The sequence below is a fragment of the Bufo gargarizans genome, chromosome 3 (assembly GCF_014858855.1).
Source record: "Bufo gargarizans isolate SCDJY-AF-19 chromosome 3, ASM1485885v1, whole genome shotgun sequence".
Taxonomy (NCBI): Eukaryota; Metazoa; Chordata; class Amphibia; order Anura; family Bufonidae; genus Bufo; species Bufo gargarizans.
The window spans coordinates 526,771,023-527,059,380 of NC_058082.1; the positions used below are offsets into that span (position 1 = coordinate 526,771,023).

The window sequence follows — 288,358 nt, forward strand, 5'->3', positions numbered from 1 at the left end:
GAATCCGATTGAGCATGCATTTCACTTGCTGAATATAAAAGTGAAGGGAAAATGCCCCAAGAACAAGCAGGAACTGAAGACAGTTGCAGTAGAGGCCTGGCAGAGCATCAGGGATGAAACCCAGCGTCTGGTGATGTCTATGAGTTCCAAACTTCAGGCTGTAATTGTCTGCAAAGGATTTGCAACCAATTATTAAAAAGTGAAAGTTTGATTTATGATTATTATTATGTCCCATTACTTTAGGTCCCTTAACAAGAGGGAGGCACATATGCAAACGATGTACAATCAGACAATAGTGATAACCTGTCTAACAAATTCCTCACCTGTTTTGAAACACAGTATCTGAGTATCCACCAGAAACACCGCTGAATTTCTGATACAGTGGAAAAGCTGTGAGTTAGTCTAAGTTAGTCTCCTGAATATCTCCAATGCACTTATGAAAATCAGCACTTGGAAAAATCAGCAAGCTAGAAGTAAGATTTGTTTGTTTATAATCTTTCCCCTCTTCAAAATGGCAGACCTGGTTCTGTGCAGGAATTGTTATGCTTTTATTTCAGGTTCCACTCTTCAGAGGTTTGGATGCTGTCTGATCTGTACAAAGCTCTCTATAATGCAGCAGGAAATACATTTTTGAATTCTGAGATTTGTAAATTAAACGTTAAACAAACTCAGACTGAGAACGTTGCAATGCCACTGCCACTTAGGCCCCCTAGAAATGGAAGATGGGTTACTGCAGGTTCTGGTAACTGAGAGTTGTTGATATAAGACATGTCCCACAGTCTGTGACTCTCCATAATTAATTTGCAGCACTTTCAGAGTGGAGGATGGCTCAAGCACAGCGGGTGCGAAACAATCATCTCCCATGCCTAAAGTATGCAAGACTGCAGCCAAAGACAAAAAGGAGAAGGTGAGGACTGATAGCAAGCAGCTGTTGGTGGGTGATTCCATCATAAGAGGTGTGAAGTTTGAGGGAAATGGTGTTGTGAGATGTCTCTCTGGTGCTACCGCTAGCAGGGATAGACAACGGATCCTTAATATTGTTAGGCAAGCAAAGCAGGAAAGGGAGGTGGATGTTATTGTCCATCTTGGGACAAATGATCTGGCTTGCAATGAGGTTTCAAAGGTAAAGGAAGCTTTTCACACAGTTGGAAATGATATATGGGAGGTTGCATCAACTGTTTTATTCTTTGCAGTTTTGCCTGTGTATAACCTTCAGAATGAAAGGAAGATGTGCATTAAGGAATTCAATGTATGGCTTGGTAAATGGTTTTTGAACCAAGGGTTTGGCTTTGTGTCTCATGTTAGCTCTCGTTGGAATGGAAAAGAACTGTACAAGAAAGATGGTTTGCATCTTTCTCTCAAGGCAATGAATGTCCTCAGTGAACAGTTCCAAGTATTTGCTAAGGAGGATTTAAACTAGGAAAGGAACAATGCCAGATGATGCCAGTAGCACAAAGGTTAAGAAATTACAAGGCTCAGATTCTTGTCTACAAATGCTCGCAGTTTAGGGAATAAGATCAATTAACTTGAGGCTATAATGGCATCTCAGAATATAGATTTAGTGGCTGTTACTGAGATGTGGTTCAATGGGAGTAATGACTGGGATATAACAATACCAGGGTTTTCTCTATATAGGAAAGACAGAGAAGGCAAGAAGGGGGGAGGGGTGGCCTGTATGTGAAATATAGCATGGAATCTTATTTGATACAAGTTAGCAAGACCTATTTAAAGTCAGTTTGGGTTACCTTGCAGCTTGATAATCATAAGGTAACTCGTGTAGGTGTGATATATAGACCACCTAGCCAAGTCAAAGAATTAGATGATCTACTAGTTGAGGAAATTGCTAAAATGACATTGAAGGGGAAGTTATCATTATGGGAAACTTTAATCTTCCTGATGTAAACTGGAAAACCAAAATAGCTAGTTCTGCCAGGAGTACAGATATTCTAAATTCCCTACTGGGATTATCTCTACAGCAAGTAGTTGAGGAGCCAACCCAGAAGGAGGCCATTTTAGATTTAGTATTCACAATTGGGAATTTGGTATCTGATATTGCTGTAGGGGAAAGCTTTGGATCTAGTGATCACCAGTCAGTGTGGTTTACTATAAGTACAGTGACTGAGTCACACCACACAAAAACAAAAGTTTTAGATGTTAGAAAAACTGACATCTAAATTAGATTAGTGGTATACGAGTCCCTATCAGATTGGAACAGTTTCAATGGAGTCCATGAGAAATGGGACTACTTAAAAGTGGCACTATTGAAGGCAACAGAAAATTGCATTCGGCTTGTCAGTAAAAGCATAAAAAGGAAGAGACCACTGTGGTTCTCAGCAGAAGTGGCCAAAATCATCAAAAACAAAAAGATAGCATTTAGTAATTATAAAAATAAAACAAAACAAGGATGACAGACAAATTTATAAGATTAGGCAGAGAGAGGCCAAACAAGTTATATTAGCTTCTAAAGCACAGGTAGAAGAGAAATTAGCTCAGTCAGTGAAAAAAGGCGATAATACATTCTATAGATACATAAATGAAAAAAGGAAACTAAAACAAGGAATTATCAAATTAAAAACAAAAGAAGGAAGGTATATGGCAGAAGATAAAGAACTAGCTGACTGCCTCAATGAATACTTCTGTTCAGTTTTTTACAAAGGAAAATGAAGGAGAAGGACCCCAGTTAGTAAAAAAGACTAATGAATCTTTTGATGCATGTGTCTTTACAGAGGAAGAGGTTCTAAGTCAGCTGTCTAAAATTAATACAAATAAGTCACAGGGGCCTGATGGGATACACCCAAAGCTATTAAAAGAGCTCAGCAGCGAACTAGCTAAACCATTAACAGATTTATTTAACCAATCACTGGCAACAGGAGTCATCCCAGAAGATTGGAAATTGGCAAATGTTGTGCCCATTCACAAGAAAGGTAGTAGGGAGGAATCGGGCAAGTATAGGTCAGTAAGCCTGACATCAATAGTGGGGAAATTAATGGAAACCATACTTAAGGAGAGGATTGTGGAATCATGGATTGAAAGATGAAAAACAGCATGAGTTTACTTCAAGGAGATCATGTCAAACTAATCTTATAGATTTTTTTTGATTGGGTGACTAAAATAATAGATGGCGGAGGTGCAGTAGACATTGCTTATCTAGACTTTAGTAAGGCTTTTGATACTGTCCCACATAGAAGGCTTATCAATAAATTGCAGTCTTTGTGCGTGGACTCCCATATTGTTGAATGGATTGGGCAGTGGCAGAGGGACAGACAACAGAGGGTTGTAGTCAATAGAGTATATTCAGACCATGGTTTTGTTACCAGTGGGGTACCTCAGGGATCTGTTCTGGGACCCATATTGTTTAATATCTTTATCAGCGAAATTGCAGAGGGCCTCGATGGTAAGGTGTGTCTTTTTGCTGATGACACAAATATTTGTAACAGGGTTGATGTTCCTGGAGGGATACACCAAATGGAAAAGGATTTAGGAAAACTAGAGGAATGGTCAAAAATCTGGCAACTAAAATGTAATGTTGATAAGTGCAAGATAATGCACCTGGGGCGTATAAACCCAAGAGCAGAATATTAAATCAGTGATACAGTCCTAACCTCAGTATCTGAGGAAAAGGGATTTAGGGGTCATTATTTCAGAAGACTTAAAGGTAGGCAGACAATGTCATAGAGCAGCAGGAAATTCTAGCAGAATGCTTGGGTGTATAGGGAGAGGTGTTACCAGTAGAAAGAGGGAGGTGCTCATGCCGCTCTACAGAGCACTAGTGAGACCTCATTTGGAGTATTGTGTGCAGTACTGGAGACCATATCTCCAGAAGGATATTGATACTTTGGAGAGAGTTCAGAGAAGAGCTACTAAACTAGTACATGGATTGCAGGATAAAACTTAGCAGGAAAGATTAAATGACCTTATCATGTAAAGCTTGGAAGAAAGAAGAGACAGAGGAGATATGATAGAAACTTTTAAATACATAAAGGAAATCAACAAGGTAAAAGAGGATAGAATATTTAAAATAAGAAAAACTGCTACAAGAGGACATAGTTTTAAATAAGAGGGGCAAAGGTTTAAAAGTAATATCAGGAAGTATTACTTTACTGAGAGAGAGTAGTGGATGCATGGAATAGCCTTCCTGCAGAAGAGGTTGCTGCAAATACAGTGAAGGAGTTTAAGCATGCATGGCTAGGCATAAGGCCATCCTTCGTATTAGATAGGGCCAAGGGCTATTCATAGTATTCAGTATATTGGGCAGACTAGATGGGCCAAATGGTTCTTATCTGCTGACACATTCTATGTTTCTATGTTCAAACTGTTGTAATTCCTACTCCGTTCACCTGATTTGTATGTAAATGCCGTCAAATTAAAGCTAACAGTCTGCAGTTAAAGCACATCTTGTTTATTTCATTTTAAATCTATTGTGGTGGTGTATAGAGCCAAAAATGTTAGAATTATGTCGATATCCCAATATTTATGTACCTGACTGTAGGTCTTTCTGACCATTCCTCAATATATATGTCCTTATCCACCCCGAGAAAACAACGCTCCTTCATCACATGGAGACTAAACAAACAACTTCTGGGGAACCCCGAGGCCAAATACAAAATACAAATAGTGTTAGTGGAATATTTCCATTTAAATGAGGCTCCTGGAGTTTCCCCTCAAACACTTTGGGACGCTCATAAAGCATTCCTTAGAGGTATATCTGTAAAGAATAAATTAAGCAACTGGACGTACTGTAGATTTCTTGAAAACGTTTCACTCGTTCTTCCAACAAGCTTTCTCAATTCTGAGTGACTGTACAATAATTTTCTGGGAATAAATATGTAACTGAATCAACATCTGGTAATTATACCCAACATGGGGTCAGAGGTCATTATACCCAGCATGGGGTCAAAGGTGTTGATTCCATCATCCTAATTGGAATCAGTAGGTGATAAAGACTTCCCAGAAAGAGGTGTCAAGACAGCATTGTATGTGGCAGACAATAGATGTCTAACCTCCCGCCTCTATTTAAGCTTGGCTTCTCCATTTTTACGTAGATAGCCTCCTTCACACCTTGTTTGTACCAATCAGCCTACTTATCCAAAACACGTACTTGACTGTCTTCAAAGGTGTGACCTGTTTCTTTTAGATGTAAGTCTTGACCAGAGGTTTTGGCTCTTCAATGATGAGCCATACGCTGATGTAGTTGTTGTTTTGTTTACGCCGATATACAGTTCTGAGCATTTCTCATTGCACTGGACTGCGTACACAATTATGTCCATCTTGTGTTTAGGCGTTGGATCTTTGGGGTGAACCAGTTGTTGCCTTAGTGTGTTGCTGGGTTTAAAGCAGACAGGGATGTGATGTTTATTAAAAATCCTTTTGAGTTTCTCAGACACCCCAGCCACATATGGGATAACCATATTCTTGCATCTGTCATGCTTCTCGCCCTCACTGGTAGTCTTGGTGCTCCTTCCTTCTGTTTCGACAAAGGCCCAAACTGGATACCCACAAGTTTTAAGTGCCCCTCTGAGGTGTTTGAGTTCCTTCGCCTTGGCCTCTGTGCTGGTGGGGATTTTCTCTGCCCGGTGGTTTACAGTCTGGATGACTCCCAGTTTGTGGTCTAGAGGATGGTGGGAATCAAATAGCAGGTACTGGTCTGTGTGTGTTGGTTTTTGATAGACCTCTATTCCCAGCTTCCTTTCCTCTTCCACTTTTATAAGACAGTCCTGAAACGCCAGTTTGTTGTTCTGCATATCTTCCCGCGTGAAATTGATGTTATGATCCACTGAGTTGATGTGGTCGGTGAAAGCCTGTAACTCTTGTTTATGAATTTTAACCCAAGTGTCATCCACATATCTGAACCAATGACTCTGTGTAATTCCCTTGAAAGTGGTCAGGGCTTTCCTTTCGACTTCCTCCATATACAGGTTCGCTGCAATAGGTGAGACTGGCGATCCCATAGCACAGCCATGTTTTTGCTTGTAGAACTTGTCCTTATACTTGAAGTAGGTGGTACTCAGACAAACAGTAAGGCACACACTTGGTCTGGGCTAAGTTCTGTTCTGCAACCTAAGGTGTTGTCTAGTAGCAACTGTTTCCTGAGAGTTCTGTATGTGATGTTGTGTGTTTCCAACCAAGGGTGCTAGGATTCTGGCCAAGTATTTTTGCCAAATTGTAGGTCACAGAGTTGATGCTGCTGACAATTGGCCTGAGAGGGGTCTCGTCCTTGTATCTTAGGAAGTCCATGGTAAGTATCTTAGGAAGTCCATAAATACATGGAGGGGCTACCCCAGGGTAGAGGCGATAATACATGACCCGATCAATGATTTTGTCCTTTTCTAGTTGTTGTAGTAGTTCTATAACCTTCTTCTTGTAGCCACTGGTTGGGTCTCGTCTTAGGGCCTCATATGTGTTGTTATCATCCAGGAGTGTGGTCACCTTGGCATCGTAGTCAGATGTATTAAGTACAACCGTGCATCTTCCTTTATCCGCAGGCAGGATGGTGATGTTTGTGTATTTCTTCAGGGATGTAACCGCCCTCCTTTCTTTTCTAGTCAAGTTTGAAGGAGGTGGTTTGGCACTGGCCAGAGCTGCAGACACTTTAAGGCAAAGTTGTTCAGCCTCACCCTGTGGTACTTTGTTGCTGTGGATTGAGGCTTCAGTGGCTGAAATAATATCAACTATTGGTATGGTTCTTGGTGTGATTGCGAAATTCAACCCTTTTGCAAGGACATCCATCTCAGGCTGGGTGAGAACCCGGTCTGAAAGATTCTGCACCCATTTCTCTTTGTTTTGCACTGTCCTTGTTTCCTCCTTTTGCTCCATGTCAGTTCCTCACTGGTATGGCTGTTTGCAGTTTTGGATAACAAAATGCAGAACTTGTTCTTCTGCCTCTCCTTGCTCTTAGTGTGCTGAGCTAGCTGTGCATGTACTGTGAAATCTGCTACTTTCCTCCACGTTTCAGTGGGTAGCTGCAAAGTCAGGTGCTCTTCCAGCTGACTGATAGTTGGTTTCAAGGCTTCAACTGTGAAATGGGTCTGTTGTACCCGTTCATTCAGTAGTTGCTTCTGGGCTTTTTGTAGAATCATCTCAGCTCTGTGACCCTTCACCGTGGAGTCCAAACTGATGCTGCATGGTACCAGCCGTTGTTTTCGGCATCTGAGGTTGAAACGCAGGTAGTTTCTATAGTCTGCCAGTTTTTTTGCTGTCTTTTCATATTCTCGTACAAGTTTAAGGGTTTCCCCCCCAAAATGTGTTGAAATATGTCTGTGAAGGTTCTCATTTATCCAGGTCATGGTATATCTGCAAAGAATAAATCAAGGCAACTGAACGTACTGTAGATTTCTTGAAAATGCTTCACTTGTTCTTCCAATGAGCTTTCTCAATTCTGAGTGACTGTACAATAATTATCTGGGAATAAATATGTAACTGAATCAACATCTGGTAATTATACCCAGCATGGGGTCAAAGGTGTTGATTCCATTATCCTAATTGGAGTCAGTAGGTGATAAAGACTTCCCAGAAAAAGGTGTCAAGACAGCATTGTATGTGGCAGACAATAGATGTCTAACCCCCCAGATATACCATGACCTGGATAAATGAAAACCTTCACAGACATTCCTTATAGGACAATGTATTAGTTTAGGAGCTTATCTTAAGAAAACTAAAAACATGCAGATTGATGCCCTACACGATAAAATCGGTTGCATGGAGAGATCCCCAAAAACCTCTCTTTTACAATCACATTTGAATGAGCTAAATAATTGCAGACACACTCTTAAGAACCTTCCGAACACCCAATCAGCTAAATACTATCTCCATTCACAGCAGAAAATTTTTGCTCATGGAAATTAGGCTTCTAAATTTGTTATCCAGAGGGTGAAGAAGAGGAACATGAACAAATGATGTGCATAAACTTAAGAACACCTCCGGCTCACTTATATTTGACTCAAACCAAATCACAGCACAATTTAGAGACTTCTACTTGTCCCTCTATAAAATTGACACTGATCAACATGTATAAAATGCTAACGCTTCTTCTATTTCCCCCCTCCCCTTTCTGGAAGGCCTGCAATTCCCTTCACTCTCTGATAGAGATTAACAACTTTTGGCATCCCCCTTTACTTCATATAAACTTACAGAAGCCATACAAAATTCCCCAAAAGGTAAGAGCCCAGGCCCAGATGGTCTACCAATATCTTATTACTCCTCATTTCAAGGCACTTTAATTCCACACTTACTCCCAATATACAATCCAGCCTTGAAGGATAATCCCCTGTCCAGTGAAATGACCAAAGCACATATAATTTTTATACCGAAAGAGGGTAAAGACCATACTTTGTGCCCAAATTACTTGCCAAAATGCTGGCTAACCACTTGGCTTCTATCCTCCCATCCCTGATTCACAGAGCTCAAACAGGCTTTGTTAGGGGTAGAGAGGGAATAGACAATACTGCTAGGGTTCTTAATATCCTACATTACGTAAAAAAAAAGTCTTTGCCTCTAGTCCTTCTCAGCACTGATGCTGAGAAGGCCTTCGATAGAGTTAAGTGGTCATTCATGAAACTAGTCCACTCATCTAAAGAATTTCCAGACTCCTTCCTCTTTGCTATTGATGCCATGTATTCTAACGCCTCTGCTTCGATCTCAATTAATGACACAATATCTACCCCTTATCAGATGCGAAACAGTACCCGTCAGGGTTGTCCCCTTTCCCACCTTCTTTCTGTCCTGATTATGGAACCCCTTCTGCAAACAATTAGATTAGATAATGAGATCAAAAGGAGTGAAACTAGGTGATCAGGAACATAAAACTGCCGCTTTTTTGGACGACTTACTAATCATGATTAGTAACACCGTTGTCGCTCTTTCAAAAATCTACCAACACATAGAGACCTTTAGTATTCACTGATTCATTGATATTTCACACTGATCATTGATTATTCACACTGGTATATCCATGTCCCACAAAGCTCGGTTGGAATAAAACTTCCCCTTCAATTGGTCTTTTCCCCTATAACATATTTAGGAATAAAAATAAGTAATGACCCCTCTCAATTATTCTAGTTAAACTACATTCCTCTTCTGAAGCATATCTCAGATTCCCTCAAAAACCTAGATCTCCCGATACTCTCCTGGTTCGGTAGGAAAAACATCCTAGCGTCATTGCTAATGCCTAAATTTACATATCTTCTACAAGTTTTCCCAATTCCAATCCCAGCCTGTTACTTTGCTTCTCTTAGGTCATTATTTAGCTCCTTTATTTGAAACCAAAAATAAATCTTGCCTTTCCTATAAATCCCTCTGCCGTCCTAAGACAATATGGGGAATTTCCCTCCCAGATCCGGAATTGTATGGTAAAGCCATTCTCCTCTCAAGATTGGTAGACTGTCTGATAGCTCCACCCCATAAATCCTGGGTCTCCATGGAACAGTCGATAGTTAAGTCCTCATTTAGAGCCCTCTTGTTAAGCCATAAAACTCTATCTCCTCTTCCTCCAGATACAACTCCCTTAATAGAAGCCACCATTGCGGCTTGGAAATGGCTACAAACCACACATTATTCTGCACTGTACCTGTCTCCATTCCTACACGTCCGAGATATTCCACAGTTGGCTCCTAACGCTCTCCTTGAGAGTCTAAACAAACACTTCAGAAACTCCTCTACCTCTCTGAGAGATGTTTTGCAGGACAATAAGGTTCTACCTTTAAGTGAGCTGAGTTGTAGACTTTCGATTCCCACTACACATATACTCAACAACTCACTTTATTTCCTTCAGGCATATGCACTCACCTGAAGAATTATTATGAACACCTGTTCTATTTCTCATTAATGCAATTATCTAGTAAACCAATCACATGGCAGTTGCTTCAATGCATGTAGGGTTGTGGTCCTGGTCAAGACAATCTCCTGTAAACTCCAAACTCAATGTCAGAATGGGAAAGAAAGGTGATTTAAGCAATTTTTAGCGTGGCATGGTTGTTGGTGCCAGACGGGCCGGTCTGAGTATTTCACAATCTGCTCAGTTACAGGGATTTTTACGCACAACCATTTCTAGGGTTTACAAAGAATGGTGTGAAAAGGGAAAAACATCCAGTATGCGGCAGTCCTGTGGGTGAAAATGCCTTGTTGATGCTAGAGGTCAGAGGAGAATGGGCCGACTGATTCAAGCTGATAGAAGAGCAACGTTGACTGAAATAACCACTCGTTACAACCGAAGTATGCAGCGAAGCATTTGTGAAACTACAACATGCACAACCTTGAGGCGGATGGGCTACAACAGCAGAAGACCCCACCGGGTACCACTCATCTCCACTACAAATAGGAAAAAGAGGCTACAATTTGCACAAGCTCACCAAAATTGGACTGTTGAAGACTGGAAAAATGTTGCCTGGTCTGATGAGTCTCGATTTCTGTTGAGACATTCAAATGGTAGAGTCCAAATTTGGCGTAAACAGAATGAGAACATGTATCCATCATGCCTTGCTACCACTGTGCAGGCTGGTGGTGGTGGTGTAATGGTGTGGGGGATATTTTCTGGGCACACTTTAGTCCCCTTGGTGCCAATTGGCCATCGTTTAAATACCACGGGCTACCTGAGCATTGTTTCTGACCATGTCCATCCCTTCATGACCACCATGTACCCATCCTCTGATGGCTACTTCCAGCAGGAAAATGCACCATGTCACAAAGCTCGAATCATTTCAAATTGGTTTCTTGAACATGACAATGAGTTCACTGTACTAAAATGGCCCCCACAGTCACCAGATCTCCACCCAATAGAGCATCTTTGGGATGTGGTGGAACGGGAGCTTCATGCCCTGGATGTGCATCCCTCAAATCTCCATCAACTGCAATGCTATCTTATCAATATGGGCCAACATTTCTAAAGAATGCTATCAGCAGCTTGTTGAATCAATGCCACGTAGAATTAAGGCAGTTCTGAAGGCAAAAGGGGGTCCAACACCGTATTAGTATGGTGTTCCTAATAATTTTTTAGGCGAGTGTATATGGCAACATATCACCTTTGGTGACTTACTCCGTCCTCAAGGATGGTTCGAGGGTTTGGTCAGCAGCTCTCAAGATCCTCCTAAACTGATATCAAAACTATATAACAGACTAAGATGATCCCCTGCGACTTTTGTATCCCCGGTTTATGGGAGAGGGACTTGAAATGCATTTTTTTGCAAAGAAATTGACACTATCTTAATTTCCCCTCACAAATTGTCCAGATGTGTGAGACTCCAAGAAAACGGTTATAGGATCATCACAAGATGGTTTAAGACCCCGGATATTGTCTCTTTATATTCTAACTTTCAATACGTTTTTATTGTCAGAGTATTTGCTCAAAATACAAATGTACGTATCAGCACCTCAATCCCCCCTTCCTGCCCAGCAGCTGCCCCATATACTTCCAGACATCTACAACCACAAGCGACGTATATGTCACTGCACCCGTATAAAGACAGCCCAGGAGGGTGATGCACACGTCAACATGGTCTAAGTTTTTATAAAAGTTTATAATTGTTTCTTACAATTGATGTTTATATAACCGTTTTTATAACTTATATTATTATTTTTATTTTATATCCTCTGCTATCAGTCAGTAATTATATATCCATCATATCTGTAAAAATAGTTTTCTCATTTTAGCAAAATAATGTACCTTCAGTAGTATGTATCATCACAAAATATAAGGTATTTTTAGGAATATTTAGAATCGGATCCAACTGTTAATAAAAATAGACAATGAAATACTATAAAATACAGAAAGACTGGAGAGAGTTGAGAATCTTAATCGAGAAATGAAACCGACGAGTGAATTGAAATCGTCAAAGGGGTGAAGTGATATGCGGCTAAAGAATCGCTGAATAAAATTATCGGAAAAACCAAAACAATTCGGAAAATAACGCAGCATGAACAGTCTGTACGGATACGGCGGTTCTCTTTAGATGCGTTTACTTTTGGATGTGGTCAACTGCACACTACTATATCACCATCTATGTGATGTTCCCACATGTTTCGAGTATTGTATATAGTGAAGTATGGATGTATGTAAATATGGAATTATGAAGAATGCCAACAGGTGGAAGTTATGGCCCTCCATATGAAAAATATGGCCCTTTAATGGACCAACTCCAGCCCAGATTTTCATGTATTCCCAAACAATTGAAACACCGCCCTACTAAGACAAGATCCCCCTATATAAGGAGAACTTTTTTAGTATGCTGCTTAACCACTGAGGAAGGGGCAAGTTCAAACCCAGAAACGCGTTTGGTGATAAGCAGCTACAGGACCCAGAGAATTCGTCATAATATATGGCCCTATTGAAAAAATTCTTCAAAATCATTTTCAAGGATTGACCTGTTCGAGCGGAGTAATCAACTAACAGGCGCGCGCCTCATTACAAGTTGCTATAAGCGGCTACCAGCTGCTATAGCCTTCGATACTCTCTTTAAACTCCGCCCCATATTGGATGACGTGGACACAGTAGATCACCTGATCAGACAACACGTGTCTCAACAGGAAGGTCCTACATACCAAGTTGGCGTCCTGACCGCATGAAGATAGAAATTCAGTCTAGGAGGATCAAAACCATCGTATGTGACGTGTGGAAGGGTAACGTACTGAATATACGTGATTAATATACATACTGTATCTATCTACATAATTACCCTGATCGGACACGTTAGTCCAAACTATAAAAGACTGTAAACCACACCGAAGTCCGGGTACTTACCGACAGCCTTAAGGGTCACTGGCATTTTGCAACTACCTATTATTGCACACCTCCGCTGCATAGACTATTCATTCAACCTTCTGTGGAGTAGCATTAATTCATTTTTGTAATATTGAGGACTGGAATGCACTGGTTTGTCATGACTGAAATTGGAGAACAGTCTGTGTACATATATGGTTATATATTTTCTCATATAGAGTTTGTTCATTTAGCCAGTGGTCGATCTCAAGTTTTATTTTAGTTTTATTTAGAGTGATTAGGCTATATGTCATTGGCGTTTTTTTTTTTAAAGTGTGTTAACCCTTTGAATTTTATTAAATGTGGATGTAATAATTTTAATGTGAATAAATTCTTTGAATATATTTAACAAATATCCATTGGTTCCAGATAGTTGAGTGCCCCCTGACTCTCTATCTTATCCATTTTTCCCCATTGCGACCAAGGGTAGGCCGCAAGGGTTGTGCACCGCATCCAGGTGGTATAGGAGGTTGCAGCCACTGAACCAAATACTCCACAAATGTACATTTGCCAGACTTTACAATGAGATTCAAGCAAGTAACTCCACATTTTTGTTTTTAAAGGACAGCAAATAAACAGCAAATAATACAAAAAAATTAACACAAAATAAACTCAGGGTTGAGTCTTTCATTCACATCAAAATGCATGTACATACTGAATGTATCATGGTTCAGCTTATTCCCACAGGGTTCAGCTAATCAGAATCTAATCACCATCACCTCCTTTTGAGAAAACTACCTTATCCCCAGTCTCCCCGACATCGCCGGGTTCAGACCCCTCCAGGATTCCCATGCCTGATTGTGACGCTTCACTTGGAAGGTCTGATACGCTAGCATATACTCATATGATCTAGTCATATCTACCATTCCGATAATCTCACGCATATCGGGGATGTTATCACTCTTCCAATTTCTTGTGATTGCTAGTTTGGTAGCAATCAATAAATGGGTCACAATGACCCTGTATTTGGGCAAGAATTTGTTTAAGTCTATAAGAAGTAAGGCTAGGGCTGGGTCTGGAGAGATCCGATGACCCACGATCCCAGAGATCCCAGTGAATACCTGCTTCCAAGAGCGTAGATCCTCGGACAGGACCACAGGATGTGTAGCAATGTCCCCTTACAACTACAACCCCTCCAACAAAGCACACTCACGTTGGCAGGGCCAGTGCAAGGATTTTTGCCAACACAAGCGAAGCTACATTTTGGCGCTCCCCCCTCCCTCGCATCTCATCTGGCCCTGGTCCCGTCTGCAGCAGCTGGCCTCTGTGTGGTCCTGGTAGCTTCTCTCTGCTTCAGACAATCACTGGTTTGAGGACCGTATTTTTCACCCTCTAAGACACACCTAGGTTTTAGAGGAGGATAATAAGAAAAAAATATTTTCCATTACACCTCAGGTCAGACCAGCAATCAGACCCCCAATGTTAATCAGACCTCATCTAACAGCCCCAATCAGACCCCCAATGTTAATCAGAGCTCAGATCAGACCCCTATGTCAGACATCAGCCCCCATCTATCAGCCCCCCATGTCAGCCATCATGCCGCCATGTAAGCCATCATGCTCCCATGTAAGCCATCAGCCCCCCATGTCAGCTTTCAGACCCCATGTCACATTTCTCCCCCTCCATGTCAAATCACCCCCCTTTGTCACATCAGCCCCCCATGTCACATTTCTCCCCCTCCATGTCACATTTTTCCGCCCTTCCCCAGGGTGCGCCCTAAGGCTGCCGCTTTGTCTGCCTTATGGTAGCACCGGCCCTGCACGTTGGGGAAAAACAGATGTAGCCTAACTGGAGTAAAGTACCATCTGAGTGTAGTTTTAATATAAGCTTCCAGATGTGAGGAGCAATTAAGGGTTGAGGTGGCGATTTTATTTGCAGCTTTCCATTGTATTAGGGCTCTTTCACACTTGCGTTGGCCGGATCCGTCATGTAGTCCATTTGCCGGAATTACACGCCGGATCCGGAAAAACGCGTGAGAACGCATAATTTTTTCATTCCGGATGCGTCTTTCCGGCTTTTTTCCGGAGATACGGATCCGTAAATCCTGAATGCAACGTTTGCTTTTTTTTGCCGGATCCGTCGTGTACTTTTGAGCGGATCCGGTATGTAAAATAATTTTTATCAGAAACTAATCTTATCACTAAAAATTAAATCAGAAACTAATCTTATCACTAAATTTATAGTTGTACAACTGATAAAATATGCAAAAATTTTGGTCTATAAAAAGTAAACCTAGGGGACTAGCTCAGATTCTGCTTAGGATTGTCGCCAGGATGATGCCTGAACAAGAGTTTGCTTTCAAAGCCCTGATCTTGGTTTCAAGATGGAGGAAACAAGAGCGAGATAGACGTCGGCGTCGTCTTCGTCGGTATTGGGTTCATCCAATATCATCAGCACGGATTACCGAAGGAGCATTTGAAGTCCTGTACCCGGAATTACGTCATTATCCAGAAAAATGTAATAACTTTTTCGCATGAATATGGCTACCTTTGATGAGCTCCTAGACCGAGTACCAGCGAGACTGGCAAGAATGGATACGTATTTCCGCAGGAGTGTGTCACCTACAGAACGACTCATGTTGACCATCCGGTAAGATAATGACATATAGATATATTAATTTTAATTATTTATATGTGTTGTTTAGTATTTATATTTCATTTACAATTTTTTTAGAAGATTTTTATAGCAGCTATACTAATCTGTCCGTATTTAATATAAATATTACAGGCGTTAAATATATATTGATGCTTTCAAGTATAGAAAAACTTTACTCATAACGATATTTATGATAATTATAGTGATTCAGGCCATATCAAATTTGACGAATCCATAATTAAAATTTTTATGTATTTCAAATTACTAATCAAATTTTTTATTTATTTTGTCTTCAGCTTTCTGGCTACAGGTGACAGTTTCACCTCGCTACACTACCATTTCCAGCTTGGAATTTCAAAGATTTCAACAATTGTAAAAGAAACGTGTCAAGTTTTATGGGAGGAACTGCATGAGGAGTTTATACGTACTCCCAATCAGCAGAGATGGCTACAAATTGAAAAAAGTAAATTATGAGGTGTGTCAATTTCCGCATTGTGTCGGCGCAGTGGACGGAAAACATATCCGTATAATAAAGCCGCCAGGTACCGGATCTGAATTTTTAAATTATAAAAAATATTTTTCAATTGTTTTAATGGCCATCGCTGATGCTGAGTACCGGTTTGTGGCAGTTGATATTGGTGCATATGGCCGCACCAATGATTCAATGATTTTTAAAAACTCTTTCATGGGATGGAGCGTGTACAATCGGCAATTTGACTTTCCACCTCCTGAACCTATGCCTGGAACCGACAGTCCACCACTGCCATACGTCTTGGTGGGTGATGAAGCTTTCCAAATGTCTGGAAACCTGATTAAACCCTACTCCAGCCACGGATTGGATGCCACAAAACGCATTTTCAATTATCGGTTAACAAGGGCATGAAGAATGGTCGAGTGCACTTTTGGGATCCTTGTCTCTAAATGGAGAGTTTTTGCAAAACCGATTCAGTTGAAGATTGAAACTGTAGAAGAAGTGGTAAAGTGTGGGGAAGTTTCATACGGACTAAAGAACCCACCATTGAGCGAATAATCGAGGACAGCGAAATGACTAGTATTGCTACTTTTTGACCACGTGGTACGGTGGCGGTGTCCGCCATGCGCGATTCATTTGCTGCCTACTTTAGCTCAGATGCTGGACTTTTACAGTGGCAGGACCAGAATGTCTAAAATTGAAATTTTTTATTGTTGCTGTTTTTTTTTCCAAAAAATTGTTCATTAATAAAGTTTAATAACTTTTTCAAATATAGTAGTATGGTGTTTCTTTTTAAATAATTTATATTATTTTTTCCAAAAAATCTTATCATCGCATGAGTAGCCACTATCATTGGCTGGCTCCCCAAGCGGTGGGAGAGCATGTCAGGCCTTTATCCACCACACCCTCTCCCACCGCCTGTAGAGCGACAGTTCCAGTGTCACTCCACAAGCGGTGGGAGAGCATGTCAGGCCTTTATCCACCGCACCCTCTCCCACCGCCTGTAGAGCGACAGTTCCAGTGTCGCTCCACAAGCGGTGGGAGAGCATGTCAGGCCTTTATCCACCGCACCCTCTCCCACCACCTATAGAGCGACAGTTCCAGTGTCGCTCCACAAGCGGTGGGAGAGCATGTCAGGCCTTTATCCACCGCACCCTCTCCCACCGCCTGTAGAGCGACAGTTCCAGTGTTGCTCCACAAGCGGTGGGAGAGCATGTCAGGCCTTTATCCACCGCACCCTCTCCCACCGCCTGTAGAGCGACAGTTCCAGTGTCGCTCCACAAGCAGTGGGAGAGCATGTCAGGCCTTTATCCACCGCACCCTCTCCCACCGCCTGTAGAGCGACAGTTCCAGTGTCGCTCCACAAGCGGTGGGAGAGCATGTCAGGCCTTTATCCACCGCACCCTCTCCCACCGCCTGTAGAGCGACAGTTCCAGTGTCGCTCCACAAGCGGTGGGAGAGCATGTCAGGCCTTTATCCACCGCACCCTCTCCCACCACCTATAGAGCGACCGTTCCAGTGTCGCTCCACAAGCGGTGGGAGAGCATGTCAGGCCTTTATCCACCGCACCCTCTCCCACCGCCTGTAGAGCGACAGTTCCAGTGTTGCTCCACAAGCGGTGGGAGAGCATGTCAGGCCTTTATCCACCGCACCCTCTCCCACCGCCTGTAGAGCGACAGTTCCAGTGTCGCTCCACAAGCAGTGGGAGAGCATGTCAGGCCTTTATCCACCGCACCCTCTCCCACCGCCTGTAGAGCGACAGTTCCAGTGTCGCTCCACAAGCGGTGGGAGAGCATGTCAGGCCTTTATTTTTATTTAAGTAAAAAAAACACAAGGACACATAAAATCTTTTAACAGAATTTTTAACAGAATTTTTAATATAAAATTTAAAACAACAAAAATCACAAATCCTGGTATTGAGGATTTGGAGGAGGAGGTTGGGGGGTGGAAGGCAGTGCACGGCTTGATCCTTCTCCACCTTCGTATGTTCTGGTGGACACTGAAATGTGTGATGTGGGAGGAGAGACAGCGGGAGTATGCAAACGGGATGGGGGATTGGGTGAAGGAGTTGCCCGAGCCAGCGAAGAAGGAGTGGTGAAAGTTGATTGTTGAAAATAGTTAGGAGGAGAGAGAGAACAGTGGTGAAAAGGCTCGGGGGTTGTAGAATGGGGAGGTGGTTGAGGTGGACGAGGTGGAGTTTGTGGAGGTTGGAAGGGGTGAGGAAGTTGGAAGGGGTGAGGAGGTTAGAAGTGGTGAGGAGGTTGTGGTGGGGGATAGGAATGGGAGGTGGGATAGGTTGGTGGTTGGGGGATGGAAGTTGTGCGGTGTCTCAAATCCCACACCGCATCCTCCACCCTACGTCTGAACTCCAACACCTGGTTGGGGGCGTGAAGTCCGCCACCAGCTGATTAACTGATGGCCAATAGGTTTGTAGCGGGCCCGGCTGAGAAAACTGCGCCACACACTCCAGCAGACTTCTCAGCTCGGCCTCCATGGCTACAATCCTATTGCTGTAATCACACAAGGTCTCATACAAGAGCCTTGTGAGGTCTTCATAATCAGCTTGGTGGCTTCTACCGGCCCTCTGGCGACGCATCAACGCCTCAAAAAGTGGCGCCATAATGACCATTGTTGCGTCACCAGAGGGCACCAGTAGAGGACGATTTGGGTCCTGACCAGGTGGTGGACGAGGTGGAGAGGGATCCGCGGGTGGCAGCTCAGCAGGGACCGCCTCTTGATGACTTTCACAAGGAGGTTCTGGCGCCCGAGTACTGCTAGTTGTTCTGTAAAAAAAAATAATAATAATTAGCATGTTTTTCACTATTTCAACATTTTACAATTTTTTTAGGGATTTTTTACTTACCTTCGCAGCTCTAAGGTTCTACGTAGGAACCCTAGGGCAGCCGCATGGTGGTGGTCGGTATGGTCCCAGAGTGGGACGCGTACCTCCACCAGATGGATGAGGAGTTCATTGTCAATATAGAATCCAAATAATTCCTCTTCATCCATTCTGGCAGAGGCCCTTGAACCCTAAAAAAATGAGAAAATAGTTTATTAATTTTAAAAAATAATTTAATAATTTACACATATGATATAACAAGATTCAATACTGAGATATACTCAGACGTCCCCGACCGCCGCATGCTCCCCGGCGCCTTGTGGGTGGTTGCTGACGACCTCTTGAGGCAACAGTAGTATAAGACTAAAATAAAAGAATATCAAACTTAATAACCAAAAATTTTAAGAATTAAGCAAAAACACAATACATTTCTTTTTAAAGAATTTACCGATTCATGGTGTCCACCCCCGACTTCCTCCTCTCCCACTGTCGGAGCAGGGCCGGAATACCTCTCCTCCGTTGACGATTGCTGTAAAAGAAAAAAAATATTAATATTTTGGACATGGATGGGATAATAAAATAAAACTTTAAAACATGACATACCGTATCCAAGCAAACTCGTTGCCTTGGAGGCGAGTTCCCGGACTCACTTGAATAGCCTATTGAAACAATTAAAAATAATTAAACAATTGATTTTGAATCATTGAAAAAAATCCCTCGAAAGATGATACTTACTGGACATTTTTTTAAGAAACTATCAGGTCTCTCTCCCAAAAAATATAACCTAAAAAAAATGAGAACAAAAAGATGAAAATGAACACATTAATATTAAACAACAGTACCACCTACCCAGGGGAGTACTACGCCCACCATCCCCCATGCAGTTAGCCCAGCTGCAGTCCCAAAGCAGAAGCACTTGGGACTGCAGCTGGGGTGACTGCACGGTGGGTGCTGGGGGCAGCATTCCCCAGGGGACTACTACCCCCAACATCCACCATGCAGTTCCAAAGCAAAAGCACTTGCGACTAAAGCTGGGGTGACTGCACGGTGGGTGCTGGGGGCAGCATTCCCCGGGGGACTACTACCCCCAACATCCACCATGCAGTCACCCCAGCTGCAGTCCCAAAGCAAAAGCACTTGGGACTAAAGCTGGGGTGACTGCACGGTGGGTGCTGGGGGCAGCATTCCCCGGGGGACTACTACCCCCAACATCCACCATGCAGTCACCCCAGCTGCAGTCCCAAAGCAAAAGCACTTGGGACTGAAGCTGGGGTGACTGCACGGTGGGTGCTGGGGACAGCATTCCTCGGGGGACTACTAACCCCAACATCGACCATGCAGTCACCCCAGCTGCAGTCCCAAAGCAAAAGCACTTGGGACTGAAGCTGGGGTGACTGCATGGTGGGTGCTGGGGGCAGCATTCCCCGGGGGACTACTACCCCCAACATTCATTTGCTGCCTCCTACATGCATCTATTATGTCTAGGACATAGTAGATGCATGTAGTTAATGTATATTCCAAGACAAAACACACACTGAATACCCACCTCCAGGAGCTGAATACACGACCTGTCTTCTCCCGCGCGGGTTGTCTGTGGAAGTTCGCGCCAGCCAAGACCTTCCTACTTCCTGGCGCAGGCGCAGACGCAACTTCCGGATCCGTCGTTGCCTCGTAACAACTGAAGATGTTAGGACGGATCCGGAATAATACATTTCAATGGGCTATTATTCCGGATCCGTCGATGCGGCAAGTGTTCCGGATTTTTGGCCGGAGCAAAAAGCGCAGCATGCTGCGGTATTTTCTCCGGCCAAAAAACGTTCCGGTCCGGAACTGAAGACATCCTGATGCATCCTGAACGGATTTCTCTCCATTCAGAATGCATTAGGATAAAACTGATCAGGATTCTTCCGGCATAGAGCCCCGACGACCGAACTCTATGCCGGAAGAAAAAAACGCAAGTGTGAAAGAGCCCTAAAGTAGAACTGGCTTAGTTGCCCATAGCAACCAATCAGATTCCACCTTTCATTTTTCACAGCTTTATTGTGCACTTACACTCACCTAAAGAATTATTAGGAACACCTGTTCTATTTCTCATTAATGCGATTATCTAGTCAACCAATCACATGGCAGTTGCTTCAATGCATGTAGGGTTGTGGTCCTGGTCAAGACAATCTCCTGAACTCCAAACTGAATGTCAGAATGGGAAAGAAAGGTGGGCTACAACAGCAGAAGACCCCACCGGGTACCACTCATCTCCACTACAAATAGGAAAAAGAGGCTACAATTTGCACGAGCTCACCAAAATTGGACTGTTGAAGACTGGAAAAATGTTGCCTGGTCTGATGAGTCTCGATTTCTGTTGAGACATTCAAATGGTAGAGTCCGAATTTGGCGTAAACAGAATGAGAACATGTATCCATCATGCCTTGTTACCACTGTGCAGGCTGGTGGTGGTGGTGGTGTAATGGTGTGGGGGATGTTTTCTGGGCACACTTTAGGCCCCTTAGTGCCAATTGGCCATCGTTTAAATGCCATGGGCTACCTGAGCATTGTTTCTGACCATGTCCATCCCTTCATGACCACCATGTACCCATCCTCTGATGACTACTTCCAGCAGGATAATGCACCATGTCACAAAGCTCTAATCATTTCAAATTGGTTTCTTGAACATGACAATGAGTTCACTGTCACCAGATCTCAACCCAATAGAGCATCTTTGGGATGTGGTGGAACGGGTGCTTCGTGCCCTGGATGTGCATCCCTCAAATCTCCATCAACTGCAAAATGCTATCCTATCAATATGGGCAACATTTCGAAAGAATGCTATCAGCACCTTGTTGAATCAATGCCACATAGAATTAAGGCAGTTCTGAAGGCAAAAGGGGGTCCAACACCGTATTAGTGTTCCTAATAATTCTTTAGGTGAGTGTATATGTGTACATAACATTGTGTGTCATCACACTGTACTAATCTGTCTGGGAAAAGTGACCTCTCACTGTGGACTGCACACAATACTGTATTCAGAAGAGAGCACATGTAGTGAGAGCGTCAGTAATGAGTAGTGATGGACGAACATTTATGAACCGCGCGTTCGCGGCGGGCCCCATTCATTTTAATGGCAGGCGAACCTGAAAAACCTTTAGGTCATATTTGCAGCCAGCAAACACTTACTGGAAGTACACAAATAGTCCCACAACATGGACAGTGATATAACAGAGGGGGATCACTGGCAAAGATTCCCACAAAAAATATGTATTTTAATCAAGGGCCATTTTTATGTGTCTTAAAGGGAAACTCTCAAAAATGCGCCCTGCTGGAGCCTAGAAAATTTTTATTCCCTATCGGTTTTATGTATACAAATGTGCAGCACTCCACGTTTTTATATCCTGCAGAGTCCATTAAAAAAATGCATACGTTAACATAAATGTATTTTTCTACCATGGAACTGTATGGTGAACGGACACCACTGTACAGCATCAGTCTGAGGCATCTGTTAGCACATACATTTTTGGTATGCATTAAATGGATGGCAAAAATCAGATGTGAACCCAGCCCTAGTGTCAGAATAAACACCAGTACACAGCAGAGCAGCGTGGCGGAGAGGGGAGGCCGCCTTGTACTGACAGAGTGCTACCTGGTCTTGGTGGTCAGGAATGAGGACTGTGTTTCCCAAGGATAATTTTCTACTTGGAAATACAGGGCACAGTATAATACAATAGAATCTATATAATAAAGATATTAGCCCTACCCCTGAAAAATAATACACTTAGGTGGTCATTTATTATATAGAAACACGTCTATGTTAGGCGTATTTCTTACACAGATTGTGGCGCAAAGGTCCTTAGCACTGCAATCTACATATTTTTCCGTGGATAACACCGCTATACTATAACCGGATAAAAGGGTATAAGAGGGCACAGTACAGGGAATGACTAGAAGCACTGCACAGGGTGTGGTAAGAGGGCACAATGCAGGGTATAAAGGGCACAGTACGGGGTGAGGGGCCCAGTACGGGGTGGGGGGGGGCACAATCACATGACCCTGTGACATTAGAAGGTCCTTATGGTGAATTTGGTTAATACGCCACCATAATGAGAGGCTAGAGATAAAAAATTTAACTGTCGGCCAGTACAGCCCCCAAAACTTAGACAATAGGCATTCACCTGACAGCAAACAACTTTGGATTCTGTGGCTGGAGGCACATTAGGCGATCACAGGATAAAAATGTCAAAAGCCAATAGGCATCAGTGGCGGATCCAGAGCCTGGTCTCGGGAGGGGCACTTTCAGATTATTTTCTGTCCGCCGCCACAAAACAATGGTGCTTATAGAACAGACTACACAGTGTAGGCTATATGTGTATAACAATCATATTTCACATGAACACTCACAGTTACTTGGCTTGGCCCTTGGGGACGCCACTTCCACACTTTGGCAGGGGTCTCGGCGGTGCTGATGTGTTTTATCCTAATGAGAAAGATTTCATAATAAGGATTTGGAGAAAGGGCAGAGGGATAGCAGAGCAGGGAGAGGATGGTGCTGCTACTAGGGGGCTCATACCATAGGGGAGTAATAAAGCCCACCATAATGCCCCCCCAGTAGAAATAATTCTCCTTATAATGTGACAGTGCAAAAAATACCCCCTTGTAATGCCCCCAGTTGAGCTAATGTCCCCATAGTGCCCCCATAATGTGCCAGTATAAAATACCCCTATATAGTGCCCGTAGTAAATGACCCCATAGTGCTCCACACCCTCCTTCCTCCTAGTGCCCCCCATAATGTACCAGTATAAAATGCTCCAGTAGATGCCCTCAGTATCCCCCATAATTTGCAAGTATAAAATACCCCTTCTTAGTGCCCCCCGTAGATGACCCCATAGTACTCCTCTCCCCCCTTCCCCATAGTACCCACCATAATGTGTCCCAGTTTAAAATTGTACTGTACAGAGAGCCCATATAAAATACCCCTTCTTTGTGGCCTCAGTAGATGCCCCTATAGTGCCCCCAATTATGTGCCAGTAATAATAGCCTCCCTGTGCCAGTAATAGCAGCCCCCAGTAATAACAGCCCCCCTGTGCCAGTAATAACAGCCCCCAGTAATAACAGCCCCTCTGTGCCAGTAATAACAGCCCCCAATAATAAGAGCCCCTCTGTGCCAGTAATAACAGCCCCAGTAATAACAGCCCCTCTGTGCCAGTAATAACAGCCCCTCTGAGCCAGTACTAAGAGCCCCCAGTAATAACAGCCCCTCTGTGCCAGTAATAAGAGCCCCCAGTAATAAGAGCCCCCCCTTTGCCAGTAATAAGAGCCCCCAGTAATAACAGCCCGCCTTTGCCAGTAATAACAGCCCCCCTTTGCCAGTAATAACAGCCCCCAGTAATAAGAGCCCCCCTTTGCCAGTAATAACAGCCCCCAGTAATAAGAGCCCCACTTTGCCAGTAATAAGAGCCCCCAGTAATAATAGCCCCCCTTTGCCAGTAATAAGAGCCCCCAGTAATAAGAGCCCCCCTTTGCCAGTAATAACAGCCCCCCTTTGCCAGTAATAACAGCCCCCAGTAATAAGTGCCCCCCTTTGCCAGTAATAAGAGCCCCCCTTTGCCAGTAATAAGAGCCCCAGTAATAAGAGCCCCCCTTTGCCAGTAATAACAGCCCCCCTTTGCCAGTAATAACAGCCCCCAGGTGCCAGTAAAAGTATTGTATATAATGAAAAAAAAAAAAACACACATACTTACTTCCATGTCAGCGATGCAATGCGATGCAGGCCTCTTCTGGCCTGTGTCCCACGCTGTATGGCTCAGGCCTGCGCCGGCCTCTGATAGGCTGATAGGGACACGCCTCTCCCTTCCCTGCCGCAGCACAGGCAGTCATCTGTATCGCTGTCCTGAGGACAACGATACAGATGACTGGAGATGAGCGCTTCCACAATGGAAGCGCTCATCTCCCTGTGCCCCGCTGCCGCCGCCGCCCGTCGCCAGCTCGGGGGGGGGCAATTGCCCCGTTGCCCCCCCCCCCTGGATCCGCCACTGATAGGCATTCACCTGACTGCAAAGAACTTTGGATTCTGCGGCTGGAGGTACATTAAGCGGTCACAGGATAAAAATGTAGCCGTCGGCCTGTACAGGCCCCCAAAATTAGGCAATAGGCATTCACCTGACAGCAAAGAACTTTGGATTCTGTGGATGTTAGGTACACTAGGCGGTCACAGGATAAATATGTAACTGCAGGCCTGTACAGGCCCCAAAAATCATCCAATAGGCATTCACCTGACAGCAAAGAACAGGCCACAAAAATTAGGCATTCACCTGACATAAAAAACCTTTTATTCCACTGTATATGCATAAGTCAAGGACCATTCTTTGATTCTGGGTGTTGGCTGATTTGTGTGGGCTGGTATGAGGAAATTCAATTACAAGTGGTCATCATAGGTGTCGAATTCCTCCGAGATCCATGCCTCATTCATTTTAAAAAAGTGAGGTAGTCCACACAGTCGTGAGCTAGGCGAGTGCGCTTATCGGTCACGATCCCCCCTGATGCGCTGAACGTCTCTTCGGACAGGACACTCAACGAGGGGCAAGCCAAGAGTTCCATGGCAAATTGTGGCAGCTCTGGCCACAGGTCAAGCCTGCACACCCAGTAGTCAAGGGGTTTCCTCGCTTCTCTGAGCATCCACATCAGCCATTAACCCGATGTAGTCTGACACCTGTCGATCTAGGCGTTCCCTGAGGCTGTATCCGGAGGGCAGCTGTCGATGGGTTGGCTGCAAGAATGATCTCATATCTGAAGTGAACAACACATCTTCAAACCGCCGTCTTTTTGCAGGTGTGGTAGGATTAGTACCCCCAACTGTTTCTCTGTTTGAAGACTCCGCTGGCAGGGTTTCCCAAGGGCATCCACCTAGCCCTTCCCCAGCGGTGAAAGACATAGAATGCACTGACGCACAACCACTTATGTTTCCTGATGATGAGGACATGGGAATACCACCTCAGCATGTCTCTGATGATGACGAAACACAGGTGCCAACTGCTGCGTCTTTCTGCAGTGTGCAGACTGAACAGGAGGTCAGGGATCAAGACTGGGTGGAAGACGATGCAGGGGACGATGAGGTCCTAGACCCCACATGGAATGAAGGTCGTGCCACTGACTTTCACAGTTCGGAGGAAGAGGCAGTGGTGAGACCGAACCAACAGCGTAGCAAAAGAGGGAGCAGTGGGCAAAAGCAGAACACCCGCCGCCAAGAGACTCCGCCTGCTACTGACCGCCGCCATCTGGGACCGAGCACCCCAAAGGCAGCTTCAAGGAGTTCCCTGGCATGGCGCTTCTTCAAACAATGTGCTGACGACAAGACCCCAGTGGTTTGCACGCTGTGCCATCAGAGCCTGAAGCGAGGCATTAACGTTCTGAACCTGAGCACAACCTGCATGACCAGGCACCTGCATGCAAAGCATGAACTGCAGTGGAGTAAACACCTTAAAACCAAGGAAGTCACTCAGGCTCCCCCTGCTACCTCTTCTGCTGCTGCCGCCTCGGCCTCTTCTGCTGCTGCCGCCTCGGCCTCTTCCTCCGCCTCTGGAGGAACGTTGGCACCTGCCGCCCAGCAAACAGGGGATGTACCACAAACACCACCACCACCACCTCCGTCACCAAGCGTCTCAACCATGTCACACGGCAGCGTTCAGCTCTCCATCTCACAAACATTTGAGAGAAAGCGTAAATTCCCACCTAGCCACCCTCGATCCCTGGCCCTGAATGCCAGCATTTCTAAACTACTGGCCTATGAAATGCTGTCATTTAGGCTGGTGGACACAGACAGCTTCAAACAGCTCATGTCGCTTGCTGTCCCACAGTATGTTGTTCCCAGCCGGCACTACTTCTCCAAGAGAGCCGTGCCTTCCCTGCACAACCAAGTATCCGATAAAATCAAGTGTGCACTGCGCAACCCCATCTGTAGCAAGGTCCACCTAACCACAGATACGTGGACCAGTAAGCACGGCCAGGGACGCTATATCTCCCTAACTGCACACTGGGTAAATGTAGTGGCAGCTGGGCCCCAGGCGGAGAGCTGTTTGGCGCACGTCCTTCCGCCGCCAAGGATCGCAGGGCAACATTCTTTGCCTCCTGTTGCCACCTCCTCCTTCTCGGCTTCCTCCTCCTCTTCTTCCACCTGCTCATCCAGTCAGCCACACACCTTCACCACCAACTTCAGCACAGCCCGGGGTAAACGTCAGCAGGCCATTCTGAAACTCATATGTTTGGGGGACAGGCCCCACACCGCACAGGAGTTGTGGCGGGGTATAGAATAACAGACCGACGAGTGGTTGCTGCCGGTGAGCCTCAAGCCCGGCCTGGTGGTGTGTGATAATGGGCGAAATCTCGTTGCAGCTCTGGGACTAGCCAATTTGACGCACATCCCTTGCTTGGCGCATGTGCTGAATTTGGTGGTGCAGAAGTTCATACACAACTACCCCGACATGTCAGAGCTGCTGCATAAAGTGCGGGCCGTCTGTTCGCGCTTCCGGCGTTCACATCCTGCTGCTGCTCGCCTGTCTGCGCTACAGCGTAACTTGGGCCTTCCCGCTCACCGCCTCATATGCGACGTGCCCACCAGGTGGAACTCCACCTTGCACATGCTGGACAGACTGTGCGAGCAGCAGCAGGCCATAGTGGAGTTTCAGCTGCAGCACGCACGGGTCAGTCGCACTACAGAACAGCACCACTTCACCACCAATGACTGGGCCTCCATGCGAGACCTGTGTGCCCTGTTGCGCTGTTTCGAGTACTCCACCAACATGGCCAGTGGCGATGACGCCGTTATCAGCATTACAATACCACTTCTATGTCTCCTTGAGAAAACACTTAGGGCGATGATGCAAGAGGAGGTGGCCAAGGAGGAGGAGGAGGAGGAGGAAGAGGGGTCATTTTTAGCACTTTCAGGCCAGTCTCTTCGAAGTGACTCAGAGGGAGGTTTTTGGCAACAGCAGAGGCCAGGTACAAATGTGGCCAGCCAGGGCCCACTACTGGAGGACGAGGAGGACGAGGATGAGGAGGAGGTGGAGGAGGATGGGGATGAAGCATGGTCACAGCGGGGTGGCACCCAACGCAGCTCGGGTCCATCACTGGTGCGTGGCTGGGGGGAAAGGCAGGACGATGACGATACGCCTCCCACAGAGGACAGCTTGTCCTTACCCCTGGGCAGCCTGGCACACATGAGCGACTACATGCTGCAGTGCCTGCGCAACGACAGCAGAGTTGCCCACATTTTAACCTGTGCGGACTACTGGGTTGCCACCCTGCTGGATCCACGCTACAAAGACAATGTGCCCACCTTACTTCCTGCACTGGAGCGTGATAGGAAGATGCGCGAGTACAAGCGCACGTTGGTAGACGCGCTACTGAGAGCATTCCCAAATGTCACAGGGGAACAAGTGGAAGCCCAAGGCCAAGGCAGAGGAGGAGCAAGAGGTCGCCAAGGCAGCTGTGTCACGGCCAGCTCCTCTGAGGGCAGGGTTAGCATGGCAGAGATGTGGAAAACTTTTGTCAACACGCCACAGCTAACTGCACCACCACCTGATACGCAACGTGTTAGCAGGAGGCAACATTTCACTAACATGGTGGAACAGTACGTGTGCACACCCCTCCACGTACTGACTGATGGTTCGGCCCCATTCAACTTCTGGGTCTCTAAATTGTCCACGTGGCCAGAGCTAGCCTTTATGCCTTGGAGGTGCTGGCCTGCCCGGCAGGCCAGCGTTTTGTCTGAACGTGTATTCAGCACGGCAGGGGGCGTCATTACAGACAAATGCAGCCGCCTGTCTACAGCCAATGTGGACAAGCTGACGTTCATAAAAATGAACCAGGCATGGATCCCACAGGATCTGTCCGTCCCTTGTCCAGATTAGACATTAACTACCTCCCCTTAACCATATATTATTGGACTCCAGGGCACTTCCTCATTCAATCCTATTTTTATTTTCATTTTACCATTATATTGCGAGGCTACCCAAATTTGAATGAACCTCTCCTCTGTCTGGGTGCCGGGGCCTAAATATATGCCAATGGACTGTTCCAATGTTGGGTGACGTGAAGCCTGATTCTCTGCTATGACATGCAGACTGATTCTCTGCTGACATGAAGCCAGATCCTCTGTTACGGGACCTCTCTCCTCTGCCTGGGTGCTGGGCCTAAATTTATGAAAATGGACTCTTACAGTGGTGGGTGACGTGAATCCTGATTCTCTGCTATGATATGAAGACTGATTCTCTGCTGACATGAAGCCAGATTGTCTGTTACGGGACCTCTCTCCTCTGCCTGTGTGCTGGGCCTAAATATATGCCAATGGACTGTTGCAGTGGTGGCTGACGTGAAGCCTCATTCTCTGCTATGACATGCAGACTGATTCTCTGCTGACATGAAGCCAGATTGTCTGTTACGGGACCTCTCTCCTCTGCCTGGGTGCTGGGCCTAAACTTTTGAAAATGGACTCTTACAGTGGTGGGTGACGTGAAGCCTCATTCTCTGCTATGACATGCAGACTAATTCTCTGCTGACATGAAGCCAGATTGTCTGTTACGGGACCTCTCTCCTCTGCCTGGGTGCTGGGCCTAAACTTATGAAAATGGACTCTTACAGTGGTGGGTGACGTGAAGCCTGATTCTCTGCTATGACATGCAGACTGATTCTCTGCTGAAATGAAGCCAGATTGTCTGTTACGGGACCTCTCTCCTCTGCCTGTGTGCTGGGCCTAAATATATGCCAATGGACTGTTGCAGTGGTGGCTGACGTGAAGCCTCATTCTCTGCTATGACATGCAGACTAATTCTCTGCTGACATGAAGCCAGATCCTCTGTTACGGGCCCTCTCTCCTCTGCCTGTGTGCTGGGCCTAAATATATGCCAATGGACTGTTGCAGTGGTGGGTGACGTGAAGCCTGATTCTCTGCTGTGACATGCAGACTGATTCTCTGCTGACATGAAGCCAGATTGTCTGTTACGGGACCTCTCTCCTCTGCCTGTGTGCTGGGCCTAAATATATGCCAATGGACTGTTGCAGTGGTGGCTGACATGAAGCCTCATTCTCTGCTATGACATGCAGACTAATTCTCTGCTGACATGAAGCCAGATTGTCTGTTACGGGACCTCTCTCCTCTGCCTGGGTGCTGGGCCTAAATATATGCCAATGGACTGTTGCAGTGGTGGGTGACGTGAAGCCTGATTCTCTGCTATGACATGCAGACTGATTCTCTGCTGACATGAAGCCAGATTGTCTGTTACGGGACCTCTCTCCTCTATCCTGTGTGCTGGGCCTAAATATATGCCAATGGACTGTTGCAGTGGTGGCTGACGTGAAGCCTCATTCTCTGCTATGACATGCAGACTTATTCTCTGCTGACATGAAGCCAGATTGTCTGTTACGGGACCTCTCTCCTCTGCCTGGGTGCTGGGCCTAAATTTATGAAAATGGACTCTTACAGTGGTGGGTGACGTGAAGCCTGATTCTCTACTATGATATGAAGACTGATTCTCTGCTGACATGAAACCAGATTGTCTGTTACGGGACCTCTCTCCTCTGCCTGGGTGCTGGGCCTAAATATATGCCAATGGACTGTTGCAGTGGTGGCTGACGTGAAGCCTCATTCTCTGCTATGACATGCAGACTAATTCTCTGCTGACATGAAGCCAGATTCTCTGTTACGGGACCTCTCTCCTCTGCCTGGGTTCCGGGGCCTAAATATCTGAGAATGGACTGTTCCAGTGGTGGGTGACGGGAAGCCAGATTCTCTGCTATGGGACCTCTCTCCAATTGATTTTGGTTAATTTTTATTTATTTAATTTTTATTTTAATTCATTTCCCTATCCACATTTGTTTGCAGGGGATTTACCTACATGTTGCTGCCTTTTGCAGCCCTCTAGCCCTTTCCTGGTCTGTTTTACAGCCTTTTTAGTGCCGAAAAGTTCGGGTCCCCATTGACTTCAATGGGGTTCGGGTTCGGGACGAAGTTCGGATCGGGTTCGGATCCCGAACCCGAACATTTTCGGGAAGTTCGGCCGAACTTCTCGAACCCGAACATCCAGGTGTTCGCTCAACTCTACTCCTCACCCTCGGCTAAAATACTTGTTAATGGTACTATGTCTGATGCCTTCTCCATTAGCAATGGGACTAGGCAGGGCTGCCCTCTCTCTCCTATACTTTTTGTATTGACCTTAGAGACATTATTTTTGAAATTCAGACAATCTCCAGATATTTGAGGTCTACAGATAGGAAACCACACACACAAAATGGCTGCCTTTGCTGATGATTTACTCTAATTAATCTCCAACCCGCAAGATGCATTGCCTAAAGTAATGGACATCTTTAAGAGGTTTGGTAAAACTTTAAAATACATTTTGAGAAATCAGAGGCACTGGCAGTATTCATTCCTCAAGCCCAGCTGACCAAGATTAAAGCATTAACGGCATTCAAATGGCCCCACCAGTCCATCAAATATCTGGGCATAATGGTCCCAGCGAACCCACGGTTACAGTTCCACTTGAATTATACTCCTATACTGAATAAGATACAATCCTTTCTATCCAAATCCTCACTCCCCATGGTGTCTCCTACACTTTTTGTATTAAGCTTAGAGACATTATTATTGAAATTCAGACAATCTCCAGATATTTGAGGTTTACAGATAGGAAACCACACACACAAAATGGCTGCCTTCGCTGATGATTTACTCTAATTAATCTCCAACCCGCAAGATGCATTGCCTAAAGTAATGGATATCTTTAAGAGGTTTGGTGAAACTTTAAAATACATTTTGAGAAATCAGAGGCGTTGGCAGTATTCATTATTCATGCCCAACTGACCAAGATTAAAGCATTAACGGCATTCAAATGGCCCCACCAGTCCATCAAATATCTGGGCATAATGGTCCCAGCGAACCCACGGTTACAGTTCCACTTGAATTATACAACTATACTGAATAAGATACAATCCTTTCTATCCAAACCCTCACTCCCCATGGTGTCAAAGAAAGATGGCTTACACGTCTTCATCCTATTTCTAGAACCATTTCTGCAGATATGGAAAAGGAATGTTAGGGTCAGATAAAGAATATCTACTTTGGTCCAAGGCATCTCTACCTAATAGACAAGCCCTCCCTAGTGAACTAACCAGAAGTACTATAACTGCATGCTCCAAATCTGCTGCGTTGACAGTAGAAACCAATGGTCCCCTTTGAATCCTCTTAATATTTTACCACAACTCTTAACAGGGAAAGTCAATTGAAGTTACTCAATGGAGATCTGTGTCGGCTCTCAGGGTTGGCGATCTGGCAAAATCTCAAACTTCCACTAATTACTATCAATCTCTCATGGGGAACCATGGAAGAGAGGGAATATCTTGCAGAAATGGGACTTCGAAATAACATGTAATAAATTGAAATAAGAAAACCAAGCCCTCCCCACTACCTGAAGCCTCTTGGTTAGAAGTCTATACACTTTTGCCCTCACTCCCACCAAAATGTTTATCCACAATATATAGGCTCCTGTCATTAAACCATACTACACAATATCCTGTATACATTAAGGAGTGGGAAAGGGAGCTGAATACCACACTAAGCAAAGTTGAGACTAAATTTATACTGTCTCACTCTCACGGCTTCTCCAGATGCGTGAGAGTCCAGGAGAACTCCTATAAGATTCTTTCCATTGATTAGTGAACTCTGACAAATCCGGCCTCCTTGCCCACTCTGACAGATGATACGAATTCCTCACTCTAGTGCCCAACGTTTGTATGTAAATTATATCTCGCCTTTCTTGATCGTAGTCTAATTTGCATATAATTGTCATATTCCTCTTTCAACTGGGTTCACACCTTTCCTTTCCCCACCCATTGTTGTTATAAAAATCGGTCTGCTCTGATAGTACACAGTTCTCCTTCAGCATGTGAAGTAGGGTAATTTCCCAGTAATGACAATAGATATTAGTCAACATTGTGGAACTGTATTGACCATATGTGAGACCGGTCGCATTCATAACTACACAATTTATTGGTTTGTGCTTTTTGGTGTTATACGGTATTGATAAGCTGACACTGTTATTATACGCTTTGTTGTACACCTCTGTTTATGAGCAATATGTGCAATTTTCTTATAATAAAAAGAGATTACACACAACATATCACCTGGCACGTCGAATAGGTTCTAGGGAGCTTGGGGGATGCAGCAGAACAGGTGTTAGCAGTGGAAAAGGAGGAGTCAGCCGAGGAGGAGACGGGGATGGAGTAGGAGGAGGAGAAGAAGAGGCCGGACTGCATGCAATCTGTGCCGGTAACTCCACACGGGTGCCACGGGTTACATGCTTGATGGCCATCAGAAGGTTCACCCAGTGGGCAGTAAAAGTTATGTACCTTCCCTGCCCTTATTTGCTAGACCATGTGTCTGTGGTCAGATGTATCTTGGCACCAACACTGTGTGCCAGAGATATAGTCATTTGCCGCTGAATGTGGCCATATAGTTCAGGGATGCACTTCTGGGAGAAATATTTCCTTCCGGGGACCTACCATTGAGGTGGGCCAATGGACACAAATTTTCTAAAGGCCTCCGAGTCCACCAATTTATATGGCAGTAGTTGTCGGGCTAGCAGTTCCGACAAGCCAGCAGTTAACCATTGGGCAAGAGGGGTTTCCGGTGTCATAATTTTTTTACACTCAAACATTTGGGCCACTGAAGACTGCCTTGTGCCAGATGAATGCAACAACGGCACGGTGGAAGGTGGAAAGGAGGACAAATGGGAGGAGAAGGAGAAGAGGTAGGATGTGGAGCACCAGTAGTGTGGCCTTGTGGGTTCTGACAGCATTGCTTCCACTGGGCTTGGTGATGGATGGCCAGGTGCCTTCTAAAGGCGGTCGTCCCTATGTGAGTGTTGGGCTTACCGCGACTTATGCGTTGACAGCACAGGCTACAGATGGCAACACTATTGTCAGCAGCTGACACAATAAAAAAATCCTGCACTGTGGAGCCATGTGCCTGTGTCCTGGAAGAGCAAGATGTGACCATGCATGGTGGATGGCTAACTCCACGTACATTTGCAGTCTGCTTTTTGCCTCCTGTGTGAGTTCTATCTGTTTGTCCTTCTTCTCCTTCCTATCTGCCGCTCCGTCTCTACCTTTAAATTCCCTTCCTCTTCCTCTTTTGCGGGCACCCACGTGATATCCATTGACACGTCATCATCGTCACCTTACTGACATTAGAGATCTTGGAGTAGGCAGCAACAAGGGGGACCACCCTCCTTGGGCTGATCTGGGTAATGTCGTCAGACCGCTGGGTGGCGACCGTTGCTACCTCCTCTTCATCATCCGAGGCTGCGCATCGGTAAGGTCTGGGAATGTATGGGAAAACAATTCCTCTGACTCGAGTGGAGGGGCTATGGTGGTGGTGGTGTTTTTGAGGTTCACACAACAGAGAGTGAGGAGGCTGGAGATACAGAGGATGAGGAGGTTGCAGAAGTGAAGGGCTAAGTGAGCGACTCAACCAACTCTGGTGCGTCCTTTGAAATAATTGCACGCACCTTCTCCAACTTCCCACTTAGGCCCCAGCCTCGTTCACCTGCCCGACTCCTACCACCCCTATGGAACAGCCTGCCTCTTCAAAATGACCCTTTGCCAAAGTCCCTAGAGAAGAGCAGTATTTGTGGAAGCTGATATATGGCAGCCCTCAATCAGTTGTTAGTTGAAGCTGGTATATCACCCTCAAGCAGTAATTTTGTGGACGTAGGTACATGGAAAATCTCTATCATTATTGTGGAAGCTGATATATGGCAGGCCTTAATCAGTTGTTAGTTGAAGCTTGTATATCACCCTCAAGCAGTAATTTTGTGGATGCAGGTACATGGAAAACCTCTATCACTATTTTGTGGAAGCTGATATATGGCAGGCCTCAATCAGTTGTTAGCTGAAGCTGGTATATCACCCTCAAGAAGTAATTTTGTGGACGCAGGTATATGGAAAACCTCAATCACTATTTTGTGGACGCAGGTATATGGAAAACCTCTATCACTATTTTGAGGAAGCAGGTATATGGAAAACCTCTATCACTATTTTGTGGAAGCTGATATATGGCAGAACTTAATCAGTTGTTAGTTGATGCTGGTATATAACCCTCAAGCAGTAATTTTGTGGACGCAGGTAAATGGAAAACCTCTATCACTATTTTGTGGAAGCTGATATATGGCAGGACTCAATCAGTTGTTAGTTGAATCTGGTATATCACCCTCAAGCAGTAATTTTGTGGACGCACGTATATGGAAAACCTCTGTCACTATTTTGCGGAAGCTGATATATGGCAGGCCTCAATGAGTTGTCAGTTGAAGCTGGTATATCACCCTCAAGCAGTAATTTTGTGGACGCAGGTACATGGAAAACTTCTAGCACTATTTTGTGTAGAAGTTTTCCAAGGTTTTTTGTGTGACCAAAATGTCTCTACCTGGATTCCGCTGGACCCCAGGCTTTGACTCCAAAGCAATAAAAAGGGGGAATAATTTGAAAGAATAACTTGAGGCCAGAATTTGAGATGAAGATTAATGGCAGCTTTACTTAAATAAACGTTTCTTCAAACAGTTTTCATACTTTGTATAGGTTCCAGCAGGCTTTAGCATAAACTGGCAGGCAAATTCAACTCTGCTTTTTCTCTTTCTCTCTGCTGTACTGGCAAGCTAGCCTAGCAACTTTGATTCCTCCTTTATGCTGCACTCCACTCTTTAGTCTGACTAAAACTAAAACTAACCGACTAGAACTAACTGGAAACTTCTGCCCACACCCTTTTGGCAGGAAGCAGGACTCTCCCACTTCTGACCAGGGGAGGAAGGAGAATTAAATGGTAAGTTCCATTCTCTCTAAGTGTAGCTCTGCCATACACGTTGTCACCTGCTGGTGAACCAGGAATATTACATGAACATAACAGTTGCATAATAATATTATAGATGCACATTATGGTGAACCTGGAACAAAATTACACAGATGACATTTATGTTAGACCATTAAAGACAGTAGAAGGGTGCAGGAGTGGTAACACCACTCTTGGGTGGCTTGCTTGCGGCGGTAGGTGCCCTCCTGATTCCATCTGTATTGCCATCCTCAGAATGGTAATACAGTTGAATACTGCACGGTGGGTGGGAGGTTGGAGTTAGTATTTTGTGCTGCACTGTGGTATTTGCTTCTGCTAGGGTGTTTTTTTGTGCTGCTCTAAGGTATTACTTGCCCTGCCTTCTGTAACTTTAGACCCTCCAACAACATAGGTCCACTTTTATTTTTATTTTTTTGCCCCAGGGCCACTTTAAGTTCCCAGGCTGCCCCTGACCCCCACTATGCCTCACTGGAGATTACCTGTTTGAAAATTTGTTTTTTACCTTTAACTTTGTTAACTTGTGGACTTTTTCCTATCTGTGTTTTATGGTTTTGCTATATGGAGAATTTAAACAAGGATTTAATAAACGAGTGGACAATATTTGGAAACGTCTGGTTGCATTTTATATTTTCTATTATCTAATATATAATGCTGAGTGTGTGTCTGTGTGTATGTCTGCTAAAAGAATCTGCACCGTCGCATTTGCATTAACAAAATTTGGCACACAGGTACATCAGGTGTCGGGGAAGATTTTAGACCGGGTCTCAGCTCTCTAGCACATACCATTCCTCAGATATATGGCACATCACATTACCTACATAAGCCAATAGAAGCCTGCAGGTCTTTCTCTTCATATCCCAACTGCTATAAACGCGGCCACAAGTCCCTTATCAGCCAATAGAAGCTTGCAGGTCCTTAGTTTCCACATACACACAGTTTTACACTAGGTTCCATAACAACCCAGCCATTTTTCTTCACTGCTGAAGGTCAGCTTTAAAGGGGCAGGGTGCTGTGGATGACACTGTTAAGGGAGCGGAGTGCTGTGGAGGTCACAGTTCAGGGGACAGGTAGGGTGGCCATTCAGGCCACCCTCAAAAGACAGACTTAAAAACCCTACCCCAGATCCCGGTAAGCCACGCCCTGACCCATTTTTGGCCACCCCTCCCCCCAAAAAAGGAATGGAAAAATGAAGGTAAAAATAAACTTCTGTCAGCTGCAGGTGTGGGAGGGAAGGTGACTTTTTCTCTGCAGCTCATGGGTGAAGTGTTCAAAAGAACATCCCTGTGTCCGTCCAGGCCCTGCTCCGGACGGAGGACAGGGAGTCTGAAAGCCAGACTGTATGGCCTAAAACAGGACTCTTGGCTACCCTAGGGCCAGGCTGCTGTGCAGGTCACAGTTAAGGGGACAGTCCGCTATGGAGATCAGTGTTAAGGCAGATTGCTGTAGAGTCCACTGTTAAAGAGGCGGGTGTTGTGTAAATCACTGTTAAGGAGAAGAGTTGAGCGGACACCTGGATGCTCGGGTTCGGCAGGTTCAGCCAAACTTGAAAAAAACAGTTTGAACCGAAAAAACACAAATGACCTTAAAAAAAAAAATAGGAATGATGTAGGAGGAAGAGGTTGAGGAGGCGGTGAATGGGTGGATGTGGCGGTGTAGGCTCACGTGGCGGTCTAGGTGGAAGCGGCGGCAAAGAAGGAATAGGTAGCCAACACAGATGTGTGTTATTTTGCATTTTTACATAGGGGTATCCACCAAAATATTGGGACATAAAATTGGGATAAAAAAAAATATTGGGATAGAAAAAAAAAAAAAAAAAGAATAAGTGCACTTGAGTACAAGGATGGATGGTTGAGGCTGTTAGAACTGTCTATTCCGCACAAGGCGCAGACAAGTCTTGTGGGATCCAGGCCTAGTTCAATTTAATGAACGTGAGCTTGTCCTCGTTGGCTATGGACAGGCGGCTGCGTCTGTCTGTAATGACGCCTCCTGCCGTGCTAAATACACGTTCAGAGAAAACGCTGGCTGCATGGCAGGCCAGCACCTCCAAGGCATACAGGGCAAGCTCTGGCCATGTGGACAATTTGGAGACCCAGAATTTGAATGGGGCAGAACCATCAGTCAGTACGTGTAGGCGTGTGCACAGGTACTGTTCTACCATGTTGTTCAAATGCTGCCTCCTGCTAACACGCTCCATATCAGCAGTTGGGGCCGGTTGTTGCGGCGAGGTGACAAAGCTTTTCCACATGTCGGCTATGCTAAACCTGCCTTCTGAGGTGCTGGCGCTGACACAGCTGTGTTGGCGACCTCTTCCTCCTCCCCTGCTTTCGCCTTGTGCTTCCACTTGTCCCCCGGCGTCAGTCGGGAATGCTCTCAGGAGCGCATCTACCAGCGTGCGCCTGTAGTCGTGCATCTTCCAATCACGCTCCAGTGAGTAAATTAAGGACGTCAAATTGTCTTTGTAACGGGGATCCAGCAGGGTGGCCACCCAGTAGTCAGCACACGTTAAAATGTGGGCAACTCTGCTGTCGTTGTGCAGGCACTGCAGCATGTAGTCGCTCATGTGTGCCAGGCTGCCCAGAGGTAAGGACAAGCTGTCCTCTTTGGGAGGCGTATCGTCTGCGTCCTCCGTATCCCCCCAGCCATGCACCAGTGATGGTCCCGAGCTGCGTTGGGTGCCACCCCGCTGTGAACATGCTTTATCCTCATCCGCCTCCTCCAGTAGTGGGGTCTGGCTGGCCAAATTTGTACCTGGCCTCTGCTGTTGCAAAAAACCTCCCTTTGAGCCACTTCTAAAAGACTGGCCTGAAAGTGTTAGAAATGACCCCTCTTCCTCCTCCTCCTCGTCCTGGGCCACATCCTCTTCCATCATCGCCCTAAGTGTTTTCTCAAGGAGACATAGAAGTGGTATTGTAACGCTGATAACGGCGTCATCACCACTGACCATGTTGGTGTAGTACTCGAAACAGGGCACACAGGTCTTGCATGGAGGCCCAGTCATTGGTGGTTAAGTGAAGCTGTTCCGCAGTGCGACTCACCCGTGCGTGCTGCAGCTAAAACTTCACTATGGTCTGCTGCTGCTCGCACAGTCTCTCCAGCATGTGCAAGGTAAAGTTCCACCTGGTGGGCACGTCGCATATGAGGCGGTGAGCGGGAAGGCCGAAGTTATGCTGTAGAGCAGGCAGCCGAGTGGTGGCAGGATGAGAACGCGGGAAGCGAGCACAGATGGCCCGCACTTTATGCAGCAGCTCTGACATGTCGGGGTAGTTGTGAATGAATTTCTGAACCACCAAATTCAGCACCTGCGCCAAGCAAGGGATGTGCGTCAAACCAGCTAGTCCCAGAGCTGCAACGAGATTTCGCCCATTATCGCAAACCACCAGGCCGGGCTTGAGGCTCACTGGCAGCAAACACTCATCGGTCTGTTGTTCTATACCCAGACACAACTCCTGCACGGTGTGGGGCCTGTCCCCCAAACACATCAGTTTCAGAACGGCCTGCTGACGTTTACCCCTGGCTGTGCTGAAGTTGGTAGTGAAGGTCTGTCGCTGCCCGGATGAGGAGGTGGTAGAAGAGGAGGAGGAAGCCGAGTAGGAAGAGGAAGCAACAGGAGTCAAAAAATTATGCCCTGCGATCCTTGGCGGCAGAAGGACGTGCGCCAAACAGCTCTCCGCCTGGGGCCCAGCCGCCACTACATTTACCCAGTGTGTAGTTAGGGAGATATAGCGTCCCTGGCCGTGCTTACTGGTCCACGTATCTGTGGTTAGGTGGACCTTGCCACAGATGGCGTTGCGCAGTGCACACTTGATTTTATCTGATACTTGGTTGTGCAGGGAGGGCACGGCTTTCCTGGAGAAGTAATGGCGGCTGGGAACGACGTACTGTGGGACAGCAAGCGACATGAGCTGTTTGAAGCTGTCCGTCTCCACCAGCCTGAATGACAGCATTTCAAAGGCCAGTAGTTTAGAAATGCTGGCATTCAGGGCCAGGGATTGAGGGTGGCTAGGTGGGAATTTACGCATTCTCTCCAAGGTTTGTAAGATGGAGAGCTGAACGCTTCCGTGTGACATGGTGGAGATGCTTGGTGACGTAGGTGGTGGTGTTGGTGCACATCCTCTGTTTGCTGGGCGGCAGGTGCCAACGTTCCTCCAGAGGCGGAGGAAGAAGCCGAGGCAGCAGCAGAAGAGGGAGCAGGAGCGGCCAGAGACCTTTCTTGGTTTTGAAGTTGCTTACTCCACTGCAGCCCGTGTCTCGCATGTAGATGCCTAGTCATACAGGTTGTGCTAAGGTTCAGAACGTTAATGCCTCGATTCAGGCTCTGATGGCACAGCATGCAAACCACTTGGGTCTTGTGGTCAGCACATTGTGTGAAGAAGTGCCATGCCAGGGAACTCCTTGAAGCTGCCTTTGGTGTTCTCGGTCCCTGGCGGCGGTGGCCAGTAGCAGGCGAACAGTTTTGGCGACGGCTGCTCTGCTTTTGCACCCTGCTCCCTCTTTTGCTACGCTGTTGGCTCAGTCTCACTACTGCCTCTTCTTCCGAACTCTGAAAGTCTGTGGCATTACCTTCATTCCATGTGGGGTCTAGGACCTCATCGTCCCTTGCATCGTCTTCCACCCAGTCTTCCTCCCTGACCTCCTTTTCGGTCTGCACACTGCAGAAAGACGAGGAGCAGTTGGCACCTGTGTTTCGTCATCATCAGAGACGTGCTGAGGTGGTATTCCCATGTCCTCATCAGGAAACATAAGTGGTTGTGCGTCAGTGCATTCTATGTCTGTTAAAAATAATTATCCGCCAATAAAAACCCTGATGTACGGTATTACACTAAATTATTATTTTTTTTAGCTCTATATGACAGCGGTATTTGTGGCCTCAATTTCACAGTAACTTATGCACCTCTAATCCCAGATGTGCAGTATATCATATTTTTTTTTTTTAACCCCAGTAAGCAAAAGCCGTATTTGAGGCATAAATTTCACAGTAACTTATGCACTATAATCACAGATGTGCAGTATATAAAGCATTGTGTTTTTTCCACCCCGGTATGTGAAAGCCGTATTTCTGGCCTAAAATGAACAGCCCCTCTGCACCTATAATCCTAGATGTGCACTGTAACGGACCGTTTCAGCAGACAAGGGGTTAAAATCCGTTTAGGCGATATGCCCCTTTCTGAGAGACAGGCACAGCTACTGCAGAACACCAAACTCCCGAACTGGATACAAAATAGCACTCCAAACTGGAACCTCGCGAATAGCTGCCGGCAGACGAACAGGAAAAGCGTACAGTCAGCTTACACTCCTGGCAATCAGTCTCCAACAGCATACAGGGAATCCCCCCAATAACGAGACAAGGCTCCGTGTTGAGGGTCAGCAGTGGTCTGACGTGCTGGCACACTCAGCCTGGTTTTTATTACAGTTGTTGCAAATACAGGTCCGCCCACAGGGTTTTGAAATACAACCAATCAGTAATTCACAACACACACAATGCAAGTATAGTAACCAATCGTTCACGCCCCCTAGAGGACCAGAAGGAAGACTGTGACACAGGACAGATACAACACATCCCCACAATGCATCATAGTTTCCTCCTCTCTGTCCCAGAGACAACCGAGGGCAATCCAATTATCTCTGAGGACAAAGGGGAGATCGCCAATACACATGTGGAGACAACAGGACAGACATCACCATTTAAACACACAATGGCACACCCCCACAGCAAACACAGACATTTAACATATCCCCAGATAGCTCAAGTCTGAGTGCATATCATTAGGTGAATGGCACTCAGAATACACGAATACAATAATATTAGCTATCTGGGTACCCTCACATAACATACAATTTAACCGAACGCATAATAACATAAAATACAATTCCACAGACAGATTTAAGCTGTGCGGCCGGTCTGTCTTCTCCTTCAAAGTTACTATGGGCCATAATCCTGAGGCAAGAGGCTTTTAAACAGCCCTCTCCAAAACCCAGTGGCGAGGTTGGTTTCGCCACATGCACTATATGAAACAGAGTTTTTTTTTTTTTTTTTTTCACCCAGTATGCCCCAGTATGCCCCAGTATGCCCCAGTATGCCAAAGCCGTATTTCTGGCCTAAATGTAACACTCACGTATGCACTTATAATCCTAGATATGCACTATATGAAACAGATATTTTTTTTTTCCACCCCAGTATGAGAAAGCCGTATTTCTGGCCTAAATGTAACACTTACTTATGTACCTCTAATCCCAGATATGCAGTATATCAGAGTTTTTTTTTTAACCCCAGTAAGCAAAAGCAGTATTTGTGGCCTAAATTTTACAATAACTTATGTACCTCTAATCCCAGATGTGCAGTATATCAGAGATTTTTTTTTTTAACCCCAGTAAGCAAAAGCCGTATTTGTGGCCTAAATGTCACAGTAACTTATGCACCTATAATCACAGATGTGCAGTATATAAAACACAGTGTTTTTTTCCACCCCGGTATGTGAAAGCCGTATTTCTGGCCTAAAATGAACAGTCCCTTATGCACCTATAATCCTAGATGTGCACTATATGAAACAGAGTTATTTATTTATTTATTTATTTCACCCAGTATGCCCCAGCCATATTTTTGGCCTAAATGTGACACTCACTTATGCACCTATAGTCCTAGATGTGCACTATATGAAACAGAGTTTTTTTTTTTTTTTTCCTTCACCCAGTATGCCAAAGCAGTATTTCTGGCCTAAATGTAACACTCACTTATGCACCTATAATCCTAGATGTGCACTATAAGAAACCGAGTTTTTTTGTTTTTTTTTCACCCCAGTATGCGAAAGATCTATTTCTGGCCTAAATGTAACACTCACTAATACACCTGTAATCACAGATGTGCACTATATGAAACAGAGTTTTTTTTTTCACCCCAGTATGAGAAAGACGTATTTCTGCCCTAAATTGAACAGTCACTTATGCAGTGATAATCCTAGATGTGCACTATATGAAACAGAGGGTTTTTTAAACCCCAGTGTCTCAAAGCAGTATTTCTGGACTTGCAGACATGCAGATATCCTGTGCTGGTGCACTATCGTTGCATACAATGGCTGCCGATTATGTATTGACTAACTGAAGGAAAAAAGTTTGTTTTCAGTATTAGTTGGCTCAGGGCAGGCTTAAAACATTTGTGCACTGCACCCACAAAATACATTTGCTGTAGATCGCTGACTAAAGAAGCAGTTCTTCATAAGATTCCTCCCTGATCTCTTCCTCACAGCAGCTGCAGCCTATCCCTACACTAATCTGAGCAGAGTGACTCCAGCATAAATAGAGGCTGGGTCACATGCTGCAGATTGCCAATAGTAGGCATGGCTGTGATGGCCTCTTGGGGCAAGTAGTATGCCGCTTATTGATTGGCTGCTTTGCAGCCTTTCAAAAAGCGCCATAAAAATCGCCGAACACCAAACCCAAACTTTTACATAAATGTTCGGGCTCGGGTCCGGGTGCTGAAAAACCTAAAGTTTGGCACGTTCGGGTTTGCTCAACTCTACTGTGGAGGTCACTAATAAAGGGACGGCCGCTGTGCAGGACACTGTTAAGGGGACGCGATGCTGTGGAGGTCACTGTTAAAGGGGCAAGCACTGTGAAGATTTCTGTAAAGGGGGCAGGGAAAGGTGGAAGTCACAGTTAAGGGGACGGTCTACTATGGAGGTCAGTGTTAAGGAGCAGGGGTGGGGTGTTGTGGAAGTCACATTTTAAGGGAACAGAGCTCTGTGGAGGTAACTGTTAAAGCAATGGGTTATTGTGTAAATCAATGTTAACAAGACGGGGTACTGTGGAGATAACTAATAAATGGGTGGCTGCTGTGGACGTCACAGTTAAAGGGGAGGGCGCTGTGGATGTTACTGTTATTGGGGCAGGCCGCTGTGGGGGTCACTGTTAACCCCTTAAGGACCGGGCTCATTTTCACCTTAAGGACCGGGCCATTTTTTGCAAATCTGACCAGTGTCACTTTAAGTGCTCATAACTTTAAAACGCTTTGACTTACCCAGGCCGTTCTGAGATTGTTTTTTCGTCACATATTGTACTTCATGACACTGCTAAAATTGGGTCAAAAAAGTTATTTTTTTTGCATAAAAAAATACATTTTTTACCAAAAATTTAGAAAAATTAGCAAATTTCAAAGTTTCAGTTTCTCTACTTCTGTAATACATAGTAATACCCCCAAAAATTGTGATGACTTTACATTCCCCATATGTCTACTTCATGTTTGTAGCATTTTGGGAATGATATTTTATTTTTTGGGGATGTTACAAGGCTTAGAAGTTTAGAAGCAAATTTTGAAATTTTTGAGAAATCTTTTTATGGACCAGTTCAGGTTTGAAGTCATATTGTGAGGCTTAGATAATAGAAACCTCCCAAAAATGACCCCATTCTAGAAACTACACCCCTCAAGGTATTCAAAACTGTTTTTTCAAACTTTATTAACCCTTTAGGTCTTCCACAAGAGTTAATGGCAGATAGAGAAACAATTTTGAAATTTCTATTTTTTGGAAAATTTTCCAATATAATCAATTTTTTCCAGGAGTAAAACAAGGGTTAACTGCCAAACAACACTCAAAATGGGTTGCCCTGATTCTGTAGTTTGCAGAAACACCCCATATGTGGTCGTAAACTACTGTTTGGCCGAACGGTAGCACATAGAAGGAGGGGAACACCATATGGGTTTTGGAAGGCAGATTTTGCAGGACTGGTTTTGTTTATACCATGTCCCATTTGAAGCCCTCTGTTGCACCCCAAGAATAGAAATTTCAGAAAAGTGACTCCATCTAAGAAAGTACACCCCTCAAGGTATTCAAAACTGGGTTTACAAACTTTGTTAACCCTTTAGGTGTTCCACAAGAGTTAATGGCAGATGGAGAAACAATTTTGAAATTTCTATTTTTTGGAAAATTTTCCAATATAATCAATTTTTTCCAGGAGTAAAACAAGGGTTAACTGCCAAACACCACTCAAAATGGGTTGCCCTGATTCTGTAGTTTGCAGAAACATCCCATATGTGGTCGTAAACTACTGTTTGGCCGAACGGTAGCACATAGAAGGAGGGGAACACCATATGGGTTTTGGAAGGCAGATTTTGCAGGACTGGTTTTGTTTATACCATGTCCCATTTGAAGCCCCCTGTTGCACCCCTAGAATAGAAATTTCAGAAAAGTGACTCCATCTAAGAAAGTACACCCCTCAAGGTATTCAAAACTGGGTTTACAAACTTTGTTAACCCTTTAGGTGTTCCACAAGAGTTAATGGCAGATGGAGAAACAATTTAGAAATTTCTATTTTTGGGAAAATCTTACAATATAATCAATTTTTTCCAGGAGTAAAACAAGGGTTAACTGCCAAACAACACTCAAAATGGGTTGCCCTGATTCTGTAGTTTGCAGAAACACCCCATATGTGGTCGTAAACTACTGTTTGGCCGAACGGTAGCACATAGAAGGAGGGGAACACCATATGGGTTTTGGAAGGCAGATTTTGCAGGACTGGTTTTGTTTATACCATGTCCCATTTGAAGCCCCCTGTTGCACCCCTAGAATAGAAATTTCAGAAAAGTGACTCCATCTAAGAAAGTACACCCCTCAAGGTATTCAAAACTGGGTTTACAAACTTTGTTAACCCTTTAGGTGTTCCACAAGAGTTAATGGCAGATGGAGAAACAATTTTGAAATTTCTATTTTTTGGAAAATTTTCCAATATAATCAATTTTTTCCAGGAGTAAAAGAAGGGTTAACTGCCAAACAACACTCAAAATGGGTTGCCCTGATTCTGTAGTTTGCAGAAACACCCCATATGTGGTGGTAAACTACTATTTGGCTAAACGGCAGGACATAGAAGAAGGGGAACGCCATATGGTTTTTGGAAGGCAGATTTTGCTGGACTGGTTTATTTACACCATGTACCCTTTCAAGCCCCCTGATGCACCCCTAGAGTAGAAACTCCATAAAAGTGACCCCATCTAGGAAACTACGGGATAAGGTGGTTGTTGTTTTGGGACTATTTTAGGGGTAAATATGATTTTTGGTTGCTCTATATTACTCTTTTTTGAGGCAATGTAACAAAAAAATTAAATTCTAAAATTGTTTCTACATTCGCTATTTAGTTTTGTGGAACACCTAAAGGGTTAACATAGTTTGTAAAGTAACTTTTGAATACCTTGAGGGGTGTAGTTTCTTAGATGGGGTCACTTTTTTGGAGTTTCTAGTCTAGGCTACATCAGGGGGGGCTTCTAATGGGACATGGTGTCAAAAAAAAAACTGTCCATCAAAATCTGCCTTCCAGAAACCGTATGGCGTTCCCTTCGTTCTATGCCCTGCCGTGCGGCTATATAGCCATTTACGACCACATATGGGGTGTTTCTGCAAACTACAGAATCAGGGCCATAAATATTGAGTTTTGTTTGGCTGTTAACCCTTGCTTTATTACCGGCAAAATGGATTTAAATTGAAATTTTGCCCAAAAATAGGTGTTTTGGCACAGTTTTTATTTTATATTTTTAACACCGTTCATCCGAGGCGTTTGGTCAAAAGTTATTTTTATAGCGACGACTTTTACGCACGCGACGATGCCCAATATGTATGGCTCTCAGACTTTGGACACACTAAGCAGGCATCCTAAAACTGCGGCCCTCCAGATGTTGTAAAACTACAATTCCCACTATGCCCTGATGATGGCTGTAGGTTGTCTGGGCATGCTGGGAGTTATAGTTTTACAACATCTGGAGGGCCGCAGTTTGAGGATGCCTGCACTAAAACTAATATTTTTTGGGGAAAGAAAAATAGTTTTCGTGTCTCCAAAGTCTGAGAGCCATAGTGTTTTATGTTCTCTAGTGAACTGTTGGGGATTATAAAAATTTAGTACTCCATGGAAGTGTAATACTCCCTGAAGCAATTGATAATGCAGAGGCCCGGATGATCGGGGCACGTGTCACACTGAGTTGTGGTGTCCTTCCGTATCCCCCTCTTGTGACACACTCTGCACTTTTTTTGGGTTCGTCCCTTCTTTCCAGTATGGGGGACCACACCTGGAAAGTGTTGGCCAGGGACGATCCGGGCGCCTCCAGTTCCCGAGGTACTCCGGCCTGCTCTTTCCCGGTCCGAAAAGATCAGGTCCTTGAGGACTGCCTCATAGAATTGGAGGAATGTCCCTGTGCTGCCAGCGCTTCGGGATAGTACAAAAGAGTTGTACATGGCAACCTGCACCAAGTAGACCGCAACTTTTTTGTACCATGCCCGGGTTTTGCGCATGGCGTTATATGGCGTGAGGACTTGATCAGAGAGATCAACTCCTCCCATATACCGATTGTAGTCGACGATACAATCGGGCTTGAGGACCGTTGCCGCGGTACCTCGCACAGGGACTGGGGTGGTGCCGTTACCGTGGATTGTGGACAGCATAAGGACATCCCTCTTGTCCTTATACCTGACCAGCAACAGGTTTCCACTGGTAAGTGCACGGGTCTCACCCCTGGGGATAGGTACCTGGAGGGGGTAGGCAGGGAGGCCGCGCTGATTTTTCCGCACGGTCCCACAAGCGAACGTGGATCTGGCGGCAAGGGACCTGAACAAGGGAATGCTGGTATAAAAGTTATCCACGTACAAGTGGTAACCACTATCCAGCAGTGGGTACATAAGGTCCCACACGAGTTTCCCGCTAACACCCAGAGTGGGGGGACATTCTGGGGGTTGAATACGGGAATCTCGCCCCTCGTACACACGAAATTTGTAAGTGTACCCTGAGGTACTCTCACAAATTTTGTATAGCTTCACGCCATACCTCGCCCGCTTTGTGGGAATATATTGGCGGAAACTGAGTCTCCCCTTGAACGCAATGAGCGACTCATCAACCGCGACCTCCCTTCCAGGTACGTAGGCCTGCTGAAATGTGGCCCCAAAGTGATCGATGACCGGCCGTATCTTATACAGCCGGTCATAGGCAGGATCACCTCGGGGTGGACATGCTGCATTATCGGAATAATGCAGACATTTCCGGATGGCCTCAAACCGGTGACGTGTCATGACCATACTGTACAGTGGGGTCTGGTACAAGACGTCCCCACTCCAGTATTGTCTGACACTGGGTTTTTGGACTAGACCCATATGCAGCACGAGGCCCCAAAATGTCCTCATTTCGGCTGCACTGACCGGCGTCCAGACTCCGGGTCTAGCCAAAACTGAGCCTGGGTTTTGAGCGACGAACTGTTGGGCGTACAGATTCGTCTGCTCCACCATCAAATTCACCAGTGGGTTACTGAAAAAAAAACTAAAATAGTCTATTTCAGTAAACCCCACTGTGGGAATCTGGATTCCAGGATTGCCAGCGAGGGGGGGGGGGGGGCAAGTGGCAGGGGGGGGTATGGGTTAGGGTTAGATGGATAGATGGAAGTTTGGATAAGTTTTTTTTTTTTTTTTTTCCTAACTTACTTTTCCCTTCTTTCCCTGCCTAACGGTGCCTCTCCCTCACTGACCCTAACCTACCTGGGTGGCGATGGGTGCAGGAGGGTGATGGATGCCGATTAGGGGGACACAGGAGCTGGTGCTGGACGATGCTGCCGGGTGCTCGTGCAGAACAGGAAGAGGAGGGGAGAGAGGAGCGCAGGAAGTTTGAATCTCGCGCCTCTCTCCCCTGCACCAATCAGCACCCTGGACAGCAGTGTTCAGCACCAGGGCCAGCACCGCCTCCTCAAATCCTCGGACTGCGATTGGTGGTGTATAATTACGCCACCGATCGCAGTCTTTTTCCGGTTCATCGGGTCACAGGACACCCGAATGGACCGGAAACGCAGAAAACCGCAGGTCTGAATTGACATGCGGTTTTCTGCGATCGCCGATACGGGGGGGTCAAATGACCCCCCCCTGCGTTGTTACGGGATGCCGGCTGAATGATTTCAGCCGAAATCCCGTTCCGATTAACCCCCGCGGCGCCGGAGTTACGGTTTTAAGTCAGGACGTACCGGTACGTCCTCGGTCCTTAAGGACTCGGGAAATAGGGCGTACCGGTACGTCCTCGGTCCTTAAGGGGTTAAGGGAGGAGGGGACTGTGGAGGCCACTAGTAAAGAGGCAGCGGAGTACTGTGAGGTCTCTGTTAAGGCAGCCAGGGTACTGTGAGGTCACTGTTAAAGGAGAGGGGTACTGTGGCAGTCACTGTTAAAGGGGCAGTGGCTGTGGAGGTCTCTGTTAAGTGGATCGAGAATGGTGGAGGTCAGTTAAGGGGACTGTAACCTATGGTCAGTGTTAAGGCCAGGTGCTGTAGAGGTCACTGTTAAGGGAGCGGTCCCCTGTGGAGGTCACTGTCAAGGGGGTGGGGTGCTGTGAAACACATTGTTAAAGGTGCAGGCTGCTGTAAAGGTCAACGTTAATGGGGTGGGCTGCTGTGGGGGGGTCAGTGTTAAGGGGTGGGGGGCTGTGGAGGTCACTGTTAAGGGGGCAGGGTACTGTAGATGTCACTGTTATAGTGTATACAGTTGATATATTTTAATGACACACACAAAATTTAAATGAAATAGATTAAATATACCCCAGTGAAGCCGGGTCCTTTAGCTAGTATGGACATTTAATCCATAGAGCCTCATGTACTACAACTCTTTAAGGTGATCCCCTTGCTGTTCATGCTTTAATTTAGTTGTGACTTCTATCCTAAATACATACCATCCATATCAAAGTCCTCTATTTAATCCCATACAGCTGGCTATATATTGCTACTAAATCATTATCATATTGCAATTAGCAACTGTGGAAAATATAAGTATTACTAAAATTCTATAAATTTGCAAAGTCATGAATAACTCTCACTTTATTGTCTTGATTCTAAGAACTGTTTTAAAAAAAACGACTTATGAGAAAAATTGAGTTGACAAAAGTAAGTGTGTATTTTCTGTATTAGATTGTCAGAATTATTCCTGATAGACTGATTTCCAGTTACAAGGTTGTATATTCTTTCTTTATATGCTTTTAAAACCAAGGTCAAATAGTAGCAACAAGAGACCTTGAGCATGTCATTGACTGGAAAAGTATAGGCTCTCAAGCCAGTACTAATTATTTACTGCTTATATTGTTATGGATATGAAAAAAGAGAAAAGAGAAAGAAAAGAAAATGTTCAGGGAAATAGTCACTGGCAGAAATATTATATACACTTACTTTACTGAGAGTATTTTATATATGTGGAACCAGTTCATTAGCATAAAGATAAACCTCGGGATAAAAGTGAATGAGTCCCTTTGAGCACCATTTTGTTACTACTATATAATCAAGGTCTAAGCAACTGCACCGATTAATTTTTTTATTTACCTACTTTATAGAGTTAGGCTGAGTTCACACGGGCGTGACGGATTTGTTCAGGGTGAGTCCCGGGTGTACTGCGGCAAACCCGCGCAAATAGGTACCCAATTGCAGTCAATTTTGACTGCGATTGCGTTCCGTTGTTCAGTTTTTATTTCGTGGGTGCAATGCGTTTTGCACACACGTGATAAAAAACTGACTGACTGACCCGAACTTCTTCACTGAAGTTCAGGTTTGGGTTAGGTGTTGTGTAGATTGTATTATTTTCCCTTATAACATGGTTATAAGGGAAAATAATAGCATTCTTTAATACAGAATGCTTAGTAGGTGGTCAATTGAGGGTTAAAAAATAATTAACTCACCTTCTCCTCTTGATCGCGTAGCTGCCGGTCTCTTCTTACTTCTTTATTCATGAGCTGCCGGCTAAAGGACCTGTGGTGACGTCAGATCACATGGTCCAATCACATGGTACATCACCACAGTGATGGACCATGTGATTGGACCATGTGATGTGATGTCACCACAGATCCTTTAGCCGGCTGCATCGCATCCGCACTTGATTGCGGATGCTTGCGATTTTCATTCAGCCCCATTCACTTCTATCGGGCCTGTGTTGCGTGATAAACGCACAATATAGAGCATGCTGTGATTTTCACGCAACGAACAAGTGATGTGCACAGCCCCATAGAAGTGAATGGGTCCGGATTCAGTGCGGGTGCAATGCGTTCACCTCACTAATTGCACCCGTATGGAAATCTCGCCTGTATGAACTCAGCCTAATTGGAAATCTGCCTTTCTGTTATTGTGCTCCAAATCCCCTGGCAGACATTGTTCTACTATTGGAACATTAAGCGTAGTTAAATACAGTTAATAGAAAAGATTTTCGAAAAGTGATTTTTTCTAATACTGAACCACAATCAGTTAGAGCACTGAGGTGTTGTTATTATTCTTGGATCACAAAACACATAGTAACATAATAAAACATTGTTAATAAGGCTGAAAAAAGACATCTGTCCATACAGTTCAGCCTGTTATCCTGCAAGTTGATCCAGAGGAAAGTAAAAAAAAAACTGATGTGAAAGCCAATTTTCCTTATTTTAGGGGGGGGGGGGATAAATCAAAATAACCCCCTGGATCAACAACTCTTCTCCAGAAATGTATTAGTTATAACCTGTAATATCCCGAAATACTTCCAAGTTCCATAGTCTCACTGCTCTTACTGTAAAGAATCTTCTTCTATGTTTGTATACAAACCTTCTTTCCTCCAGGCGTAGAGGATGTTCCCTCGTCACAGTCACCGTCCTGGGCATAAATAGATGATGGGAGAGTTCTCTGTACTGACCCCTGATATATTTATACATATTTATTAGATCTCCCCTCAGTCATCTGTTTTCTAAACTGAATAACCCTAAATTTGAGGGGTGCTGTAGTCTACCTATTCCAGTGATTACATAAGTCACCCTTCTCTAAACCCTCTTCAGATTTGCTATGTCTGTCTTGTGCACGGGAGCCCAGAATTGTGCAATGTATCCTGGTGTAGATCACTGTGCAGTGCAGCAACATGCATAGCTAGTCCTTTCTTGTAGTGAAACAGTTTCTGTGCATCTGAATGACAGGCAGGTCACATACATGGCTGAGAACATCACCGTGCAAGCAACCAACATTACTAGCTAAACATAAAAATAAATGCTGTGTGTCCTAATGACTCCTTAGTGGAACAAAATAAGGACATAGAGGCAGCACCAGTAAAGTAGTGGGGGAAAAAAGGTTCTTTTAATCCATGATATAGCAGTGGAAACACATGCATTTGAATCCCTTCTGTTAGATGTAGAATGACTGTGTGTCACTATTAGGCTTAGTTTACATTTCCTTAATTTGTTCAGTAATTGTCAGCGCAAATAAGGTGCTAGTCTAGCGTCAGGTGTTATTTATTGCCGTGGACTTAAATGTGCAGTGGCCCAAAATTCAAGGACTGAACCCGTGACAGTGGGGGAGGTGTCAGCAGTAAGGCTGTGTTCACATCATTTTTTATTTTTCCGTTCTTCTAATACATCAAAAGAACATCCCAAAAAATTCCAATTTTATAGTTTGAGCATCTGCCATCACATCATCAGTATTTGGTCAGCATTTGATCAGTATTAGTAAGAAAAAAATAGGAGTGGGTCCAAAACAGAGATAACATGTAATGGAAATATTTGCATGTCTTATGTGTTTTGGGCCCACTCCTGCTTTTGGCTTTCAAATCATGATCAAATCCTGATACAAAATACTGACCGTGTGATAGAGGCTTTCTAGACGTTCAAACGACAGGACCCGATTTCTTTTGTTATTTTTCGGTTCTTCTGACGGATCAGAAGAATGGAAAAATAAACTGTGATGTCAACACAGCCAAACAGGGACACTAGTGGCCCCGTAACAGACTGTTGAGGGTGGCAACAGCATGAAGCGTCACAATAGTAGTAGGGGCATATGGCAGTAGAGGCAGCAGGCGTGTGGCATCAGACGGGTGACAGCATCAAAATAGTGGCAGCAGCATGTGGGCAAAAGTAAATGTCACAGTCTTCTGGTATGGCAGCACACTACAGTCAGATCACTACTGCTAGAATGATCTAGTCTGTTGTATCAGGCACCAGTGTCAGGAAATCCTGGTTGATCCAGGCCTGATTCATCTTTATAAAGGTTAGTCTTTAAACATTTCAACAGATCAGTTATTTTTGGGGTAACAATGCAACCTGCCGCACTAAACACCCGCTCTAATGCCACACTACTGGCCGGGCAGGAAAGCTTGCCCAGGTCAAACTTGGCCAGTTGCACCCACAATTCAATTTTCGCTGCCCAATAGTCCAGGGATCTTGGATCTGGAGTGACATGGTGCAGTCCAATATGTCACCCCCTGCTGGTTTAGGTTCTTCTCCATGTCCTGCTGCTGGGTGATTTCTTCACTTAAGTTGCGTATGATGGAGCTGGTGCCGCTTCTACTGCCCTTCCCCCGCCAGACCCTCCAGCAGTCATGGCAGTGGAGTGGGAGCTCAGAGGGTCCACCCAGTTAGACCTTCGTGCGGATGGGCGATGGCATGTCAGGGCTATCTTTTTTGTCTTCCTCGTCACCCTCTAGCTCCTCCTACTCCTCGGAGCTTGTTCTTGGGCCATGCCAACTAAGTGTGGTGTCAGAGGAACCCACTAACTCCTGGATGTGGGTGTCTGGCGTCAGTTAAGATGATGCTGAAGACGATTGTACAGTTATACATAGACGTACGGTGCATCAGACTTATTAGCAACAGGCAGTGTAATATATAGGCGTGTTTTTCTATTTCATCTAATGCGCCATTCATAATTCATCTGTTATATTATTGATTCAGTTACTGTACACTATGGCCAAAGGACAGTTGCCTGCGATCTCCAAAGGAACAGGCAGTGGCAAGAATGTTGCTGTAGCCGGCACAAGTAGCGGCAGAAGAAGGCATGGTACAAACACAGCAACAGGGCAGAGCTGCTGCTGTCATCCAGCGGTCGTGTTTTGACCAATAATCTAGCTGTACTGGAAGGGTTGACTTAGTCTTCAACATTATCTCAAGTGACAACAGAAACGCATAGCCGGGAATTGGTGGGCTCCTGACACCTCAATTGGTTGGCATGGTCCAAGAACTGTCTCTATGCCCTCACCTATCTTAAACTTGCCTCTTGCTTTTGCTGCTCCTTCTGCTATCGAAGTAATTTATGGCGCTTACTCCGCTTTTCAGTGAGAATGAGTAGTCAGTAGTTACAGGCTTGGAGGAGAGATCCACTGTGGACTCCTCTAGGCATGCAAAAACCAATGATGACAGTTGGGTTGGAGCACATGGTGCGAGAGATCAGGGACCTGCACAAAAGACAGGTGAGGGTTACACAAGTGACAACGAAACAGATGTTGATGATGATGTAGCTGATTGCACCTGGGAATCCGGTGAAAAGGGGCATCAATTTCATCCAGGGGCAATTGTGGCTCCATACTCATGAGACAGCAGGGTGGGTGGAAATGGAGATCTGCAGACAAACACAGGAGGTGTACTCCATCTGCCTTTCAGGAGACTAGCTGTGAGGAACACACTAGCAGTGCATGGGTTAAAAAAAGCAGGCAGGCATCAGGCTGTGTTGGAGGGAAAATGTCATACTCTGCATTGTGGTGAATTTTTCACCAAGTCAATTGGGGACATAAGCGTGGCGGTACGCAGGATGTGTGGGCAGAAGGTACGGCCAGAATGCTAAAGTTGCATGATGGCCCTGCATCAAGACGGATGGAGCATCACCATAAAGTGACTTTGGAAAACAGTGAAACACATTTAGTGTTACAACCACTGCACCTCCCATCGGCCTGCACCTCATCTCCAGCAATTAGGGCAGAAAGAAGTTGTTGTTCCTTCTCATCGACTATAATGTCATATATTGCTCCTAATGCTCCTACTCCTCCTCCTCATCATCAGTTTTTTTCAACAGCAATTGATCAGCAAGGCAATTGCAAAAAGACAACTTTATACATGCACTCATCCAACGGAGCAAAAGCTGAATGTGCACCTAGCCAATTTGCTGATACTTCAGTGCCTCCCTTTTCATGTACTTGACTCTGCACATTTCAGAGAATTAATAGCTTGCACCCACCCAAAGTGGAGAGTCCCAAGACAACATTACTTTTCTAAAACAAATCTGTACTAGCCCTGCATATGTATGCTAAACAGAAGGTGGGCCAGTCCTTGGGCCTCTCGGTGTCTGGTAGAGTTCACAATAGGCCTGAAGTATGAAGTTGTAAGTATCGTCAAGAACAATATATGTATTTCACAGCCCACTGGGTAAATGTCGATCCAGACCAGGCACACCAACAATTTGGTCAGGTGATGGCAATGCTACCTGTGCGTTTTAATGCTGGGATTACTGCCCCAATGTCCTCCTCTACCTCCTCATCCTCCACTTTGTCCTCACCCTTCTCTCTAGGCACTGTTCACAGTGGTCCTCCATCATATCACCTTTGCAAAGTTAGGCATTGTCACGCGGTTCTGCACTTGGTCAGCCTTGGTGAACAGAGCCACACCAAGGAGGAACTGCTCCAGAACATCATAAAGAAATCGAACACCGGCTGTCTCCTCACCAACTGGATATAGGAACCATGGTTACTGATAACAGGAAGAACATTTGGTCTGTGCTGTGTCAGGGGGGGCTGGTGCATGTCTTTAGTCTCATTGTCACCCAGTTCCTCGAGTCTTGGAGGGAATGTTGAGAAATCTAATTGGCGAGGGGACAGAAGATATGGCACCTCCATTTTATGTCTACCTGAGGAGGATGAACTGGCAGTGGAGGAAAAGGAAGACATAAGTTCAGTGCAACAGCACAGCATATGTGCATTTGTGACAGTCAAATACAAGGTTTAAATACTGCAGTTATATTCTGGGTTTAAAAAAACACCCATTTTTTTCAAGATAATAGATTTTGGGTCCTTTGTTGAATTTGTGACAGTCAAATACAAACTTTAAATACAGCAGTTATATTCTGTGTTTAAAAAAACATTCATTTTTTTGCAAGACCCTAAATCTGGGGCCTTTGCTGCATTTGTCACAGTTCAATGCAAGCTTTAGATACCGCTGTTATATTCTTGTTTTTTTCAAAAATACACCCAATTTGGGCAAGACCCTACATTTGGGGCCTTTACTGCATTTGTCACAGTCAAATACAACCAGTCAATAATGCAATCTGTTAGCTTGGTGGGTGAACGCAAAGAATGCCCAATTCTGGGCAAAATAATAAATTTGCTGCCTTTGCTGCATTTCTGACAGTCCAATACAAGCGTTAGATACCACTGTTATATTCTGGTTTTAAAAAAAAACACCCATTTTGGGCAAGACCCTACATCTGGGGCCTTTGCTGCATTTGTCACAGTCAAATACAAGCGTTAGATACCGCTGTTGTATTCTGTTTTTTTCAAAAATACACCCAATTTGGGCAAGACCCTACATTTGGGGCCTTTACTGCATTTGTCACAGTCAAATACAACCAGTCAATAATGCATGCTGTTAGCTTGGTGGGTGAACGCAAAGAATGAGGAGAGCGTCAAATAATGGACGTGGTCTCGGCCGTGGTGCTGCTGGTGGAGCTCCTGTTGCAGGGAGAGGAAGTGGTTGATCTGTGCCAGCTACACGCACAAGTGAAACACCTTCCTCAGGTGCGATTAGGCAACAGAACCTTCAGCGTTATTTGGTAGGACTGAATGCGGCTCTGCGAATGGTGAGGCCAAAACAAGTACAGGCGATAGTAGATTGGGTGGCTGACAGTACCTCCTGTTCCTTCACATTGTCACCCACCCAGTCTCCTGCTGAAAGATCAGAGTTCCCACCTGAAGCCCATGGTCATCAGTCCTTCACCTCACCCCTTGCAAATCAGCCAAGCAGTCTGAGCCCAAGTCATGGAGCAGTCTCTTCTGCTGTTTGATGACTCTGCTAGTAGGGTTTTGCAGGGCCATCCACATAAGCCTGCCCCAGAAGTGGAAAAGATCATGTGAGTGACCTGTGTAGTTCGGAGGAAGAGGCGGTGGTCGCACAGAGCCACCAGCACAGCAGAAGAGGGAGTAGGGTGCAAAAGCGGAGCAGCCGTCCCCTAGACAGTACACCTGGTACTGCCTACCGCATCAAGGAACTGAGCACACCAAAGCCAGCTCGAAGGAGTTTCCTGGAGTGGCAGTTCTTCAGACAATGTGCTGATGACTAGACACAAGTAGTTTCAATCAGAGCCTGAAGCGAGGCATAAACGTTCTCAACCTAAGTACAACCTGCAGTGGAGTAGACACCTCAAAAACCAAGAAAGGTCTCTGGCTCCTCCTGCTTCCTCTTCCTCTGCAGTCTCGGCCTCTTCATCCAACTCTGGAGTGACAGTGGCACCTGCCACCCCACAAACAGAGGATCTGCCAGCAATGCCAGCGGTGGCTGTCCCACAGTACGTCGTGCCCAGCCGCGACAATTTTTCCAGGTGAGCCATATCTTCCCTGCACAACCGAGTGGGGGGAAAAAAATCAGGTGTGCACTGCGCAACGCCATCTGTAGAAAGGTCCACCTAACTACGGATACGTGGATCAGTAAGCACGGTAAGGGACATTATATATCCATAACAGCACATTGGATAAATGCAGTGGCAGCTGGGCCTGAGGCAGATAGATGTTTGGCGCATGTCCTTCCACCAACGAGGATTGCAGGGAGCTTCTCTTTGCCTCCTGTTGCTTCCTCCTCCTACTCCGCTTCCTCATCCTCTACCGCCTCCTCTTCCGGTCAATGTTACACCTTCACCACCAACTTCAGCACAGCCAGGTGTAAACAACAGCAGGCAGTTTTAAAACGTATATGTTTTGGGGACAAACCCCACACCGCGCAGGAGCTATGGACGGGCATGGAGCAACAGACCGATGAGTGGTTGGTGCCAGTGAGCCTCAAGCCCGGCATGGTGGTGTGCGATAATGGGTGAAATCTCGTAGCAGCTCTGGGCAAGGGTTTCATGCACACCCCTTGCCTGGCGCATGTGCTAAATCTGGTGGTGCAGAGATTCCATAAAAATTATCTTGATATGTCAGAGCTGCTGCAGAAAGTGTGGGCCGTCTGTGCACGCTTTCCGCGTCCTCACCCTGCTGCTGCTTGCCTGTCAGCGATGCAGCATAACTTCGGCCTTCCCACTCAGCACATCATAAGTGACATGCTCACAAAGTCTGTGCGAGTAGCAGCAGGCTATAGCGGAGTTTGAGCTGCAGAACGCACGGGTGAGTCGCTCTGCGGAACAGCACCACTTCACCACCAATGAGTGGGCCTCCATGCGAGACCTGTGTGCCTTGTTGCACTGTTTTGAGTACTCCACCAACATGGCCAGTGCCGATGACGCCATTCCCAGCGTTACTATCCCACTTCTATGCCTCCTTGAAAAAACGCTTCAGGCGATGATGGAAAAGGATTTGGCACAAGAGGAGGAGGAAGAGGGATCATTTCATAGGGTTTCAAGCCAGTCATTCACAAGTGGCTCCGAGGGCGGGTTCCTGCACCCAGAAATGCCAGGTACACAATTTTCCAGCCTGGGCACAGTTCTGGAGGATGACTAGGTGGAGGATGAGGAGGAGAAGATGAGGAAGGAGGAGCCATGTTCACAGCAGGGTGGTCACCAAACCAGCTCATGGCCATCACTGGTGCATGGCTGGGGCATACAGAGGACACAGACGATACACCTCCCACAGAGGACAGCTTTTCGTTGCCTCTGGGCAGCCTGGCACACATGACCGATTACATGCTGCAATGTCTCTGCAAAGACCGCCAAGTAGCCCACATTCTAGCTTGTGCTGCTTACTGGGTGGCCACGCTGCTGGATCCTCGTTACAAGGACAACGTACCATCCTTAATTCCATCACTGGAGCGTGATCGTAAGATGCGCGAGTACAAGCGAACGCTGGTAGACTGCTCTGCATAGGTGACAGGGACATAAATTTCTAAAAATCGTCTGTTACATTGTCAGATGACATTTTACCAATTTTGCCGTATACAAACCCCTTCTCTGCATAGGTGACAGGGACCTAATTTTTGTAAAATCATCTGTTCAATTGGTGGGTGACATGAACCCATTTTTGCCAATGAAAAACCCATGCTCTGCATAGGTGACAGGGACTTAAATTTCAAAAAATTTGTCTTTAATTGACACGTGCCACCTCCTTTCATTCGATCCTTCTGCTTTAACAACTTGTCCCACATTTCCGCTCCTTCACATTTCAGCCATTGACCTCCCTTGGGGTGCCTGGTTGTCTCCCATTGACTTACATTATACTTGGGTGCTCAGCCGAACACACGAATATAGCAATGTGTTTAGGCCGAACACCCAAATACTTTGGTGCTCGATCATCACTACTAAAGGGTTAACAAGTTTGTAAAATCAGTTTTGAGTAACTTAAGGGGTGTAGTTTTTACAATTGGGTAATTTATTAGGGGGTTTCCACTATGTAAGCCTCATAAAGTGACTTCGACATGAACTGGTCCTCAAAAAGTGGGTTTTAGAAATTTTTATATCCAATGACCGTGTAATCTACAGTACCTCCAGGCACATACTTACTAGTTATTTTATGTATGCTGAATGCATAATTTTTGTGGCCTGTAGTACACTGGTCTACTGGAAAATTGATATCCAATGACCGTGTAATCAACCTTCAGCCACTTACCTTCTTGTTCTTTTATGTGCGCTGAATGCATAATTTTTGGGACCAGTGTTATACTGGCCTGCTGATGGATAATTTATATCCAATGACCGTGTAAACTTCCTCCAGCCGGCATATTTGCTTGTTCTTTTATGTACACTGAATGCATAATATTTGTTGCCTGTAGTACACTGGCCTGCTGGAAAATTGATATCCAATGACCGTGTAATCTACCTCCAGCCACATACTTACTTGTTCATTTATGTACGCTGAATGAATAATAGTTGCGGCCTCTGAGAAATTCAACACCAGTGACGACCACGTGTTATCAAATTTCAACTATTATCATTAGGGTTTTTTTCAAGAGGGGGGATTTCGTAAGCCATGTTTTTAACCCAATTTTATATTTTTTGTTCTTTTAAACATATGTATTTGACCTGTATTTGTACTGGCCTGCAGTAAAATTGATATCAATTGACAGTGTAATATACCTCCGGCCACATAATCACTTGATCTTTTCTGTCCGGTGAATGCCTAATGTTTGTAGCCTGTAGTCCAGTGGCCTACAGTAAAATTTGTATCCATTGACCGCATAATGTACCTCAAGCCACATAATCAGAATTTCTTTTATGTCAGGTTAATGCCTAATTTTTAAGGCCCGTACTCCCGTGGCCTAAAATAAACATTTTCTAGGCTCCAACAGGGCACATTTTAGAGAATTTCCCTTTAAGACGCATAAAAATATTTTTTGTGTCACTGTCCATGTTGTGGGACTACTTGTACACTTCTACTAAGTATTTGGTGGCTGCAAATATGAGCTGAAGGTTTTTCAAATGAATGGGGCCCGTCGCGAACTCGCGTTCGCGAACTGTCCTGTACGATGTTCATCTATCACTACAAGAAAGCCATAATTAGATAGGAAATGCTTAACTATGATGGGATCATTTTGAGAAATTGGAGTTGCACTTGATAGAAGAGATGTGGCTGACACATGGCTGACACCGTAGTTTTGTGCACAGTGGGTAAGTTAAGTTGGTACTAAGATTACTGTCTTAGTTGGCCAAAGCAACCAATCCGATTGATCCTTTCAGCTTCCTTGTGAGCAGATAAAAATTAAAGGTTGAATAGGATTTACAGTTATGGACATAAGGTAGTTTACCTTTCCACCAATTATTTAAAATCATTACTTGTTTAAAAAAAAAGTTGCTTATGGTTGCAGTTCCATAATGGGTCAAAGAAACTGTAGTTGCTCTGTACACATGTAGCCTTGCTTTTTTTGTGGGCGCGTCTGCGCCCCAAAATTTATATTCAGTTGTTGGCAACATTGATTTATCAAAGAGTTCTGCAGTGTCTTGGCTGGTTTCATTGCCAACGGAAAATACAAATAATAATGATTATTTGCAATCAAGCCACAGTGGTTTCACTTAATTTGTGTTAAAATAGGGGCGTTAAACGACTTTATGCTGCCATATGCAGTTTGCAATTATTATCTTGCAATGGGAACACGGCATACTCTTAGGGTGCAATAGTGGAGTCACATACATAGATGCAAGTTTAGGCACTTATCCAGTTTTTCACTCTGAACCCGGCTTGCAGTCACCCATTCAGCCAAGGGATGCACCTAGCCTTTCTGCTACCTGAGGCGAAAACTGAAACGCCTCTTCCCGATACCAATTTCTTAACCTAACTCCCTTCACTCCAGCCCTACTGTTAAAGACATACTTGGAAAACATTACCTACAGCTCTACAAAACATACAGGGTAATATAGCACCACAGACCTCTTACATCTAGTGATTTATCCTCTGATGTAAATATTCTCTTTCTTTATCTTCTCCATTCAAACCAGATAACTATGATGATTTCTTTCAGCCATCTCTTGTCTCTGCAGAGTTTGACAAACAAAAATCTTAGTTTCCTTCTTTTCCATCCTCCTCCTCACCTTCTAAACACTCCATTCTGCCACTTCTAATACTTTGCCCACTGTGCTTCCCAATAGTATACTGCGGAAACAGATAATGCCCCTGAAAATACTATTACCATACAGATAGTGCCCCTTCAATAATTATTGGCACACAGTGCACTAAACAATAACTGTGCCCAGCAAATAATGTCCCTGAAACTTATAGCACCATAAACATAGTGGGCCAGATTTATCATGACTCTGACAGCTCACTCCACTTTCACATATGGCTAAAGTCAGGTTTTAGCCAAGTCAGATTTATGAACGGCCCTTTAAGACTGTAATAAATGTGGTTTGACGGTAGCAGTTTATCCGTCAGTAAGCAGCTTTACAAAAGTCGCACATCTTTATGAAAAAGTCGCACTGTCTTTACGAAAAAGTCGCATGTTCTATTAAAAAGTTTCATAAGATAAGCATGGTCCTCACTAGAGTGAAATTGCGCAATTTTTTGCGACTTTTTAAATAGTCTCAATAGTAAATCTGTCTAGAGATTAATTTACATAAGACACGCCTACTTTCAGAAAACTGGCGAGCATAGTGCAGAGCAGAAAAAAGTTGCAAATTTATGCGCAGTTTTAGTGATTGCGCAAAAATTTGCGTCTTTTTCACTCCATTATTCTGACTTGAGCTAATGATAAATCTGGCCCAGTGTCTTTCAAAAATAATTGTGCTAAGCTGATACTGTGCCAGGGTGCATCCCAATGTAACAGTCCTTCCAGACATCCCCTTATTAGTAATAATTATCTTTTAGAGTGCAATATGTTTGAATAGTGCCCCCAATAGAAAAAATTTGCCCTCAGAAGTGATAATGCCCTCATAGTGCCCCCAGTAGTAATAATTCCCCTTATAATGTGTGCTTATAGAAAAATACCCCCATATAATTTGTGCCAGTTAGTGTTGATCGAGCACCAAAGTGCTTGTGTGCTCTGGCTGAACACATCAGTATGCTCCTGTGCTCTACCAACCACCCAAGCACAATGGAAGTCAATGGGAGAACCCCAGGTACCCCTTGCTTGGAAGAGAAGAGGGTGTCTGATTCACAAAAAAAGGTTAGAAATTGATGGAAACCCCATCAAAATAGGTTGTAAGCAGCATTAAGAGGATGGCTGGATGTGTCTTGGACTCCTATTATCTATGACATACAATCACACAAAGGCTATATGCCAAAAGCCAGGTATATGCAAGCCATCAATCTATCCATGAGACAGATGACAGGCTTAGTCAGCATACCCTACAATGGCAGCCTTGTGCACTATGAGACATTCAAAACCAGCTCTTATCTGACTGAGAGCCAACAAGTCTCAAAGTTACTTCAGATCTGTTGGATGGCTTGGGTGGACCTACACACCTAGATCAATATCATTAGACAGACAACAAGTTTTCTGTCATAACATAATATTCAATAACCTTTCTATACAGTTTTTACATGTAAAAATTCATTTGGATAAACATGGGCATATGGGAAAGACATGCAATCGAGCAGAATCTGCCTTGTTTTTCAGCTGAAAAAAACATTTGCATGGAAAATTTGTGATCTACACTACTCATGAACATCTATTGGTTTCATAGTCTTATGACAAGAGTAATAGTCTTGTCATAATAAAGAATCAATAGATGGCGCTGTTCATGAGTCATGAACAGCGCCATCTATTGGTTTCATAGTCTTATGACAAGACTATTAGTGTAGCCTTTTGCATTAAAAATTTGCGATTAGAATATTTGCGATCTTCACTACTCATGAACAGTGCCATCTATTGGATTCATAGTCTTGTCATAAGACTATGAAACCAATTGATGGCGCTGTTCATGAGTCATTACAAGCAGTGCAATAGTCCTCAGATACACCCGAGCAAGCTTATATTACCGCAGATAAAGTGCTAGAAGATGAGTGAATGATAGCAGCAATCCGATATATACCTCAGTGTTAGCGCAGGCTATTATAGGCTGAGTGCTACACAGTGTGTGAACTCTGTTGAGCAGTGTTCCACACTTACCAGTGCCATCTATTGGTTTCATGGTCTTAAGACAAGAGTTTGACAAGACTATTACTCTTGTCATAAGATTATGAAACCAATAGATGTGCTGTTCATGACTCATGAACAGCACCATCTATTGGATTCATAGTTTAACAAGACTATTACTCTTGTCATAAAACTATGAAACCAATAGATGGCGCTATTCATGAGTGGTGTAGATCGCACATTTTCCATGCAAATGGTTTTTCAGCTGCATGTCTTTCCCATATGCCCATGTTTATGCAAATTAGTTTTTACATGACAAAACTATATAGAATGGTTATTGAATATTATGTTAGGACAATCAGAAAACTTTTTGTCCCCCTAATGATATTGATCTAGGTGCGCAGGTCCACCCAAGCCATCCAACAGATGTGAAGTAACTTTGAGGCTTGGTTTGGAATGTCTCATAGTGCACAAGGCTGCCATTGTAAAGTATGCTGACTAAGCCTGTCATCTGTCTCATGGATAGATTGATGACTTGCATATACCTGGCTTTAGGCATATAGCCTTTGTGTGGTTGTCTAGTGTATGTCATAGATAATAGGAGTCCAAGACGCATCCAGCCATCCTGTTAATGCTGTTTCCAAACCATTTTGATGGGATTTCCATCAATTTCTAACCCTTTTTTGTGAACCAGACACCCTCTTTTCTTCAGAGCAGGGGGTGACTGGTTTGATGATCAGGTCTCCCATTGACTTTCATTGTATTAAATTGTACTCGAGCACCCGCAGTATTCAGCCGAGCAATCGGATGTGCCGAGCATTGCTATGCTCGAGCCGAACAGCAGTACGGCCGAGCATGCTCGCTCAACACTAGTGCCAGTACAAAAAATGATCCCTTATAATGTTTGCCAGTAAAATTATTCCCCCTTGCAATGAGTGCCAGTATAAAATGACCCCCTTATGTGTGCCAATGCAAAAAATGCTCCCTTGTAATGTATGACAGTATAAAAAAAAAAAACTTTCATAAGCCTTCAGGTAAAAGGTCCAAGTCAGACCCACAATCTGTATTAGACCTCAGATCAGACCCTCAAACTTTATCAGACCCTCAAATTGTATTAGACCTTAGTCCAGACCCCCAAATATCAGACCTTATATCAGACCCCCGAATCTGTATCAGTCTTCATATCAGACCCAAAATCTGTATCAGACCTCAGATCAGACCCTCAATCCTCATCAGACCTCAGATCAGTTATGAAGTATGTGTAACGCCCCAGAGTTGTGTTACGACACTCCTCTACCCCGCTTCTATCTATTAAGAGCCTTTACCTTGTCATCTGATAAGATTTTACATTATGTCATTCACAAATGTGCATGAACCATGTTAAATGTAAATTATTGTTGTAATTATCCATGTTCACCAGCAGGTGGCAGCAATGTGTTGGTAAGGAGTTAGCTATCGTTTAGTACATCTAAGCTGGAATGGTTCATTCCAGCTTAGCTCCCCCTCTGTGGAGGTGTGGACTATTCCCAGAGCCTATACCATGGGTGGAGAAGGAAGTTAGTGAGGAGTGTAGCCTACCCCTTCTAGGGTTAGGGTGTGTGTGTTAGGAGCTCCCCGATATAGGGAACCAAGCCAGGATCTTGTCTCGGCTGAGACATTGATCACAATCACCAGCCTGAGCCCTGCAGCCTCAGCTGGATGAAGCAAGCAGACAACCTCCAGTTCCAGGAAGAAAGCATAACCTGAGACCATTACTGTAAGTAAAGTCCAGAGACCCATGAGAATCCATAGTCCTCCTCAGCTAGTCAGTCCCCATAAAGCAGAAGATAGAAAGTAGTGCAGAAGCCAAATTCCTGCCACATTTTTAGAGCTACTAAGCAGACAATGTTTCCTGCAAGCTCCAGGTTTATAGAGCAGAAGATTAATTCCTGCCAACCATTGCCAAAGCCTGCTGGGATCTAAGACCAAAGCTGTATTTTGCTTGGATGAGAGTTATCTTCAGTAAATACAAGTTTTAACTTTACCAAAGGTCTGGACATCAGTTTCTGCTGCAAAATCCCTATATTACTCCTACTATCACTACACTCAATTTATTGCAAGTGAGCCAGGAGCCAGGAGTCCAGCCATACCCAGGTAGGAGACACCGTTGACACCATTATCACCACCACACAGAGACATTATAGGCAATCACACCACTCTGGTGTTCCTAACCTGGGGCGTGAGTTATAACATCTTGGAAGGGCCCTGTGATAGTACACTGCGGAGGCTGCAATTGGCATCATGAACAAACTACAAACTGTTATCCACCCATATCCTGACCCACTGCATAAGTGGCATCAGCGTACCCCGTTCCTGGTCACTGCATATGCAAGTCGGCATTTCAGTATCTTCATTGTGGTGCGAGCATCTTAGGATAGGCACTCCATTTCAAGTCATAAAGGAAAGACCAGCACTCACTTATTGGCAATATGCTATATATTTATTGCCACATTTTATTGCATGTGACGCATTTCGGGCTAAGTAGCTTTCCTCAGATATGACCAGACCTCAGATCAAACAAACAAAAAAAATAATAAACTTACCTCTCCTACTCCAGGCTGTGTACTTTTCCTGCACTCACTGCTCCCTGTTCTTCTTCTGGGCCCCATGAACTGTCAAGCCACAGTGGATGCCTATGTGCACTACATCCTTATACTATAAGCAATCAGGACACAGTGCAGTGTTGGCCTGAAAGAAGACCAAAGAGCGGTGAGTAAAGCTAGCAGTGCTACAGTCACCACTCCCCATGCCTCCTGCATACTAATGAGCTTTTCCATAATGGAAGCACTTATTTGTATTTGATTTATAAGATGCACTGCAATTTTCCCCCCACTTTTGGGGAAAAATTGTGTTTTATAAACCAAAATATACTGTTACCCCGTCAACATCAATTTAAGGCATTGTGAAGTATTTACATGATCAAGGCTTAGTAGACATAGCTCTGCTTTCCCAGTGTCAGTCTGTACAGTTTACAGAGTTTGCACAGGGCTCGCTCAGAGGACTGTCCCTTGAGCAAATGATCCAAGGATGGATTTCATGTGTCATCTGTATTTTATGCAAACCCATAAACTTAGGACATCTTTTTTTGTGGGATTGACATAAGTACATAAAGATCCGGTCAGCACAAGGAGGACATCTGTGTGCTGTCCTCATTTTTTGCAGTGTCCATTGAAATGAATGGGAAAGGCAACCTAACCATAAAAAATGAGGATCGGAGGCGGATCCCAAAAACAGTTGTCTGCATGAGACCTTACATTGAGCTGTCTTCAGTGTTTGAATGGGTTGTCTTGTCTTGAACAATGCAAATCCTTGTCACATTGGGGAAACTTTTTATTCGCAAACTGTTTACAGCCTCTACTTTTTCTTTTACAGCCTATACACTTAAGTGTAACTTATTTTTTCTTATATTTTTTTTAAATTGCAGTAGTCATATAAAACTGTCACAACAACAGGAAAAAAGTTACAGTACTGCACGGTAAGAAACAAAGAAAGTGCAATTTGGGGGAAACATACAGTACATAGGGGGAAATTTATTATTCCTACCACATCACTTTTGTGGCATAAAAAAGTCACACACTCTATCACTATCCATCACTTTAAACAGCACTACCAATAAATGTTGTCACACTTAGCATTTTTATTTAGCCCTCGCTATTTTCCCAAAAATAGGGTATAGCAGGTGAGGGGTGGGGCTAGTGGACCCGACAGTTATCTTACTATCTGCTAGCTTTCTGCCAGGCTGCCGTAGTTGTCATTCTGACGCACTGGTGTAAAATGGAAGACATTGATAAATCTGCTCCATAAGGTGTAACCTGAAAAGGTAAAAGTTTCTTCAGTAAAACTATGTAGCACTATTTATATGTTTCAAACAGCAATCAAACATAATAATATGACATATTCTGAAGTTTATTTTAGCATTCTCTGCTTTTAGAAAAACAGCTTTATTCAATCCTCTTCTCTAAGACTACACCGAAATGTAGAGAGGTGTGGTTGGGGTGCCACAAAACTCTCCAGAGATATAAAAGATAGCCAATGTTGTCAATAGGTATATCAAAAGAAACTTATTCTGATATAGCTATTGACAACATTGGCTATCTTCTATATCTCTGGCCAGTTTGGTGGCGCCCCCACCACACCCCTCTACATTCCGGTGTAGTCTTTCTTTTTCCTTTTCTCATGATCTAATGCAATTCACCGATGACCTTGGTTGAATTAATTACTGCTGGTGTAACCTACTGACCACAACTACATTTCCACCAGTTTAATTTCCCCAGGATAATCCAAATCCCCCTGTCCCTTGGTGCTTCTTCCTCTCCTTAACCTCCTTTCACATCCACCCCTTTCATTCCCTCTCTCAGCCCTTACTCAATTTTTCCTTTATGTGACTCTTCTCTAAGAGACATTTTTTCTAGGAAAGAATGGGCAGGAAGCCAAACTACTTTAGATAACAAATCAGTAACTTTCTTCCATAAATCTGCAATTTCTAGGTAAAACCATAACCTGCCTCCTGTCCCTGGGATCTTACCAATTTTAAAGTGAACCAATGCAGTACAATCTGCAGGCAGCATGTTATAGAGCTGGGGTAGCTGAGCAGGTCAATACAGTTTTGTAGAAAAATTAAGTAAACTTGTTATTTATTCATTTACATTTCTTGTCATTCTGGCCTTATGGGTCATGTGGATGGGTCCTATTAGTGATTGACAGTCTTCCCTGTATATGTTTATATACAGTAATACCTGTCAACCACTGATAGAGCTGCACATTTGACTTCCAAACCCAGAAAGAGGAGATTTAAATAAATAAGTCACAAGTTTTACAGAATTTTTTTTCCTGACAAAATTATAAATCAATCTACCATATTCAGCTCATCCTGTTCTATAAAATGCTAGGACTTAAAATTAATGAATATAAAATAAATAAACTGGTTTTAGGTTCAGCACCTTAGAAATTATGACTAGTGTTGCATGCCCATGAAGACTGGAGAATGAGAGTGGTAGGAGCTCTGGCTGCAACAGTTATTCACAGTGATAATCCTCACATCGATTCTCCCTAAGGCTGGGCAGAGACGGGAGGACACATCCTTTCTTCCCTCAGGGTACACCCTGATGTTGAGGCCCTTGTTGTTATGAGTGTTGTATGAGTGCAAGGCAGAAGATGTAGGTTCTTGTGGTCAGCAAATGATGCTAGAGTCAGTAACCATGCCGATTGTAGAAAACAAACAAACATCTCTTTACTAAAGTGCAGAAGGAAAATCCTAGTACACCCAACGGCAACAAAACACAGTTCCAAACAATTAATAGTGCAAGCCGTCACAGATAACCATGTATGGCTATAAGCAAGGTTGGGGATTGTAGTACTCCTTCTCTTTCTTTCCAAAGTCTCCTTCTGTAGAATCTAAGGCTGGCAATAAGGTTTTTGCCAACTTGTCTGTAATTCCCAGCTGAGGGATACAGGATTAACATACGGCTGGCCAGGATCATGTAAAAGCATGGAATGGTGTATTATAATCAATGTCACTTTCATTGTAGTAAAGTCTTTATCAGCCTTAAACAGAAAATACCTTACTGACTGACTCCAATGCTTGGCCTTACAGACTCTGGATCTTCTAGTTCGGCCTTTTTTCTCTCTGGAGTACTGTAAAGTAGAGATGGTTTTCTCTCTGTGGGTTTCTCAGAGACATGATGTTGGACTAGACCTCTGAGGAGCGAGCACATGTTGCTTCTCTTAACTCCTCAGCTAACTCTAGACTGAAGTAGGGGCGGACCTAAGTACATCACTTATCTTCCTACAATATAATTAACCCTGACTGATCCACAGAAAGATATACTGGGTATACAATACATTACATAACATTAAATAATTATACAACAGGAAACAATTTCCAAGTACCTTATTCTGGAGCACTGCCTTAGCTTTCCTATGGTCACAAGTCACAATGATTTCAACTTGCAATGTTTGTCCAAGAGCTAGTTAATATTGTAACTTGAGGAACCGCTTTATATGTTTTTAATTGCCCTTTTATATTGAATTCGATTGTTTGGTTGTGATAGTCTCTCGCCACAATGAATATCTACATATAGTATTTATCTATTACTCTTTACGATGTTTGTTACGTGTATGTCTGTATGCTATTGGTTCGTGTGGAACACAAAAGTGAACATTTCAAGTTTCACCATAAAGATGACATTTTTGAGGCATGTTATACAAAAGTTTATTTATACTAAGGTTTTTCATCGCAGTCTTTAGTAGTTGCTACAATCTCTATTTCAGTAAGTGGTACAGACTGTTCATTTTGCGCAGTGACATTTGCCTGAAAAAGTGAAAAAAACAAAACAAAATAAAATGTATTTAATTATAATATATATACACATCAGGAAATGTGTGCATTACTATTTGCCTACATGTAATGTTATAAAAGCTTTTTTTCTTTTTCTTTTTTTAAGCACACACAGAAATACTTGCTCAATGATATGCTCAGCCCAAAGGCTCTCTCTGTAAAACATCTGACATGTGATACCTCATTCCACAAATTGTACTCACGAATACACAAAATGCTTTTAGCACAACTCTGTGTGTCTCAATGTACAGTTAAAGGCAGACAGAAGTACAGAATGGACCAACATATTTCAAATTAACCAATCTGCAAGCGGTTATAGAGCAGGAGGAGCTGAGCAGATTGACGTGTAGTTTTGTGAGAAGTCTTGTTGATCTAGCTATTCTCTCTTCATGCTGGGCTTAGTAGTCAATCTGGCCAAAAGGTTTCCTTTTCAGATAAGTGTGGTGAGTATACGTTGAGATTGTGCTGAACCAAGTGTGGGCATGGGTGCAATTTTACTCTTCCTTCCCATCTTGAAGGGTGGCCAGGTCCCGCAGATCCTCATTAACCTCACCCACAGCAGGACCAGCTACCGGTATCTTGTGCTTATCTAGAAGACAGTAGCCTGCACTTCCGTCTTCAGCCCATTTCTCCCGTCGTACAGGGCGTGTGGCTGTGCTTCTCAGGTATTAAAGGCCGGCACACACATCCTAATCTGTTCCCCAGCCTCTTGACCCTCTGCTGTCTGCTCTGACCTTGGACTTGTTTGACGGATATGCACAAACTCTACCTGCCCTGACCTCAGCCTGTTCCCTGACTACGTGTTTAGTCTGTTCCCTCAGCGCTTCGCACTGGAGTCCCTGACCCCAGTAGGTCAGCTGCCAACTATACTGAGACTATTCCAAGAGATAGCAGCCTGTAAAAGGGTTAAAAAATGAAAATCAAGGATCCTAAGTAAAACTGGTTAGTTGACACTGTAGTTCCTCACCCACTATCCGTTACACTTCCATTTATGAGCATGTATACAGAGCTCACTGAATAGGACCACCCACTGGACTCCTAACGACAGAAAGAACAGGAATTTCAATCAAGAAGTTAGATTGAATCTTCTCCCACAAAGCTATTTGTTAACCCTCCATAGTCACATTAAAATTTGGAAACTAAAAAACTTAACTTTTTTATTGTAGAATTTTAATTAGTAAATCTAGTTGGCCCCAACTCAGGGGACACAAGTGCATTTTTTAACCCCTTAATGACATAAATAATTTTAGCCTTACGGACCAGTAACATTTTCCAGCTCTATGTTCTAACTGTCATAACTTTTATTTTTTCTTTAATTGAGCTGTGACTTGAATTTTGTGCGACTAGATTTTTTTTATTAGGAACCATTTTGGGGTTCTTATAGTATATGAAATAACTTTTATTTTATTTTTAGGGCTAAAACAGCAATCTTAACATTATTTTGTAGGATTTATTTTTACGGTGTTCACTGTTATAAATGACACTATAGCTATTTTCTGTGGGCCTGCACAATTATGATATATAGATATATATATATATATATATATATATATATATATATTGTGACACAGTGAGAGGTTTGGTCTGGGAAAAAAAGGTATTTTCCTCCCAGCATGTGCTGCTGGGCTGATCTACAGCCAGGTGAGGTCAAATACCGGACCGGACTGGGGGTGAAAGTGTTGGTCCGGGCCCAGCGGGTGCATTAGTGGGGGTTTAAACCAGCTGAACCTGCAAGACCCCAGTATTTTAACTTACTTCACCTCTTGCAAAAATGGCTACAGTCTGACATGCTGAGTCCCACAGCTATGCTGGATAGACTATTAGCCGATATGTTCTGGAGTGCTTTGCCATACCCTCTCCAGCACTGGATCGGTCAGGTGTCTCCTGGAAATGCCCTTGAGATGGTGGACCTGGTGGAATGCTATGAAGCTACCAGGAATATAAAGGAGAATTCTGTTGAGAGGGAGGTCGGCAAACCCCGGAAATCTCCACCCCAGGCCCGGAGATTTGAGCCAATAAAACTCACCCGGGGTGTACACACGGCAGACCTAAATCTGATAGTCTGCTGGCGGTGTCAGGAGCCTGGCCATGTAAGGGCTGACTGTCCCCATCGGGTTGAGCCCATGGACATTAACTATGGCTACCGTCAGTCGCTATATGCCAGGGGGCTGTGTGCAACAGGTACCCCAGAGTCTCTAGATCATTTGTGCCAGGTAGAAGTGGGAGACAGTCTGGCTGAGGCTCTGCTGGACTCAGGGAGTGTGGTGACCATAGTAAGGGCTACCCTGGTGCGGTCCCCTGAGTATACTGGCTGAAAATTCGGGGTGATGTGCATCCACAGAGATTTAAAAGACTACCCCACCGCACTGGTGTCTCTAACTACAGTGGCCGGTAGATGGACCCACGAGGTGGCTGTCGCCACAAATCTACATTACAAACTCATAATAGGGAGATGCTTCCCAGTCTTTCCGGCACTGTGGCCTGCTATGAGAGTGACTGATACCCATGAGACAGGGGTAAGCCTAGCAGAGTGGCCCAGCTCAGGGGGAGACCAAAACCCTGTGAATCTGAGACTGAAGGGCCAGCGCTAGGGGAGACCGCTGCTTCGGTGGAAGAGGGGGAGACATCCCCACTAAGTCTGATGGTGGGAGACGTGGAGGACTTGCCACTGGTTCCTGAATTGGCAGAACTCAATGTCTCCCGGGATAATTTTTGTACCACCCAATGTTGGGACCCAACCCTGTTAATAGTAGATGGTGAACCACAACAACCTGGGTTAGAGTGAGTGTTTCCCCGTTTTGTGGTTCATCAGGATGTGTTGTATCGGGTAAAAGAAATAAGGTGGTCCCCAAGGCTTATCGCAATATTGTGTTAGATCTAACCCACCGATGATGATGATGATGATGATGATGTATAGTCTTGTATACACGCAGTCTTACCCTTAGGGCCTCGATGCGCTTAGCTGGCTGATTCAACAAGGGAGGAAAAAGAAGAAGGCATGACACTTTGCCATGGGCCGCAAAGGCCTAGAGAATAAGGCACCTATTCCAGAGACCAATTTCCTAGCACTTATCAAATGGAGAATCAAGAAAAAAGGAGGGAAGGTAGGGGGATCTCAAGGTTCAAAGGGTTCGGACGAGATATAGAGAATGTGAAGAGAACAAAATTAATAAACGTGAGGAAAAGGAATCTTTAAAATAGAAGAGACATTACCAACCGTGAATTTGTAGACTAAGATTTAGGAAACCCCCCAAAATTATATGAACCAAAAATAAGTGTTATATAGGAAGATCAAATGCCTGTTTGAAAAGTAAGGTTTTCAGAGCACGTCTGAATGAGAGAAGACTGGGAATCATTTTCAGGGCCAGAGGTAGGTGGTTCCAAAATCTGGCCCCTTGAGCCGAAAAGGATCTACCTCCACGTCTGATCTTGTTAACTTGCGGGATGTTAAAATTCGCAGAGTTACTAGACCTCAATGTCCTGGCGTACCTGGTGAATTTACGTCGCAGGTACAAGGGCCCCACACCATGGAATACCCTATGCATAAAGCATCCAATCTTGAACATCACCCGTTGTTGGACGGGGAGCCAGTGCAAGGCATTAAGAGAGGGAGTGATATGCTCTCGGCGGGCAACACCCGTTAAAAGCCTTGCTGCAGCATTCTGCACATGTTGAAGTCTATGCAAGTTCTTCTTAGGGAGTCCCATGTACAAGGCATTACAAAAGTCCAACCAACTGCTGATCGCTGCTCCGACCAAGGTTTTCCTGAGAGGGGATTCGATGTATTTTAAGATCCTGCTCAGAAGTTTTAGCTGGTAGTGGCAGGTACTAACCACCTGATTTATCTGAGGAGCCAGGGTTAATCTAGAGTCCAAGACCACTCCCAAGTCCCTGACCTGGATGGCTGTCTCAGGGACAGGTCCAATAGACAATGGCTATTGGGGTGCTGAGGGTTTAATTTTCTGGTCACTGAATGTACTACATTCAGTTTTGGTGCCATTAAGCTTTAGATGATTGGCACTCATTTCAGTGATCGATCTCCAAGAGACATCCAGCCAGATCAACTTGATCAATTGTTCCTTTGGCAAGCCTAAAGTACAGTTGTGTATCATCCGCATAAACATAAAACTGAAGATTGTGGCTCCTGATAATGTCGGGCAATGGTCTCAGATAGAAGTTGAACAAGACTGGAGATAGTGCCGAGCCTTGTGGTACTCCACAGGACAGTGGGAGATCGGCTGAGTGAAATACCCCCAGCTTCACTCGTTGTACCCTGTCCTGGAGAGATGAGACCATCCATGCCAAGCTCTTTCCATCTAATCCGGCTACCACTTTCAACCGGTTCAGTAACACTTGATGGTCAATAGTTTCAAAAGCGGATGATAGGTCCAGAAGGACTAGGACCATAGAGTCGTTCTGGTCTAATGCCATCAGTAGATCGTCCTGGACATTGACTAGAGCAGTCTTAGTACCCCTTCGGGGTCGGAAGCCCGACTGGAAGTCGTCAAGAATGTGATTGACCTCCAGATATCCCTGTAGTTGTGCAACAACCGCCCTCTCGCCTATCTTTGCAGCGAACGGCAGTCCCGAAATCGGTCTAAGGTTACTCAGATCGGTCACAGGCAGCGCCGGCCTCTTACGCAGGGGTGTCACCACTGCCTGCTTCAGAATAGCTGGCACCTGACCGCTGGAAAAGGAACTATTTATAATGTCTCAAATTGATGGTGCCATTGCAACCGCGGCGGACTTCACAGCATATTCAAAGAAGTGGAAGAGTTTTGTAAGTCTTGCCCGACCTGCCAGATAACTAGCCCCCAGCCACATTTCTGTAGTCCCCTAGTACCTCTCCTGACTATCAAAGTATTGTTTGACAGAATATCTATGGACCTCATATGCCCAGTACCAAAGTCCACCAGAGGGCATCAACACATCTTAGTCATTCTAGACTACACCAATCGGTCCTCGGAGGCAGTGCCACTGCGACATACGTAGGCCAAACTCATAGCTAAGGAGTTAATGGAGATGTTTTCCCAAGTAGGACTACCTAAAGAGGTTATGACTGACTAAGGGTCCCCTTTTATGTCCAAGGTGATGAGGAAACTCTGGAAGTTGCTGCGCATAAAACAACTACGAATGTCCGTTTACCATCCGCAAACGGACGGTCTGGTAGAATGGTTTAACCAAACATTAAAAAATATGTTGAAAAAGCTAGTGTCTAAAGATGGGAAGGACGGGGACCTCCTTCTGCATCTCATGTTTGCAGTGCGAGAGGTACCCTAGGCCTCTACTGTGTTCCCGCCCTTCGAACTGCTATATGGCAGACACCCTCAAGGTCTCTTGGATGTGGCCAGAGGTGTGGGAACAACAACTCACTCCACATAAAAGTGTCATTAAGTATGTTACCCAGGTGCAAGATCAGATAGAGACAGTGTTGCCTCTTGTTAGGGTGCATATGGAGGCAGCTTAGTAAGCCCAGAGTCGGGTCTATAATTGGCAGGCTCAGGTCCGGATCTTTAACCAGGGTGATCTGGTTTTGGTTCTGGTGCCGACCGTGGACAGTAAGCTCCTGGCTAGGTGGCAGGAGCCCTACAATGTACTTTGTAGGTGGAGATGTGAACTACAAGATACACCAGCCTAGGCGGTGAAAGCCAGAGCAGGTTTTCCATGTGAATTTACTCAAACCGTGGAAAGATAGGGAAACCTGTACAGAAGACATCACGCGTCTGGCCCTGACGAAGCACTGAGGTGCGACACGGCTGTCGCCTAACTCAGCTGGAGCATGCATGTATGTTGTCCGCCCTCTACCAGGAATAAAGGAAATTGATTCAGCGTATTTCGGTGAGTGCCGTCCCTTGTCTCTAATCTGTGCAATATTATTGAAGCTGTAACTGCCTTGTTACATGTTGGACAGAGCACCTCTGGCAGAGCTCATACCACATGCATACCTGCTAAGTTTCCCAGTGACGAGTAGATGACATGAAAGGGATTCAATCTGCTTCATGCAGTGCCACTCTGATTTTCACTACAAACGCATCAGATTTAAACCATACAGGGTGCCTGAGGCTCGGCATCAAGCCATATCGGAGGAGGTGCAGCTAATTTTGTAGCTTAGCTAGACGTCATTGAGGAGTCAAAAAGTGAGTGGGCCAATCCTATAGTATTGATACCGGACCCAGACAGGACGTTGTGGTTTTGTAACGACTTTCGAAAAATTAACAAGGTTTTGAAATTCGATGCGTATCCCATGACCTGGGTAGATGAGCTCATCGAGAGGTAGGGTCAAGCACGGCATTTTTCTGTTTTGGACCTCACAAAAGGGTACTGGCAGGTGCCCTTAACGGAGGCTGCCAAAGAGAAAGCTGCCTTCATCACGCCTGAGGGGTTGTTACAATATAAGGTCTTACCCTTTGGTCTGCATGGCACCCCCGCCACTTTTCAGCGACTAATTGACATTGTGCTTTGTCCACATCACCGGTACGCTTTACCTGGACGATATTGTCGTCCACAGTACCGACTGGGAAAGTCACCTACCCAAAGATCAGGCTGTAGTAGACTCCATGCGGAAAGCTGGCCTAACTGCTAACCCAAAAAAATGTGCGATAGGTATAGAAGAGACTAAGTATCTGGGGTATGTCATTGGGCATGGAGTCATCAATTCCCAAGTGAACAAAATAGAGGCAATGCGGAATTGGCCCTGACCTGTCACCACTAGGCAAATAAAGTCATTCCTGGAAATGGTGGGCTATTACATGAGGTTTGTTCCCCACTTTGCTACTCTAGACGCGCCCTTGACAGGACTCTTAAAGGGACACAAGTCAATGATTGTTCTCTGGGATGATCAGGCAGAAGAGGCTTTCTCCGCTATGAAGTCGGCTCTGTGCGAGTCCCCAGTTTTGGTAATGCCTCACTTCAAAAGGGAGTTTATAGTACAGACCGATGCCTCCAAAGTAGGCCTCAGTGCTGTACTGTCTCAGGAAGTAAACGGAGAGGAGCATACCGCTGTCTTCCTTAGCCATAAGCTCACCCCAGCCGAGACACGGTATAGTATAGTGGAGAGAGAGTGCCTTGCTATCAAGTGGGCACTAGAATCTCTCCGCTATTATTTATTGGGGAGAAAAATCCGCCTGGTGACTGACCACTCCCCTCTCAAGTGGATGAGCCAGGCCAAGTACAGAAATGCCCGGGTCACCCGATGGTTTTTCTCAGTACAAAACTTTAAGTTTTCGGTGGAACACAAGACAGGCCGGTTACAGGGAAACGCGGATACCCTGTCTCGGGTACACTGTCTGACGTGTGTTCACCACCTCAGGGTTTAGCAAAAAGGGGGTATGTGACACAGTGAGAGGTTTGGTCTGGGAAAACTGGTATTTTCCTCCCAGCATGTGCTGCTGGACCGGATTTTAAATGCCGGTCTGGGTTTTGGTAGCACCTAGCTGTCCTTAAATAGGCAGCTGAGCTCAGAAGCCATGTCTCTGTGTTGGGATCTGGGAGCCTTGTGTCTGGATGAAGTCTTGCTACCTGTTTGGAGTGAAAACAGGTTGGTGCTGCTATCAGCAAGGACTTTTTGAGGCAGAATTGCAGCATGGTGTGAATTACCACCAACACCGCAAGGTGACTTTTTTGTTTGAATATGACTGCTTGTTTTGTTATTTGCCTAAAGTGTGAATAAAACACTTCACTGTTTTATCTAAAGAACTCGTTGTTGACTCTATACTGTGTCTGCTAATCCTGTCTACCAGAGCGAGTCCTCACAATATATACAGTACAGACCAAATGTTTGGACACACCTTCTCATTCAAAGAGTTTTCTTTATTTTCATGACTATGAAAATTGTAAATTCACACTGAAGGCATCAAAACTATGAATTAGCACATATGGAATTATATACATAACAAAAAGTGTGAAACAACTGAAAATATGTCATATTCTAGGTTCTTCAAAGTAGCCACCTTTTGCTTTGATTACTGCTTTGCACACTCTTGGCATTCTCTTGATGAGCGTCAAGAGATATTCACCTGAAATGGTTTTCACTTCACAGGTGTGCCCTGTCAGGTTTAATAAGTGGAATTTCTTGCCTTATAAATGGTGTTGGGACGATTAGTTGCGTTGTGGAGAAGTCAGGTGGATACACAGCTGATAGTCCTACTGAATAGACTGTTAGAATTTGTATTATGGCAAGAAAAAAGCAGCTAAGTAAAGAAAAATGAGTGGCCATCATTACGTTAAGAAATGAAGGTTAGTCAGTCCAAAAAATTGGGAAAACTTTGAAAGTGTCCCCAAGTGCAGTCACAAAAACCATCAAGCGCTACAAAGAAACTGGCTCACATGCGGACCGCCCCAGGAAAGGAAGACCAAGAGTCACCTCTGCTGCAGAGGATAAGTTCATCTGAGTCACCAGCCTCAGAAATCGCAGGTAAACAGCAGCTCAGATTAGAGACCAGGTCAATGTGACACAGAGTTCTAGCAGCAGACACATCTCTAGAACAACTGGTAAGAGGAGACTCTGTAAATCAGGCCATCATGGTAGAATATCTGCTAGGAAACCACTGCTAAGGACAGGCAACAAGCAGAAGAGACTTGTTTGGGCTAAAGAACACAAGGGATGGACATTAGACCAGTGGAAATCTGTGCTTTGGTTTGATGAGTCCAAAATTTGAGATCTTTGGTTCCAACCACCGTGTCTTTCTGTGACGCAGAAAAGGTGAACAGATGGACTCTACATGCCTGGTTCCCACTGTGAAGCATGGAGGAGGAGGTGTGATGGTGTGGGGGTGCTTTGCTGGTGACACTGTTGGGGATTTATTCAAAATTGAAGGCATACTGAACCAGCATGGCTACCACAGCATCTTGCAGCGGCATGCTATTCTATCCGGTTTGCGTTTAGTTGGACCATCATTTATTTTTTAACAGGACAATGACCCCAAACACACCTCCAGGCTGTGTAAGGGCTATTTGACCATGAAGGAGAGTGATGGGGTGCTGCGCCAGATGACCTGGCCTGCACAGTCACCGGACCTGAACCCAATCGAGATGGTTTGGGGTGAGCTGGACCGCAGAGTGAAGGCAAAAGGGCCAACAAGTGCTAAGCATCTCTGGGAACTCCTTCAAGACTGTTGGAAGACCATTTCAGGTGACTACCTCTTGAAGCTCATCAAGAGAATGCCAAGAGTGTGCAAAGCAGTAATCAAAGCAAAAGGTGGCTACTTTGAGGAACCTAGAATATGACATATTTTCAGTTGTTTCACACTTTTTTGTTATGTATATAATTCCACATGTGTTAATTCATAGTTGTGATGCCTTCAGTGTGAATCTACAATTTTCATAGTCATGAAAATAAAGAAAACTCTTTGAATGAGAAGGTGTGTCCAAACTTTTGGTCTGTACTGTATATATATATATATATATATATATATATATCTTATGGGAAGATAGTGTAGATAGATATCGGTGGCAAGGTAATGGGATTGGGGAGGAATGGACGGAGGGACTAAAACAGTTCAGAAAGAAAGATGTAAACATAAACATAAACCTCTTAATTATATGTATACTAAGGCCAGAAGCCTGACTTATTATGTGTAAAACTGGTGGACTGGAATTAGTGATGTGTGAGGAGGACTGTGACATAATGGAAATAACTGAGACATGGCTGGGTGATAGCAATGACTAGGCAGTTAATGTACATTAACACTGACCTCCACAGTGGACCATCCCCTTAACTTTGACCTCCACCATTTCCTGCCCCCTTAACAGAGACCTCCACAGTGCTCACCCCTTTAACAGTGACCTCCACAGCATTGCACCCCCTTAACAGTGATCTCCACAGCGGCCTCCCCTTTATTAGTGACTTCCACAGTACACCATCTCCTTAGCAGTGATTTCCACAACACCCTGCCCCTTAACAGTGGCCTCTACAGCAATCTTCCCCTTCCACTGACCTCCATAGCATAACGTCCCCTTAACTGTGACCTCCACAGCACTCCACTCCCTTAACAGTGTCATACACAGCGCCTCTGCCCCTTTAAAGCTGACCTGCAGCAGTGAAGAAAAATTGCTGGGTTGTTATGGAAATCTGGTGTAAAACTGTGTGTATGTGGAGACTAAGGACCTGCGAGCTTCTATTGGCTGATAAGGAACATGTGACCATGTGTATGGCAGTTGGGATATGAAGAGAAAGACCTGCAGGCTTCTATTGGCTAATGTAGGTCATGTGATGTGCTATATTTGCATTTTTTGTGAATATCTCAGGAACAGTACGTGCTAGCGACCCGGTCTAAAACATTCCAGGACACCTGATGTGCCTGTGTGCTGCTTTGCCTGTGTCCGCCATGTGTTGCACGGGGAACAGGAATCTGCTTGTCCTGTCTGCTCCTGTTGTGTATGTTCTGTGCCTTTGGTGAAAGGGCTTCTCGTTTCACCAGAGGGAGGACATCTCTGTCTTGTGTATTGTTCATGTTAGCCTGGCAGTGTTTTGCTGTTCCTGTCCTATTTACATTCTGCCTTCTGTGGGAGGGCTCCTGGGTTCTCCTGAGGGAGAACATCTATTCTGTGTGCAGCTCTTCTACCACCATGTGTCATTCTGCATGGGGTTCAGGCTTCTGCTTGTCTGAGTGTTTTCGTAGCTGAGACCGCCATGTATCTGTTCTGCATGGGGTCCAGGCAGCTGCTAGTGTGCTGGTTCCCATTTGTCTTGTCTGTACTGTATCATTTGCAGTTTGTTTGGGTTCCAGTACGGTATGTGTGCCTTGGTTCCAGTCCTTGTTTGTGTGGACTGCTGAAACCTGCTTTCACTTTCAGCAGCTTTCACTTCTGACGATTACTAACAGCCTTATCTTTTAATGTAGAGCAGATAATGTGAAATTCTTGTTATAAAACTTAGACTGTTAGCTTTTACATAGGACCAGTCCCATACCTCTAGCTGTACCGAGCCTGAGATATGAGAAGAAAAACAGACCTCACCCTGCATCTGTTGCCTGCTCTGCCCTGGATGAACTGTTAGTTACATTTCTCAAATGCTGAAGCAAAGCTTGGGCAAAACTCTTAAAAAGTTAATCTGCTCAGCTCTTCCTGCTCTATGTTGCCTGCAAATTCCACAGAATGTTCAATGTGAAGGGTTCACTGTTTTAAATTCAGTCTACTCCTGTTAATGCACAATTAAAAAATAATAATAATTCAGGAATTAGTCTCTGTTCAACAGAAATTTACCTGTGTTCTTAAATCATTTTCTCCATTCATATACAACCAGTTTTTGATATTTTGAGATGGATGCGGAATTGGTTTAAGAAGCAGTATTTTCATATATCTGCAAAATGATAATATAATGCATTTTTGTAAGAATGTAATAATATAGTAACCAGATAATTGAAAAAAATTTAAGGAGAAAAACTATAAATCATATCAATAATATTAATACTGATACACTGATGAAAACATTATATAAATGGGGAAAAGGTGGTCTAATACTCTGCCTTAGTGTAAAAAACAAATCAAAAACAAAAACATACCAATTATACATCTTACAATGTTACCTCTACTGAAAGGTGTGTTTTAGTTTTGTATCCTTCTTGTGTTAACAGTTCTGGATCATCCATTCTTATGTTATGCCATTCCTTTATTAATCCTTTTAGAAGTTATGAATGAATAAAGATCAGTTTGCAATGAATATTCAGGTGGGTGTTACCAGTTGGTGGTGTGTCCCTGCACAGTTTGATACTATCCAATCAGTGCTGCCAGTGTCAGACTGTGCAGGGACACACAATGAATGCCCAGGCCGGCTTTAAGATTCATCTTCTATAACACATTACATTGCTTATGCAATAGAATGTATTTTACTGTAAGTGATCAAAAGATCACCTATTAAAGTCCCCATGTGGGACTAGTAAATAGTAAAAAAAAAGTTTTAAAACGTTTTCTTAAATAAAAAAATAAAAAAATAAAAAAAATATTTTGCCATTGGAAAAAAGCTCTTGAGTGGAAAACATGACTAAAATAAAATCCCCTCCACATATTTGGTATCGTCACATCCATAATACATTTATTAGGCAATTTATCCCATAGAGTATCCCAGTGGATGCCGTAAAAAGCTGCTCTACATTATACATTGCACATATCCATGGTTATGACCACCTGCAATCCAGCATCAGTGGCCATGCTTGAGCACTATAGGAAAAAGCCACACGAAGAAGAGCAGGGGGCGGCACAGTCAAACAAGCACACAGTCAGTGTAAGGCAATCACAAACGTTCCAAGGCCAGCGAAGAAAGGAGCGCTCGGCGGTGCACTGCTGCAAACAGTGAGTAGGATATAATAATGGTCGGTAGGTAGAAAGAATATGCAGCGGCACTCACCGGTAGCGTTCAAACAGCTTTATTCAGCCACAATCAGGCAGGGGGTGGACAAGTCAAACACGCAGTGACAGCGGCGGCCGTTTCGCGCTAATTGCGCTTCATCAGGCTGTGCTTCAATGCGCATCTGTGTCCGCACTTCCTTTAACCTCTAGTGCAGGCCGACGTCATACAAATGGACGAATCAGGCCGCACATAGGTGAAAGGGGTTGCGCTCAACAACTAAAAACATAGACAAGTGCAACAAGTTTGCAACATATCAGCAAGAAAACAGACACAAATATACAAGTAAATAGGACACATACGAATGTAAAATCAAGAATTTTTGATTACAGGAATGGGCTGAGGTCGTTTCTATCATTCAATCCAAGCTCTCCCAAAGCTTGTGTGCGCAGGATCCACCAGGCTTCCCTCTGCAGGAGGAGGCGGTGTCTATCTCCTCCCTGTGGAGGAGTGGGTACTATTTCTAAACCGGAGAATGAAATGCAACTGATATCCCCATTATGGGCCTCTTTGACATGTTGGATGAATCTAGGGCACCCCTTTCCTGTTCTTATTGAATTCAGGTGTTCCCTAAACCTTTCAAACAGGCACCTGATAGTTTTGCCGATATAAAATCGACCGCAGGGGCACAATAGCAGATACACTACATATGTGCTCCTGCAATTAATAAAGGTGTTCACTTTATGTTGGATACCTGCAAATCCAATGGATTTCTTCAGGGAGTTATAATTGCAAAACGAGCAGTTGCCACACTTGAAATTCCCTTTAGGTAAATTGCTGTTAAGCCAATTCTCATTCCTACTGGGCTTAAACCTGCTTCTGACAAGTATGTCTTTTATGGTATGTGCCCTTCTAAAAGAAATCAGTGGTTTCTGTTCAGTGAGTTCATACAGGCTTGCATCTCTCCTCAATACGTCCCAATTTTTAAAAATAACGGAGCGAATACGCTCTGCCATGGGACTATATTTAAATGAAAATGCAAACCTCCTGAAATCTGCGTCCCTTTGTTTATTTTCATAGTTGACCCTCCTAAGTAAACTGTCTTGGGAGAAATCCTTCTCAACCTTCCTCATGTCCTCCTCCAATGGTTCTTCAGGAAAAAGCCCTTGCCTCTCTGGTGGCTGGGACTGTGGGAAGACACACAGGCACGCATACGCAGCAGCCCTCCTCCCGGCCACCTTGCATCTGAGCTGTAGCAGTGGCCATAACCCTGGATACGAGCAGTGTATAATGTGAAAGAAAAATGAACCAAGCCAGCAAAGGAGGCAATATGGACAATCACAATACATTAGTAAGTGCCTTGCATTAACTTTGTCTACATAATTCATGCCATTTTCTGAAGTGAGACAACCCCTTTAAGTAGACAGCCTATGTTGTGAGGCCTTAGATATCCAGCAGTTTAAGAAGCTGCTCTACAAAAGCTTGTTTTAGATCATATAAATAGAAAAATACTTACCTTTTACATAAGAAGAAAGCAATAGCAGCAAAGAAAGCGGGTACAATCACAAATAAAATCCATTCCGGAAAGACGGTATTATCTAACAAAGAGAATGGAAGTATATGAAATTGATGCTATGAAGAGTTTTGTCGTTTTTTAGTATACTATAAATTTTAATATTTTGATCAAGCTTAAGTGTAATTACAATTTTTTGTTCAAGATTTCTTGAATAAATGTATTTAGGGTGCAGTATTGGTCCTGTATTACACCAGCTGATGCGGCTGACGATTGTCCTTCCCGACAATCACCTGTTCGTCAGTGAAGGAGACCGCTGCTATTACATGCCGCGTTCTCCTCCACAGTATGAGTAGGAGTGATTGCTTTGCCTTTGCTCATCACCATCATTATATGCCAGCAGAGGAGAGTGATTAAACAGCAGGAAATGCCGATGGCAAACAATTAATATTTACTCTACTTAAAAATTTGCGATTGGCCGATAAACGTTCTCGTTCATCATGTAATTTGCAGCACCTTTACACAGGCAGATTATCGTTAACGAGCGTTCCTATGAACGCTTTTTAGGGTTGACCTTACCAACCATCTCCAGGTCTAACACAGCCCTTAAAACATTTTGGGTGTGATTTATCAGAGATTGGCGATGTACACTAGTCTATGATGACCCCATGCACTGCTAGAGGCATGTCGCCTAATTTATGACGAGACATATGCTTCATTATAAATTAGGTACAGCATTCCTCAGTCTGTGTGCTTAGACTGATCTCCAGGCTGGCGTAGATTTCAGTATTCTTTTATGCCAGAAAAAGTGTAAAAGATGATAAGTGTGACGAGCCCAATCGCCCCCCGTCCTCTACCAGCCTTGGTTACACCCCTTTATGGGAAAGTGCCGAAGGCAACAGAGATACACAAAAATGATATGATAAATCCGGCCCTATATATTCTTATTTTAGTAAACCTTTTATGACTTAGAGTACTAAAGATATGTTCTTCTAAGGTTTAACCTTCATCGAAATGTGAACAGAAAAAAAAAAAATTGCTAGCTCCCAAGATGTATGTTGACTGTCATGAGGCTGTCCCTAACTTAGCGTATAAGTGTCCTTGCCTTGTGACTAAGGCTACTTTCACCCTTACCTTCTAAATTCCGGTACTGAGATCCAGCAGAGAATCTCAATACTAGAATTAAACGGATCAGTTTTGATTTTGATCATCAGTATTTATCTGTTCCGTTATGATGCGGTTGTGTGAAATCAAAACGCAAAAAAAAAAAACGGATCCGTCACCATTGACTTACATATTTTTTTCCAGTTTTATGACCAGACACAAAACCGCAGCTTGCAGTTGTTTTGTGACCGGTCACAAAACAGAATGCTGCCGAACGGAAGACGTCCTGATGCATCCATTCAGAATGCATGAGGACCAAACAGAAACATTTTTTCTGGTATTAAGATCCTCTGCTGGATCTCAATACCGGAAAACAACAACTCAAGTGTGAAACATGCCTAAGCAACTTGAGGTTTACAAGGATGGAGATCAGCAAGGCACTTACTTATCCTATAGAATTCAGGCTGAATAAGCACACAAATCCATGCTGTGCCACAGTAATTGGATATGTACCTTACAGCTCACCTGAGCTGTTTGTCACAAGGCACCCAGCTTCCCATCCAAAGGCTATGCAAACATCCCGCTGCCAAGTCTGTAACAAGCAAGAAAACCAAAATGGCAGGAGTCACGTGATTAAATCATGTGACCGCTTTCTTAGGCTACTTTAACATCTGCAATGTGGTGTCCGGTTTTGAGATCCGGCATAGGGTCTCAAAACCGCAACAGAACAATTCTGTTTTGTCCCCAAACGGGACAGAAAAGAACAAACCAGAACAGAGTAAACAAGAATGAATTCCATTGCGGTTTTGTTGTTTTCCTATGCCGGACACAAAATCGCAGCAAGTAGCGTTTTTGTGTGCAGCATGGGAAACTAAAGAAGCTGGATCCAGCATCAAAAAACGGTGCCATATCAGTTTCTTTTAGACATGAAAAAAACAGATCAACCACTTCAACCATTGTACCATAAGTCAATCCGGTTTCTTTATTTTCAATATAATACAACTGGATCCATTCTGAACGGATGCAGCTGGTTGTATTATTATAACAGAAGTGTTTCACTGTGGTTTTAAGATCCTCTGCTGGATCTCAAAACCATACAGAAAAACGCAGATATGAAAGTAGCCTTACCCATCCACTTCTTCTTCTGTGCAGGCGCTGGATGAGTAAAAATGCTGACTGGTGTCTGTGGAGGATTCAGCTGTTCATGGGTAAGAATGGGGACATGTGATTACACCATATGACACCTTATGACCATTGCCATTTGGGTTCCAATTAACATGGTGGAAGCGGCGGTGGGATGGTTACATAGCTGGGGACCAATGAGACAAGTGCCGGTGATCTGAAAATGACATTACAGTCTAATTACTGTAGCACAGTATGGACTTGCGTACTTGTTCATTGTGGATTGTTTTAAAGTGGCCAACCCCTTTTTATTGTGTAGGGGCTTTTTCCTGTCTGAGACATCTTCACTAGTGTTGGGCGAGCATGTTCGGCCGAACACTAATTTTACTGGAGAATCGTGATGCTCAGCACATCGCGGTGTTCGGCCGCAGCCAATAAACGTGCAGGTAAGTACTGGCCCTGACTGTAATGCCGTATCCATGTTGGCTGCTGGTGTGAGATTGTGAAACAGCTATTTCTGCATAATGTCTGTTCTTAAACTGTCATTTGGAATTCCGGGTACTAGAGGCCACTGTTTTGCAGCTACAGCCAGCACACTCTGAGATTTGAATATGCAAAACAGATGATGACTCATGCTGATGACTCATGCTGCTGCCTGTGAGTGAACCAGGAAGTGTTGATCTGGCATGGTGGAAGGATTGTGCTGTGAGGGACTGAATCCGATTCCATCCTGGCTTGCAGATGTCTGGCAGTTAATGGACACTCAGAAGGAGGAGAGTAGCTGTTATACCCTGACTAAATCCAGCTCTTTTGAAAGAGAGGTTGTCCCAGGAAGACCAGTTCAGTGTGTGGACAGAAGGCCTTATCATCAAGCAAGGCCGCACGGTTGCTAAGAGGTTGGTGGCCATCCCTGGTAGGCTGCATCCTTGGGCCCATAAAGGATGCAGGTCAGTACACCTGGTTACTGATTGTTATATTGTGTGGTGCCTGAAGTTACTGAGACTAGCCTAGGCCTAGCATTAGTTAGTTAGTTAGGATTAGATTGTTTTGCTAGGCTGTACTGTACTGGACTGCAGCGCAGTTATTGACTTGCAGGCTCTGCTGCATTTGCCAATGGCTAGGGGTGTCTTCTGTAGCGGCACAGCACGACTTGCAGGCTCTGCTGTGTCCGCCATCGGCTAGGCCTGTCCAGTGGGCAGGGACATTAACTGTGGGTCCGGGGATATATAGCGTTTTCTGTGCATGTTTGTATTGTTTTGGTGATGCTTATGTTATTACTCGTTGTCTAAGTAAAGTTTCTGTTCTTGCATAGTAAACTGGTGTCAGTGTCGCTTTCCTTGTCTGTGACTTCGCTGTATTCTGGGGAGCCCACCTTGGTACATGGCTTACACTGGCATTGCAGTGATTGGCTGGGCGAAACGTGCCATCGAGTGCTATAAAGCACCCGATGACACGTGCTCGGCTCAGTATTAGTCAGGGAGAACTGGAGAGCAGAAGGGAGAGATAGTGTAGGGAGTAAAATAGGAATAAGGACTATAGTTGTATGTGGCAGCAATATATATTTTTAGCGCAACCTGTGCTAAATAGCTTACAATTGTTTGGCCGCTACAGACAGCGACATTATCTGCGCTACATCTCCTGTATAACGTGTGCGCAGCCTAAAAATATCTGTAACATCCAGTGTACTTTTTCCGTAGACGGTGTCTGCTGTGTACAGTTACATTACCTGTGCTACATCTCCTGTATAACGTTTGCGTATCCGAAATATCAGTAACGATCATTAAAAAAATTTAGTTGCTGGTGGCAGCGACATTACCTGCGCTACATCTCCAGTATAACGTTGGCGCATCCAAAATATCAGTGACATTCATTCAGTGTCATTTTTTATTAGGCGGTGGTGATAGCTACATTACTTGCGCTATACCTCCTGTTTAACATGTACGCATCCTAAATATCGGTGACATTCATTCAGTGTAATTTTTTTTAGGCGGTGGTGACAGCGACATTACTTGCGCTATACCTCCCATTTAACGTGTGCGCATCTTAAATATCAGTGACATTCATTCAATGTAATTTTTTATTAGACGGTGGTGATAGCGACATTACTTGCGCTATAACTTCTGTTTAACGTGTGCGCATCCTAAATATCAGTGACATTTATTCAGTGTAATTTTTTATTAGGCGGTGGTGACAGTGACATTACTTGCACTATAACTCTTGTTTAACGTGCACATCCTAAATATATCTGACATTCTGTGTACTTTTTTGCGCATATACTTACAAAACCTGCGCTACTATACATGCAACATATTTGCAAACATATATACCATTTAATATGCGCAAGGTGAGCAGTAAGGGATGGGGAAGTGGCCGTGATGCTGATGGTGGCCGCGATGCTGATTATCTTGTGCCAAAAGCCATTGAAAAGCAATTGAAGGTGTTTGCTTAACTCATTTAGTTTAAATAACACGTCTCATAAATCATGAGTGTTAACTCTACTACATCCGTACAGTGACAGTATCGGTGGTACCTCTCCTGTATAAGGTTTCCTCATCCCAAATACCTGTGACATTCCCTGTAATGTTTTATGAGCTGCTGGTGATAGCATTGACATTATCTGCGGGATATCTCCTGTGTGACTTTTCCACATGTTTGCACATACACTTACAAATCCTATGCTACTGTACGTGTGACAGACTTTCAATCATATATAAGATTTAATAAGAAGAAGGCGAGCAGTAAGGGACGGGGCAGTGGCCGTGATGCTGATGGTGCACACAGAGGCCATGGCCCTGGGCGTGGTGAAACTGCGCCTGCTGCCAGAGCATAAGAAACATACTCATCCACCATACCTAGCTTCATTTCCCAGTTTGCAGGATGGCGCAGAACACCACTCTCGAAGTCAGACCAGTGTGACCAGATGGTCGCCTGGATTGCAGCAGATAATGCTTCCAGTCGGTTAAGCACCACCGTGTCTTCCACAAAGTCCAGTCTCAGTAGCCAAGAGTCTGGTCAACAGAATCCTCACTCGGATATTCCATGGAGTTGTTTTCATCGTCCATTCCTTAATTTGTGCCTCTCGCCAAGCCTGCTTGAAGAGGGACATGAGGAGATCTTGTGCCCTGATTCCCAAACTCTAGAGCATCCACAGTCAGAAGAAGATGACGGTGGGGAACGGCAATTAGTGTTTAACAAGGTGGATGATGATGATGAGACACAGTTGCCAATAAGTCAACCGCAGTTAGTGTCTCAAGAGGTTCATGATGAGGATAAGACACAGCTGTCAATACCTGAGGTTGTTTCTAGGTCAACAAGTCAGGAGGATGACCAGAGCGAGGAAGTGGAATAGAAGGTGCTGGACGATGAAGTCACTGACCCAACCTGGGAAGGTTGCAAGCCGAGTGAGGACAGCAGTACAGAGGGGGGAGGTATTTGCTGCACCAGAACAGGCTGGAAGAGTCAGTGGGATAGCAAAAGGGACACAAGGCAGGCCACACCAAACAGGCCCACGACTGTTCCAAGGAGCAACCCCTTGTGGAAATCTCCCTTGCCAAGAGGTAGGTGCTCCACAGTATGACGCTTTTTTGAGAAAAGTGCGGATGACAAAAGAATAGTAGTAATAGTAACCTCTGACGTACCAAAATGAGCCGGGGCATGAACACTAGCAACCTCACCACCACCAGCATGATCCACCACATGGCATCCAAGCACAGTAATAAGTTGGACAAACACCTGGGTCCACAATCTGTGTCTGCCTCCTTTTCCCCTGCCTCCTCTTCACCTATGGGCAATCCCCTGTCAAAGGCGCAGGCCCGGATGCCTCCCGCCCTGCACCTGGACCTTTGCAAGCACCGTCAGCGACCACATCCACTTCCGTTTCCTACCGTAGCATCCAAATGTCCAGGCATTTGAACGCAAGCACAAATACCTAGCCACCCACCCACAGGCCATAGCACTAAATGTGCAGCTTTCCAAATTACAGGCCCTGGAAATGTTGCCATTTTGGCTTGTGGACACTGAGGCCTCATGCAGCCTGATTTTGGCAGCTGTACCACGTTACGCAGTCCCCAGCCGCCACTATTTTTCAAGGTGTGCCATGCCCGCCTTACACCAATATGTGTCCCGTCACATCACACTTGCCCTGACCAACGCTGTTACTGGAAAGGTCCACTTAACCACAAACACATGACAAGTGCATTTGGCCAGGGATGCTACATTTCCCTAACGGCACACTGGTTGAAAGTTGTGGCGGCTGGGAGCGAGTTGTACCCTGGGATGGCACAGGTGCTACCGACACCAAGGATTGTGAGCCCTTTGTCGATCAGGGTTTCCGCCAGCACCTACGTTAGTGTCTCAAACCCCCACTTCTCCTCTGTGTCCTCCTCCACTTCCACCTCTGCATGCAGCACCAGTCAATCATCAGTCGGTAGCAGACTGGAAGCAGTGTAGCACTGAAGTAGGGAAGTGGCAAAAGTCTGTGCTGAAGCTGATATGCTTAGGGGACAAACAGCACATCGACGCAGAGCTGTGGCAGGGGATAAATGACTGGACTGAGCTGTGGATCTCGCCACTCAACCTAGAACCAGGCATGGTTGTATCTGATAATGGCCGTAATTTGGTTGCGGCTTTGGGGCTCGGCAAGCTCAGACACATCCCTTGCCTAGACCACGTCTTAAACTTAGTGGTTCAGTGGTTTCTCAAAACATACCCCAATTTGCCTGAGCTATTGGTGAAGGTGTGCCACTTGTGTGCCCCTTTCCGCAAGTCATCGACAGCTTCAGCCGGTCTGTCAATGCTGCAGCAGCACTGGAAATTACCATCTCACCCACTGTTGTGTGGCATTAGCACGTGCTGGAACTCCACGTTCCACATGTTGGTCAGGCTTTGTGAGCAGCAGAGGGCAGTAGTGGAATACCAGCTGTAACATGGTCATCGCCTTTCCAGTCACCTTCCGCTATTCACAAACCTCTGTGAGGTTTGAAGAAACTGAGGAATCAACACAGATGGTGAGCGGCGATAACGCTATTATACAGCGTTACCATCCCACTTCTGTGTCTACTCAAATGCTCGCTGCTCACAATTAAGGACGACATTTTGCATGCAGAAGAGGTGGAAATGGGGGAAGAAAGTATACAGGGTGATAGCCAGACCCCCCTCAGTTTGGGAATTGGATGATGAAGAGGAGGAAGTGGAGGAGCAGGAGATGGTTGCATCCCCTACAGAGGGTAGTACCCATTAAAGTTTAATTCCATCTGTTCTGCATGGGTAGGCAGAAGAGGAGGAAGAGGATGAGGAGATTGAGAGTCTGATGACGACAGCGAAGTCTTGCCGGTTGGTACACTGGCACACATGGCTGACTTCATGTTAGGCTGCCTTTCCAGCAACCCATGCGTTATACGCATTTTAGACAACACGGATTACTGGTTGCTCATCCTTCTCGACCGCCGCTACAAAGAGAACTTCTCATCTCTCATTTCTCTGGTGGAGAGGACAAGCAAAATGGTGTAATACCAGAAGGTCCTTGTTGAAAAATAATTCCTAAAATTTTCATCTGACAACGCTGGCGGCAGAGTCAGTAGTTCCTTTGGCAACCGATGAGGGGAGACAAGTGGAACACACAGCAGTTCCAACAGAGGCAGGGCAACACTCTCCAAAGCCTTGGACAGTTTCATGACACTCCGCCAGCACCCTCACACTGATGCCCAGCCTACTGTCACAAGGAGGGAAACATTTTGGAAGATGGTGAAGAAATACATAGCAGACCGTGTCAGCGTCCTCAATGATCCCTCAGTGTCCTAAAACTACTGGGTGTCCAAGCTGGACACGTGGCACGAACTGGCGCTCTATGCCTTAGAGCTGCTGACCTGCCCTGTCGCCAGTGTTTTGTCTAAGTGGGTATTTAGTGCTGCTGGGGGCATAATAACTTATAAGGGCATCCACCTGTCAACTGAAAATGCTGACCGGTTGACTCTTATAAAAATGAACAAGGCCTGGGCTGCCCCTGACTTCTCTACTCCACCAGAGGAAAGCGGCTGAACATAAAGGCACTCTAAATGTGGCTTTTATGGTGTATCGAATACATTGAATTCCCATGCACCCCTTCCACCACTAATAAGGGTATATGGTTCAATCTCCCTTTTCTCGTCTTCCTCCTCTATCATGTCAACATGCTTATTAGGCTGTAGTGATGAGCGGCATAGGCAATATTCAAATTTGCAATATTTCGCAAATTTTGGGCCGAATATTCGCCATCAATTTTCAAATTCGAGAATTTGTGATCTCCAGTCATTGTTTACTTGATTGCAAAAATCAGCAATATAATACAGTTGCAAGAAAAATTATGCGAGGCCTTTGTAATGATATGGATTTCTGCACAAATTGGTCATAAAATGTGATCTGATCTTCATCTAAGTCACAACAATAGACAATCACAGTCTGCTTAAACTAATAACACACTAAGAATTAAATGTTACCCTGTTTTTATTGAACACACCATGTAAACATTCACAGTGAAGGTGGAAAAAGTATGTGAACCCCTGGATTTAATAACTGGTTGAACCTCCTTTGGCAGCAATAACTTCAACCAAACGTTTCCTGTAGTTGCAGATCAGATGTTCACAACGGTCAGGAGTGATTCTTGACCATTCCTCTTTACAGAACTGTTTCAGTTCAGCAATATTCTTGGGATGTCTAGTGTGAATCGCCTTCTTGAGGTCAGGACTCTGACTGGGCCACTCCAGAAGGCGTATTTTCCTCTGTTTTAGCCATTCTGTTGTTGATTTACTTCTATGCTTTGGGTCGTTGTCCTGTTGCAACACCCATCTTCTGTTAAGCTTCAGCTGGTGGACAGATGGCCTTAAGTTCTCCTGCAAAATGTCTTGATAAACTTGGGAACTCATTTTTCCTTTGATGATAGCTATCCGTCCAGGCCCTGACGCAGCAATGCAGCCCGTAACTATGATGCCCCCACCACCATACTTCACGTTTGGGATGAGGTTTTGATAAGGAACAGGGCCCACCCCTAATTAAAGCATAGAAAACAAGGAACAAGGAAAAAGAGGGACAGCACACCAACATCAAAACCTCATGGAAAACCGACCAGAAGGAGTGAGTCAAATCTATTACAAATAATACTAATAGTACTAGAATAGTCCAAAAATAGCATAATTTTATTAGAAAATCACAAGAGGACACATGATTAACGCAAGTCACACAAATGTAAATTTAGGCTCTCAGGGCGGTGACCTCTTTAGGCGTCTTGAACAGGTTGAAAGTAAGTGGATAATTAAACTCCAGACCCAAGTTAAATGATAAGGTGCCTTTTGCATCCTTTTTGTGAATATCTCCTCCTTGAATCTCCTTGCTGTGTCCAGGTTCTTTTATGTTTTATGTGATTACCATGGATGTGTGTGTGATGGAGTCTTGAGTGGGTTGTGGATCATGCGAGGGGTCAATCAACTCATGAGCATGCTTGCGTTATTGAGAATGGGTATACATGATGTGTTCTGCATGGGATTTTAAAGACAGACAATGTATGTAATAATGCAACAAATAGATTTCGGGGTCATTTAGGGGGATGGTACTCATGTAGGAATGGGCGTGGTGATGTCATTGTGTCATGCGCTCATTTATAGTTAGTCTACTGGGAGGGGTTTTGACCCAATCACATAACAGCACTTTTTATATTATGTGTAACAATTCACCTTTTGTACTTTTGTGAGTTTATTATCATTATGTTTTTATTCATATTAATTACAATCTATTATCACATATAATATTGAATATTTTTCTGGAAAATATTTTATCTTTGTGCGCACAATGTTGTGCATCACAGAGAGACAACTAGTTGAACACAATCTTTTCCAGCCTTCTTCTAGGCTGGGTTAGAATTGCTAATTCGGTCATGCACAATTTATTATAATGTTGGGGTTGATTTATATTGCTAATTATATGTAATGCACTAGTGTATCATGTAATATGAGGTTGATTGCACGCACTAACCTTTAATTTTTTTCTTTCACAGGTAAGATATACATTTTTTTTAATTTTTGTTTTTTACATGCGCAAGCGTCAAAACTTTTTCCCCCATGTATCTCTGTTCCAGTTTTCCTACACTGAATTATTGTATAATCCAGTGTACGTGACAACCACCCCTGTGCAGTGTGTGGTATGTGTATAGCGCAATAGCGCTGCACATCCATGCACTATATTGTTATATACATATATGTATACATATATATTAAAAATAACCAAAACCTAAAAACATCAATAGGTTTTATATTCCAATTATGATCAGTGATGGGGTTATTTAACTTGCTGTGTGCCTTGCCCATTTTGATGAGTGTCTATGTATGTTGCTTCTATTTTAGGATGTCATATTATGATATTATATACTGCATTTGAAATCTACCATTTGGAATGAAATTACATCCATTCGATTACAAATTGGTGGCTTGCTTGTATTGGATCTGAATAATGTAAAAATGTAATAGTGGCCGGTCCGCATGCCCTCACCCAACATGGTGGTTGCGGAGCGCCAGTCATTCCACGCATGCGCCGGGCTGGGGCGCCGCCCGCCGCTCCTGGATGACGATCGTCACGCAGTAAAAGCCATAAAAGCCATCAAAGCCATCCTCCGGACCGGTGTGGCGTGGCCTGCGGCGCGGTGTTCATTGTGGAATGCCGGGCGCCATGTGTGGAGCACTCACCATGTGATAGCGTTCAGGTGAGTTGAAGCATGCGGATGGCAGGCCAACCAATAACAGTGGTTTGGTTGAATGACAGCCCACTAGCAAATGAGATACAGTTATTCCACCTACTTAAGGCATCATCTTCACCACACCAACCAGCACCCCTTGAAAAAGCTGTACGCGAAACGTGCATTGGGGAGTGGACCGGTGGTGTTGCTGTACGGTATACCATAATTGTGTGGTCAGTATTTTTTCTATGTGCTGGTTACAACTCTATTTACCTCATTGCCTCAGCTAGCCAAATGTGGTGTGTATTATCACGTCCACTTTTTGGCATCTGTTCTACAAATAGTGCATTTAGGTAATTTATGTTAGTGTGTGGATATTACATATCCTCTTATTGATGACCAATTGGAAAGTTTTATGCACATGCACTTTATTTATACGTACCGGCAGTTCACCATCGGTCCCCTTGGTTTTTAATATGTATTGTGACCTGTATCAATTGTCTTTGTGTGACTTGCGTTAATCATGTGTCCTCTTGTGATTTCCTAATAAAATTATGCTATTTTTGGACTATTCTAGTACCATTAGTATTATTTGTAATAGATTTGACTCACGCCTTCTGGTCGGTTTTCCATGAGGTTTTGATGTTGGTGTGCTGTGCCTCTTTTTCCCCACACATATGTTTCTTCCAAACTCAACTTTGGTTTCATCTGTCCACAGGATATTTTGCCAGTACTGCTGTGGAACATCCAGGTGCTTTTGTGCAAACTGTAAACGTGCAGCAATGGGTTTTTTGGGGGGACACCAATGGTTTCCTCTGTGGTATCTTCCCATGAAATCCATTCTTGTTTAGTGTTTTACGTATCATAGATTCGCTAACAGGGATGTTAGCATATGCCAGAGACTTTTGTAAGTCTTTAGCTGACACTCTAGAATTCTTCTTCACCTCATTGAGCAGTCTGCGCTGTGCTCTTGCAGTCATCTTTACAGGACGGCCTCTCCTAGGGAGAGTAGCAGCAGTGCTGAACTTTCTCCATTTATAGACAATTTGTCTTACCGTGGACTGATGAACAGCAAGGCTTTTGGAGATACTTTTATAACCCTTTCCAGCTTTATGCAAGTCAACTATTCTTAATCGTAGGTCTTCTGGGAGCTCTTTTGGGCAAGGCATCATTCACATCAGGTAATGCTTCTTGTGAAAAGCAAGCCCAGAACTGGTGTGTGTTTTTTTTATAGGGCAGGGCAGCTGTAACCAACACCTCCAATCTCATCCCATTGATTGGACTCCAGTTGGCTGACATCGCACTCCAATTAGCTCTTGGAGATGTCATTAGTCTAGGGGTTCACATACTTTGTCCACCTGCACTATGAATGTTTACATGGTGTGTTCAATAAAAACATGGTAACATTTAATTCTTTGTGTGTTATTAGTTTAAGCAGACTGTGATTGTCTATTGTTGTGATTTAGATTAAGATCAGATCACATTTTATGACCAATTTATGCAGAAATCTATATCATTCCAAAGGGTTCACATACTATATCTTGCAGCTGTATATTCACGAAAAATTTGTGATAAATTTGCGATTAGAATATTCAGCACTATTCGTGAATACAAATATATAGTCTATGTTCTAAATATTCGCGAATTCTCGAAGCGACGATATTCGCGATTAAAATTTGCGATTTGAATATTCGCGCTCAAGACTTTTAGGCTGCCCTCGCTCCTAATGTTTCACAGGGTCATCTCAGCAGCGGGCCCTCACCCATAATGTTTTAGAGGGTCACCAGCAGGCCCTCACCAATAAGGTTTTTGATGGTAACCAGCAGGCCCTCAACCATATTGTTTTAGAGGGACAGCTGAGCAGCAGGGCCTCACCCCTAAATTTTTAGATCGTTAGCTTGGCAGCAGGCCCTTGCGCACAAAATTTTAAAGATGGTCAGCTCGGCAGCAGGCCCTCACCCACAACATTTTTTAGATGGTCAGCTCGGCAGCAGGCCCTCGCCCACAAAATTATTTAGATGGTCAGCTCGGCAGCAGGCCCTCGCCCACAAAATTATTTAGATGGTCAGCTAGGCAGCAGGCCCTCACCCACACAATTTTTTAGATGGTCAGCTCGGCAGCAGGCCCTCACCAACAAATTTTGTAGATGGTCAGCTCGGCAGCAGGCCCTCACCCCTAATGTTTTAGATGGTCAGCTCAGCAGCAGACCTTCACCGCTAATGTTTTAGATGGTCAGATCAGCAGCAGGCCCTCGCCCTTAATGTTTTATAGGATTACCAGCAGGCCCATGCTCCTAATGTTTTTTAGGGTCACCAGCAGGCCATCATTCATAATTTCTCAAGGGTGTGTATGATTCCCTCCTTTATGTGTAATAAAGGGTGTATTGGAGTACCAGATCAATGTAATTTTTGGCAGTTTCACTTAGTGCATAGGCTTTATGAGTGTAGAAGACCCACTACCTGAACAATTGTACCACAATGTGAATGAGGCTCTCCTTTATGTGATATACAGGTTGTGTCTCTTCCTTGTATTTTTTGGCAGCACTTGCACTTTATATACAAGTAAATATACAGGAACGAATGTTTCATAACATTTTTCCTCTAAAATATATTTCATCTTAAGTTTGGTGCATATTATTGTCAGTCTATAAAAGTGGTAAACTACTCGGACAACATTGTTCCCAACAGCGACCTGGGAGTCCAAGATGCATCCAGACATCCTCCTCATGCTGTTCCAGAACCATTTCAGTGTTTTTTTCCATCAATTTCTGACCTTTTACTATAAACCAGACACCCTTCTCTCTTCAGAGCAGGTGGTGCCTCGTTTAATTCTCTCATTGACTTCCATCCGAGCATCCCGAGCTGTTCTATTTGAGCACCTGAGCACTTTTCTGCTCGACCAACACTTTAGTATGTTCTCTCTTTTGGTAGATTTGCTCTGTAGTTTTCTAAGATTTATATCCAATGACATGTGAACATCATATTATGGAATATGCATGCCAAGTTTCAAGTAATCCGTTTCGAAGGACAGTATAGGTGGTAATTTAGTATGTTCTCTACTTTGACATTCTGAAAACTTTTGAAATGGTAACTTTTTGTATACAATGTATCATACCTTTACTTATAAATACTGGTACACTCCATTCTCCCCATAATTTGCAGAATTCCTGCCTGTGCCGAGCCCTTATTTGCACATAATATTTTTTGTTCTTTACCAGATCAGTAAATATTTGTTCTTCTTTTTCAGTGTAATATTGCTGTAATATGGAAAAAATGATACATTTTTTAGCAATGCCTTCTTTATATTCATCCATGTATAAGATCTCACTGTAGCTACCGTACTGTAAAATATGATGTGCCCCTTTGTACATGTTCCTTATGCCTCATTGACACATCAGTGTTTTGGTCAGTGATCACCATCAGTGATTTTGAGCTGAAACCAGGATTGTAGCCTCCACAAACATAAGGTCTAAAGTAAAGCTCTGCACTTGTTATGTGTCAGACCTGGTTTTGGCTCAAAATAACTGATGATAATCACTGACCAAAACACTGACATGTGAACACTGGCGTACATACAGGGGTCGCAGTTGCGACCAGGCTCAGAACTCCAAGGGGCCCGGCCACCTGTGGTCCCCTGGCCTTGCCCTGCAGTAGTGCTGTACGGTAGGGCCCGCGGCCCGCCACCCAGTGCTTCTCGCTTCCGTGCGGCCCACCGCCTGCCCCTTTAATATACTTACCCTCCCCGGCCGGCGCTTCACCTTTCTGAGCGCGCACACTGTCAGGATGTAGTGCGCGCACTATGACCTGATGCTACACACTGTCAGGTGACAGTGCAGCGCCGGCTGGGAAGACAGAGAGAGGAGTGCGACTTATGCCGGAGGCCCGAATAGGATTAGTAGCCCCGCAGTGCAGAACAGGTAAGTATTGGGGCCTGGCCAGGGGATCACTCTGTGGGCTGCCGCTGCTGATTGATCTGATCCGAATGGGGCTGAGTGGGGTTCTGATGGGGGTCTTTGGGCTGATCTGAGGTCTGATGGGGGCTGAGTGAAGGTCTTTGGGCTGATCTGAGGTCTGATGGGGGTTTAGTGGGGGTCTGATAGGATTCTTTGGGCTGATCCGAGGTCTGATGGGGGCTGAGTGGGTGTCTTTAGGCTGATCTGAGTTCTGATGGGGGCTGAGGGGGGGGCTGATGGGATCTTTGTGCTGATCTGAGGTCTTATGGGGGCTCAGTGGTGGTCTGATGATGATGGGGGTCTTTTGGCTGATCTGAGGTCTGATTGGGGCTGACTGGGGGTCTTTGGGCTGATCTGAGGTCTGATGGGGCTGACTGGGGGTCTTTGAGCTGATCTGAGGTCTGATGGAGGCTGAGTAGGGGTCTGATGGTGATGGGGGTATTTGGGCTAATCTGAGTTCTGATGGGGGCTTAGTGGGGGTCTGATGGTGATGGGGTTATTTGGGCTGATCTAAGGTCTGATTGGGGCTGAGTGGGGGTTTGATGGGGGTATTTGGGCTGATCTGAGGTCTGATGGGGGCTGAGTGGGGGTCTTTGGGCCGATCTGATGGGCAGGTCTGATGGGGCTGAGTTGGCAAATATGAGGTTTCTCTGGAGTGGCAGAGAGACTCACTGAGGCCACCAGCCATTTTAGTCCGATTACAGCCACTCTGCAGCTTTGGCTCTAATCTAACTGAAATGGCTGCTGCTGGCCTCAGTCTTTCTGCCACTGCTGCTCTTAGGGATGCCAGATGTCCGGTTTTTAGACTCCTGGTCCGGCTCAAGGCCAGGATGGACGGCCAGAAGTCCCATGTTGTTATGGATAATGGGACGGCGGGTCTGGCTCAAACATGGTCACTTTAAGTACCAATGGTAGGGGGCACGGCCTGGCAGTATGCCCGGATCACACTGCACGGTTATGTGGGGTCACAAAGTTATCAGAGCTGCAGGTCCAGCAGGAAGTTGGAAACAGAAGAGCGTGGGAGCCACTGCTAGTCTGCCACCGCCCACTTGCTCAGCAATCTGACTCTATACTACAGTGACTCACCCCACCTCGCCTCGTTCTCTCTCTCTGTCAGACATTTCTGCCAGCCTGAGCCAGGCCCAGGAGAAGCACTCATTCAGCCAGCCAGAGCCCACACTGAGCCCAGCCAGCCTCCAGCATTCAGCCTTGCCAGTTGCCACTGACTTTCAGCAGGTCGATTCAGCAGCTCTCAGCCTGAGCCAGCCCAGCTGGTATTAGTTACTATCTGGCCTTGGTATGTTCTGTATATTATTATATTTGAGCTGGCCTGGTATAAGTTATACAACTTCTGGTATATTAAGATGTGTAACTTATACCAGCTGTACATATATAATCATATAAGGAGCTACCTAGGTTATACCAGCATGCTCCATATCCCTATATACAAAAAGATGTATAACTTATACAAGCTGTAAATATATATTTATTTACAGGAAATACCCAGGTTATACCAGCATGGTCCATATCACTATATACAAGATGTATAACTTATACCAGCTGTACATATATAATTATATACAGGAGATACCCAGGTAACATCATCAGCATGGTCCACTATATCACTATATACAAGAAGATGTTATACCGTATATCATCTTCTTGTATATAGTGATATATAGTATATAATATATACCGTATATACCTACATTCACATGCACGCGTATGGCAGGGAGGTGGAGGCAGGTTGTGGGGGGGTGGCGGCGAGTCGGGGGTGCGGCGACGGAGAGGGGGCCCTATGGATCAGTTTCGCACTGGGGCCCCATGGATTGTGTTTACGCCCCTGCATGTGAATGAGGCATAATTATTGAAATTCAGCTGAGCCAAATGTTTTCCGATCTTTTATTTTTCCCTGCACTGCACCGTTATGGCATGGCATGGGGGAGTGGTAGTTCCTGTACAATGGCACACCATTATAATGGAGGGATAGATCCGTCCAGTTCAGAAAAAAAAAAAAAAAACACCCATGAGGTTGACAATTTTTGTCATGTACTGCCACGTGCTACTAGCAATGGCTTAGTACCTCTGCCAGCAGCATCAGCGGTGGGTGTCAGCTATACGTTGTATGTGCTTACCCTGAATATTACCTTTGACTTGTCCTCTATTAATTTTATTTCATACAGAAAATTACCCTCTTCCTCATCATAATATGTAGACGTCATTCCCTCTTCAAGGCCACTGATCACGATACTTGGGGGTGGAAACCATTTTATTATAATTTTCCCATTTTCAGATAACACTTGAATATTTCTTGGAGGGGTAAGTATTTCTACAATAAAGATGAGATTACAGTGAATTCATGTTTCATTTTGCAGTGTTGCATAGGGAAAATAGCAGTAAAGGAGCTTAGAGTAAAGTAATATTTGGTGGGGTGGGAGAGGGTTCAAGATACATTTAAATATTAGGCTATGTTCACGTTATTTCCATGCCAAAATCCACAAAATTCTGCAGCAGAAAATCTGTAGCATTTCTGTTTCTAATCTGCAGCAGACAAAAAAGGCACCAGCTAAATTCTGAAATTCTCATCTGCTTTGCTGGTACTGTACAACGCTGCAGATTTGCTGCACAAAAAGCTGCAAAGGCAAATCCGCAGCTAATCAGTCACGTGTGAATCCAGTCTAAGCCCTCTGGCACACGAACGTGTGCTTCCCGTTGCCATATTGCGGACCGCATTTGCGGATCCGCAATACATGGGCACCTTCCCGTGGGCATTCCGCATCACGGATGTGCACCCATTCAATTCAATGGGTCTGCAAATCCAGAGATGCGGAATAATGCAGGATGGAAGCACGGAACGGAACCCTACGGAAGCACTACAGAGTGCTTCCGTGGGGTTTCGTCCCGTACTTCCATTCTGCAAAAAGATAGAACATGTTAAAGTGAATGGGTCAGCAATCCGCTGCGGCTGCCCCACGGACAGGGACGCAGCATGACCATGGGGCACACACGTTCGTGTGCAGGAGGCCTAAGGGTCAGTTTTAGATTTCTGCTGAGAGGTCCACTGCAAAATAAACACTGGATTTATCCAACATATCTTTCCACCATGTGAACATGGCCTTATCCTGCTTGAATCCATAGAATCCATAGAACGTATATGGAATCTGTAAGCCTCACATTGTTTTAATCTGCACGATGGGGAGATGCAGCAGCAGCCATGCGGGCCACAGGAGCAACGCAGGTGCCGGGGAGCAGGGTAGGTATACCGTGTATTAGGTGCGTTTTGGGTGGCATTATACGTGTTGGATAACCCCTTTAGTTTTTCTAAGTGCTCTTTTTTTCATTTTCCAGTAGTGTATTTAGGGAAAGTAAATTAATCAAGTGCATCTCACCTACAGCTTCAGGCCTGAATGTTTTTGAGAAATTATATGAGCCACAAAAAAAACCGATCCTTATCTTATTCAGAGATGTGTCTGTACAGCCTGAAAGAACATCTTTCATATAACAGCCAACATTCTTTTTCTGTCCTTTCAAGTAGTGTGGGCAAGCAAACCATTTAGCGTTTAACCTGTGCAGAGAAAAATATGTACAGAGTTAGTGTTTTTTGTTGCATATGGCAGGAAAAAAAATGATATTATGTTATACCTCAAAGCAAATGAGTAGTTGATGTCATCAGGGGCATCTGTTCCAAAGGTCCAGGAACAATTTAGACTGGTTATGTTGAATAATATACATGACACATTGGTGATGTAAACTGAAAAAAAGAAATACACATCTTTATGAGTGAAGCGGAAATGTATTCAATGCAAACAATACCTGATACCAGAACACAGGACAATGTATTTTATATCCTGAGAAGTTTACAAACTCAAAGCAACGGCTATTCAAAGGGAAGAATCAACTTCCAATGGATTTACAGCTGTCGGTAGAGGTATACAGTTTGGAATTTTGAAGTGTTTGTATAAATCCTTTACGTTATGCATTTTGTAATACAAGGCCACTTCTGTATAATAAACAATCGCTGATAAAGTAATAATTCAAGGCATTTCCTGTAGAAAGTTTATAAAAGAGGAGATAAATACTAAGCTTAATAGGGTTGTGATCAGGACATACAGTACTTATCCTGAGAATAAACTAGAGTTCAATATGACTACCTAACCTAACTGGACCTACTGTATACCACAGTGTATGGCCGATATTACATTCATGTATGTTTATGGAGCTAACAATGACTGGGATTTACAGAACTAATGGGGGAACCACTGTAATGAATATATTCATTTATAAACAATTAGCCGCAGTTAAAGGGGTTGTTTCAATTCAGAAAGTGGCATTTATCATGTAGAAAAGTTAATACTAGGCACTTAATATATTGTAATTGTCCACATTGCCTCGTTTTCTGTCTCGATTCATTTTTCCATCACATTATACACTACTCAATTTCATGTTTACGACCACCCTGCAATCCATCAGCGGTGGTTGTGCCTGCACACTGTAGGAAAAGCATCGGCCTCTCTGGTGGCCGGGGCTGTGGGAGCACACATAGGCTGGTACTTTTCCTATAGTGTGCAAGCACGGCCACTGCTGATTAATTTCAGGGTGGTCGTAACCATGGGAATGTGCAGTGTATATTGTGTTGGAAAAACAAATCAAACCAGAAAAGAAGGCAATATAGGCAATCACAAGTGGCTTTTATCAACTTCCTCTACATAATAAATGCGGTTTGCTGAAGTGAGCAAGACACGAGATGCGCTGACAAGTTATTGTATTCATCACTTTGTGAATATACGTGATCTACTGTATATAGGAATGGATGTGAGTTGGGAACCTAATAGCTTATTGACTCTGTTGTTTTTAATTGCTCACAGATTACTCTCTTAATAGGGTTGTGATCAGGACATACAGTACTTATTCTGAGAATAAACTAGAGTACGATATGACTACCTAACTGACCTCTCAGAGATGAAAGCTGTGATGCAGACAGTTTATTGCCCAGTTTGCATATTGTTATCTTGCAAATACTTAAAGGTGTGCAATTGTGTCTTCTGTATATAGTTATTCAATTGTTTTATTGTGTAGCCTATATTGTATATGATCTAGGACTTGTTTTTTTTATATTGTTATTCAATATTGTCCATTCAGCCCCTTGGGTGAGTGCTGAACACTTTTTCACAATCACAAGTACTCTACATAGAATCTATAGCTATCTTCTTGTAAATTTCGTTTTATTAACAAGTATAATAATAAAATGATACAAGTTTAACATAATATAAAATGTGATAAAACATCACCATCACAAATGGAAGTTTGTACATATCATAACCTGTTGTGACATCACAGGGATAACACTTCCTAATTTCAAAAAGCATATTAAGAAACGTGATTATTTGAAAAAACATCAATATAAATCAGTACGGAAGTTGATTCAGAAAATGGTGAAGGGAAAGGAGGGGTGGGAAGAGGGGAGGGGAGAAGAGGGAGACAAAACAAGGGGTCAAACAATGTGGGGGAGAGGAAAAAAATTGTCACATGTTTTGTTAGAAAATTCAAGAGCATAAGGAAAGAAAAGTAATTAGAGATCTAAATGTATGAACTTTAGTCAAAGAACTTAGACAGTTTGCCAGTGGAGATATAGCTACACCACTTGGACCAGATCCTGAGATACTTTTCAGGGCTGCCAGCAATTATCCATTTTAGTTTTTCGAAGCGACTGATTGTTAGGACCTCCTCCATCCAGTCCTGAATAGACGGAACCTCCACACTCAGCCAATGTCTGGGAATTATGGTTTTTAGTGAAGCAATGAGAAAGGGAAACAGACAGTCTTTAATAGCGTTATGTTTTTTATTATATAGCCCAAGCAGAACAAGTTCTGCATCCATCTCTATTTGTGACCCATATATTTCACTAATAATTTGGTTGAATTTTCCCCACAGTGGCACAATCTTAGGGCAGGAATACCAGATATGGGTTATTGACCCAACCCCTTCACCACATCTCCAGCAGTGTGCAGGAATTTCGGGATTAACTTTGTTCAAAATAACAGGAGTCCTGTACCATCTGGAAAGTATTTTGTAGTGCGATTCTTGGAGTCTAGTGGACGTAATTTTGGGAGTGGAGGAATGTAGAATCGCCATGGTTTCTTGCTCGTTAAAAGATCTGTTAAGTTCTTTAGACCAGCTAGACAGGAATAATGGTGAGGATATCGTGTTATTAACAATGGAGTAGAACCTAGAAATTCCGTGGTCTATGGGAGTCTTAATAATCATCAATTTGGTGAGATCATGTTCACTATTTTGAGTCATGACTCGAGGGCTTAGCACTGAGAGATGCTTCGTTATTTTGTCGTATTCCCTCCTATTAAATTTGGGGAGATCCCCACTTTCTATATATTTGGTGTACTCTACTGGAGAGGTGGCTGAGTATAGGGCTTTCAAAGGTATCCTATAGCCATTGGGATCCTATTCCTGATCAATCTCCAACCGTTTGGGATTGATGCTAACAAGGGGAGCTCCAGGCAGTTAGGGAGTGGGATGGTATGCTTCTTGATAAGACTATGCCAAAAATGAATAGTATGCTTGGTGTAGGGGTTATCAACTTTAGCATAGAGATGTTTATTGCTCTTGGTCTTCCAGATCAGGTAATGGAGGGGGCATGGAGCACATCCCTCTTCTAACTTCTTTTTAATACAGTATACTGGAAAACTCCTTTAGAGTGAATATCTCACCATGCTATGCTTATGGAAAAAACTAGCTATTGGCATCAGGGGCTGCTTGGAGAGTGATGTGGTTTTACAGGACATTCAAGATGCTCAGCAGCTCGTCATATGTTTAATAGTGATGGACGAACATCGGCCGGGACGATTCACGAACGGGAATGCACGTTCGCGATCAAATATTCGCGAACCGCAAGTTCGCGGTGGACCCTATTGACTTTAATGGCAGGTGAACCTGAAAAACCTTCAGGTCATATTTCCAGACACCAAATACTTACTAGAAGTGCACAAATAGTCCCACAACATGGACAGTGACATACCAGAGGGGGATCAATGACAAAAAATTCCCACAAAAAATGAATTTTAATCAGGGGCCATTTTTATGCATCTTAAAGGGAAACTCTCAAAAATGTGCCCTACTGGAGCTTATAAAATATTTATTTTAGGCCACGGAAGTACAGGCCCCAAAAATTAGGCATTCACCTGACAGAAAAGAACAAGTGATTATGTGGCTGGAGGTATATAAGACGGTCGTTGATTAACAATTTTACTATAGGACAGTACAGGCCCAAAAAATTAGGCATTCATCTGAGAGAAAAGAACAAGTGATTATGTGGCTGGAGGTATATTAGACGGTCGTTGATTAACAATTTTACTATAGGACAGTACAGGCCCAAAAAATTAGGCATTCATCTGAGAGAAAAGAACAAGTGATTATGTGGCTGGAGGTATATTAGACGGTCGTTGATTAACAATTTTACTATAGGACAGTACAGGCCCCAAAAATTAGGCATTCATCTGAGAGAAAAGAACAAGTGATTTTGTGGCTGGAGGTACATTAGGCGATCACTGAATAACAATTTTACTGTAGGCCAGTGGAGTAAAGGCCCCAAAAATGATGCATTCATCTGACAGAAAAAAACAAGTGATTAGTGACAAGGACCATTCTTTGTTCTGGGTGGTGGCGGATATGTGTGGGCTAGCTTGAGGAAATTCAATTACACATGGACGTCAAAGGTGTTGAATTCCTCTGAGATCCATGCCTCATTCATTTTTAGAAATGTGAGGTTGTGCACACTGTCGTGAGCTAGGCGAGAGCGCTTATCGGTCACGATCCCCCTGCTGCGCTGAACGTCCTTTCAGACAGGACACTCGACAAGGGGCAAGTTAAGAGTTCCATGGCAAATTGTGCCAGCTCTGGCCACAGGTCAAGCCTACACACCCAGTAGTCCAGGGGTTCCTCACTTCCCAGAGCGTCCACATCGCCAGTTACCCTGATGTAGTTGGACACCTGTCGGTCTAGGCGTTCCCTGAGGCTGGATCCGGAGGGTGGCTGTCGATGGGTTGGCTGCAAGAATTATCTCATATCTGAAGTGACCAACACATCTTCAAACCGCCCTCTTCTTGCCAGCGCAGTAGGATTGGTACCTGCATCTGTTTCGCTGTGGGTGGAAATTCCTCTGCCAGTGCCTGCAACAGCAGAATACAGCATCTCTTGCAGCAAGGCCTGGAAATGCTGCATTATGACAGCTCTCTGTGATGCTGGTAACATGTCCACCATTTTATGTTTGTATCGGGGGTCTAAGTACGTTGCCACCCAGTAATGGTCGTTGCCCTTTATTTTTTTTATATTTGGGTCCTTCTTCAAACACTGGTGCATGAAGGCCCCCATTTGCACTAAATTGGAAGCGGTGGAGCACCCTTGCTCCTGCTCATCGCCAAGGAGAATGTTGTCCTCGGTCTCCTCCCCCCAGCCACGGACAACACCAGGGATCCCCAAAAATGTAAAGTCCCCTTCAAAGCCTGCTCTTCTTGCTCCTCCTCCACCCGCCAGCCACCATCCTCCTCTGACTCCTCTTCAGATTCCTGCTGACTTGTCTCAGATGGAGTAGCCCCCCCCCTGTGAATTCATTCAGAATTGCGACTTCCTCATGTTCCAGCTCTTGCTCCTCAACGGCTTGATCAAGGACACGACGAAATGCACACTCCAGAAAGAATGTGTAAGGTACGCTGTCACTGATGATGCCGTGGCTGCCTCTGACCAGTTTGGTGATCTCATCAAATAGCCGCAGAAGTCTGCATGCGTCGCACGGTGAAAATAAAGAAGCTCCCCAGAACATGTCCTGCTGCAGATTTTGTACAGGTAGTCATTAACGACACTATGCTGCTGGAGCAGCCTTTCAAGCATATGGAAGGTGGAGTTACAGCGCGTTGGGCTTTCACAAATCAGACGTCTGACGGGCTGGTTGTGTCGTTGCTGAACTTCAGCAAGGTGAGCCATGGCCATCTAAGATCTTCTAAAATGGCCAGATATTTTTCTGGCCTGCCGCAAGACATCCTGGACTCCGGGGTATTTGGCAACGAATCGCTGCATGACTAAGTTCAGGACGTGTGCCATGCATTGCACGTGTGTCATTTTGCCCCGTTTCAGCAAGCTCAGCAATTTGGCACCATTGTCGCACACCACTTTACCAACTGTCAAATTGAGCGGGGTTAGCCACTGATCGGCCTGCGACCGCAGAGCTGAAAGCAGTGCAGTACTGGTGTGGCTCTTGGCTTCCAGGCATAACAGCCGCAGCACAGCATGACTACATCTCACCTGGCACGTCAAATAGGTTTTGGGGAGCTTGGGGGGTGCAGCAAAAGAGGCGGTAGCAGTGGAAAAGGAGGAGTCAGCCAAAGAGGAGACGGAGGATGGAGTAGGAGGAGAAGAAGAGGCAGGCCTGCATGCAATCTGTGGCGGTAACACCAAATCCACAGGGGTGCCACAGGTTACATGCTTGACGGCCGTCAGAAGGTTCACCCAGTGGGCAGTAAAAGTTATGTACCTTCTCTGCCCGTGTTTGCTAGACCATGTGTCTGTAGTCAGATGTATCTTGGCACCGACACTGTTTGCCAGAGATACATTCACTTGCCACTAAACATAGCCATATAGCTCTGGGATGCCCTTCTGGGCGAAATATTTTCTTCCGGGGACTTTTCATTGCGGTGTGCCAATGGCCACAAATTTTCTAAAGGCCTCTGAGTCCACCAGTTTTTATGGCAGTAATTGGCGGGCTAGCAGTTCCGAGAAGCCAACGGTCAGCAGTAGGGCAAGAGGGTTATCCGGCATCATCAAATTTACGCTCGAAGCCTGCATTCTGCCAGATGAACGAGATGAAGGCACAGTGGAAGGTGGAGTGGAGGACAAATGGGAGGAGAGAGGAGAAGGAGAAGAGGCAGGACGTGGAGTGTGGCTTTGTGGGTTCTGACAGTGTTGCTCCCACTGGGCTCAGTGATGGGAGGACAGGGGCCTTCCTTAGGCAGTGCCTATGTGAGTGTTGGGCTTACAGCGACTTATGCGTTGACAGCACAGGCTGCAGATGGCAACACTATTGTCATCAGCTGACATTAAAAAAAAGCCCACACTGCAGAGCCATGTGCTGGTGTCCTGGGAGCGCAAGATGTGACCGTGCATGGTGGATGGCTTGCTCCAGATACATTTGCAGTCTGCTTTTTGACTCCTCGGAGTAGGCAGCAACAGTGGGGACCACCCTCCTTAGGCTGATCTGTGTACTGTCGTCAGACCGCTGGGTGGCGCCTGTTGCTACCTTCTCTTCCTCATCCGATGCCAAGAATGGCTGCGCATCAGTAAGGTCTGGGAATCGATGGGAAAATAATTCCTCTGACTCGAGTGGAGGGACTATGGTGGTGGTGGTGGTGTCTTTGGGGGTGCACACAGAAGAGAGTGAGGAGGGTGCAGATACAGAGGATGAGGAGGTTAAAGAAATGGAAGGTTGAGTGAGCCACTCAACCAACTCTAGTGTGTCCTTTGACGTAATCGCACGCACCTTACCCAACTTCCCACTTGGGCTCTGTACTGGTGCACCTGCCCGACCCCTACCACCCCTGCAGAAAGGCTTACCTCTTCCTTTACCGGTCATCTTTAAAATTACCCTTGCCAAAGTCCCTAGAGAAGAGCAGTATTTGTGGAAGCAGGTATATAGAACCCCATAATCAATATTTGGGGGAAGCAGGTATATTGCACCCCTCAATCGGTATTGGGTGGAAGCAGGAATATCAAACCCCTTAAATCTGTATTTTGCGGAAGCAGGTATATAGAACCCCTTAATAAATATTTAGTGTTAGCAGGTACATCACAACCCTCAATCAGTATTTTGTGGAAACAGGTATATTGCACCCCTCAATCAGTATTTTGTGAAGGCAGGTATATCAAGCCCCTTAATCAGTATTTTGTGGCAGCAGGTTTATTGTACCCCTCAATCAGTATTTTGTTTAAACCGGTATATAACCCCTTAATCAATATTTTGTGGAAGCCGGTATGCCGCACCCCTCAATCTGTATTTTGTGGAAGCAGGTATATCGCACCCCTCAATCTGTATTTTGTGGAAGCAGATATATAGAACCCCTTAATCAATATTTGGTGGAAGCAAGTATATTGCACCCCTCAATCAGTATTTTATGGAAGCAGGTATATAGAACCCCTTAATCAATTTTTGGTGGAAGCAGGTATATTGCACCCCTCAATCAGTATTTTGTGGAAGCAGGTATATCGCAAGCCTCAATCATTATTTTGTGGAAGCAGGTATATCGCACCCCTCAATCAGTATTTTGTGGAGGCAGATATATTGCACCCCTCAATCAGTTTTTTTTGGGGGGGCAACAGGTATATTACACCCATTGCATAAAGTTGTTCAAATAGTGCTTGTCCCTCTATATAGCTGCGGTATCGCAGCAGAACCGCACAAAACTGCGGCACAATACAAATGCACTATAATATACTTTCTATGTTAGAAAGTATATTATAAGTATGTCACACTCTTCAGTATATCACACATATACTAGTCCTTAAAAGGACTTTTGTGGCCCTATTAGCTAGCGTTTGGTGTCCCTAACAGTCTGTCCCTGCTCCACAAAGCAACCTCTTCCTACACTGGCAAAACACTGAATGTAAAATGGCTTCCAGATCGGGTTCTGTTAAAGGGTGAGGATGTGTCCATGTGCTGAAATGTCTCAATTATCTGTTCTGTCCCACCTAATGGATGTGTCATGGGTCAAAGTTCGGCAAAATGGAAAAGAATGTGGCGCATGTAAACATTGCTATTTGTTCGCAGGTTCAGTGAATCGTGAATGTGCAAAGTTCACCGCTAGAGTTGAGCGAACACCTGGATGTTCGGGTTCGAGAAGTTCTTCCCGAAAATGTTCGGGTTCAAGATCCGAACCCGATCCGAACTTCGTCCCGAACCCGAACCCCATTGAAGTCAATGGGGACCCGAACTTTTCGGCACTAAAACGGCTGTAAAACAGCCCAGGAAAGGGCTAGAGGGCTGCAAAAGGCAGCAACATGTAGGTAAATCCCCTGCAAACAAATGTGGATAGGGAAATGAATTAAAATAAAAATTAAATAAATAAAAATTAACCAAAATCAATTGGAGAGAGGTCCCATAGCAGAGAATCTGGCTTCCCGTCACCCACCACTGGAACAGTCCATTCTCAGATATTTAGGCCCAGGCACCCAGGCAGAGGAGAGAGGTCCTGTAACAGACAATCTGGCTTCATGTCAGCAGAGAATCAGTCTTCATGTCATAGCAGAGAATCAGGCTTCACGTCACCCACCACTGCAACAGTCCATTTTCATAAATTTAGGCCCAGCACCCAGGCAGAGGAGAGAGGTCCCGTAACAGAGGATCTGGCTTCATGTCAGCAGAGAATCAGTCTTCATATCATAGCAGAGAATCAGGCTTCACGTCACCCACCACTGGAACAGTCCATTGTCATAAATTTAGGCCCAGCACCAAGGCAGAGGAGAGAGGTCCCGTAACAGACAATCTGGCTTCATGTGAGCAGAGAATCAGTCTTCATGTCATAGCAGAGAATCAGTCTTCATGTCATAGCAGAGAATCAGGCTTCACGTCACCCACCACTGTAAGAGTCCATTTTCATAAATTTAGGCCCAGCACCCAGGCAGAGGAGAGAGGTCCCGTAACAGACAATCTGGCTTCATGTCAGCAGAGAATCAGTCTTCATGTCATAGCAGAGAATCAGTCTTCATGTCATAGCAGAGAATCAGGCTTCACGTCACCCACCACTGTAAGAGTCCATTTTCATAAATTTAGGCCCAGCACCCAGGCAGAGGAGAGAGGTCCCGTAACAGACAATCTGGCTTCATGTCAGCAGAGAATCAGTCTTCATGTCATAGCAGAGAATCAGGCTTCACGTCACCCACCACTGTAAGAGTCCATTTTCATAAATTTAGGCCCAGCACCCAGGCAGAGGAGAGAGGTCCCGTAACAGACAATCTGGCTTCATGTCAGCAGAGAATCAGTCTTCATGTCATAGCAGAGAATCAGGCTTCACGTCACCCACCACTGTAAGAGTCCATTTTCATAAATTTAGGCCCAGCACCCAGGCAGAGGAGAGAGGTCCCGTAACAGACAATCTGGCTTCATGTCAGCAGAGAATCAGTCTTCATGTCATAGCAGAGAATCAGTCTTCATGTCATAGCAGAGAATCAGGCTTCACGTCACCCACCACTGTAAGAGTCCATTTTCATAAATTTAGGCCCAGCACCCAGGCAGAGGAGAGAGGTCCCGTAACAGACAATCTGGCTTCATGTCAGCAGAGAATCAGTCTTCATGTCATAGCAGAGAATCAGTCTTCATGTCATAGCAGAGAATCAGGCTTCACGTCACCCACCACTGTAAGAGTCCATTTTCATAAATTTAGGCCCAGCACCCAGGCAGAGGAGAGAGGTCCCGTAACAGACAATCTGGCTTCATGTCAGCAGAGAATCAGTCTTCATGTCATAGCAGAGAATCAGGCTTCACGTCACCCACCACTGTAAGAGTCCATTTTCATAAATTTAGGCCCAGCACCCAGGCAGAGGAGAGAGGTCCCGTAACAGACAATCTGGCTTCATGTCAGCAGAGAATCAGTCTTCATGTCATAGCAGAGAATCAGGCTTCACGTCACCCACCACTGCAACAGTCCATTTTCATAAATTTAGGCCCAGCACCCAGGCAGAGGAGAGAGGTCCCGTAACAGACAATCTGGCTTCATGTCAGCAGAGAATCAGTCTTCATGTCATAGCAGAGAATCAGGCTTCACGTCACCCACCACTGTAAGAGTCCATTTTCATAAATTTAGGCCCAGCACCCAGGCAGAGGAGAGAGGTCCCGTAACAGACAATCTGGCTTCATGTCAGCAGAGAATTAGTCTGCATGTCATCGCAGAGAATCAGGCTTCACGTCAGCCACCAATGCAACAGTCCATTGTCAGATATTTAGGCCCAGCACCCAGGCAGAGGAGAGAGGTCCCGTAACAGAGGATCTGGCTTCATGTCAGCAGAGAATTAGTCTGCATGTCATAGCAGAGAATCAGGCTTCACGTCACCCAACATTGGAACAGTCCATTGGCATATATTTAGGCCCTGGCACCCAGACAGAGGAGAGGTTCATTCAACTTTGGGTAGCCTCGCAATATAATGGTAAAATGAAAATAAAAATAGGATTGAATGAGGAAGTGCCCTGGAGTCCAATAATATATGGTTAAGGGGAGGTAGTTAATGTCTAATCTGGACAAGGGACGGACAGGTCCTGTGGGATCCATGCCTGGTTCATTTTTATGAACGTCAGCTTGTCCACATTGGCTGTAGACAGGCGGCTGCGTTTGTCTGTAATGACGCCCCTCTGCCGTGCTGAATACACGTTCAGACAAAACGCTGGCCGCCGGGCAGGCCAGCACCTCCAAGGCATAAAAGGCTAGCTCTGGCCACGTGGACAATTTAGAGACCCAGAAGTTGAATGGAGCCGAACCATCAGTCAGTACGTGGAGGGGTGTGCACATGTACTGTTCCACCATGTTAGTGAAATGTTGCCTCCTGCTAACACGTTGCGTATCAGGTGGTGGTGCAGTTAGCTGTGGCGTGTTGACAAAACTTTTCCACATCTCTGCCATGCTAACCCTGCCCTCAGAGGAGCTGGCCGTGACACAGCTGCCTTGGCGACCTCTTGCTCCTCCTCTGCCTTGGCCTTGGGCTTCCACTTGTTCCCCTGTGACATTTGGGAATGCTCTCAGTAGCGCGTCTACCAACGTGCGCTTGTACTCGCGCATCTTCCTATCACGCTCCAGTGCAGGAAGTAAGGTGGGCACATTGTCTTTGTAGCGTGGATCCAGCAGGGTGGCAACCCAGTAGTCCGCACAGGTTAAAATGTGGGCAACTCTGCTGTCGTTGCGCAGGTACTGCAGCATGTAGTCGCTCATGTGTGCCAGGCTGCCCAGGGGTAAGGACAAGCTGTCCTCTGTGGGAGGCGTATCGTCATCGTCCTGCCTTTCCCCCCAGCCACGCACCAGTGATGGACCCGAGCTGCGTTGGGTGCCACCCCGCTGTGACCATGCTTCATCCTCATCCTCCTCCACCTCCTCCTCATCCTCGTCCTCCTCGTCCTCCAGTAGTGGGCCCTGGCTGGCCACATTTGTACTTGGCCTCTGCTGTTGCCAAAAACCTCCCTCTGAGTCACTTCGAAGAGACTGGACTGAAAGTGCTAAAAATGACCCCTCTTCCTCCTCCTCCTCCTCCTGGGCCACCTCCTCTTCCATCATCGCCCTAAGTGTTTTCTCAAGGAGACATAGAAGTGGTATTGTAACGCTGATAACGGCGTCATCGCCACTGGCCACTGCATGCGCTATATAGGCAGTACAAAGCCGCCTGTGAGATACGGAGTTTATTTCCTTTTACGGCAACTCTCAATGAACTCTCCCATACTAGTGCTAGCCATTCTCCGCAACTAGGCTATGACCAATATGCCACTCATATGACTGCTATCGAGCTCCATTTTAAACCACCACTAATGCTTTGATATTTCATGTGACCTAAGTCTTTTATTGTGTTTGAAGTTTTATGAGTCAAGTATTTTAGTAATACTGATTATTTAGTATTTTATCCACTAGTGCTCACTATCTATTGGAAGTTTTATGATCACTATTTGTCTGAATATCCAATTATCAGTCTCAATATTATCTTGAACATTATTTTTACTATTGTCTGTCTAAATTATTTTAACCATCTTAACTATTAAAATTAGTGGCCAAATATCTGGAGGTGTGCCCAGTCTCTTTTTAATATATACAATTTCCATTTTTGAGTAGTGGGGTGTTACTACTCGACTGTGGGCACCCCGTATGGTGGTTATTCAGACCTGTGCGTCTTAAACTCTCTTGAATTTATTGTAACGCTTTCATCCCGTTTTGACTGCACGGTTTGTTGCTCCACCATGGATATTTGGGACCACATTGAAACTAAAAAACAAAAAGTAGAAAATTTCCTTTTTGAAAGTGTCAACTCCGAACATATAGGTGAAGACTTATGTATTATTAGTGTCTTCAACGAATTGGAAACACTACTAATCCGCCAATTAAAACAAAGGTGGGAAGTTAAGACACTAAGTAGGTGTATAGAAATTAATAAAATTCCTAAAGGTTTACTTATTAATAAAATTCCGGCATCTGATCTCTGCAATATGGGTTTTATGAAAGAATGGGAGACGCTCCTATATGAACAATCAGTTGCAATCACACAACTGATTATAAAAAGACGTATGGAAATTTTAGAAGAAACTACTAAACAAATTTTAGATATGAAGGTAAAAATAGACAAAATTCCGAAAAATGAAGAATTTCTAACTATCCAAAGTAAAGTCTGCAGTAACCTAGATAAAATAGAACGGGAAATAATAGACAAAAAGGTGAAAAAATTAAATTATAGGAAAAGAGGCCCATACGAGAGAGCGGTTTTCAATAGGGAAGTGGAAGCAGAATACATATTGGGGGGGGGAAATATCCACATCTAATGGAAAGGAAGGTCAATCCAATATCAGGGATCCAGTAAAAAGTAGCGCATTCAATATACCAACTCAAAATAGGTTTGAAATTTTAGAAGAAAGGGACCATTTTTTAGATGGGACCCCACCGCATCACCGAACACGAACAAGACAAAAATCACCAATAATGAGGACTCAAAATGCACAGAAAAGTATTCACACAGATCACCAATACAATTTGAGAAACAAAATTCAAAACACACAACAGGGGTACAGAACACCTGTAACCAAAAGAACACACAATCAACAAGACGATTATCACAGACACAATCACAATCCCCAGAACGATTACCCCAATCACAATCACAACCACCAATACAGGACAAGACACTACGAGTCAGAGAGAGGAAGACAAGAAGAGGTCTTAGAAAAAAGACACAATTATCACAGACAATAGCACCCACAGTTGAGAATGACGCCATTATAAATTTGAGTTCAGTAACATTACTAGACACCCAAAAGCAACTATTAAATAAAGGACTGAAATTTGCCCCTACAAAACCTCTGAACAAATTCGAGGCTTTTATTGGAGTTGAAAAATTCATACGGAAATTATGTCTGAAAAAATATTTTTTGAAAAATCCATTAAATCCAGTTATTAATTTTACCAATCAGAAAGATGATTTCATACACACGACCCTCAAAAATAAGTCCAAGAAGTATCCACGGAACGAATTAAGTCAGGAAATGACAAGCTTTAGGGAATATGTTATGAAAGACATCAGAAAAATTAAGACAGATACCAAATATAAACGCAATAATTTAACAAATAGAGAAATCACGGCACTTAAATTATTACAAAAAGAAAAGAATGTTGTTATCCGCCCAGCGGATAAAGGAGGGTCTATTGTGATTCAGGATGTGGAAAAATATAACATAGAATGTTTACGCCAGTTATCAGATGGTAATACATACCAAAAACTAAGTAAAGACCCAACTGATCAATTTTATGGAGACCTAGAAAAATTTTGTATAAAGGGGAGGGACATTGGGATTTTAAATAATGAAGAATATGATTTTATCTTGAACAAATACCCAAGGATACCAGTTTTTTATTGTATCCCCAAAATACACAAAGATAAAAATAACCCACCAGGTCGTCCCATAGTTTCTGGCATAGACTCATTAACTGCAAATCTTTCCCAATATATTGATTCCTTGCTCCAAGTCAAAGTTAAAAAAATACCCTCTTATATAAAGGACACAACACAAATTATAAGGAAAATAGAAAATATGCAATTTGAGGAGAATTGGATAATGGGCACATTAGATGTCCAATCCCTGTACACAATTATAGATCATGGACAGGGAAAGGAAGCCGTTAGAAAACAACTGATACAAGAAGAAAGACTGACATTGGAACAAATAGAATTTTTAACTGAAGGAATTGAATTCATTTTAATGCATAATTATTTCTATTTTAACGGTTCTTTTTACCTACAGACCAGAGGTACTGCCATGGGCACCAGGTTCGCCCCCAGTTATGCCAATCTGTTTATGGCCGAGTGGGAGGACCAAATAGTGGCCCCCAAACTGGGGACGGACCTGGTGCTCTGGCAGAGGTACATTGATGATGTGGTTTTTATTTGGCGATCAGGACCCGAGAAACTTGAGATATTTTTAAATTCCATCAATGACAATATTTTTAACCTCAATTTCTCGGGCATAAACAGTAGAGAAAGCCTAGAATTTTTAGACTTGAAAATTTACGTTGAAAACGGGAAAATAAGGACCTGCACATATACAAAGCCAACATCACGTAATAGTTACATTTTATTTAATAGTTGTCATCTACCAAGTTGGCTTTTAAACATTCCCCAGGGTCAATTCCGCAGATTGAAACGTAACTGCACAACAGTGGAGCAGTTTGAACTTGAAGCAGTGAAAATGAAACAACAATTTTTAAATAAGGAGTATCCAGAAGAAATTTTAGAATCAGCATTGACTAAGGTGAGAAATATGGAAAGGGGAGAATTTTTTAGAGAGAAAGAAAAATTGAGTAAAGACCAAACTAAAAAGGAAAATCAGTTGAAAATAATTTTACCGTATAGCAGTGAACATAAAAAAGTTAAAAATATCATATACAAACATTGGGACACAATTAAAAAGGATAAGGTGGTGGGAACAATCATCCCTCCCAAACCTATAATAATTTTTACAAAGGCACCAAACTTGGGCAATAAAGTAGCACCAACAGTTAGGGAAGACAGATTAGAAAAAACCAACTTTACAGAAATGGATGAATCTGATCGGTTTTACTAGATGTGGACAATGCTGCAACTGCAGAATCACCTCCTTTGGTAAATATACTAAGGAGGTGATTTCAACAACTAATGGGTACAAACATAATATAAAGGAGTTTCTGACCTGCCACTCAGAGAATGTAATTTACATCATTGAGTGTCCGTGTAAATTACAATATATAGGCCGGACTAAAAGAACCTTGAAAAAACGAATCGCGGAACATGTAGGAAACATCAAAAAAGGTGTGGAAACTCACTCGTTATCCAAACATTTTAAGATTGCCCACAATAGTGATCCAACTTGCCTAAAGTTTGCGGCTATAGACAAAGTTCCTAGAAGTTGGAGAGGAGGTAATCACATCAGCAGGATGTCTAGGATGGAAACACGGAGAATTTTCGAAATGGAAACTATGATTCCGGGAGGCCTCAATGCGGAATACGAGTTGTTTGGTTTCTTGTGAACTCAATGGGGGCTTCCTGCCGGGGGTGATCTCCACTTAACGTTCTCAGTAGTTGGGTGGGCTTCCCCCTCGGCAGTGAGCCCTCAAGGCACGAACGTGTTCCGGATTGAGGACCCCTCACTACAATAATAATACAAAAATAAAGTATTACAAAAATAAATTATTACAAACTACTATTAATAAACAACTACGTTTTTGGAAGATAATATCTATCTTAAAAACTATATACCCTATCACATAGGATCTATGGGAAATATCCGTGTTCTATCCTTCATGCATTTATTTTATATATTTTATATATTTTATAATTTTAAATGTACGTGTTCACAATATTAACTATAAATTCGGGATATTACGTGCCCTGTTTTCCGTGTACTGCATATTTTAAAACATAATCTATGATGTACTTTATAATATATTCTATATATCTTATCATTATTCATTTAGATGTAATTATATCAAAGTTATAGAGCGCCACTATATAAACACTGTTTTAAAATAAAATGGACAATTATGAGGAAAAATATAGGGATATTTGTACACATACATTGCAGTCATCTATAATATATATGAAACTACAGATGAGTGTGCTATACGTACGAATAAAGAAAAAATGGGAGGATGTATTAAAGAATGGAACCATTGCGCTCAAGCTGGAAAAAGATATGCAAGGGTTAAATAAACAAAAAGCTGGGAATAGTTCCGGGTGATGACCTGAGCCGAACCTAGATTTCAAGCCTTTTTCACTATAAAAGAGACACTTCGGGGGGGGGGGGGGGGGGAGGTCTGATTACCACTGAAGAAGGGGATATCTCAGCCCCGAAACGCGTCTGGTCGGATCCCCCATCAACCAAAGGAGTAGTGCACTACCCACAAGGACAAAGACCTTATTCTGTGTCCATTGAAAACCCACGTAGAAAATGACACTCAATTGGATCCGAAGCCAAACCGGCGGACCCACGTGTACAAGTCTACGCCAGGGTAAGATATTTTGGAGGAAAAGACAACGCAAGTATACTCGATCTCTGCAGGACGGCTGGAGCCGCACCAAGAGGGTAAGACCATTCCGACCTAGAGGTCATTATACCCACAATATAACAGGACACCACTGCAGAAGCACACATACAGCGGGACGCCGCTGTTTGTTCAACTTCTCCTTGCTTTCACTGCATGCGCTATATAGGCAGTACAAAGCCGCCTGTGAGATACGGAGTTTATTTCCTTTTACGGCAACTCTCAATGAACTCTCCCATACTAGTGCTAGCCATTCTCCGCAACTAGGCTATGACCAATATGCCACTCATATGACTGCTATCGAGCTCCATTTTAAACCACCACTAATGCTTTGATATTTCATGTGACCTAAGTCTTTTATTGTGTTTGAAGTTTTATGAGTCAAGTATTTTAGTAATACTGATTATTTAGTATTTTATCCACTAGTGCTCACTATCTATTGGAAGTTTTATGATCACTATTTGTCTGAATATCCAATTATCAGTCTCAATATTATCTTGAACATTATTTTTACTATTGTCTGTCTAAATTATTTTAACCATCTTAACTATTAAAATTAGTGGCCAAATATCTGGAGGTGTGCCCAGTCTCTTTTTAATATACACATTTGTACTTGGCCTCTGCTGTTGCCAAAAACCTCCCTCTGAGTCACTTCGAAGAGACTGGACTGAAAGTGCTAAAAATGACCCCTCTTCCTCCTCCTCCTGGGCCACCTCCTCTTCCATCATCGCCCTAAGTGTTTTCTCAAGGAGACATAGAAGTGGTATTGTAACGCTGATAACGGCGTCATCGCCACTGGCCATGTTGGTGGAGTACTCGAAACAGCGCAACAGGGCACACAGGTCTCGCATGGAGGCCCAGTCATTGGTGGTGAAGTGGTGCTGTTCTGTAGTGCGACTGACCCGTGTGTGCTGCAGCTGAAACTCCACTATGGCCTGCTGCTGCTCGCACAGTCTGTCCAGCATGTGCAAGGTGGAGTTCCACCTGGTGGGCAAGTCGCATATGAGGCGGTGAGCGGGAAGGCCGAAGTTACGCTGTAGCGCAGACAGGCGAGCAGCAGCAGGATGTGAACACCGGAAGCGCGAACAGACGGCCCGCACTTTATGCAGCAGCTCTGACATGTCGGGGTAGTTGTGAATGAACTTCTGCACCACCAAATTCAGCACATGCGCCAAGCAAGGGATGTGCGTCAAATTGGCTAGTCCCAGAGCTGCAACGAGATTTCGCCCATTATCACACACCATCAGTCCGGGCTTGAGGCTCACCGGCAGCAACCACTCGTCGGTCTGTTGTTCTATACCCCGCCACAACTACTGTGCGGTGTGGGGCCTGTCCCCCAAACATATGAGTTTCAGAATGGCCTGCTGATGTTTACCCCGGGCTGTGCTGAAGTTGGTGGTGAAGGTGTGTGGCTGACTGGATGAGCAGGTGGAAGAAGAGGAGGAGGAAGCCGAGAAGGAGGAGGTGGCAACAGGAGGCAAAGAATGTTGCCCTGCGATCCTTGGCGGCGGAAGGACGTGCGCCAAACAGCTCTCCGCCTGGGGCCCAGCTGCCACTACATTTACCCAGTGTGCAGTTAGGGAGATATAGCGTCCCTGGCCGTGCTTACTGGTCCACGTATCTGTGGTTAGGTGGACCTTGCTACAGATGGCGTTGCGCAGTGCACACTTGATTTTATCGGATACTTGGTTGTGCAGGGAAGGCACGGCTCTCTTGGAGAAGTAGTGGCGGCTGGGAACAACATACTGTGGGACAGCAAGCGACATGAGCTGTTTGAAGCTGTCTGTGTCCACCAGCCTAAATGACAGCATTTCATAGGCCAGTAGTTTAGAAATGCTGCATTCAGGGCCAGGGATCGAGGGTGGCTAGGTGGGAATTTACGCTTTCTCTCAAATGTTTGTGAGATGGAGAGCTGAACGCTGCCGTGTGACATGGTTGAGACGCTTGGTGACGGAGGTGGTGGTGGTGTTGGTGGTACATCCCCTGTTTGCTGGGCGGCAGGTGCCAACGTTCCTCCAGAGGCGGAGGAAGAGGCCGAGGCGGCAGCAGCAGAAGAGGCCGAGGCGGCAGCAGCAGAAGAGGTAGCAGGGGGAGCCTGAGTGACTTCCTTGGTTTTAAGGTGTTTACTCCACTGCAGTTCATGCTTTGCATGCAGGTGCCTGGTCATGCAGGTTGTGCTCAGGTTCAGAACGTTAATGCCTCGCTTCAGGCTCTGATGGCACAGCGTGCAAACCACTCGGGTCTTGTCGTCAGCACATTGTTTGAAGAAGTGCCATGCCAGGGAACTCCTTGAAGCTGCCTTTGGGGTGCTCGGTCCCAGATGGCGGCGGTCAGTAGCAGGCGGAGTCTCTTGGCGGCGGGTGTTCTGCTTTTGCCCACTGCTCCCTCTTTTGCTACGCTGTTGGCTCGGTCTCACCACTGCCTCTTCCTCCGAACTGTGAAAGTCAGTGGCACGACCTTCATTCCATGTGGGGTCTAGGACCTCATCGTCCCCTGCATCGTCTTCCACCCAGTCTTGATCCCTGACCTCCTGTTCAGTCTGCACACTGCAGAAAGACGCAGCAGTTGGCACCTGTGTTTCGTCATCATCAGAGACATGCTGAGGTGGTATTCCCATGTCCTCATCATCAGGAAACATAAGTGGTTGTGCGTCAGTGCAGTCTATGTCTTCCACCGCTGGGGAAGGGCTAGGTGGATGCCCTTGGGAAACCCTGCCAGCAGGGTCTTCAAACAGCATAAGAGACTGCTGCATAACTTGAGGCTCAGACAGTTTCCCTGATATGCATGGGGGTGATGTGACAGACTGATGGGGTTGGTTTTCAGGCGCCATCTGTGCGCTTTCTGCAGAAGACTGGGTGGGAGATAATGTGAACGTGCTGGATCCACTGTCGGCCACCCAATTGACTAATGCCTGTACCTTCTCAGGCCTTACCATCCTTAGAACGGCATTGGGCCCCACCATATATCGCTGTAAATTCTGGCGGCTACTGGGACCTGAGGTAGTTGGTACACTAGGACGTGTGGATGTGGCAGAATGGCCACGTCCTCTCCCAGCACCAGAGGGTCCACTAACACCACCACGACCATGTCCACGCCCGCGTCCCTTACTAGATGTTTTCCTCATTGTTATGGTTCACCACAACAACAAAAATATTATTTGGCCCAATGTATTGTATTCAAATTCAGCGGGATATAAATTTGAGGCCTAGTATTTAGGCGCTGGGTGACCGGTATGGATTTAGTGACAGAATTAGACTTGGAAATGCACAGTAGCGTGTGTGTGAAGTTATTCTGAATGACCCTATGTGCACCTTGAATATTATATACCCTTTTAGGGATAGATTTCAAATAGCTCTGATATAGCAGAAACCACTAAATTATGAAATTGCTAAATTGGGAATTGTATTTCAACCCTGAACAAAAAATGTGCTTTAACGGACACTAAATAACTTGCCCAGCCACAACAGTACAGCGGTAACGACAGATTTAGCGGGATATAAATTTGAGGCCTAGTATTTAGGCGCTGGGTGACCGGTATGGATTTACTGACAGAATTAGACTTGGAAATGCACAGTAGCGTGTGTGTGAAGTTATTCTGAATGACCCTATGTGCACCTTGAATATTATATACCCTTTTAGGGATAGATTTCAAATAGCTCTGATATAGCAGAAACCACTAAATTATGAAATTGCTAAATTGGGAATTGTATTTCAACCCAGAACAAAAAATTTGCTTTGACGGACACTAAATAACTTGCCCATCCACAACAGGACAGCGGTAACGACAGATTTAGCGGGATATAAATTTGAGGCCTAGTATTTAGGCGCTGGGTGACCGGTATGGATTTAGTGACAGAATTAGACTTGGAAATGCACAGTAGCGTGTGTGTGAAGTTATTCTGAATGACCCTATGTGCACCTTGAATATTATATACCCTTTTAGGGATAGATTTCAAATAGCTCTGATATAGCAGAAACCACTAAATTAGGAAATTGCTAAATTGGGAATTGTATTTCAACCCTGAACAAAAAATGTGCTTTAACGGACACTAAATAACTTGCCCAGCCACAACAGTACAGCGGTAACGACAGATTTAGCGGGATATAAATTTGAGGCCTAGTATTTAGGCGCTGGGTGACCGGTATGGATTTACTAACAGAATTAGACTTGGAAATGCACAGTAGCGTGTGTGTGAAGTTATTCTGAATGACCCTATGTGCACCTTGAATATTATATACCCTTTTAGGGATAGATTTCAAATAGCTCTGATATAGCAGAAACCACTAAATTATGAAATTGCTAAATTGGGAATTGTATTTCAACCCTGAACAAAAAATGTGCTTTGACGGACACTAAATAACTTGCCCATCCACAACAGGACAGCGGTAATGACAGATTTAGCGGGATATAAATTTGAGGCCTAGTATTTAGGCGCTGGGTGACCGGTATGGATTTAGTGACAGAATTAGACTTGGAAATGCACAGTAGCGTGTGTGTGAAGTTATTCTGAATGACCCTATGTGCACCTTGAATATTATATACCCTTTTAGGGATAGATTTCAAATAGCTCTGATATAGCAGAAACCACTAAATTATGAAATTGCTAAATTGGGAATTGTATTTCAACCCTGAACAAAAAATGTGCTTTAACGGACACTAAATAACTTGCCCAGCCACAACAGTACAGCAGTAACGACAGATTTAGCGGGATATAAATTTGAGGCCTAGTATTTAGGCGCTGGGTGACCGGTATGGATTTACTAACAGAATTAGACTTGGAAATGCACAGTAGCGTGTGTGTGAAGTTATTCTGAATGACCCTATGTGCACCTTGAATATTATATACCCTTTTAGGGATAGATTTCAAATAGCTCTGATATAGCAGAAACCACTAAATTATGAAATAGCTAAATTGGGAATTGTATTTCAACCCTGTACAAAAAATGTGCTTTGACGGACACTAAATAACTTGCCCAGCCACAACAGTACAGCGGTAACGACAGATTTAGCGGGATATAAATTTGAGGCCTAGTATTTAGGCGCTGGGTGACCGGTATGGATTTACTAACAGAATTAGACTTGGAAATGCACAGTAGCGTGTGTGTGAAGTTATTCTGAATGACCCTATGTGCACCTTGAATATTATATACCCTTTTAGGGATAGATTTCAAATAGCTCTGATATAGCAGAAACCACTAAATTATGAAATTGCTAAATTGGGAATTGTATTTCAACCCTGAACAAAAAATGTGCTTTGACGGACACTAAATAACTTGCCCATCCACAACAGGACAGCGGTAACGACAGATTTAGCGGGATATAAATTTGAGGCCTAGTATTTAGGCGCTGGGTGACCGGTATGGATTTAGTGACAGAATTAGACTTGGAAATGCACAGTAGCGTGTGTGTGAAGTTATTCTGAATGACCCTATGTGCACCTTGAATATTATATACCCTTTTAGGGATAGATTTCAAATAGCTCTGATATAGCAGAAACCACTAAATTATGAAATTGCTAAATTGGGAATTGTATTTCAACCCTGAACAAAAAATGTGCTTTAACGGACACTAAATAACTTGCCCAGCCACAACAGTACAGCGGTAACGACAGATTTAGCGGGATATAAATTTGAGGCCTAGTATTTAGGCGCTGGGTGACCGGTATGGATTTACTAACAGAATTAGACTTGGAAATGCACAGTTGCGTGTGTGTGAAGTTATTCTGAATGACCCTATGTGCACCTTGAATATTATATACCCTTTTAGGGATAGATTTCAAATAGCTCTGATATAGCAGAAACCACTAAATTATGAAATTGCTAAATTGGGAATTGTATTTCAACCCTGAACAAAAAATGTGCTTTGACGGACACTAAATAACTTGCCCAGCCACAACAGTACAGCAGTAACGACAGATTTAGCGGGATATAAATTTGAGGCCTAGTATTTAGGCGCTGGGTGACCGGTATGGATTTAGTGACAGAATTAGACTGGGATATGGCCAAAAAAAAAACAGACTATTGCTGGTTAAATGCACTTGGTGTGACAGCTTGACCAACCACACTACTGAGGGTTAAATGCACTTGGTAACGGGCGCAGCTTGCCCCTGATGTAGTATATGGCCAGAAAATGAACAGACTATTGCTGGTTAAATGCACTTGGTGTGACAGCTTCACCCTGATGTAGGCTTTAGCCAAAAAACAACCACACCATTGAGGGTTAAATGCACTTGGTGACAGGCGCAGCTTGCCCCTGATGTAGTATATGGCCAAAAAATGAACAGACTATTGCTGGTTAAATGCACTTGGTGTGACAGCTTGACCAACCACACTACTGAGGGTTAAATGCACTTGGTGACGGGCGCAGCTTGCCCCTGATGTAGTATATGGCCAAAAAATGAACAGACTATTGCTGGTTAAATGCACTTGGTGTGACAGCTTGACCAACCACACTACTGAGGGTTAAATGCACTTGGTGACGGGCGCAGCTTGCCCCTGATTTAGTATATGGCCAAAAAATTAACAGACTATTGCTGGTTAAATGCACTTGGTGTGACAGCTTCACCCTGATGTAGGCTTTAGCCAAAAAACAACCACACCATTGAGGGTTAAATGCACTTGGTGACAGGCGCAGCTTGCCCCTGATGTAGTATATGGCCAAAAAATAAACAGACTATTGCTGGTTAAATGCACTTGGTGTGACAGCTTCACCCTGATGTAGGCTTTAGCCAAAAAACAACCACACCATTGAGGGTTAAATGCACTTGGTCGCAGCTTGTGCTGGCGCACCACAAGACACAAAATGGCCGCCGATCACCCCAGTAAAAAGTGACTGACAAACGGTCTGGGCAGCCTAAAAACAGTAAGCAATTGAATTTCAGCAGCTCAATGATGCACAGCTGCAGATCGATCGATTAATCAAGTCCTTTGGAGGAGTTAATCTGCCTAATCTCTCCCTACTGTCGCAGCCGCAACCTCTCCCTACGCTAATCAGAGCAGAGTGACGGGCGGCGCTATGTGACTCCAGCTTAAATAGAGGCTGGGTCACATGGTGCTCTGGCCAATCACAGCCATGCCAATAGTAGGCAAGGCTGTGACGGCCTCTTGGGGCAAGTAATATGACGCTTGTTGATTGGCTGCTTTGCAGCCTTTCAAAAAGCGCTAAGAAAGCGTCACAAAAGCGCCAAGAAAGCGACGAACACCGAACCCGAACCCGGACTTTTACGAAAATGTCCGGGTTCGGGTCCGTGTCACGGACACCCCAAAATTCGGTACGAACCCGAACTATACAGTTCGAGTTCGCTCATCCCTATTCACCGCGAAACAACCACCGTGCGAACCGCAAGGCCATCTTTAATGTTAAATAGTGTATTTGGAGCTCTTTTATACTGGTTTTACAGATTGAGAAAAATATACTTATCCTATAGATGGCATATATTTAAAAAGACATGCACTAAATTTATCACAGTGGCTCAGGCTGGATAATAATTTAGTGTAGGGTCAAGAAGTTTTGTTTAACTTTATACCAACTGTTGGTTGTCTTAGTTTTAGATAGAATTTTTCCCCAGAATTGTGCAATTTTGGCAAAAAATATTAGCACTGTAAGCCATGACCCCTCCCCCCCCCCTCCTTTTCAGGCTAGGAGCACATAACTTCTCTAAAACTAGATGCACCAAATGTTGGGGATGTTTTCTTTGCCATAGACATCCATTGTTTTCTGCTCCTGTTTTAACATTGTTTTTGACATTTATTGCAGTGTATTTTATTATAGAGATGCACAAAAGAAGTGATATTAGAAGGTGGTACAGTACATACAGTAGTCTACTGTATAAAAATGCTTGGCTTGCCAAAAAAAAGCACAAAAACTATGCAATATACTGCTTGTAAAAAGCGTCAAAAAATTCATAAAAAATGCCTCGAATGCTATTTTTGTATGAAGAAAGCCAAAGTGAGTGAGAGCCTTTAAAGTGTAACTGTCGATTTACAGAGCTACATGGCGACATGTGTCCCACGACAATTATTCGCTCGTCACATAGGGTACAAATACATTGCAACATTGATGTCGCTCAAAAGTCGCGCAACAATTTTTATAATGATAGTCTATAGTGTTGCACTGGGACATGTGATATGCTGCGACTGCGATGCGACAGTCGCAGAAAAATCCATTTTGGATGGATTTTTCATGACTGTTGTGTCGCTGTTGCAGCATGTCGCAGTGCAACACCATAGACAATCATTATAAAAATTTTCGCGCATCACCGAAACATGGATGTGTGCATTCCGGATTTTGTAAAACAGAACAGCTGGCCCCTAATATAATATTCCTATTATTGTCTGTTACACGGACAATAATAGGACATGTTCTATTTTTTTTTTGCACAACGGCCATGTTGACATACAGACATTTTTTTTTGCTGTCCCATTAAAGTGAATGTTTCCGCATACAGGCTGCACAAAAACAGAACAGACAGAGAAAAAAAAATACATTTGTGTTCATGAGCCCTTAAACGGTCTCTCCCATGGCATTTAAACAGCTATGCTGCTTTTGCATTTTTGAATTTAAATTATCAAGAAAGTAATGAACTTTGGATGAACCAAAGGAGAGCAGTGCACATTCTTAGGCATGTTTTACACTTTTAATTCCATATGTAAAAAAATAATTAAAACTTACCCTGTGGGGCATTGTAAATAAATTCTGCAGGCTTGCTTTGATATTTTATGTCGGGGGAATCACAAAGTGCATTTGATACTGACCCCACCAGTCTAGAATGCATGCGCAGTTTTAGAGTGTGATACTTTGTTGTCAATACTAGCTAAAAAAAAAAAAAAAGAAAGAAAACGGTGAAATGATTAACATCATACACTATCTAAATTTAAAAACAAGTCTTAGGCCTCATGCACACAACCGTTTTTCAGATCCGCTTCCGAGCCACAGTTTTTGCGGCTCTGGTGCGAAACCATTCACTTCAATGGGGCCGCAAAACATGCAGACAGCTCTCCGTGTGCTGTCCGCCTCCGTTGCTCCGTTACGAGGCCCCGCAAAAAAATATATAGCATGTCCTATTCTTGTCTATTTTGTGGACAAGAATAGGCATGTCTACAATGGGCTGCTTCCGTTTTTTGCGGACCGCAAAAAAGGCACGGTTGCGTGCATGTAGCCTTATATGAATAAATATGGAAGGCAGTTTTACACTTCACTCACTATTCTCTAACTGAAGAAATAAAATATTCAGTTTTCTTAATAATGTATTTTCTAACAAATAGAAATTGGAGGAGAACAAATTATGTGGTTCATATCAGAAGATAAAAAAAAATTAGATGTTAATCTCTCCCTCACCCCTGAGAGTCTAAAGCAGGGTTCAGTAACCTTTAGCACTCCAGCTGTTGTGAAAAGAAAATTCCCAGCATGCTCCATTCATTTCTTTGAGAGTTCTGAGAAGGGCAGAAGAAGTATGCATGCTGGGAGTTTTAGTTTCACAACAGCTGGAGTGTCGGAGATTGCCTACCCCTGGTCTAAAGCTTTTGGTGTCCACAGCCTGCTAACCCCTGAAATACGTACAGCATTTTGATATATGGTTTAGGCCTCTTGCACACGAACGTGTGCTGCCCATGCCCGTGCTGCGGACCGCAATTTGCACGGGCACCGACCGTGGGCTTGCCGCATGCGGATCGCGACCCCATACACTTGAATGGGGTCCGCGATATGTCCGTTCCGCAAAAAGATAGAACAAGTTCTATCTTTTTGTGCAATGGAAGCACGGAACGGAACCCCACGGAAGCAATCTGTAGTGCTTCTATAGGGTTCCATTCTGTGCTTTCGTTCCATTCCGCACCGCATCTCCGGATTTGCGGGTCCGCATCCGTGATGCAGAATGCACACGGCTGGTGACCCATGTATTGCGGAACCGCCATATGCAGTCCGCAGCACGGGCACAAAGCCCTTACATTTAGGGGCAAGAGGCCTTATTAAAAAAAAAAAAGAGGAAACCTATGAGAAATACTGGTACAGGGTTTGAGGGGTTTGGTGACTGACATAGGGGTTCTTTCTATGGTGTCACAGTAGCCGCTATACAAACTGCCCTGCAACCACTATGTAAGGAACACTGAAAGTCAGTAATACCTTGGACTGGGATCAGCAACCTTCGACACTCCAGCTGTTCTGAAACTTCCAGAATCTTCCCTTTTACCTCTATGGTAGTTACAAGAACAGCCGTGTAAGTGTACATGCTGGGAGTTATAGTTACACAGCAGATGGAGTGGAGTGGTTACTGATCCCTGAGCTAGGATAACACGTTATGTGACCTGTTCATGTAGTCATTATCATAAAGCAAGATATAACATACAATTGTATGATTCTAACGTCTTTTCAAAATATCTGAACTCTCCATGCAAAGATGTTAAGAATAATATAAATATTAATAATGATCAATGCATAATAATGAATGCTGATAATAATAAAACAGTAATTACCCATTTTTCTTTATCCAGAAATTGATAGGATAACTTATAGCAAACACTAAAATCTCCCCTTTCTGTAATTTCTTCTGCTTCCCAGGAAATATTGACAGAGTTGAAGCCAAAATTTGATACTGTAACATTGGGCTGTCTAAGAATAACTGCAAACAGGTTATTATTAGTATGATAATAATAATGATGATCACCACTGTAAGAAGAAAAATACTAATATTAATTGAATTATTTTCAGTAAATTTAAGGGACTTTTCACATCTCGTCCATCTTTGCTGTACATTTGTAAACAGAAAAAAAAAGTATAAAAAAGTATAGAAACATATGTCTTGATGTACCCATAAATTATAATTGGGCAAACATAGTCCAATAGTGTATACTTTTGGCTCAGTTTGTCACTGATTATATTTCTGTGCAGGACAGAATAGTGTAGCATAGCACGCTTTTCTATCCTTCAAAAAAGAAAATATATGTACTGTAGGAAGGAACAAGGGGCCATCATTGATGGTCGGTATGTGTCACCGAGGTTTCTGGCCTCGGTGAAGTCAGAGCCTGTTGAGGAAGGGTTGAGAGGTATGCATATATATCCATGCATGCCTGCAAACACGTGCGGGCATGTATGGTATATATGTGCATACATTAACCACAGCATCATGGGACGATGTGCGCAGATGTGCCCAGCATCTGCGCACGTCTGCCCATGGTGATCCCCAGGGGCTCATGGTGGCCCCTGTGGGAAATATGTGCCTCCTTTAGACCGTGCCCCTTATAATATATATATGGCTGTGGCCCCTTATGACATATATATATATATATATATGCCCCTTATATGTGTGTATATATATGTTATCAGGAGGACATATATATGTATCTGCCCCTTTATAGATGTGGATATATATATGTACTATGTATATGTGTATAATTGTGCATATGTGCGTATATACATATATATTGGCCCTGTATGGCCAGAGGGGGGAAGGTCATAGTGTTATGTCTGTATATGTGGATATGTCTGTATGCTGCACACATGTCCATTTATACTTACATTAGAGTTGGGAATATATAGATATGCCCCAATTGTCTTATATGCATGTGGCCAGTTATGTCCCCCAGCCATGGAGCCCCCCCCCCCCCCGCCTACCTGCGGGTGATGGCAACAGATGGCTGGATTGTCCAGTTTGACTGTTTACATGGGTGTGTGTGTGTTTGTGGTGCCATGGTGTCTTTGGCTGTACAGATTGTGAGCCTCAGGGGGCCAGCCAGTTGGCTGCTGCAATCTGAGTGCATGCATTCCGTCACACACACACGATGATGTCACACCCCTGGAAAAGGGGGGGGGGGGAGAGGGACTTATATATCAGTCCAAGTCAAAGGAACAGGGCTCTCTTTGGAACCAGACTGGATTGAGAGACACATGAGGACTGCTGCCTGAAGGAAGAGAGGCCCATTTGGCCCTGAGATGGCTGAGTATACGCTGGCATGGCATTGTACCTCCCTTGCAGTGCCAACCATATTAACCCTTTGTATCCCAGACCCCATGCTGCCACTTGTTACCCCTGATTAACCCTACTGTTTCCTGCTGGTCTCATACCCCTGAGTGTTTAACCCCTTCCCTGCCAGGACCCTGGTGGCCCTGATTCTGTGCCCCTGATGTCCCTAATCCATTAACCCCTTCCCTGCCAGAAACCTCAGCACTCACTGGCAAATAACCCTTGCAGTGCTGAATCTATACCCTCTTGTAACCCCGTAGGGACAGTGAGTAGATAGACGGGTGGGATAATATTACTTGTATGTGTGAATTGTCTAGTTAGTTTATGGGTGGAATTGGGAACGTGTAGCGTAGTTTGAGTATTGTATTTTGTGTTGTGTAATTACTGTATTGCGTGCTTAGTGTGTTAAATAAATACCGTTATATTTGTACCCTTTGTGTAGCGTGTACTTGTTAGCGGTAGCGAGTTAGTAAGGCGCATGCAGTTAGTATTAGTGATTAGTGTAAAGCATAGCGAAAGTATTGTGTATTTATTATATAAAGGCATAAATAGGCGGAGTCATCACTAGACGGCTCCTCCTATTTATGAATATTAATTACCGATATACGCATAATATTGGTGATTAATATTCCCCCTTTACATTGGCGAGTCAGGCCCACTGCTTGGATTTTGAAATCTGTGTTTGGTTTTGAGGTTAGAGGTCGGTTATCCTGTGAATTGTCAGGCAAGAGAGACGTGGTCAGCGGTCTGAGCGTCTAGGAGAGACGTGGTCAGCGGTCTGAGCGTCTAGGACCTGATAATTCGGACAGGAAACGCGACTCTTCCTCACAGCACCAAGCGCAGATCAAAATCTTTAGCAGAGAATCTATGTTCTATCTGTGAATTAATATTTTGCTATTTGCTTTGCACGGTCACTACATCGCTCGAGTGATTGCGAGGAAGAAGAGGACACGTCACTGGAGGAGATCCATCTTCGTGGGAGCAGCGTACAAAGTCAGGCTGGTCGGGAAGAGGCGTTCCGGGAAAATGGACTTCTTCCAAGCAGCTGCGAGGAGGTACGGCCCCAAGGAGAAGATGGATGCTCAAACGGTGAGTATGGACTTCCCCACACTGCAACACTTGAGCAAACACAGTACATTCAATCCCATCCTCCCCACCACATACAAGTCAGCAGAAATGCTGTGGTCCGATTTGTTGGCACAGGCTTGTAGTTATGACAAGCTTTGTGTTAACAAACGGACGGTGTTGAATAAGGCCACTAAACGGCTTCGGATGCTGGCCAAACTCGTTCATACGTTTGAGGCTAGCATCTGTAAGCCAAAGGAAGTGGCGCTGGTGTCTCAGTCAACAGAGACAATTCCTCCGGCTGTTCACTGCCAGTGCTGTGCCAATAGTTCCGACCAGGTTTCGGCATTGCGGGCACAGCTGGCGGAGAATGTGCAGTCTACTGTTGACCGAGATGCGCAGGTGGCTCGAATACAGTCACAATTAGTGGAAATGCAGAAGCAGAAGGAGGAAATTGAGGCTCAGTTGACTCAGTCTTATACTGAGGTCAAGGCCTTCAAGGAACGCACTGCCTCTACTAGTGTGACGGTAGCCAAATTGAAGGCTCACGTTGCTGTAAGCTCCCAGATAATATCTGGCATGCAACAGGTCATCACCAAGTTGGTGCCGGCCCTTTCTTTTCCCATAAAGTCAGGGTCGGAATATCCCAAAATTTTGCCCTATGCAGGGCAAATAGGGGGGAGAGTAGTCTGTGACAGGCCAAATCACCAGACCAAGCCTGTCCAGACTAACAGAGATTTTTCCCTGACTTTGGGGAAAAGAAACATCGTGAAAAGTGCCTCCCTGAAGATGGAACAATTCAGGGAGCGCGGTTGCAGTGTGGACGGACCTAGGCCACACCGGGCAAACATCAAATGCTTTGCTTGTGGTGGCTTGGGTCATATAGCGAAGCACTGCAAAACACACAGGACAGAAAGCCCAATCAGGTGCTTCAGGTGTGGGAACAAAGGACACATTGCAAGGAATTGCCCTTGTGCAAGTAATTGCAATGTGTCCAGTGATGGGATTCAGGTAGCAAATCGTGCAGCGGGGTCTAGTCAGCTTGGCCATAAAGGGGTAACCTCTTGGCAGCATCATCAGCTGCTGAGGAGCCAGAGTGGCCAAGCTAGGCTAGGCAACATTTGACACCCCTGTACTATTTGTTACACCGTTTGTTCCCTGTACATGTCCATGTTGTGTGTTTTTGTTGTCTGTTGTAACGTTCTCTTTGATGTTGATGGTGGTCCTTGTCTATGAGTGTGTTCCACCAGGCTGATTTATGTAGTGTTGTAATGTCCCGTCTGCTGTCTTGTTTCATTCTGTGTCCCCTTGGAGTAGAGCAGTGTTATACTGTGGATCGAGAACGTATAGGGTCGCGAGCAGATAATATCACACGGGAAATCCTGCTGGTCGGGAGAAGGCATAAGGACCTTCTTCATGCAGCACACAAAGGATGATGTGATATTATTCTGGGCAACCAGGGTCTCGGATCGATACGGGTAACACTGTTGTGCTCAAGGTTTTCGGTAGGGCTGTGTTGCGCTGGGGACTGGGGCGGACAGACAACATTGGTGTAATGTTGTGCTGCGCACTTAATTCTAGTCCGAGCAGGTAGCACAGCTCTGATAGGGATTGGACGCAGAGTGTTTGGCAGCAGAGTGTGGACTGTGTTCTTGTGTTGTGGGGTCCTGGGGAGCCGGGGCATGCCTATGCCGTTGGTTCTGCGGGCCTCCACAAGATGGGATCACAGGGGGAAGTCAGCCTGGGTACACATGAGTGGACAGGGATGCGGTGCCATCAAGATGGTGCTTTGTCCACAGAACTCCAGTTATCCTAACCTAGTAGGGAGGCCATCCTTATCTGTTGGTGCAGAGGGATGTGTAGCAGAGGACACGCTCCTCTGAAGGTAGGGTGTTCAGACACCAGTGTTGGGATGATGAGGAGTCCTGTGAGACAAAGGGCAGCCCAATACCTTTCTCTACCCATGGGTCAAAGGTATTGGTGCTGGGAATTTTTGTACATTTAACTGCACCGTTAGGGGAGAAATTCCCCTGGGAGCGCCTGATATTTTCTTCTGCCATAGGTTTTATATGGAGCGGAAGAAAAATGCAGTAGAGGCCACGGAAGAGGCCAGCTATTCCCCCTGACACTTTTGTGAGGCTCCAGAGGATCCCACTGGATTTTGGCAACCAAGCGACCTCTGCCTAGAGGTGTTTTTAGAGATGGAGGACTGTGCCACAATCCAGCGGGAGCATTATTTAAGGCTCTGGAGGAAGATTTGGAGACGTTCGGGGGGAAGAGCATATCACTTGTTTCACCCAGTGAAACTTCTTCTGGTTCTGGTGATCGTCATCTACAGTCGGAGGGTCAAGGGACTTAATGACCAAAATACACCAGAACCAGACAGAACTGTACAGAACTATCCGGAGGAGGAGGCTCAGGACATAACCAAACATGGTTCCTGTAGCCAAATATTATTGTATGGACACGTTTTGTTTTCAATGGGGGTTCGGGACGTATAACATGTACTACCCTGAAACCCCATAGCACATTGTATTGTACATATATTGATTATGTTTGTTGGTTGATTGTGTACCCATAGACACTCTAGGTACAAATGTGTGACAGCCTATACCCAGGGAAACTCACCCAACGCATTGTGGTGAGTTATAATTTGGCTGTACACATTTGCATCCTATAGTCGTTTCCCATTGACACAGGGGTCTACGACCTACCTGTGTCTTTGGAGGTAGAGAGGAATGCCAGGTTGCATGAGTCTCTATGGGTGCACACATGTAATGGAATTTGGTGGTGTTGGGAGGGATGTAAAATGTATTTTGTGTGAATGGGGATAAGGTTAGGTCACGATAGGGACAGGCATCATTCATTTGCCACCTTGAACCCTGGAACGGTGAAGTTCTTAAGGGAAGGGCTGGATGTGTAGTGTGGCGGAGGTGTTCTCCGCAGTAGAATTTAGGTACTATGACATCACCGCTTAAGAGTCTGACCTGCCTTGTAAAGACCTATTAATCTGTCCACGGGAGAACCGCACCCGTCAAGACGTTGGAAAGTTGTGATAGAAGAAAGTTGGGACTGAGACTGTGAGGGTGAACCCGCGCCAGATGCCTTGGAGGCGGGCTATACCTGAAGATCGGCAGAACGACCGAGAGACTGTGGGGGTGTGGCCACTCCAAAGTGGGGGTGGCCGACACTAAGAGACTGCGAAAGAAAGGCCAGTTAAAGACTGTGAGGGTGAACCCGCTCCAGATTCCTTGGAGACGGGCCATACCTGAAGATCGGCAGAATTACCGAGAGACTGTGGGGGTGTGGTCACTCCAAAGTGGGGGTGGCCGACACCAAGAGACTGATAAAGAAAGGCCAGTTAACCGAGAGAGTGTGTGGTATCCTAAGACTGTGTATCCTGTGGACGGAGGAGTAGGTTACGGTGAAGGGCAGGTCGGAGGATTAGGGATGTCTAAGTACCTAAAGAACAGTGTACACTACAGTTCTTCCTGAACTTCCACCTAGGATGGGGTTGAGGGGGGGGGCAAATATATCTCAACCCGTTCCCCCAATATATTGTCGTATTATATAGTCCGACAACAGGGGGATTGTTGAGGAAGGGTTGAGACGTATGCATATATATCCATGCATGCCTGCAAACACGTGCGGGCATGTATGGTATATATGTGCATACATTAACCACAGTATCATGGGACGATGTGCGCAGATGTGCCCAGCATCTGCGCACGTCTGCCCATGGTGATCCCCAGGGGCTCATGGTGGCCCCTGTGGGAAATATGTGCCTCCTTTAGACCGTGCCCCTTATAATATATATATGGCTGTGGCCCCTTATGACATATATATATATATATATATATGCCCCTTATATGTGTGTATATATATGTTATCAGGAGGACATATATATGTATCTGCCCCTTTATAGATGTGGATATATATATGTACTATGTATATGTGTATAATTGTGCATATGTGCGTATATACATATATATTGGCCCTGTATGGCCAGAGGGGGGAAGGTCATAGTGTTATGTCTGTATATGTGGATATGTCTGTATGCTGCACACATGTCCATTTATACTTACATTAGAGTTGGGAATATATAGATATGCCCCAATTGTCTTATATGCATGTGGCCAGTTATGTCCCCCAGCCATGGAGCCCCCCCCCCGCCTACCTGCGGGTGATGGCAACAGATGGCTGGATTGTCCAGTTTGACTGTTTACATGGGTGTGTGTGTGTTTGTGGTGCCATGGTGTCTTTGGCTGTACAGATTGTGAGCCTCAGGGGGCCAGCCAGTTGGCTGCTGCAATCTGAGTGCATGCATTCCGTCACACACACACGATGATGTCACACCCCTGGAAAGGGGGGGGGGGGGGGGAGAGGGACTTATATATCAGTCCAAGTCAAAGGAACAGGGCTCTCTTTGGAACCAGACTGGATTGAGAGACACATGAGGACTGCTGCCTGAAGGAAGAGAGGCCCATTTGGCCCTGGAGATGGCTGAGTATACGCTGGCATGGCATTGTACCTCCCTTGCAGTGCCAACCATATTAACCCTTTGTATCCCAGACCCCATGCTGCCACTTGTTACCCCTGATTAACCCTACTGTTTCCTGCTGGTCTCATACCCCTGAGTGTTTAACCCCTTCCCTGCCAGGACCCTGGTGGCCCTGATTCTGTGCCCCTGATGTCCCTAATCCATTAACCCCTTCCCTGCCAGAAACCTCAGCACTCACTGGCAAATAACCCTTGCAGTGCTGAATCTATACCCTCTTGTAACCCCGTAGGGACAGTGAGTAGATAGACGGGTGGGATAATATTACTTGTATGTGTGAATTGTCTAGTTAGTTTATGGGTGGAATTGGGAACGTGTAGCGTAGTTTGAGTATTGTATTTTGTGTTGTGTAATTACTGTATTGCGTGCTTAGTGTGTTAAATAAATACCGTTATATTTGTACCCTTTGTGTAGCGTGTACTTGTTAGCGGTAGCGAGTTAGTAAGGCGCATGCAGTTAGTATTAGTGATTAGTGTAAAGCATAGCGAAAGTATTGTGTATTTATTATATAAAGGCATAAATAGGCGGAGTCATCACTAGACGGCTCCTCCTATTTATGAATATTAATTACCGATATACGCATAATATTGGTGATTAATATTCCCCCTTTACAGAGCCTTTTTTTTCTGAAGTGTCATTAATTGCTTTGCAGTCTATCACTTCAACTGTTTAGTATGGCTGTAAAGCCAATCCGGGACGGCTCTTACTGGGAGTAGCCAAAGTGCTGGGTGGGTGGCTACTCCCCACATTCCATGCCAGGTCTTGGGAGGCTTATAAAAAGAAGTCAGCTTTATCAGGTGGTGTGGATTATGCTCCATATGACAGAAAAGCTGTGAATTACTCTGCTGAGGACTACAAACAGGTGTGCAGACCGCCTGGAAGCCTGCCAGTGAACTTGTCTGTGGCTGAGCATATAGCCGGGTGCGAACTGACACCAAGGATTCCAGGTGACCATTGTTATGTTTTGCTGTGTGTGAACAAGCACCAAGACTGTGATGTTTTTGCTGAGTGTGAACAAAACACTGAAGTTGATTTACAACCTGGTTTCTTGCCTCTATACTGCGTCCGCTAACCTTTCTACCAGAGAAAATCCCCACAGTACATTTGAGTGAATTGGAGACTGATGGAAACTTAATACGGTTCCATCTGTTAAATGTATCCGATTTTATCCAGATACTTAATAGTTCCTTTGCTAAACTTTGAATCTTTAAAATAGAAAGGTTTCACAAAAACATATGTTTTTGTTAAAAAAAAACAGAAACAAATGTATTGAAATATATACACATCCATCAAACATATATGTTAACCCCTTAAGGACTCAGCCCTATTTCACCCTAAGGACTTGGCCATTTTTTGCAAATCTGACCAGTGTCACTTTAAGTGCTGATAACTTTAAAACACTTTGACTTATCCAGGCCATTCTGAGATAGTTTTTTTCGTCACATATTGTACTTCATGACACTGGTAAAATGAAGTAAAACAAATTTCTCTACTTCTATAATACATAGTAATACCTCCAAAAATAGTTATTACTTTACATTCCCCATATGTCTACTTCATGTTTGGATAATTTTGGGAATGATATTTTATTTTTGGGGGATGTTACAAGGCTTAGAAGTTTAGAAGCAAATCTTGAAATTTTTCAGAAATTTTCAAAAACCCAATTTGTAGGGACCAGTTCAAGTCTGAAGTCACTTTGTGAGGCTTACATAATAGAAACCACCCAGAAATGACCCCATCTAAGAAACGACACCCCTCAAGGTATTCAAAACTGATTTTACAAACTTTGTTAACTTTAGGTGTTCCACAAGAATTAATGGAAAATAAAGATACAATTTCAAAATTTCACTTTTTGGGCAGATTTTCCATTTTAATGATTTTTTTCCAGTTACAAAGCAAGGGTTAACAGCCAAACAAAACTCAATATTTATGGCCCTGATTCTGTAGTTTACAGAAACACCCCATATGTGGTCGTAAACCGCTGTATGGGTACACGGCAGGGCACAGAAGGAAAGGAATGCCATACGATTTTTGGAAGGCAGATTTTGCTGGACTGTTTTTTTTAAAACCATGTCCCATTTGAAGCCCCCCTGATGCACCCCTAGAGTAGAAACTCCCAAAAAGTGGCCCCATTTTAAAAACTACGGGATAGGGTGGAAGTATTGTTGGTACTAGTTTAGGGTACATGATTTTTGGTTGCTCTATATTACACTTTTTGTGAGGCAATGTAACAAGAAATAGCTGTTTTGGCACCGTTTTTATTTTTTGTTATTTACAACATTCATCTGACAGGTTAGATCATGTGATATTTTTATAGACCAGGTTGTCACTGATGCAGCAATGCCTAATATGTATACTTTTTTTATTTATGTAAGTTTTACACAATGATTTCATTTTTGAAGCAAAAAAAAATATCATGTTTTAGCGTTTCTATAGTCTGAGAGCCATCATTTTTTTCTGTTTTTGGGCGATTACCTTGGGTAGGGTAGGATTTTTCTCATCACAAATTGTACTGCACGACAGTGGTAAAATTAAGTCAAAATATTCCATTTTTATTTATTAAAAAAAATACAAAATTTACAAAAAAAATTGAAAAATTAGCAAATTCCCAAATTTCTATTTATCTACTTAAAAAATAGTAATAACTCCAAAATAGTTATTACTTTACATTCCCCATATGTCTGCTTTATGTTTGGAACATTTTGTTAATGTCATTTTATTTTTTGGGGACGTTAGAAAGTTGAGTGTTGTAAGAAGAAGGGGAGATGCCACACAGTGGTGAAAATGGCCTTGTCCCAACTTTTTGGGGATTTGTTGACACCATGAAATTCTGATTCAACATATTTTTCCCTTAAAATGGTACATTTTCTCAGTTTAAACTTTTGTTCCGTGATTTATGTTCTATTCTGAATAAAATATTAGAAGTTGGCACCTCCACATCATTGCATTCAGTTTTTATTCACGAATTGTATAGTGTCCCAACTTTTTTGGAATCCGGTTTGTACTTTAACCCTCTCTTTATCCCTCTTTTTTTCTGGGATTATGAGATGGTTTCAATTTGAGCCAGATCACTTTCGCTATGTTTCACTGATCCCTGTCTGGACAATATGGTCCAATGTTACAACTACCTTATGGTTATGTTCTTTAACTGTGCAATGTCTTGTGTTTCCCCCTTTTTCCCTTTTGTGTTTTCCCTTTATGTTCTTTACAGCTGGATATCCTTGGTATAGCTGTCCCTTACGCTGGGTTCAGACCTGAGCGTACTTGAACGTACGCTCTGTATGTGCGATTGTACGGGCGTTTGCAATCGCGCATACAGAGACAAGCGAACGCCCATTGTCGCGCGTTTCCGCTGAAGTCTATGTACGGGAACGCGCGACAAGACACCCCAAAGAAGCTCCTGTATTTCTTGGGGCGTCGGGCGTTTTACAGCGCGATCGTACGCGCTGCAAAACGCTCAGGTGAGAACCATTCCCATAGGGAATCATTGGTTCTTGCCTGTTGAGCGTTTTACAGCGCGTTGGAACGCGCTGTAAAATGCTCAGGTCTGAACCCAGCCTTACTCTAACACTAAAAGGCGGTTAGCGCTGAATGAGTTCAGGTCGCAAAAAGCAGATATAGTCTTTCTTCAAGAGACCCATTTTGATCAGCAGGGTACCTTTAACTTTGCACAAAGATTATTCTCTCGGGTATATTCTGCAACTTCGGGGAGAAAAGTGGCAGGTGTAGCTATTCTCTTAGCCGCTCAATGTCCGTTACATGTAGAATCTTGCATTTCTGACGTGGAGGGGAGGTATATTATACTTAAGGCAACACTCAAGGGTCAACCGCTTATTCTATGTAACTTATACTCACCAAATACGGCCTAAATCCCCTTCTTGAATAAATTATTTTTGAAACTGTCCCAGTACCTCCCCTCCCCTATGATTGTGGGAGGAGACTTCAACATTTCTTTCTCTGAGCATATGGATAGGTTGCCCCCAAATAGCCCCCCCCTCGCGTAAACAATGCAGACTTTCGCGTCTTTTTCGACATCTCATCCGGCGCTACGCTTTTTATGATCTCTGGAGGGTTAATTATCCCTCGGCAAAATCATAAACTTTTTTTTTCTCACCCACATAGCACCCACTCTCGGATCGACTATTTTTTCGGAAATGTTCCAGTCCTCCGAATGTTAAAAGATGCTGATCTCGGCCATATCACCTGGTCGGACCATGCTCCGATCAGTATCCCCGTTAAAACTTCGGGTTATCACACGAGAATGTGCCATTGGCGCCTAAATGAGACTTTTTTAAGTAGTTTACCACTTAGACAGGAGCTCCGGGATAGCATAGCAGAATACTTTGCCTTAAATCAGTCTTCCGTCTCCTCGATTTCCACGTTATGGGAAGCGCATAAGGCGTTTTTTAGGGGCAATTGTATTGCCATGGGTTCTAAACTAAAAAAGGATCGCAATCAGCAACAGGCCATTCTCACTACTCAGCTCAGGGATCTGGAAAACAAGTTGGGCTCGCGCCGCTCACGACATTTGCTCAGCCGTATAGTGGTTCTTAGGGCCAGACTGCGGGACATTTTGTGCCATAAGACTGAAAAACTTTTATTATATTCCAGGCAAAGATTCTATGCATGGGGCAATAAATCTCACACCCTTTTGGTGCGTCAGCTGCGCGAGTCCAACATGGTGGGAAACCCGACAGTTATGAGGGCAACAGATGGTACGTTGATATACGATCCCGCAGCTATTTTGGAACTTTTTCAAAAGTTTTATAAATCGCTTTATTCCATCCCACAACAGACGCCAGTGGATCATGAAAAGTGTCAGCGCCTTTTTGATAACTTCCTGTCGCAATGCAAACTCCCTAAGCTGTCAGATGAAGCTATTGCTTCATTGAATGCTCCTATAACGCTAAAGGAGTTGCAAGAGGTGCTGAAGCAACTTCCTAATAACAAGTCCCCTGGACCTGATGGTCTGCCGTACGTGTACTATAAAACCTTCTTGGATATCCTGTTGCCTCAAATGTTACTATTATTTAATTCCTTTTTGCAGGGTTCCCCAATACCTTCCTCGCTTTCACATTCTTACATAACAGTAATCCCGAAGCCTGGAAAAGACCCACTAGAATGCGCCAACTATAGGCCCATAGCCCTTCTTAATTTGGACCTCAAAATATTCACCAAAACTTTAGCCAATCGCCTCTCCATTTGGCTTCCCCATTTAATACACAAAGACCAGGTGGGTTTTGTCAGAGACCGTCAGGGGGAAGACAATACCAGGCGGACTATTGATTTAGTAGAAATTGTAAATAAGCGCAACAACATAGCTCTATTGCTTAGTCTTGACGCTGAGAAAGCATTTGATCACTTAAATTGGCCATTTATGTTCTCCGCCCTGGGGGCCTTTGGCATAACCGGTCCATTTCTTAATGCCCTGAAAGTCCTATATGCCCAGCCCACGGCTACAGTAAAAATGTCCCATGCACATTCCTCGACCTTTCCCATATACAATGGTACGCGCCAGGGCTGTCCATTGTCCCCATTAATTTTTGTCCTCTGCATTGAGACCCTTGCAGCAGCCATTAGGGCTCATTCTGATATCCATGGAGTGATGGTGAATAAGGTGGAGTTTAAACTGTCCTTGTTCGCCGATGATATTTTGCTCACATTGACAAATCCACACATTTCACTTCCTAATCTCTTTCGCCTTCTGGAGACCTATGGTAGGCTATCGGGATACAAGGTTAATACTGCTAAGACGGAAGCCTTACCCCTTAATTACCCCCCGGATAGCTTAAATAAACTGAAAACTAACTTCCGCTTTTGATGGCAGGATACAAAATTGCGCTATCTCGGGATTGATCTAACTCCGACATATGGTTCACTATATGGTCGAAACTTCCCAAACACTTTTCGTGAACTTAGGGTTCTTATGACCAAGTGGATGTCTCTTCCCATATCCTTACTGGATTGCATAGCCACGGTTAAAATGACAATTTTGCCCAATCTTTTATATATGTTTGAGACCCTACCGGTCCCCGTTCCTCTAAAGGAATTACGGGCCTTTCAGGTAAGTATGTTGAGGTTTATATGGAATGGGAAGAGACATCGGATAGTGTGTGCAACTCTTACGGCACTTAAATCTCAGGGGGGTTTGGCAGCTCCAGATATCACGAGATATTACTGGGCCACACATCTCAGAAGGCTCCCAGCTTGGTCTACTTTATATGCCTACTCAAGATGGCTAGAAATTGAGAAACTATGGATAGCTCCTATACATCCCAACTCGCTTTTATGGATGCCACTCCCGACCACTTCGGTACCGGAGATGCTAGGTTCAATGACCCATACCTATAACATTTGGCGAAGTTGCAATCGCAAATTCTCCCTAGCTCCTGAAAAGTCCTCAATGACTTCCTTTTTATTTAATCCTTTGTTCCCGATGGGTATGCACACCTATTTTTTTAGGCCCTGGTTCTCCAATAAATTATTTCGCTTTGTGGATATAACTGATCATAAAACGGTCCGCTTACTGCCGCTAGATAGGTTAAAAATGTCTTTCCAGTTGCCTGAATCCTCCGGATATCAATATTTACAACTTCAACATTTGTTTTTTGGCCTCTTTAAATCCTCAAGCGTTTCCATCCCCTCATCATTTGAGAAACTATGCAAGCTATCAAACACCACTAGGGGTCTCATATCAGAGATATATTGTATTTTGTCATCTTCAACTGTAAAACACCCTTATATGACCAAATGGGAATCTTTCCTTGACCACCCTGTTTCACCCTGTGGACTGCAAAGACCTCCTCCTGCATTACACATAGGGAAAATTCTTACAAGATACTAATGTTTTGGTACCACACCCCAAAATTACTGAGACGCCTTAACCCTAACATCTCAGATAGATGTTGGAGATGTGCTGCAGGAGAAGGTTCTCACGTGCATATTTTCTGTGAATGCCCGTTGATTCAGTCTTTTTGTCAAATAGTACAGGAGGTTCTTTTCAGTCTTCTTAATATCAGATTCCCACTTGATCCCTTTTTTTATTTGTTAAATATGCCGCCGGTATCACTGAAGAAACATGTCTTACTCCTTACCTTGCACATTTTGACTGCAGCCAGACGTCTTATATCTAGATTCTGGAAGAAAACAACCTCCCCTACCCAGCTAGACCTTTTTACTAATATTATTGAGGTCAGGAAAATGGAATATCTATCAGCTAGCTTGACTAATAGTTTGGATAGGTTTAACAAAACCTGGCAGTTGTGGGATGACTTCCATGAGCCTAGTCTGTAAAACCTACGATGTCTAGCTCTGATTACCTTTCCCTATGTGTCATGTGTTTGTCGTTACCCCCGTTGTTCGTGAATGGATGTTAATGTGTATATTCTAGGCATACGATTTTTTTTATATGTCTAGGTTAGAGCTACTGCTACCGCTGACATTCCTTGTTCATACCCTTAATGATTGGATACGCTACTGTTCAATTGTACTCTAATTTGCCTATGTCTTCTATACTTTGTGAACATTGATGACAAATGTTCTTTTGTGATTATTTGCCACTTTGTAAAATGAGATAAGTGATGTTATCTTGTCCACCTATCTCTGTTATTATAATAAAAATAAACAGACAATTAAAAAAAAAAATAATCTGGTTAAGACCATGGCAAATGCTCTGCAAACAAATGTGGATAGGGAAATGACTTAAAATAACATAAAATACATAAAAATAAAAAAATAATAATCTTGATCTAGGAGGACCAGGTCCATATGGAGAAGGAGGTGGTGGATGTGGCGGTGTAGGTGGAAGTGGTGGTGGAGGAGGAGGTAGCCTACACTGCTTTTTTGTTTTAATTTTTTTTTTTATTGGGGTACACTCCAAAACATTGGAAATCTAACCCTCCAGTCGTGCTAAACACACATTCAGACAATACACCGGCTGCAGGGCAGGCCAGCACCTCCAAGGCGTAAAGGGCAAGCTCAGGCAATGTGCCAAATTTGGAGACCCAGAAGTTGCGGGTGCTGACCCCTGTCAGTTAGTTTGTGTAGGCTTGTGAATACTTACTGCCCCACACACCATGTCGCATGTCCCCGTGATGTTCACAATCCAATTTGATATCTGCTCTATCAACTTTTGATGTTCTTTTATGCGCCTACTATGGTGATTACGGGTGGTGGGGAATTAGGGTTCAAGGCCGGAGAGGGAGCATGAGAAAAAGAGACCAAATTTAAGGGAGATAAATTTATTTAAAACATTTGGGATCAAGAAGAAATGTGGGAAAAGTTATTGAGGCGCAAATGTGGGACAAATTAGAGAAGCCCAAATGTGGGCCAAAAGAGTCAAGCGGAATTGTGGGAAAAACTATTGAGGCGCAAATGTTGGCCAAAAGAGTATAACGGAAATGTGGTACAAAGTATTAAAGCTTAAATGTGGTACAACTTGCTTAAGTTTAAGCATTGAATCAAAGGAGGTGGTGCGCATCAATTAAAGAAGCATTTTTATTCCCTGTCTCCTATGCAGAGCAGGGGTTTATTCACGTCTAAAATTGAATAATGTCAACCCAAGAATGTAACAGAAAAATTACTGAAAATAATTAACCTGTCTACTTGGTAGAGCAGGTGTCTATGACAGAAAACAATTGTTTATTGTCACCCGAAAATGTAAAATAAAAATTATTAAAATTTATTGAGCTGTCAACTAGGTAGAGCAGGGGTATATTACACCCAAAAATTTGTGAATTTGACCTTAAAATGTAAGTGACAAATGTTATTTCTTTTTTTTACCAGTCTAATAGGTATAGCAGTGGTACATCAAACCAAAAAATTGCTGAATTTCACAATAAAATGTAACTGCCAATCTATAAATTTTTTTTTGTTAACCGGCCTACTAGGTATAGCAGTGGTACATCACACCCAAAAATTTGTGAATTTCACCAGAAAATGTTAATGACAATTTATTTTATTTGTTTAACCGGCCTACTAGGTTTAGCAGTGGTACTATACACTCAAAAATTGGTTAATTTCACCGGAAAATCTTAATGACATTTTTATTTTATTTTTTAACCATCATACTAGGTATAGCAGTGTCACTATACACACAAAAATTGGTGAATTTCAACAGAAAATGTTAATGATAATTTTATTTTTTATTTTTAACCTATCTACTAGGTATAGCAGTGGTACTTCACACCCAAAAATTGTTGAATTTCAACTGCAAATGTAATTGACAAATATATTTTTTCTGTTAACCGGCTAATTTCACCAGAAAATGTTAATGACAATTTTAATTATTTTTTTTAACCGGCCTACTAGGTATAGCAGTGGTACTAAACACCCAAAAATAAGTAAAGCTGAGAACAGCGTTATCGGCACTGGCCATGTTGGTGGAGTACTCGAAACAGCGCAACAAGGAACACAGGTCTTGCATGTAGGCCCAGTCATTGGTGGTAAAGTGGTGCTGTTCCGCCCAGCGACTCACCCGTGCGTGCTGCAGCTGAAACTCCACTATCGCCTGCTGCTGCTCACATAGTCTGGCCAGCATGTGCAAGGTGGAGTTCCACCTTGTGGGCACGTCGCATATGAGGCGGTGAGAGGGAAGGCCGAAGTTACGCTGCAGCGCTGACAGGCGAGCAGCAGCAGGGTGAGAACGCCTAAAGCGCGCACAGACAGCCCGCACTTTATGCAGCAGCTCTGACATGACGGGGTAATTTTTAAGGAATCTCTGCACGACCAAATTCAGCACATGCGCCAGGCAAGGGATGTGCGTCAAACCGGCTAGTCCCAGAGCTGCTACAAGATTTCGCCCATTATCGAACACCACCAGGCCAGGCTTGAGGCTGACTGGCACAAACCACTCATCGGTCTGTTGTTCAAGGCCCGTCCACAGCTCCTGCGCGGTGTGTGGTTTGTCCCCCAAACAGATAAGTTTTAAAACTGCCTGCTGTCGTTTACCCCTGGCTGTACTGAAGTTGGTGGTAAAGAAGTTACGCTGACCGGATGAGGAGCTGGTAGAGGATGAGGAAGCAGAATAGGAGGAGGAAGCAACAGGAGGCAAACTGAAGCACCCTGCAATCTTCGGTGGTGGAAGGACATGCGCAAAACTGCTATCCGCCTCAGGCCCAGTCGCCAATGCATTTACCCAGTGTGCTGTTATGGAGATATAACGGCCCTGACCGTGCTTACTGGTCCACGTATCCGTATTCAGGTGCACCTTGCCACAGATGGCGTTGCACAGAGCACACCAGATTTTGTCCCCTACTTGGTTGTGCAGGGATGGCTCGCCTTAAAAAGTAGTGACGGCTGGGCACGACGTACTGTGGGACAGCCACCACCATAAGGTCTTTAAAACTATCCATCTCCACCAGACGGAATGACAGCATTTCATATGCCAGTAATTTAGAAATGCTGGCATTTAGGGCTAGGGATCGCAGTTGGGTAGGGGGGTACTTACTCTTCCTCTCCAGCGTTTTGGATATGAAGAGCTGAACGCTTGCATGGTACATTGTGGAGATGCTTGGTGACCCAGGTGTTGGTTTTGCTGGCAGATCCTCTGTTTGTGGGGTGCCAGTTGGCACTGTCACTCCAGAGGTGGATGAAGAGGCCGAGACTGCAGCAGAAGAGGAAGCAGGAGGAGCCAGAGACATTTCTTGGTTTTTGAGGTGTCTACTCCACTGCAGCTCATGCTTTGCACTTAAATGCCTGGTCATGCAGGTTGTGCTCAGGTTGAGAACGTTTATGCCTTGCTTCAGGCTTTGATTGCACAGCTTGCAAACCACTCGTGTCTTGTCGTCAGCACATTGTCTGAAGAACTGCCTTGCCAGGGAACTCCTTGAAGCTGGCTTTGGTGTGCTCGGTCCTTTGCTGCGGTGGGCAGTAGCAGGCGTACTGTCTAGAGGACGGCCGCTCTGCTTTTGCACCCTGCTGGTATCTCAGAGGGCCTGAACCTCTGTAGGCCTGAAGTAAATATATCTTTGCACAAAATGGCTGTATTTCAAATGGCTGTATTTCAAATGCCTGATTCAAACCCCTATATGTATAGGGGGGATCACACACAGCCTGAACCAGTGTAGGCCTGCAGTAAATATATCTTTGCACAAAATGGCTGTATTTCAAATGCCTAATTCAAACCCCTGTATGTATAGGGGGATCACACGCCCTGAACCAGTGTAGGCCTGAAGTAAATATATCTTTGCACAAAATGGCTGTATTTTAAATGCCTAATTCAAACCCCTGTATGTACAGGGGGTATCTCACAGGGCCGGAACCAGTGTAGGCCTAAATTTTATATTGGTGCACCAAATGGTGGTATTTAAAATCTCTGAATGTAACCCAAATGTATTAAGGGTATATATCACAATTACATCTGCATCAAAGGCTGCCAACTAAATTTTTAGTGCCCAAATGAGTGTTTGTTTAAAAACTGAATTTGACAGCAGTATATAAGCCAGTAATTTCATATGTGCTGCTGCTGCAAGGCCTGAAAATAGTGCTTTTTGTCAAAAGAGTGTGTTTTTCAAACCCCAGAAAATGATGGGTGTATTTCTACCTTAAATTGGACACTGACTAATACAGATGTTGAAGAAGAAAAGACAATGCAGCAGCACACTGCAAATCAGATGAAGTACAACAATGCCATAGTCACAAAAATTATAATTATGTGATAATAATGGTGCTAATGCTACGCTTATTTATAAAGTGAGATGCTTGGCCAATGCATTTTGTACAAAACCATCTGAGCCCATCTGCTGTACGTCAAGGCGATCTCTGTCAGACAGGTCCTAACACTAAATACTACCTGTTATGTGCCATGATGGCCGCCATAAATTTCAGGGAGTGTTGGATCCAATCTGCCTTTTACCCTTTATTTGTGCCATAATGGCCTCCATTCCAAGCGATGCAGGTACCAACATGCATACCGAGCCCACTGTATACCTTTCCTGGTGCTAGACAGCTTCCAATGAATGTGGTGAGAGTAGGCTACAGCTTTATACTGAAAGTAATTAAAATCAGCCTTGAATTTAACACTTGCAGATCTGGAAAATACTGTTTTTTGAAAAAAAATAAGTATGTTTTTAAAACACCAGAAAATGATGGGTGTATTTCTACCTTAAATTGCCCACTGACTAATCCAGATGTTGTAGTTTGCCCCCAAAAAATTGTGATTTGCAATGTCCCAAAAGCTCAGATGCAGTGCTGGTGCACTGAGCATGCATAAAAGGGTCGCTGCCGCCGCCACCCGCCTGACTAACAGAATTCTAAAAGTTAGTATTTTTTGGTCAATGAGCTCAGGGCAGGGTGAAACGATAGTGCCCTGCACCCACACAACTATTTGTCTGTAAATCGTTGAGTTAGATTCTCTCCTATTCTCTCCCTGAAATCACAAGTCCAGCAGCATCCTCTCCCTACACTTGTAACAGCAGAGTGACGTGCAGCGCTATGTGACTCAAGCTTATATAGAGCCTGGGTCACATGCTGCTCTGGCCAATTACAACCATGCCATTAGTAGGCATGGCTGTGATGGCCTCTTGGGGCAAGTAGTATGACGCTTGTTGATTGGCTGCTGTGCAGCCTTTCAAAAAGCGCCAAGAAAGCGGTGAACACCCTTTTACGGAAATGTTCGGGGTCCCAAAATCCTAAATTTCGGTACGCTCAACCCTACTAATATGTCCAATTATTTTTTTTTATTTTTTAGTTTTACACAATAATATCCTTTTTGAAACAAAAAAAAATCGTGTTTTAGTGTCTCCATATTCTGAGAGCTATAGTTTAAGTTTTTGGGTGATTGTCTTAGGTAGGATGTAATTTTTCCGGGAAGAGATGACGGTTTGATTGGCACTATTTTGGGGTGCATATGACTTTTTGATCGCTTGCTATTACACTTTTTGTTACGTAAGGTGACAAAAAATGGCTTTTTTGACACTGTTTTTCTTTTTTTTTCTTTTACGGTGTTCACCTAAGGCTACTTTCACACTTGCGTTCAGAGCGGATCCGTCTGAGACAGATCCGCTCATATAATGCAGACGGTGGATCCGTTCAGAACGGATCCGTCTGCATTATATTGTAAAAAAAATTCTAAGTGTCAAAGTAGCCTCAGACGGATCCGTCCAGACTTTACATTGAAAGTCAATGGGGGACGGATCCATTCGAAAATTGAGCCATATTGTGTCAACTTCAAACGGATCTGTCCACATTGGCTTACATTGTAAGTCTGGACGGATCCGTTTGCCTCCGCACGGCCAGGCGGACACTCGAACACTGCAAGCAGCGTTCAGGTGTCCGCCTGCTGAGCGGAGCGGAGGACAAACGGTGCCAGACTGATGCATTCTGAGCGGATCCGCGTCCACTCAGAATGCATTAGGGCTGGACAGATGCGTTCGGGGCCGCTTGTGAGAGCCTTCAAACGGAACTCACAAGCGGAGCCCCGAACGCTAGTGTGAAAGTAGCCTAAGGGGTTAGGTCATGTGGTATTTTTATAGAGCAGGTTGTTATGGACGCAGCAATACCTAGTCTACTTTTTATTTATTTATGTTTTACACAATAATATCATTTTTGAAACAAAAAAAAATCATGTTTTAGTGTCTCCATATTCTGAGAGCCATAGTTTTTTCAGTTTTTGGGCGATTGTCTTAGGTAGGGTATCATTTTTGCAGGAAGAGATGACGGTTTGATTGGCACTATTTTGGGGGGCATACGCCTTTTTTATCGCTTGGTGTTGTACTTTTAGCGATGTAAGATGACAAAAAATCATTTTTTTGCACCGTTTTTATTATATCTTTTTTTATGGTGTTCACCTGAGGTGTTAGGTCATGTGGTATTTTTTTAGAGTAGGCTGTTACGAATGCGGCGATACCTAATACTTAATTTTTTTTCTTTTCTTTTTTACAATATTTTTTTCTTTATTTTGGGAAAAGGATGCTTTTTTTTTTCTTGAAACTTAGAATTTTTTTTGTAAAAATTTTTTTTTTAACTTTTTTTTTCACTTGCCTTTTTTGTCCTACTCTGGGACTTCAACTTTTGGGGGTCTGATGCCCTTTACAATGCATGACATTACTTCTGCATTGTCATGCATTGTCTGTAAGTGCATTACACACTGTAATACACTTACAGCCTTCCTGTCTGTGAGATTCAGGGGCTGGATCTCACAGGCTCTCCCGGAAGGCAGCCATGATGCCTAAGGAAGGCTGCATACTCCCTGCACGGACATCGCACATGCCGTTTTCAGCGCTGACTGTGGCTGTGCAGGGTTTAATGTGCCGGCATCGGTGATTTCACTGATGCCGGCACATACAGTAGGGGTCTGGCTATCAGTGACTGCCAAACCCCTATCGCTGATCGTGCAGGCGCATCTCCTGCACCCGCCCTATCAGCGCGCCGCACATGAAGGGGTTAAATGTATTTTCTGAGATTTTACTACTGAAGACCTATCACAGGCTCTCCCGGAAGGCAGCCATGATGCCTAAGGAAGGCATTGTGCTGCCTTCCATGCCATCGGGTCCCCGTCACAGCAGCAAGGGGACCCGATGGCTGCTTCCATCCACACATGCCGTGGTCAGCGCTGACTGCGGCTGTGCAGGTCATCAGTATCTGATCGGTGGGGTTCTGACACCCAGGACCGCCGTCAATCAGCTGTTTGAAAAGGCTGTTCATCTGTCACATGACCTAGATTCACATCAATGAGCATCAATCTAACACATTAAAATTAACTAACCCCAAGTGGTGCTTGGAAGTTTGTGAACCCTTCAGAATTTGTAATATTTCTGTATAAATTTGAACTAAACGTAGATATAGATAATCAAACAAATGAGACAAAAATATTAGAGTTGGATATTTATTTATTGAGGAAAATAATACAATATCACATTCATGAGTGACAAAAGTATGTGAACCTTTGCTTTCAGGATCTGGTGTCACTCCCTTGTGCAGCAATAACTGCAAATAAACAATTAATTTGTTTGATGCGGTTTATCGTAATCTACTGTACTTTTAGGACTTAAAAAGGTGTAAAAATGTGATGTAGTTTTAGGTCAAATTTATTCAGTATAAAGTAGAGAAAGGGAATTACAACATGAAATTGAATTTGTGGGACAACTATATTGTTTAAATGCATTTAGAATGGTTGTACAGGATGTATATAACTTAAGAAAAAATATTTAGTTCACCTTGTGACTTGTTTTAAAATTATAATTCATTTGCTATGTATGGAGGGAAGCAATGTTTTTTCTATTTAATGTAATTTGAGTTTTTCAAATAAAGCATTTAAAAGATAAAAAATAAATAAAAAATTATCCAGAACAAGCAATTCTGAAGGGTTCACAAACTTTCAAGCATTACTGTGTCACTGTTGAAGACATGTATGTTGACTCTAACTAATAAAGATAAAACAATTTGTTATTTTCTTGATGTTTTTGTATCTAAAGGACTAAATAACAATTCAATTAGTGGTGTTTAAAGTTGAGCGGACACCTGGATGTTCGGGTTCAACGGGTTCAGCCGAACTTCACAAAAAAAATTGAGTTTGGGACCCGAATGTGACCCGAACTTGACCCAGAACCCGAACCCCATTGAAGTCAATGAGGACCTGAACTTTTGAGCACTAAAATGGCTGTAAAAATGTAATGGAAAGGGCTAGAGGGCTGCAAATGGCATCAAAATGTGGTTAAGAGCATGGCAAGTGTTCTGCAAACAAATGTGGATAAAGAAATGACTTTAAATAACATAAAACACGTAAAAATAAAAAATGATAATCTTGATCTAGGAGAACGAGGTCCATATGAAGTAGGAGGTTGAAGAGGCGGTGGATGTGGCAGTGTAGTTGGAAGTGGAGGAGTAGGTAGCCTACACTGCTTTTTGGTTTTAAATTTATTTTTTATTTTTTTAAATTGGGGTACAAAACATTGGGAAATATAACCTGTGTTAACCCCCTCCAGTCGTGCTAAACACACATTCAAACAATACACTGGCGTAAAGGGAAAGCTCCGGCCATGTGCCCAATTTGGAGACCTAGAAGTTGCAGGCGGCAGACCCATCAGTCAGTTCATGTAGGCGTGTGCAAACATACTGCCCCACCATGTCTCACGTCCCAGTGATGTTCATGATTCAATTGTATATCTGCTCTATCAACTTTCGATGTTCTTTTCTGAGCCTACCATGTTAATCACGGTTATCGGCGAATCAGGGTTCCACGCTGGAAAGGGAGCATGAGAAAGGGAGACCACATCCAAGGGAGGTCAAAGGCTGCAATGTGATCAAGCTGAAATGTGGGACAAATTATTAAAGCAGAAGGATTGAATGAAAGGGCCAATTAAAGACGAATTTTACTAATTTAATTTCCTGTCACCTATGCAGAGCAGGGGTTTTTCATCGCCAGAAATGGGTTAATGTCACTCACCAATGGAACAGAGCAGGGGTCTATTCACGGCAAAAATGGTAAAATATCACCCAAGATTCTAACAGAAAAATTAATGATTTTTTTTTTTTTTGCCTGTATACTAGGTATAGCAGTGGTATATCATACCCAAAAATTGGTGAATTACACCCGAATATGTAACAGACAAATTAGTGAAATGTTACCTGTCTACTAGGTAGAGCAGGGGTATATCACAACCAAAAATTTGTGAATTTCACCCGAATATGTAACAGACAGAATTCTTTTTTTTTTTAACTGTCTACTAGGTATAGCAGTGAAAAAACAAGGAAACGGAGCTCATAGTACCGTATTCAAAAATATGATTTTATTGTAACATGAATAAAATATAAAGCAATAAGTGATATGCTGTTAAAAAGTGAAAAGAAGCAGAAAAAGAACGTCACCCTGGGATAGCACACGTGTCAAATATAAAAGATAATGATCAATGAAATTGATTATTATATGGTACAGTGACCAACCATTGATCAAAAAATGCAGCATGGGTAATAGTTTAGTCAGCAATCAAAGGAGAACCTACACGGCAAAAAATGGAACAGGGTTTGCATGCGAGTGCAGTATAGGCGAAATGAGAGCAAACCCCAATGATGACCAGGTATCAAATAACCTGAATCTAATGCCGTATAGGTAATAAAAGAAAGCAAAGACTCACCAAAGAGACTGTGTGCTATATCACTCAGGGTGGCGTTACCCCAATGCCCGTTTCGGCGTGCTTTCGTCCGGGGGTAACACCATCACTGTGAATCATCTATTTACAGGCTCTCTCCACCAATCAGATGTTAATTGTACATACTTGTCCCCAACTGTACATGTATACTGGCGCGCGGGGCTCCAGTCAAACCGCGCCCAGCTGCCTCCCAGCCGGCGTCCCACCTACACGCCCACATCACGTGACTGAGCCGCGATGGTGGCGTAAGGATGCACAGGCGAGAGGCGCCGGGGGCGGCGCCAAGCACCGCTCGCAGACACCACAGGAAAGGAGAAGGATAATAACATACACCACGTTATACGAAATGACTCCATCCGCAAAATATAAGATTATATACACCTCTCTAAAATGTCAAACATACAAAGCAAAATAGTAAATAATACAAAAAATACAAAGGAATATAATATTGCATAATAAATACATAATGTGATTAATCAAAAATGCATGAACAGAGACATGTATATCAACATGAATACACAGTGCAAATATATATTTATATTCTGTGCTAATGTGAGACAATTATAATATCACATAATAACCCATGTGTTTATTAATGTAAAGTGCAAATGTGCATAAACAATGTGCAAAATGTCCAAATAAAAGTGCAGATGTGCATAAGCAATGCATAAATAATAATGCATGATATCAATAAAAGTGTAAGACCACAATAATAAATTCTAAAATCTATATGTATATAATGATAGGGGAAGAAAAGAAAAGAATAATATAAAAGGCGTCTGCCGATAACAATGAAAACAACAAAAAATGTATATATATATATATATATATATATACATACACTCACCTAAAGAATTATTAGGAACACCATACTAATATGGTGTTGGACCCCCTTTTGCCTTCAGAACTGCCTTAATTCTACGTGGCATTGATTCAACAAGGTGCTGATAGCATTCTTTAGAAATATTGGCCCATATTGATAGGATAGCATCTTGCAGTAGATGGAGATTTGAGGGATGCACATCCAGGGCACGAAGCTCCCGTTCCACCACATCCCAAAGATGCTCTATTGGGTTGAGATCTGGTGACTGTGGGGGCCATTTTAGTACAGTGAACTCATTGTCATGTTCAAGAAACCAATTTGAAATGATTTGAGCTTTGTGACATGGTGCATTATCCTGCTGGAAGTAGCCATCAGAGGATGGGTACATGGTGGTCATAAAGGAATGGACATGGTCAGAAACAATGCTCAGGTAGCCCGTGGCATTTAAACGATGGCCAATTGGCACTAAGGAGCCTAAAGTGTGCCCAGAAAACATCCCCCACACCATTACACCACCACCAGCAGCCTGCACAGTGGTAACAAGGCATGATGGATACATGTTCTCATTCTGTTTACGCCAAATTCGTACTCTACCATTTGAATGTCTCAACAGAAATCGAGACTCATCAGACCAGGCAACATTTTTCCAGTCTTCAACAGTCCAATTTTGGTGAGCTCGTGCAAATTGTAGCCTCTTTTTCCTATTTGTAGTGAAGATGAGTGGTACCCGGTGGGGTCTTCTGCTGTTGTAGCCCACCTTTTTTTTCCCATTCTGACATTCAGTTTGGAGTTCAGGAGATTGTCTTGACCAGGACCACAACCCTACATGCATTGAAACTGCCATGTGATTGGTTGACTAGATAATCACATTAATGAGAAATAGAACAGGTGTTCCTAATAATTCTTCAGGTGAGTGTATATCTATATATACAGTGGGATGCGAAAGTTTGGGCAACCTTGTTAATCGTCATGATTTTCCTGTATAAATCGTTGGTTGTTACGATAAAAAATGTCAGTTAAATATATCATATAGGAGACACACACAGTGATATTTGAGAAGTGAAATGTAGTTTATTGGATTTACAGAAAGTGTGCTATAATTGTTTAAACAAAATTAGGCAGGTGCATAAATTTGGGCACCACAAAAAACAAAATGAAATCAATATTTAGTAGATCCTCCTTTTGCAGAAATTACAGCCTCTAAACGCTTCCTGTAGGTTCCAATAAGAGTCTGGATTCTGGTTGAAGGTATTTTGGACCATTCCTCTTTGCAAAACATCTTTAGTTTATTCAGGTTTGATGGCTTCTGAGCATGGACAGCTCTCTTAAAGTCACACCACAGATTTTCAATTATATTCAGTTCTGGGGACTGAGATGGCCATTCCAGAACATTGTACTTGTTCCTCTGCATAAATGCCTTAGTGGATTTTGAGCAGTGTTTAGAGTCATTGTCTTGTTGAAATATCCAGCCCCGGCGCTGCTTCAGCTTTGTCACTGATTCCTGGACATTGGTCTCCAGAATCTGCTGATACTGAGTGGAATCCTTGTGTCCCTCAACTTTGACAAGATTCCCAGTCCCTGCACTGGCCACACAGCCCCACAGCATGATGGAACCCCCACCATATTTTACTGTAGGTAGCAGGTGTTTTTCTTGGAATGCTGTGTTATTTTTCCTCCATGCATAACGCCCCTTTTTATGGCCAAATAACTCAATTTTAGTTTCAACAGTCCACAGCACCTTATTCCAAAATGAAGCTGGCTTGTCCAAATGTGCTTTAGCCCACCTCAAGTGGCACTTTTTGTGCTGTGGGCGGAGAAAAGGCTTCCTCTGCATCGCTCTCGCATACAACATCTCCTTGTGTAAAGTGTGCTGAATAGTTGAACGATGCACAGTTACTCCATCTGCAGCAAGATGATGTTGTAGGTCTTTGGTGCTGGTCTGTGGGTTGACTCTGACTGTTTTCACCATTCGTCGCTTCTGTCTATCTGAGATTTTTCTTGGTCTGCCACTTCGAGCCTTGACTTGAACTGAGCCTGTGGTCTTCTATTTCCTCAATATGTTCCTAACTGTGGAAACAGACAGCTGAAATCTCTGAGACAGCTTTCTGTATCCTTCCCCTAAACCATGATGGTGAACAATCTTTGTCTTCAGGTCATTTGAGAGTTGTTTTGAGACCCCCGTGTTGCTACTCTTCAGAGAAAATTAAAAGAGGAGGGAAACTTACAATTGACCCCCTTAAATACTCTTTCTAATAATTGGATTCACCTGTGTATGTAGGTCAGGGGTCACTGAGCTTACCAAGCCAATTTGAGTTCCAATAATTAGTTCTAAAGGTTTTGGAATCAATAAAATGACAACCGTGCCCAAATTTATGCACCTGCCTAATTTTGTTTGAACAATTGTAGTGCCCTTTCTGTAAATCCAATAAACTTGATTTTGCTTCTCAAATATCACTGTGTGTGTTTCCTATATGATATATTTAACTGACATATTTTATTGTAACAACCAACGATTTATACAGGAAAATCATGATGATTAACAAGGTTGCCCAAACTTTTGCATCCCACTGTATATATATATATATATATATATATATATATATGTGTATATATATATATGTGTATATATATATATATATATATATATAAAAATAATAAAAACTAATGAGAAATAAAAAATAATAAGGAAATGAAAGAATAAGTAATGAGAATTAATAACAATTCATATTATAGCACCGAAGTAGTAAAAGGGGGGGGGGGGGGGTGAAAGGAAAGGAAGGGAAAGGAGGAGGGAAGGAAGAAGGGGGGAGGAGGGAGGTGAGGGGAGTGGAAAGGGAGGGGGGAGGAAGGGAAGGGGGGGAGGAAGGGAAGGGGGGGAGGAGGGAAGGTAAAGGGGGGAAAAAAAAGGGTGGTGGAAGAAGAAGATCCTTCTTCCTACAGCTCCAGGGGACCGCTATGGAGGCAGCATGCGCAAATTTGTTCCTGGGGCTGTGGGAGAGGGACCTTTTCCTGTCAGACAGACACATCATCATGGACCACGCCATCCTTCGGGCGCGGTACATTGATGACGTTTTCTTGATCTGGCAGGGAACTAAGCTACAACTATATGAATTTTTTAAATTACTCAATAACAACTCTAGAAACATCAAACTTACCTACACGTATCATAAGCAGAAAGTCGAGATGTATCTGTGTTCAGGGACGCTGGCGGCCATCTCAGGACGGATGTCTTCCTTAAAGAGACGGCCGTCAACGCTTATTTGCATGCAAATTCCTTGCACCCTAGAAATGCCATTTGTGCTATTCCTGTTGGCCAATTTTTGCGCATCTGTCGGATATGTTCCGATGATGCGACTTTTGAAAAACAAGCTAGTGAACTAAAAGACCGTATCCTCAGGAGGGGTTATAGCTATCGCTCTATCGAAAAAGTGTATTGGCGAGCAAAGACACAACAACAAACACAATTGTTGCAAACCAAAAGAGATAAGGTACCTGACAAAAAAAATCTGATTTATAAGTACATACCATTCACGTTGGGATGAAATGAGGAAATTTCTCGCCATACATTGGCCTATTTTATTGACAGATCCTATTTTAGAAAAACTTCTGTCTATGCGACCTTCAATTACAGCATACAGCACGTAGAGCCAATAATCTACGAGATTATTTAGTCAGAAGCTATCTACAACCAGCATCTCCCCAACTTTGTGTCGGACAAGGCAGACCAAGAACTGGTTTTAGACCATGTGGCAGATGTGCCACATGTCCTAATATGGAACGAGCAGTTGACTTTGTGGATTCCTCTGGAACTAGGTCCTTTAAGATCCATCATTCTCTTACATGCTCTAGTTCTAGGGTAGTATAATATGCGTCATGCCCATGCCCTAAGATATATGTGGGCTTGACAACACGCAAATTAAAGATTTGCGTACGTGAACATATAAAGGATATCCATAATGCACAGGAAATAAAAGAGGATCAAGTTCCTAAACCAATTGTGAGACATTTTAAGGAGTTTCACTCATGTAACCCCAGACTTCTAAAGGTCAGAGGGATTGACTGTGTTCAGGTCTATTTACGTGCAGGCAATGTATCCAAGAGGCTAGCTCAAAAGGAGAGCTGCTTGATTTGGACTCTTGGGACTTTACGCCCCAGGGGCCTAAATGACAATTTGGGTTTCTCATCCTTCCTGTAACCGCTGGGACCACACATTTCATTTCAAATCCATTGTGGTGGTGTATAGAGCAAAATATCTTAGAATTGTGTTGATGTCCCAATATTTATGGACTTGACTGTATGTCACCAATGTCTGATAGTTGTGGGTCACAACTTTGCTACCAGCAGCTATCTCTAAAACGGAGCATGAAAAATGAAGGAAAATGGATTGAGCATGTGCAACTGCCCTCCTTTCATTTCTATGAGAGTGCCGCTTGGCTATTTTTAGAAGTCTATTAGAAATTTGTGGAAAGCTCACCGCGCAAGTGTGGCCACTGCTCCATTCACTTCTAGTGCTGGCTCTGTTATTTCCATCAGCCCCAATGTGAATGGACGATGACTGAGGTCTGTTTGGCTTTCGGGTAAAAATTTGTATGGGCATAGCCAGTTTTCTTCTTTTTTGTTAATTGGTCCAAATGAATAGTAGCATACCCTTTTTCAACCATTAAACCATTGACATATGACAGTGATGACAATTTATAATTCTGTAAGTAAAGGACCGACTGCAGCTCTTCTTTGGAGAATTGTCTATGCTGATATAAGGATGTAGGAAACTTTAACTTGACCATAACATGATGCAACAAACTTAAATGGACATTTAAAGGGGTTTTCCAGGAGTACAATATTGATGACCTATCCTCAGGATATTGGGGGCTGGTTGAAGAGGTTGCAGCACTCTAGTGAGTAGAGGACTGCAGACTCCTCCGTGCTTACCAAGCACAGTTCCATGCATTGTATAATGATTGTGCTTGGTATTGTAGCCCAGGGCAATTGACTTGAATGGGGCTGATTTGCACATAGAACATGTGACAGAATGTGATGTCACTGGCGAGCACTGCGGCCTTTTTTTAGGCCAAAGTGTTGCAGCCTAATGTTGGGTGAGCATGCTCGGCACATCACAGTGTTTGGCCAAATACCACATGTGCTTGAGCGCGATGCTCGAGTCTCCTCCCCGCACGTTTGTTGGCTGCTACACAGCCAATAAACGTGCGAGTAAGTACTGCCATTCACTGTAATGCCGTAGCCATGTTAACTGCTGGCATTTCAGTGTCTGGCTGGCCAGAACGCGCCATCAGGTGCTATATAGCACCCAATGACACGTGTTCAGCTCAGTATTAGTCAGGGAAAGCTGGAGAGCAGAAGGGGGAGATAGTGTAGGGATTGAAATAGCAAAATTTTACTTTTTATACTTGTTATAGACCCAAAAGTCAGTTAAAGGACTATAGTTGTATCTGACAGCAATGTATATTTTTAGCCTAACCTGCGCTAAATAGCTTGCAATTGTTTGGCTGCTGCAGACAGTGACATAATCTGTGCTACATCTCCTGTCTAACGTGCAAACAGCCTAAACATATCTATGACATCTAGTGTACTTTTTTCATAGACGGTGTCCACTGCAGACAGTTATATTAACTGTGCTACATATCCTGTATAACGTTTGCGTATCTGAAATATCAGTGACATTCAGTCTAATTTTTTTTCTGGTGGTGGCAGCGACATTACCTGCGCTACATCTCCAGTATAACTTTAGCGCATCCAAAATATCAGTGACATTCAGTGTAATTTTTTTTCGCTGCCGGTGACTAGAGTTGAGCGACCACCTGGATGTTCGGGTTCGAGAATTTCGGCCGAACTTCCCGGAAATGTTTGGGTTCGGGATCCGAACCCCATCCGAACTTCGTCCCGAACCCGAACCCCATTGTTCGGGACAGCCCAGGAAAGGGCTAGAGGGCTGCAAAAGGCAGCAACATGTAGGTAAATCCCCTGCAAACAAATGTGGATAGGGAAATGAATAAAAATAAAAATTAAATAAATAAAAATGAACCAAAATCAATTGGAGAGAGGTCCCATAGCAGAGAATCTGGCTTCACGTCACCCACCACTGGAACAGTCCATTCTCAGATATTTAGGCCCCGGCACCCAGGCAGAGGAGAGAGGTCCCGTAACAGACAATCTGGCTTCATGTCAGCAGAGAATCAGTCTTCATATCATAGCAGAGAATCAGGCTTCACGTCACCCACCACTGTAAGAGTCCATTTTCATAAATTTAGGCCCAGCACCCAGGCAGAGGAGAGAGGTCCCGTAACAGACAATCTGGCTTCATGTCAGCAGAGAATCAGTCTTCATGTCATAGCAGAGAATCAGGCTTCACGTCAGCCACCACTGCAACAGTCCATTGTCATAAATTTAGGCCCAGCACCCAGGCAGAGGAGAGAGGTCCCGTAACAGACAATCTGGCTTCATGTCAGCAGAGAATCAGTCTTCATATCATAGCAGAGAATCAGGCTTCACGTCACCCACCACTGTAAGAGTCAATTTTCATAAATTTAGGCCCAGAACCCAGGCAGAGGAGAAAGGTCCCGTAACAGACAATCTGGCTTCATGTCAGCAGAGAATCAGACTTCATATCATAGCAGAGAATCAGGCTTCACGTCACCCACCACTGTAAGAGTCCATTTTCATAAATTTAGGCCCAGCACCCAGGCAGAGGAGAGAGGTCCCATAACAGACAATCTGGCTTCATGTCAGCAGAGAATCAGTCTTCATGTCATAGCAGAGAATCAGGCTTCACGTCAGCCACCAGTGGAACAGTCCATTGGCATACATTTAGGCCCAGCACCCAGGCAGAGGAGAGAGGTCCCGTAACAGAGAATCTGGCTTCATGTCAGCAGAGAATTAGTCTGCATGTCATAGCAGAGAATCAGGCTTCACGTCACCCACCACTGTAACAGTCCATTTTCATAAATTTAAGCCCAGCACCCAGGCAGAGGAGAGAGGTCCCGTAACAGAGAATCTGGCTTCATGTCAGCAGAGAATTAGTCTGCATGTCATAGCAGAGAATCAGGCTTCACGTCACCCAACATTGGAACAGTCCATTGGCATATATTAAGGCCCCGGCACCCAGACAGAGGAGAGGTTCATTCAAATTTGGGTAGCCTCGCAATATAATGGTAAAATGAAAATAAAAATAGGATTGAATGAGGAAGTGCCCTGGAGTACAATAATATATGGTTAAGGGGAGGTAATTAATGTCTAATCTGGACAAGGGACGGACAGGGCCTGTGGGATCCATGCCTGGTTCATTTTTATGAACGTCAGCTTGTCCACATTGGCTGTAGACAGGCGGCTGCGTTTGTCTGTAATGACACCCCCTGCCGTGCTGAATACACGTTCAGACAAAACGCTGGCCGCCGGGCAGGCCAGCACCTCCAAGGCATAAAAGGCTAGCTCTGGCCACGTGGACAATTTAGAGACCCAGTAGTTGAATGGGGCCGAACCATCAGTCAGTACGTGGAGGGGTGTGCACACGTACTGTTCCACCATGTTAGTGAAATGTTGCCTCCTGCTAACACGTTGCGTATCAGGTGGTGGTGCAGTTAGCTGTGGCGTGTTGACAAAACTTTTCCACATCTCTGCCATGCTAACCCTGCCCTCAGAGGAGCTGGCCGTGACACAGCTGCCTTGGCGACCTCTTGCTCCTCCTCTGCCTTGGCCTTGGGCTTCCACTTGTTCCCCTGTGACATTTGGGAATTCTCTCAGTAGCGCGTCTACCAACGTGCGCTTGTACTCGCGCATCTTCCTATCACGCTCCAGTGCAGGAAGTAAGGTGGGCACATTGTCTTTGTAGCGTGGATCCAGCAGGGTGGCAACCCAGTAGTCCGCACACGTTAAAATGTGGGCAACTCTGCTGTCGTTGCGCAGGCACTGCAGCATGTAGTCGCTCATGTGTGCCAGGCTGCCCAGGGGTAAGGACAAGCTGTCCTCTGTGGGAGGCGTATCGTCATCGTCCTGCCTTTCCCCCCAGCCACGCACCAGTGATGGACCCGAGCTGCGTTGGGTGCCACCCCGCTGTGACCATGCTTCATCCTCATCCTCCTCCACCTCCTCCTCATCCTCGTCCTCCTCGTCCTCCAGTAGTGGGCCCTGGCTGGCCACATTTGTACCTGGCCTCTGCTGTTGCCAAAAACCTCCCTCTGAGTCACTTCGAAGAGACTGGCCTGAAAGTGCTAAAAATGACCCCTCTTCCTCCTCCTCCTCCTCCTCCTCCTGGGCCACCTCCTCTTCCATCATCGCCCTAAGTGTTTTCTCAAGGAGACATAGAAGTGGTATTGTAACGCTGATAACGGCGTCATCGCCACTGGCCATGTTGGTGGAGTACTCGAAACAGCGCAACAGGGCACACAGGTCTCGCATGGAGGCCCAGTCATTGGTGGTGAAGTGGTGCTGTTCTGTAGTGCGACTGACCCGTGCGTGCTGCAGCTGAAACTCCACTATGGCCTGCTGCTGCTCGCACAGTCTGTCCAGCATGTGCAAGGTGGAGTTCCACCTGGTGGGCACGTCGCATATGAGGCGGTGAGCGGGAAGGCCGAAGTTACGCTGTAGCGCAGACAGGCGAGCAGCAGCAGGATGTGAACGCCGGAAGCGCGAACAGACGGCCCGCACTTTATGCAGCAGCTCTGACATGTCGGGGTAGTTGTGAATGAACTTCTGCACCACCAAATTCAGCACATGCGCCAAGCAAGGGATGTGCGTCAAATTGGCTAGTCCCAGAGCTGCAACGAGATTTCGCCCATTATCACACACCACCAGGCCGGGCTTGAGGCTCACCGGCAGCAATCACTCGTCCCTCTGTTGTTCTATACCCCGCCACAACTCCTGTGCGGTGTGGGGCCTGTCCCCCAAACATATGAGTTTCAGAATGGCCTGCTGACGTTTACCCCGGGCTGTGCTGTAGTTGGTGGTGAAGGTGTGTGGCTGACTAGATGAGCAGGTGGAAGAAGAGGAGGAGGAAGTCGAGTAGGAGGAGGTGGCAACAGGAGGCAAAGAATGTTGCCCTGTGATCCTTGGCGGCGGAAGGACGTGCGCCAAACAGCTCTCCGCCTGGGGCCCAGCTGCCACTACATTTACCCAGTGTGCAGTTAGGGAGATATAGCGTCCCTGGCCGTGCTTACTGGTCCACGTATCTGTGGTTAGGTGGACCTTGCCACAGATGGCGTTGCGCAGTGCACACTTGATTTTATCGGATACTTGGTTGTGCAGGGAAGGCACGGCTCTCTTGGAGAAGTAGTGCCGGCTGGGAACAACATACTGTGGGACAGCAAGCGACATGAGCTGTTTTAAGCTGTCTGTGTCCACCAGCCTAAATGACAGCATTTCATAGGCCAGTAGTTTAGAAATGCTGGCATTCAGGGCCAGGGATCGAGGGTGGCTAGGTGGGAATTTACGCTTTCTCTCAAATGTTTGTGAGATGGAGAGCTGAACGCTTCCGTGTGACATGGTTGAGATGCTTGGTGACGGAGGTGGTGGTGGTATTGGTGGTACATCCCCTGTTTGCTGGGCGGCAGGTGCCAACGTTCCTCCAGAGGCGGAGGAAGAGGCCGAGGCGGCAGCAGCAGAAGAGGCCGAGGCGGCAGCAGCAGAAGAGGTAGCAGGGGGAGCCTGAGTGACTTCCTTGGTTTTAAGGTGTTTACTCCACTGCAGTTCATGCTTTGCATGCAGGTGCCTGGTCATGCAGGTTGTGCTAAGGTTCAGAACGTTAATGCCTCGCTTCAGGCTCTGATGGCACAGCGTGCAAACCACTCGGGTCTTGTCGTCAGCACATTGTTTGAAGAAGTGCCATGCCAGGGAACTCCTTGAAGCTGCCTTTGGGGTGCTCGGTCCCAGATGGCGGCGGTCAGTAGCAGGCGGAGTCTCTTGGCGGCGGGTGTTCTGCTTTTGCCCACTGCTCCCTCTTTTGCTACGCTGTTGGCTCGGTCTCACCACTGCCTCTTCCTCCGAACTGTGAAAGTCAGGGGCACGACCTTCATTCCATGTGGGGTCTAGGACCTCATCGTCCCCTGCATCGTCTTCCACCCAGTCTTGATCCCTGACCTCCTGTTCAGTCTGCACACTGCAGAAAGACGCAGCAGTTGGCACCTGTGTTTCGTCATCATCAGAGACATGCTGAGGTGGTATTCCCATGTCCTCATCATCAGGAAACATAAGTGGTTGTGCGTCAGTGCATTCTATGTCTTTCACCGCTGGGGAAGGGCTAGGTGGATGCCCTTGGGAAACCCTGCCAGCGGAGTCTTCAAACAGCATAAGAGACTGCTGCATAACTTGAGGCTGAGACAGTTTCCCTGGTATGCATGGAGGTGATGTGACAGACTGATGGGGTTGGTTTTCAGGCGCCATCTGTGCGCTTTCTGCAGAAGACTGGGTGGGAGATAATGTGAACGTGCTGGATCCACTGTCGGCCACCCAATTGACTAATGCCTGTACCTGCTCAGGCCTTACCATCCTTAGAACGGCATTGGGCCCCACCATATATCGCTGTAAATTCTGGCGGCTACTGGGACCTGAGGTAGTTGGTACACTAGGACGTGTGGATGTGGCAGAACGGCCATGTCCTCTCCCAGCACCAGAGGGTCCACTAACACCACCACGACCATGTCCACGTCCGCGTCCCTTACTAGATGTTTTCCTCATTGCTATCGTTCACCACAACAACAAAAATATTATTTGGCCCAATGTATTGTGTTCAAATTCAGCTGAATATAAATTTGAGGCCTAGTATTTAGGCGCTGGGTGACCGGTATAGATTTACTGACAGAATTAGACTTGGAAATGAACAGTAGCGTGTGTGTGAAGTTATTCTGAATGACCCTATGTGCACCTTGAATATTATATACCCTTTTAGGGATAGATTTCAAATAGCTCTGATACAGCAGAAACCACTAAATTATGAAATTGCTAAATTGGGAATTGTATTTCAACCCAGAACAAAAAATGTGCTTTGACGGACACTAAATAACTTGCCCAGCCAGAACAGTACAGCGGTAAAGACAGATTTAGCGGGATATAAATTTGAGGCCTAGTATTTAGGCGCTGGGTGACCGGTATGGATTTACTGACAGAATTAGACTTGGAAATGCACAGTAGCGTGTGTGTGAAGTTATTCTGAATGACCCTATGTGCACCTTGAATATTATATACCCTTTTAGGGATAGATTTCAAATAGCTCTGATACAGCAGAAACCACTAAATTAGGAAATTGCTAAATTGGGAATTGTTTTTCACCCAGAACAAAAAATGTGCTTTGACGGACACTAAATAACTTGCCCATCCACAACAGTACAGCGGTAACGACAGATTTAGCGGGATATAAATTTGAGGCCTAGTATTTAGGCGCTGGGTGACCGGTATGGATTTACTGACAGAATTAGACTTGGAAATGCACAGTAGCGTGTGTGTGAAGTTATTCTGAATGACCCTATGTGCACCTTGAATATTATATACCCTTTTAGGGATAGATTTCAAATAGCTCTGATATAGCAGAAACCACTAAATTAGGAAATTGCTACATTGGGAATTGTATTTCAACCCAGAACAAAAAATGTGCTTTGACGGACACTAAATAACTTGCCCAGCCAGAACAGTACAGCGGTAACGACAGATTTAGCGGGATATAAATTTGAGGCCTAGTATTTAGGCGCTGGGTGACCGGTATGGATTTACTGACAGAATTAGACTGGGATATGGCCAAAAAATAACCACACTATTGCTGGTTAAATGCACTTGGTGTGACAGCTTGACCAACCACACTACTGAGGGTTAAATGCACTTGGTGACAGGCGCAGCTTGCCCCTGATGTAGTATATGGCCAAAAAATGAATATACTATTGCTGGTTAAATACACTTGGTGTGACAGCTTGACCAACCACACTACTGAGGGTTAAATGCACTTGGTGACGGGCGCAGCTTGCCCCTGATGTAGTATATGGCCAAAAAATGAACAGACTATTGCTGGTTAAATGCACTTGGTGTGACAGCTTGACCAACCACACTACTGAGGGTTAAATGCACTTGGTGACGGGCGCAGCTTGCCCCTGATGTAGTATATGGCCAAAAAATGAACAGACTATTGCTGGTTAAATGCACTTGGTGTGACAGCTTCACCCTGATGTAGGCTTTAGCCAAAAAACTACCACACCATTGAGGGTTAAATGCACTTGGTGACAGGCGCAGCTTGCCCCTGATGTAGTATATGGCCAAAAAATAAACAGACTATTGCTGGTTAAATGCACTTGGTGTGACAGCTTCACCCTGATGTAGGCTTTAGCCAAAAAACAACCACACCATTGAGGGTTAAATGCACTTGGTGATAGGCGCAGCTTGCCCCTGATGTAGTATATGGCCAAAAAATAAACAGACTATTGCTGGTTAAATGCACTTGGTGTGACAGCTTCACCCTGATGTAGGCTTTAGCCAAAAAACAACCACACCATTGAGGGTTAAATGCACTTGGTCGCAGCTTGTGCTGGCGCACCACAAGACACAAAATGGCCGCCGATCACCCCAGAAAAAAGTGACTGACAAACGGTCTGGGCAGCCTAAAAACAGTTAGCAATTGAGTATCAGCAGCTCAATGATCCGCAGCTGCAGATCGATTAATTAATCAAGTCCTTTGGAGGAGTTAATCTGCCTAATCTCGCCCTACTGTCGCAGCCGCAACCTCTCCCTATGCTGATCAGAGCAGAGTGACGGGCGGCGCTATGTGACTCCAGCTTAAATAGAGGCTGGGTCACATGGTGCTCTGGCCAATCACAGCCATGCCAATAGTAGGCATGGCTGTGACGGCCTCTTGGGGCAAGTAGTATGACGCTTGTTGATTGGCTGCTTTGCAGCCTTTCAAAAAGCGCCAAGAAAGCGTCACAAAAGCGCCAAGAAAGCGACGAACACCGAACCCGAACCCGGACTTTTACGAAAATGTCCGGGTTCGGGTCCGTGTCACGGACACCCCAAAATTCGGTACGAACCCGAACTATACAGTTCGAGTTCGCTCATCCCTAACGGTGACAGCAACATTATCTGCTCTACATCTCCTGTGTAACGTGTGCGCAGCCTAAACATATCAGTGACATCCAGTGTACTTTTTCCATAGACGGTGTCCACAGTGGACAGTTACATTACCTGCGCTACATCTCCTGTATAACATTTGCGTATCTGAAATATCAGTGACAGTCAATTTTTTTTGCTGCTGGTGGCAGCGACATTACCTGCGCTACATCTCCTGTTTAACGTGTGCACAGCTTAAAGATATCTGTGACATTCTGTGTATTTTTTTTTGTGCATACACTTACAAAACCTGACTACTGTATGTGTGATATACTTGCAAGCAATATATACCATTTAATATGCGCAAGGCGAGCAGTAAGGGACAGGGAAGTGGTCATGCTGCTGATGGTGCACGCAGAGGCCGTGGCCCTGGGCGCGGTGAAACTGGGCCTGCTGCCAGAGCACAAGATACACACTTATCTACAATACCTAGTTTCATGTCCCAGTTTGCAGGGCGCAGGACACCACTCTCAAAGTTAGACCAGTGTGGCCAGGTGGTCGGTTGGATTGCAGCAGATAATGCTTCCAGTCGGTTAAGCACCACCCTGTCTTCCACAAAGTCCAGTCTCAGTAGCCAAGAGTCTGGTCAACAGAATCCTCACCCTGATACTCCTTTTATCCACCATGGAGAGTCTTGGCAAACAAGTGATCCCACACTTGGATATTCCGAGGAGCTGTTTTCATCGCCATTCCTTGATTTGAGCCTCTTTCCAACCCTGCTTTAAGAGGGACATGAGGTGATCTTGTGCACCGATTCCCAAACTCTGGAGCAGTCAGAAGAAGATGACGGTGGGGAACGGCAATTAGTGTTTCACAAGGTGGATGATGAGACCCAGTTGCCAATAAGTCAACGGAAATTAGTGTCTCAAGAAGAGGTTCATGATGAGGATGAGACACAGTTGTCAATAACTGAGGTTGTTGTTAGGTCAACAAGTCAAGAGGATGACAAGAGTGAGGAAGTGGAAGAGGAGGTGTTGGACGATGAAGTCACTGACCCAACCTGGGAAGTTGGCAAGCTGAGCGAGGACAGCAGTACAGTGGGGGAGGGATCCGCAGCACCGCAACAGGCTGGAAGAAGCAGTGGGGTGGCAAAAGGGAGAAGGCAGGTCACCCCAAACAGGCCCACAACTGTTCCCCGGAGCACCCCCTTGTGGCAATATCCCTGGCCATGGGTTAGGTGTTCCGCAGTCTGGCGCTTTTTTAAAGAAAGTGCGAACAATAAAATAATTATCATTTGCAACCTGTGCCGTATCAAAATGAGCAGGGGCGTGAACACAAGCAACCTCACCACCACCAGCACGATCTGCCACATGGTATCAAAGCACCCTAATAGGTGGGCCGAATGCCTGGGTCCACAACCAGTGTCTGAGGGTCACACCACTGCATTCTCTTCCCTTGTGTTATGTGCTGGCTAATCCCCTGTCCAACACACAAGACTGGATGCCTCCCGCCATGCACCTGGACCTTTTCAAGCACTTCCACTTCTGTGTCCCAGTGTAGCGTACTGATGTCTATACCCCAGGCATTTGAACGAAAGCGCAAATACCCAGCCACCCACCCACAGATCATAGCACAAAATGCGCACCTTTTCAAATTGCTGGCCCTGGAAATGTTGTCATTTAGGCTTGTGGACACTGCGGCTTTCCGCAATGGCAGCGGCTTTCCGCAATGGCAGCGGCTGTCCTGCGGTACTCTGTCCCCATCCACCAATATTTTTCACGTTGTGCAGTCCCAGCCTTACACCAGCATGTGTCCCATAACATCACGTGTGACCTGACCAATGCAGTTATTGGGAAGATTCACTTAATGGCTGACACATGGACAAGTGTTTTTGGCCAGGGACGCTACATTTCCCTGACGGCACACTGGGTTATGTTATGTTATGTTACTAAGTCCTTGTATAGCGCTCTAGAGGAACTCAATCCGATCGAAGCGCTTGTCGACGGCTATATTGGTGGGCCCCTACGTCATCCTACACAAAAAGCCAGGTCTTAACCAACTTCCTAAATTCCAGGTAATTTGATGTTGTTCTAATGTGTTCTGGGAGGGAGTTCCAGATCTTGGGGGCCAATACTGAGAAACGTCTGTCCCCCCTTGTCTTGAGGCGGGTTCTTGGCACCGACAGAAGGGAGGCTGAGGTGGATCTCAGTCCTCTAGGAGGTTGGTGACGTGTTATCTTTTTTTGCAGGTAGATGGGACCTGTTTTGTAGAGAGCTTTGTGTGTTAAGCAGCACAGCTTAAACTGCACTATCTCTTTCACTGGGAGCCAGTGGAGTTCCCTGCGTGCTTTTGTGACAGAATCTGTCCAGTCTAGTTTCTTGATGAGCCGGATGGCTCTGTTTTGACAGTGTTGCAGAGCTCCCAGATCTTTCTCTGGCAGGCCCGCATACATTGCATTACCATAGTCCAGGTGGGAGTTGACTAGAGCTCCCAGCACGACCTGTCTGCATGTGTTGGGGAGAAACGGTAGGGCTTTTTTTAGAAGGAATAGGGCGAAGTTTGCTTTCCGTATTACTTCTTTAATCTGGGGACGGAGGCTCATTTCTTGATCCAAGATTATCCCCAGACTCTTTCCTTGTGTGGCGATGGCAACGTTTTCCCCAAAGATAGACGGGGCGGCAGCCTCAGGTGTTTTATGTAGTGCAATAAGCTCAGTCTTGGTCGGGTTGAGTTTGAGGTGGTTATGTGCTAGCCAGTTCCTGGCCTTATTTAGTCCTTCTTGCGTGAGCTTGTAGTCATCAGCGGATTTCGATACTCTCAAAAGGATCTGTGTATCGTCCGCATAAGACTCATAGCTGATGTTATACTCCTTCAGAATAGCGAGCAGAGGTCGGACATATATGTTAAAGAGTAATGGCGAGAGGGGAGATCCCTGAGGGACTCCCCACTCCACCTTCTCGACTGGGGAAAAGAATAAGCCCAGTTTGACTCTCTGAGTTCTGTTTTTCAGAAAGGAGTCAAACCAGGCAAGTCCGTGGCTATCTACTCCGATGTCAGCTTTTAATCTATTTAGGAGGATGGGATGACTGATAGTGTCAAAAGCTGCCGACATGTCTATGAGGACCAACCAGGTCCCCCCTCCCTCGTCTGGGTGAACGTTGTGGAGGTCGGGAGCGAGTCGTACCCTGGGATGGCACAGGTGCTACTGACGCCAAGGATTGCGGGCCCTGCTTTCATCAGGGCTTCCGCCGCCACCTACATTATTGGCTTCTCCACCTCCTCCTCCACTTCCACCATCTTGCAGCAACAGTCAGACATGAGTCAGTAGCTGGAAGCAGTGTAGCACTGCAGTGAGGAAGCAGCAACAGGCCATGCTAAAACTGATCTGCTTAGGTGACAAACAGCACACCGCCGCAGAGCTGTGGCAGGGGATAAGGGACCAGACTGAGCTGTGGCTCTCGCCACTCAACATAGAACAAGGCATGGTTGTGTCTGATAATGGCGGTAACTTGGTGACGGCTTTGAAGCTCAGCAAGCTCGCAGACATACCATGCTTAGCCCACATGTTCAACTTAGTGGTTCAGCGGTTTCTCAAAACCTACCCCAATTTGCCTGAGCTACTGATGAAGGTGCACCATGTTTGTGTCAATTTCCGCAAGTCATCGACAGCTTCCGCCGGTCTGGCAACGCTGCTGCAGCGCTTACAATTGCCGACTCACCGACTGTTGTGCGACGTGAGCACACGCTGGAACTCCACGTTCCACATATTGGCCAGGCTTTGTGAGCAGCAGAGACAGAGGGCAGTAGTGGAATACCAGCTGCAACATGGTCATCGGCTTTCCAGTCAGCTTCCGCTATTTACAAGCGACGAGTGGGCATTGATGTCTGACCTCTGTGAGGTTTTAAGACACTTTAAGGAATCAACACAGATGGTAAGCTGCAATAACACTATTATCAGCGTAACCATCCCACTTCTGTGCCTACTCAAATGCTCGCTGCTCACAATTTAAGACAGACGCTATGCATGTGAAAGCGGTGGAAATGTGGGAAGAAAGTACACCGGGTGATAGCTAGACCACCCTCAGTGCGAATTGGATGATGAGGAGGAGGAGCAGGAGATGGTTGCCTCCGCTACAGAGCGTAGTCCCCATGGAAGTTTTATTCCATCTGTTCAGCATGGACGGGTGGAAGAGGAGGAACAGGATGAGCAGATTGAGAGTCATCCTCCTGATGAGGACAGCAAAGTCTTGTCTATTGGATCTTTGTTAGGCTGCCTTTCCCGTGACCCTCGCATTGTACTCATTTTGGTCAACACCAATTACTGGTTTTTCCCCCTTCTTGACCCCCGCTACAAAGATAACTTTTCATCTCTCATTCCTGTGGTGGAGAGGATGAGCAAAATGTTGCAATACCAGAAGGTCCTTATGGAAGAATTGCTCCAAAAATTTCAAGCTGACAATGCTGGCTGAAGAGTACATAGTTCCTTGGCCATCCGAGGAGGGGAGACAAGGGGAACACACAGCAGTTCCAACAGAGGCAGGGCAACACTCCCCAAGGCCTGAGACAGTTTTATGACACCCCGCCAGCACCCTCAACCTGATGCGCAGCCTATTTTCACAAGGAAGGAAAATTTTTGGAAGATGGTGAAGGAGTACGTAGCAGGAAAAGGCGCGGCACTCTAGTCTTCTATGTGATAGGGTGCAGGTTGTCTTGACCTCCCGGCCAAACAGAATGAAGTAAATATGACAATCGCACTCCTATTTCAATGCAGAAAAGTAGTTCTTTAATTAGAATAGGCAACTTCACAATACGGTGTGACGTTTCGGTCAAAACATGACCTTTATCAAACTCTGTGAGAAAAGGTAGCATAAATAGAATAAGATACATGTAAATTACATGTGGACTTAGAGATGCAATCATATAGAAATTATAATAATATCACAGACAGTGTCAGCGTCCTCAGTGATCCCTGTGTGCCTTACAACTATTGGATGTCCAAGCTGGACATGTGGCACAAACTCTACGCCTTGGAGGTGCTGGCCTGCCCTGCCACCAGCGTTTTGTCAGAGTGGGTATTTAGTGCTGCTGGAGGCATTATAAAAAATATAAGCGGATCCGCCTGTCAACTGAAAATGCTGACCCGTTGACTCTTATAAAAATAAACAAGGCCTGGATTGCCCCTGACTTCTCTAGTCCACCAGAGGAAAGTGGCTGAACATAAAGGCACTCTAAATGTGGCTTTTATGGTGTGTTGAAAACACTGTATTCCCATGCACCCCTTCCACCACTAAAAAGGAAATATGGTTCAATCTCCTTTTTCTTGTCCTTATCCTCCTCCTCCATCATATCAACATGCTTATTAGGCTGGCCTGATTCCTAATGTTTTAGAGGGTCAGCTCAGCAGCGGGCCCTCAACCATAATGTTTTAGATGGTCAGCTCAGCAGCGGGCCCACAACCATAATGTTTTAGAGGGTCAGCTCAGCATCAGACCCTCACCCCTAAATTTTAAGATGGTCAGCTTGGCAGCAGGCCCTCGCCCCTAATGTTTTAGATGGTCAGATCAGCAGCAGGCCCTCGACCCTGATGTTTTAGATGGTCAGATCAGCAGCAGGCTCTCATCCCTAATGTTTTAGAAGGTATGCTCAGCAGCAGACCCTCACCCCTAATGTTTTAGATTGTCAGATCAGCAGCAGGCCCTTGCCCCTAATGTTTTAGAGGGTCACCAGCAGGCCCTTGCTCCTAATGTTATTGAGCGTCACCAGCAGGCCTTCAATCATAATTTTTCAAGGGTGTGTATGATGGCCTCCTTTATGTGTAATAAAGGGTGTATTGGAGTGCAGGTTCCTTGTAATTTTTGGCAGCCCTTTCAGTGCATAGGCTTTACGAGTGTAGTAGTCCAACTACCTGAACAATTGTATCACAATGTGAATGAGGCCCTCCTTTATGTGATATACAGGTTGTATCGGAGTGCCTTTTCCTTGTAATTTTTGGCAGCACTTGAACTTTATATGCAAGTAATGTTTCCTAACTTTTTTTGCTCTAAAATCGATTTTGTCTTCTGTTTGGAGCATATTATTGTCTTCTGCAAAAGTGGCGTACTACTCGGACAACATCATTTCCAGCAGCAAGCTGGGAGTCCAAGATGCATCCAGACATCCTCCCCATGCTGTTCCCAAACCATTTCAGTGGTGTTTTCATCAATTTCTCTTCAGAGCAGGGGGTGCCTGGTTTAATGCTCGGGTTTTCCTATTGACTTCTATTGTGCTCGGTAGAATACCCGAGCATCCCGAGGCACTTTGGTGCTCGACCAATACTATTGCAGCCTCTTCAAACTGCTTTTTATACTGTCTGAGCCTCCATTGTTCTGATAATGATGAATTATCCTGAGGATAGGTCATCAATATTGTACTCCTGGAAAATCTTTTTAACACATCACATGAAATTGTGAACATGAACTTGTTAATGTGTGCTGCACCATGGTATTTACCACATAAAATGTGAAATTAAAGTTTGCTACATCTGTATGCAAAATATGAAACGAAAAAATATTTGTCATACTTACAATTTACACTTCCATATACTTGTTGGCAAACCGTCATGTATGTAAGGAGTAATACCCAAAGATATTCATTTCCTTGACAAGCCATTATCCAATGTTATCCCTTAAACAAATGAAAATATAAATATTCTTTAATATTTGTATAGTACCTTGAAAAACCATTCATACCCCTTGAACCTTTCCACTTTTTTTTTTACATTACATACACAAACTTAAATACATTTTTGGGGGTATTTTATGTGATAATCCAACACAAAGAAAATGATACATGGTTTTCAAAATGTTTAATATTTAAAGTCAGATTGGATGATGGGATTCTAAATGGGATTTAGGGCTGGACTTTGACTGGGCCATTCTAACATGAATATGCTTGCTTCACCCTAATCTAGACACTGGGTAATGCACAACATTATCTGAGAGGTCCAAAAATGACCAGGCTTCAGAAGGGTTCCAAACGAAAGAACCAAAGCCAGAATGTGGGCAGAAGCAGCACAACTATCCGGCCAAAAGTAGTAGTAGGTCACAGTTGTCAACACTAGTCTTGATGTAGTAATTATATATATATATATACAGGTCCTTCTCAAAAAATTAGCATATTGTGATAAAGTTCATTATTTTCTGTAATGTACTGATAAACATTAGACTTTCATATATTTTAGATTCATTACACACCAACTGAAGTAGTTCAAGCCTTTTATTGTTTTAATATTGATGATTTTGGCATACAGCTCATGAAAACCCAAAATTCCTATCTCAAAAAATTAGCATATCATGAAAAGGTTCTCTAAACGAGCTATTAACCTAATCATCTGAATCAACTAATTAACTCTAAACACCTGCAAAATATTCCTGAGGCTTTTAAAAACTCCCAGCCTGGTTCATTACTCAAAACCGCAATCATGGGTAAGACTGCCGACCTGACTGCTGTCCAGAAGGCCATCATTGACACCCTCAAGCAAGAGGGTAAGACACAGAAAGAAATTTCTGAACGAATAGGCTGTTCCCAGAGTGCTGTATCAAGGCACCTCAGTGGGAAGTCTGTGGGAAGGAAAAAGTGTGGCAGAAAACGCTGCACAACGAGAAGAGGTGAACGGACCCTGAGGAAGATTGTGGAGAAGGACCGATTCCAGACCTTGGGGGACCTGCGGAAGCAGTGGACTGAGTCTGGAGTAGAAACATCCACAGGCGTGTGCAGGAAATGGGCTACAGGTGCCGCATTCCCCAGGTCAAGCCACTTTTGAACCAGAAACAGCGGCAGAAGCGCCTGACCTGGGCTACAGAGAAGCAGCACTGGACTGTTGCTCAGTGGTCCAAAGTACTTTTTTCGGATGAAAGCAAATTTTGCATGTCATTCGGAAATCAGGGTGCCAGAGTCTGGAGGAAGACTGGGGAGAGGGAAATGCCAAAATGCCTGAAGTCCAGTGTCAAGTACCCACAGACAGTGATGGTCTGGGGTGCCATGTCAGCTGCTGGTGTTGGTCCACTGTGTTTTATCAAGGGCAGGGTCAATGCAACTAGCTATCAGGAGATTTTGGAGCACTTCATGCTTCCATCTGCTGAAAAGCTTTATGGAGATGAAGATTTCATTTTTCAGCACGACCTGGCACCTGCTCACAGTGCCAAAACCACTGGTAAATGGTTTACTGACCATGGTATCACTGTGCTCTATTGGCCTGCCAACTCTCCTGACCTGAACCCCATAGAGAATCTGTGGGATATTGGGAAGAGAAAGTTGAGAGACGCAAAACCCAACACTCTGGATGAGCTTAAGGCCGCTATCAAAGCATCCTGGGCCTCCATAATACCTCAGCAGTGCCACAGGCTGATTGCCTCCATGCCACGCCGCATTGAAGCAGTCATTTTTGCAAAAGGATTCCGGACCAAGTATTGAGTGCAGAACTGAACATAATTATTTGAAGGTTGACTTTTTTTGTATTAAAAACACTTTTCTTTTATTGGTCGGATGAAATATGCTAATTTTTTTTTATAGGAAATTTGGGTTTTCATGAGCTGTATGCCAAAATCATCAATATTAAAACAATAAAAGGCTTGAACTACTTCAGTTGGTGTGTAATGAATCTAAAATATATGAAAGTCTAATGTTTATCAGTACATTACAGAAAATAATGAATTTTATCACAATATGCTAATTATTTGAGAAGGACCTGTATATATATATATATATACAGTGTATATATATATATATATATATATATATATATATAGTGTGGGGATTTGCTCTGGTAGACAGGTTAGCGGACGCAGTATAGAGGCAAGGAACCAGGTTTTAAATCAAACTTTAGTGTTTTATTCACACTCAGCAAAACATAACAGTCTTGGTGCTTGTTCATGCACAGCAAAACAAAACAGTGTTCACCTGGAATCCTAGGTGTCAGTTCACACCCTGCTGAATGCTCAGCCACACAAAAAGTTCACTGGCAGTCTTCTAGGCGGCTTGCACCCCTGTTTGCAGTCTTCAGCCTTCAGCAAAGAGGCTCCACAGCTTCACTGTCAGGAGGAGGTAAAATCCACACCACCTGATAGTGCTGACTGCTTTTTAAACTTGCCAAGACCCAGCCTGGAACTTGGGGAGAAGCCACCCACCCATCACTTTGGCTACTCCTAGTTAAAGCCGTCCCGAATCAGCTTTACAGCCATACTAAACAGCTGATGTGTCAGACTACAATCTGCAATACTGACACTTGAGAAAAACCGGCTCTTACCTCACCGAGGCCAGGAACCTTGGTGACACATACCGACCATCAATGACGGCCCCTTGTTACTTCCTACTATATATATATATATATATATATATATATACTGCTAGTTTTAATATAATAAACAACCCCCCCTTCCCCCCTCAACAACAACAAAAAAATTTGATTGGAAATGTGTCTGTGAACACAGAAATAAAGGGAAATGTATTTATGAATACATTTGTTATCCCTCATAGATATTTTTGTGTGCTGGCCTGTGTATTGGTGTTGATCACCTATATGCTGGTTTAATTAACACGAGTCCCAGAAAAATAAAATTTCCACCATGTGAAGAAATAAATGAATGTTAACGGATGATTAAGGGACAGGCCTGATGCTAAATTTCTTGTTATCTATGACAGGTAGATTGCTGTCCTATATACTGTATATACCCTGTGTCTTGTAGTAATTACATATATATGCTGGTTTCATTAAATTCCCCACCCCCCAAAAAAGAAATTCCAACTGTGTGGAAATGGTATTCACAGAAATAGATCATTGATGCCTGATGCTCTATTTCACATTAACACTTATAGGTAGATCCTATCCTAGCCATTGTATTAGTGTACTGATCACCTATATGCTGGTTTAATTAAATTGAACAAGTCCCAATTTTTTTGATTTCAACCATATGGAAACTGAATAAATATAAACAAACAATTGAGGCTTCAAGCTCAATTTCATGTTAACACTCACAGGTAGATTGCTGCTATACTATGTGTTTTGCTGCAGTAATCATGTATATATGCCGGTTAATTAAATTGACCTCTCCCAAAAAATAAAATAAAAAATGCTACCTTGTGCAAATGGTAATTCACAGAAATGCATGACTGAGGCTTGACACTTAATTTCAGGTTAGTGCTCACAAGTAGATAGAAGCTATACCATGTGTTTTGCTGCAGTAATCATGTATATACAGTATGCTGTTTAATTAAATTGAACCCCCTGTCCCCCCCAAAAATAATAAAATAAAAATTGCAACCACATTCAAATGGAATCCACAGAAATCGGAATAATCGGAAACAGATGATTGGGGCTTGACACTCAATTTCACGTTGGCACTTACAGGAAGATTGCTGGTATACCTTGTGCATTGCTGCAGTAATCACATATACATGCTCCTTAATTAAATTCAAGCCCACAAAAAAAGGATTTCTGTGAAAATAGGCGGAAAAAATAAAAGTTTTAGTGGGTTCGTCTGAAAAATACCTGAAAATATTGTGGTTTGTCTTCCGTCCGAAAAATAACACAGTTCGAATCGAACCCGGTTCAGTCCGAACTGGTTCGCTCATCCTTACTAGCCAGCATAACTATTGCTGAAAAAAAGCCATCCCTGCCACACACACAGTAGAGAATATGGCCCTCTTAATGGAATTATTGCTGAGCGGCAAGGTGCACAACACTATCAACACCAGGAGCAGCAATTGTGACCAGGGACAGAACATATCCTTCATGACCCAATGGGTCAATATTTTGCATGGCAGTGGCAAGGATGAACCACTTTAATGTCTGTCATGTGCTACTGACACCTCCACGGTTGTGCAGGTTTAGTTTCATACACCAGGTGATTATCCACCTCCTGCCTTTCTTTCTCAATTGCCATGTTCTAGACTTGATAGCGGCGAATCAATGGATGTCGTATATCTGGACTTCTGTAACACATAAAAGGTTAGTATATAAAATGAGAATGCTCGGACTGGGAGAAAACGTCTGTATGTGGGTAAGTAACTGGCTCTGTGATAGAAAACAGAAGGTGGTTATTAACAGTACACACTCAGATTGGGTCACTGTCACTAGTGGGGTGCCTCAGGGGTCAGTATTGGGCCCTATTCTCTTCAATATATTTATTAATGATCTTGTAGCAGGCTTGCATAGTAAAATATCAATTTTTGCATATGACACTGTGTAAAGTAATTAACACTGAAGAGGACAGTATACTACTATAGAAGGATCTGGATAGATTGGAGGCTTGGGCAGATAAGTGGCAGATGAAGTTTACCACTGACAAATGTAAAGTTATGCACATGGGAAGGAATAATGCAAGTCACCTGTACATACTAAAATGGTAAAACACTCGGTATCACTGACATGGAAACTGATCTAGGAATTCTAATAAACAGCAAACTAAGCTGCAAAAAGTTGTGTCAGGCAGCTACTGCCAACACCAATAAGATAATGGGTTGCATCAAAAGGGGCATAGATGCCCGTGATAAGAACATAGTCCTACCACTTTACAAATCGCTAGTCAGAACACACATGGAGTACTGTGTACAGTTCTGGGCCCCTGTGAACAAGGCAGACATAGCAGAGCTGGAGAGGGTCCCGAGGATTGCAACTAAAGTAATAACTGGAATGGGGCAACTACAGTACCCTGAAAGATTATCAAAATTAGGGTTATTCACTTTAGCAAAAAGACAACTGAGGGGAGATCTAATTACTATGTATAAATATATCAGGGGTCAGTACAGAGATATCTCCCATCATCAATTTATCCCCAGGACTGTGACTGTGACGAGGGGACATCCTCTGCGTCTGGAGGAAAGAAGGCTTGTACACAAACATAGAAGAGGATTATTTATGGTAAGAGCAGTGAGACTATAGAACTCTCTGCCTGAGGAGGTGGTGATGGTGAGTACAATAAAGGAATTCAAGAGGGGCCTGGATGTATTTCTGGAGTGTAATAATATTACAGGCTATAGCTACTAGAGAGGGGTCTTTGATCCAGGGAGTTATTCTGATTGCCTGAATGGAGTCAGGAAGGATATTTTTTATTCCCCTAAAGTGGGGAAAATTGGCTTCTACCTCACAGTTTTTTTGTTTTTTTTTTGCCTTTCTCTGGATCATCTTGCACAATGACAGGCCGAACTGGATGGACAAATGTCTTTTCTCGGCTTTATGTACTATGTTACTATGTTACTATGTTCTCATCTTGGACAGAAACAGGGCTAAGTATTGTTTCCATTTCCCTTATGATTTCATGTATGTAAGTTGCAGGCTTGCCATGTTGACTTGCAGCGAGATAACAGCTACTTTTTTCACCACTTGATCTGTGGCACTTCAACTCATTTGAATTCTACCTTGCATTTGCTGGGCTGTCAGTACAAGCAGAATAAAATGGTCAATGATTACATTATGCACCAGACCATCATAGTGGGGAGCATGTGTTTTTTTTTTAGCTCAGGTAGTTTGATGACGACATTAGCCATGACCAAATACCTTACGACATTAGCCATGACCAAATACCTTATAACAATGATGGGAAGCATGGCAAGCTGCATGCTTGGTTGCTTATGTGCTGACAAGCATGTCATTAGCATCAAACAACGGGATGACTATTGATAACTATGTATTTAAACACACTCTGTAAAAGGAAAATGGAGACATTTTACCAAAATCTGAAAGGAGGAAAATGTGGCATAGTTCCAGAATGTGCACCTTTCTTAGCTTGGTGCAACTTTCACATAGGAGATGCATGTTTGCCACATATCTGGCCAGGAAGCTCCTAGTCATCGCTCCACCACCTCCGCCAGTGCTACTGCTAAAACAAGTAACATAAGCAGCAGTACTTATAGTCAATAAAGTTTGCTGAACATGACGGAACAATTTTTTTTCAACCTGATGCACATCAGCAAATGGATATGACAATCTGAATAACCAGTTTCAGTTGTCCCTTGACTTTTCTCCATCTCCAGGAAATACCCTGATCCTGGACCCCATTGACTTATGGTTCAGCAGACCGGCTATTGGCAGGAATTGGTCCAGTTTTCCATCGCATGACATTGGCACGATCAAACTGAAGAGGACAAAGTTGTCCTTCACAAGAAAAGAAAACATTACATTTGTGAAATGAACCAGGCCAAATGCATGAGAATTTGTACAAACCTTCCCCCAATGTCGCTGAATAGATCTGTCATTGCTGACATTGGAGACTGGCTAATTATTAACAGTTTTCAAAACTCTTTGCCTATGACGAGTTTTCAAATAAATTCACCTTGTTCTAAAATAATTTTTCACGAAGCTCGTTAAGTCAGGTATATCCTGAATATTACAGAAGTGTGTAGATACCATGAGAAATGTTTCAAAAGTCACTGAAAACAAATTTCTCTAAAACTTGAAATTTACTTTATCGATAAATATAAAAAGAACACTATTCATCCAAACAAATGTGTATATATCAAAGCATACATAAATCTTTCTTCTCACATATTCAGGAGCCATATCAACACTGATACATATAACTATCACAATATTAATCAGTGTATATCTGGTAATATGATGACCCAGAGGTAAAGTTAAAAGCAGTTTTAACTTACAGATAGATGACTTCAGATAGGGGGTGAGGATTTGCAAAGTGAGGCCAGAACTGGGAGATATATATCCCTAGTTATCCCCTGCCTAAAAGCAGTGCACCCACCATGAATGGGACGACCCCACTTATCAGTGTCTAAACCCTCACTTATCACCTAAAAACCCTGAAAAATGAGGAAATAATTCTCCTTATGCAGATTTGTCCAGACGCATTTCCCCCAATGCTTTGATAAACTTGGTTCTTCAGGGGACCATAAAGTCATGTATAAGAAGAGATAAGTGGCATCCTGAGTAAAAATGTGGTCTGCTGTTTCCACATAGATTTCCAAAGATTATTTTCTGTTACCTATTGATACAAGTAGTGTCCAAATGGTAGAGTGGGGAGTGTGCCTGAAGTAAGTTTGTGTTGACATCAATATTTATTTTTCCTTTTCTCGAATCCATCAGAACAACCCAAAAGAACGCATCTTGTCTTTTGATTATTTGCCTTCACGCCGTCAGTATTTAGTCAGTAATTGATCAGTATTGGTAAGGCAAAACAGGGGTGGGTCCAAAACAGAGATGACACATAAAGAAAATATTTGCAGGTCTTCTGTGTTTTGGACCCACTCCTGCTTTTGGCTTACAAACCATGATCAAATCCTGGTGTGAAATACTGACTCTATGATGGCGGATTTATAAATGTTCCAAAGACAGGATGTGTTTCTCATTTTTTGGTTCTTCTGATGAATCAGGAAAACGGTAAAATAAAGGCCAAATAGTAACTAGTGTCCCCAGAACAGATTGGTGAGGGTGGCAACAGCAAGAGGAGTCAACACAGTGGCCTAGTCACAGAGTGGCAATGGTGGCAACAGCATGAGGAGTCAACACAGTGGCCCAATCACATAGTGGGGGTCATGGAAACAGCATGAACAGCAAATACAGTGGTCCAGTCATATAGTAGGGAGGATGACGACAGCATGAGGAGTCAACACAGTGGCCCTGTCATATGGTGGGGAGGGTTGCATCAGCATGAGGTGGCAACATAAAGAGTCAACACAGTGGCCCAGTCACAGCGTGGTTTGGGTGGCAACATCATGAGAAGTCAACATACTGGCCCAGTCACATAGTGGAGAAATGGGGGACAACAGCAGTGGCAGTAACAAAACAGGATGGTGGGTGGCAGTAGGAGAAGATGTCAGCAGAGGCAGCAGGTGTGTGGCATCAGGTGGGTGGCATCATCAGAATAGTGGCTGAAGCATGTGGCCAGGAGTAATGGGCTATTTTTCACTATGTTCTGGTGTGGCCGCACATTGCAGTCAGAACATTACTGCCAGAATGATCTAGTCTGATGCATCAGGCAGTGGTGTATGAAAATCCCGGCTGTTCCGCTCCTGATTCATATATATAAAGGATAATCTCTCTACATTTTATGCTGAAAGGCGAGTTCTCTTTGGGGTAACTGTGCCCCTCCCCCCCTACACTAAACATCTGCTTTAATGCCACAATGCTACAATACTGCCCAAGCAGAAAAGCTTATCCAGGTTCAATTTTGGCCACAATTAAAGTTTGGCTCCTCAGTAGTACAGGTGATTTTGGATCTAGGGTGACAGAGTGCTCTCCAAGTATGCCACCACCTGCTGGTTCAGGTTCTGCTCCATGTCCTGCTGCTGCTGGCTTGTTTCCTTAGTAGGCGGATGAAGAAAAGTGCTAATCAGAGACTGAAGACTCAAGGTACTGCTGACAGATGGTGCTGCTCCTGCCCCCCCATCCCCCTCCAGAATTCATGGCAGTGGAGCGTCAGAGCAGAGGGTCCCCTAGGTCAGACCCTGCGTGAGGATGGGCGATGGCGCACGTACAGCCAGGTCCATAAATATTGGGACATCAACACAATTCTAAAATTTTGGCCTCTATACACCACCACAATGGATTTGAACTGAAACAAAATATGTGCTTTAACTGCATACTGTCAGCGTAAATATGAAGGTATTTACATCCAAATCAGGTAAACAGTGTAGGAATTACAACAGTTTGCTTATGTGCCTCCCACTTGTTAAGGGACCAAAAGTAATGGGACAATTGGCTTCTCAGCTGTTCCATGGCCAGGTGTGTGTTATTCCCTCATTATCCCAATTACAATGAGCAGATAAAAGGTCAAGAGTTCATTTCAAGTGTGCTATTTGCATTTGGAATCTCTTGCTGTCAACTCTCAAGATGAGATCCAAAGAGCTGTCACTATCAGTGAAGCAAGTCATCATTAGGTTGAAAAAACTAAACAAACCCATCAGAGAGATGGCAAAAACATTAGGTGTGGCCAAAACAACTGTTTGGAACATTCTTAAAAAGAAGGAACGCACCGGTGAGCTCAGCAACACCAAAAACCCAGAAGACCGTGGAAAACAACTGTGGTGAATGACCAAATAATTCTTTCCCTGGTGAAGAAAACACCCTTCACAACAGTTGGCCAGATCAAGAACACTCTCCAGGAGGTAGGTGTATGTGTGTTAAAGTCAACAATCAAGAGAAGACTTCACCAGAGTGAATACAGAGGGTTCACCACAAGATGTAAACCATTGGTTAGCCTTAAAAAACAGGAAGGCCAGATTAGAGTTTGCCAAACGACATCTAAAAAAGCCTTCACAGTTCTGGAACAACATCCTATGGACAGATGAGACCAAGATCAACTTGTACCAGAGTGATGGGAAGAGAAGAGTATGGAGAAGGAAAGGAACTGCTCATGATCCTAAGCATGCCACCTCATCAGTGAAGCATGGTGGTGGTAGTGTCATGGTGTGGGCATGTATGGCTGCCAATGGAACTGGTTCTCTTGTATTTATTGATGATGTGACTGCTGACTAAAGCAGCAGGATGAATTCTGAAGTGTTTCGGGCAATATTATCTGCTCATATTCAGGCAAATGCTTCAGAACTCATTGGGCGGCGCTTCACAGTGCAGATGGACAATGACCCAAAGCATACTGCAAAAGCAACCAAAGAGTTTTTTTAAGGGAAAGAAGTGGAATGTTATGCAATGGCCAAGTCAATCACCTGACCTGAATCCTATTGAGCATGCATTTCACTTGCTGAAGACAAAACAGAAGGGAAAATGCCCCAAGAACAAGCAGAAACTGAAGACAGTTGCAGTAGAGGCCTGGCAGAGCATCACCAGGGATGAAACCCAGTGTCTGGTGATGTCTATGCATTCCAGACTTCAGGCTGTAATTGACTGCAAAGGATTTGCAAACAAGTATTAAAAAGTGAAAGTTTGATTTATGATTAGTATTCTGTGCTATTACTTTTGGTCCCTTAACAAATAGGAGGCACAGAAGCAAACTGTTGTAATTCCTACACCGTTCACCTGATTTGGATATAAATACCCTCAAATTAAAGCTGACAGTCTGCAGTTAAAGCACATCTTCTACATTTAATTTCAAATCCATTGTGGTGCTGTATAGAGCCAAAAATGTTAGAATTGTGTTGATGTCCCAATATTTATGGACCTGACTGTAGGCAGCGACCAACTGACTACATAGGATATCTCTATAGAAGTTGAGTATATCATCCATCTCAGCAGGTGTAAAAAAGCCCTCATTTTGGCCCAGCAGTGAGGCTTAGTAATCATCCCTCTGCAGAATGGTGACATTGTGGCTGTCACTACGCAATCAACTCAGCATGCATCTGGCCATTTGCGCAAGGGACTCGGATGGACTCCCTGCCTCCATCTCCACTGCATACTGCCAAGGTTTGTCAGAGTTATCTGCCTCATCTTCCTCATCGTCCTTCAGCTCTTCCTGCTTCTTTCTTGTCACTTGTGCAGATAAAGCACCTTATTCTGTATACATTTCCTGGGCGTTAATGTCCTCAGCCTCCTCCTCCGCAAGTTCAGCCCCCACAGGACTCAGGTGACTGTGAGATGTAGGCTCCAGATTTATCAGCATCTGCTCCAGTAGTAGTACGTGAAGAACATGACATGGAGTGGAATTACATCATTCATGCCATAGTCCTGACAACTGACAAATAAAGTGGCCTCCTTAAAGGGCCTGAGCAAATATCAGGTGTCACGCATCGTCATGATGAGTATCATCAAGAAACTGGTCACTACCTTCCTCTTCTCATATATTTGGTTCAACATATTGTGGAGGGTAGAGTTGCAACGTGTGCATGCATATGAGGCAATGTTGTTGAACACTATTCTGCCTTTGCAGCTCAAGAGTGACTGAAGTGCATGCACAGTTTCCTGGCCATTTTTAAGAAGTCTAGCAGTTGGGTGGAAGACGTCAGGAATTGAGTTACAACCAGATTAAAGAAGTGTATCATGTAGGACACATGAGTCAGCTTTCCTTGACACATCAAGATAGATAGAATGTTCTTCCTGTTATCGATGACCATGGTTCTGATCTTCACTTGTCGAGGAAATAGCCAGCATTCAATTTCCTGGTTGTTGACACAGAGCGGTTCCTCCCTAGTGTGACTCCCAGGAGTGAAACGGCCGTGCTCTGTTTAGGTGGTATGCTGGAGGACCACTCCGAACTGTGCCTACAGTGGAGGCTGAGGACAAGGTTGAGAATGAGGAGGCAGAGGAAGACTTTGGCCGAATCACAGCATGAGAATGTGGCAGTGACATTGCCATCACCTGGCGTGCTTGGGCAGGAACCATATTTACCCAGTGGGCCATAAAGGACATACAGTTGCAATAAAAAGTATGTGAACCCTTTGGAATGATAAGGATTTCTGCACAAATTGGTCATAAAATGTGATCTGATCTTCATCTAAGTCACAACAATAGACAATCACAGTCTGCTTAAACTAATAACACACAAATAATTAAATGTTACCATGTTTTTATTGAACACACCATGTAAACATTCACAGTGCCCTATAAAAAAAACAGACACCAGTTCTGGGTTTGCATTTCACAAGAAGCATTGCCTGATGTGAATGATGCCTCGCACAAAATAGCTCTCAGAAGACCTACCATTAAGAATTGTTGACTTGCATAAAGCTGGAAAGGATTATAAAAGTATCTCCAAAAGCCTTGCTGTTTATCAGTCCATGGTAAGACAAATTGTCTATAAATGGAGAAAGTTCAGCACTGCTGCTACTCTCCCTAGGAGTGGCCGTCCTGTAAAGATGACTGCAAGAGCACAGCGCAGACTGCTCAATGAGGTGAGGAAGAATTCTAGAGTGTCAGCTAAAGACTTACAAAAGTCTCTGGCATATGCTAACATCTATGTGAGCGAATCTACGATACGTAAAACACTAAACAAGAATGGATTTCATGGGAGAATACCACAGAGGAAGCCACTGCTGTCCAAAAAAGACATTGCTGCACGTTTACAGTTTGTACAAGAGCACCTGGATGTTCCACAGCAGTACTGGCAAAATATTCTGCGGACAGATGAAACAAAGTTGAGTTGTTTGGAAGAAGCACACAACATTATGAGTGGAGAACGGCACAGCACACCAACATCAAAATCTCATCTCAACTGTGACGTATGGCGGTGGGGGCATCATGGTTTGGGGCTGCTTTGCTGAGTCAGTGCCTGGACGGATAGCTATCATCGAAGGAAAAATGAATTCCCAAGTTTATCAAGACATTTTGCAGGAGAACTTAAGGCCATCTGTACACCAGCTGAAGCTCAACAGAAGATGGGTGTTGCAACAGGACAACGACCCAAAGCATAGAAGTAAATCAACAACAGAATGGCTTAAACAGAAGAAAATACGCCTTCTGGAGTGGCCCAGTCAAAGTCCTGACCTCAACCCGATTGAGATGCTGTGGCATGCTCTCAAGAAAGCGATTCACACCAGACATCCCAAGAATATTGCTGAACTGAAACAGTTCTGTAAAGAGGAATGGTCAAGAATTACTCCTGACCGCTGTGCATGTCTGATCTGCAACTACAGGAAACGTTTGGTTGAAGTTATTGCTGCCAAAGGAGGCTCAACCAGTTATTAAATCCAAGGGTCCACATACTTTTTCCACCTGCACTGTGAATGTTTACATAGTGTGTTCAATAAAAACATGGTAACATTTAATTCTTTGTGTGTTATTAGTTTAAGCAGGCTGTGATTGTCTATTGTTTTGACTTAGATGAAGATCAGATCACATTTTATGACCAATTTGTGCAGAAATTCATATCATTCCAAAGGGTTTACATACTTTTTCTTGCAACTGTATATTGTCCTTGACCATAGTTACAGCTCCTCACTTCGGTGCTGCCGTGAACTGTACCAGAGGGTCAAGGACTGACCCAACTTCTGATCAGCATATGTGTGCAGGGCAGGTACAGCTTTTTTATAATAATGATGGCTTGAGACTCTCCACCTTGGGTAGGCACAAGCCATCAGTTCTCTGAAATGGGCAGAGACAACTACATGGAAGGGAGGGACTGTAGTACCAGCAACATGGCCGGGAGAACATTTAGCTTCTACGCAGTTGAATGAATGCACGCATACTGTTATCTTTTTGCAATCGCCCAGAGATTAATTACTGGTGAAATGCATGACTAGGAGTAGTAGTAGTAGTAGGAGAACCAGTAGACGATGAGTAGTCTTGACTACTGGAGAAGGGGTGTGGGCCACTGTGAAATGGAGTGGTTGCTGTGTCATGCAGTACCACTACTTTAGCAGCATGGTTTTCCTAGGTCACTTTATGGTGACGCCCCATGTGTTGACACAGGGCTGTGATGCCAACATTGGCATCCTGATTGCGCTTCACATTCTGCCCACAGATCCTACATACGGTGAGTATGGCAGTTTACCACCACCAAGGCATGTTGACTTACTGCCGCTGCCTCTAAGATACCGTGCACCATTGGTTGTTTCCAGAAAGGTAGACTCCTGAGTAGCAGATGGTCTACCACGGGCATGTTTAGCTCCAGATCTCACACTGCTGCCACCCTGCTGGCTGGCCTCACTTTCACTCTGCTGGCTCAGCCACATGTTGCCAGCCTGCCTCTGTCTCACAGGCAAGCTGCCGCCCTCACCCCCCAATGATGATAATGATGATGATGAAGCCCCCTCTTCACCCGGCTCCCACGTGCAAACGGTACATCATCATCCACTACTGTTTGCTTCTTACTTATGTCACCCTAACAAGTGTCATGGTCGTGTCCCTGACAGCTCACTCCTACGTCACTCTCATCATTGCTACTTGCACGCCTACAGGAGGAAGCAGCAGCTCCAAATCTGGGCTGGGCAATTGTCCTCAATAAGCTTGTCCTCACTGAAAAGCTTACAATATTTCCCCAGTAGAAGGAGTAGAAAAAGAAAGAGGCAGGTTCAGGACAGGTGAGGGCACGTGGTTTGTTCCTGGGTCATGCCAAATAAGTGTGGTGTCAGAGGAACCCACCGACTCCTGGCTGTAGGTGTCTGAAGTCAGTTGAGATGATTCTAAAGACCAAGTCAACCATTCGAGGACAACTGGATTGCTAGTCAAAATATGACCGCTGGATGACAGTGGCAGCTTTGACCTATTGCTGCAGCTGCTTCTACCACCCCACCCCCCTTCTTCTGATGCTACTTCTGCTGGCTCTACCTCCAATTTTGTCACTGCTCGTTCCCTCGGAGGGACCTGGCACCTGTCTGTTGGACATACTGTACAGTAACAGTAACTGTATACAGTATGTAAAATTTGTTATTCAATGTCATTGTCAACACCCCAATAAGAGTAGTGTTAGCAGCTTATCCCCCCCTAATTTAAGAATTAAGGCCTAATAGGATTGCTTTTCTAAGAAGCAAGTTGGGCATCCCAATCACAGTTAAATTACACTATTTATTCACCCCTGTTTGAGAATCAAGGCTGTGGTAATGTGAACAGTGCTGGAAGGTGTGTTGTCCCACTTCAGGTACCTCAGATGGGTTAGACAGATAAAATCCAGAGAGTGGCAGTAGTCTCAGCAAAGCATAGTTTGCTGAGACATTTTTGTATACATTTTCTGTGCTGGATTTTACTTGGACTGGTGGCTAGGCTTGGTAGAGGGAGTTGCCAGTCCACACCCTTCCAGTACAGGTTTTCCTTTCTACCTAAGGTGATTGCAGGTGAGGCCTGCTGTAATCAGGCTGGCATAATGTGCCTCAGAGTAGGTCAGTCTGGGGAGAGATACGCTGTGAGATACAGAGACCCAGAGCAGAGGCTCTGTGTGTGGTCTTGCCAGGCTGAGAGACCAGGGCATTGTGACAGCCCAAAGTTTGGGGAACGCCATGATGCCGGGATTCAAAGGTCACAAGGCCAGAGTCGGGAGGACTGTTGGGCCACACTTCCCCATACAGGTACGGGACTGATTATAGTTGGAGAGGCTGTGGAACTATGGGCTGAGAAAAAGCCACATATGGGTTCCATGTGTGAACAGGTTTCTGAGTCAGGGCCACCTTAACAGGTGGGTGAAAAGCCAGCCGGGCAGGTATTTGTTTTGTTTTGATGTATGTGGGAACCTCATCACACCCAGTGATTTATTAACTGGACTGTTCAGTGTATGAAAAATGTCCCAATAAATGCAATGTTTGGTCCCGAAAGCTGCGGTGGACGACGATTCTTGTGAGAATGACCCCCAAGTACAGCGATCCCTTACATATGGTGGAGGATGTGGGCAAGTTGTGCATGGAAGAAGGGCAACAGTTGGTTGCTAGGGGCAACAACAAGACAAAGAGCAGGTGCTACTGAGTGCTGCTTTGTTGCCGTGTGATGCTTAAACAGTCGGAAGCCTCTTTCGTCCAATGGAGCAGTGGCTTGTGATGTTCTGAACTCTTGTTACAATTTTGCTGTGCTGTGATTTAAAAGGCCAGTTGGCCAAATATAAAAAAACATATAAAAAAATGACCTGTGAAAATGGCTGTGGCTTGGTATCATCTGTGGGAGAAGGACTGCGAGCTAGTGATTGGGGGAATCCCGCTGGGGGTCACTCTAGATGCCCGCCAGCAGATTTCTAGGGTCAGGCCTGAAGTGCTGGACTTTCTGGAGAGAGGGCCGGAGACTGATGCCACTGTGTCTCTGACCTTTGTGAGTATGGCTCTGTGCAATGGGAGCTGTTAAAATGTGAGACCCTGGAAGTGGAATTTGTGCTGGGCAAGGACTTTCCATTGTTTGGGCAGTTGTGGAGCGGAGCTTCTGATAAAAAGCAAAGATATGCCATTGCCAAGGGCAACCTTCGGGAAGACAAAGAGGTGGAGAGCGGTGCAGTTCTCATAAGTACATATCTTCTCTGCGACTGTGCACAAGATTCTAAAGGGTGCGGCTGGAATGTTGGTCCAGGAAGAGTCTCAACTGCAGGCCAAGTTGTTTCCGGTAGTAACTGTTGGAGTAAGAAGTCTGCAGGTGATCATGGTACCAGGAATCAAGGGCAGGTCTCCAGAGGCTGGATTTTGGTCGATAGTCTCGGTAGAGATGTCCGTGGGATGTCCTCGTCTCCCGAGACTGCTGAACCTGTGACAACGAAGGGTAAGACTGTTCCTGTTATTAACTGTGTGGCAGACCCAGTGACAGTGAGCCAGCAGGCAATTAATACCTGCTGGGCCTGTAGGTAATAAGTCACACAGAAAAAAAACGGTGTCTGAACAGGCGGATAAGCCTGTTGTGATTGCTCCCTCACTGAAATCTACAGAGGAGAAGGTTTCTGTGTTATCTCAGTTGCCCATGACCAAAGCTAGTTTTGGGATGACAAGGATCCAGGATCCCATGCTAGCCTGGGTAAGAGGTAGCACAATATTGAAACCTGAGACTGGTAAAACAATAAAGGCGCTGGACAGTCTTGCGGCTAAGGACAATCTGCTGATTTTCACTGAGCGTCAGACTCTAATAAGAACAGGGACTCAGGAACTTGATGTTACAGATACGCTCATGCATGAGGGAGTGTTGGGGTATAATTTTCCATTAGGCTGGGAGTTGTGGAGTAATGGAGACGCTTCTGCAAAGAGTGCAAAAACTCCTGCAGAACTTGTACCTTTCCCTTTAAGTGAATGTGTAAGGGAAAGGACCATTGAAAACAGTGATGTAGTTGAAATGAAAAATGAAAATGTGAGGTCATGTGAAGTATATGATGATGACATGCCTTTTCCCTTTCAGGATGTGATCAGGAGAGAAGTGCCCCCTCCTCGTAAAAATATATGTGATACAAAAATTCTGGTAAATGTTGTCGGCCCAGAAGGTGTACCACACGTACCAGAGGTGGATATGCAGTACCCACAGGGTTTTATGGTTGCTGGGGAAGTGTCCAATGTGGGGATTAGCGCATCGGTGCCTCTAGAGGTCAGAACTGATAATGATGACACAAGTAATATAAGTGACGCATGTGCCGTGGCCGATAGCAACTCAGAGAGAGAGGCTGCCATGTTGAGGTCTTGCCAAATTGACGTAGTTATGGGTAGCAACCAGACGATAGTTGTACCTGACGTGACTAGAGTTGAGTGGGGAGACGCCAGCCTAGTATCTAAGACCCATATTAAGGCAGCGGTAGATAATCTGACCTGTCAGTACAGCTGCAATCATGAAGATGATTTCTCTCTCTCCACATGGTCCCTAGATACGATAGAGAAGGGACTAGTTGTCATCATAAAGACATTGAAGAAGGCTGCAGAAGGGTCAAAAGAAGAGACACCAGAAAAGATGAGTGAACTGAAGGATCTACTGCCTGGTGTCCAGGAGAAGAAGAAAGACTACAGAAAGACACAGAAGTCTGTAGTAGACATAAACAATGGGCTTGAAGAGTCCCTGGGTGGAAATCCTACAAAGTGTCTAAAGAAGAATGATGGCACTCCTTTGTTTGATGCATCAGCAGAACAAAAGAAAGATCCACTGGAACAGGAGGCCTAATAGTGGGGCGCGTCCAACAAGCTGGTGCGAAAAACTAAAAAGGAACAGAAGTTTGGCCAGCTCCTGGCTAAAGAGAAATACATATCAGCTTGGTATGCCGAAGAACGTGACCGAGCGGAGGCTGATGCTCGGGAGAGAGTCCAAGGCCCTCTCCTTGGCTATAGCAATTGAAGAAGTGCTTGAGGAGCGAGGTAAGAGTGGGTCTGGAGATGGTGGTGTCGGGGTAAGGCAGAGAAGGTGGAAAAGGTATCGGCTGAACCAGTTGACGGGGCTGATGTGGATACAGAAGCCAAGAGGCTCCTGACAGTGAGCAGCCTGGGCCTGAGCATGAAAGTTGTCCCCTCTGCCGTCAATGCCTTCCAGAAAGCCAGGGGTCTGATGGGGAACAATATCCTGGATGACCCTCTAAAGGGATTGCCAGATTGCCAGAAGATGACGAGTCTGGTGAAGACCCTGTTGTCCCCAGTGCCTCCAACCTTGATGCGAAAGGGGAGGAGGAGTTAAGAAAGCAAGGATATGATGCCATGTCCCTGAATGGTGAGAAGGCTAATAAAGTGAAGGAGGATGCCAAAGAGACAGAGGCCAAGGAAGCTAAGGCCGAGCTCTTGAAGTGGGAAAAACCCTTGGATGTTCCAGAGATTAAGGGTAAAGCGGGGAGAGCCAGTGAAGAGGCAGAAGACCCTGAAACGGAGGCGCTATCTGAGAAAACCACTGCTGAAAAAGAAGCGAGCGGGGGCAAGCCAGCTCTGCTGATGGAGCTTCGCAAAGACAAGAAGAAAAGGCCTAAGCATCTGCAAGAGCCAGCGAAGTCGAATGGAGAGTCTGTCGTTTGCATAAAAATATATTCTGAAGGGAGTTCCAGAAACCGAGATCGAAATTCTAAGAGTAAAGGAAAGAGAAATGTACGATCTGCTGTTAAAATAAAGAGACAAAAAGAGGTGAGTCGTAAGAAGCGTGCTCGGCTGAAGCAGCTGTGTAAGTCAAAGAGAGAGAAACATAAAAAACTAAAAAGAGAGGGTCTGCCTGTCACATGGACATGGGAACCTTGTTGACAATGTCTCTTGTAACAAACCAAGCACTGATGGCATGGGTCTGGGAAAATAAAAGGAAGCCTCTGACGCTGACCACATCTTCCAGGGGGAAGGTTGAGCCAGATAATGCGGATGCCCTGTCACAAGCATCCGGTTGGTACAAGTGTTCACCCCCACGGGTTTGAACAGAGGGGGGGGATATGTGGTAATGTGAACAGTGCTGGAACGTGTGTTGTCCCACTTCAGGTACCTCAGATGGGTGAGACAGATAAAATCCAGAGAGGGGCAGTAGTCTCAGCAAAGCATAGTTTGCTGAGACATTTTTGTATACATTTTCTGTGCTGGATATTACTTGGACTGGTGGATAGGCTTGGTAGAGGGAGTTGCCAGTCCATGTAGCGGTCAGAGGAGGGAGAGACCACAAAGCAGGATTCAAGTACAGAACAGCGGACAAGGAGACTGAAGCAAAAACCGGCTTTATTAAAGAACCAGATGTAACTGCCGGAAAATCGGATTAACAGTATAAACAGGTTTACACAGATTACATGAACACAAGTTAGAATAAATGCGTTCTGCAGCAAACACATCAGAGTCCAGGCTACACTCAGCTAATATACTCCTATCTAGCCCTGCTACCCACTAGCCCCTCCTATCTAGCCCCTGCTTCTACAGCGCATTGACTAAGTCCCTGACTCTATAACCTATCACAGATAAGCACCGATGCCTCTCACAGTTCTGCAGATTCTCCTTGATCCCATAAGATGCAGTCTGGTGGTCGCTTGCTTGTCTGTCTTTCTCTCTCTGGTTACAGCAGATGCAGATCTTCTTCAGCTCTGGCAGGAAGGATCCGGCTTGTACTGGTCTCTGACACACGGTCCACTCCTCTGTAACACACTGTGCAGTCTTTCTCTGGGTCAAAACTGGAGCACTTCAGTTCAGAGTCTATCTTGGCCTGTCTCCAGCACAGCCAGCTTCTCAGGACTCCATCAATCAGGCTCCATGTCCCATCACTAGCCTTTACTTGGCTCCTAACATGGCAGCCATCCTCTCACAGCTCTCAGGGCACTCCCACCTCTAGCCAGGACTCAAACCCCGGGAACTTCTGGCTGCTCCTACCTCTTGCGTATCTCAGAAAAAGTTCAGCTTCCTCTTTCTCAGAGCCACAGTGGCCTCTAGTGGCTGAAATAAGTCATTACAGCACCATATTATAGATAGCCGTGCAAAGAACAGTTATTCTAGGGGCTGACCCTTACATTCACACCCTTCCAGTACGGGTTTTCCTTTCTACCTGAGGTGATCGCAGGTGAGGCCTGCTGTAATCAGGCTGGCATAAAGCGCCACAGAGTAGGTCAGTCTGGGGAGAGATACGCTGTGAGATACAGAGACCCAGAGCAGAGGCTCTGTGTGTGATCTCAGCTTGCCAGGCTGAGAGACCAGGGCATTGTGACAGTCTGAAGTTTGGGGAACGCCGTGACGCCGGGATTAAAGGGTCACAAGGCCGAAGTCGGGAGGACTGTTGGGCCACACTTCCTCATAAAGGTACGGGACTGATTGCAGCCGGAGAGGCAGGGGAACTACGGCTGAGAAAAAGCCGCATATGGGTTCCGTGTGTGAACAGCTTTCTGTAGCTGAGTCAGGGCCACGTTATTAGGTGTAGTGAGAGCCCAGCCGGGCAGGTATTTTTGTTTTGATGTATGTGGGAACCTCATTACACCCAGTGATTATTAACTGGACTGTTCAGTGTATGAAAAATGTCCCAATAAATGCAATGTTTGGCCCCAAAAGATGGGTGGACGACACCTCTTGTGAGAATGACCCCCCCCCCCCCCCCAAGTACAGCGATCCCTTACAAGGCCTAATAGAATTGGTTATCTAAGAAACAAGGTGGGCACCCAAACATCATTAAAAATAGGCAGCTTATTCACCCCAATTTAAAAATCAAGGCTAAATGGAATTACTATTCTATAAAACCATGTGGACACCCCAATAACAGTAAAAAAAGCTTATTCACCCTAAGTTGAGACTCAAGGTGTAATATAATTGCTTATATATTTAACAAGGGGGACACCCAAATAACTGTTAAATTACACAGCTTAATAACCCCACTTTGATGTCGTATTAAAGGGGTTGTCCGGGTTTAAAGTTGAACCTGGACATTCACAGATTTTCAGCCTGATTAGAGATGAGCAAATTTCATATTTAGAAAAATGTTGGCGCTTCGTTTAGTGGTAAAAGCAGAATTGCGTTATGGATTCCGTTACGGACCTTAATGCAATTCTATGACAGAATGCATAACAAAATGCCTTTAGAGGCATTCCGTTATTCATTCCATCATGATAGAAGTCTATGGCCTGCATAACGGATCCTGCTTTTACCACCAAACGAAGCACAAACAAATTTCATAACATGAAATTCGCTCATGCCTACCCTTGATATTAGCATCGGAGCATTTTCTGCTTTTTTGTTTATAATAACACACTGCTGGGTCGAGGCTTCCACCCAGCAGTGTTGATTGGGGGCTTTAGCTCTGTCCCAGCCATTTTACAGGCTAGGGCAGAGCTAAAGGTAGCCCATTAGTGCTGGTTGCGTCACCAGGCTCACTGCTTGGTGGAAGACTTAACCTAGCAGTTCATATGGAGGGCCCGGGTACTTCAACGGATCTTCTAAAAAAGCCTTTGCCCTGTGCAATTCAGCAAGAGGGCAAAGTAGAGCATCAGAGTGTGAAATTGTCATGCCCTGCTCAAGCTATGTGTGGAGGTCTGCCAGGTTAGCAGCACGTGTGTAGCCTTTTTGTTTTGGAATTTAGCTATATCCGCCTTCCTTCAGGTGCACTGGGTGGGGTCGTTGGTTTGAGTTTAAATTGCTCCCACTCCCAGTGTCCTGTGGGAAGGGAAGGGAGGGGATGGGAAGGGAAGGATTTGCTGTTCCTGCTCAGTCAAGATAAGTTGGTTTTGTTTTCTTGTGGTTGTCTGTCTAGGCTGTTAGAGAGACGCCTGCCCCCTCCAGGTCCTGAGGGAACAGGCTGCCTCTTTCCCCCTTTCACCATCTTAGGGATTCTAGGGAATTTTCAACCTAGGCACAGGACACATTCATTCCCACCTTCAGGGTTTGAATGTGGGCATAGAAGTCTAGGGAGAGCTGGTAGGGATTTGTCAGGAGGTGACCTCTATCCCCAGCTTCTTGCCTAGACACTTGTTGGTTTATATCCTGTGTATCTTGTATCCTGTCTGCCATGACAGAAATGCTCCGATGCTCATATCAGAGGGCCTGCCTATCTGGGTGAAATTGTGGGTATGTCCAGGTTCAGCTCTGAACCTGGACAACCCCTTTAAGCTTCATTCACATCTCCTGTGAACATTAGTGATGGACGAACATCAGCCGGGACAATTCTCGAACAGCATGTTCGCAAACTACAATTTTGCGGCGGCCCCTGTCCACTTTAACCCCTTAAGGACACAGGGCGTACCGGTACGCCCTATTTCCCGAGTCCTTAAGGACCAAGGGCGTACCGGTACGTCCTGACTTAAAATCGGCATTCCGGCGCCGCGGGGGTTAATCGGAACGGGATTTCGGCTGAAATCATTCAGCCGGCATCCCGTAACAACGCAGGGGGGGGTCATTTGACCCCCCCGTATCGGCGATCGCAGAAAACCGCAGGTCAATTCAGACCTGCGGTTTTCTGCGTTTCCGGTCCATTCGGGTGTCCGGTGACCCGATGAACCGGAAAAAGACTGCGATCGGTGGCGTAATTATACACCACCAATCGCAGTCCGAGGATTTGAGGAGGCGGTGCTGGCCCTGGTGCTGAACACTGCTGTCCAGGGTGCTGATTGGTGCAGGGGAGAGAGGCGCGAGATTCAAACTTCCTGCGCTCCTCTCTCCCCTCCTCTTCCTTTTCTGCACGAGCACCCGGCAGCATCGTCCAGCACCAGCTCCTGTGTCCCCCTAATCGCCATCCATCACCCTCCTGCACCCATCGCCACCCAGGTAGGTTAGGGTCAGTGAGGGAGAGGCATCGTTAGGCAGGGAAAGAAGGGAAAAGTTAGTTAGGAAAAAAAAAAAAAAAAAAAAACTTTTAACTTTTACACAAAACTTTTTTTGATCCATCTAACAGACCCCAGACCCCCCCTGCCACTTGCCCCCCCCTACCAGCCCCCCACCACCACCAGCCCCCCCACCCCCTCCACCCATCCCCCCACCACTCCCCCCAACCCCCCCCCCCCCACCACCACCACTAGCCCCCTCACCACCACTTTTTTTCTGCGTTCGCTGACTGGTCGGCACTTTTTAGCGTCCGTCCACTGTTAGCGCATCGCCTGCCCCACCGCTGATCAGCGTTGTACCGCTAATCAGCAACTTTTTTTTTTTCCTAACACTTGCCCTTTTTTCCTTTTTTTAGTACGCGAACACCCGTTGCCCCCACACACACGCACATATAATAAAGTTTTACACACACGCACACCTACACGCACACACACCCATGGCCCGCCGGGTGTTCTCGGCCGAGGAGGCATATGCCCAGATTGCCTCCGACTCCGAGAGCCCCAGTGAGGATGAGGATGACCCCACATTCCTCTTATCATCAGCATCCTCCTCATCATCATCGGATGACGATGAGCCACCAAGGCGGCGGAGACGCCGCCAGGCGGAGCCAGGGGCCGCACATGCTAGGGATCCTGTGGCCCACCCTAGTACGAGCCGCCCTGGGGTTCGTACTGGTTTCCCGGCCCACCAAATAAGTTCACCGGAGACCCCTGCCGATGAACTTAGCTGGTGTCCCCCAGTGGACTTTGAGCCTGAGATTCCGGATTTCGCTGGCAATCCTGGAATCCAGATTCCCACAGTGGGGTTTACTGAAATTGACTATTTTAGTTTTTTTTTCAGTAACCCACTGGTGAATTTGATGGTGGAGCAGACGAATCTGTACGCCCAACAGTTCGTCGCTCAAAACCCAGGCTCAGTTTTGGCTAGACCCGGTGGCTGGACGCCGGTCAGTGCAGCCGAAATGAGGACATTTTGGGGCCTCGTGCTGCATATGGGTCTAGTCCAAAAACCCAGTGTCAGGCAATACTGGAGTGGGGACGTCCTGTACCAGACCCCACTGTACAGTATGGTCATGACACGCTCCCGGTTTGAGGCCATCCGGAAATGTCTGCATTATTCCGATAATGCAGCATGTCCACCCCGAGGTGATCCTGCCTATGACCGGCTGTATAAGATACGGCCTGTCATCGATCACTTTGGGGCCACATTTCAGCAGGCCTACGTACCTGGAAGGGAGGTCGCGGTTGATGAGTCGCTCATTGCGTTCAAGGGGAGACTCAGTTTCCGCCAATATATTCCCACAAAGCGAGCGAGGTATGGCGTGAAGCTATACAAAATTTGTGAGAGTACCTCAGGGTACACTTACAAATTTCGTGTGTACGAGGGGCGAGATTCCCGTATTCAACCCCCAGAATGTCCCCCCACTCTGGGTGTTAGCGGGAAACTCGTGTGGGACCTTATGTACCCACTGCTGGATAATGGTTACCACTTGTACGTGGATAACTTTTATACCAGCATTCCCTTGTTCAGGTCCCTTGCCGCCAGATCTACGTTCGCTTGTGGGACCGTGCGGAAAAATCAGCGCGGCCTCCCTGCCTACCCCCTCCAGGTACCTATCCCCAGGGGTGAGACCCGTGCACTTACCAGTGGAAACCTGTTGCTGGTCAGGTATAAGGACAAGAGGGATGTCCTTATGCTGTCCACAATCCACGGTAACGGCACCACCCCAGTCCCTGTGCGAGGTACCGCGGCAACGGTCCTCAAGCCCGATTGTATCGTCGACTACAATCGGTATATGGGAGGAGTTGATCTCTCGGATCAAGTCCTCACGCCATATAACGCCATGCGCAAAACCCGGGCATGGTACAAAAAAGTTGCGGTCTACTTGGTGCAGGTTGCCATGTACAACTCTTTTGTACTATCCCGAAGCGCTGGCAGCACAGGGACATTCCTCCAATTCTATGAGGCAGTCCTCAAGGACCTGATCTTTTCGGACCGGGAAAGAGCAGGCCGGAGTACCTCGGGAACTGGAGGCGCCCGGATCGTCCCTGGCCAACACTTTCCAGGTGTGGTCCCCCATACTGGAAAGAAGGGACGAACCCAAAAAAAGTGCAGAGTGTGTCGCAGGAGGGGGATACGGAAGGACACCACCACTCAGTGCGACACGTGCCCCGATCATCCGGGCCTCTGCGTTATCGATTGCTTCAGGGAGTATCACACTTCCATGGAGTACTAAATTTTTATAATCCCCAACAGTTCACTAGAGAACATAAAACACTATGGCTCTCAGACTTTGGAGACACGAAAACTATTTTTCTTTCCCCCAAAAATATTAGTTTTAGTGCAGGCATCCTCAAACTGCGGCCCTCCAGATGTTGTAAAACTATAACTCCCAGCATGCCCAGACAACCTACAGCCATCAGCAGGGCATGGTGGGAATTGTAGTTTTACAACATCTGGAGGGCCGCAGTTTTAGGATGCCTGCTTAGTGTCTCCAAAGTCTGAGAGCCATACATATTGGGCATCGTCGCGTGCGTAAAAGTCGTCGCTATAAAAATAACTTTTGACCAAACGCCTCGGATGAACGGTGTTAAAAATATAAAATAAAAACGGTGCCAAAACACCTATTTTTGGGCAAAATTTCAATTTAAATCCATTTTGCCGGTAATAAAGCAAGGGTTAACAGCCAAACAAAACTAAATATTTATTGCCCCGATTCTGTCGTTTGCAGAAACACCCCATATGTGGTCGTAAATGGCTATATAGCCGCACGGCAGGGCATAGAACGAAGGGAACGCCATACGGTTTCTGGAAGGCAGATTTTGATGGACAGTTTTTTTTTTGACACCATGTCCCATTAGAAGCCCCCCCTGATGTAGCCCAGACTAGAAACTCCAAAAAAGTGACCCCATCTAAGAAACTACACTCCTCAAGGTATTCAAAAGTTACTTTACAAACTATGTTAACCCTTTAGGTGTTCCACAAAACTAAATAGCGAATGTAGAAACAATTTTAGATTTTAATTTTTTTGTTACATTGCCTCAAAAAAGAGTAATATAGAGCAACCAAATATCAAATTTACCCCAAAAATAGTCCCAAAACAACAACCACCTTATCCCGTAGTTTCCTAGATGGGGTCACTTTTATGGAGTTTCTACTCTAGGGGTGCATCAGGGGGCTTGAAAGGGTACATGGTGTAAATAAACCAGTCCAGCAAAATCTGCCTTCCAAAAACCATATGGCGTTCCCCTTCTTCTATGTCCTGCCGTTTAGCCAAATAGTAGTTTACCACCACATATGGGGTGTTTCTGCAAACTACAGAATCAGGGCAACCCATTTTGAGTGTTGTTTGGCAGTTAACCCTTGTTTTACTCCTAGAAAAAATTGATTATATTGGAAAATTTTCCAAAAAATTGAAATTTCATAATTGTTTCTCCATCTGCCATTAACTCTTGTGGAACACCTAAAGGGTTAACAAAGTTTGTAAACCCAGTTTTGAATACCTTGAGGGGTGTACTTTCTTAGATGGAGTCACTTTTTTGAAATTTCTATTCTAGGGGTGCAACAGGGGGCTTCAAATGGGACATGGTATAAACAAAACCAGTCCTGCAAAATCTGCCTTCCAAAACCCATATGGTGTTCCCCTCCTTCTATGTGCTACCGTTCGGCCAAACAGTAGTTTACGACCACATATGGGGTGTTTTTGCAAACTACAGAATCAGGGCAACCCATTTTGAGTGTTGTTTGGCAGTTAACCCTTGTTTTACTCCTAGAAAAAATTGATTATATTGGAAAATTTTCCAAAAAATTGAAATTTCATAATTGTTTCTCCATCTGCCATTAACTCTTGTGGAACACCTAAAGGGTTAACAAAGTTTGTAAACCCAGTTTTGAATACCTTGAGGGGTGTACTTTCTTAAATGGAGTCACTTTTTTGAAATTTCTATTCTAGGGGTGCAACAGGGGGCTTCAAATGGGACATGGTATAAACAAAACCAGTCCTGCAAAATCTGCCTTCCAAAACCCATATGGTGTTCCCCTCCTTCTATGTGCTACCGTTCGGCCAAACAGTAGTTTACGACCACATATGGGGTGTTTTTGCAAACTACAGAATCAGGGCAACCCATTTTGAGTGTTGTTTGGCAGTTAACCCTTGTTTTACTCCTAGAAAAAATTGATTATATTGGAAAATTTTCCAAAAAATTGAAATTTCATAATTGTTTCTCCATCTGCCATTAACTCTTGTGGAACACCTAAAGGGTTAACAAAGTTTGTAAACCCAGTTTTGAATACCTTGAGGGGTGTACTTTCTTAGATGGAGTCACTTTTTTGAAATTTCTATTCTAGGGGTGCAACAGGGGGCTTCAAATGGGACATGGTATAAACAAAACCAGTCCTGCAAAATCTGCCTTCCAAAACCCATATGGTGTTCCCCTCCTTCTATGTGCTACCGTTCGGCCAAACAGTAGTTTACGACCACATATGGGGTGTTTTTGCAAACTACAGAATCAGGGCAACCCATTTTGAGTGTTGTTTGGCAGTTAACCCTTGTTTTACTCCTATAAAAAACTGATTATATTGGAAAATTTTCCAAAAAATTGAAATTTCATAATTGTTTCTCCATCTGCCATTAACTCTTGTGGAACACCTAAAGGGTTAACAAAGTTTGTAAACCCAGTTTTGAATACCTTGAGGGGTGTACTTTCTTAGATGGAGTCACTTTTTTGAAATTTCTATTCTAGGGGTGCAACAGGGGGCTTCAAATGGGACATGGTATAAACAAAACCAGTCCTGCAAAATCTGCCTTCCAAAACCCATATGGTGTTCCCCTCCTTCTATGTGCTACCGTTCGGCCAAACAGTAGTTTACGACCACATATGGGGTGTTTTTGGAAACTACAGAATCAGGGCAACCCATTTTGAGTGTTGTTTGGCAGTTAACCCTTATTTTACTCCTGGAAAAAATTTATTATATTGGAAAATTTTCCAAAAAATAGAAATTTCAAAATTGTTTCTCCATCTGCCATTAACTCTTGTGGAACACCTAAAGGGTTAATAAAGTTTGAAAAAACAGTTTTGAATACCTTGAGGGGTGTAGTTTCTAGAATGGGGTCATTTTTGGGAGGTTTCTATTATCTAAGCCTCACAATATGACTTCAAACCTGAACTGGTCCATAAAAAGTGGGATTTTGAAGATTTCTCAAAAATTTCAAAATTTGCTTCTAAACTTCTAAGCCTTGTAACATCCCCAAAAAATAAAATATCATTCCCAAAATGCTACAAACATGAAGTAGACATATGGGGAATGTAAAGTCATCACAATTTTTGGGGGTATTACTATGTATTACAGAAGTAGAGAAACTGAAACTTTGAAATTTGCTAATTTTTCAAAATTTTTGGTAAAAAATGTATTTTTTTATGCAAAAAAAATAACTTTTTGGACCCAATTTTAGCAGTGTCATGAAGTACAATATGTGACGAAAAAACAATCTCAGAACGGCCTGGGTAAGTCAAAGCGTTTGAAAGTTATGAGCACTTAAAGTGACACTGGTCAGATTTGCAAAAAATGGCCCGGTCCTTAAGGTGAAAATGAGCCCGGTCCTTAAGGGGTTAAAGGCAGACAAACCTGAAAAACCTTCAGGTCATATTTTCAGCAACCAAATACTTACTAGAAGTGCACAAATCGTCCCACAACATAGACGGTGACATACCACAGGGGGGTCAATGGCAAAAATTTCACAACAAAAATATGTATTTTAATCAGGGACCATTTTTATGCATCTTAAAGGGAAATTCTCAGAAATGTGCCCTGCTGGAGACTAGAATTTTTTTTATTTTAGGCCATGGGAATACAGGCCCTAAAAATTAGGCATTCACCTGACAGAAAACATCAAGAGATTATGTGGCTGGAGGTATATTAGACGGTCATTGGATATCAATTTTACTGCAGGCCATTATAAATAGATGTCAAATACATATGTTTAAAAGAACAAAAAATATAAAATTGGATTAAAAACATGGCTAACAAAATCCCCCCCTCTTGAAAAAAAAACAAATGATAATAGTTGAAATTCGATAACACATGGTCTTCATCAACAGGTGTTGTATTCCTTTGAGGTCTCAAACATTATGCATTCACTGGATAGAAAAGAACAATTGATAATGTGGATGAAGGTAAATGAAGCGGTCACCATATAACAATTTTACGGTTGGCCAGTTACATTACAGGCCCAAAAAATTATGCATTTAACGTACATAAAAGATCAAGTGATTATGTGGCCGGATGTATATTAGCCGGTCAATGGATATCAATTTTACTGCAGGCCAGTGGACTACAGGCCCTAAAAATTATTAATTAACTGTACAGAAAAGAACAATTGATAATGTGGCTGGAGGTACATTAGGCTGTTACTGTATAACAATTTTACTGTTGGCCAGTTAGATTACAGGCCCCAAAAATTATGCATTCACCGTACATAAATGATCAAGTGATTATGTGGCTGGAGGTACGGTATATTATACAGCCATTCAATATCAATTTTATTGCAGGCAAATGTAGTACAGGCCCCAAACATTAGGCATTTACCGGACAGAAAAAATTGTCGCACAGCACTTTACCAACTGTCAAATTGAGCGGGGTTAGCCTCTGATCGGCCTGTGACTGCAGAGCTTAAAGCAGTGCAGGAACGGTGTGGCTCTTGGCTTCCAGGCACAACGCCGCAGCACAGCATGGCAACGTCTCACCTGGCATGTCGAATAGGTTCTGGTGAGCTTAGGGGGTGCAGCGGAAGAGGCGGTAACAGAGGAAAAGGAGGAGTCAGCCGCGGAGGAGACGGAGGATGAAGTAGGAGGAGGAGAAGAAGAGAGAGGCCTGCTTACAATCAATGGCGGTAAAATCAAATACACACAGGTGCCACGGGTTACATGCTTGACAGCTGTTAGAAGGTTCACCAAGTGGGCAGTAATAGTTATGTCCCGTCCCTGCCCGTGTTTACTATACCACGTGTTCTGAACATGGCCATATAGCTCTGTGATGCCCTTGTGGGAGAAATATTTCCTTCTGGGGACCTTCCAATGCGGTGTGCCAATGGCCACAAATTTTCTAAAGGCCTCCGAGTCCACCATTTTATATAGCAGTAGTTGGCGGGCTAGCAGTTCCGACAAGCTAACGGTCAGCAGTTGGGCAAGAGGATTATCCGGCGTCATAATTTTTTTATGCTCGAACATTTGGACCATGGAAGCCTGCCTTGTGCCAGATGAACCCAACGATGGCATGGTGGAAGGTGGAGTGGAGGACAAATGGGACGAAAGAGGAGAAGGAGAAGAGGGAGGATGTGGAGAGCCGAGAGTGTGGTTTTGTGGGTTCTGACGACGTTGCTCCAAATGGGCTCGGTGATGGGAGGCCAGGTGCCTTCTTAAGGCGGTCGTCCCTAGGTGGGTTTTGGGCTTACCGCGACTTATGCGTTGACAGCACAGACTGCAGATGGCAACACTATTATCAGCAGCTGACAAGTTAAAAAAAATCCCACACTGCTGAACCATATGCCGGTGTTCTGGGAGCGCAAGATGTACATGGTTGATTGCTCGCTCCAGATTCATTTGCAGCCTGCTTTTTGCCTCTTGTGCACTGTGAGTTCTGCCTGCTTCTCCTCCCTATCTGCTGCTCAGTATATCCTCCGAACTCCACTCCTCTCCTCTCTTGTAGGCACCCACGTGAGGTCCATTAAAAACATCATCATTGTCACCTTCACTGCCACTGACATTAGAGATCTCTGAGTAAGCAGCAACAGCGGGGACCATCCTCCTTGGGCTGATCTGGGTATTGTCGTCATACCGATGGGTCGCGGCCTTTGCTACCTCCTCTTCCTCATCCGATGCTGCGAATCGGTAAGGTCTGGGAATCGATGGGAAAATAATTCCTCTGACTCAAGTGGAGGGGCTATGGTGGTGGTGATGTTGTCTTTGGGGGTACACACAGCAGAGAGTGAGGAGGGTGCAGATACAGAGGATGAGGATGGTGCAGAAGCTGAAGGCTGAGGGAGCCTCTTAACCAACTCTGGTGCGTCCTTTGACGCAATCGCACGCACCTTCTTCAACTTCACACTTAGCCTCTGGACTGGTGCATCTGTACGATTCATACCACCCCTGCGGAATGGCCGTCCTCTTCCACTGCCTGTAATTTTCAAAATGACTCTGTGACAAAGTCCCTATAGAAGAGCAGTATTTGTGGAAGCAGGTATATAGAACGGCTTAATGATTATTTTCTGGAAGCAGGTACAGATGTAGTAGAGTTAACACACATGCTTTATGAGAAGTGTTATCTAAATGTGTTAAACAAACACCTTCAATTGCTTTTTAATGACTTTTGTTTAACGATAACACAATGAGTTAGGACATTTGAGTTTAGAGTTTGAGTGTTAAGTCTGCTACATCTGTTTATCAAACCCCTTGATTATTTTTTTTTTAGGGGCAACAGGTATATCACACCAGTTGAAATTATTTGTTCGAATAGCATTTGTCCCTCTGTATAGCTGGGGTATCTCAGCAGAACCGCACACAACTCCTGCAAATTACAAAATGTACTATATGGAAATTATATTATAGATATATCACACCCCTGCCTCAATCAATTATTTTGGAGGGCAACTGGTACATCACACCAGTTGAAATTATTTGTTCCAATAGCGTTTGTCCCTCTGTATTGCTGGGGTATCTCAGCAGAACCGCACACAACTCCTGCAAATTACAAATGTACTATATGGAAATTATATTATAGATATATCACACCCCTGCCTCAATCAATTATTTTTGAGGGCAACTGGTACATCACACCAGTTGAAATTATTTGTTCCAATAGAGTTTTTCCCTCTGTATAGCTGGGATATCTCAGCAGAACCGCACACAACTGCTGCAAATTACAAATGTACTATATGGAAATTATAGGCATATCACACCCCAGACAGTTTTTGGGGGGAACAACTGGTATATCACAGAACAGCATGCCAGAGGTCACTAAATCTGGCATTGCTAGATACAACCATTCACCGCCCCAAAATCTGTGGGCCCCGTGTTCCATGTTGACAGATGGAGGGGCCAATATATGTAGGCATGGCTAATATAGGTAGGTGGGGCCAGCAATACTATAGTTCAGCACAGAATTCTTCCCAGCAGAACCAAATACACAGTGCAGCACAAAATACCACCATAGCATTCAACTCTATTGCTGTTTAAGAACTGCAACACAGCTCATTGCAGAACGGCACTTTCTTCTGCCATTAATGTTGAAAATTAATGCTGAGAGCATCATATCTAGTCATTATGAAAAGGCCTTGGGTGGCCCCTGGGCATCGGCCCACCAGGAAATTTCCTTGTAGAGTCGATGGCCAGTCTGCACTGGGGGACATCCAAATGCATGCATTTTCTTTCTGGAGTGTAAACAGGGGAGAAGGGGGCCCTAATTTTTACAATAGGGGAGACTAATGGAGGTGGAACCATCCCCTATCAGTGTACAGATTACAGATGAAGCTTTAAGTGTCTTCTTTTCAAAAATTGTATTCCTCTTAAGTGAGGTTCAAAAATATTATTAGTATTTTTAGTACGTATTAGTATTGTAAGGGATCACTCTCTTTCAGGGGGTCGCAGTTCCAGACTTCTTCGCAAACAACATGATTTAATGTCCAAACTGGTGGCTTTATTTTGGCACTCCAGCACCCACACAAACATAAACATCAATAAACACCTGCCCGTCTAGGCACTTGCTAATACACAGTAGTTTTCCCTGACTCACCTCTAAGCACAGCTTGTACACAGGGTCTCAGGTTCCAAACCTTAACAGGTCTGCTCAACAGACACAAGTCCAGACAGGGAAGAGATCGGGTTTCACATAGCCTTGCGGCCCCTCAGCCCTCCTGGCTGAGACCACGCAGCGCCCTTGGGGGCAGACGGTCCAGAAGTCCTCACGACTCTAACCGTACAACCCTCTTTCCGTAAGCATTGCTGGGCCCCCCAAACTTCGGGCTTTAGAAAGCCTTGTGGCCCCTCACCCCTCCTGTTTCCAAGTTTTCTCTCTTCCCAGACTGACACACAGAGGGTTAATTTTATCCCTCCTTGATTACAGCAGGCCTCACCTGTGATGACCACAGGAAAAAGACAACACCCGTACTGGAAGAGTGTGGACTGACAGATCCCACTACCAAGCCTATCCACCAGTCCAAATGAAATCGAACCCAGAACAACATGTAAACAAAACTGTCTCTGCAGCAAACTACGCTTTGCTGAAACCCCTGCAGTTTTCTGGATTTTATTTATCTCACACAACTGAGGTATCTGGGTGGGATATACACTCCTTCCAGCACTTATACTGTACACATCACCACAGTATATTCATCTAATATTATAAATATTATCACTATGTGTATCTTTTATACCATCATTATATAAAAATATCCTATTATATGCTCAAATGAGAAAAGTAGAGTAAAACCCCATCCTGACACATTGCTTTATAATCTTTTCATTTTTTACCCCTTGCCTACCTGGAGCCATAACTTTATTGTCTTTGTCTTAACATAGTCATATAAAGGTACGATCACAGAAATACCATATGTGTATTATTTTTGGGGGAGGGAAATTGCCCATTTTGTTTCTGTTATACCATTCATCATACAAAAAAAAAAATACTCATATTTTAATAGTATGGGCATTTTGGGATGCAGCAATGCAAATAATCTCTATTTTTTATAGTTTTTTTTTCTAAAATGAGGAAAGAAGAGCTATTTGAATGTGTGAGTGTGTATATATATATATATATATATATATATATATATATATAATTATTATTATTATTACTTATTTATTTTTTATATTTTTTTCACTGATGTTGGGAAGAGGTTAAATACAGTAGAACTATATATATATATATATATATATATATATATATATATATATATACTATTAATAAAGTCTACTTAATTGACAGCTTGAAGTGATTGTTCCAGCTGTACATTCCCTTTCCATGTTACCTATTGCAGCATGTGGATGTCCTAGAGGGGGGTTCGACAACTTTGGGCCCCCTACAATATGTCAACTGGAGTGGAAAGCTGCTTCAAAGAGCACCTCTTACTGCACTGTACTCATCATGACCATGTATTAAATATTTACACATTACAAGCTCGCCCACATATTTCTTATAATAAGCAATGCACTGAGCTTTCCCTGGTAATATCAGCTAGTCACCCTAACAGAAACCTAGATATCAGTTGACCACTCTAATGGCTACTTTATATGACAAAGATATATCTGCCTAGATATGACAAATGATAAATACTTCATCCAGAAATTAATCTTGTGAGATAATATATTTGTATATGTCTGTTCCACAAATGATCTTTACTACACATATTTAATACCATAACCTTCAATTCACACAAGTTCCCGAATCAAACTGTACATGTGTCCATATTTACTAATGTTCATATATTTACAAAATGGGAACATTTATTTCAGAATTCTTTCTGAAGTATTGTGAAATTCTGAGAACTATAAGTATCGGCAACAATAACATATTACTTCTACATATGAGACACACAATGCTGATGCTTACCCGTTGTCTCACACATAGTATTCCAAGAATCCCGTCTCAAAACCTTGAATTACATCCAACAAGCAGTACAGGACTTCAGACATATTCTGTTACTTCTTTATTTCTGTGATGATTGAATTGATTGAGATTGTGCATTTGGACTATAGAAGCTTTAAGCGATTAATAAAGATTGCATACAAAACACTAGTTCCTTAACAGAAGCTTGTGCAATTCAAACTGAAATCTCATAGAAGACAAGGAAGTAAGCAGAAAGGAAGTGTGTCAGGCATACTAACGTGCACACCAGGATGAGGTGGATTTGTGGCTTTCATAGTACAAATATAGAATTTACAGACAATGTTTACTGAAGCAATCATAGACAACCACAGAAACAGCATGTGGTATAAAAATAATAATAATAGTAATAATTTTTATTATTATCATTAGTAGATTTGGCCGGTTCGCCAAACCGGCCAAATTTTGTTTACAAATTTGCTTCGATCCCAATTTATTTGCGGTGAATCGCATAAAAAAACTGCTATTTCCTGGCTGTAGGGAGCCTTTATAGTGGTGTAGAACACTATTGCCTTGCAGTAACAACCATACAGAGACTGCTGTGGTAGATAAATTATACTGTGAGTCAATATGACATGCAGATGACAGGCGTCGCTCTTAGAATCACTGCACACTTCACTTATTTGTGCAGTCACAGGGCAAAAACTGACCAAATAACTCAAGTATGAACTCAGCCTTACAGGTCGATGTTAGCGTCAAGAAGAGGTGCACTTCTTGTACACCGTAGTCAGCTGATTCCACATAGATGTCTACAGAACCTGTTCTATTAAACGCTTATACAAGTAGAGCCCCCCAACAAGGAGAGGGTGTCAGCAGTAAGTTTGTGTTGACGTCACAGATTATTTAGCCCTTCCTCTGATCCGTCAGAAGAATAACCCCAAAAAAACAGATCCTGTCTGTTGAGCATCCGCCTTCACTCGGTCACCATTTGCTAATGCCCAAAAAAAACAGGAGTGGATCCAAAACAGAGATGACCGGGTCAAAAATTCAAGAATTGCTGGGTTTCTGGTCAAGACACGACCACAAGCTTACACTGGGAGCTCAGGCCTCTAGCAGTGACCCCTGCCACGGCCCCTTACTCTGCTGCGACCTCTGCCTGCGCCAGAAACATTTAGGCCTCTGCCACTCCCCTTTGCAGGGCCTGGCACTTCTCTGTCTGACATACTGTTAGATCAAATAAATAAATAAAAAGGAAATTAAAACACCCCAAAAAAGTCTGTCATTTTCTCACTTCACACAACGGCTAATAAGCCCTTTTTTCACACTAATGCACACAAAAAAGGGCTTTAGAGCATATAACTGCATCACTGAATGGCAAATATATTTTTCTTTTGCCACTAATACACACAAAAAAGGGCTTTAGAACATATAACTGCACCGCTGAACGGCAAATATATTTTTTCTATTTCCACTAATTCACGCCACAAAAGGCTTTAGAACAGAAAACTGCACTGCACAAGGGCAAATATATATTTTCTGTTTCAACTAATACACGACAAAAAGGGCTTTAGAACATAAAACTGCACCACTGAACGGCAAATATATTTTACTTTTGCCACTAATAAACTATAAAAATGGCTGTTATTTTAGCACTTCACCACACAACGGCTAATAAGCCCCTTTTTCCCACTAATACAAGCCAAAAAATGCTTTAGAACACATAACTGCACCGCACAAGGGCAAATAAGACATAGAAATATTTACTTGCAATGAATCCTGTTAATGCCTGTTTCAAACAGCACTTGCACCCTAAAAAGAACGGTTTGCTGGAATTACAGAGCTGTATAATGGCAATTTAGATCCCCAAGGTGTAATAGGATTGTTCCTATTACCCAGGCTGTAACCTTCCCTACTGAACACTGTTCAACATAAATGCTGTGGAATGATTCCTTCCTATCCTTTCCCTACACCTTGAATAATCTTGCACTCCACTGTCCCTAGTGCCTGCTGACATCTCTCCCTGCACTAAGTACATTGGTAAATAGGGAATCTAAGATGGCTGAGGCCATTTATAGGGCTGTGACATCACAGGGTTGGCTGGCTGCTGATTGGCTGCATGCATGGCATTATGGGTCATCCCGTGTTCCTAGAGTTCCTTTCTCCATGTCCTCACACGTGCAGCAGCCATTTTAGGAAAAAATTGTGATGAGTTACCACAAAGCGCGAGGAAATTTGGCTTCGGTGCGAATCAAGTTTTTCCAGAAATTCGGATCGAATTCCACTTCATCAGCTTTAATTCGCTCATCTCTAATCATTAGCATTATCATTTGTGTTATATATATATATATATATATATATATATGTGTTAAGCAAAAGTATTTTTCTGTATTTGTGAGAGGAGAGGCTGATTACACGGCTACTTACTTGCACCTGTGAGGCCAGGCTGGTTGGGTACTAGGCTATTTATAGGCTCCTGTAGGCCTAGGCTGACGATTAGAGATGAGCGAACTTCTGTTTTAAGTTCGGCGTCTAAAGTTCGGCTTCCGGTTAGCGGAGAATCCCGATATGGTTCCCGATATGGATTCCGACTTCCGTTGTGGTCCGTGGTAGCGGAATCAATAATCGGCCATTATTGATTCCGCTACCACGGACCACAACGGAAGTCGGAATCCATATCCGGATCCAGATCGGGATTCTCCGCTAACCGGAAGCCGAACTTTAGACGCCGAACTTAAAACAGAGGTTCGCTCATCTCTACTGACCACGATTCAGCTGATTTCACTACCTGTGAGTCAGCGCCAGGATACAGCAGCATGGTGTGGAGGCTCCTTACGGCTGGGCGATGGCAGAATGTCTTAGCAGGGCGCTGGTATTCACGGTAGGATCGGAGTGGTTTGCACGGGACCAACGCTGCGGTCCGCGACATGTAGCACTCTGAGATGTAGCAGAGTCGGGCGCTAAACGGTTGAATGATGGTTGTTAGTTGGTTCAAGTCATGCACGCGGTGTTTTTATATCAATGGTAAAAAATAAATAAAAAAAATGCTGTGGTATTGCACTTGATGGCATGGTGCCTACAGGGCGGCATGCGATGCGCAGTACTCTGGTTCAAAGCAGAGTGGGGTGCTAACGGTCTAGTGAATGCTCGGCTGTCTAGGGGCTCGTTGGGGGTCATTGCATATAGTTGTTGGCCTAGCAGGCGCCTGGTGTAGGTATGGTCGCAGGTTTCCTCTATTAGAAAAAAAAAAAAATGTGTGTTTTTTAGCATGCAGGGGCACATCCGTAGCTAACGCCAAACATGCAAGGAGTTGGGGTATGTATCCCAGGGGTCTGCATGTGGGGATCCATGCAGATCAATCAAGGCGCCCGCATTTGAGTTCTGATGCTCCTGTAGGTAAGAGTGGTTTATCTATAAACTGTATGTTATGGGCACGCATGTGTCAGCGGTTCTGTGCTGGGGTATAGGTGCATTATATGTTGCTTTATTGTCGTTGCTTCAAGGTTCATGTTCATACACGTTTATGTTTCTTGGGTGGTGCTGTGGTGACCATCCCTGAGAAAAGGAAAAAAAAAAAAAAAAAGCCTGCAGCATTATGTGGAGGCGTTACCTTCAAAGCTATGTCCATGTGTCTGCATTTACAATTTATACTCTGTTCACCACTAGAGCTGCGTTCATGCGTTGCTGTTGCATCACATTGATACCCTGTCATTTCAGATTGCATTCACAGCTGCGTTATACCGTGCTCTTCATGCTCACAGCTGGGCCCATACCATGTTTCAGGCACTACTCACATCCACAGCTGCGTTCACCCAGCTGTTCATACATCACTTCGGCTTCCACTTAAGGAGGCATTTTCCTTTTCATTGCTACATCATGGTTACTCAGTATTTTCTCTGGGGCAGTCAGTGCACCGCTCTGATACCGTTCTCCTAATGAACATAGCTGCTTTCCTTCAGGTTTACGTTTCTTCCCTCGCTGGCGCCTGGCCCCGCCATTAGGGTCTCTCGCGCCTGGCGGTTAATAAATCCTGTCACGTCTTCAGGCGATTACGAAATCCTGTCACGTCTACAGGTTAATAAGTCCTGTCACGTCTTCAGGCGATTACGAAATCCTGTCACGACTACAGGTTAATAAGTCCTGTCACGACTACAGGCGATTACGTCCCGATCCATTATCAGAGTTAAGCGGCATATGCCATCTTCTAATTTTTGGGTCCTTTATTAATAATAAGAAATAATTTAAGCAGTGGCCTGGGGAAGTATAGGTGTAGTATTTGCTACCAGCAATAGTTGGTGTCCGAGCAGGGCCCTTAGCGAATGGTTGGACTTCATTAAGTCTTCCATCACATTCACCATTGTTATTTCAGTCTGCAGCTCCCGGGTTCAGACCTTCTCGTAATATGTTCATATGATCGTCAACATAGGGGTAAATCGTTTCTGACTACCGACCGCTCTTTCAAAACATCAACTTTAGCTACCTCCAAAAACAGCGGCACGTGACAAAGAGGTAAGGTATATAGAAGTCGCTGATATGTACGGTATATTCCGCACCTTCATTGGGTAGAGTTTTCTGCGTTCAAAGCGGGTGTCGTAATGGTATGTATATGTTTACTCTAAATAAGGTCTATGCTTTTTGGCCCCTTTAGGCTGCCCTACAGCAGCAGTTATGGCACAATTCTACTGCTTGTTGCAAGATAGGGTTAGATAGGTTAGGGACACCTTTCTGATAGCCGATCCGAACACAAGTGTTAAGCAAAAGTATTTTGCTGTATTTGTGAGAGGAGAGGCTGATTACACGGCTACTTACTTGCACCTGTGAGGCCAGGCTGGTTGGGTACTAGGCTATTTATAGGCTCCTGTAGGCCTAGGCTGACGACGATTCAGCTGATTTCACCCACCCACGACATCTTACAGTCACTTCATATAGGGGTGGCCCCCTTTAGGCTGCCCTACAGCAGCAGTTATGGCACAATTCTACTGCTTGTTGCAAGATAGGGTTAGATAGGTTAGGGACACCTTTCTGATAGCCGATCCGAACACAAATATATATATATATATATATATATATATATGAAAGAAAGAAACCAAAAAAGGATCACAGCGGCACAAGACCGATGATACGGGTGCAAATCCTCTCAGCCGTAGGCTCAAACGGTTATAGGTAAGTATAGTATCCAAAGGATGAGGCAGCACTCCAATTAAAGTGAAGAAATGGTGGATCTTTTATTCCCCTCTGCAACGCTTCAACCGCTCAATGCGGTCTTTCTCAAGCAAACAACATGGTGTCATACAGGGGTATTTATACCCACAATGCATAGCAAACAATTAGAGTGACAATAATTCAATACAAGATATAGTAAAGTGTAAAATAAAGCGAACAACACAACATAGAGTACATTACATGTGAAGATTACATCAATAGTGATTTACATGGTGTAATGCATTATATACAAACGTGATAATCATAATGCCAACATAACCGTGCATTAATTAGTGACAATAGGATCCATCAACGCAATGTGATATCACCTGTGTATACACATTCAAAGTGATTACAATCAATAAGGTTAAAAAAACTCACAAGGTGGTGCATGGACAGGGGAGCCAAAAGTCTGCGTCCTCACAGTCAAACCGTGCATGCCCGAAGTCCCGGCAACGTCACCCTCAGAGGAAAAGCGTAGCGACGTCACCACGGAAACGTGAATAAACACATGACCAGAGCGACCGTCACGTGACCAATCCAAGGGAGGCATCAGGCCAAGCCATGCCCGCGACGCCAGGCACGCGTCGCCCGGCCAACGATGCCAGTCATACAAGCCAAGCAACGCAAGCAATGACACGCCTCAGACAGAGGGCCGGCGCAGGCAGACGGGAGCGGAAAGCGGAGAGGGGAGAGAAACAAAGGGCACAGCAGTCTATAGAATAAATAAACAAACAGGCGGGAGCCAATGAGCACCCCACCGGGTCACTGTATACAAGGTTTAGAGAGTAGAGTGAACGTGGTGTAAAGTATATCAGCACTATGGAGAACCACCTACAAGAACTGTGCCATACTAAGAGACAAAGGGACGGGGGCCAGAGGTCTCGCCATTCTCACGACCATGACCACAGATCCGTTAAGGGTGCGGGATCAGGGACACGTCCATGCCAGAGAACCCAAACCCAGAAACCGTCCCCTAAGTCTGTAAAATCAAATAAATGAAGAGACCACCACTCAGAACAAACAACCCTATTACAGTCAACCCTCACGATATATAGCATAGAGAATATTTATGCGCCCCAAGGATCTCCCCCATCACCAAAATTTCAGCAAAGCAACAAAAAAAAAAAAGCCCACTATCCATAGACAACGCCAATGGAGCATAGATGACAAGAATCTGGAGAAAGAAAAAGAAAGTATATTTAAAATAGAACAGTAAATCTAAAATAAACTGTACATCCAGTTATAATGATTAATTCCATAGTTGATGACACCAATAGAATTCACACATCACAGGGCATAACAGGGAGAGGATCAGGAGAGAACAGCGAGGAGCCCCACCCTATATCACACTCCACTTGAAAGCCATGTTAAGACCATGCGGTCTCAACGTATTGAGGCGATGGATCCATCTCAGCTCCCTGTGTTTGAGAGCCAATGTCCTATCTCCTCCCCTTCTAGACGGGGTGATCTGATCCACTATCGTGAAAGTCAAATCCCTCTCCTTATGATTGGCCTCTACAAAATGTTTAGGAACAGGCAGATCTTTTTTTTTTTTTTTGTCTAATTGAGAACCGGTGATTGTTCAAACGTGCCTTCATGTCACAAGTGGTCTCCCCAACATATAGGAGACCACACGGGCAGGAAAGCACATAGATCACATATGAGCTGTTACATGTTAAGAAATGACCAATCTCATACTGGCTCCCCGTAACCGGATGAGTAAACCTCTCCCCCTTGGTCATGTATGGACAATTGACACACCCAAGACAAGGATAGGAACCCCTCCTCCGAGAGCCAATATGAGATTGTACCATATTGGCTCTTAGTATTAGTATGGCACAGTTCTTGTAGGTGGTCCTCTATAGTGCTGATATACTTTACACCAGTGTTTCCCAACCAGTGTGCCTCCAGCTGTTGCAAAACTACAACTCCCAGCATGCCCACACAGCCAAAGGCTGTCCAGACATGATGGGAATTGTAGTTTTGCAACAGCTGGAGGCACACTGGTTGGGAAACACTGCTTTACACCACGTTTACTCTACTCTCTAAACCTTGTATACAGTGACCCGGTGGGGTGCTCATTGGCTCCCGCCTGTTTGTTTGTTTATTCTTTAGACTGCTGTGCCCTTTGTTTCTCTCCCCTCTCCGCTTTCCGCTCCCGTCTGCCTGCGCCGGTCCTCTGTCTATGGCGTGTCATTGCTTGCGTTGCTTGGCTTGTTGTTGCTGGGGCAACGACGCCGGTATGACTAGCGTCGATGGCCGGGCGACGCATGCCTGGCGTCGTGGGCGTGGCTTGGCCCGACGCCTCCCTTGGATTGGTCACGTGACGGTCGCTCTGGTCATGTGTTTATTCACGTTTCCGTGGTGACGTCGCTGGGCTTTTCCTCTGAGGGTGACGTTGCCGGGACTTTGGGCATGCGCGGTTTGACTGTGAGGACGCAGACTTTTGGCGCCCCTGTATGACACCATGTTGTATGCTTGAGAAAGACCGCATTGAGCGGTTGAAACGTTGCAGAGGGGAATAAAAAATCCACCATTTCTTTACTTTAATTGGAGTGCTGCCTCATCCTTTGGATAATATATATATATATATATATATATATATATTATTACTATTAATAGAGATGAGTGAAGTTTACAAAAATTACATTTTGCAGATTTATCGAAGTTAGTCAAGAAATTCCATTTGTTCCAAATAAATTCATCATGAATTGCTATACATCAGAAATACTCATAAGTCACAGTGGCGGAGGGAATGCATGGAGCGGGCAGTTGCAGTGAGCCGTCTCCATATGCGGCGGGTGCCAACTGTATCATACAGCAGACACATACAGCTGCAATGACAGGGAATGGTGATGTCACCAAATACCATCATTTAACCCCTCAGATGCCGCAATCAACATTGATTGCCGTATCTGTCAGGTAAGGCAGAGCAATGCTGCTCCCTCTGCCTTCAGATTGGAGCCCCCGCAAAGGGAGCCCCAGTAAAATTGCAGGGCTTTAATCAGTTACCATGGCAGACCGGATGCTTTTGAAGCTTCCCATGGCTGCCATGGTAACCTTCCACTGCGCTGTGAACGAGACACAGCTCAGCAAGAAATGCATCAAACTGCTATTCACCTTAATAGATCTCAATTTGTCTAATTAGGGCAAGGGATCAAAAGATCCCATGTTCAAGCCCCGTAAGGTCACCTTCCTTTCCCAATTTTACATATAAAAAAAACTAAACAAAAAAAAAACATACAGTATTAGGTATTACTGTGTCCAAAAATGTCTGAACTATTAAAAGATCAATACAAATATGTGTACTATATCCTCTAAAAACAATACAAACAATAAAGAGCATTCAAAAACAAACTAAGAATAAATATAAAAATGTACACTTTTAAAATGTAAATGTGTTCTGTCTAATTGAAAACAACTGAAAGAACAGAAATTATTTTTTAACACTGTAGACATGATTCCCTTTAAAAAAAACAATGATTTCCATATTCCAAGTGTAAAACCGAAAACTATACAAATATATACTATGAACCTGATGGTAGTTTGCTTTAAAAATGTATTAGGGTTCAGATGGGCCGATTATGGTGGATGGATCAGATCGTCACCCCCCCCCCCCCCTCATGAGAGGGGGTGATTGGAATAAAAAAATCCTGCAACAAGCAACCTGGTGTATTTTTGAATTACAAACGATGCAGCCAAGACGTCTTAATGAGCAACTGCTGTATGGCTGCTATATCTAACTGCATGCATACTTTTGGCAAATAAATGTGAGTTATATATTTTGGAGAATAATATGAATAATGCAAACAATGTGAATAATGAGATACCGTGACAGAGGTATATAATTTGGAGAACAATGTGAGATGTCCACCAGTTTGGACTTTTAACCTTTGCCAGCAAAAGCCCTATGTGTTCCATGGACTGCTATCATACAGGCATGGAGCATATGCCTTTTGTGTATCTATCGTTGATGGGCGTGGAGACCGAGGATGATGTATGCCCTACTCACCTCCCTCCTCCCCACCCTTTCTCCGCCCCACTGCATTGTGATCGATTGGGATGCATACAGAGATCACATGATGCACCTCATAGTTGTCATGTGATACACATGTCATTCGGCCAGAGCACATGACCGGTCATGTGGTTAGTCACGTGGTTTGGGGGGGCAGGATCCGCGTCCCGGGCTGCCTGTAAAAAGCACCAATGTAGACGTTGACTCTGTTGCTGACACACACGCAGGATGCCAGTCCCATTCCATGTCTATCTATACATGAGAAGGAGAGCTAAGTATTTTATTTTGGCTTTTGGTGTTGGACTATCGCCGAGCCAATGCGAATTTATTATAGTCTGACATTAGGGTCCCTCATCTTAGCTATTGACAAAGCTGGGCTAAATTGTGGACAACTATCATGTATTGGCACTAGGGTCCCTCACCTTAGCTATTGACGAAGCTGGGCAGTCACCTTCACGGCGCAGGAACAAGGAGGAACAGTTAGTTAGTCTACTGGTCCTGTGGGGCCGCCCTTGTTAGGGTGAGCGATAATACTCCCGGAATACGAGGGTTGACAGGGTCACATAGATATAAGAGTCCCTGTATTAGAGACCCTATGATCCCCAGCACCAAGTACTAAGTGGTGCTGCATATTAATGTGGGTTTGCACAAGTGTGTTACTTATATTGATTTATTAGGACAACTGTTTTAAAAGTAAAACAATAAAAGCTATGTATTATCTAAGTGTCACGGAAGGTGTACAGGAAGACACAAAATGAATATCCGACTGACTGGATCCAAAACTAAGGAACAAAAGGGAGAGCCCTGCATCAGACCTGGCACTCTCCCTGACTGCTCAGCCTATGCGAAAATCTCAATGGTAGAGGATCGCATATCCTTGTACCTCGACTGTATAACACCTGAACACCCTATAATAGTGAGGGGACACGACCACCCATATGCACCAAAAACCATGAAACCCATATGCACCAAAAAATGGTGACTTATCAGAGGACTCCTGACGACGGTTATTTAAAGCAAACTCAGCAAGGGACAAAAAAGAACACCAATCCTCCTGATTCTCCGCCACAAAACAGCGCAGATATGTCTCCAGATTCTGATTGACGCGCTCTGTCTGGCCATTCGACTGCGGGTGGAAAGCAGAAGAGAATGACAACCGAACCCCCAAGCGAGAACAGAAGGCCTTCCAGAATCTGGTAACAAACTGCGTGCCCATATCAGAGACTATGTCTGAAGGAATACCATGCAATTTGACAATGTGATCAATAAATGCCTGCGCCAGCGTCTTAGCATTGGACAAGCCAGGAAAAGGGATGAAATGCACCATTTTGCTAAAACGGTCCACCACCACCAAAATCACAGTGTTCCCCGAGGAACGAGGCAGGTCCGTAATGAAGTCCATGGACAGATGTGTCCAAGGACGGGAAGGAATGGGTAAGGGAAGGAGAGGATCTGATGGCCGTGAATGAGGGACTTTGGCACGAGCGCAGGTCTCGCAGGCTGCCACAAAACCATCAACCGACTTACGAAGAGCCGGCCACCAGAATCTCTGAGCGATGAGATCCACGGTGGCTCTTGCCCCCGGGTGCCCAGCAAGGACAGTATCGTGGTGTTCCTTAAAAATCTTGTGTCTTAAAGCGAGAGGCACAAACAACCTCCCAGGAGGACAAAGATCAGGAGCCTCTGACTGGGCTACCTGAACCTCTGCCTCCAATTCAGGATAAAGAGCAGAGACCACCACACCTTCAACCAAAATGGGACCCGGGTCTTCAAAATTCCCACATCCCGGAAAACAACGTGACAGGGCATCCGCCTTCACATTCTTAACCCCAGGGCGGAACGTGACAACAAAATTAAACCTGGTAAAGAACAAAGACCATCTGGCCTGTCTCGGGTTCAGACGCTTGGCTGACTCCAAGTAGGCCAGATTCTTATGGTCAGTAAACACGGTAATAGGGTGTCTGGCTCCCTCTAGCCAATGGCGCCATTCCTCAAAAGCCAACTTGATGGCCAACAACTCCCTATCTCCCACATCGTAATTTCTCTCTGCGGAGGAGAGTTTCTTCGAGAAAAAGGCACACGGTCGCCATTTGGCAGGAGAGGGACCCTGAGACAAGACCGCACCCACACCCACCTCAGAAGCATCAACCTCAACTATGAAGGGTAGAGAAATATCAGGTTGTACCAAGATAGGAGCGGAAGCAAAACTCTCCTTGATATTAGAAAAGGCCTTACGCGCCTCTACCGACCAGGAGGAAAAATCGACCCCCTTTCTAGTCATATCAGTGAGTGGTTTAACAACAGAGGAATAATTCAAAATAAACTTCCTGTAATAATTGGCAAAGCCCAAAAAACGCATCAGCGCCTTCTGATTCTCAGGAAGCTCCCACTCAAGCACAGCGCGGACCTTCTCGGGGTCCATGCGAAAACCAGAAGCGGAGAGAAGAAACCCCAGAAATTTTATTTCTGGAACCGCAAACACACATTTTTCCAGTTTAGCGTACAATTTATTCTCCCGCAGGATGAGCAAGACCTGACGTAAGTGTTCCTTATGAGTTTTGAAATCAGGAGAAAAAATCTAAATGTCATCTAGATACACTAATACAAATAGTCCCAATTAAATGATAAAAAATGCTGTTCGCAAAATGCTGAAAGACGGCTGGAGCATTCGTCAAACCAAAAGGCATAACCAAATTCTCAAAATGGCCCTCAGGGGTATTGAAGGCCATCTTCCATTTGTCTCCTTCTCTGACCCTGACCAGGTTGTATGCCCCTCTTAGATCCAACTTGGAAAAAACTTTAGCCCCAACAATCTGGTTAAACAGGTCCGGGATCATGGTCTTAAAGACATGGTCTTAAAGAACCATCTTTTTTCTTAACGAAAAAACTAGCGGCAACAGGTGACTTCGAGGGTCGTATGTGTCCTTTTCTCAGACTCTCAGAGATATAAGCACGCATAGCGACCCTTTCAGGTTGGGAGAGATTGTATAAACGAGATTCAGGCAGCTTTGCGCCTGGGGTGAGATTAATAGGGCAATCGTACTCCCTGTGCGGGGGCAAGTCCTGAACACCACTCTCAGAGAAGACATCCAAAAATTCAGAGAGAAAAGATGGTACAGTCTTAGTAGAAACCTCAGAAACAGATGTCGTGAGGCAATTCTCTCTGCAAAAGTCACTCCAACCATTTATTTGCCTCGCTTGCCAATCAATGGTGGGGTTATGTTTGGTGAGCCAGGGTAACCCCAACACTAGAGGAGTAGGCAACCCGCTAAAGACGAAACATGACACATCCTCAACATGAGCATCACTCACAATCAAACGGATATTGTGAACTATGCCCTTTAACGATTGCTGAGAAAGTGGAACGGAATCAATAGCAAAAACAGGTATAACCTTTCCCAAAGTGCATACCTGGAAACCATGAGTTATAGCAAATTGACTATCAATGAGATTGACAGCTGCTCCACTATCTACAAAAATCGTTCTTGCTCTCTAGCGCCACCCTGGCAGGTAGGACAAAACGGGAACTACAAGCAAATGGAAAACCTTCAATTTCCGCATCAACCCTGCCAATAGTAACAGATGGAACGTTTTTAGAGGATTTTTTCCTTTTTGTTACTTGATTACTCTCAAAAAACTGCCTGAATCTCCTAGAGGGACAAACATTTGCCAAATGATTTATACCCCCACAACAGAAACAAACCTTACAATGAGGGCTGAATCTTCTATTGTCAGAGGTAATCAAACCCAGCTGCATGGGCTCTTGCTCAGAAGGGATTGAGAGCAACTGAGACCCCTGTGCACTGAATGAGACCGCCGCACTGTCCTGGGACTGAGTATGACAGGGAGGAGTGATCTCTCCTCTCTCTCTAAGACGCCTGTCAATACAAACGGCCCGAGACATGGCAGAGTCCAAGGAGGTAGGTCTCTCATGAAAGGCAAATGCATCTTTCAATCCCTCTGAAAGACCATGGCAAAATTGACTTTGGAGTGCAGCATCATTCCAACCAGTATCAGCTGCCCATCTCCGAAATTCTGAGCAGTATATCTCTGCGGATTGTTTATCCTGGCATAACAGACATAGTCTAGACTCAGCCAAAGCAATATGATCCGAATCATCATATATCTGACCCAGGGCTAAAAAGAATTCATCCACTGAACGGAGGGGCCACCGGCAGCGAAAAGGCCCAGGACTGAGTGTTATCCCTGAGCAGCGATATGATGATCCCCACCCTCCGCTCCTCATCACCAGAGGAATGGGGAAGTAGACGAAAATGGAGTTTGCAAGCCTCTCTAAAACGAACAAAATTCTCACTACCCCCGGAGAACGTATCCGGAAGCGAGATTTTAGGCTCAGAACAAACTCCATGAACGTAAGCAGAAACGGTCACCTCAAACTGAGAGACAGTTTTCCGGAGATCTTCTACCTCCAGTGAAAGACCCTGCATGCGGTCAATCAAGGTTGAAACCGGATTCATGCTTAAGACGGTTTTGGCGGTTTATAATGTCACGGAAGGTGTACAGGAAACTAGAAGACACAAAATGAATATCCGACTAACTGGATCCAAAACTAAGGAACAAAAGGGAGAGCCCTGCATCAGACCTGGCACTCTCCCTGATTGCTCAGCCTATGCGAAAATCCCAATGGTAGATGATCACATATCCTCGTACCTCGACTGTATAACACCTGAACACCCTATAATAGTGAGGGGACACGACCACCGGCTCCCTACACTTGATAAGGAGGGAGTCAGGGTCACCTGGGATCCCGCAAACAGAAAAACACAAATGAATGAACAAAACTTATCTGTAGAAGACTCAGAAGTAGGATCAGCATGCACACACTCCAGGAAGAAACCGCAAAGTGAAGCAGTCTGGGAAGGGATTTAAAGGGATGCAATCAGTGCAACTACATGACAGCTGAGAGAGGCTAACGAGATGAGAAAATGAAAGCAAAACACAAGGAAGCTCAAGGAGGAGGTTCTGAAAGGCATCTGTCAGAGCTTCTAAGATGTCTAGTGGTGACAATAAGGTACCGTTCGTTTATAATCTATGAAGTGTTCATGAAGAAGTAAAGCCAACAAAAGATGACGATGGTCATCATTAAGACCTGCCCCCACAAGGGGTGCATGAAAGACAAATAATTCTCATATTCTACTACATGCTACTTTCATAGTCAACCACATGAAAAGGGAAGGACTGTAGTACCAACAACTGTCTTTTTGCAATTGCCGCGATGATTGATTGCTGTTGAAACAAGCGATGAGGAATAGGAGGAGGAGGAGCATCAGAAGCTATAGACAACATTGTAGTTGATAGGAAGGAATTGCAGCTTACTTCTGCTGACATTGATGGGCTCTGACTGCAGGAGAGGTTGAAGATGCAGTGGTTGCTACATCAAGCTGTAACACTAAATGAGTTGTGTGGTTTTCCCATGCCATATGGTGATGTTCCATGTGTTGATGCAGGACCGTGCTTCCACCCTGCTGTCTGATTGGCACACTTCCGCACTGCTGTCTCATAGGCATGCTGCCACCCTGACTCCCTGATGTTGACCATGCCATCTCTTCACCCGGCTCCCATGTGTGATCGGCTACATCATCATGTACATATGTTTGTGAGTCACTTGTGTCACTCTCACCTGTCTCTTGAGTACATCCCTGACCTCTCGCAACATTTGCTCCCACCAGACTATCATCATCATCGGTATTTGCAAGCCTAAAGAAGTATGCAGTGGACCTCTCCTCCATGTCTTTGCTGGCCTGTAACTGCTGACTAACAGAAGGAGCAGCAAAAGCAAGAGACAGGTTTAGGACAGGTTGAGTGCATAGAGGTAGCTCCTGGGCCATGCCAACTAAGTGTGGTGTCAGACGAACCCACACATTGCTGGCTGTGTGTATCTGTTGTAACTTGAGAGGACTGTGAAGAGCGAGTCCAGCTGGATTCTTGGCCAAAACCCAATTTCTAGATGACAATGACACCTCTGGCCTGTTGCTGCTGCTACCACCACCACCCAGTCTTCTGCTGCCAATTGTGCTGGCTAAAGCACCATTGTTGCCACTGTCTGTTCCTTTGGGGGGCCCATGCCACAGTGTGTTGGCTGTAGTGTATAATAACTGTATTGCTAATGGAAGGCATCCACTATGATAAGTTTTTCTTCACTTCACACATATACAGGGCAACATATTTAACCGTGACTTAATGCTGATGCTATGTATGGCAATAGCTAACAGAAGAAATTTTCTATAATCAGATTAGTTCAACTGCACACATGTACAGGGCCAAATATTTAACCATGGCCTAAAAATGACGCTATGTAATACAACAGCTAACAGAAGGCATTCATTATAATACATTTTGCTCCACTGCTCACATGTACAGGAAAAAGTATTTAACCATGGCTTCATACTGATGTTATGTAATACAACAGCTAACAGAAGGCATTCACTATGATACAGTCCTGATCAAAAGTTTAAGACCACTTGAAAAATGGCAAAAAAATCATATTTAGCATGGCTGGATCTTAACAAGGTTCCAAGTAGAGATTCAACATGCAACAAGAAGAAATGGGAGTGAGACTAAACATTTTTTGAGCATTCAATTTAATGAAAACAACACATAAACTGAAACAGGCTGTTTTTCAGCTGATCAAAAGTTTAGGACCACACCTGCCTAAAAAAACTAAACCCCCCAAAACAGAAATCCAACTTCCAAACATGAACTCACTAATGAGTAGCTCTGCCGTTATTATTCATGACTTCAAAAAATGCTTGATGCAAGCGCTTCCATGAGGTGAGTGGGAACATTTCTCCAAGTGGTGAAGACAGCTGCACGAAGGCCATCTACTGTCTGGAACTGTTGTCCATTTTTGTAAACTTCCCTTGCCATCCATCCCCAAAGGTTCTCAATTGGATTTAGATCAGGGGAACACGAACCGCGGTCAAAAGAGTGATGTTATTCTCCTGGAAGAAGTCCCTTGTCCTGAGGGCATTGTGTACTGTAGCATTGTCCTGTTGAAAAACCCAGTCGTTACCACACAGACGAGGGCCCTCAGTCATGAGGAATGCTCTCTGCAACATCTGGACATAGCCAGCGTCCGTTTGACGCCCCTGCACTTCCTGAAGCTCCATTGTTCCACTGAAGGAAAAAGCACCCCAGACCATTATGGCGCCCCCTCAACTGTGGCGCGTAGAAAACATCTCAGGTGGGATCTGCTTGTCATGCCAGTAACGTTGGAAACCATCAGGACCATCAAGGTTACATTTTTTCTCATCAGAGAATAAAACTTTCTTCCACCTTTGAATGTCCCATGTTTCGTGCTCTCTTGCAAAGTCCAAAAGAGCAGTTCTGTGGCATTCAAGGAGACGAGGTCTTTGAAGCCTTTCAGTCTCAGATGCCGTCTGTTGGTTAGGGGGCTGCAGTCAGCACCAGTAAGGGCCTTAATTTGGCTCGAGGATCATCCAGTGTCTTGACAGACAGCCAATTGGATCCTCCGACTTAGTGCTGATGAAATTTTTTTGGGTCTTCCACTTGACTTTTTTGTTCCATAACCCTCAGGATCGCGCGATGGCGCGCTGTGAGAGACCCTGCTTATGCAGTTCAACAACCCGACCGCATTCAAAAAGGGAGAGGTTTTTTGACTTTGCCATCACAACGTGTGACTACCTGACAGAGAATGACAATGAATCCACATCTTTGCACTAATTTGGCCTTTTAAAGGCATGTGGTCCTAAACTTTTGATCAGCTGAAAAACAGCCTGTTTCAGTTTATTCGTTGTTTTCATTAAATTGAATGCTCAAAAAATGTTTTGTCTCACTCCCATTTCTTCTTGTTGCATGTTGAATCTCTACTTGGAACCTTGTTAAGATCCAGCCATGCTAAATATGATTTTTTGGAATTTTTCAAGTGGTCTTAAACTTTTGATCAGGACTGTACATTCGCTCCACTGCACACATGTACATGGCAAAGTATTTAACTGTGGCATCATACTGACGCCATGTAGCGCAGCAGTTAACCGAAGGCATTTGCTATAATCAATTTAATTCCACAGCAAACATGTACAGGGCAAAATATTTAATTGTGGGCTAATACTGACACTATGTAATGCAACAGCTAACAGAAGGCATTCACTATAATCAAGTCAATTCCACTGTATACATGTACAGGGTGAAATATTTAGCTGTGGCGTCATACTCACGCTATGTAACAAAACAGCTAACAGAAGGCATTCACTATGATAAATTTGCTATATTGCCCACATGTACATGGTGATATAGTTACTAGAGATGAGCAAATCTTAAAAAATTTGATTCGTAGGTTCACCAAATTTTTCGGGAAAATTTTGAATTGATCCGAATGTATTTGTGGCGAATTAGGTTAAAAAAACTGATATTTCCTGGCTGCTGAGAGCCTTAATAGTGGTGTAAAGCACTGTGCCTTGCAGTAATATGCATAGGGAGTCTGCTTTGGTAGTGAAATAATACTGTGTCCGTATGACATGTCCGTATGACATGCAGCTCTTAGAATCACCACATACTTCACTTATTTGGGTGGTCACAAGGCCAAAACTGACCAAATAGCTCAAGTATGAACTCACCCTTGCAGGCCAATGTTAGCACCAAGAAGAAGCACACTCCTTTTACACCATTACGAGTTGATTCCACATAGATGTCAATAGAATTAGTTGTATTAAACGCATATACAAGTAGAGCCCCCCTGAGTTGAGACAACGCCAGTAGTAATTTTTTGTTGACCTCACTGATAGGGATGAGCAAACTCGAACTGTATAGTTCGGGTTCGTACCGAATTTTGGGGTGTCCGTGACACAGACCCGAACCCGGACATTTTCGTAAAAGTCCGGGTTCGGTGTTCGTCGCTTTCTTGGCGCTTTTTGACACTTTCTTGGCGCTTTTTGAAAGGCTGCAAAGCAGCCAATCAACAAGCGTCATACTACTTGCCCCAAGAGGCCATCACAGCCATGCCTACTATTTGCATGGCTGTGATTGGCCAGAGCACCATGTGACCCAGCCTCTATTTAAGCTGGAGTCACATAGCGCCGCCCGTCACTCTGCTCTGATCAGCATAGGGAGAGGTTGCGACAGTAGGGCGAGATTAGGCAGATTAACTCCTCCAAAGGACTTGATTAATTGATCGATCTGCAGCTGTGGATCATTGAGCTGCTGATACTCAATTGCTCACTGTTTTTAGGCTGCCCAGACTGTTTGTCAGTCACTTTTTTTCTGGGGTGATCGGCAGCCATTTTGTGTCTTGTGGTGCGCCAGCACAAACTGCGACCAAGTGCATTTAACCCTCAATGGTGTGGTTGTTTTTTGGCTAAAGCCTACATCAGGGTGAAGCTGTCAGACCAAGTGCATTTAACCAGCAATAGTCTGTTTATTTTTTGGCCATATACTACATCAGGGGCAAGCTGCGCCTGTCACCAAGTGCATTTAACCCTCAATGGTGTGGTTGTTTTTTGGCTAAAGCCTACATCAGGGTGAAGCTGTCACACCAAGTGCATTTAACCAGCAATAGTCTGTTTATTTTTTGGCCATATACTACATCAGGGGCAAGCTGCGCCTGTCACCAAGTGCATTTAACCCTCAATGGTGTGGTTGTTTTTTGGCTAAAGCCTACATCAGGGTGAAGCTGTCACACCAAGTGCATTTAACCAGCAATAGTGTGGTTATTTTTTGGCCATATACCAGTCTAATTCTGTCAGTAAATCCATACCGGTCACCCAGCGCCTAAATACTAGGCTTCAAATTTATATCCCGCTAAATCTGTCGTTACCGCTGTACTGTTCTGGCTGGGCAAGTTATTTAGTGTCCGTCTAAGCACATTTTTTGTTCTGGGTTGAAATACAATTCCCAATTTAGCAATTTCATAATTTAGTGGTTTCTGCTGTATCAGAGCTATTTGAAATCTATCCCTAAAAGGGTATATAATATTCAAGGTGCACATAGGGTCATTCAGAATAACTTCACACACACGCTACTGTGCATTTCCAAGTCTAATTCTGTCAGTAAATCTATACCGGTCACCCAGCGCCTAAATACTAGGCCTCAAATTTATATTCAGCTGAATTTGAATACAATACATTGGGCCAAATAATATTTTTGTTGTCGTGGTGAACGATAACAATGAGGAAAACATCTAGTAAGGGACGCGGACGTGGACATGGTCGTGGTGGTGTTAGTGGACCCTCTGGTGCTGGGAGAGGACGTGGCCGTTCTGCCACATCCACACGTCCTAGTGTATCAACTACCTCAGGTCCCAGTAGCCGCCAGAATTTACAGCGATATATGGTGGGGCCCAATGCCGTTCTAAGGATGGTAAGGCCTGAGCAGGTACAGGCATTAGTCAATTGGGTGGCTGACAGTGGATCCAGCACGTTCACATTATCTCCCACCCAGTCTTCTGCAGAAAGCGCACAGATGGCGCCTGAAAACCAACCCCATCAGTCTGTCACATCACCCCCATGCATACCAGGGAAACTGTCTCAGCCTCAAGTTATGCAGCAGTCTCTTATGCTGTTTGAAGACTCCGCTGGCAGGGTTTCCCAAGGGCATCCACCTAGCCCTTCCCCAGTGGTGAAAGACATAGAATGCACTGACGCACAACCACTTATGTTTCCTGATGATGAGGACATGGGAATACCACCTCAGCATGTCTCTGATGATGACGAAACACAGGTGCCAACTGCTGCGTCTTTCTGCAGTGTGCAGACTGAACAGGAGGTCAGGGATCAAGACTGGGTGGAAGACGATGCAGGGGACGATGAGGTCCTAGACCCCACATGGAATGAAGGTCGTGCCACTGACTTTCACAGTTCGGAGGAAGAGGCAGTGGTGAGACCGAGCCAACAGCGTAGCAAAAGAGGGAGCAGTGGGCAAAAGCAGAACACCCGCCGCCAAGAGACTCCGCCTGCTACTGACCGCCGCCATCTGGGACCGAGCACCCCAAAGGCAGCTTCAAGGAGTTCCCTGGCATGGCACTTCTTCAAACAATGTGCTGACGACAAGACCCGAGTGGTTTGCACGCTGTGCCATCAGAGCCTGAAGCGAGGCATTAACGTTCTGAACCTGAGCACAACCTGCATGACCAGGCACCTGCATGCAAAGCATGAACTGCAGTGGAGTAAACACCTTAAAACCAAGGAAGTCACTCAGGCTCCCCCTGCTACCTCTTCTGCTGCTGCCGCCTCGGCCTCTTCCTCCGCCTCTGGAGGAACGTTGGCACCTGCCGCCCAGCAAACAGGGGATGTACCACCACCACCACCTCCGTCACCAAGCATCTCAACCATGTCACACGGCAGCATTCAGCTCTCCATCTCACAAACATTTGAGAGAAAGCGTAAATTCCTACCTAGCCACCCTCGATCCCTGGCCCTGAATGCCAGCATTTCTAAACTACTGGCCTATGAAATGCTGTCATTTAGGCTGGTGGACACAGACAGCTTCAAACAGCTCATGTCGCTTGCTGTCCCACAGTATGTTGTTCCCAGCCGGCACTACTTCTCCAAGAGAGCCGTGCCTTCCCTGCACAACCAAGTATCCGATAAAATCAAGTGTGCACTGCACAACACCATCTGTGGCAAGGTCCACCTAACCACAGATACGTGGACCAGTAAGCACGGCCAGGGACGCTATATCTCCCTAACTGCACACTGGGTAAATGTAGTGGCAGCTGGGCCCCAGGCGGAGAGCTGTTTGGCGCACGTCCTTCCGCCGACAAGGATCGCAGGGCAACATTCTTTGCCTCCTGTTGCCACCTCCTCCTACTCGACTTCCTCCTCCTCTTCTTCCACCTGCTCATCTAGTCAGCCACACACCTTCACCACCAACTTCAGCACAGCCCGGGGAAAACGTCAGCATGTCATTCTGAAACTCATATGTTTGGGGGACAGGCCCCACACCGCACAGGAGTTGTGGCAGGGTATAGAACAACAGACCGACGAGTGGTTGCTGCCGGTGAGCCTCAAGCCCGGCCTGGTGGTGTGTGATAATGGGCGAAATCTCGTTGCAGCTCTGGGACTAGCCAGTTTGACGCACATCCCTTGCTTGGCGCATGTGCTGAATTTGGTGGTGCAGAAGTTCATTCACAACTACCCCGACATGTCAGAGCTGCTGCATAAAGTGCGTGCCGTCTGTTCGCGCTTCCGGCGTTCACATCCTGCTGCTGCTCGCCTGTCTGCGCTACAGCGTAACTTCGGCCTTCCCGCTCACCGCCTCATATGCGACGTGCCCACCAGGTGGAACTCCACCCTGAACATGCTGGACAGACTGTGCGAGCAGCAGCAGGCCATAATGGAGTTTCAGCTGCAGCACGCACGGGTCAGTTGCACTACAGAACAGCACCACTTCACCACCAATGACTGGGCCTCCATGCGAGACCTGTGTGCCCTGTTGCGCTGTTTTGAGTACTCCACCAACATGGCCAGTGGCGATGACGCCGTTATCAGCGTTACAATAGCACTTCTATGTCTCCTTGAGAAAACACTTAGGGCGATGATGGAAGAGGAGGTTGCCCAGGAGGAGGAGGAGGAGGAAGAGGGGTCATTTTTAGCACTTTCAGGCCAGTCTCTTCGAAGTGACTCAGAGGGAGGTTTTTGGCAACAGCAGAGGCCAGGTACAAATGTGGCCATCCAGGGCCCACTACTGGAGGACGAGGACGAGGATGAGGAGGAGGTGGAGGAGGATGAGGATGAAGCATGGTCACAGCGGGGTGGCACCCAACGCAGCTCGGGTCCATCACTGGTGCATGGCTGGGGGGAAAGGCAGGACGATGACGATACACCTCCCACAGAGGACAGCTTGTCCTTACCCCTAGGCAGCCTGGCACACATGAGCGACTACATGCTGCAGTGCCTGCGCAACGACAGCAGAGTTGCCCACATTTTAACGTGTGCGGACTACTGGGTTGCCACCCTGCTGGATCCACGCTACAAAGACAATGTGCCCATCTTACTTCCTGCACTGGAGCGTGATGGGAAGATGCGCGAGTACAAGCGCACGTTGGTAGACGCGCTACTGAGAGAATTCCCAAATGTCACAGGGGAACAAGTTGAAGGCCAAGGCAGAGGAGGAGCAAGAGGTCGCCAAGGCAGCTGTGTCACGGCCAGCTCCTCTGAGGGCAGCGTTAGCATGGCAGAGATGTGGAAAAGTTTTGTCAACACGCCACAGCTAACTGCACCACCACCTGATACGCAACGTGTTAGCAGGAGGCAACATTTCACTAACGTGGTGGAACAGTACGTGTGCACACCCCTCCACGTACTGACTGATGGTTCGGCCCCATTCAACTACTGGGTCTCTAAATTGTCCACGTGGCCAGAGCTAGCCTTTTATGCCTTGGAGGTGCTGGCCTGCCCGGCGGCCAGCGTTTTGTCTGAACGTGTATTCAGCACGGCAGGTGGTGTCATTACAGACAAACGCAGCCGCCTGTCTACAGCCAATGTGGACAAGCTGACGTTCATAAAAATGAACCAGGCATGGATCCCACAGGACCTGTCCGTTCCTTGTCCAGATTAGACATTAACTACCTCCCCTTAACCATATATTATTGTACTCCAGGGCACTTCCTTATTCAATCCTATTTTTATTTTCATTTTACCATTATATTGAGAGGCTACCCAAATTTGAATGAACCTCTCCTCTGTCTGGGTGCCGGGGCCTAAATATATGCCAATGGACTGTTCCAATGTTGGGTGACGTGAAGCCTGATTCTCTGCTATGACATGCAGACTAATTCTCTGCTGACATGAAGCCAGATTCTCTGTTACGGGACCTCTCTCCTCTGCCTGGGTGCTGGGCCTAAATATATGCCAATGGACTGTTGCACTGGTGGCTGACGTGAAGCCTGATTGTCTGTTAGGGGACCTCTCTCCTCTGCCTGGGTGCTTGGACTAAATTTATGACAATGGACTGTTCCAGTGGTGGGTGATGTGAAGCCAGATTCTCTGCTATGGGACCTCTCTCCAATTGATTTTGGTTAATTTTTATTTATTTAATTTTTATTTTAATTCATTTCCCTATCCACATTTGTTTGCAGGGGATTTACCTACATGTTGCTGCCTTTTGCAGCCCTCTAGCCCTTTCCTGGGCTGTTTTACAGCCTTTTTAGTACCGAAAAGTTCGGGTCCCCATTGACTTCAATGGGGTTCGGGTTCGGGACGAAGTTCGGATCGGGTTCGGATCCCGAACCCGAACATTTCCGGGAAGTTTGGCCGAACTTCTCGAATCCGAACATCCAGGTGTTCGCTTAACTCTACTCACTGATTAATTATCCTTTCCTCTGATCCATCAGAACAATAACCCACAAAAAACGGATCCTGTCTATGGAGCATACACCTTCACTTGGTCAGCATTTGCTTAATAATCCATCACTATTGCTAATGCCCCCCAAAAAACTGGAGTGGATCTAAAACAGAGATAACACGTGAATGGAATATTTGCATGTCTTCTGTCTTTTGTACCCACTCCTGCTTTTGGCTAGCCAATTCTGATGGAACCATACTGGACTTACAGCTGCTACACAGACAGGATCCGTTATCTGTCTCTTTTTTCCTTCCTTCTGACAGAGCAGAAGAAAGGTCAAATAAATGATAATGTCAGCCAGGCAGAAAGCCAAAATAGTGGACCAGTCATGAAGTGGGGAGGGTGGGAACAGCATAATAAGTCCAGAGTGAACCTATCACATAATGGCGAGGAGGAAGCAGCATGAAGAGACTACCGAGTCTGGAGGTGGCAGCAGTATGAAAAGGTCACCGAGTGGCACAATGACACAGTCTGGAGTTGGCAGCGGTATGAGGAGGCCACAGAGTGGCACAATGACAGAGTATGGCGTTGGTGGCAGTATGAGAAGGCCATCAAGTGGCACAATGACAGAGTCTGGAGGTGGCAGCATCAAGAGACATAGTGTGGAGATGGCAGCTGCATGAGGAGACCACAGAGTGGCAAGGTGACATAGTTTGGAGGTAACGGCAGCATCAGGAAGCCACAGGGTGGCAAGGTGACATAGTGTGGATATGGCAGCAGCAGGAGACCACAGAGTGGCAAGGTGACATAGTGTGGATATGGCAGCAGCAGCAGGAGACCACAGAGTGGCAAGGTGACATAGTGTGGAGATGGCAGCAGCATGAGGAGACCACAGAGTGGCAAGGTGACATAGTGTGTAGTGTTGAGCGAGCATGCTCAGCCGAACACCTGTTCGTCTCGAGCATTGTTATGCTCGGCACATGGCGGTACTAAGCCGAGTATCGCATGTGCTCGAGCGCCATGCTCAAGTCTCCTTCCCATACGTTTCCCACACGTATCAGCCAATAAACGTACAGGTAAATACTGCCATCACTGTAATGCCAGTAGCCATGTTGGTTAGGCCTCATGCACACGACCGTTGTGTGCATCCGTGGCCGTTGTGCCGTTTTCCGTTTTTTTCGCGGACCCATTGACGTTCAATGGGTCCGTGGAAAAATCGGAAAATGCTCAGTTTTGCAGCCGAGGCCGTGATCCGTGTATCCTGTCCGTCAAAAAAATAAGACCTGTCCTATTTTTTTGACGGACAACGGTTCACGGACCCATTCAAGTCAATGGGTCCGTGAAAGAACACGGATGCACACAAGATTGGCATCCGTGTCCGTGATCCGTGGCCATAGGTTACTTTCATACAGACGGATCCGAAGATCCGTCTGCATAAAAGCTTTTTCATAGCTGAGTTTTCACTTTGTGAAAACTCTGATCCGACAGTATATTCTAACACAGAGGCATTCCCATGGTGATGGGGACGCTTCTAGTTAGAATATACAACAAACTGTGTACATGACTTCCCCCTGCTGCCTGGCAGCACCCGATCTCTTACAGGGGGCCGTGATCCGTACAATTAACCCCTCAGGTGCTGCACCTGAAGGGGTTAATTGTGCTATCATAGCCCCCTGTAAGAGATCCGGGCTGCCAGGCAGCAGGGGGCAGACCCCCTCCCTCCCCAGTTTAAATTTTATTGGTGGCCAGTGTGCCCCCCCTCCCTCCCTCTATTGTATTAATAGCATTGGTGGCACAGTGTGCGGCCCCCCCTCCCTCCCTCTATTGCATTAACATTGGTAGCAGTGTGCGCCCCCCCCCCGCCCCCCCTCCCCCCTCTATTGTTTTAATACATTGGTGGCAGTGTGCGCTCCCCCTTTCCTCCCGCTATTGTTTTAATACATTGGTGGCAGTGTGCGCCCCCCCCCTTCCTCCCTCTATTCTTTTAATACATTGATGGCAGTGTGCGGCCTCCCCTCTCCCCATTGGTGGCAGCGGAGTTCCGATCGGAGTCCCAGTTTAATCGCTGGGGCTCCGATCGGTAACCATGGCAACGAGGGCGCTACTGCAGTCCTAGTTGCCATGGGTACTTAGCATAAGCAATAGTAGAAGATTCATACTTACCTGCTGGCTGCCGCGATGTCTGCGTCTGGCCGGGAGCTCCTCCTACTGGTAAGTGACAGCAATGCGCTGCACAGACCTGTCACTTACGAGTAGGAGGAGCTCCCGGCCGGACACAGAGATCGCAGCAGCCAGCAGCCAGGTAAGTATGATGCTATGATGCTTCTACTCCGCTGCCACCAATGATCGGGGGGGGGGGGCCGCACACTGCCACCAATGCTATTATTACAATAGAGGGAGGGAGGGAGGGCGGGGGGCGCACACTGCCACCAATGCTATTATTACAATGGAGGGAGCGGGGGCGGGGGGCGCACACTGGCCACCAACGAGTTAACTACAGGGGGGGGCCCACTGGCCACCAATGAGTTAAAAACAGGGGGAGGGGTCTGCCCCCTGCTGCCTGGCAGCACCTGCCAGGCAGCAGGGGGCAATCATGTACACAGTTTTTTTTGTATATTCTAACCTGAAGCGTCCCCATCACTATGGGAACGCCTCTGTGTTAGAATATACTGTCGGATCTGAGTTTCACGATGTAGCTCATATCCGACAGTATATTCTAACACAGAGTCGTTCCCATGGTGATGGGGACGCTTCAAGTTAAAATATACCATCGGATTGGAGAAAACTCCAATCTGATGGTATAAAAGAACTCCAGACTTTACATTGAAAGTCAATGGGGACGGATCCGTTTGAAATGGCACCATATTGTGTCAACGTCAAACGGATCCGTCCCCATTGACTTGCATTGTAATTCAGGACGGATCGGTTTGGCTCTGCACGGACAGGCGGACACCAAAACAACTTTTTTTTCATGTCCGTGGATCCGCCAAAAATCAAGGAAGACCCACGGACGAAAAAACGGCCACGGATCACGGACCTACGGACCCCGTTTTTGCGGACCGTGAAAAAATACTGTTGTGTGCATGAGGCCTTACTGGCATTTCAGTGATTAGCAGGCCGGAAAAGCGTCATCGGGTGCTATATAGCACCCGATGACGCGGGTTCCGCTTATTGCGAGTCAGAGAGAGCTGTGGTTAGGAAGGGACAGATAGTGTACGGAGTTTGTGATTGCAATTTATTACATTTTAAAATGTTTTAAAGACCCAAAAGTTCTCCCCCCCCCCCATACTTTGAATGGGTGTCTGCAGTGACATCTGTTCAGCAATACCTTCTGTGTGTCAGGGGCAGACATAGGAAGAATATTATTGAAAACAACTATTTTTTCCATAATCTATCCAAATTTTTCCTATAAACGGGTCCTGCAGTGAATTGTCACATCTGTGCTGCACTGGCGTGTGTGTGTCAGGGACAGATATTGGAGAAAATATTAGTGAAAACAATTCTATTTTTTCCATAATTTATCCACGTTTTTCCTATAAATGGTCCCTGCATGGCACTGAATGGCACAGATTTCTTTATTCGCATCGATCAATGTGGATGAAAAAATCTCTGCCCAAAAAAAAGAGGGAAAGGCGTCTTCCAGGACATAGGAGCTCCGCCCAACATCCTTACCCACTTAGCTCGTGTGCCTTGGCAAACCCGATTTCTCCATTCACATCAATCAGTTTTTTTTTTATATGCAAAGTGTTTGCCAAAGCATATGAACACCACCGCCCCCTCAGCTCATAAGCATCGGCAAACATATCTTTTTTTACTGCAGAGGAGAAATCTCGTCTTGCAGCGCCGCATACATCGACTTTTGTGTAATCTGACAGCAGCGCAATGCTTCTGTCAGAATGCACATCAGTGCTGCAGCTAGTCGATCGGTTGGTCCACCTAGAAGGTAAAAAAAAAGAAAAAACCAGGCCGCAAAGCAATAAATTTATTAACACAAACTTTATAATAACTTTTGAACAGAACATTAACTTTTATGAACTTTGGAAACAGAACATTAACTTTTTTTGCTTTAGATTTATTTTATTTTTTTCTACCTTTATAGGACAAACCTCTCCTTCCCCATGGGGCAATGTGCAAAGTGCAAATCACCCAGAGATGTGGCGAAGTACATTATGCACTTTGTCCCAGGTGAAAGGAGAGGTTTGCAGCAGCTCTGTGTGAATGGGCCCTAATAGCCCTGTGTGCCTGTCCTGTGAGATGCAATCCCTATGCTAAGTGTACCTGTGTGTGGTACTTCCGGAAATACTCTCCAAAGCATAGGGCAGGGTGGTCAGGGCAGTCAGGACAGAAATAGCGGGTGTCACGCCTTATTCCACTCCTGCTACAGACACGACATTTTTTTTCGGGGTGGCGGTTGGTTTGAGGTACCAGCAACAACACTGGGGAAATGTCGCTCATGTAGACGGTGGTTGGGTCCACGGAACCTCCTGGATACAGGAGGTTCTCGATGATCTCTTCCTGAAATTTGAGGAAGGATCCTGTTCTCCCAGCCTTACTGTAGAGAACAAAACTATTATATACAGCCAATTGAATCAAATATACAGACACCTTCTTATACCATCGTCTGGTTCTGCGGGAAAGTAAATAGGGAGCCAACATCTGGTCGTTGAAGTCCACCCCTCCTATGAGCGAAATATAGTCGTGGACACAGAGGGGCTTTTCAATGACACTGGTTGCGCGTTCAATTTGGATTGTCGTGTCTGCATGAATGGAAGAGAGCATGTAAACGTCACGCTTGTCTCTCCATTTCACCGCGAGCAGTTCTTGGTTACACAAGGCAACCCTCTCCCCCCTTGTAAGACGGGTGGTAACGAGCCATTGGGGGAAGCCCCGGCGACTAGGTGATTGACAGGGGCGATCAAGGGGTGGTCAAGGGGTTAATTGAGATCTGGGACTAAGTGTACTGTTGGTGTGTACTCACTGTGATGTCTGCTCCTCTGCTGAAACCAACCGACGAAAAGGACCAGCAGAGGAGCAGAGAAGCCATTTAACACATTATATTTATAAATATAATGTGTTACATGGCTTCTGATTCGATTTTTTGAAAATCATCAGCCTGCCAGCGACGATCATTGGCTGGCAGGCTGATGACGAAATTGTCCTTTAACTTCTGCCGGCCCGCGATGCACGGGCCGGCTCCGACCGAAATCTCGCGTCTTGCAAGATGACACGCCAGCGCGTCCAGAAGGAATTACAGGGCCGCCGCAAAGACGCATCCCTGCGTGCGGCGGTCCTGAGGAGGTTAAACTGTTTTTAAATGTCATTTCAAATGTATTGTGGTAACATGCTGTAATTCCCTTTAGCAGGTTGGCAGTGTCATTTACCTTTATTTGCCCCTAGGTGGTGCTGGCACCACTTGTATATCTAGCTGTAGGGGGGTCAAGTCAGTGTGTGTGTTGAGGATGAGAATGTAGAGAGGAGGAGGTTAATGGAGGAGGTGGAAATATGTTTTCCCACCAAAATAATTCACAAAAGATTTTAACGTATATAAGTGCATCGCTGAACGCTGAATATAATTTATTTTTCCACCAAAATACTTCAATAAAGATTTTACCACATATAGCACGGAGATGGAAAGGGTCTTTGGATTCCTCCGCACTATACTGACGTCTCAGAAATGAAACGCTGCTCCCAACAGCAGCTCCTGGGAAGGTCATGGAGTGTCCCAGTCATCCAGCATCTATTCGCTCCACTGAAGGATTATTTTGAAATTGTGTAGAAGCCACACGAGGTCACCACGCGGCAGATTTATCATGGAGACATCATGGAGATTTATCACAAATAAATAATAGTGTTCAGGTTTCCAACCTCTCTCTCAGCTGCAGTCCCAAAGTCAGGAGTAGGTCCGTTCTCCTGTATAAATCAATATAAAAACACACAAATATGGGTCAGTGCTAACAGCTCTCAGTCTTGGGGAATATTCACATGTAGTCCCTTTGCACAGGCAGTTTTTTTTTTTCCTTTCCTTCGTTACTGGCTTTACTCCTTCAAAAGGAAAATGGACATAATACAGACCCGCAAACAGATCGGTTCACCACCGCGCTTTATTGTACTTACACAGTTAAAACTTGTCACATTGCACATAAAATTGGTAATTTTGCCCGACATGGGTTTCTGTACAGAGGAACTGGAGGGGAGGAGATCCGTCTAAACAGATCAATAAAATAGAAGCCCACTGGATATACAATATGAATACATTACAGCCGTCAGGGATGAATATTGAATGGGACATAAAATCTGTCTGTATGATGTGAAATAAGGAAAAGGTAATAAAGCCCATAGAGCGTCAGTTTCGATTCACTCATCTCTAATAGTTACCCATGGCCTAAAAGTGCTGCTATGTAATGCAACAGCCAGGGGCGTAGCTAAAGGCTCATGGGCCATGGTGCAAGAGTTCAGCTTGGGCCCCCCTTCCCTCAGTGCTCTGTAGCCAGGGGTAGGGGAGCACATAGCCTTACTGCTGCCTGAGGCAAAAATTTAAACGGCACCCCGCCCCCCATGCTAAATTCTCAACCTAACCCCTTCCCTCCAGCCAGAGATGTGACGATCAAGCACTTTCTATAATACTGGTGTCTTCTTATGTGACACAAGGGTCTTTGGGCCCCCTCAGGCTCCTGGGCCCGGTAGCGACTGCTACCTCTGCACCCCCTACAGCTACGCCCCTGGCAACAGCTAACAGAAGGCATTCATTGTAATCAATTTCCCTAGACTACACAAAAAAAAACATTACATTGTCCTGGAATACAGATGCAGCATAACTGTATCACTAAAATAAGGAATTAATTCTGAATGTGGGTGAACGTGATGCACACAGCAATTACACTCAACTTGGAGTCTCCCTGCTGACTCCCTAAGCTATACCTACAGTCTCAAAAAACTCTTTCTGCACTCTCTCTCTCCAATATTCCTTTTTAAAAACAGTTTTCAGAAACACTGTCCAACACTCTCCTGCACTTGCCATATCTCTCCCTATGCTCAGCTCACAATGAAATGGCGGTGACAGCGTGAAATCAGTGATTTATAGGGCTGTGACATTACAGGGGATGGCTCTATGGGGATTAGGTGGCTGCATTATAGCTGATGTTGCATTCCCAGGCTTCTTACTTTCACTTTCTAACACGTGCAGCTGCCATTTTATGAAAACCTGAGTCATCACCACGAAGAGCAGGAAAATTCAGCTATGTTGTAAATTAAAGTTTTCCTAAACTTTGGCGTGAATTCCACTTTGAATGCTTAGCTTCACTCAACACTTTTATTAATAATAATAATAATAATAATATTATTATTGCTTTTATTATTTATTTTTTATTGCAATGTTAGTGTTTTAAGCAAATATAAATCTATGTCTCAGGTTGTACAATAACATTTCCACAGAGGTTTTATAGAATTCTATTGTCTTACCCTACTTTCTAGATCTATTACCTTTACCTGCTCTTTAGCTGCAGACTCCATGGACTTCTGTGAAATGAGGAGTAGTGTTGAGCGAGCATGCTCTGCTGAACTGTTGTTCGGCTTGAGCATCGCTATGTTTGGCAGATCCAAGTGCTCTGTCGAATACTTTGGGTGCTTGAGTACACTTAATACAATGAAAGTCAATGGGAGATCCAAACATCAAACCAGGCAGCCCCTGCTCAGAAGAAAAGAGGGCGTCTGGTTCACAAAAAAAAGGTTAGAAATTAGGGTTGAGTGAACCCGAACTGTAAAGTTTGGGTTTGTACCAAACTTTTGGATTTTTGGACCACGGACCCGAACCCAAACTTTTCAGTAAAAGTTTGGGTAGAGTTCGGTGTTCAGCGATTTAATTGAGCTTTTTGAAAGGCTGCAAAGCAGCCAATCGACAAGCGTTTAGCTCTTGCGCCCTTAGAAGCCATCACAGTCATGCCTACTAATGGAATAGTTATGATTGGCCAGTGGCAGTGGCATACCGCCAATATAGGCAGGGTACGCCACTGCTATGGGGCCCGCGGCACAGGGGGGCCCGAAGCGCACAGAAGGCCCCGTCCCCTGCAACTGCGCTCACTGCAGGATCAGCTTGGGGCATAGGCGGTCCGGCTCCCAGCGCCGTCGATAACATCTGCCCCCCTTCCTGAGTTCTCACTGGCTCTGCGCGCTTCCTAGTACCCAGCCTGGCTGCGTGCCCTAGGCTTGTGCTCCTGCACAGCTTCACACAATGGCCCAATAAGCATTAGAAGTGTGCAAAGATCCTGCTGCTGATTGGCCCAGTGTTTCGCTGGCAGGCAGGAGACGTGCACCCAGTGTGGAAGAAGTTGAGAGTGACTTGTGCTGCCCGTCTCGCCAGTGTCGCCAGCCAATCAGTCATCCCGTAGTCAGTCCGGACCTGTGCCACTGGCAGCCCGCCCACACAGTAATACTGCCCAAGCCCCCATTCACTATCTTTCCAACCCCAAACCGGAGCATTAAGTTTCACTGGCGTAATTAGAAATGACTGGGCCCCACAGCAAATTTTTGAATGAGCCCCCCCAAGTTGTCCGGCACCTCTGACTGGCAGAGACCTTTATTAGTCCAATTATCGTCCAATAGACAATAGTCAGTGTTAAAATATCATATTACAGTATACATATATTTTCATTACTTGTCTATTGGACAATAATTGGACTGTATTAGGGAAGAAATCAAGGGTTTCTGCAGGTCAGAGGTGCCGGACAACTGGGGGGGCCCATTCAGAAATTTGCTGTGGGGCACGTTCAAAAAGTTCCTGTGGGGCCCAGTCATTTCTAATTACGCCAGCTGTAAAATTTTGCAAAAAAAACGACATCCATATATAAATTTTTCGCTAAATTTATAGTTCTACATGTCTTTGATAAAAAAAAATGTTTGGGCAAAAAAAAAATGGTTTGGGTAAAAGTTATAGCGTTTACAAACTATGGTACAAAAATGTGAATTTCCGCTTTTTGATGCAGCTCTGACTTTCTGAGCACCTGTCATGTTTCCTGAGGTTCTACAATGCCCAGACAGTAGAAAACCCCCACAAATGACCCCATTTCGGAAAGTAGACACCCTAAGGTTTTCGCTGATGGGCATAGTGAGTTCATAGAACTTTTTATTTTTTGTCACAAGTTAGCTGAAAATGATTTTTTTTTTAAATTTTGTTTTCTTACAAAGTCTTATATTCCATTAACTTGCGACAAAAAATAAAAAATTCTAGCAACTCTCCATGCCCCTCACGGAATACCTTGGGGTGTCTTCTTTCCAAAATGGGGTCACTTGTGGTGTACTTATACTGCCCTGGCAATTTAGGGGCCCATATGTGTGAGAAGTAGTTTGCAATCAAAATCTGTAAAAAATGACCGGTGAAATCCGAAAGGTGCACTTTGGAATGTGGGTCCCTTTGCCCACCTAGGCTGCAAAAAAGTGTCACACATCTGGTCACGCCGTACTCAGGAGAAGTTGGGGAATGTGTTTTGGGGTGTCATTTTACATATACCCATGCTGGGTGAGAGAAATATCTTGGCAAAAGACAACTTTTCCAATTTTTTTTATACAAAGTTGGCATTTGACCAAGATATTTATCTCACCCAGCATAGGTATATGTAAAATGACACCCCAAAACACATTCCCCAACTTTTCCTGAGTACGGCGATACCAGATGTGTGACACTTTTTTTGCAGCCAAGGTGGGCAAAGGGGCACATATTCCAAAGTGCACCTTTCGGATTTCGCAGGCCATTTTTTACACATTTTGATTGCAAAGTACTTCTCACACATTTGGGCCCCTAAATTGCCAGGGCAGTATAACTACGCCACAAGTGATCCCATTTTGGAAAGAAGACACCCAAGGTATTCCGTGAGGGGCATGGCGAGTTCCTAGAATTTTTTTTATTTTTTGTCACAAGTTAGCGAAAAATGATGATTTTTTTTTCTCATATTCCACTAACCTGCGACAAAAAATAAAAAATTCTAGGAACTCGCCATGCTTCTCACGGAATATCTTGGGGTGTCTTCTTTCCAAAATGGGGTCACTTGTGGCGTAGTTATACTGCCCTGGCAATTTAGGGGCCCATATGTGTGAGAAGTACTTTGCAATCAAAATGTGTAAAAAATGGCCTGCGAAATCCGAAAGGTGCTCGTTGGAATGCCTTTATTGCAGCCCACCTAGGCTGCAATAAAGTCACACATCTGGTATCACCGTACTCAGGAGAAGTTGGGGAATGTGTTTTGGGGTGTCATTTATTTTTTTTTTTTTTAAAACAATTTTTATTTCGGAGAAGCAGGCAGCATACAAGAGTACAGGTGTACAATCAATAGGCATGCACGCAGGCATGAATATACATGCTGTTCAGCCGAACAGTACATACAATAAAAATCTGTCTGTTATTCAAACATTGCCTGCTACCACCGAATTTTTCAAATTTTCTCCCCCCCTTTAATAATTATCCCCTCCCCGTTCCCCCCAACTGTTTCCAAACTCATAATGCCATGCCAACACTTCAGATTGAGATTGCCTGGTAAAGTATCCCACCTCCCTGTGTAAAAAGAAAAGAAAAGGGTGACATCCAGAAATACTACCTCTCTCTAGACTATCTCTAAGCCTCCTAGCGTTCCCTTCAGTTTCCCGTCTAGGTACCATTTAGTATGTACAAAAGGCCTAACCACCTCTGAGACTTCTGTCGGTGTCAAAGAATATTCAATGAATCTTTTCCAGGTATGAAAAAACTGCCTTGCGGATTTCTCCTTACTACTCTCTACTTCCAACCTGTCCAGATACATAATATACTTCACTGCTCCCAGTGCTTCTTGGAAAGTAGGAACCGTGGGGTATATCCAGTGTCTGAGTATGGTCTTCACTACCGCCAGTAGAAACAAATGTACCCCCCTCACATTAGTAGAGTGGGATATTTCTCCCTTCTCATCCAGTGGGATATAATGGAAAATGCAGTGTAATGGAGTCATTTGCGGCTTAAAACCCCATACCTGCTGGATGTACTCTACAGAGTCCTCCCACAAGGTCTGCAAGCAAGGACAATGCCAAAGTCCATGCAGCAAGTTGGCTTTTTGCAGTGAACATTTCGGGCACCACCTCAGATAATGTGCGGGCGCGTCTCTATAAGATAAATCAAAGGCATACGTAGCTTTATGGAGGATCCTAAAATGCATCTCCCTCCACATCTCACTCGCGATCGCCTGTCTCACTCTCTCCATCCCTTCCCTCAATTTAGGGGTGACTGCGACCTCTCCTAATTCTTCCTCCCACCTCTTATACACTTTATCTCCTAAAGGAGTCGAAAGGATGTTCTGCATACGCCCATATAGGTCCGATAGCGAGTATTCTTGGGATCCCACCAGAGCCCCGAACCAAGTTAATCTCTCAGGATCTCCCAGACTCCCTGACTGGGCAAGACAGAATGAGTGAATCTGCTTATATGACAGAAAATGGGACGCAGGAATTTGGTATTTGGATTGAATCTCAGGCCAGGTTAAAAGCTCAGTACCTCCCTCGTTCAATAGATGCTGCAATACATGAATCTCCTTACCTCTCCACAATCTAAAAAGACCTGATTGCCTGCCTTCCGGAAATGCTGGGAGACTCCATAACGGCATATAAGGAGTAATATACATGGGTAATTGATATAATTTCCGAATGCTCCGCCATGCAGCCAGCGTGTCTCTCAGAACTACATAATCCTTTAACGGTTTAGGAAGATCTCTTATTCTAGTATGTAACAAGGCTACTAAATTCCAAGGTGCTACCAATTCACTCTCCAGGGGGGTGTTTGAAAAATGCGAGGTGTTCTTCAGCCAGTCTCTAGCATGTCTAAACAATGAGGCCAAGTTATATCTCCTAATTGACGGCATCTGGAGTCCTCCCTCCCATTTAGTGAGACAAAGTTTATCGTAGGCTACTCTAGGACGTTTCCCCTGCCACAGGAACCGTACAAACGCTCTCTGGATCCTTGTGACATCAACGTGCGTTATCAGAAGGGGAATTGTTTGAATCGGATAGAGCAGTCTCGCAAAACTCACCATTTTTAAAAGGTGAGCTCTCCCAAAAAGTGAAAGCGGTAATTTAGTCCACCTTTCTAACTCCAACTCTATCTTCCTAATTAGGGGATCATAGTTCAACTTATACAACGAGGACGGGTGCCGTCCTATTTTGATACCCAAATAGGTCAGATATTGCGGTACTACGTCAACATTACATAGATCTCGTTCGAACTGAACTGGAAAACCTCCTTTATTCAGGAATAACAATTGGCTCTTAGTGACATTTATTTTATACCCAGTGGTCCCCCCAAAATATTCAAAAGTGTGTAGTACTTTTCGAAGGTGGAGGCGAGGGGAATCTATGAACAACAAAATATCATCTGCAAAGCAGACTAATTTAATTTCTTTCCTCCCTACCCGAATCCCTTGAAAAACATCTGATTGGACCAGATGCTGCACAAGTGGTTCTAGAGCCAAATTGAATAGGAGGGGAGACAAAGGACAGCCCTGCCTTGTGCCTCTGCCGAGCCGGAAAGGAGCCGACAAAAAACCGGGCACGCTCACCTGAGCTTGCGGGCTTTGATAGATGTTTTCAACCAGTGATCTGAAAGCCCCGTCTACTCCAAAGGCAGTCATGGATCTCCACAACCAGTTCCAATTAACAGTGTCGAATGCCTTCTCCGCGTCGACAGACAGCAAGGCAGGGTTCCCTCCCACACACCCATTCTTATGATGAATAAAATCTTGCGCCACCAACACAGATCTAATGTTAGCTACCGCAGCTCTATTTTTTATGAACCCAACCTGGTGTGGTCCTATAAGGTGTGGCATATACTGTGCCAGTCTATTAGTTAGCAGTTTGGTCAGTATTTTAAGGTCTTGGTTAATTAAAGAGATTGGTCGATACGAGGCGGGCTGTGTCATGTCTTTGCCTGGCTTGGGGATAAGCTTGATATGCGCCATATTTCCGGATTGCATAATGCTTCGACCCTCCAGGCAACTATTAAACAGTAATGTTAAAAAAGGGGTGACCTCCTCCTTAAGTCCTTTATAAAAATCTGCTCCAAATCCATCAGGGCCCGGAGCTTTCCCGTTTGCAAGGGATTTAATGGTACTTTTTACCTCATTCTCTGTAATCTGAGCATTAAGTTGGGTACACATTTCCACTGTAAGTCGTGGTAGCGATACAGTAGAAATAAGTTCCTCTGCTACCTCAGCGTCATAGTCTGCTCGACCATATAGCGTAGCATAATATTGCCCGAAGCAATCTACTATTCCTTTTGGGTCAGTAACTCTGTGCCCCGATGCATTTATGACGCACTTAATGCTTGTGTTAGGTACATAAGGTTTGGCTAAATTAGACAGCATCCTCCCTGCCTTGTTCCCATATTTGAATAATTGTGCTTTTTTATAGTCCCCAGACAGTTTGGCATTTTGTTTGGCATAGAAATCGTAACTGTGCTTAGCCGTAACCCAACGGATCTTATTCGCATCTGTTTGGTCATTTAGGAAGGACGTATAAGCACATCTCACCTCATCTGTCGCCTCATTCAATTTTTGGGCCAGTTTCCTCTTTTTAGCTGCAGCATACGACATTATGCGTCCCCTAATGACCGCTTTCGCCGTGTCCCAAAATAAAGTATAGTTATCTCGGTGTTCTCTATTAGTATCCGAAAATTCCCACCACCATCCCTTCAATTGTAGTAAAAACTCTTCATCAGTAGCCAGATGGCTGGGCATGCGCCATATATAATCCGTGCCTCTGGGTACATTTTCTAAAAGAGACAGGGACACCGGGGCATGGTCCGATATTAGAATATCCAGTATCTCCGCTCCTTTCACCTTCCCCATCAGTCCCGGTGAGACAAGAGCATAGTCTATCCTAGACCAAGACTGATGAGCAGGCGAGAAATGAGTGAATTCACGTTCTGCCGGGTTTAGATGTCTCCATATATCCGTCAGGGCGGTAGATTGTAAAAAGGGGCCAAGCGATACTCTCTGAGCAGATGTCCCTAGCCTTCTTATGTCCGCTGTCCTCCCGCTCCTGCAATCCTCCTGGGTATTATGGACCACATTAAGATCGCCCATCACTATCATATTACCCCTATTCTCTTGCACAATCCTCAACTCTAACTCTGAAAGAAAAGTAGCCTGCATAATATTTGGCCCGTAGACATTAAACAGTGTTAGCCTGCCTGCGTCCGTATCCAGATCAAGCTTCAATAGCCTACCTTTATCATCAACCTCCGTCGACAATACTTCACATCTAAGCCCCTTGTGGATTAATACCATGACACCTGCCCGTCTCCCATCTGAGGGAGAGCCATATATTTGACCCACCCACATGCGCCTCATCCGCCAAAAATCAGCCTCCCCAAGATGCGTCTCCTGAATCAAGGCTATATCTGTTTGTAATCTCTTTAGGTGGCGTAGAACCATTATTCTTTTATGTGCGGACTTCAGCCCTCTAACATTCCACGAGACTAGTTTAATCATTTGAGCTAGGTAAATGGCATTGATGAAAGTGTGCCACCCCTGAGAGGCTGATTTCCGGCGAATTTCCCTCCACACAGATTGTCAGATACAATACAAACATGACATTAGATGGCATAGCAAACACAACCCCCCCTCCCAACGTAATCCCAGTAAACACAGAAACCCTCTCTCCCTTAAGATCCTGGAGAGTATTCAAACAACACAGCAATTCTTCTATGGACTCCTCTTTTTTCGCACCGACCTGGGCTGGAGCGCTGTGTGTTCCTAACCCAGAATCCATTCTCTAATAACACTTCAATCGCATCGACCTCCCCTCCCCGGACCCAATGTATCTGTGGTAGTAAATTTGCCCGTTAACCTCCTCTCCTCCCAACATATTCAAACCAATTGGAACATAACCCACCCAATCCGTACTGAGTTTTCTACAAGAATGAGATCCCAACCTCAGCATAGGTCCCTGCCCCTCCAACCTCTAAACGTTATTTACAGCGTTCATCTCCAATCCGGGCTGGACGCAGGATCCCTTCCTCGCCTCGGGGAAACTCCAGGTGACGCAGTGGACCTTGTATTCCTCGACTTGCCGAAGCGACGTCCTCTCGGAGACGTCATCCCTCCGGTAGGTGATCTTGTGACCGCGTCCCTAGGTAAATTACTGTCCTCTAAGGCATCCACAGCGTCCGAAGGCGTGAGGTAAGTGTCCACTCTTCCATCTTTCTTGAACACTCTCAGAATTGCCGGATAAATGAGAGCGAACTTAACTCTCCTCTGTACCAGCTCAGTGCATATGCGAGAGAACGCTCTCCTTTTCTTGGATACCTCCATGGAGTAGTCTCCAAAAAGTAGGATCTGGTGACCACGTAATTTAAGTGGCTGCTGAAGCCTTCTGTATTTAAACAAGATGGCCTCTTTATCTGCGTACTTCAAGTACTTTACTATGGTCGTTCTGGGTCGTCTTTGCGGCTCAGTCCCCACATTTTCTTGCGGCGGGCCTATTCTATGCGCCCTTTCGACCGTAGCAGGGTCCTGTAATCCCAGAGCTTGCGGCAACTCATCCGAACAAATCCTGGAGAGCTGGTGTGCTGGTATGTTCTCCGGTAAACCAAGTATACGCAGATTACTTCTGCGGGATCTATTTTCCAAGTCCTCGACTTTGTCCCGGAGCGCCGTGTTGGACTGTGTTACATCTCTGAGCTGGGTATGAACTCTCTCCAGTTCGTCCTCAACAATGCTCATTCGTTGCTCAAGTTCTTGCACTTGTTCAGTATGCTGGCTCACCGTGGCCTGAAGCTGCTGCAGGGAGTTAGTAATCGTAGCCTCCAGAGTAGCTTTGATATCCGGCGCCAACAGCTTAGCCACCGCTATGGCCATATCCCTGCACGAGGCTTCCAAGTCACCCGCCTGCTGGGCTTTCTCCAACTGCGTCAGTATTAGTTCCTCTGACTCAGGAGGCTGAGGAGGTTGCGAGGACGAGCGAGTCAGCCGTTTCCCGGCGTCCGCCATCTTGCTTTTCTGTAGGTCAGCCACGTCGCGAGGCGGGAGAGGCGAGCTGGTCAGCGGGGTGCCACTGCGCACTATAAACTTCTCCATCAACCTTTCGGTATGCTGGGGAGATAAATGATCGGGGTAGCGAAGCCCCGGGTCTTGGCTGTGCCCGCTGTTAGCGTCCGGGGAGACGGAGCTCTCTCTGCACACCTCCTTACATGTGCGCGCCGGAACCGGAAGTCTTTGGGGTGTCATTTTACATATACCCATGCTGGGTGAGAGAAATATCTTGGCAAAAGACAACTTTTCACATTTTTTTATACAAAGTTGGCATTTGACCAAGATTTTTCTCACCCAGCATGGGTATATGTAAAATGACACACCAAAACACATTCCCCAACTTCTCCTGAGTACGGCGATACCACATGTGTGACCCTTTTTTGCAGCCTAGATGCGCAAAGGTGCCCAAATTCCTTTTAGGAGGGCATTTTTTAGACATTTGGATCCCAGACTTCTTCTCACGCTTTAGGGCCCCTAAAAAGCCAGGGCAGTATAAATACCCCACATGTGACCCCACTTTGGAAAGAAGACACCCCAAGGTATTCAATGAGGGGCCTGGAGAGTTCATATTTATTTTTTATTTTTTTGGGCATAAGTTAGCGGAAATTGATTTATTTATATTTTTTCTCACAAAGTCTCACTTTCCGCTAACTTGGGACAAAAATTTAAATCTTTCATGGACTCAATATGCCCCTCAGCGAATACCTTGGGGTGTCTTCTTTCCAAAATGGGGTCAGTTGTGGGGTGTTTGTACTGCCCTGGCATTTGAGGGTCTCCGCAATCATTACATGTATGGCCAGCATTAGGAGTTTCTGCTATTCTCCTTATATTGAGCATACAGGTAATGAGATTTTTTTTTTTTCGTTCAGCCTCTAGGCTGAAAGAAAAAAATGAACGGCACAAATTTCTTCATTCGCATCGATCAATGTGGATGAAAAAATCTCTGCCAAAAAAAAAAAGGAGGGGAAAGGCGTCTGCCAGGACATAGGAGCTCCGCCCAACATCCATACCCACTTAGCTTGTATGCCCTGGCAAACCAGATTTCTCCATTCACATCAATCGATGTGGATGAATAAATCATTGCCAGGATTTTTTATTTATTTTTTTATATACAAAGTGTTTGCCAAAGCATAGGAACGCCGCCTCCTCCTCAGCTCGTATGCCTTGGCAAACGTATCTTTTACTGCAGAGTAGAAATCTCGTCTTGCAGCGCCGCATACACCGACTTGCGTGTAATCTGACAGCAGCGCAATGCTTCTGTCAGAATGCACATCAGTGCTGCAGCTAGTCCATCAGTTGGTCCACCTGGAAGGTAAAAAAAAAAAAAAAAAACAGGCCGCAACGCAATAATTTTATTAACATTGGAACAGAACATATAAACTTTAACTTTTTGAACTAAACATTAACCTTTTTGCTTACTGGTGTGTGTTTTTTTTTTTTTTTTTTAACCTTTATAGAACAAACCTCTCCTTCCCCATTGGTCAATGTGCAAAGCGCAAATCGCCCAAAGATGTGGCGAAGTGCGTTATGCACTTTGTCCCAGGTGAAAGGAGACATTTGCAGCAGCTGTATGTGAATGGGCCCTAATAGCCCTGTGTGCCTGTCCTGGTGAGATGTGATCCCTATGCTAGGTGTACCTGTGTGTGGTACTTCCGCAAACACTCTCCAAAGCATAGGGCAGGGTGGTCAGGACAGTCAGGACAGAAATAGCGGGTGTCACGCCTTATTCCACTCCTGCTACAGACACGACATCTTTTTCGGGGTGACGGTTGGGTTTAGGTACCAGGAACGACATTGGGGAAATGTCGCTCGTGTAGATGGCTAACTAAACTGGTGGATGGGGCTACGGAACCTCCTGGGTACAGGAGGTTCTCGATGATCTCTTCCTGAAATTTGAGGAAGGATCCAGTTCTCCCAGCCTTACTATAGAGAACAAAACTATTATACAGAGCCAATTGAATTAGGTATACAGACACCTTCTTATACCAGCGTCTGGTTCTGCGGGAAACTAAATACGGAGACAACATCTGGTCATTGAAGTCCACCCCTCCCATGTGAAGGTTATAGTCGTGGACTGAGAGGGGCTTTTCAATGACACGGGTTGCTCGCTCAATTTGTATTGTCGTGTCTGCGTGAATGGAGGAGAGCATGTAAACGTCACACTTGTCTCTCCATTTCACCGCGAGCAGTTCTTCGTTACACAATGCAGCCCTCTGCCCCCTTGCAAGACGGGTGGTAATGAGACGTTGGGGGAAGCCCGCGCGACTAGTTTGCGCGGTGCCACAGGCGCCAATCTGTTTTAGAAACAAATGCCTGAAGAGGGCCCCACTTGTGTTGAAATTGTCCACATAAAGATGGTACCCCTTGCCGAATAAGGGTGACACCAAGTCCCAGACTGTCTTCCCACTGCTCCCCAGGTAGTCAGGGCAACCGACCGGCTCCAGGGTCTGATCTTTTCCCTCATAGATCCGAAATTTGTGGGTATAGCCTGTGGCCCTTTCACAGAGCTTATACAATTTGACCCCATACCTTGGGATGTATTGTTTGAAGCCAAAGTGCCCGGTAAAATGTATTAGGGACTCGTCTACGCAGATGTTTTGCTCTGGGGTATACAAATCTGCAAATTTCTGATTGAAATGGTCTATGAGGGGCCGAATTTTGTGGAGCCGGTCAAAAGCTGGGTGGCCTCTGGGACGGGAGGCGGTGTTGTCACTAAAGTGCAGGAAACGCAGGATGGCCTCAAAACGTGCCCTGGACATAGCAGCAGAGAACATGGGCATGTGATGAATTGGGTTCGTGGACCAATATGACCGCAATTCATGCTTTTTAGTTAGACCCATGTTGAGGAGAAGGCCCAGAAAAATTTAAATTTCGGAAACTTGGACTGGTTTCCACCGGAAAGGCTGGGCATAATAGCTTCCCGGGTTGGCGGTTATAAATTGTGTGGCATACCTGTTTGTTTCGGCCACAACTAAGTCTAAACGCTCCACAGTCAAGAACAGCTCAAAAAATCCCAGGGCCGAACCGATCTGAGCTGTCTCAATCCGAACTCCAGACAGGGGGCGGTGAAAGGGGGAACTACAGGTGCGGCTGTAGTTGGGGACTGCCAATCAGGGTTTGCCAGCACCTCAGGGATTCTAGGGGGTCTACGGACCCGTATTTGCGGTGGCTGCGACGGGGCCACTACTGCTCGTGCCACCGTACCAGCTTCAACTGCCCTTCTGGTGCTCGCCACTTCACCAGATTGTACGGCAGTGCTGGTACTAGGTCCAGGGAGGGCTGTGCTGCTGGTGTATGCCTCACCACGTAATCCATCAGCGCCAGCCCCACTCTGCTGCCCTTGAAGCGGATCCTGCGCAACCTGTGGTCTAGCGACACGGGGCCGGGTACACCTGGTGCTATCAGGGACCTCAGCCTCCTCGTCCGAACTTTGGGTCAGAGAGCCACTGCTTTCTACAGGTTCGTATTCTGACCCGCTAGATTCATCAGATGAGGGTTCCCATTCCTCATCCGACTGGGTCAAAAGCCTGTAGGCCTCTTCAGAAGAATACCCCTGTTTGACATTTGGGCAACTAAATTTAGGGGTATTCCCTGAGGCTACCCAAGAAAAAAAAGCAAGCCTGTCTTACAAATGGGAGGCTAGCAAAGTACCGGAGGCCGCTGCGGTTGATACAAAATATCAAAACTGATTTTTTTTTATCGCCGCAGCGCGTGTAAAGTGAATGTGCAGTGATAAAAAAAATATATATATTTTGCCACTGCGGTGGGGCGGGTGTGGGTGAACGCACGTGTGGGCGACCGATCAGGCCTGATCGGGCAAACACTGCGTTTTGGGTGGAGGGCGAACTAAAGTGACACTAATACTATTATAGATCTGACCGTGATCAGTTTTGATCACTTCCAGATACTATAAAAGTACAAATGCTGATTAGCGATACGCTAATCAGCAAATCAGTGACTGCGGTGCGGTGGGCTGGGCGCTAACCGATCCCTAAACTACCTAACCAAGGGGCCTAAACTATCCCTAAAACCTAACAGTCAATACCAGTGGAAAAAAAAAGTGACAGTTTACACTGATCACTTTTTTCCTTTCACTAGTGATTGACATATTTACTAATATGATCTGTTATCTGGCACTTGATTGTTTTTTTTTTTTAAATCATCAGCTTGCCAGCCGCGATCATTGGCTGGCAAGCTGATGACGCGACCCCCCTTGGCGAAATGCCGGCCCGAACTGCGCATGTGCGGGCCGGCAAAGCGCGTCATCTCGCTGTTATATTCGGGTATTAAAAAAACACCCATTTTGTGGCAAGATAATACATTTGCAGCCGTTGCTAAATTTCTGACAGTCCAATACAAGCATTAGATACTGCTGTTATATTCTGGTAATAAGAAAGCACCCATTTTGGGAAAGATAATACATTTGAGTTCTTTGCTACATTTATGACAGTCCAATACAAGCGTTAGATACTGCTGTTATGTTCTGGTATTTAAAAAAACACCCATTTTGTGGCAAGATAATACATTTGCGTTCTTTGCTACATTTATGACAGTCCAATACAAGCGTTAGATACTGTTGTTATATTCTGGTATTAAAAAAACACCCATTTTGTGGCAAGATAATACATTTTCGGCCTTTGCTGCATTCATGACAGTCCAATACAAGCGTTAGATACTGCTGTTTATATTCTGGTTTTAAAAAAACACCCATACACGCACAAGTGAACAGCTTCCTCAGGTGCGAGTAGGCAACAGAACCTTCAGCGTTATTTAGTCGGGCCGAATGTTGAGGCCAGAACAAGTACAGACAATAGTAGGTTGGGTGGCTGACAGTGCCTCCAGTTCCTTTACATTGTCTCCCATCCAGTCTCCTGCTGAAAGATCAGAGTTGGCACCTGCAGACCATGGCCATCAGTCTTTCACCTCACCCCCTTGCAAATCAGCCAAGCAGTCTGAGCCCCAAGTCTTGCAGCAGTCTCTTCTGCTTTTTGATGACTCTGTTAGCAGGGTTTCCAAGGGCCATCCACATAGCCCTGCCCCAGAAGTGGAAGAGAATGCCCAATGCCCAACTACTTATGTTTCAGGATGAGTACATGGGAGGCTTTCTGCAGTGTGCAGACTGATAAGGAGGGCAGGGGTAAAGACTGGGTGGAAGATCATGTGGAGGACGATGAGGTCCTCGACCCCACATGGAATCAACATCATGCGAGTGACCTGTGTAGTTCGGAGAAAGAGGCGGTGGTCGCACAGAGCCAGGAGCACAGCAGAAGAGGGAGCAGGGTGCAAAAGCGGAGCGGCCGTCCCCTAGACAGTACGCCTGCTACTGCCCACCGCACCAAGGGACCGAGCACACCAAAGCCAGCTCCAAGGAGTTCCCTGGCATGGCAGTTCTTTAGACAATGTGCTGACAACAAGACACGAGTGGTTTGTATGCTATGCAATCAGAGCCTGAAGAAAGGCATAAACGTTCTAAACCTGAGCACAACCAGCATGACCAGGCAAGTGCAAAGCACGAGCTGCAGTGGCATAGACACCTCAAAAACAAAAAAAAGTCTCTGGCTCCTCCTGCTGCAGTCTTGGCCTCTTCATTTACTTCTGGACACCTTCCAACCCGCAAACAGAGGATCTGCCAGCAACACCACCACCTGGGTCACCAAGCATCTACACAATGTCCCATGTGCAACACGCCAGACCTGCAGGGTATGACGAAGTGAGGTCACGGTTATGGGCAATCGAGGGTACTCACTATATTTGAAGAATCCTGGGCAGGCGCGTGGCAGTGAAGGAGAGGTAGACACGGTTCCTCTGGGGCACGCTCTGTAGATAGGGACCAGGCCTGATGGTGGATGAGGTGCCCTGGATGTTACACATGTTGCCCTGGAACTCTATGTTACACATGTTGGCCAGGCTTTGTGAGCCGCAGAGGGCAGTTGTGGAATACCAGCTGCAACATGGTCGTCGCCTTTTGAGTCAACTGCCACTATTCACAAGCGAGGAGTGGGCATTGATCTCAGACCTCTGTGAGGTTTTAAAAAACGTTGAATCCTAATGTTTTTGATGGTCAGATCAGCAAGCCCTTGCGCCAAATGTTTTTGAGGGTCACCAGCAGGCCGTCAATCATAATTTTTCAAGGGTGTGTATGATGCCCTCCTTTAAATGTAATAAAGGGTGTATTGTAGTGCCAGTTCCTTGTAATTTTTGGCAGCCCTTTCACTTAGTGCATAGGCTTTATGAGTGTAGGAGTCCCACTACCTGAACAATTGTACCACAATGTGAATGAGGCCTTCCTTTTTGTGATATACTTTGGAGTGCCTCTTGCTTGTAACTTTTTTGCAGCACTTCACTTTATATACAATTCAATATACAGGAAAAATGTTTCCTAACAATTTCTCCTGTAAAATTGATTTTTTTGGTGGGTTTTGTGCATAATTTTGTCAGTCTGTAAAAGTGGCGTACAACTCGGACAACATGGTTTCAAGCAGCGACCTGGGGGTCAAAGATGCATCCAGACATCGTCCCCATACTGTTCCCGATCCATTTCAGTGATGTTTCTGTCACTTTCTGACCTTTTCTAATGGACCAGGCTCCCTCCCCTCTTTAGAGCAGTGGGTGCCTAGTTGCCTCCCATTGACTTCCATTATTATGTGGTGCTCGGTCGAGCACACGAATATAGCAATATGTTCGGTCCGAACACCCAAACACCTGAATACTTTGGTGCTCGATCATCACTAGTTATCTCCATCCTGGCAGTTGTAGCAGGAACAGAGCTGTGGAACTACCCACCTGATAAGTAATTACTTTAGAGTGCTGAGACCATCGGCATTAGCTGCTGAAGAGGGAAGACTAGGAGGAAAACCCAGTAGGAATGCCAAAAGGGTCACAACTTTTTCCTCAAGCACCTTTTTGCGCGAATATTTGCAACTTTATGTCCTTTTCCACTATGCTCACTACTATAAAATGGACAGAGCATAAGTGGAAGGGGTCTTCACAAGTTAACACATTTAATATTATTCACAGCAAGTAAAACCTAATATCTAGGCCAGCTTCTAAATGGCATAGATTTCCGATTCTGGCTCTCAGACTTGCTTAGGTCCATCCCATCTCTTTGACTGCTAAGCAGAACAAGACTGGGATTAGGCGAGTTTCACATTAACACTTTGAGATCGAGCAGGCTGTTCCAGCAGAGAATAGCCTGCTGGGAATCTCTGCATTTCAGCATGGCCAGAAGATACCACATTGCCGTCCAGCCTCATTCACTATAATGGGGACCAACAGAGATCCGACTGCAAGTCTTTTCGTCTAGCTGATTCTCAGCAAGTTTGCCGGCTTGTAGCTGGATCTCCGCTGGTTCCCATTAAAGTGAATGGGACCGGCGGGTGTCAGGTAGCGTCAGTGGAATACTAAGGGGGGGCCTGGGAGGTGGTCCGGCCCGGGTGTCGGCTCTCAGTTGGGTGCCATAAGCAATGAGCGCTTCCATCAATACAGATGAAAGCGCTCATTGCTGGAGCAAAGGGAGCTGCGGTCCTGTCTCTCACTGCTCAGCTCCCCGCACTCCTCCCCTCCTTCAGGACGGTGGCGCACAGAATGGTGAGGCAGGAAGACTTCTCCCCGCTCCACTATTCAGCCTGATGACATGAACCGTGCTGACGGCCTGTGTGGGTGAAGCCTGTAGCCCGGAAATCTGCATAAGCTCCAGAGCAATCTGCAGAGCGATCTGTGCCTGCAGGGAAGAGAGGTATGTGAGCTTCAGGAACTGGACAAGGTGAGTAGTTACTGTGTTTTTTGCTTTTGTTTTTGTCTTATACAGAGGGGGCACAGAGGGCTTTATTACTATGGAGGGAGCACAGAGGGCTTTATTACTATGGAGGGGGCACAGAGGACTTTATTACTATGGAGGGGGTACAGAGGACCTTATTACTGTGGAGGGGGCACAGAAGGCATTACTACTATGGAGGGGGCACAGAGGGCTTTACTAATGTGAAGGGGCACAATGGGAATTTCTACTATTAGGGGGCACAGAGTCAGAGGGCATTACTACACTGAAGGGGGCACAGTGGGCATTATTACTGTGAAGGGGGCACAATGAGGATTTCTACTATGGAGGGGGCACAGAGGTCATTATTAGCACAGTGGGCATTACTACTATTAAGGGGGCATAATGGGCATTATTACTGTGAAGGGGGAACAGTGGGCATTATTACTGTAAAGGGGGCACTGTAGACATTATTACTGTGAAGGGGCACAATTTGGATTTCTACTATGGAGAGTGCACAGTGGGCATTACTATTATTAAAGGGCACAATGGGCATTATTACTGTGAAGGGGGCACAGTGGGCATTATTACAATGAAGGGTGCACAGTGGGCATTATTACTATAAAGGTGGCACAATGGGGATTACTACTATGAAGGGGACACAATGGGGATTATTACTATGAAGGGGGCACAATGGTTATTATTACTGTGAAGGGGACAGAGTAGGGATTATTACTATGAAGGGGCACAAATAGGGCATTACAACTGTGAAAGGGGCACAGAGGGCATAATTACTGTGAGGGGCACAATGTGAGCATAACTACTGTGAAAGGGCACAATGTGGGCATAACTATTGTGAGGGGGCACACATCTGTACGAAACTACTGTGAAGGTTGTGCAATGATGTCAATACTACTGAGAGGGGATACAATTTATTTAAAATATTGAGGGGGTGTGCCAGAGAAAGAACCGACCTGGGTGCCAAACACCGTAAGGACGTCACTAGGTAGTGTCTGCCAGTGTCGGATCCAGACATCTGCGGCAGGCTGCTCCCTGCTGGAATAGCCTGCTGGAGATGTTTAATGCAAATGTGAAAGAGACCTTAGTCACGTAAGTCTTGATAAATTGTGTTTCAGTTCTTCCCTCCTTTAAGATCTCTGCCTACTGTTAGAAAATGAGAACAGTCTTGTTTACATGAAAACTTCTGTTCTAAAAGTTTGCTTCAGTGCAGTGTATGTAATTTTTTCCTAGAATAATGCTAAAAGCTGCAAAAAAAGTAATAATGGAATTTAATATTGCACATTACTAATAAAACAAGAAGTCATCCCAGGATAGAAACCTTGTGTTCAAAGTTTGCTCTTGAATCAGTCAATATTTTCTGTTTCAATATAGTTCAACTACCCACATTTAATGTGAACTTTGGTGAATTGCCTTGAAACCTTCATAGTAACCAATTTTGTTACAAATATTGCAGAATGGAGTCTGTGGAGTCCATTAAATATATGCCTTCTGTACAAAGCTCGGTAAAAAGCTTATTATTTCTCATTCTGGCAAGTTAATAGCTTGTACCAAGCTCTTCTATTTTCTGAATACTGTCAATGACATATTGTCTGTGTTTTTCCTGGTACATACCTCCATGAAATATGAAGCATAACATCCATAGTAGATATAAATTTAATATGGAAAACAAAACCATTTCAGATTTTATATTGAGAGCATTGATGAAGACATCTATGAAATACTGTATATCAATGTCATTGGCTTTTAAAGTGAATATATATATACACTGCCTGTCCCCCAAAAAGTCGCCACCTGGATTTAACTAAGCAAATAGTTATGAGCCTCCTATTGGATAATTACTGCATGGGCCATTATCTTTCAGCTGGCAATAAGTTATTTAACCCCAACTGGTGCAATGAGTTGCTTCTCATTTCTTAAACAACCATGTCGAAAGACACATCTCGTGGTAGAGGAAAAGATGTTAGTCTATTTGAGAAGGGTCAAATCATTGGCATGCATCAAGCAGAGAAAACATCTAAGGAGATTTCTAGGGTGCAATAAAGATTGGACTCTGGAGCATTGGAAGAAGGTCATGTGGTCTGATGAGTCCAGATTTATCCTGTTCCAGAGTGATGGGCGCATCAGGGTAAGACGAGAGGCAGATGAAGTGATGCACCCATCATGCCTAGTGCCTACTGTACAAGTCTGTGGGGGCAGTACTATGATCTGGGGTTGCTGCAGTTGGTCAGGTCTAGGTTCAGCAACACTATGTGCTCCAAGAATGAGGTCAGCTGATTACCTGAACATACTGAATGACCAGGTTATTCCATCAATGGATTTTTTTCTTCCCTGATGGGACGGGCGTATTCCAAGATGACAATGCCAGGATTCATCGGCCTCAAATTGAGAGAGTGGTTCAGGGAGCATGAGACATCATTTTCACACATGGATTGGCCACCACAGTTTCCAGGCCTTAACACCATTGAGAATCTTTGGGATGTGCTGGAGAAGGCTTTGCGCAGCAGTCAGACTCTACTATCATCAATGCAAGATCTTGGTGAAGAATTAATGCAACACTGAATGGAAATAAATCTTGTGACATTGCAGAAGCTTATTGAAACAATGCCACAGCGAATGCATGCCATAATCAAGAGCGTGTTACATTTTTTTGGGGTGGCGACTTTTTTGGGGGGGACAGGCAGTGTATATTATAGTAGTGGTAGATGGTAAATAATGTGCACTATTTTGTCTTAATTTTGTAGCTCATTATTATTCACTTTCAAAACCTTCCCTGGGTCTGTCATATTACAGTCTCAAGGAAGTAAAGTAATACATACCCTTAGCAAGAGACCAGGGAGTGATAGGGGAGCTGGAGCCTTATTTGCATGTGTAATGTTTATAACGAAAAAAGGAAAACCATAGCACTCTGCTTTGTAATCCCTTTGTGAAGATTTATTTAAACCAGTTAAAATAAACTGCGAGTACCATAGAGAGTAGATATTGGCATCAATAGAGATGACCTTAAGGCTGTGCTGCTGCCTTATTAATATATAATGCTTAATTATTTTATTTTGGCCTCTAGTAGTACAATAACTCCCTTGTCCTCTAATGACTCTGTCTCAGTCTACACAGTAAAGCTGAGCCATGAGTAGCATAAAGCAGAAAATGCCTCTGTGTGCTCCAGTGGCTAATGTCAAACTAATGGCTAAAGAATATTTCAAATGTTTATTTTATTTGGCTAGTCACATAAAAAGTTAAACAGTGCCAATTGTTAAGCAAATATGTTTACAATAACTCTATTTTAATAGTAAGCATTTTTTTAATTATACAGCTTTTTCTTAATGAGCATTTTCTGTAGCATCTATCTATTGCTGGTTATTGTAGGTTATATCTTCTGTTAGAAGGCTTTTGATATAGTTCAAAGAATTGTAGAAAACTCAGCTACATCATTTAAGGTTACATTCAATAGTCCTATATATAAATGTAGTTTCTTTGCCCTCCCTACGCATTCAGGACAACAAAGTGTATTTCCTAAATCTGTATCTCATGATGACTGGAAAGTCCCTAAGTAAAGAGATGTGATCTTATTTGTGAAAGTGGTAGTCAAATTCTGACATGCATTGGCTCTGGAAATTCCTGTGTTAGTAATGTCTTTGGTGATAGACTGTCTAATGTCTTTGGTAAATTGGCTTTGTTTACAGAGATGGTTTAATAATGTAAAAAGAACTGAGGAAATTTGTATGTCAACCATAGGCAGCACAAACTCATCTGATGCAGTATATTAATATACACTTGTATGAATTTGTATAAATCATTTCTATGAACAAAAAACTGAAACTTCAGCTTGCTTACAATCAACCTCTGTTTGTGTATATAAAAGATGACACACCTAAACACAACCCTAGGAATAAACAGATTCAGAACTAGAAACAGAGGTGTGTGAATACTGTTTCTAAAGTGCAAATAAATTAGGAAGACAACCCAATTAAGTGATGCACAGACCTACTAACTCTTCAGTTAAATTCTACAGTCTCACAATCCTGGGTCTTTAATCCCAGGGAAAAGTTCTTCTATCTAGTGTTAGTCCTGAATGTACAGTTCGAGAGATGAGACAAATGTAAAAACAAGACTTGCTAATCCCACCCATTAAAGGTCTGGGAATTAATTAAATAAAATGACTGAAAATACTTAAATATTACTTCATAATGAATACATTCCCAAATACCTTTCATTAATTATAATGGCTCATGTAGTCTAGGGAGCAATAAACAGATGAAATAAAATAGCCAACGTCCTATTAGTACACAAAACTTATCCTTATCACTAGTGATGGACAAACATCGGCCGGGACGGATCGCAAACCCCAAGTTCGCGGCAGGCCCCATTCACTTTAATGGCAGGCGAACCTGAAAAACCTTCAGCTTATATTCGCAGCCACCAAATACTTAGTAGAAGTGTACAAATAGTCCCACAACATGGACAGTGACATACTAGAGGGAGAACAATGACAAAAATTCCTACAAAACATATGTATCTTATTCAGGGGACATTTTTATGCTTCTTAAAGGGAAATTCTATGAAATGTGCCCTGTAGGAGCCTACAAAAAATTTATTTTAGGCCACGGGAGTACGGGCCTTAAAAATTAGGCATTCACCTGACATAAAAGAAATTCTGATTATGTGGCTCGAGGTACATTATGTGGTCAATGGATAAAAAATTTACTGTAAGCCACTGGACTACAGGCCCCAAACATTAGGCATTCATCGGACAGAAAAGATCAAGTAATTATGTGGCTGGAGGTATATTACACGGTCAATGGATATCAAATTTACTGCAGGCCAGTACAAATACAGGTCAAATACATATGTTTAAAATAACAAAAATATATAAAATTGGATTAAAAACACAGCTAACAAAATCCCCCCTCTTGAAAAAAAAACCTAATGATAATAGTTGAAATTCGATAACACGTGGTCGTCACTGGTGTTGAAATTCCGTGTTGAGAGGCCGCAACAATTATTAATTCACCGTAAAGAAAGGAACAAGTAAGTATATGGCTGGAGGTAGATTATACGGTCATTGGATATCAATTTTCCAGCATGCCAGTGTACTAAAGGTCCCCAAAATTATGCATTCAGTGTACATAAAAGAACAAAGTATGTGGCTGGAGGTAGATTACACGGTCATTGGATATCAATTTTACAGCAGGCCAGTGTACTACAGGCCCCAAAAATTATGCATTCAGCGTACATAAAAGAACAAGTAAGTATGTGGCTGAAGGTAGATTACACGGTCATTGGATATAAATTTTTCAGCAGGACAATGTACTACAGGCCATAAAAATTGTGCATTCAGCGTACATAAAACAATTAAGTATGTGGCTTGAGGTAGATTACACAGTCATTGGATATACATTTTCCAGCAGGCCAGTGTACTATAGGCCCCAAAAATTGTACATTCAGCATACATAAAAGAACAAGTAAGTATGCGCCTGGAGCTAGATTGCACATCATTGAATATCAATTTTCCAGCAGGCCAGTGTACTATAGGCCCCAAAAATTATGCATTCAGCATACATAAAATAACAAGTAAGTATGTGGCTGGAGGTCTATTAGACGGTCAATGGATATAAATTTTACTGAAGGCCAGTACAAATAAAACACGAGCTGCAGTGGCATAGACACCTCAAAAACAAAGAAAGGTCTCTGGCTCCTCCTGCTTCCTCTTCTGCTGCAGTCTTGGCCTCTTCATTCACTTCTGGAGTGACACCTTCCACCCCGCAAACAGAGGATCTGCCAGCAACACCACCACCTGGGTCACCGAGCATCTCCACAATGTCCCATGGAAGCGTTCAGCTGTCTATCTCCCAAACACTGGAGCAAAAAGAGGAATTACCGCACTACCTTCCCGCTATCCCTGGCCCTGAATGCCACAATTTAAAAATAACTGGCCTTTGAAATGCTGTCATTCCGTCTGGTGGAGACGGAGAGTTTAAAAGCCTTAGGGCTGTTTCACACGAGCGGATGCCTTGCGTGACATCCACTCCGTGAATGACAGCCAAGACCCGATGCGGACTGCAGAAGCACGGAGCATTAATATGATTAATAATGCTCAGTGCCTCTCTGTGATCTCTTTACTACGAAATCACAGTGAGATAAAGTTGTAAAATAAAATACATATGTTTAAAAGAACTAAAAATATAAAATTGGATTAAAAACATGGCTAACAAAATCTCCCCTCTTGAAAAAACCCCTAATTATAATAGTTGAAAACTTGGAAAACCAAGCTCCCCTTAACCTGTCCTGCCGCAAAGTTCGTACAAGAAGTCTGCATGCATCGCGTATGAGCAGCCACTGGTGCGGTGAAAAAAAACAAGCTCCCCAGAACCTGTCCTGCCACAGAGTTCGTAAAGTTAGCTGTTATCTGCACTTTTTTTTGCTGGAGCAGCCTATCAAGCATATACAAGGTGGAGTTCCATCGCTTCGGGCTGTCACAAATCAGACGTCTGACGGGTGGTGTCACCACTGAACGTCAGCAAGGCACGCCATAGCCGATCTTCTAAAATGGCCAGAGATTTTTATGGCTTGCCGCAAGATGTCCTGGACCCTGGGGTATTCGGCAAAGAACCACTGCATGACTAAGTTCAGGACATGTGTCATTTTGCCCTGTTTCAGCACGCTCAGCAGATTGGCACCGTTGTCGCACACCACTTTACCAACTGTCAAATTGAGCGGGGTTAGCCACTGATCGGCCTGTGACTGCAAAACTGAAAGGAGGGACCAGTGTGGCTCTTGGCCTCCAGGCAGAACAGCCATAGCAAAGCATGGCAACGTCTCACCTGGCACGTCAAATAGGTTCTGGGAAGCTTAGGGGGTGGAGCGGAAGAAGCGGTAGCATTGGAAAAGGAGTAGTCAGCCGAGGAAGAGACGTAGTATGGAGTAGGAAAAGAGGAGGCAAGCCTGCATGCAATCCGTGGCGGTAACACCAAATCCACACAGGTGCCACGGGTTGCATGCTTGACGGCCGTTAGAACGTTCTCCCAGTGGACAGTAAAAGTTATGTATGGTCCCTTCCCTTACCGTGTTTGCTAGATCACGTGTCTGTGGTCAGATGTATCTTGGCACCGACACTGTGTGCCAGTGATTACATTCACTTGCCGCTGAAAGTGGACATATAGCTCCGGGATGCCTTTCTGGGAGAAATATTTCCTTCCGGGGACCTTCCATTGCGGTGTGCCAATGGCCACAATTTTTTTTAAGGCTTCTGAGTCCACCAGTTTATATGGCAGTAGTTGACGGGCTAGCAGTTCTGACAAGCCAGCGGTCAGCCATTGGGCAAGAGGGTTATCTGGCGTCATCATCTTTTTTCGCTCTAACATTTGGTCCACGAAAGCCTGCCTTTTGCCAGATGATAGCGATGACGGCACGGTGGAAGGTGCAGTGGAGGACAAACGGGAGGAGAGTGTCACACCTGTGAAAGTTGTTAGAAGGTCTAAAAGACTGAATGCACATGAGTGATCTGACAGCCTCTTTTGGTTTCACTTTGGCTGTGTGTTGCTGGTATGTCAACCTCCTGTTCAGGTGTGGATCATGTGACCTTTACCTCTCCATATTTAGTCTGACTTTACCCATCGCTCCTTGCTCTAGATAGCTTTATTTAGTTTTGGAAGAGCTGGAGTGTGGTTCTTGTTGAAGTCGTGCTCATTCATCATCCTCAGAAGTTGTGTTCCGCTTGTTGTGTTTTGTATCCACCCCCCTTGTTTGTTTACTATGACTCAGCGAGACGCTGGTTCCTTCACCAGGGAAGTAGCAGGTTGTCTCTGCCCTGTCATTACCTTTAGGGCATCCGAGGGTTACCAGGGTTTTCCAGGTTCCATTAACTGTGTTGGTCAGGACACGGGTGATGTTCTGGGACACATGCTGGCGTAAGGCAGGCACAGCACACCGTGCAAAATAGTGGTGGCTGGAGACTGCGTACCAAGGAACGGCCGCTGACATCAGTGTCCACAAGCCTATATGGCAACATTTTCAAGGGCCAGTAATCTTAAAAACTGTGCATTTAGTGCTATGGGCTGGGTATTTCTGCTTGCTTTCCAATGTCTTGGGTAAGGACAATTGGACGCTGCGCTGGGACAGGGAAGTGGATGTTGTTGCTGATGATGCATGCGAAGTCCCAGGTGCATGGCAAGGGGCATTCGGCCCTGCTCCTTCGACAGGAGATTGGCCAGCAGTACATAATATAGGGGAAGAGGAGGCAGTGGGGTGGCCTGCAGACCCAGATTGTGGACCCAGGCCCACTGATTAGGGTGCTTGGATGCCATGTGGCGGATCATGCTCGTGGTGGTGAGGTTGCTGGTGTTCGTGCCCTGGCTCATTTTGGTACGGCACAAGTTTCAAACTACCACTCTTTTTTTGTCTGCATTTTCCATGAAAAAGCGCCATACTGCGGAACACCTACCACTTGGCAAGGGATATTTATGCATGTGGGTGCTCTGTGTAGCGGTTGCGGGCCTGTTTGGTGTAGGTTGACTTCTCCCTTTTGCCACACCTCTGCCTCTTACAGATTGTTGCGGTGCTGCAGATCCCTTCTCGTCTGTACTGCTTTCCTCGCTCGGCTTTTCACTTTCCCAAGTTGGGTCAGTGACCTCATTGTCCACCACATCCTCTTCCACTTCCTCATCCCCATCTCCTGACTTTACCTAACCACATCCTCAGTGATTGACAACTGTGTCTCATCCTCATCCACCTCGTGAACAAATAATTGATGTTCACCACTCTCATCTTCTTGACCCTGTGATAGGTCAAGAGGTTGTGAACCAGGGCACAAGATCAGTTACTCTTCAAGCATGCTTGGCGAGAGGGCCAAATGTTCAAGTGTGGTACCAATGGTTTGTCCGACTCCTGACTCTACATTGTGGGTCTGGGAGGAAGAAGTATCAGGGTGAGGATTCTGTGGACCAGACTCTTTGCTAATGAGACTGGTCTTGGTGCAAGAGAGGGTGGAAGAATTAACTTCTGCCACCAAAACCGACCACCCGGTCGCACTCGTCCGACTTGGACAGTGTTGTTGTTGTTGTAGTTTCATAAGGGCCACAGCTTCTGCCTGGAATACTGTATCTAACGTTTGTGGATCTAACGCACACACAGATGTGCCTAAAACTAGTTAAATTTGTCCCATATAAAAAGTTTTTCTCTGCTGGAATACTGTATATAACGTTTGTGGATTGAACGCACACAAAGATGTGGCCCAAACTAGTTAAATTTGTCCCAAATACAAATTATTCTCTAGTGCTGGTAAAAAAAATCCTTTGTTCAGCCAGTAAAATATTTGGGCAGGAGCATACGGTGACAGTATACACAGAAGAGATTTGCGGCGATGGCCATTTCGCTCTAGTTTGCGCTTTGTCTGGCCACTGACCTCATTGCGCTGATATATAACGTCATTGACGCTTCTCCTTTCCAAAACCATAAATGCAAACCACATGAAGCGAATAAAAACATGCACACTGGGTAGGTAAGCTATAAATGAACACATTCAAATTGTTTCTGTCGTTGAGTCCCAGGGGACTTTCTTTTAACACTATGGACTCTACCTCTTTTTCTGTATAACAATTCCTGCTGGATGAGTGACCCTGCTTTTCTTCTAGCTGCTTCTATATCTTTTTCTCTTGACACCAAAAAAGGAGAGAAAGGTAAAGCACGACTAACAATGTATATAAACTTTATTATGGTTCCCAAAAGGGGGGGAAATTCAATAGAATACAATGACGGACAGTACAATACAATGGTGGATAAAAAGACACACAGAGTGGGAAAGGATCACAGAATGGACAACATGAAAAAAAAATAGACAAGGCCAAAGAGATACTAGATAGTTAATGAATACCCAAGCGTGTGCGCTTCACCTCCATGTGTGGCCACACACGAGTGTGTTTTCCCTTCTCTCCCACCTGTTTACCATTAATTTAGTTATTTTCTACATAAAAGGAACCTTTTGGCATAGCTTGCACATACACCCCCTGAGGAAGCTTACACGAAACGTGCGTCGGGGGCTTTTTGGATCCCTACCTTGGTATTTATTCATGTAGTTTTTTTATTTACCATATTGTTCATTTTATTGTCCATATACATTGTATCTCATGCACTTTGCACTTTATATGTATGTACTGTATCTGGCTCCAATATCTTGATCATGGTTGGCGAGGTCATTTATACATGTTCCCCACTTGGGTATTCATTAACTATCTAGTATCTCTTTGGCCTTGTCTATTGTTTTTTCATGTTGTCCATTCTGTGATCCTTTCCCACCCTGTGTGTCTTTTTATCCACCATTGTATTGTACTGTCCATCATTGTATTTTATTGGATTTCCCCCCCTTTTGGGAACCATAATAAAGTTTATATACATTGTTAGTCGTGCTTTGCCTTTCTCTCCTTTTTTGGTGTCGATACTTGGTGTACAGGCCTAGTACGCATACTCACTTTGTGAGTTATCTACGATTGGTGTTTATTTATATCTTTTTCTCTGTACACCATATCAAGTAGTCCACTCTTCAGTTCTTCTGATTGTCTATTGTACCCTTCTTCAGTGTTGTTTATTCTTTTCAGACGTATGAATTGACCATAGGGAAGCTTCTGTGATGCAGTAGAGAATTTGTGGCTGAAGGTTTACGGTAACCACTAATTTGAAGGCCATTCTCTCTAACCAATAAATGAACATCTAATAACTGAAGAGTTGCCCACGAAATTGAAGGCAAATCTCATGTTCATCTTGTTGCCATCATTCAAATAAGACACAAAGTCTCTACACTGCATCTCAGTACCAGACCATATTATAAATATGTCATCGACATATCGTAAAAACAACTCTATATATTGTAGATAAGAGTTGGCCACTGTAAAAACATATCTATTCTCAAATATAGCTGGAAACAAATTGGCATAAGTACATGATACAGGCGTACCCATCGCTGTTCCAAGTTTTTGCCTATACCAATGCTCCCCAAACATAAAGGCGTTATTAGTGAGAATAAAAGTCAGTGCTTCCTCAATAAATTGACAATATATAGTGCTGCTTTTCTCTGTTTTATTTAACACCTCTGACTGCCTTGATGCCTGCATTATGTGGTATGCGAGTGTATAAGCTTTCAACATCCAGTGACACCAGAGTGAATCTCTCCTGCCACTCAAAATTATTAATGGCTCTGAGGAAGTCACTGGTGTCACTGAGATGTGTGGGGGCACTAGATAATAGGGGTCTGAGTAACCAATCCACGTACTTGGAAAGGAATTCCATTACAGAGCCTATGCCTGCCACAATAGGGCGGCCAGGCGGAGCTGTAAGGGATTTATGGACCTTCTGGACAAAGTACCACGCAGGTTTATTGGGGTGCTGTCGTATTAACTTATTAAGCATATTAGAGGGCATTAAATTGGCAGCTACATATTTAGACAATAAATTCTTCAATTGCGACAATACACCTATGGTGGGGTCCTCCCCTAATTTTTCATAAACGGTAATGACATCTAACTGCCTATATGCCTCTCGTACATAATATTCTCTAGTTAGCAGCACCACATTGCCCCCCTTGTCAGCAGGTTTGCTTACGACACCCTCCAAACCACCAAGCCACTTAAAAACAGCTTTTTCTTTGGTGGTAACATTCTCAAGCAATGCGGGCTAAAGCAAAGCTTTAATATCCCTCTGAACGCGTTTTTGAAAGATGTCGATGCTACTGCCGGCCGGCATAGGGGGGCAAAATGTGGACTTAAATAATCTGTATAGGTATTTTTTTCAGATGCAGTTTACTAACAAATTTATATAGGTCAATTTAAAAATCAACAGGATTAAACTGTTCTACCAGACTGTATCCCAGTCTCAGATTGAGGATTGAGATGCAGTCCGGGGACAGTACGTAGTCCGTAAGATTAATGACTGTGTTCTGATTGGTTGATGCGTGACTGTCACATAGCACTGAGGTTACTGCTTCCATGCTTCCATGCTTCCTTCTCCGGGTGGATTTTCTTTGTTCTCCTTTTGTTGTTTATTTGGTGAAGTGCCAATGTGATGCCTTCTATATAGGAAAACTAATCGGCCCGTATTTGAAAGGTTTAAGTAGCACGTCAATTCCCTGAAGACTAGCAAAGGACTAGACTTATTAAACATGTCCATAATATGCATGGTGGTGATCCACGCTGAATTCCTTTGCTGGGATAGAGCAGGTGCCGTATACCCCCCGAGGTGGCGATAGGCACCGTGCACTCCTGCAAAAGGAAGCCAGGAGAATAATGAAAGCTGAAGCTTTAGGTCCCCTGGGACTCAAAGACAGGAACCTTTTTGAATGTGTTCATTTAGAGCTTACCTACCCAGTGTGCGTGTTTTTATTTGCTTCATGTGATTTGCACTTATGGTTTTGAACAGGAGAAGCGTCTAGGTTTCCTAGGTAACCAGGTGCAATGATGTTATATATTGCGTTGATAAGCGCAATGACAAAGACATTGCGCAAACTAGAGCGAAACGTCAGTCGCCGCGTATCCTTTCTGTGTATACTGTCACCGTATGCTCCTGCCCAAATATTTTACTGGATAAATAAAGGATTTTTTTACCAGCACTGGTCAGTGCGGGTTTTTCTATATTCCTCACTGCATTGTTAAGGCATCTAATTTTGGGCTATGCACCACTTTCTGTGTGTGAAAGGGACAGGTGTTAGAGGACCCAGTGCATTTAGTTGTGACACTCGGCAGTGCCGCCTGCTTTTGCCTTTTTTACTACAACCACAAATAATCTTCTGCTGGAATGCTGTATACATATGGTTGTGGCCTAAACACACACAGAGATGTGCCCAAAAGTAGTTAAATTTGTCCCAAATAAAAATAATTCTCTGCTGGAATACTGTATATAACATTTGTGGATTGAATGCACACGAAGATGTGCCCCAAACTAGTTAAATTTGCCGAAATACAAATAATTCTCTGCTGGAATACTGTATATATGGTTGCGGCCTAAACGCGCACACAGATGTGCCCAAAAGTAGTTACATTTGTCCAAAATAAAAGTTATTCTCTGCTGGAATACTATATATAATGTTTGTGGATTGAACGCACACACAGATGTGCCCAAAAGTAGTTAAATGTGTCCCAAATACAAATAATTCTCTGCTGGAATACTGAATATAACATTTGTGGATTGAACGCACACACAGATGTGGCACAAATTAGGTTAACTTCCACCAAAAAAATGTCTCTGATGGCGCGGTGCATATCTCACTAGCAGGCACACTCTAGTGAATAAGCCCCTTTTTATAATGTCTGCTAAACACACTGCTTTCTGATGGTGTACTGTAGATCTCACTTGCAGACACACTGTAGTGAATAAGCCCCTTTTTATAATGTCTGCTAAGCACACTGCTTTGTGATGGCGTACTGTAGATCTCACTTCAGCACCAAAAAGAAAAAGGCATAACACAGCTAACAACAGGGGCGGGCTGGGCCGGGGGGCTGGGAGGCAATTGCCCCCCAGGCCGCCCTAAATAAACGGCCGCTGGGCCGCCCGTCTAAAAAAAATATATATATTTTTTTTATTCTTCAGGGCCGCACCGCTGATCACCACAGGCGGCGCGGCCCTGGATGTAATTGCGGCCGTGCTGTGGGGCAGGGGAGGGAGAGGCGTGTCCCTCCCCTGTTCTTCTGATAGGCCGCAGGCACTAATGCCTGCAGCCTATCAGAGGCCGGCTCAGGAAGCGCGATGACGTCATTATCATTGCGACGCCTGAGTCGGCAGCACACACACACAGCAGGGACACAGGCCAGAAGAGGCTTGCATCGCTGCTGATGGAGGTAAGTATATATTTTTTTTTTCTTCTTTGCGGGGGGCTGGCACTATGGGGGGGAGATCTGGCACTATGGGGGGGGGGGGATCTGGCACTATGGGGGGGAGATCTGGCACTATGGGGGGGGAGATCTGGCAATATGGGGGGGGGAGATCTGGCCCTAGGGGGGGAGATCTGGCCCTATGGGGAGGGAGATCTGGCCCTATGGGGGGGGAGATCTGGCCCTATGGGGGGGAGATCTGGCCCTATGGGGGGGGGGAGATCTGGCCCTATGGGGGGGGAGATCTGGCCCTATGGGGGGGGGGGATCTGGCACTATGGGGGGAGATCTGGCACTATGGGGGGCACTATAGGGGGAGGTGGCACTATGGGGGGCACTATAGGGGGAGGTGGCACTATGGGGGCACTATAGGGGGAGCTGGCACTATGGTGGGACTATAGGGGGAGCTGGCACTATGGGGGGGGACTATAGGGGGGCTGGCACTATTGGGAGAGCTGACACTATGGGGGGGCTGGCACTATGGGGGGGAGCTGGCACTATGGGGGGAGCTGGCACTATAGAGGGGCTGGCACTATGGGGGGAGGGCTGGCACTATGGGGGAGGGCTGGCACTATTGGAGGAGCTGGCACTATTGGAGGAGCTGGCACTGTGGGGGCATTTCTTACTCGCATCTAATGGGGGGGCACCATGGGGGAGAGGAGCACTATGGGGGTAACTGGGGGCTCTAAAGGGGCTTTTTTTTTATTATTGGCACATTCTGGGGGGCACTATAGGGGAGAGCAGCACTATGGGGCATCTGGTGCTACTATAGGGGCATTATTTGGGGGCACTATGGGGAAGTGGGGGCTCTAAAGGGGACTTTTGTATTGGAACATTATGGGGGCACTATGGCATTTGGTGGCACTAAGGGGTCATTTTTTAATGGCACATTATGGAAGGCACTATAGGGGAGAGCGGCACTATGGGGGAGTGGAGCACTATTGGGGCATATGGTGGCACTAAGAAGGGGAATTTTTTTACTGGTACATTGTGGGAGAGAGGAGCACTATAGGGGCATCTGCTGGGGGCATTAAGGGGCATTTTTTTACTGGCATATTATGGGGACACTATGGGGAAGGGGGAGAGGAGCAGTATGAGGGCATTTACTGGGGCACTATATAGCGGTATTTTATACTGGCATACATTATGGGGACATTAGCTCAACTGCGGGCAGTAAGCGGGGGTATTTCATGTACTGTCATATTATAGGGAAAATTAGTACTACTAGGGGGTATTATGGGGAGCTTTACTACTACTAGGGGCTATGAAGAACATGATTACTAGGGCACTATAGGGGCATTATTACTACTAAGTGTGCTCTGGCAGAGAATTATTTCTATTGGTGGGATTTTGGGGAGCACTGTTACTTTGGGGGCACCCTGGCATAGTATCAGCTTAGCACAATTATTTTTGGGGGACATTATCTTTATACTATTAGTGTCTGGGCGCAGTTATTTTTTAGAGCACTGTGTGCCAATAATTGTTTAAGGGGGCACTATCTGTGTGGTAGTAGTATTTCCAGGCGGACTGTTTCTGCAGTATAGTATCTGGGGCATAGTGGGTACAGTATTGGGGGCACTATCTGTGTGGTAGTTTGTATTTCCAGGGGGACTGTTTCTGCAGTATAGTATTGGGGGTGGCAGGAAACTAATGTCTGTTTCTCAATCTCTGCAGAGAAGGGAGATGGCAGAAAAATCATCATGGCGGTCTGGTCTGAATGGAGAAGATGAGGAAAGAGAATGTCTACAACAAAGGTGACATCACTGGATGTAAGAGGTATGTGGCGCTATGTAGGAGAGGAGATGCTCCGGCTCCTCCTCCTGCCATTTGCAGAAGGAGGATTCAGAACTGGGTGAGGATGACGAAAGGGGGCAGCAGGCCACGGGTGGGTGGCAGATGGTGGGGGGAACCACAGGCCTTGAGCAGGATCAGGGTAGGGAGGAGAGCGGAGGAGCTTCCTGGCTGTAGCTTGTTATATAAGCAGGTAGTGCAGCCAGGACGGCCTCCCCTCTCCGTATGATGTGTAGAGACAGGCCACAACTATAGAATGTCAGCTGTACAGTGTGTGTTGGGAGTGGCCTATTATATGTAGGAGGGGGTTTTAATGATGGGCGGGGCAAATGGGCCACTTGACTAGATTTCCCCCCAGGACTAAGGCTGCCAGTCCTCCCCTGGCTAACAATATATATAAACTTTATTAATGTACCAAAAAGAATATAGAGTAAAAAACAATAACAAACAATGCAATCGTGGATAAAAGACACACAGGATGGATAAAAGGATCACAATCTGAATGATATACTAGAACCATTGATGAATAGGTCAAAAAGGTGCTAAATAGTTAATCAATACCCACATTGGGTATAAAGTTCAAATACCTCATCAAAAGCCATGCACATGATACTAAGGCCAAATGCAATGCATATATATGAAGTGCAGAGTGCAAAGTAGATCTCACTAGCAGACACACTCTAGTGAATAAGCCCCTTTTTATAATGTCTGCTAAACACACTGCTTTCTGATGTCGTACTGTAGATCTCACTAATATCAAATCTTTCTGTCTTTTAAAAGCTTTTGGGTACTTAAAAAAGCGATTTTCCAGCCCTGCACTATCTGTTCCTTCCTGAAGATGCCAGTCCCTGATACTGCTGAATTTAACCCCTGTTAAAAAAAATAAATGGTGCTGCACTGCTGACAAACACACACTTTAGTACTTAAGAGGACTGTTTGGTCTTTCGATAGTTTATTTGGAGTTAAATCTGTGAATTTCCAGCAAAATGCTATCTGTTCCTGCCTACTGTCGGCTCTCCCTGACGCTGAATGATCCGAGCGCGGGACGTCGGCTCCTATATAAACTAGTATCATGTGTTCCGGCCAGCCAATCAGTGTAATGATGTAATAATAGCTAACATGGCTATGGCATTACACTGGAGGGAATTACTTACCTGAACATTGATTGGCTGCTTAGGAGGTGCCAAATGTGCGGGGAGGAGACTCTAGCAATGCGAAGAGCACACATGGTATTCGGCTGAGTACCGCCATGTGCCGAGTATAGCGATGCTCAAGCCGAACCGGTTCTCGGCTGAGCATGGTCGCTCATCACTAGTAAACATAAATTTTAAGTTGTCATCAAATTTTACACTTTTAGGAATTTTTTATGATCATTTTTTACTCCTTCAGAGTTGGTTTGCAACTGATGAATCTCTTTATCCCCTTTTCTAATGCTCCCCCCACCATTATATTCTGACCCATCTCTAACCTGTCCATCTCCTTAAGGACCTTCCACCTACCATTTATTTTGTCATTGGTACCAACATGGACAATGACAGCGGGATCATCCCTAGCCCCTCCCAGTAATTTATCTGCCAGTTTCACCACATGCCAAACCCTGGCACCAGGGAGACAGCAAACTATTCTACTGAGGCAGTCTTGGCGACAAATTAATCTATCCGTCTTCTTGATTATAGAATCCCCTATAACCACTAACGGTCTAGGCCTACCTGCACTACATCCCCCCGACTACTAGCTGGGCTGTTCTCCCGGCTGTTGGGGACAACAGTATTCACTAGGGCTGCCATTTCTGAAACTGACACCCTTGCATCATCGCCCAACTTGGCAATTTTGCTCGGAAGCACAGAGACAGGATTGGCTTTCCTCTTCTGGGATCCCTTTCTACTCCCTCTAAATATATTAACCCAGCTACTTGCCTGTTCCTGTTAATCCACCAACTGATCTCCAACATCCATATCTATCCTACTAACTGGTTGCTCAGTGATCAGCATGCTCCTCTCAAGATTGTTAATCGCCCTCAGTGTTGTATATTGCTCTTCTAGATCTCTAACACAAGCTTCCAGATGGGCAACATGCTCACATCTTTCACAGCAGTATTCACCCTGGAACACCTGCTCCAGTTGTGCATACATATGGTAGAATGTGCACTGAAGGAAACCTCCAATGTTGCTAGCCATTATCCCAGTTGCAAAAAGAAACAATGAAGATGAAAAGGGTAGATTACTTACAGGCTCTTTGTGCCTTGTCTTTTGCTCCTTGTCTTTAACTCCGGTTTTTTAACTACTTATTCACAAGCCACTTAGTGCAGCAATCCCAGCAAGAGCAAAGCAAATCTAGTATGTATTATGCCATAAACTTTACAGCTGAGTTCATGATTTATATTTATTTTTTGTTATTGGCAAATACTCACTATTGTCCATAATTCACCCACCAACCCATATGAGAGTTGGGCATGGTCACTTATTCCAGTAGCCTCACTCTAATGAAAATGTGTAGTCTATAACGATATCACATCCACTGCTGTGTCCTGATGCCCTAGATACAGGTGCCAACCATCTCTAGACAGCAATCAAGAGTAGGGTGAAGCTTGAGACACAGGGGGTCACAGACTGTGTTAAAGGACCTTTCGGCACAGGAGTTATTGATGAGGGAGTCATTAGATTATAAATAGGGATGAGCGAACTCGAACTGTATAGTTCGGGTTCGTACCGAATTTTGGGGTGTCCGTGACACGGACCCGAACCCGGACATTTTCGTAAAAGTCCGGGTTCGGGTTCGGTGTTCGTCGCTTTCTTGGCGCTTTTGTGACGCTTTCTTGGCGCTTTTTGAAAGGCTGCAAAGCAGCCAATCAACAAGCGTCATACTACTTGCCCCAAGAGGCCATCACAGCCATGCCTACTATTGGCATGGCTGTGATTGGCCAGAGCACCATGTGACCCAGCCTCTATTTAAGCTGGAGTCACATAGCGCCGCCCGTCACTCTGCTCTGATTAGCGTAGGGAGAGGTTGCGGCTGCGACAGTAGGGCGAGATTAGGCAGATTAACTCCTCCAAAGGACTTGATTAACTGATCGATCTGCAGCTGTGGATCATTGAGCTGCTGATCCTCAATTGCTCACTGTTTTTAGGCTGCACAGACCGTTTGTCAGTCTCATTTTTCTGGGGTGATCGGCGGCCATTTTGTGTCTTGTGGTGCGCCAGCACAAGCTGCGACCAAGTGCATTTAACCCTCAATGGTGTGGTTGTTTTTTGGCTAAAGCCTACATCAGGGTGAAGCTGTCACACCAAGTGCATTTAACCAGCAATAGTCTGTTCATTTTTTGGCCATATACAAAATCAGGGGCAAGCTGCGCCTGTCACCAAGTGCATTTAACCCTCAATGGTGTGGTTGTTTTTTGGCTAAAGCCTACATCAGGGTGAAGCTGTGACACCAAGTGCATTTAACCAGCAATAGTCTGTTCATTTTTTGGCCATATACAAAATCAGGGGCAAGCTGCGCCTGTCACCAAGTGCATTTAACCCTCAATGGTGTGGTTGTTTTTTGGCTAAAGCCTACATCAGGGTGAAGCTGTCACACCAAGTGCATTTAACCAGCAATAGTCTGTTCATTTTTTGGCCATATACAAAATCAGGGGCAAGCTGCGCCTGTCACCAAGTGCATTTAACCCTCAATGGTGTGGTTGTTTTTTGGCTAAAGCCTACATCAGGGTGAAGCTGTCACACCAAGTGCATTTAACCAGCAATAGTCTGTTTATTTTTTGGCCATATCCCAGTCTAATTCTGTCACTAAATCCATACCGGTCACCCAGCGCCTAAATACTAGGCCTCAAATTTATATCCAGCTAAATCTGTCCCTAGTGCTGTAGCTGGGCGAGTTATTTAGTGTCCGTTCAAGCACATTTCTTGTTCTGGGTTGAAATACAATTCCCAATTTAGCAATTTCATAATTTAGTGGTTCCTGCTATATCAGAGCTATTTGAAATCTATCCCAAAAAGGGTATATAATATTGAAGGTGCACATTGGGTCATTCAGAATAACTTCACACACACCCGCTACTGTGTATTTCCAAGTCTAATTCTGTCACTAAACCCATACCTGTCACCCAGCGCCTAAATACTAGGCCTCAAATTTAAATCCCTCTAAATCTCTCGTTACCGCTGTACTGTTGTTGCTGGGCAAGATATTTAGTGTCCGTCAAAGCACATTTTTTGTTCTGGGTTGAAGTACAATTCCCAATTTAGCAATTTCATAATTTAGTGGTTCCTGCTATATCAGAGCTATTTGGAATCTATCCCTAAAAGGGTATATAATATTGAAGGTGCACATTGGGTCATTCAGAATAACTTCACACACACCCGCTACTGTGTATTTCCAAGTCTAATTCTGTCACTAAACCCATACCTGTCACCCAGCGCCTAAATACTAGGCCTCAAATTTAAATCCCTCTAAATCTCTCGTTACCGCTGTACTGTTGTTGCTGGGCAAGATATTTAGTGTCCGTCAAAGCACATTTTTTGTTCTGGGTTGAAGTACAATTCCCAATTTAGCAATTTCATAATTTAGTGGTTCCTGCTATATCAGAGCTATTTGGAATCTATCCCTAAAAGGGTATATAATATTGAAGGTGCACATTGGGTCATTCAGAATAACTTCACACACACCCGCTACTGTGTATTTCCAAGTCTAATTCTGTCACTAAACCCATACCTGTCACCCAGCGCCTAAATACTAGGCCTCAAATTTAAATCCCTCTAAATCTCTCGTTACCGCTGTACTGTTGTTGCTGGGCAAGATATTTAGTGTCCGTCAAAGCACATTTTTTGTTCTGGGTTGAAGTACAATTCCCAATTTAGCAATTTCATAATTTAGTGGTTTCTGCTATATCAGAGCTATTTGAAATCTATCCCTAAAAGGGTATATAATATTGAAGGTGCACATAGGGTCATTCAGAATAACTTCACACACACGCTTCTGTGCATTTCCAAGTCTAATTCTGTCACTAAATCCATACCGGTGACCCAGCGCCTAAATACTAGGCCTCAAATTTAAATCCCTCTAAATCTCTCGTTACCCACCGCTGTACTGTTGTTGCTGGGCAAGATATTTAGTGTCCGTCAAAGCACATTTTTTGTTCTGGGTTGAAGTACAATTCCCAATTTAGCAATTTCATAATTTAGTGGTTTCTGCTATATCAGAGCTATTTGAAATCTATCCCTAAAAGGGTATATAATATTGAAGGTGCACATAGGGTCATTCAGAATAACTTCACACACACGCTTCTGTGCATTTCCAAGTCTAATTCTGTCACTAAATCCATACCGGTGACCCAGCGCCTAAATACTAGGCCTCAAATTTAAATCCCTCTAAATCTCTCGTTACCCACCGCTGTACTGTTGTTGCTGGGCAAGATATTTAGTGTCCGTCAAAGCACATTTTTTGTTCTGGGTTGAAGTACAATTCCCAATTTAGCAATTTCATAATTTAGTGGTTTCTGCTATATCAGAGCTATTTGAAATCTATCCCTAAAAGGGTATATAATATTGAAGGTGCACATAGGGTCATTCAGAATAACTTCACACACACGCTTCTGTGCATTTCCAAGTCTAATTCTGTCACTAAATCCATACCGGTGACCCAGCGCCTAAATACTAGGCCTCAAATTTAAATCCCTCTAAATCTCTCGTTACCCACCGCTGTACTGTTGTTGCTGGGCAAGATATTTAGTGTCCGTCAAAGCACATTTTTTGTTCTGGGTTGAAGTACAATTCCCAATTTAGCAATTTCATAATTTAGTGGTTTCTGCTATATCAGAGCTATTTGAAATCTATCCCTAAAAGGGTATATAATATTGAAGGTGCACATAGGGTCATTCAGAATAACTTCACACACACGCTTCTGTGCATTTCCAAGTCTAATTCTGTCACTAAATCCATACCGGTGACCCAGCGCCTAAATACTAGGCCTCAAATTTAAATCCCTCTAAATCTCTCGTTACCCACCGCTGTACTGTTGTTGCTGGGCAAGATATTTAGTGTCCGTCAAAGCACATTTTTTGTTCTGGGTTGAAGTACAATTCCCAATTTAGCAATTTCATAATTTAGTGGTTTCTGCTATATCAGAGCTATTTGAAATCTATCCCTAAAAGGGTATATAATATTGAAGGTGCACATAGGGTCATTCAGAATAACTTCACACACACGCTTCTGTGCATTTCCAAGTCTAATTCTGTCACTAAATCCATACCGGTGACCCAGCGCCTAAATACTAGGCCTCAAATTTAAATCCCTCTAAATCTCTCGTTACCCACCGCTGTACTGTTGTTGCTGGGCAAGATATTTAGTGTCCGTCAAAGCACATTTTTTGTTCTGGGTTGAAGTACAATTCCCAATTTAGCAATTTCATAATTTAGTGGTTTCTGCTATATCAGAGCTATTTGAAATCTATCCCTAAAAGGGTATATAATATTGAAGGTGCACATAGGGTCATTCAGAATAACTTCACACACACGCTTCTGTGCATTTCCAAGTCTAATTCTGTCACTAAATCCATACCGGTGACCCAGCGCCTAAATACTAGGCCTCAAATTTAAATCCCTCTAAATCTCTCGTTACCCACCGCTGTACTGTTGTTGCTGGGCAAGATATTTAGTGTCCGTCAAAGCACATTTTTTGTTCTGGGTTGAAGTACAATTCCCAATTTAGCAATTTCATAATTTAGTGGTTTCTGCTATATCAGAGCTATTTGAAATCTATCCCTAAAAGGGTATATAATATTGAAGGTGCACATAGGGTCATTCAGAATAACTTCACACACACGCTTCTGTGCATTTCCAAGTCTAATTCTGTCACTAAATCCATACCGGTGACCCAGCGCCTAAATACTAGGCCTCAAATTTAAATCCCTCTAAATCTCTCGTTACCCACCGCTGTACTGTTGTTGCTGGGCAAGATATTTAGTGTCCGTCAAAGCACATTTTTTGTTCTGGGTTGAAGTACAATTCCCAATTTAGCAATTTCATAATTTAGTGGTTTCTGCTATATCAGAGCTATTTGAAATCTATCCCTAAAAGGGTATATAATATTGAAGGTGCACATAGGGTCATTCAGAATAACTTCACACACACGCTTCTGTGCATTTCCAAGTCTAATTCTGTCACTAAACCCATACCTGTCACCCAGCGCCTAAATACTAGGCCTCAAATTTAAATCCCTCTAAATCTCTCGTTACCGCTGTCCTGTTGTAGCTGGGAAAGTTATTTAGTGCCCGTCAAAGCACATTTTTTGTTCTGGGTTGAAGTACAATTCCCAATTTAGCAATTTCATAATTTAGTGGTTCCTGCTATATCAGAGCTATTTGAAATCTATCCCAAAAAGGGTATATAATATTGAAGGTGCACATTGGGTCATTCAGAATAACTTCACACACACCCGCTACTGTGTATTTCCAAGTCTAATTCTGTCACTAAACCCATACCTGTCACCCAGCGCCTAAATACTAGGCCTCAAATTTAAATCCCTCTAAATCTCTCGTTACCGCTGTCCTGTTGTAGCTGGGAAAGTTATTTAGTGCCCGTCAAAGCACATTTTTTGTTCTGGGTTGAAGTACAATTCCCAATTTAGCAATTTCATAATTTAGTGGTTCCTGCTATATCAGAGCTATTTGAAATCTATCCCAAAAAGGGTATATAATATTCAAGGTGCACATTGGGTCATTCAGAATAACTTCACACACACGCTTCTGTGCATTTCCAAGTCTAATTCTGTCACTAAATCCATACCGGTCACCCAGCGCCTAAATACTAGGCCTCAAATTTATATCCCGCTGAATTTGAATACAATACATTGGGCCAAATAATATATTTGTTGTTGTGGTGAACCATAACAATGAGAAAAACATCTAGTAAGGGACGCGGACGTGGACATGGTCGTGGTGGTGTTAGTGGACCCTCTGGTGCTGGGAGAGGACGTGGCCGTTCTGCCACATCCACACGTCCTAGTGTACCAACTACCTCAGGTCCCAGTAGCCGCCAGAATTTACAGCGATATATGGTGGGGCCCAATGCCGTTCTAAGGATGGTAAGGCCTGAGCAGGTACAGGCATTAGTCAATTGGGTGGCCGACAGTGGATCCAGCACGTTCACATTATCTCCCACCCAGTCTTCTGCAGAAAGCGCACAGATGGCGCCTGAAAACCAACCCCATCAGTCTGTCACATCACCCCCATGCATACCAGGGAAACTGTCTCAGCCTCAAGTTATGCAGCAGTCTCTTATGCTGTTTGAAGACTCCGCTGGCAGGGTTTCCCAAGGGCATCCACCTAGCCCTTCCCCAGCGGTGAAAGACATAGAATGCACTGACGCACAACCACTTATGTTTCCTGATGATGAGGACATGGGAATACCACCTCAGCATGTCTCTGATGATGACGAAACACAGGTGCCAACTGCTGCGTCTTTCTGCAGTGTGCAGACTGAACAGGAGGTCAGGGATCAAGACTGGGTGGAAGACGATGCAGGGGACGATGAGGTCCTAGACCCCACATGGAATGAAGGTCGTGCCACTGACTTTCACAGTTCGGAGGAAGAGGCAGTGGTGAGACCGAGCCAACAGCGTAGCAAAAGAGGGAGCAGTGGGCAAAAGCAGAACACCCGCCGCCAAGAGACTCCGCCTGCTACTGACCGCCGCCATCTGGGACCGAGCACCCCAAAGGCAGCTTCAAGGAGTTCCCTGGCATGGCACTTCTTCAAACAATGTGCTGACGACAAGACCCGAGTGGTTTGCACGCTGTGCCATCAGAGCCTGAAGCGAGGCATTAACGTTCTGAACCTGAGCACAACCTGCATGACCAGGCACCTGCATGCAAAGCATGAACTGCAGTGGAGTAAACACCTTAAAACCAAGGAAGTCACTCAGGCTCCCCCTGCTACCTCTTCTGCTGCTGCCGCCTCGGCCTATTCTGCTGCTGCCGCCTCGGCCTCTTCCTCCGCCTCTGGAGGAACGTTGGCACCTGCCGCCCAGCAAACAGGGGATGTACCACCAACACCACCACCACCACCTCCGTCACCAAGCGTCTCAACCATGTCACACGCCAGCGTTCAGCTCTCCATCTCACAAACATTTGATAGAAAGCGTAAATTCCCACCTAGCCACCCTCGATCCCTGGCCCTGAATGCCAGCATTTCTAAACTACTGGCCTATGAAATGCTGTCATTTAGGCTGGTGGACACAGACAGCTTCAAACAGCTCATGTCGCTTGCTGTCCCACAGTATGTTGTTCCCAGCCGGCACTACTTCTCCAAGAGAGCCGTGCCTTCCCTGCACAACCAAGTATCCGATAAAATCAAGTGTGCACTGCGCAACGCCATCTGTAGCAAGGTCCACCTAACCACAGATACGTGGACCAGTAAGCACGGCCAGGGACGCTATATCTCCCTAACTGCACACTGGGTAAATGTAGTGGCAGCTGGGCCCCAGGCGGAGAGCTGTTTGGCGCACGTCCTGCCGCCGCCAAGGATCGCAGGGCAACATTCTTTGCCTCCTGTTGCCACCTCCTCCTTCTCGGCTTCCTCCTCCTCTTCTTCCACCTGCTCATCCAGTCAGCCACACACCTTCACCACCAACTTCAGCACAGCCCGGGGTAAACGTCAGCAGGCCATTCTGAAACTCATATGTTTGGGGGACAGGCCCCACACCGCACAGGAGTTGTGGCGGGGTATTGAACAACAGACCGACGAGTGGTTGCTGCCGGTGAGCCTCAAGCCCGGCCTGGTGGTGTGTGATAATGGGCGAAATCTCGTTGCAGCTCTGGGACTAGCCAATTTGACGCACATCCCTTGCTTGGCGCATGTGCTGAATTTGGTGGTGCAGAAGTTCATTCACAACTACCCCGACATGTCAGAGCTGCTGCATAAAGTGCGGGCCGTCTGTTCGCGCTTCCGGCGTTCACATCCTGCCGCTGCTCGCCTGTCTGCGCTACAGCGTAACTTCGGCCTTCCCGCTCACCGCCTCATATGCGACGTGCCCACCAGGTGGAACTCCACCTTGCACATGCTGGACAGACTGTGCGAGCAGCAGCAGGCCATAGTGGAGTTTCAGCTGCAGCACGCACGGGTCAGTCGCACTACAGAACAGCACCACTTCACCACCAATGACTGGGCCTCCATGCGAGACCTGTGTGCCCTGTTGCGCTGTTTCGAGTACTCCACCAACATGGCCAGTGGCGATGACACCGTTATCAGCGTTACAATACCACTTCTATGTCTCCTTGAGAAAACACTTAGGGCGATGATGGAACAGGAGGTGGCCCAGGAGGAGGAGGAGGATGAGGAAGAGGGGTCATTTTTAGCACTTTCAGGCCAGTCTCTTCGAAGTGACTCAGAGGGAGGTTTTTGGCAACAGCAGAGGCCAGGTACAAATGTGGCCAGCCAGGGCCCACTACTGGAGGACGAGGAGGACGAGGATGAGGAGGAGGTGGAGGAGGATGAGGATGAAGCATGGTCACAGCGGGGTGGCACCCAACGCAGCTCGGGTCCATCACTGGTGCGTGGCTGGGGGGAAAGGCAGGACGATGACGATACGCCTCCCACAGAGGACAGCTTGTCCTTACCCCTGGGCAGCCTGGCACACATGAGCGACTACATGCTGCAGTGCCTGCGCAACGACAGCAGAGTTGCCCACATTTTAACCTGTGCGGACTACTGGGTTGCCACCCTGCTGGATCCACGCTACAAAGACAATGTGCCCACCTTACTTCCTGCACTGGAGCGTGATAGGAAGATGCGCGAGTACAAGCGCACGTTGGTAGACGCGCTACTGAGAGCATTCCCAAATGTCACAGGGGAACAAGTGGAAGCCCAAGGCCAAGGCAGAGGAGGAGCAAGAGGTCGCCAAGGCAGCTGTGTCACGGCCAGCTCCTCTGAGGGCAGGGTTAGCATGGCAGAGATGTGGAAAACTTTTGTCAACACGCCACAGCTAACTGCACCACCACCTGATACGCAACGTGTTAGCAGGAGGCAACATTTCACTAACATGGTGGAACAGTACGTGTGCACACCCCTCCACGTACTGACTGATGGTTCGGCCCCATTCAACTTCTGGGTCTCTAAATTGTCCACGTGGCCAGAGCTAGCCTTTTATGCCTTGGAGGTGCTGGCCTGCCCGGCAGCCAGCGTTTTGTCTGAACGTGTATTCAGCACGGCAGGGGGCGTCATTACAGACAAACGCAGCCGCCTGTCTACAGCCAATGTGGACAAGCTGACGTTCATAAAAATGAACCAGGCATGGATCCCACAGGACCTGTCCGTCCCTTGTCCAGATTAGACATTAACTACCTCCCCATAACCATATATTATTGGACTCCAGGGCACTTCCTCATTCAATCCTATTTTTATTTTCATTTTACCATTATATTGCGATGCTACCCAAAGTTGAATGAACCTCTCCTCTGCCTGTGTGCTAGGCCTAAATATATGCCAATGGACTGTTGCAGTGGTGGCTGACATGAAGCCTGATTCTCTGCTATGACATGCAGACTAATTCTCTGCTGACATGAAGCCAGATTGTCTGTTACGGGACCTCTCTCCTCTGCCTGGGTGCTGGGCCTAAATTTATGACAATGGACTGTTGCAGTGGTGGCTGACGTGAAGCCTGATTCTCTGCTATGACATGCAGACTGATTCTCTGCTGACATGAAGCCAGATCCTCTGTTACGGGACCTCTCTCCTCTGCCTGGGTGCTGGGCCTAAATTTATGACAATGGACTGTTGCAGTGGTGGCTGACGTGAAGCCTGATTCTCTGCTATGACATGCAGACTGATTCTCTGCTGACATGAAGCCAGATCCTCTGTTACGGGACCTCTCTCCTCTGCCTGGGTGCTGGGCCTGAATATATGCCAATGGACTGTTGCAGTGGTGGGTGACGTGAAGCCTCATTCTCTGCTATGACATGCAGACTAATTCTCTGCTGACATGAAGCCAGATTGTCTGTTACGGGACCTCTCTCCTCTGCCTGTGTGTGTGCTGGGCCTAAATATATGCCAATGGACTGTTGCAGTGGTGGCTGACGTGAAGCCTCATTCTCTGCTATGACATGCAGACTGATTCTCTGCTGACATGAAGCCAGATCCTCTGTTACGGGACCTCTCTCCTCTGCCTGGGTGCTGGGCCTAAATTTATGACAATGGACTGTTGCAGTGGTGGCTGACGTGAAGCCTGATTCTCTGCTATGACATGCAGACTGATTCTCTGCTGTCATGAAGCCAGATTGTCTGTTACGGGACCTTTCTCCTCTACCTGGGTTCTGGGCCTAAATTTATGAAAATTGACTCTTACAGTGGTGGGTGACGTGAAGCCTGATTCTCTGCTATGATATGAAGACTGATTCTCTGCTGACATGAAGCCAGATTGTCTGTTACGGGACCTTTCTCCTCTGCCTGGGTTCTGGGCCTAAATTTATGAAAATTGACTCTTACAGTGGTGGGTGACGTGAAGCCTGATTCTCTGCTATGATATGAAGACTGATTCTCTGCTGACATGAAGCCAGATTGTCTGTTACGGGACCTTTCTCCTCTGCCTGGGTTCTGGGCCTAAATTTATGAAAATTGACTCTTACAGTGGTGGGTGACGTGAAGCCTGATTCTCTGCTATGATATGAAGACTGATTCTCTGCTGACATGAAGCCAGATTGTCTGTTACGGGACCTTTCTCCTCTGCCTGGGTTCTGGGCCTAAATTTATGAAAATTGACTCTTACAGTGGTGGGTGACGTGAAGCCTGATTCTCTGCTATGATATGAAGACTGATTCTCTGCTGACATGAAGCCAGATTGTCTGTTACGGGACCTTTCTCCTCTGCCTGGGTTCTGGGCCTAAATTTATGAAAATTGACTCTTACAGTGGTGGGTGACGTGAAGCCTGATTCTCTGCTATGATATGAAGACTGATTCTCTGCTGACATGAAGCCAGATTCTCTGTTACGGGACCTCTCTCCTCTGCCTGGGTGCTGGGCCTAAATTTATGACAATGGACTGTTGCAGTGGTGGCTGACGTGAAGCCTGATTCTCTGCTATGACATGCAGACTGATTCTCTGCTGACATGAAGCCAGATTCTCTGTTACGGGACCTCTCTCCTCTGCCTGTGTGTGTGCTGGGCCTAAATATATGCCAATGGACTGTTGCAGTGGTGGCTGACGTGAAGCCTCATTCTCTGCTATGACATGCAGACTAATTCTCTGCTGACATGAAGACAGATTCTCTGTTACGGGACCTCTCTCCTCTGCCTGGGTGCCGGGGCCTAAATATCTGAGAATGGACTGTTCCAGTGGTGGGTGACGGGAAGCCAGATTCTCTGCTATGGAACCTCTCTCCAATTGATTTTGGTTAATTTTTATTTATTTAATTTTTATTTTAATTCATTTCCCTATCCACATTTGTTTGCAGGGGATTTACCTACATGTTGCTGCCTTTTGCAGCCCTCTAGCTCTTTCCTGGGCTGTTTTACAGCCTTTTTAGTGCCGAAAAGTTCGGGTCCCCATTGACTTCAATGGGGTTCGGGTTCGGGACGAAGTTCGGATCGGGTTCGGATCCCGAACCCGAACATTTCCGGGATGTTCGGCCGAACTTCTCGAACCCGAACATCCAGGTGTTCGCTCAACTCTAATTATAAACAATAATCCATTTATTAAAAATTAAGTAACTTCTAAAACAATGTGTTTCTAGGCTCTAGGGCACCTTCCTTAGGTTGCAGAAGTGACAGATATACAACAGAATAAATAAACAGTAGTATTTATGGCAAAAATGCACCAACAAATAGGCCATGCCCCCAATGCTGATTAATATGCACAAAATGTCAAAAAGTTAACAAAACCAAAAATGGATATAACTACCACATAAAACATAAATATAGTGTTCATTAATATTATAAAGACATGATAACACTTCCTGAGAAGCAGAATTGCCAAAATAAGTAGTAGAGAACTATATAATACATTTAAAGGGGTTCTACAGGAATGATTTAAAATTGAGAATGTGAGCAGGATTGGTTTCCACCACTTATAGAACTGCCTAGGGGGAGAGAGGGTGGGTCCTCACTGGACACTACACTCTGGCACTTGAATATACAATACTACATATTGGTGAGTGTTCCTGTCAGGCTGCTCAGCCATGAGGGCATATAATAGTCTGCATCATATCATTATTGTAGAGCAGTGTAACTTGTAGTGAAGCGTCACCCCATCAGGCATCCAGTCATGCTCACATTCTATAGGACAGAAAATCAGTTTAATTATTCCTTTTAATGTACTCAGACGAGACCTTTGCTGACAGCGATTCCAATACACCAGCAGGCCATGCTGGAATTCCTAAGTACTTGAGAGTGAAGGGATGACAGAGAGAGAGAGAGAGAGAGAGAGAGAGAGAGACAGGAAAAAAGAGACATGGTGAATTAAGGGTAGATATGAAGGGAAGTGATGACAGAGATAGGGGGACAGACTGGAGAGTGGGGGGAAGGCTGGACAGATGACAAACCCTACATACAAAGGGTAACCATGGAAACAAAAGATGGAATGGATGTGTTAAATGGATCTTTGAATAAATAAATAAATGACTGGGGATGCACAGAAGAAAAACATATGTATACATATAAATATAAAGGTAAATAATAGGTACACTCTTGGTACGAAAATGGTACAGTCTCGGTATGGAAATATACTCATGATGTTCAATCAAACAGTTGATCAGAAATATATAAATCAATAGATATATAATAGACAAAATAAAATAATTGCAATAAAATGAATGAGCATTGTTTTAGAATTTCTTTATTTATTTAGTAAACAGATTATCATTTATAATCCTTTGAATGCCTCATCAATCCTTCCTACACCTGCAAAGTTCTGTACCACAGTCTGTGACCCGTGTCTCAAGCTTTGTCCTACGCTTGATCCATATTAGAAGGCCAAACATGGTCTCTCTTCAAGCAAGCAATCCACACCCAGTACTATTGTGTTATCAGCCCATTAGTCACCCTGCGCCCAATTTGCCATAGGGTAATTGGTAAGGTAATTTTGAAATCTGCAGCATGTCAATTGTGTGGATTCTCAATGCAGATTTAATTCTTTGTAATGCAAAGGGTAAGATCTGGGGCAAATATGCAAATAACATATTATCGCTGCAAAATAGAGGCCAACGAGGTGCTCACTCACTCCAGGCCTTGACTAGGCTACATAGAAAGCGATCTGGTCCTGCTTGGGAGGGAGACTAGAGTTGCGATCCAGACAGGGATGGTAAAAGGTAGGTAGTTAAATGATCCATGGATGCTTCCCATCTAAAGGCAGGGTTGCTGTGCTGATGGAGTGGGTATGTTACAACAGCAAGGCCATGTTAGCTCCTTTTGGTGCCTGCACAGAACTAGTGGCCAGCATCAAGAGCAATAGAGGAGGAACCAGAGCTTCATCTTCACTGACGGAGTGACTGTGCAGCAGCAGTGGTTAGATTACAGGGGGCAGGGCTGCTCCACTGAAGTCCACAATTACAGGAGGCGCTGCAGGAAATGAAGGAGCTGAAACTCAATTTACTATAGCTCACCGACAGCAACCAAACCTGAAAGATCTGGAGAAGATGTGTATGGAGGATCGGGCCAAAATCTCTGCTGCAGTGTGTGCAAGAACTAAAGGAAACGTCTGATCTCAGCAATTGCAAACAAAGGTTTATGTACCAAATACTAGGTTAATTATTTAAAAAAATTATACAATGTGATTTTCTGAATTATTTTTATTAGATGATATCTCTCACAGTTGAAGTAAAGTGTATGCTGTTAAATTGAATAACTATGTGTATGCAATTTACGTAATGTTGTATAAGTTTTGATCCAATAAAAGTAATGTGTACATCCTATATGATTATAGGGTAGCTTCATAACAACAGCATGGTCTGCCTCTATTGGAGGTCTGCTACTGGTCAGACTATATATTTTTTATCAGACATCATGAACACATCACTAGTAATGACATCACTATAGCTTTTTTTCTGGTGGATGTAAAGGATTTCCTTTCTAGATATTTACAAAGAGGTTTATGCATGCAATGTTTCACTTTAAGCTTAGTAATAAAATAAAACTATGAATTAGTAGAACTTTATCAATATTAATCCATTATATGTGGCAGTGGAGCTGCCAGAGGGCCATATGAGGGCCATTAGAATGGTGTATCTCACCCAGAGGAAGCTGGGTGAGAGCAAGCAAAACTGGGCAAATAGGTTTTGCACACTGTCTGCAGCAGCTGGCTGGTAATTAAGATAATTAGCAGCCAGCTGAGGAGCTCAGGTAAATGTGGGCTGAGTTCCTCAATCAGAGCTTCCTGTCTGGGGAAGGAGCAGGCTGTGCCAAGGCCTGTGGGAGCCAGGACCCTCTCTACCCTATGTAGGGTAAGCACCCTGTTGTGTTTTGGAGAGCTGGGTGGTAGACCCAGATCCAGACAGAGAGGGGGAAATACTGTGTAGTCAGTGGCCAGATGGCTGAGGATTTATGCTTATGATTTATGTTTGGTCTGCTGTAAAAGTGACAATAAAGCTGGTTGTGGCCAGTTTGCACCCAAGTCTGCAGCGTTGGAGTGGCTTTCTGAGGTGTGCCAAACGTCTAAGTTGAGAAGACGGCGATCCTGGAGAGCTAAATGACCCAGAGTGGTCACATATGATTTACATTTTAATGTAAAACATAATAAAAGTAGAATACTTGTAGTGAAGGTTAAAACATCTGAAGGGCTCTGATTTGCATGATTTACATATAAAGTAATAAAGTTAATTTTGCTTCTATTTATTCAGTTTAAGAAAGATTGCACATATAAATAAATACATATTATTTCTGCTGTAAAAGCTCCAAAAAGCTACTTTTTTTATTATCTCTTTATGGATTTTGTTCAGTCTATTAAAACACCTGCTGTAAATCAAACTTTCAAGGATAGGTAAAAACCTTGAATACTGTCAGCTTTACAATACTGCCATGTTTAATTTGCTAATATTCATATGAACAGACCTATTAAGTATACTTTATTATCAAGCTATATTAGAGGTCAAATGTTTCAAGGTGACTGGCAATATTCTTGAGTTAATGCATATATTGTGTGGCAAGGCTAAGATTGTAGACTGTTACATTACAATGGAATGTCTGAAGGCTTTTCTTCCATGGAGAGCTAGAAGTCAGATTCAGTATAGGGCATTTTGCTGCATTAGGTAGATAAAGAAATTGAAAAACTGCACCTCCCATTAACAACTTAATTTGGTAATTTGTAGAGAAAAGGCTAATGAGAAAAACATTGGTGTTGCACAGAAGTGAATGGGTTAGTAGGCATATTTCTGAGTCAAGTAGCTGATGTCAAGTGGCTACTCACCTACACAGGCTCCAGTGCGGTCTGCGCTAATCACTGCTCCACAATTTGGTGGCAATCGTTGAGTGCAGGGATTCTGCTTTACAGTTAGTTTTGAATAGAAAAATCAGGCTTTGAGGTCCCAAGAATTGGTGTGATAAGCATCACTCAACATTTTTTAACATATGCCTTTCATTTA

At 44.6% G+C, this 288,358-nt stretch overlaps 1 protein-coding gene and 1 pseudogene across 5 annotated transcripts; both read right to left on the minus strand.

Moving 5' to 3' along the window:
• Window positions 1–7,283, minus strand: part of LOC122931735 — a 23,390-nt pseudogene extending 16,107 nt beyond the window's left edge.
• A 58,991-nt stretch (window positions 7,284–66,274) lies between these two features.
• On the minus strand, window positions 66,275–208,102 carry LOC122930542 (interleukin-5 receptor subunit alpha-like). Of its 5 annotated transcripts, none has more exons than XM_044284014.1 (12): window positions 207,888–208,102; window positions 173,363–173,462; window positions 156,923–156,996; window positions 128,748–128,893; window positions 126,949–127,090; window positions 101,614–101,722; window positions 101,361–101,536; window positions 100,107–100,300; window positions 97,134–97,275; window positions 83,099–83,180; window positions 80,502–80,598; window positions 66,275–66,774 (listed from the first exon to the last, which is right to left on the minus strand). In XM_044284014.1, exons 3-12 carry the CDS (start codon window positions 156,933–156,935, stop codon window positions 66,679–66,681), a joined length of 1,197 nt encoding a protein of 398 aa, XP_044139949.1. In that variant the 5' UTR covers window positions 156,936–156,996; window positions 173,363–173,462; window positions 207,888–208,102; the 3' UTR covers window positions 66,275–66,678. The 5 variants fall into 5 exon arrangements, with proteins under 5 accessions (XP_044139949.1, XP_044139948.1, XP_044139947.1 ...); XM_044284013.1 differs by having other exon boundaries at window positions 156,923–157,000; XM_044284012.1 differs by lacking the exon at window positions 156,923–156,996 and having other exon boundaries at window positions 100,119–100,300.
• Between the last annotated feature and the right edge of the window lie 80,256 nt (window positions 208,103–288,358).

What these genes read in the sequence shown, in the direction of transcription:
- LOC122930542 (XM_044284010.1), bottom strand. Translation starts at nt 173,447, where the DNA reads ATGGCTTGTCAAGGAAATGAATATCTTTGGGTATTACTCCTTACATAC. An exon ending in ATTCAGGCCTGAAGCTGTAG is followed by an intron (nt 100,301 to 101,360) that starts GTGAGATGCACT and finishes TCTTTATTGTAG; the next exon opens with AAATACTTACCCCTCCAAGA. An exon ending in ACCAGTATTTATAAGTAAAG is followed by an intron (nt 83,181 to 97,133) that starts GTATGATACATT and finishes TCTCTTTGTTAG; the next exon opens with ATAATACCGTCTTTCCGGAA.